Here is a 225784-nt window from a genome sequence, read left to right on the forward strand (position 1 = left end):
TCTTTTTTAGCATGCACTTCAAATCTCTTTCAGCCTTTACCTACTATCCAATTCCAAGGCCACTTCCACATATTTAGGTATTTGCTACTTCTTGGTACCAAAATGTGTCTTAGCTCAAAGGGCTATAACAAACTACCACAGACTGGGTGGCTTAAACAAAAGACGTATATTTCTCACAGTTCTGGAGGCTGCAAAGTCCAAAATCAAGCCACCAGCGGACTCTAGGTCCATAGATTTCTCATTCATAATTTCTGACCGTTTCTTTTCTGTGCTACATTTTAGCTAATTTTTCACATCTATCATCCATGTCATCCACTTCCTCTTTTTCAGTATCTGATCTAACTTTTTCCCACTCCCTTTGATATACAGATGTGTGATGTTTGTATGTTGAATTTCATCATCCACTATAAAATATTCAATTTCAATGGTCAAGATTTACTAACATCAATCATTTTTACTGTTGAAGACAGAACATTCTTAACTGGAACTGGCACTGTTAATACAAGTGTATGATAGTGAATACAAGCCCAACTAGTACAGTTTGGTGCTACTCCTTGATTTGGGTTAAGGTGCCAGCACTTCTGCCACCTTTGCTTTTGCACCATCAGTACCTATGTCAACACAATTGTTCCAGAGTAAATCATGAGATTAAAAACGTTTCACCAACAGTTTGAATATTACAGCATCATGTTGTTTGTGATCAAGCGTGAAGATCGTCAATATTATCTAGTGCTAGTACTAGACAAATTCAAGGAAAACGGCAAAGCCAGTCACTTTTTGTTTCCTTTTCCATGTGAAAAGCTGTAAGCAACATGTTTTTGCCCTTTAAAGGGCTCCTATGTCTCTGTTTAAAATATTCCATTCCTCTCTCTCTGTTTTCAAATTCATTAATTGATTTATTTGTTTTTAGCTGCGTTGGGTCTTCGTTGCTGTGCGCAGGCTTTCTCTAGTTGCGGTGAGCAGGCTTCTCATTGCGGTGGCTTCTCTTGTTGCGGAGCACGGGCTCTAGGCGCGCGGGCGTCAGTAGTAGTGGCACACGGGCTCAGTAGTCGTAGTTCGTGGGCTCTAGAGCGCAGGCTCAGTAATTGTGGAGCACGGGCTTAGTTGCTCGGCGGCATGTGGGATCTTCCCAGACCAGGGATCAAACCCATGTCCCCTGCATTGGCAGGCGGATTCCCAACCACTGCGCCACCAGGGAAGTCCCAATTCCTCTCTCTTTAAACATAAAGTGATTGGACTTAAAGCAGTGCTTAAAGTTTACCGGTACTATAATCCTTGTTCAAAATTGCTCTGTGGCATAAGCCACAATGCAGTGAATTGTTGACACCTCCAAATCCCAGGGAGGCCCCTGAGTGCTCTCTCAGGAGGAAATTGAGGTCAGGTGTATCTGATGGCCTGTGTGCTCTCTGTGCTCCTGGTGATATGTGGGGGCTTTCAGGTGAGTGCAGTGGGTAGACTCATGGACTCTTAGTCTTGGCTGGGGGAGACAGCACTGTCGGGTTTATGTTTCCACATTTGCCTCCTTTTGTGTTGCCTTTCTCCCAGTTGCATTTAGCCTGATGAGAGGGAAGGAGGAGATGTCGGTAGCTGGGCAGGTGGTTCTCCAGGACCAAATGTCAGGGACGGTTGTGTGGGCAAGATCCCTAGGCCCCGTCCTGGCAATCTTGCTGTGCACTGAGCAGTCCAGATGAATCGGGTCCTTGACCAGAAGTCCATGAATCTTTTGGCAATCTGGGCAAAATTTGGGATCTGAGGATGGGCTCAGAAATTTCAGCAAGGATTTGGCAGTATCTTACCCTCGGGCTGTTTAAGAGCCCCTGGTTTTGAATGGCATGAAGCACCAGAGAGCCTTTGATCACATTCTATACAGCTGTCCTGTGTGTGGCCCTCCAGCAGCAAACCTTCTCTGCTGTGACCTCAGGGCAGGCCCCATCCCCCCCCCGCCCCGAGGCTCCTGCCCTGTGAAACATGAGGGTGTAACGCAGGCTGCTTGTCAGTGCTTGGCTCCTGGCTTGCCTGACGCAAAGGATGGAGTATCTGTTCACCTTGTGCTGGTGCCCTTCCCAGAATCAATGGGCTCACAGCCCAGACATTTATGCTGAGTCTGGGGGCAGCTGTGCCCTGAGAAGCCATGTCTTGTCACTTGGCCCAGGGAGCACCTCCTCAACGGACCACACTTATCATATGGGCCTCCTGCTCTTCTGCCCTCTTGTTTTGTTCTGAGGCAGGTGGTTGTGATGGCCAGTACTGTGGGGTCTTGTGATCTTAGAGCAGACACTGGAGGCTGACTGACCCCACAGAGGTGGACAAGGATGTGGGCTCAGGCGATGGGTCCTTTCTTGGGTTTCTGCCTCTCCTCCCTGCCTCCTGACCCTTGCTCTCAAAAGCTCACCTTTCTGTTGTAGTTGCCTCACCAGGGGGCAGTGACGGGCTTTGCCCCGCTGAACTATACCCTCGGGGTAGGTGGCCACAGCCTGGCTTGTCACACACTGGGGAAATCCTACACTGGGGAAGTCAGGATTGTGCCTTGCTGGGCTTGGAACCCAGGTAGAAAGGTAGATGGTGTGGGACTGAGGGACTGATGCCCCAGCCCCAGGGCAGGTGACTTCTCCTGGGAGAGGTTGCCCATGGCCCCCTTTGCCCCTCAACCCTGCAGAGGTGCCGATACACGCCCCCTGCAGGCCACAGCCTCTGTGCATAGGATCTGCCCCAGTATCACATGAGAAGCCGGGACCAGGAGCCTCGCTCTCTCTGAGAGCAGCTGGTCATCCCACACTGAGGGGCATCTTCTCGGACACAGGGCCCATAGCTCACCTGTAACTGACATATGGACTCTTCCCTGGGCTTTACCCCTTAATTTACCTCCATTCTTGTCTCCTGTCTCACGGCCCCTGCCTTTTCCCCCAGACACCGGAGATCTCCAGGCTTGGGTGGAGTATGGCATGTTGTCAAGCTCAGTGGTGTCCACCTCACCAGCCCACTGGAATCAAGCCCCAGGGAGCCTTTGAGAGAGCAAGACCAAGGACTTTAAGAAGACTACGGTTAATGTTAAGGAGCAGAGATTGTAAGATGAGGAATTTCACTAGTGTTTTTCAATCCGTAAGAAGAAGGAAATAGAAATTGCAGAATTGAAACTTGCACAGACATCAAGAAATAATAGTTTACAGGCCTCAAGAAATAATAGTTTAACAAATGCCCCATTCACAGAATCAAGGAAATGAGCACCATCCACAGGGTGTGCAAAGGAGGTGCCTAATCCCAGGAGCAGCATGGCCACGGCTCGGCTGAGAGCGAGGCGTGTGCTGGGCAAGATTTTGTATGTAATGTTCACCACAGGGAACCTTGGCCAGTGATACCAGGGAAAGGCTATCATGGTGAAGGCCCACTTATCTCCACCACCCTCAACTTGAATCAAAGTATTGGCTGAAGAAACAGACTTGACAGAGACTTTGGCCACCTGGCCTGGGTTCTCCCTACAAAATGTCATGTTCCTCCAAGAACAGGGCAAGGAGTCACAGTTGTCCGAATCACAGACTGCATATCTTAACGGTACAGCTATTACAAATTTGCACCTTTGTTTGAAGGGAATTGTTAAGTGGTGGGTAGGGAGTGATGTGTTCCAGGGAGGATTTGGGCCCTCTGGCTTGCAGGTGACCCTCTTATCAGACAGGGCAATTCTGCCAATAACTCATCACTGCCTTCATTCCTCAGGTGGTAGGGATACAAAGGGATTAAAAGGGTTGCGGGCAGAGGACAGCCCTCACTGACAGCACAGAGCCATCACCTACTGTCTCCTCAACTCCTCTGCCCATATAGCCACCGAGGGTGCCAGCTTCTTGCGTTCACAGCAGCTGTTGATAGCACACCATCATCCAAGGAGTTCTTGAGCACCAACTTTGCACTACTCAGCAGCATAATGGAGAAATCAAGGATGGTCCATGGAAATAGCTAAGGGTCTTGTTTTAGGGCAAACGAGCTTATTCTGCAATATGTGCTTCTTAGTTAATTGGGGTTCGAATGTCCTTTCTTGTATGAAATGATGTTGATAATGTTTGAAAAATAAAAGGTTGGCCACCCCATGAGAAACTATGCTTTTATCTGAGTGGGGTTGGGGAGCAAGAGGGAGTAATGAAAATTTTGGTTGTTGAAGTAGTGACAGGGCAGGGCTAACTTGTTCAAGACTGCCTCCCTGCAGGAGGAAGGCTGGCCTTCCTCAAGACTTCATGGACACTACCCATAGCCAGGGCTTACGGCTGTCATAGCTGGTGACTCAGCCATGGGCCTACTGAGCAATACAGCTGCAACCACAGCTTGGCTCAGCCCTGACCAGCAGGAGAGAGGCTGGGCCTCCCTCAGCCTGACTGCTCGTTCCATGGAGAGGGACTGGACCTGGGTCCTGTGTGTCCTAGTGCTGGTCCTAGTTCCTGCCCACACGGGACCTGGGCTTCCCTGATTCTTCAATATAAACACCAGAGCCCAAAGTTTGGGTCCCTCTCCTGGACCCTGGATCCCTACTGGATCCCTGTGTGCTGGCCCAGAACAAAGTGTGCAGTGGGGACCCACAAACTCCCCACTATTCCTGTGACTGTGAACTGCCCCTGATAAACATGGCTCCAGCAGCCAGGGTTACATATTTTTAGGGAACTCTCCTTTGGTTACAAGTGCAAAAGACTGAGAACTACTATGTAAAACTAATATTTGAAAACTTCACTCCAGTGATATTTGAAGAACCTCTATAAAATAACTAAACAAACATAATCGCATTTTATTCCACTGTGTCCAAAGTCTAAGCTTTAAATTGTATAAAAATGAGAACGAGAAGTAGAATGCCTCCAAACATTTGGAAATTAAGATGCACACTTCTAAATAATCCATGGTTAAAGAGGAATTTCAAGGAAAATTTTTAAGATAAATAGAACTGAGTGAAAATGAAAATACAACACATAAAATGTGGAAGGATCCAGAGAAAACATTATTAAGAGGGAAACGAATGGCACTAAATGCTTATAATAGAAAAGAGGGAAGGTCTCAGATCAATAATCTAAGCTTTCACACACGGAAACGGGAAAAAAATTGCACAATAAAATCAACACATGAAGAAGGAAGCAAATAAGAATACACTCTGATCAACTGGAGTCTATTCTCGGAACACAAGCTTGGTTTACTATTCAAAAATCATCAGCGTAATTTGCCATATTAATAGATTGAAGAAGAAACTCTACATGGCCACATCAATTAATGAAGAAAAAGCATTTGATGAACTTCAACACACATTCATGTCAGAAACTCTCAGGAATAGAAGGGCTCTACTTCAACCCAGTAAAGAATATCTACAAAAAACCGACAGTGAACATCATACTTCATGGTGAGAGAATGAATGTTTTCCTCCTAAATTCAAAAGAAGGCCAGAATGTCCTCTTTCATCTCTCCTTTTCAACTTAGTACTGTAGGTACTAGTCAGTGCAGCATGGCAAGAAAAAGAAAGAAAGACACACAGATTAGAAAGGAAGAAATATTACTGTCCATACTCATGGATAGCATGACTGTCTGCATAGAAAATCCCAAGAAATCTCTAAGAAGCAATTAATAAGTGGCAATTACTTTAACAAAGTCTCAGGATACAAGATCAACACAAAAACATTAGTCATATTTCCAAATACTAACAATGAACAACTGGAAACCAAAACTAAAAACACAATGCCGGGGCTTCCCTGGTGGCGCAGTGGTTGAGAATCTGCCTGCCAATGCAGGGGACACGGGTTTGAGCCCTGGTCTGGGAAGATCCCACATGCCGTGGAGCGACTAGGCCCGTGAGCCACAACTACTGAGCCTGTGCATCTGGAGCCTGTGCTCTGCAACAAGAGAGGCTGCGACAGTGAGAGGCCCGTGCACCACGATGAAGAGTGGCCCCCACTCGCCACAACTAGAGAAAGCCCTCACACAGAAACGAAGACCCAACACAGACAAAAATAAAAAAAAGAAAAATTAAAAAAAAGGAACAACACAATGCCATACACAATGCTTCCAAAACATGAAGTATTTGATTATAAATATTTTAATAGAGGATATGTATGATACAACCAAACAAGACCTAAATCAATGGAGAGACATATCGCATTCATGGATTGGAAGACTCAACATAATAAAAGGTCAACTTCCAACAGAATTTTTTTGTCAACATGGACAAGCTTATTCTAAAATGTATGAACAAAAGGCAAAGGCAAAGGAACCAGAATAAGTAAAACAATTTTGAGAAAGCAGAATATAGAGGATATTAAGACCTACTGTAAAGCTATAAGTAAGACAGTGTGGTATTGGTGGAAGGATAGAGACATAGTTCAGTGAATAGGATAGAGAATACAGAAATAGACACATGCCAATACAACAAACTGGTTTTTTTTTTACATAAGTTAAAAAGCGATATAAAAAGCAAAATCTCTAGTCCTTATAATAACCCTAAAAGGAACACAAATCTGTTAAATGACTAAGCAAGACCATACAGTTAGTGGCAGCACCAGAATCAGAACACAGGTCTACCTACTCTTGCTATGACTGAGCCTCTTCCTCTACATCTCCTAAATATCACTCTGAGTTGAAGAGGGGAAAGAAATGGGAGACCACCGTGATGCCACATCCCTGTGCTTTAACAAGTATGTTTCCTTTATATACTGGACCATCTAGTTCAGATTTTATTTGAAGCAAGTTTTGGCTTGCTTCAGTATGTATTTCATTTTCTATTTATCACCCTCTTTCATTCATGGCAGACAGGCTCTAGAGGTCCTGAGAATGTCTGAAACAAAGAATGCTATAAAACACCTTAGTAACTCTCGAAAATGCTAAGTGGACCCTGAATCAAAACTTCAAGTTTCAGAGAACTTACAGCCACTAACGATCTGCAAAACAAACAAATAAACAAACAAACAACCCCACACCCTAGCAATTCTCAACCTTGGATCAAACTACAATATGTTGGAAGAGGTATTACTGAAAAGAGCTTGAAAGGGCAGCCTAAAAGGCAGAGGGTACAGAACATGGGCCATGTCCCTGTAAAGGGGACATGGTTCATAATATTGTGAATCAAGGGGCTGGTTCACAATACTGGTTATGATGTTCAAAACTGTCAATCAAAGAGAGGTGCATTATTATATATTTGCTTGTTGCTATTGCTTTTCTGATTAGAAGATACAGAGTCACTTTAGGTAACTTCCATTTAATTTAATATTTACTTTCATTTTATATCCAGGTCACATTTTCTACATTAAAATATAATCATGCTGACTCCCCCCACCCCCTATACCCTCAGAGAACAAAAGTGAAGAACTTTACACAACTTGAAAGAAAGATGGAATGCACAGAGAAGTTGCTACTGCACCCAAGTAACAAAGAACACAGAGAGACCAAACAGTAGACATGTCAGAAGTGCACAGAAGACAGCTCAGGGCTCGCAGCAGGAAGGAGGAGGAATTAAAAGACTAAAGCTTTTAAATGCTATCACTTGTGCCACAAGATTACCCTGAAAAGGCAGATAGGTCAGAAAGCAGGACCAAATAGGGGATTTTCCAAAGGCTGCTATCTAACAGAGTTTAAAATATCCATAGATTATATATATATATAAAAGATTCCATACACAGAAGAGCTTTCTCTTCCCCACCTTGCCTTTCGCATCCGGTCAACACTTTAGAAACTTAAAACTACTGTTAGCATGTCCGAATGTAGAACCGATATAGGTTTTTTCTTTCTTAAAAAATTGTATCCCAACTCTTTCCAACCAAGAATTCTATTAATTATTTTCATTATTATTCCTCTGCATGGAAACCCAGTAAGGGATCATCAAGACAGGGCATCTCCAGAGCCTCCCATCAAGCCTCTTAGATAGCCTCAACCACCAGAGGGCAGACAGCAGAAGCAAGAAAAACTACAATCCTGCAGCCTGTGGACCAAAAACCACAGTTACAGAAAGATAGACAAGATGAAAAGGCAGAGGACTATGTACCAGATGAAGGAACAAGAAAAAACCCCAGAAAAACAACTAAATGATGTGGAGATAGGCAACCTTCCAGAAAAAGAATTCAGAATAATGATAGTGAAGATGATCCAGGACCTCGGAATAAGAATGGAGGCAAGGAGTGAGAAGATGCAAGAAATGATTAACAAAGACCTAGAAGAATTAAAGAACAAACAAACAGAGATGACCAATACAATAACTGAAATGAAAACTACACTAGAAGGAATCAATAGCAGAATAACTGAGGCAGAAGAACGGATAAGTGACCTGGAAGACAGAATGGTGGAATTCACTGCTGCGGAACAGAATAAAGAAAAAAGAATGAAAAGAAATGAAGACAGCCTAAGAGACGTCTGGGACAACATTAAACGCAACAACATTCGCATTATAGGGGTCCCAGAAGGAGAAGAGAGAGAGAAAGGACCAGAGAAAATATTTGAAGAGATTATAGTCGAAAACGTCACTAACATGGGAAAGGAAATAGCCACTCAAGTCCAGGAAGCGCAGAGAGTCCCATACAGGATAAACCCAAGGAGAAACATGCCGAGACACATAGTAATCAAAGTGGCAAAAATTAAAGACAAAGAAAAATTATTGAAAGCAGCAAGGGAAAAACGACAAATAACATACAAGGGAACTCCCATAAGGTTAACAGCTGATTTCTCAGCAGAAACTCTACAAGCCAGAAGGGAGTGGCATGATATACTTAAAATGATGAAAGGGAAGAACCTACAACCAAGATTACTCTACCCGGCAAGGATCTCATTTAGATTTGATGGAGAAATCAAAAGCTTTACAGACAAGCAAAAGCTACGAGAATTCAGCACCACCAAACCAGCTCTACAACAAATGCTAAAGGAACTTCTCTAAGTGGGAAACACAAGAGAGGAAAAGGACCTACAAAAACAAACCCAAAACAATTAAGAAAATGGTCATAGGAACATACATATCAATAATTACCTTAAACGTGAATGGATTAAATGCCCCAACCAAAAGACATAGACTGGCTGAATGGATACAAAAACAAGACCCATATATATGCTGTCTACAAGAGACCCACTTTAGACCTAGGGACACGTACAGACTGAAAGTGAGGGGATGGAAAAAGATATTCCATGCAAATGGAAATCAAAAGAAAGCTGGAGTAGCTATACTCATATCAGATAAAATAGACTTTAAAATAAAGAATATTACAAGAGACAAGGAAGGACACTACATAATGATCAAGGGATCAATCCAAGAAGAAGATATAACAATTATAAATATATATGCACCCAACATAGGAGCACCACAATACATAAGGCAACTGCTAACAGCTATAAAAGAGGAGATCAACAGTAACACAATAATAGTGGGGGACTTTAACACCTCACTTACACCAATGGACAGATCATCCAAAATGAAAATGAATAAGGAAACAGAAGCTTTAAATGACACAATAGACCAGTTAGATTTAATTGATATATATAGGACATTCCATCCAAAAACAGCAGATTACACGTTCTTCTCAAGTGCACACGGAACATTCTCCAGGATAGATCACATCTTGGGTCACAAATCAAGCCTCAGTAAATTTAAGAAAATTGAAATCATATCAAGCATCTTTTCGGACCACAACGCTATGAGATTAGAAATGAATTACAGGGAAAAAAACGTAAAACAGACAAACACATGGAGGCTAAACAATACGTTACTAAATAACCAAGAGATCACTGAAGAAATCAGAGAGGAAATCAAAAAATACCTAGAGGCAAATGACAATGAAAACACGACGACCCAAAACCTATGGGATGCAGCAAAAGCAGTTCTAAGAGGGAAGTTTATAGCTATACAAGCCTATCTCAAGAAACAAGAAAAATCTCAAGTAAACAATCTAACCTTACACCTAAAGAAACTAGAGAAAGAAAAACAAACAAAACCCAAAGTTAGCAGAAGGAAAGAAATCATAAAGATCAGAGCAGAAATAAATGAAAAAGAAAGGAAGGAAACAATAGCAAAGATCAATAAAACTAAAAGCTGGCTCTTTGAGAAGATGAACAAAATTGATAAACCATTAGCCAGACTCATCAAGAAAAAAGGGGAGAAGACTCAAACCAACAGAATTAGAAATGAAAAAGGAGAAGTTAGAACAGACACCGCAGAAATACAAAGCATCCTAAGAGACTACTACAAGCAACTTTATGCCAATAAAATGGATAAACTGGAAGAAATCGACAAATTTTTAGAAAGGTATAACCTTCCAAGACTGAACCAGGAAGAAACAGAAAATATGAACAGACCAATCACAAGTAATGAAATTGAAACTGTGATTAAAAATCTTCCAACAAACAAAAGTCCAGCACCAGATGGCTTCACAGCTGAATTCTATCAAACATTTAGAGAAGAGCTAACACCCATCCTTCTCAAACTCTTCCAAAAAATTGCAGAGGAAGGAACACTCCCAAACTCATTCTATGAGGACACCATCACCCTGATACCAAAACCAGACAAACACACTACAAAAAAAGAAAATTACAGACCAATATCACTGATGAATATAGATGCAAAAATCCTCAACAAAATACTAGCAAACAGAATCCAACAACACATTAAAAGGATCATACACCACGATCAAGTGGGATTTATCCCAGGGATGCAAGGATTCTTCAATATACGCAAATCAATCAATGTGATACACCATATTAACAAATTGAAGAAGAAAAACCATATGATCATCTCAATAGATGCAGAAAAAGCTTTTGACAAAATTCAACACCCATTTATGATAAAAACTCTCCAGAAAGTGGGCATCGAGGGAACCTACTTCAACATAATAAAGGTCATATATGACAAACCCACAGCAAACATCATTCTCAATGGTGAAAAACTGAAAGCATGTCCTCTAAGATAAGGAACGAGACAAGGATGTCCACTCTCACCACTATTATTCAACATAGTTCTGGAAGTCCTAGCCACAGCAATCAGAGAAGAAAAAGAAATAAAAGGAATACAAATTGGAAAAGAAGAAGTAAAACTGTCACTGTTTGCGGATGACATGATACTATACATAGAGAATCCTAAAACTGCCACCAGAAAACTGCTAGAGCTAATTAATGAATATAGTAAAGTTGCAGGATACAAAATTAATGCACAGAAATCTCTTGCATTCCTATACACTAATGATGAAAAATCTGAAAGAGAAATTATGGAAACACTCCCATTTACCATTGCAACAAAAAGAATAAAATACCTAGGAATAAACCTACCTAGGGAGACAAAAGACCTGTATGCAGAAAACTATAAGACACTGATGAAAGAAATTAAAGATGATACCAACAGATGGAGAGATATACCAAGTTCTTGGATTGGAAGAATCAACATTGTGAAAATGAGTATACTACCCAAAGCAATATACAGATTCAATGCAATCCCTATCAAATTACCAATGGCATTTTTTACGGAGCTAGAACAAATCATCTTAAAATTTGTATGGAGTCACAAAAGACCCCGAATAGCCAAAGCAGTCTTGAGGGAAAAAAATGGAGCTGGAGGAATCAGACTCCCTGACTTCAGACTATACTACAAAGCTACAGTAATCAAGACAATATGTTACTGGCACAAAAACAGAAACATAGATCAATGGAACAAGATAGCCCAGAGATTAACCCACGCACCTATGGTCAACTAATCTATGACAAAGGAGGCAAAGATATACAATGGAGAAAAGACAGTCTCTTCAATAAGTGGTGCTGGGAAAACTGGACAGCTACATGCAAAAGAATGAAATTAGAACACTCCCTAATACCATACACAAAAATAAACTCAAAATGGATTAGAGACCTAAATATAAGACTGGACACTATAAAACTCTTAGAGGAAAACATAGGAAGAACACTCTTTGACATCAATCACAGCAAGATCTTTTTTGATCCACCTCCTAGAGTAATGGAAATAAAAACAAAAATAAACAAATGGGACCTAATGAAACTTCAAAGCTTTTGCACAGCAAAGGAAACCATAAACAAGACGAAAAGACAACCCTCAGAATGGGAGAAAATATTTGCAAACGAATCAATGGACAAAGGATTAATCTCCAAAATATATAAACAGCTCATTCAGCTCAATATTAAAGAAACAAACACCCCAATCCAAAAATGGGCAGAAGACCTAAATAGACATTTCTCCAAAGAAGACATACAGACGGTCACGAAGCACATGAAAAGATGCTCAACATCGCTAATTATTAGAGAAATGCAAATCAAAACTACAATGAGGTATCACCTCACTCCTGTTAGAATGGGCATCATCAGAAAATCTACAAACAACAAATGCTGGAGAGGGTGTGGAGAAAAGGGAACCCTCTTGCACTGTTGGTGGGAATGTAAATTGATACAGCCACTATGGAGAACAATATGGAGGTTCCTTAAAAAACTAAAAATAGAATTACCATATGACCCAGCAATCCCACTACTGAGCATATACCCAGAGAAAACCGTAATTCAAAAAGACACATGCACCCGAATGTTCATTGCAGCACTATTTACAATAGCCAGGTCATGGAAGCAACCTAAATGCCGATCAACAGACGAATGGATAAAGAAGTTGTGGTACATATATACAATGGAATATTACTCAGCCATAAAAAGGAACGAAATTGAGTCATTGGTTGAGAAGTGGATGGATCTAGAGACTGTCATACAGAGTGAAGTAAGTCAGAAAGAGAAAAACAAATATCGTATATTAATGCATGTATGTGGAACCTAGAAAAATGGTACAGATGAGCCGGTTTGCAGGGCAGAAGTTGAGACACAGATGTAGAGAATGGACATATGGACACCAAGGGGGGAAAACTGCGGTGGGGTGGGGATGGTGGTGTGCTGAATTGGGCGATTGGGATAGACATGTATACACTGATGTGTATAAAATTGATGCCTAATAAGAACCTGCAGTATAAAAAAACAAACAAACAAAACAACTAATACTAAACTTTCATTGGGTTATTTGTATGGAAATATGTTAATATAAATGTTTCAGACATTACATGAAATTTCTAAAAATCTTATATGTTCTGGTATAATGTTATAAGTAATAATCCTAGTTATTACTTTAAAATGTATATCTCAGAAATAACTAATTTTCTTGTCAACTGCATTATTATGAACTTTCATCAAATCTTTAACTGTGGTCATTTTTAAGTCTTTTCTCATTTACAGACAGTTCTGGGTGTACTCTGATGCTTTTGCAAATATGTTCCTATTAAAGGGTTTCATCTTCAAGAAATTCATGGAAAAGACTCTGACAAAAAAAAAAAAAAAAAGACAGGGCATCTCACTACTATCAGATCAATGCCAGCTGGGCAAAAGCTGCATGATTCTGTGTTACTCAGAGGGAGGGAGAACAGTAAGACACAGGAGTTGAAACTTATCCGCACCAAAGAGGAAAAGGAAACTCCTTTTCTAACCTATTCATTAAATAGGAAACAGCAGGTGGACAGGAAAAGCCATCTGCTTAGAGCAGACCCAGAGGCACACCAAAGTCTAAAAACAAGCGCTCAGGAAAGCGTCTCGGCTCGGAGAGGAAGCGTCTTTCAGACCCTATCTTGTCCCTAGTTTGGAGATCAAAGCATTGTAACTTCAGATAGTGATACTCTGGAGGGGGTGGACAGGGAAGGTCTGAGAGACCCAAATAATGAGGACACTAGGCAGCTAACTACACCACTACGTACAAATACACACATCAGTAAGAAAACCTCACCTCCAACCCTCAGCTACTTTAAACAAAGCACTGCAGTTCCAGGTTTTCGGAATAGGGGATATTTTAAAGTCTGTTAGCAATTTAAAACATTGCAGCACTGGCACAATATGTTACCTATTCTTTGTTTTTAATTACAGGGTAACACAGTAAACTCCAACACAAAGGTGGGGATGGGGGAGTGCAAAAGGAATAAAGAAAACAGAACCAGTATTTCACAAGAGCATCGAGCCAGCGATGAAGTAGCAGCTAATGCTTTGCAGAGTCTCGAGGGTAGAATTCGCTCAAGGTGCTCTGAGGGATTCTCTTCAGCATTTCTTTGGGGAAGATTCGGAGCAGTTGCCAGCCAATGTCCAAAGTCTCATAGACAGTGCGGTTTTTGTAAGGACCTTACAAAAAATTGAGATTAGATGAATAAAGGCCAAGTACTTCCAACTTATCAGCGTTATTCAAAATTTATTGTTATGGGTCTAGCACTGTGAGCATGAAGTATAAAAAAGAAACACAAAGCAGTCAGGTCTCCCAGGACTGGATGTGACCAAATGTGGAAATGAGGGTCTAGACAGTAAGTACCCCTGGGAATCAGAGAAAAGCGAGAAAGCCCGCAGGCGAGACGTTGGGCTCGTGCGTGCGTGTGTGTGTGCGTGTGTGTGTGTGTTTAACAACGGGTGGGATCTAAAAACACTCCACGGAATAATGGAAACTAGACCCAGAGTTTTGTCCAGAGAGTAGTGAGAAAAGCAGTTTCCCAGCAACACAGGCTGACCTGAAGGAGGCTAGTACAGATACTTAGAAGGCCTTAAATGCCAATGAAGCACCTGAATAGGTCCACGTGAAAGTTTTCAAACTTGCTATTGCTATTATTATTTTTAATAGCAGCATCATTCTTATCCTGCAAATAAATCTCATTTTCTAACTAAGGAGTTAGAGTGGCTAGAGTTCTGCATTCTTTTCTCTACCAGAATAATTTTTATTTTTTTATGATATTAAGGTTCTGCATAAATTTTTTTTTTTTTTTAGAAAACCCAACAATCATATGTTCTGGGGATTTTAATGGTACTTAAAAAATGTATCACACAAATAGAAAAGTGCACAAATCCTAAGTGTGCAGCTGATGCATTATTCCAAAATAAACACATCGTTTGTAAGTATCACTGAGGTCAAAAATAGAGCTTACCAGCATTAGCAGGGGTGGCAGGGAAGAGACCAAACAAAACAGCTTGAAAGCCCTACACATGCTATGTAATAAAAACCATTATAGACTTTTTAACAGAAGGACAATCAATAAAATTAATACTAAATTTACCCCGGCAATGGCACATAGAGAGTCAGGGAGACTGGTGAAGATGCTGGCACTAACGGCCAAGGATGATGGGACAAAGGTCTGGACTAGGTCTTGGGACACAAAGAGTGGTCAGAGATCAGCAGCTTCAACATCGCCCAGGAACTTGTCAAAATACAGGCTCTCTGGCCCCACCCACACCTACCGAATCAGAATCTGCACTTCAACAAGATCCCTGGTAGATTCAAAAGCATATTCAACTTTGAGAAACACTGGCCTAAGTTTTTTTAATAGGAATGAAAAGAGAACAGGATAAGATGTTTCAAAGGAGAACAATGCAAATTAGCAAATATTTGATGACTAGAGAATAAATGAAGAGGGTTAAGAATGCCCAATTCCTGAGCTTGGGCTAACTAGGGTAATGGTCATGCCAGAGGTAGACAGAAATTGAAAAGGGAATTGCTAGGCAGGTGGTCAGTTGGGAAAATACTTTGGTTCTCACCACGCTGAGCCAGAGAGGATGGTGGCATAAACACAGGCTTCCTAGCTGGAGATGTCAGATTAGAGCTTCAGAAAGAGGGTAAAGGCTCATACATAGCAAGTTAGTCATCAGCATAGGGGAAAAAAGCACAGAAAGAACAGGTAATGAAGCCTTTGGGAACATTAACAATTAAGAAGCAGGAAGATAAGAAATCAGGAGGATGAAAACAGAGGGACTGGGAAAGTCCAAAACCCCCACAGCCAGAGGAGAGCATTGCAGAGAGGTTAAGAGCGAGGAGAAGTGGCAATGGAGGTAGGAGAGCAGAAGGCCGGTTGTAAGGAAGATACAAAATAAGACAGGAGCTAAATAAATGGATAAAGAAATTGAAGGTAGAGGGGAAGGAACCAGAGGGCTAAGAACGAAGACATGGCAGGCGGCTGGAAGAACCTCTTCTCTAATCAGAAGGAAACTTGTATGGAGACCAATGTAAATTCTCTCAGACTAGGAAAGAAGTCCTCAAAACTACATATGATGCTGTTTCTATTCATAGGAAAGTAGTAATCTTACCCTGAGCAATGAAGTTCCTCTCAAACTTCTGCAGAAATTCCAAGTAAAGCACATCATCTGAGGTGAGGGCTTCTTCTCCAACTACGGCTTTCATGGCCTGCACATCCTTACCAATAGCATAGCATGCATACTAAAGAGAAAAAAAGGTTTACATGAACCTTTATAAATGGTAACGGTACTCTGGGCATTATAAGTGTATTGCTGTAGCTATCTTCACAGTATTTCACATTATTTCCAAACATAATTCACATATGCAAGTATTGGAAAGACTTTATTATACGGCAGTCTCACTAAGGAAGGAGTCTTCAGGCATGCAATACATAGACATTACTAACACTCTACAAAAAATACACTCCCTCAATATATCAATGAGCTTCCATTTTGTAGAGCATTTAAAAATCACAACTTACGCAATAGGAGAAATCCATCTCTAAATTCTATTCAAAAAAAAATATCTGGGTTATCAGTAGGTTTATTTATCATTTCTACTTTAAGGTCAAATGTATTTTTCTTTAATTATGCTTGGTATACAATCTCAGGACTATAGAAACCAAGGATTTCATAGAATATACACAGCTGTATCCCTTAGCGTTCTGGTGATTGCCTAATACGTTAAACAAAAAATTAGTTAGAATAGTCTTTCAGAAATACTCTATAATAAAGGTTACTAATAAAAACTTAATCGTCTTATGCCTTTTTTATTTAAAAACTACCTCATACAGCATTAGAGGTGGGTTTCAAGCATGTGATCTTTAATCTTTGTCATGAGCAGTTATCCTTATGAAAAAGACTGTTTGGCTCTAATGAATGTTTCTGTATTCCAGTATTCTATATTCTATATTCTATATTAAAATTCTACTTTGATGGGGGGAGAAGAAAAGTGATATGGAAGAAAGACAAGAGGTATAAGACAGCAGCATGAACTGAGAAAGTATTCATTTCTTTAAACACCATCCTGGAGAAAACATACGTACCAGCTGGTTAGATACATCGGCGTGATCCTTTCTGGTCATACCTTCTCCAGTAGCAGACTTCATTCACCGAGACAACGAGGGCAGCACATTAATAGGCGGGTAAATCTTGGGTAAAAGGGGAAGGGGGAAAATATTATATTTAAGTACAAAATTCAAGCTTTACTGGTAGTAAAGGAGGATTTTGAAACTCATTTTTATTGCTTAAATTGCATAAAACTGCTACATTTGTTTCCTAGATGATTCCTAATATCTCTTCCTGGTAAGAAAAGGAAGTAAGAAACATTTTACAGGTTAAGATTTCTTTTTGAGAATCAAATCCAAAAAGTAAAATCTACAAAACAGTACAAGATTCTATTAAAAAACTGAATTTTCAACATCTGCCTACAATAGCAAATCCAAATGGTCTTCTGAACTCTGACTCATAAAATTACACATAAAAAGATTAACAATAATTTCACCTAAAAGCTGATATCAGAAGCTGGCATCTACTAAAGAACCAATAAAAAAATCTGTTTTTGATTATTCAGTCATAAAAAAGAATGAAATCTTGGTGTTTGCAACATCATGGATGGACCTTTAGGGCACTATGCTAAGTGAAATAAGCCAGACAGAAAAAGATAAATACCATATCATCTCACATATATGGGACCTTAAAAAACAAACAAAAAAATGTCAAGCTCACAGATAGAGAACAGGCTGGTGGCTGCCTGAGGCAGGGGATGAGTGAGCCAAATGGGTGAGGGAGGTTAAAAGGTACAAACTTCCAGTTATCAAATGAGTAAGTCATGGGGATGGAACTTTCACAGCATGGTGACTATGTACGTTAATAATACTGTATTGCATATTTAAAGGTAGCTAGAAGAGTGGCTCTTCAAAATTCTCATCACAAGAAAAAAAGTGTTGTAACTATGTGAGGTGGTGGATGTTAAGTGGACTTATTGTGGTGATCACTCTGCAACATATACAAACATCAAATCATGACATTGTACACCTGCGACCAATGTAATGTTACGTCAATTATACCTCAATTAAAAAAAATTTAACAATAAAAGACAAAGAAAAAACTCTGAAAAATCTGTTCTTGTATTAATAACAAAAGTGTGTGTGTTTAACAACGGGTGGGATCTAAAAACACTCCACGGAATAATGGCAACTAGACCCAGAGTTTTGTCCAGAGAGTAGTGAGAAAAGCAGTTTCCCAGCAACACAGGCTGACCTGAAGGAGGCTAGTACAGATACTTAGAAGGCCTTAAATGCCAATGAAGCACCTGAATAGGTCCACGTGAAAGTTTTCAAACTTGCTATTGCTATTATTATTTTTAATAGCAGCATCATTCTTGTCCTGCAAATAAATCTCATTTTTTAACTAAGGAGTTAGAGTGGCTAGAGTTCTGCATTCTTTTCTCTACCAGAATAATTTTTATTATTATATATATTATTATTATATGTGACCTGGAGGGAGTCACTCACTCTTTGAGACCTTGTTACAGGGAAGAACCAAATCTGACTACACGTTGGATCTGTTTCTTTAACTTTAACCTTTGCCTTCTGCTGCTTTTGTTCACTAAAAGGATACTGTCTGTACATAATGGCCTGCCTCGGGGAACCCTGTTCCTCTGCCTGAATGTTAAACCAAAGTGCCTTTGTTCAGGGAAACATAAGGACTCTGCCCACCTGCGGATGGCTGCAATTAAAAAGAAATTAACACATCCCCTCCCTGAGGCTGGCCATTCCAGGGGATATTCGCAAAACTGATGGCCCTTTTACTTTACCTCCTCATCTCCTCCCCATCTCTGTGCTATAAAAGAAACTGGCATCCAAACCCCGATAAGCTGGTTATTTTGAGACTTTAGTCCGCCGTCTTCTCGGTCTGCTGGCTTTCCGAATAACGTCGTATTCTTTCCCTCAATGCGTCATGTCTGATTTACTGGCCCGTCGTGCGGCAAGCACAGCAAGCTTGGCCTCGGGAACAACCTTCGTTTATCCGGATGCGGGTGCTTTGTACCAGGTGAACTCTAAAGTTTTCCCTTCTGTAGATAAGTTTACCTCAACACGTTCCAGAAGGTAAAAGAATAATCTCTCCTTCTGCTTGATTAAAGTAAGCAAACATCTACCTAAAGTGCACTTAAAATATTTGCTTTCCAGACATTTATGTAATATATTCCGCCATGAAAATCTCAAGTTGTGGTCAATGTGTTGGAAAAAGTATGCACTTAATCAGTATTTCCAGTTTGGGTTTATGGCCTCTTGGTGGAAGCAAGTCAGGAGAGTCAAAAGCAGAAAGAGATAACCATCTCCGTGTGTCCCACCACCTTCTCCTACAGCAAGAGGGAACCCACCTGCCCCATGGCTGAGCACAACTACACCACACAGGAACTCCCAGCGCCTGGCCCTGAAATCATCCGAAACCCAGGGCCAATGCAGATCTGTGAAACTGGGTCCTAAATGCTGCTTTTAATTGACATGCTTTTGTTATCTGTATTGTTAGACAGCTGCAACGTAAGCATGATAGAAACATTGTTGAAATCAAGTCTTTTTCAAACACATTGCTAAAGTTATAGGCTTTTACTTTTTTTTTCCCCTCCTGCTTGAAATATTATTAATCTAGGATGGAACACAGCTCACCCTTCCTGTGCAGCAAAAGTACAGCTCAAGTTTCTCAATACTCTTTCTTTCCCAATCTTTCTAAATGATCAGGAAGAAAACATTTTAGAAGACATCTGGGAACATATCTTTTGCTGGCAAAGATGTTGAAAACAGAGAAAAAGTAAAAAAAAAATTACTTCCAATGACATCAAGACCGTATTTTGAAATTGTTACCGACCAGGGTTCTTGGCGTCCTTAAACAATAAAAATTCATCAAAGGCCAGACAAGAAATTCAGGCAAGGCTTTATTGGGGCCCCTGCTGCAGCACGGGGGAGCGAGAACAAACAACAGGTTCCTTTGCTTGCGTGCTCCCTAAGCGGGGGCGAGCTTGCTGCTTATATGGCAGTGGTTCCCAAACCTTTTTGGCACCAGGGAGCGGTTTCATGGAAGACCATTTTTCCACGGACTGGCAGGGGGTGGGGTGGGGGGATGTTTCAGGCAGTAATGTGAGCGATGGGGAGCAGGAGGTGAAGCTTTACTCGCTCCCCTGCCACTCACCTCCTGCTGTGCAGCCTGATTCCTACCAGGCTGCGGCCTGGGGGTTGGGGACCCCTGTTATATGGCGTGAGGGCAGGGGTGTGTCCAGGGGTCGGGCCAGAAGGGTGGCTTAGGTGGTTTGCCCACCGCTTAGGTGGTGTTGTGTGCAGGGGGCACGTGCAGTACCCTGCTTTTGCTCTGGGATCTTCAAAAGTGGCAGTTGGGTTTTTTGGTCTCTTTGTATCTTTTGTCCAGAATTTGCCCCAACTGGGCATGCACGTCGTTATTTTTAGTACCATACAGTTTCTTTGTTATTTTGTTGCTCGAGGAGAGGTGTGTCGAGGTGCAAGCACTGCAACACTGCAGCAAAGGGCCCCAGGTCCCAGCAAAGGGTCCCAGGTCCCAGCCTGTCTCAAAATCAATATATGGCTGTTGAAAACAATACTAGAACATTGCAAATAAAAGTATGTTATTTGATACATGGCACAAATTTAGTTCTGACAAATGAATTGGCTTCTAAACTTCAAGAGTAACACAAAAGAAGAAAATGAAGTATGGTTAGTGTTATTAAGGAATGCCTCAAAGGAGTGCTGGGTAGTGGGCATATTCTATTAGCAGCTTCAAGGAATTAAATAAATTAATGAAATTAAAGGAATTAAAGTATTTAACTGTGAGTCTAGACTGTTTCAGGACTACTGGGAGAATAGCACTAACCCAGTGGCCTCCTGTATATGTTGAAAATAGTAATATGCAAATTGGGTCATTTGTACAAAATTTAGGAAGATTTCTCATTAAGAAGTTCCATTGACTTAAAGTGATACCAATATGTGTTTAGTTCAACATTAAACTACTTCAAATGGTAGGAATTCCTTTAACCTACTGTTATGTTGAAGCCCTAACCCCAGTACCTCAGAAGTGACTGTATTTGGAGAAAGGGTCTTTAAAGAGGTGATTAAGGTAAAAGGAGGCCATTAGGGTGGTCCTAATCCAATCTGACTGGTGTCCTTACTAGAAGAGGAAATCTGGACACAGAGAAGCACCAGGGAAGTGTGCACACGGAGGAAAGACCATGTGAGGACACAGCAAGAAGACAGTCATTTGTCAGCCAGGGAGAGAGGCCTCAGAAGAAACCCACCCTGCCAACACCTCGATCTGGACTTAGCTACCAACAGACTGTGAGAAAATAAATTTCTGTGTTTAACCGTCTGAATGTGGCATTTTGTTACTGCAGCCCGAGGAAAATAATACTCTTAGCTTCTGGATTGGCCTGTGGTGGCCTTGCTGAGTGACTTGGATCGGTGAGTCCCTTACGGCTCGCCACAATCCATTATACTCATGACCCTCAGGGTCTCACAAGGTTTGTATGCTAGGTGGGTGCCATGTTCGCTACCACTCTCTAAGTCTGCCTTATTTTCAAAGTAGTTTAAGTTTCTCCTCAGACCATCACTGACCAGTCTAGTTCTGGCAAGAAGAAGGCACTCGGTGGCATTGTTGAAATTCAGGAAGTTTTCAAGTTTAATTGTGTCTGCCAGTTGAATTCCTGGAAGAGTATGTGTCTGAGAAGGACCACGATGGTACCTCCTAGCTAACTCAGACCATCCTTAACCACATTCCACACCGTCCGTGCCTAACAGACACTTGTTCACTGACTCAATTTTCAGGGCCAATTGGTCATTTCTAGGCCTTTCCATTCTTTCTAGCGCAGGCTCCTTGTTTTCTCCTATAGAGAGGGCCAGTTCAGAGGTGTCCTCTATGAGTCATCGCTCTTAAGGACTCAGGGAAATTACCCTGAGTCCTTATTTTTGAAATGTGGCATCACTTATTTTTGAAATGGGACAGATTAAGCGCCTTACTAGGGAATGACCATTTCTTAGGTAATGAATGAAGGGCCTTGGTCGTGCCTCCTCGGGAGCAGAGCCTCCAGAGCTTCAGAAGGACTTGGTGTGTTCTGTCCACCTTAGCGCAGGACCATGCTGGTATTTTCATGTAAGAAACTAAGGGTGTTAAATCAGATCATCTTATTAAAATAATAGAATATAAGATTGAAGGTAAGAAAGACTGAAGGAAAGGAAGAAAAAAAATCAGAACCAAAAGAGATAACAGTGATAACATCCGCAGGCCTGAGTCACCATCCTGAGAAAGGCTTGCTGGTGTCTAGGCACCTGAATTTTGGGAGGGCTTTCACCACTCCCAGAATTGATAAGAGTGGCTCACTGCTGCCTAAGATGTTTATGCAAACAATGTGGTTGGTGCTGAACACTTGCTTTCCTCTGGAATCTGGATTTTGATATGTACCAGGGAGGGGGTGCCTACATGACCATCCCCCATAAAAGCCTGGGCTCCTAGGCTGAGGCTAAGCTCCCCTGGTTGGCAACATTTCACACATGTTGTCCTCATGGCTGGAGGACTTAAGCGTGTCCTGTGTGGTTCCACTGGCAGAGGACTCGAGGGAGCTTGCCTCTGGTTTCCTCCAGACTTTGGTCCACTTTGCCTTTTCCTTTGTTGACTGTACTTTGTGTCCTTCTGCTGTAATAAATCACAGCTTTGAATATAACGCTAGGCTGATTCCTATGAGTCCTTCCAGTGAATCAATGGAGCCTGGGAGTGGCGTGGCGGACCCCAATACAGGAGTGATCACGGAGAACTGCCAGAGGCAAAGAACCCAGAGTGGAATGCAGCCTGGAGACATTCCCTATAGGACACAAGTCACCTCCATGAGAACTGCACAGAACAAGCTCTTAACATAGCGTCCTCCTTTCCACCTGTCACAGATGGGCCTTTCATAATAACAGGAGATCTGTTCTGCATTTCCACACTTTCAAGTAACAATCACAGGTCACAGGAAGACACGTGACACAACATACTTATATATTCCAAAGCGCTTTATCTAGTAACAGGGCAACTCTACGAGGCTTCTCAAGATTTGGCTCTTTCGGTGATTTCATTGCTTCTGAGAATGAGATTATTATCTTGTGCTCAATAAAACCTACAAACAGATAAATGTGTTAATGTCTTTACTAACTGTTAGATTTGGATAGACTAGTATAGGCTATGTGTGGTAGGATTAATTCTTAGACTTGCCAAAGTCCAAAAGAAGAGAACCAGGTAAGCATCAAACTTCACACTTGTCATCACAAGAAAAAGAATGTGTAACAATGTGAAGTGATGTTTGTTAACTAAACTTATTGTGGTAATCATTTCACAATATATACATACATCAGATCATTATGTTGTACACTTTAAACTTACACAATGTCATGTGTCAATTACGTCTCAATAAAACTGGAAAATAAATTTCACGCTAATGGTAGACATCTTGAACAAAAATTCCATTTTTAAATAATTTGTGAGGAAGAGTGAAAGCCACTGAACAACTAAACCCTTCTGAGACATTCCGTATGGATTTTTAACCTCTTTCAAGAGGCTAACTGTCCATTTTAATATTAGGGAAAAGTAGACAATCCTGCAACAGTGGAATGAAAAATTCCTCCATTCAAAATTTTCTTCTCAAATCAGAATATTTAGATTTATCCTACACTATGTTTGTAAGGGAAACATACTTACTACCACAAGATTTTGCTCTCCTTTATGCAAAAAATAGTAGCTCTCTTACAGTGTTTGTCACAATTCCGATTTCAGATGAAGTGTCAACTTAAATAGGATTTAGCCAAATATGTTTAAAAATAGGTCAAGATCGGGACTTCCCCGGTGGTCCAGTGATTAAGACTTTGCCTTCCAATGAAGGGGGTGCAGATTCAATCCCTGGTCAGGGAGCTAAGATCCCACATGCCTCAGGGCCAGAAAAGCAAAACAGAAAACAGAAGCAATATTGTAACAAGTTCAATAAAGACTTTAAAAATGGTCCACATCAAAAAGCTCTTTAAAAAAAATATGTCAAGATCAAACAGCTGTTTTGAAACTAATTGTGTATTTAAAGCTGTTTTGGTAGTTTTAGTGACAAAATAGAGATGCTTTTTTCTCAGCATTTTAAATTTGAGTTAGCAATACTGTTAAACCAAAATGATTAGGGTCATACGGTTCACACTGTAATTTCAAAATTAACTCTCACACAAGAGAAGTTAATCTTAGAATAGGACAAAGAAATATATATTTGAAAACTAAGTTTAAGTAAATGTGAAATAAGTCCTTTGCAACATATAATTGCCATTTCAGAAGAAAAGTAAAAGGCTGTGTGTTAGAGCAGAGGTAAGACAATTCTCCATGGGTTTCTCACATTTCTGCACATCTTACAAACAGAAGCACCGACAGCCCTTTATTCTCAGCTATCTTGCCAAGGATGTTTAGATAGAAAACAGCCTTGTAAGATAATGTCTTCTTCCAGAGGTAAGGGCAAGCATGCTTCCCTCCCAAAAGATTCTGATTCCCTGAACTCTTGTATTATAACCCACTGTGTGTGCAGGCATCCATCCGGGCCTATCCACACAGCCCCTGTGTGACTCAGGGTCAATGAGAACCAAGGCAAATATTCGGATGCCCATGCTGGCTGCAGTGGTTTATGAGTAACCAAGTAAGTAATAGAGTCCTTTGTTTCTGACCCATAAGGCTTCTGTCTTCTACCTGCATCCATGGAAAACGGCAGCTTAACTTGTTGCAAATAGGGCAAAATCTCAGATACTCCAAAGTTCTGGATGGAAAGATTAAAGTTCATCTCTCAGAAGACTTACTATAGAATGCACATGAAAAGGTCTATGACTAAATAATCTATTTATTTCAGGTCACTATGCAAACATTTATATATTTTAACAGATTGATCTGCTCAATATGTTAAAATATATATGTATGTTTGTGCTCTTTTGTTTTTTATTGATGCATGATTAGAAATTCTTCTTTGTTTCCTTTTTAAAAATGGTATGTATTGCATTGTTTTTTGATAGAAAATAACAATGGAAAAAAATGTAGTCTGTGGTCTCACTAGTCAGAAAATCCCTGGTGACATAAAAAATAAATAATAGACATAGGCACACTTGGCTAGAAAATTCAAATAGTACAGAAAAGCTTAAAGAACACAGAAGCCACTCTTTCCAACCCAGCACCAACTTAAGCATTTTTATGGTTTATTAAAATTGTCTGGGCTTCCCTGGTGGCACAGTGGTTGAGACTCTGCCTGCCGATGCAGGGGACACGGGTTCCAGCCCTGGTCTGGGAAGATCCCACATGCCGCAGAGCAACTAGGCCCGTGAGCCACAACTACTGAGCCTGCGCGTCTGGAGCCTGTGCTCGGCAACAAGAGAGGCCGTGATAGTGAGAGGCCCGCGCACCGCGATGAAGAGTGGCCCCCGCTCGCCGCAACTGGAGAAAGCCCTCGCACAGAAACGAAGACCCAACACAGCCAAAAATAAATAAATAAATAAATAAATAATTAATTAAAAATGAATATCTGCTTAAAAAAAAATTGTCTTTTACTTCTGCATTTACTGCTTCCCATAAATCCTTTCTTTTCAGATTTTCTGGTAGGAAACTCCACAATCTAAGACAGGGAAGGCATCAGGTTCCTGGTTTAGGCACGGCGGCCACCATCCGTCTGCCACGAGATCCTTCTCATCATTAACAATGTTCTAGGGAAGCTGCAGCTTAGGTTCCAGGCACTGGGGGAAACGTAAGCAAATACTTCCTCCTTCCTCTTCCCAACAGGGAAGTGTGCTGGGCCCACAAGACTCCAGTCCCTGTCACCTGGGGACACCCTCCCCTTTTCTCTTCCAAAAGGGAAAGAGAAAAAGACCTACCATGGCCATAGTTAATCTTCTGAAGAGCAGATCAGGAGCTTATTTTTGCTTTAACCATTTAGAAGCAGGATCAACTGAAGTCACTATTGTGAACTGATTACCATTCATTTTTAATTAAAATGTGACATAATAAAAAGCATGCATTTCGTTAACTATACGTCACATTTGCTCAGCTCTAAATTTTGCTACACCATATTCTATTCATGTAATTTCAGTCTTTGAGTTTGTTTCTGCAGTAAAATTTCCACCTACATAAAATTTTACAGAATTGAAGAAACATGTTATGTGTACAGCCAGATCTTTATCATTTCGAAATGTTTATATCCATACTTCAGTATGCTTTGATGATCTTATTTTTAACCTCAGAGTACAGGTTGGACTCTTTAGATATGCAGATTAATCTATGATCTTGTGATTTCAGAGTCACAGGCAATGATGGTATCATTCACCAACTAATTGCTAGTGTCAGGAAGCAGACTTTTCTTCTGCCCTATTAGGTTTAGTAATTAGGGGCCTGCAAATTAAAATGACAAAAGATAGTTTAACAGGAGAAGAAGTTTATTCATATATATGGGAGCTAACAAGAGAAGTAACTATCTCACTAAATGTTTAAAGTTAGAGGTTTATATATCTAACTTAGCAGAGAAAAGGAAAGTGGAAGAAAGGACTTCTATTCTTTTAGAAGAATAAATGAACGATAAGTAATTTTGTGATTATTTTGTGTCTGCACGTTCAAGGGGTCTTTCCTTCTTCTATGCGCATCTCCCCAGAGAGGGGATTTGTGGTAGGTTTACTCTTGATTTCTCTCCTGGGAGTAGACCTGTCTTGAAGAGGGAATCATAGAAGCCTCATTTCTCAGAAATGTCTGCTTTTAGTCAAATAAGGAAAGCTCTTTCTGCATCTGTTGATTCCCAAATGTTTTGAGCTAAAAATAATCTCCATACCAACTCTGAGGGTCCAACTGGGTCTCTAGGCATTCCTCCCTATATGTCCTCACTTGTAATGCTGTGAGGCAGTGCCTACTCTACCTTGTACACATAAGGAAACTGGCTCAGAAGGACTCAGTTACCTGCCCCCGGTGAACAACTAGCCAGTTTCAGAGCTGGATTATTACAAGGGACATCTGAATCCATAGCCCAGCCTCTTAGCCCTTTGAGACATGATCACTCAAGAGATCTTAGAGGGCTTCCCTGGTGGTGCAGTGGTTAAGAATCCACCTGTCAAGGCAGGGGACACGGGTTCGAGCCCTGGTCCGGGAAGATCCCACATGCCGCAGAGCAACTAAGCCCGTGGGCCACAGCTACTGAGCCTGTGGGCCACAACTACTGAAGCCCACATGCCTAGAGCCCGTGCTCCGCAACAAGAGAAGCCACTGCAATGAGAAGCCCGTGCATTGCAACGAGTAGTCCCCACTGGGTGCAACTAAAGAAAGCCCATGAGTGGCAACAAAGACCCAACACAGCCAAAAATCAAATAGAACAACAACAACAAACGTTTAAAAAAAATAAGAGAGATTTTAGAGCTCATGTGATCCAACCCTCTTTATGCTATTGAAGAAATTTGTTTACCTCACTGTCAATCACTAAACGGGGGGTCTTGGACAATTTTCTCAGCCCATTTGTGTCCTGGTTTTTCCATCTGTAAAATGATTACAGTATTCACTTCAGAAGCATGCTTTGAGGAACAGTGCCAGGCACATAGTAAGTGCTAAGTATCTGCTCTTATTATTATTTACTTTATAGACATAACACATTCTTATAAAATATTCCAAGACTAAGTGTACAGAGTAAAACATGTAAATCATCTCTTACCCACCTGCCCACCCTCTTCCCAGGGGTCACCATCAGTGGATGTGTTTCTAGTCCTTTACCATCATAGTCATACATATTTTTAATCTGTGCACTCATGAGTTGTCTTCATGCATTTTAACAGAAATGGAATCATATTTTGCAAATTATTCTCCAACCTCCTGTTTCCATTTAAACCACTCAAATCTTATAGATCTTTCCATGTCAGAACATCTCAGTGTTGCTCATTCTTTTTTAACAGCTGCATGGTGTTATACTGAATGGACTTAAAATGATGTACCCTTCTGATACTGATAAGCTTCTAGGCAGTTGTGGGGCTTTTGGTTTTGTTTTTCTCATGTAGCTAGACAAGCTCTTAGTGATTAGACATGTGGAAAAGCTAAAGAGAGCATGTTGTTCCAGAAAAGTTCACATTAATATACAGCAGAGACTTCTTCTCTCATGATCGGCTTCGTGTCTCTCCAGCTCTGATAGATAGTATCATCTAAACAAACATTTGGGGTTTTTTTTTACCCATTTCTAGTGGGGCTGCACTTTTGGTTCCCTAACAACTTGCAGCTTCTGATCTGGGCAGAGTGAAGAACAAAAATAAAGGTGATGGTGGAGCTTGTGCCTAGGATGACACCCACTGGACTGAGATAATGAAACAGCCACTGAATGATGCACGTTTGACCCTGGGGATGTCAGAGGTTTCTAAGGGAGCTTTTAATGGGCTAGTATCACAGGGTCACTTTTTAAAAACAGGTTCTACTTAAGTTGGACTGCATCTTTCTGCATATTTCTTTCTACCATCCTAGTTTCCTTCCAAACCAACGGGATGACAAACCATGCTACAATAACATGAACATGTCGGTTTACATGAGGGAGTAGGGAGTTTACCCTTATCTGGGGAATTCTGAAATAGAGACTCCTGGAGGCACTATTTCTACCTGAATGTTTTGCACACTGCTAACTAATCACTTCTTAACTGCATGAGAGAGGAGTTTTTCTATGTACCATTTCAAATCAGAATCCGATGGTATTTTACCATTAGGCAACAAAAGATCATCAGTTTCCAAAATTTAGTGAAATTTACAATAATTGAAAAAAAATTTTGTGCTAGCAAAAGTATCCAAGAGAGAAGAATCCAAGCCAGGAGCAAATACATTATCAAATTATTCATGAAATAATAATGATAATGATGTTGTGTGTTTGTGGAGAGCTTCCCATAAATGACGCCCTGAGCCAAGCACTTGGCTTAGATCACCTCACTTAATTGTCTCGACAGCATAATCACTCTCACCTAAATATGAATTCAATCAGTCTGACTGGTTGAAATGCAAGGAAGAGTTCACTGATGTTCCCTGGTTTATAAAGAAAACTGCTTGTTATTACTTCTCTTCTGGATTATTTCACAGACATTAGATCGAAGTTTTAGAAGAAAATTCCCCATTTTAGTTTAGCAGATCTTCCCATGTTTTTATCATGTCTTAGCTATAAAAATTTCAGAAATACAAATATATAATGTAATGTAATATAATATACTCTTTACAAATAAGTAAAAGCAAAGATTTATCTCATTCACAAAAACGCTAAAAAAGCAAGATAGCAGAATTAATGCTTTAAACTTAACACCTGACTACTACAGGCTACTACAGATGAATAAACATCTATAGAAGACAAACTACAGGGACTCCCCTGGTGGCGCAGTGGTTAGGAGGCTGCCTGCCAATGCAGGGGACACGGGTTTGAGCCCTGATCCACGAAGATCCCATGTGCTGCAGAGCAACTAAGCCCGTGCGCCACAACTACTGAGCCTGTGCTCTAGAGCCCGCAAGCTCTGCAACATGAGAAAGCCACCGCAATGAGAAGCCCGCACACTGCAACGAAGAGTAGCCCCCGCTCGCCTCACTATAAAGAAGGACTATATGATGAACAGCATCAAATTTATAATCACTGGGCAAACCATGAGGTACGATTTGAAATATACTAGAAATGGTCAGTGTCTTTCAAAATATCCCTTCTAGTCTTCCCCATAGTGTCGAAGGGGCCACCATGGCATTGAAATATTGATTTACTGTGAATCTCAAAGACTTTTCAATCTTAAGAAGTGTCTTTCTGAAATGGAACTACCCTTTGTGGCATTCTTTTTTTAAAAAAATTAATTAATTAATTATTTTTTAAAATAGATCTTTATTGGAGTATAATTGCTTCACAATACTGTGTTAGTTTCTGTTGTACAACAAAGTGACTCTTTTAAGTCAGGGTCTCTCATCTGTTTATTCATCCAACAATATTACTTGAACCACAATTGCCAGCAGGCGCCGTGTAAGGCTCTGAAGAGGATGGGAGACAGAGGCAGAGCTTTCCTAGGAAAGCTCACATTTTCACCTCCTTTATTCTCACCTGAGAGCAGCTGACACAGAAAGAGCAGGAGAAAATGTTGATGTCTGAGTAGGTAAGAGAGAAAGGACAGAACACTCTCTTTGACCGCCTTACTATGAGCTGCCATGGGCTGGCTCTGTGGACAGAACATAAAACATGTGGCAAGACTGTGCTGGGGTAAGTGGTTTCTACATGGACTATTTCTAAGACAGTGTTATGCTCTTACAATTTCTCACTTTCATTGTATAACTGTCTCTGCTCTGAGTACATTTCAGAGAAAAATCTTAGGTGAGCATTCAAGTAAAGCAATGACAATGTACTGCAGTGTGATCAAGCGGGTATTTGAGCGATTTATAATGATGCCTCTAACATATAAAATGCTCTACACTTCACAAGTTGGGCTTGTTAGGAGGCAGATAAATTCATGAATGTGTGCAGTCTCTATTATATTTCTATCCTGGACTATTTTTCTTAAAGATTTTTATAGCTGCATAGGAGGTGATTTTAAGAAAAATACTTTGACTACTTTTTTCATGTTAAATACTCACTACAAATATTGTAGGAATATTCAAAGATAGAATTCTTCTGTTCACCTCCTGTCTTGAAGAAGCTTTTACTTTGTGTTTTTGAGTGACTTAAAGTCTCTTTGACTTTGGGTTTGAAAGTGACATAAGTGTGGTAGGTGTCCTGATACAAGGATGGCATTTTCGGTTCCGTGCCTGTCTCTCAAAGGTTCAATGAAGCACAGAGGAGCAGGTGACTTCCTTACTGTTTCTGTGTGGGCTCTGCCTGTCCCATCACTGAGTCTGCCTCTCATCCTCGTGCAGATGGGCAGGCAGTTTACAGGCCCCATGGGGTCTGTGTCCTGGCTTCAATGTTGGACCCATTAGGAGAGCCCTGGGGGACCACATGAGTTGCCCGCAGGGTCCTACCTGAGCTCAGGGGAGCAAAGGGGGAGATTGAGGGCAGTGAGAGCTCTCAGCACCACTGCCCCTGGGCTCCCTCCCTGGAGGTAGTGATGAATGCCCAGACCTAAGAGCCTTCTGTCCATGTTTGCTGCACATATAAACTTAGTGAGGCAGTGATGAATTTGTGGAGAAAACAATATTTTTTTAAGTCCAAAGAACTAAATTAGAGTTCCTGACCTGTTGTGATTCCAACTTTGTATACATCTCTTAATCTCCATGAACCTCCATTTTTCTGCGCAAAAGAGAGGTAACAGTGATTGCCCTGACTACCTCCACGATGGAAGATGTATTGGTGTTTTACGTACAATGAAAAACTATACAGGAGTTCCATGGCCGATGGTTTGTAGAATGAGGCAAGGTAGAATAAAAACAGTGACAGAAGGAACAAAAACAGAAAGACGGGGTGTTCTTTTCTTTTAAACAATAATGAATTCACTGAGGAGTCTGAAAAGCTCCAGGAGCTGGGTGCTGCAGAGCCCAGCGGACACCATGGAAACCTCAGCGGGATGTCCAGTGTTTCAATGTTGCATCACCGTTAACTAATAGGAAGCCAGTTTCCTCTCCCTAACTTTCGGAGAACTAAGGATTGTATATTTTGGAAAATAAGGTTGAAAATGAGAATAAAGAATGAAGATGATTGGATTGTAAATTTTTTTTTTAATTCTCTATTTTCCTGCTGCCTCAACACCCAGGGGACCAGTTGCGTGGGTGTGCCCAGGCTGCTTCCTGCCGCAAGATTCCCTTTTTGCCCTCCCCGACTGTGACCTAGACATTCCAAGAAACAATGAAATCTCCTCAAGCCTTGTTTCTGCTCCACCCAGACTTGCCCAAGGTCCTCACTCTCTCTCGACTCCTCACCTGCTAGGTGGCTGCTGAATGGTGAGGTGCGCCCTGTCTTCTCCTCTAGGACCTGTGAGTATAATAAACCCTGTAATTTCTTCTGCAGAAATATTGCAGTGGCCCTTAAAGACCCTACAAGGGGGACTTACTCCCCCATTTACAATGATACTGGCAGCAAATGGAATTTTAATTCCAAATGTATGTAGTTTGGGAAAGCTAGATGATTTCCTATACAGACTATCTAGAAGGTTCTGTTGGCTCCTAGACACCCAATAAGCTATTAGAGAGTCTGCTTCCTGGACCTTGGCTCACAATAGCTCAGTTTCTCAGGCCCCATCTTTATTTTCATTCTCCCCATTTACACTGGCGCTTATGACTGTCAGCCATGGTTTATGACTAATAAAACCCTATTGTGTAAAATGCACTAGAGTGAGGACCTTGCACAACAGGTGATTTAGGCATAAGAAGCTATCCTTCTGCTATATTCTTTTAAAATACTGAATCATTTTTTAAAACATGAATTACAAGCTGTCAGGCATGTCAGTCATGCACACGCAGATATGCAACTAAAACTGTACAGGTGTATCCCTCAGATTGTTTAGTGCTTACAACTTATTTTTGAAAGACATTTTGTGCTAAGTGAATGTAATCTAACATATAATTTTGGTATGTTTTACGAAAGGGACAATCATACTTCTCATTATTATCATTTAATTAATACGAAAAGAGTTAGTTTGGCTTTTGCTCAATTTTGAATGTGATTTTTAGATCTCATTTTATTAATTTAGATGAACTATAGAACTATGGGGGCTTCCCTGGTGGTGCAGTGGTTGAGAGTCTGCCTGCCAATGCAGGGGACACGAGTTCGAGCCCTGGTCCGGGAAGATCCCACATGCCGCGGAGCAACTGGGCCCGTGAGCCACAACTACTGAGCCTGCGCGTCTGGAGCCTGTGCTCCGCAACAAGAGAGGCCGTGGTAGTGAGAGGCCCACGCACCGTGATGAAGAGTGGCCCCCGCTTGCCGCAACTAGAGAAAGCCCTTGCACAGAAATGAAGACCCAACACAGCCATAAATAAATAAATAAATAATAAATAAAATTAAAAAAAAAAAAAGAACTATGGTATATCATAGTATCAGCAATTCAGAAATCCTCAATGCAGTTTAACTTTCAACCTGTTCCAAGAGGATTTAAGGGCATCATAATGTCCCAGGGCTGTAAAAATTTGCTTGTGGATGTAGTAACCATACGCTTATCTCACATACAACTTTTCAGTCTTAGAATTAATGGTTTTTGTGAATTAAAAATTATTCTGCAAAAATTAGCATAACTGTCCTTGCCTTTAAGCATCACTCTGGTGAGCTGGTATTAGGAAGAATGAGAAGAAACTTGTATCAACCCTGCCCCCCACCACTGGTTAAACTACAATATGCTCTATACACCGTGAATCACTTCTTTTAAGAAAGTTATCTTATGAGATGGCAGCTGCTTATACCTGGAAATGTAGAAAATACTTCACTCACAACGTTTACGGAGACTAACTGATGAGGAAACACCCACGGCAGAGACAAATGAGACGGAGCTGTGCGCTCAGGGATGCACGGGCTGGGATGCAGGAACCGAAACTAGCACCAAGGGGCCCCTGACCTGACGTGATTCTGCAGGGAATTGCAGCAGATACGTTTGCTGGGAAATCAGGCAACGCTCAAGGAGGAGGAGGCTGCAGATTTGTAATTTAATAACGAGGAATTTAAACTGTTGCCACAAGAGGAGGGGCATTTCTGGTAGAGCAAACCTCCATGCAGAGGCCTGGACTTGGAAGAAGGCGGTACACTCTCCGGACAAGCAGGATGCTGGGCGGAACTTGGCTGAAGTTTAGGAAACAGGATGGTGAGAAGAGTCTGGGGAGTCAGGTCAGGGCCACTCTGTGAGGGGCCCTGAGTGTGAGAGTAAGGAAGGGAGACCGCAGTCCCCAGGCAAGGGGGTGCCCAGGGAGGCACGGGGGAGAGGGGGGCATATGCCCACCTTCTCTGGGGGAAGATGCCTCCCCTCTCCCCAGGCCCCACAGGGGTGGGAGGCGAGGCTGGGGGATTTGCTTCAGAACACAGATGGGAATCTACTGTTATAGACTGTATCTGAAATGAAGAAAATTAGTAATCAGTAATGAGTTAAAATAGAGATCATTTCATTTGGAATTAGACAAATCCTTAAAAGGTGCTACATACACATGGAAGTTCATTTATCTTCTGGTGCAGAGTCAGGTTTTGGTTTTAGTTTTGTTTGTTTTCCCTTTTTTCTAACCAGCCACAATGAAATCAGGGCTGGGGTAGAGTTCTCAGTAGCAGTGACTGCATTCCGGAGGGAGGGGCAGTGAGCAGGGTCTCACCTCCTCGCCTGGATGCAGCTCACCGAGCTCTCAGGGAGGAGGGCGAGCTCCCTGCCGTCTTCCGCGGTCCCGAGCCCTCGTCCTTCTCCAGCCCGAGGTCAGAGAGGTGAGCGGTCCCTCCTTCCTCAAGGGCACAGCCCTGCCTTCCCCTCCTCAGGAGTGTCTCCCGGGATGAGCCCTGGGTGTGGGGCCCTGAGAGGCTGCCCCCAGCAGCTCCCTGCAGTACTAAGGGCTCCTCCCAGTGTTTGCCAGCAGCTTCCGTGCTGGTGCTTGTTAGGGCTGCTGGGCTGGGAGGACGTGACCCACAGAAATGTGTCATTTAGTGAATCCACAAAGTGGCATCACTCAGCCCGGGTTGTTAGGATCACATCCAGATGGCCCTCAGGAAACATCTGATAGAAATTGGTAAGTGTAGGTCACCTGAAATGCACCTAGAGAGAGGAGATCCTGGGGCAGGGAAGGGCTTAGGGGACGGCAGAGCCAATGATAGCCAGACACAGGATAAGATAAGGCCTGGGTGGGTCAACAGGGAGACATTAGATGAAGTCATTAAGGGAGCTCAGGGTCAGGTCTGGTTTCTAACTGTGATACTAATTTTTTATCAAATCAAATCCTGGCCATGTACTTCCTATGTGGAGTGAAGGCTGCCTTAGAAACTGGCATGTTTTTATATCTACAGTACTTCTCTCACTTCCTGAACAAGTATTGGCCTGGGAGCACGTCAGTACCCTTTATTTTTGTGGGGTGTCCAGGCATGCAGTGTTCCAGTTCCAGCAGCATCGGGAGAGACTGACACCACCCTCAGCAGAGGGAGCAGAGCTGTGTTTGAGGGGAAGCATCTCCAGTTATACAAGGTCAATTGGTTCTCTGTAAAAAGTGACAGTGTCCACGTGCAGTCCTAAGGGCCCTTTGATCCATCACACGTGACAGGTTGGCAGAGTAAAGACTCTTTTCTTCCAGCAGTGACGAGAATATGTTCCTGTTTTGATTTAAGTACATAACCAGAAACAGACTAAAAAGGCATTATAGAAACTATAGAAATGAGTCAAAGATCTACAACAACCAAGCGAACGCACCATCAAAAAATGTCACATTTAAAAGGGTAGGAAACCTGTGGCATTTTTTAGTCACTTTTTAGTGCAGCTTGAGGAAAGTGGCAGCCAGATCCCCAGCTCCCTTTTGCAAACCTGAGAGAGAGCAGACTGATCTGCAATGTTCTAACCTGTCTGTGGGCTGCCTAAGGACTGGTCTTTTGACACCTAACTCAGAGTTCAGACAAACAAAAATGGCTCAGATCTCAGAATAAGGGAGCCATGGGAAGCAGCGGGTATGATTTGTAAAAACGGTTGCAAAGGTAACTATAGACCCACAGACACCAAGGACAAGAGATTACTGATTGAGGAGTACAATAGGACAGCTAAGGCCCCAAGAGTAAGCAAGAGTGAGACTCTTAGAAAAGCAAGACATTTAAAAGCAGATGTATAAATAGGAGAACTGGGGAAAAAAAACACATGCACTGGTCCAGAGACAACACAGGTCTGAAAAGACCCTAAGACATCACATTAGGCTGATTACAAAGGTCTTCCCCTGTGTAGAGCAAGTATAAGAAGACTGGGAGAGGTGGCTGTTTTTTAAAATGCCCAGTTTTCAACAAAAGATCACCAGGCAGACAAAGAAACAGTAAAACTAGGCTCATTCAAAGGAACAAAATAAATATCCACACACCATACCTCAAGAAACAGGTTTTGGACTTACTGGAAAAAGATTTTAGAACAACTATCTCATGTAAGCTCAAAACGTTAAAGGAATACACCAACAAAGAACTAAAGGAAATCAAGAAAACAATGAAATGAAAATGAAAATGAAAGCACAACTTACCAAAACTCATGGGATGCAGGGAAAGCAGTACTTAGAGGAAAATATAATGTAAAAGCTTACATTGAAACAGAAGAAACATATCACAATCAGCCACCTAACCTTACACCTTAAGGGACTAGAAAAAGAAGAACAAATTAAATTGAAAGCTCAAAGAAGGAAGGAAATAATAAAGATTAGAGCAGAGATAAACAAAGAGACACTAGAAAAACAATAGAAAAAAATCCATGAAACCAAGAGTCGGTTCTCTGAAAATCAACAAAATTGACAAATCTTTAGCTAGATTGACTAAGGAAAATAAAAAAAAGAAGACTCAAATAATTGAAATCAGAAATAAAGACAAAGACATGGCTACATATGTAACAGAAATAAAAGGATTATAAGAGATTACTATGAACTGTACACTAAAAAACTGGATAATCCAGGTGAAATGGATGAATTCCTAGAAACACATAACTTACCAAAACTAAATCAAAAAGAAACAGAAAATTTGAATAGACCTAGTAAGGAGATTTAATTGGTAACCAAAAGTTTCCTGGCAAAGAAAAGCCTTGGACCAGATGACTTCATGGATGAATTCTACCAAATATTTAGAAGAACTAAGAAGAACCAACACCAATCCTCTCAAACTCTTACAAAACTTAAAGGAGAAGGAACACTCTCTAACTCATTCTGAGGCCAGCATTTCTCTGATACCAAAGCCACATGGACACTACAAGAAAAGACAACTGTAACCAACATGCCTTATAAACAATGATGCAAAAATCCTCAACAAAATACTGGTAAATCAAATTTAGCAGCATATTAAAAGGATTATGCACCATGACCAAGTGGGATTTGTTTCTGGAATGCAAGGGTGGTTCAATATATAGAAAACCAGCAATGTCATATACAGTATTAATGAAATGAAGGGGAAAAGCACAGGATCATCTCAACTGATACAGAAAGAGCACTTGACAAAAGTCAGCACACTTACATGATAAAAGCACTCAAGAGACTAAGAATAGAAGAAACTACCTCCACATAATAAAAAGCCATATATGAAAAACCCACACTGAACATGATAATTTTTGGTGAAGGTTGAAAGCTTTTCCTCTAAGATCAGGAACAAGACAAGGATGCTAGATTTTGTCACTTCTGTTCAACATAATACTGGAAGTCCTAGCCAGAGAAATTAGGCATGAAAGACATCCAAATTGTGAAGTAAGAAGTAAAATTATCTCTGCAGACAACATGATTTTATATGTAGAAAACCCTAAAGATCCACCCCCCCCCCAAATTGTTAGAACTAATCAGGGAACAATGTTTCGGGATACAAAATCAATACACAAAAATCAGTTGCAATTCAATACACTAGTAAGGAACGATCCAAAAATAAAATTAAGAAAGCAATTCCATTTACAACATTATCAAAAAGAATAAAATACTTTGGAATAAGCTTAGTCAAGGAGGCAAAAGACTTGTACTCTGAAAACTACAAAACATTGCTAAAAGAAATTAAGGACACAAATAAATGGAAAACCATTCTGTGTTCATGGATTAGAAAACTTAATATTTTTAAGATGTCAATGTTTCACAAAGTGATCTACAAATCATTTTCAACAAGGGTACCATGTATTCAGAAAGGACAGTCTTTTCAACAATTGGTGCTGGGAAAATTGGATATTCACATGTAAAGGAATAAAATTGGACCCTTACCTTACACCATATACAAAAATTAACTCAAAATGGATCAAAGTCCTAAACATAAGACCTAAAACTATAAAACACTTAGAAGAAAACATAGTATAAAAATTTCATCACATTGGATTTGGCAATGATTTCTTGGATATGAAACCAAAAGTACAGACAACATAAGCCAAAATAGATAACAATATAACATAGAGCTATAAATGCTTACATTGAAAAAGAAGAAATATCAAAACATAACAACAGAATTTAAAACTTGGATACATCAAAGAACATTATCAACAGAGTGAAAAAGGCAACCAATGGCACAACATTAAATATTTGCAAATCATATATATGATAAGGGGTTCATATCCAGAATATATAAAGAACTTTGTACATCTCAACAACAAAAAAATCAATCTGATTTTAAAATGCACAAAGTACTGCAATAAACATTTATCTAAAGAAGATACACAAATGCCCAATAAGCACAGAAAAAGATGTTTGTTAGGGAAATACAAATCAAAACCATAGTAAGATACTACTTCACTCCCTTTAGATTGGCTATTTTTTTTTTTTAAATGGAAAATAAGATGTGTCGGCAAGGATATATAGGAAACTTCGTGCACTGCTGGTAGGAATGTAAAACAGTGCAGCCACTTGCAAGACTGTTATGGCAGTTCTTCAAAAAATTAAAAATAGAATTACCATATGATCCAGCAATTTCACTTCTGGGTATATATCCAAAAAAGTTGAAAGAAGGGTCTCAAGGAGATACCTGTACACTCATGTTCACAGCAACATTATCCACCATAGCCAAAAGGTGGAAACGATCCAAGTATCTACCAACAGATGAATGGATTAAAAAAATCTGGGATATACATACAGTGGAATATTATTCAGCCTTAAAATGAAGGAAATTCTGACACATGCCACAGAATGGATGACCCTTGAAAACATTAAGTGAAATAAGCTAGTTACAAAAGAACAAAAATTATATGATTCCACTTATATGAGGTATCTATTCAAATTTATAAAGCCAGTAACATGGTGATTGCCAGCGCCTGGAGAAAGAAAGGAAATGGGGAGTTAGTTTTTAATGGGTAGCCAGTTTCAGTTTGGGACGATGAAAGAAGTTCTGATGGATGCACTTGGAGGGCATTGTGCTGAATGAAAGAAGTCAGACAGAGAAAGACAAACACTGTATGATATTACTTACACGTGGAATCTAAAACCTATAACAAACTAGTGAATATAACAAAAAAGAAGCAGACTCACAGATACAGAGAACAAACTAGTGTTTAGCGGGGGGAGGGGGGCAAAAAAAGGGTGGGGAGTGGGAGGTACAAGCTATTGGGTGTAAGAGAGGCTGCAAGGACGCATTGTACGACACGAAGAATAGAGCCAATATTTTGTAATCACTGAAAATGGAGTGTAACCTTTAAAAATTGTATAAAAAATATACACAGTAAATATTAGTTGTTTTACCTCTCAAAAAAATTCTGAAGATGAATAGTGGGGTGATAGTGACACAACAATGTGAGTGTACTTAATGCCACTTAAAATACTTACAAGGGTAAATTATATGTTATGTATATTTTACCACAAGAAAAATTTAAACAAAGTAAAAGTGCATTTTCATTTAGGTGAAATGTTAGCAACGAGACCCAGACTGATACAATGAGAAACAGAAAGTTTCCTGCCTATGAACTCCCTGTGGTACTGGGAAACTCTACTCGTCCCAGCCACTGCTGCAGATTTCCTGGGCACTCTGGGTGGGTGCCACCACGCCCACCCTCAATTTCATGTCAGTGACACAAAGCCCATTGCGACTGTACCTTGTTTGGTGTCACACGGGGGCAGGACAGGACAGAATTTCTCAGTTCTTACCAGGGAATATAGTCATCATCAACTTCACACAGTGAGAGTCTCAAATTGCCCACAATCTTATCTAGCTCTTGCCAGCAGGAACACCTTTTTTATCTTAAGGTAATGAACTCTGAATCATTAATACAAATCAAGAGCTGAACGACGGAAAGTTACACACCCATGATTCAATCAAGATAAACGCCGAGAGGCCACGTGCTCCCACCCCCTGTGATTTGGATGCTTATATTACCCAGCTATGATGAGCGAGCCAGTTCTGACTGAAACTGCTTCCCACTGAAAACGGGTAGCGGAAAGTCTCCCGGGAGATTGTCTGTTAGGCAGCTTCCCCACTGTTTCTTGGGGAACACAGTGCAGTAAACAGATCATCTCAGGGGGCTGTCAAATAGACAAAACAGGAGTGAAGGTAACAAAAGCAGCCCTTAGCTAACAACGTAAACTGGCATTAAGAAGAAGAAAATGGTGATTGAAAGAAAAGTGTTACTTGAAAGTAATAAAGCCAAAATCAGGAGAAAAAAGCAGAAAGCAAAACCAAAGTAAGTGTAAATGAGAAAATACATTAAAATGAAATTTGAAAATGACCTAATAACTTTCTAATAGAGAGAACTGAATCCAGTCAAGCTCTTCAGGCTCCAATCTGGAGGCAGGTAAAGTGAGGTGTGAACAATCAAGGCCACTTGCTTCTGTTCTGCAGGTGACAGCTGAGCTAGGACCCTTACCTGTGCACCTCTCCCCTGCATCCTCCTTTCATCCTTCCTCCCCTTCCCTGGTTGATTCTTGGCCTAAGGTAGTTCTTGAGGACCAAGCATTGGGTTCAGATTGATTTAGGGAATAATATACATCTTGATGCATCTTGAGGGCTTCCTATGACTGAGGAAAGGACCAGTAAAGGACAAAGACTCAGGAAAAACTGATGCTCAGAGAGGTTGTGTCCAGATAAGAGGGCAGAAAAGCAAAGCCTGGCCTGGAACTGCTCTGTCTCTCATTTCCCTGAACCAAGACGCCCCAGGTCCTGAGCTGAGCAAGTCCACACCCCTTTATGAAGCAGGGAATGCGTTTTGTCCAACGCTGAACTCCTCATCGCTGGCTTCCAAACCTGGCAGGAACATCTGTGTCTATTCTACATCTCACTCCCAGTAGGGAGACAGAATTCACAAAGGCACCAAACAATCCAGCATCTTTGTTTCTATGTGGAACCTTGAGCAAAGATGGCAGATCCCTAAGAACAGAGCCACAGCCTGGGCTGGGACAACAGCAAAACCACAGCACATAGGTGTCCATTCAAGATCCTGAGGTCAGCAGTTCTCCAGGTCTTTTCTGACCACTGCCCTTGGGTGCACCCTCACCTCCTAAACCCAGCCCTAAGGTGACCCAGACTTGCCTCTGCCCCACCAAGAACACGATTGCGTTGTAAAGTCTTCCTCCCTCTCATCCTCTCTTTCTTCTGTGTGCTCTGGGAATCTATCTCACTGCACGTAATTAATCATAATAATAAACAGGAAAATAAAGGGCTACTTCAATCATCCCTTAGAATATTCCAGAGTAACACAGAAATTGACCATTGTGTAACTCTGAGCCTCAGTTTCTTCGTCTGTAAAATGAAGACACTCACAGAGAAAGATTAAATGATATGATGCACCTCAAATGCTTAAAACCATGCCTGGCTCACAATAAACACTCAGTAAACGTCAGACACCAACCACGGTTCTTCACCTTGACACAAACTCCAGCCTCCCTTTCTAGATGCCACTCCTTGTAGTACTCAGGGGTGTTGTTTGCTCATTTTCTCACATTCCATTTGCCATGGTGTCCAGAGCATTTCTTATCAATTTCTCGTCAATTCCAGATTAATCTTCTTCTTCCCTTACAAAAAGTGGGCACAACAAACAAAATGAGAAAGTGCCTCTTTTCCTTTACGATAAGCATCGTTTGACTATAGCCACCTCTGTCCTTCCAGGCCACTGTCATGTTCACGTTGAGATATATTGGAGTTCTTACTCCGGAACCTGTGAATGTGAACTTATTTGGAAATCTGGTCTTTGCAGAAGTCATCAAGTTAAGATGAGGTCATGACAGTGGACCCTAATCCAATATGACCTGGGTCCTTACAAGAAGAGAAGAGACATGCACAGAGGGAAGATGAAATAAAGACACAGAGGGAGAACACCCCATGACAGTGGAGGCAGAGATTGGAGTGATGATCTACAAGCCAAAGAACTCCAAGAATTACTGACAACATCATAAACTAAGAGAATGACCTGGAAGAGATTCTCCCGAGACCCTTGCCCTGCCCATGCCCTGCCAAGACACTGATTTTGGACTTCCAGCCTCCAGAATTATGAGAGAATAAATTTCTGTTGTTTTAAGCCCCTCAATTTCCAGTACTTTGTTACAGCAGCCCTAGGAAACTCATACAGGGAGAGATTTCATTCCTTTCAGTTTAAAGGTGCCCTGTACTGTTTGACAGGGGAGGGTTTTCAAAAGACCCTAGATATCACAGTCAGGTTCCTTTAATAAGTGACTCATGTATTTATTATTTATTTCATCTAAGGATAGAAAACTTATTGGCGATGTAATTCACTGACCATTTCACTTATTATTACTTGGGTATATATGGATGAAAAAGTGTTGCCACAGTAATTTTGCATTCCATTCTGACGATATTTTTTGGTAACTCTCAAATTTTCTTCCAATATGTAGGAGCTTTTCCTATGTCTGAATTTTCCATCAGTGGGAACTTTAGCTAATAAAGCATTTGCTGCAGCATACACTAGAGCTCCCCAGGGATCTCTTTCCCTTGCTCAAGTGATTTTTCTCTTCTCTCTCTTCTAAAAAAGAAGGATACTGAATCATTAAAATGTTCAAAGCTCTGAGAGGAAGATAAGCCATTCAGGTTGAATGATTAAGAACATTAAAAAACACAAAAGAGAAGGCAGGAGTTCAAATCCAAATAAACTTCATTTGTCTAATGCACATCAAACATTATTTATTTTGAACTTCTCTCCCTTGGCCATAGCTGTAGTGTGAGGCTAAGTTCTGGTATTTCCACCACCTGCCCTTCTTCTTTCTTATGCACAGCTCCTTCTAGGAAAATGCCCTGACCTTTGACTCTTCTTCAAAACTGCTCTTCCTTAGCTCTTAACTGATCCCTCCTCAAGGACAAAGTGAAAGGTAGAGTATGCCAATAAAATAAGCAGAGGTTTTCAAGCATACCACAGGGTAATTGGGAAAATGACTGGAAGATGAGTCATGTGCTTCAGGTCCGGAGCTCACCCTATAGGTATTTAGGGTGCATGGCAGACAGATGCACTTCTGTCCATGCATCCAAACCAATGTAATATAATCTCAGAGACAGCTTATCCTTTTATTTTTTTTTTTATTTTTATTTTTTTAAATTGAACTGATTGATTTTATCCTTTTTTTTAAAAAATAAATTAATTTATTTATTTTTGGCTGTGTTGGGTCTTCGTTTCTGTGCGAGGGCTCTCTCCAGTTGCGGTGAGCTGGGGCCACTCTTCATCGCGGTGCGTGGGCCTCTCACCATCGCGGAGCACAGGCTCCAGACGCACAGGCTCAGTAGTTGTGGCTCACGGGCCCAGTTGCTCCGCAGCATGTGGGATCCTCCCAGACCAGGGCTCGAACCCGTGTCCCCTGCATTGGCAGGCAGATTCTCAACCACTGCGCCACCAGGGAAGCCCTAGCTTACCCTTATATATGCCAGAAGAAAGCCACCTCACCATAAAACTCTTAGAAGAGAACATAGGCAAAACAATCTCTGACGTAAATAGTACCAATGTTTTCTTAGGTCAGTGTCCCAAGGCAATAGAAATAAAAGCAAAAATAAACAAATGGGACCTAATCAAACACACAAGCTTTTGTACAGTAAAGGAAACTATAAACAAAATGAAAAGACAACATACGGACTGGGACAAAATATTTGCAAATGATGCAACCAACAAGGGCTTGATTTCCAAAATATACAAACAGCTCATACAACTCAATAACAACAACAACAAAACCCAATTGAAAAATGGGCAGAAAACCTAAATAGACATGTCTCCAAAGAAGACAAACAAATGGCCAACATGCACATGAAAAGATGTTCAACACTGCTAATTGTTAGAGAAATGCAAATCAAAACTACAATGAGGTACCACCTCACACCAGTCAGAATGGCCATCATTAAAAAGTCTACAAATAACAAATTCTGGAGAGGGTATGGAGAAAATGGAACCCTCCTACACTGTTGCTGGGAATGTAAACTGGTGCAGCCACTCTGGAAAACAGTATGGAGGTTGCTCAAAAAACTAAAAATAGAGTTGCCATATGATCCTGCAATCCCCCTCCTGGGCATATATCAAGAGAAAACTATAATTAGAAAAGATACATGCAGCCCAATGTTCATTACAGCACTATTTACAACAGTCAAGACATGGAAACAACCTAAATCTCTATCGACAGATGAATGGATAAAGAAGACGTGGTACACATATGCAATGGAATACTACTCAGCCATAAAAAGCATGAAATAATGCCATTTGCAGCAACACAGATGGACCTAGAGATTATCATATTAAGTGAAGTAAGTCAGACAGAGAAAAAGAAATATCAGATGCTATCACTTCTATGTGGAATCTAAAATACAACACAAATGAATTTATCTAGGAAACAGAAACAGACTCACAGACATAGAGAACAGACTTGAAGTTGCCAAGAGTGAGGAGGGCTGGGGGAGAGATGGATTGGGAGTTTGGGATTAGCAGATGCAAACTGTTATATATAGAATGGATAGACAACAAGGTCCTACTGTATAGCACAGGGAACTATATTCAATATCCTGTGATAAAACATAATGGAAAAGAATATGAAAAAGAATGTGTATATATACATAACTGAATCACTTTGCTGCATGGCAGAAATGAACACAACATTGTAAATCAACTCTATTTCAATCAAATTAATTTTTAAAAAAGAAGAAAGTCACCCAAAAAGGTTTTCCTTAAGTTGAAATAGTACTTACTCTTATTTCTATCATCTAAAAGCCTGTATTAGGAATATATTCACTGTGGAAATGACTTAGAATCTACTTACATGAAGGAAACTTAAGTCTAAATCCCAATTTGAGCTGAAAATCTCAAGTAAGTAATGAGCATATTTTTATATTTTTTATGTTTAATAAAAAGGCCATATAAATGGTTTGACTTCTAACAGTTAGTACACAGATCTTATATTTGACATAATTTAGGTCGAGTGTATAATCTGGGAAACAAGATCAGCACAAAAGCACCATGAAAGAGAAAAGACGATAACTGAAAGCATTCCAAACACCAGCACAGAGAGACTGAGCGTCGTATAGTTCATGGTCATCCAGAAAGACATCTGAGAAATGGCACCATTTTGGAAGCTGTTCACGTGGCAGAGACACGGCTTGGTGAATACTGCCTCGGTTTCCCATGAACCTCCCTATGTGCTACAGGTAATGCAAAGGGTCCAGGACGGATGATGCTGCAGGCAGTGGGCTGCCTTAGAGGATCAAGCACCACGCTCGGGGGATTCACTGCTCTTGTAATGAGAAGATGCAGACCTGCTCCTTGCCTGGGGGAGGCTGGCCTCTCATCTCTCAGGACTGCTGTTTCTCTAGCACACCCTGAGAATGGCCTGGATAAAATACAGCTAGAGCCTTCACTCTTAGCCTATCTAGAAAGAGCACACAAGCACTCAGGGTCCATGTGGATTGCATCTCCCCACATATCTTGAGGCTATTTCAGTGGGTAAGGGAACCAAATAAAAACACTATTTAGGGGAGGATGCAGAGAAATTGGAACCCTTGTGGAAATGCAAAATGGTGCAGCCACTATAAAAAACAATATGAAGGTTCCTCAAAAAAAGTAAAAATAGAATTAGCATAATAAGCTCCAGCAATTCCTCTGCCGGGTATATGTCCAAAACAACTGAAATCTGGATCTTGAAGGGATATTTGTATACCCATGTTTATCACAGCATTATTCGCAATAGCCAACAGGTGCAAACAACCCAATTGCCCGTAGATGGATGAATAGATCTCTTAGTCCATTCAAGTTGATATAACAAAATACCACAGACTGGGTGGTTTACAAACAATAGAAATTTATTGCTCACAGTTCTAGAGGCTGACAGTCTAAGGTCAGGGTGCCAGTAAGTTTGGGTGAGGGCCCTCTTCTGGGTCTCAGACTTTTTTTTTTTAATTTTATTTATTTATTTATTTATGGCTGTGTTGGGTCTTCGTTTCTGTGCGAGGGCTTTCTCTAGTTGCGGCAATTGGGGCCACTCTTCATCACGGTGCGCGGGCCTCTCACTATCGCGGCCTCTCTTGTTGCGGAGCACAGGCTCCAGACGCGCAGGCTCAGCAAGTGTGGCTCACGGGCCTAGTCGCTCCGCGGCATGTGGGATCTTCCCAGACCAGGGCTCGAACCCGTGTCTCCTGCATTGGCAGGCAGACTCTCATCCACTGCGCCACCAGGGAAGCCCTGGGTCTCACACTTTTGTTGCATTCTCTCATGTTGGAATCAGGTAGGGATCTCTCTGGAGCCTCTTTATGAGTCACTAAGCCCTTTCTTAGTGGAAGACTTAGTCACTTCCCCAAACCCCCTACCTACTAATACTATCACCTTAAGGGGTTAGGATTTCAACGTATGAATTCTGGTGGGATACAAACATTCAGACCATAGCAACTGATAAACAAAATCTGGGATATACATACAATAGAATATTATGCAGCCCTAAAAAGAAGGAAATTCTGTCCTGTGCTATAATATGGATACTCAAGGACATTATGCTACTTGAAATAAACCATCACGAAAGGACAAATACTGTATGATTTCACTAATATGAAGTATCTAAGGTAGTCAAAATCATTGAAACAGATAGTAGAGAGATGGTTGCCAAGGGCTGAGGGGATGGGGAGGGAAATTTGTGTTTAGTGGGTTTAAGTTTGCTTTACAAGATGAGAAAGATCTAGAGATCTATTCCACAACAATGTGAATATACTTAACACCACTGAACCGTACACTTAAAAATGGTAAGGATGGTAAATTTAATGTTATGTTTTTTTTTACCACAATTAAAAAACTATTTTGTATTTCCTTTGCTTTTTTTCCTCTAATCCTTTCAAAACCTGGTATTGAATTCAACAGCAATATACGCATGTAGTTTAAAAATACCATTCATCGCGTACTCATGGCATATCTTTACCCAGAATGAGAAATGCTATTAATAATTTATCTTGTATGCTTCCAGAAATAGTCTATATATATTTACATGCACATATACGTATATATTCATCTTGGAAATTTCTAAGGGAAGCACAATAAATACATCCCTTTTCCTAGCTGTAAAAAAAAAATGTTTCTTAAATCTCATTATGAATAAATGCATTTGATAATCTTGTACACATGAAACTTATATAATGTTTTAAACCAACGTTACCTCAAATAAATAAACAGATCAATTAATTAAATAACCTCATTGTTTTCAAAGGAATGAATTCCATATACTATATTATTCCATAAAATGGAGTATCGTAATTTCTTTGTGTTCACCTATTGACAGAAAACTGGATCTTGACTGTAAACAATGCACTTAGTTTTCTTACAGGCACTTTCTGCGCACCTCTGAGTGTTCCTGTGGGACTAACTCCTAGAAGTGGAATTGTTACTTGGTGTAGACGATATATTGACAGGACTTAAAAGCATTACTCCTTTTGGGCTGTCATCTTCAGCGCTCTAAATAGCGGGTGCTTTTGAACACTTAAGTTTATAGAAATTGTCCTCCAAGGACGTGCATAATGCTGTGATGAACATGGGTGTACAAACATCTCTTCAAGATCCCGCTTTGGGTATATGCTTTGGGCATATCCCCAGCTTATGCCATTTTATGCTCCTACCAGCACTGTCTGAGAGTGCTTGCTTCCCACGCCCTGAGGAAGAGGATCCCCATCCTGTATCATCACTTTATTCACCTCCAACATGAATCCTCTGTACTGTGCTAAGGTGGTTTGAGTGTGGGCCCTGCAGCCAGACAGCTAGGGTTCAAATCCTTGTTACATCACTAACTAGTTCTGTGATTTGAGGATAGTGAACTTGAACTTTTCATGCCTCAGTGTCCTTTTCTGTAAACTGGGCATAAGAGGGCTGTTGTGAGGATGTGTTTAATAAATATGTATAAAGCGCATGAAGCAGTGTCAGGCACTCACTAAGTACTCAGTATAACACTTCTTATTGGTTTAATAGTTTTCTTTAAATTGATTCTCTTTTTAACCTTAGTTTTATGCTAAATGCTATGTAATAATATCATAGATCAGATGTATACTATCTATATCTTATTCTGAAAGACATCAAATTACATGCATACATTTAAAATGAAAAGAAAGTTTTCCTAGGACACAGTTTGAAAAGGACTGTCCTAAGCAAGAGTATTAGCAAAGGTTTTGTGGAGTTCAAGTGGGAGAGGTTACATTGTGTCACACTGATGTTGTAATTTTCATTTCTTCATACTGAATCCGTACATCATACCTTAAATAGATACAAAGTGGACTAGACCAGGGGTAAGCAACCTAAACCCAGAACCAGCTGGCTGGGTGGCTTTTTAAATAAAGTTTTATTGGAACACTGCCACACTCGTTCATTTACATATTGCTTCTGGCTACTTTCACACAACAGCAGAGTTGAGCAGTCACAACAGAGACTGCATGGTCTACAAAACCAAAACTATTTATTCTCTGTCCCTTTATAGAGAAAGTTGGCTGGCCCCTGGTCTAAACCAATATTTCTCTCTGTCTGAGACCCTTAAACATGCTTGAACAGCATCCAGCTTCTCAACTGCTGCCCTAGTCTTAGCCACTCTGAAAGTTTGAGGTTTGCTGATCAGAAATTCTCAACATCTCAGAGTTTTGAGACTGTGATATTAATATTAAAAAAAGTACTCAAAGCCTGTCTTCCTGTTTTGCAAAATTTTAAAACTTCATCATTGCTTTTGTCTATACAAATATATAAAATGTGGTCTGCATCAAAGGCAGAAAATTGTTCTAAGTGTTAAGTGGCATAGGACTGCAGAGTGCAGAAACCATAGGAGTTATCAAGGGCTGTGAACACAGCAGTGCTCGAAACACTCCACCTCTGCTGGGGGCCATTTTCGCAAGATCCCAATTAGTTTGGTACCAAACCACTTGAGTCTTTTATGTCAAAACAACAGACCCAGGAAATCACCCATGAATAGCCTGAAGTACATACCATATCTGTGCCTTCTGTACATTTACATTATGTGTGCAAATTGTAGAATTTGTAGACTTTGCCTGTCGTTCCCTATGAGACCCACTATTAGTACAACATCCTATGAAGCTAAGCTGCCAGAACTGCAGTCACGAGGAAGAATTTCCATGAAAGCCTGGTGAGATGCTCCCTGGGCTGTCCTGCCTTCCACCTTCCCAAAACTTGGCTCTGCAGCACTTCCTTTCAATGAGTCTGCTGCCGGAGCACCTTTTTTGGTAAAAATTCACTTTTTCCATCATTTACTTTTCTTGATCAAAAACAATACTTTTGCCATCTCCCAAATGAATAAAAAAGTCTACTTCTAAAGCTATTTCCCCCACAACTCTGCCATACTCTGTTCATATTACTGTTTAAGATTTACCTTTTTAATAAAATATATCCTAATTTCCATATATCTCTAATAACACCACTTCTGGAACGACTTCATTCCAGGAAAAGTAAAACTGTAATTTGTAAGATGTCTCAAGAGTTGCTATTTATCCTGCTGCATATTTAAAATTCTCCTCACCACCACACCCCTCCCTCCCAACCTGATAACACCTGGCAATTCAAATGAGCAAAATCGTTACTTTTGCAAAGCAATAAAGTAGGTACAAAGGATATCGGGATAAACAAGCTGTAGTCCCTGATGCCAGAATTGATGTGAAATAAGCACGAGGTGAATAAATATGGCAAAAGAAAAGTAATACCTTGAGAAATAAAAATGAAAAATCCTAGGAGTAGAAAAAGAAGGGCGTGTCTACACAATTTTAGTACAGAGTAAAAGGGATTTGAGTGAAGGTTTTCAAGTTGGGAAGGATTGTAATCGACAAATGGAAGGAAGGACGCTCCACACCCACCGAATGCAGCTGGCCCTGGCAAGAGGCAGTTGTTACTGGATCCTGGGTTTCCAGGGACCCATCGGCTACTTTGTGGTAGCAGCTCAGGTGTCTCATTCACTTCTCTGCCTCAACATTTTCAGCCGCTCTGAGAGTTTTCCACAGACCAAATCCAGCTTTTATCTCTATTGTCACTGAGACCTGCAATGAAGGGCAAATGGAACCACCTCTCTCTCAGGTTCAGTAGGGCATCGTCCTTGTACAACTTTGTGGGGAAGAAGTGTTAAGCCTCTTGTTACACTTAGGCTTGGCACCAAAAGGCTCCCATCACACAAGCAGCATCACACAGTTGGCTAAGTTTTAACTTAACTAACCATCTGGGTTGAGGTCTGTTTGAGAACAGCAACTTTTCCTTAACTCAATCTAACAACTCCTTATTGAGAATCTGTTATAGGCCTGGCCCTCTGAGGAGATTAATCTCTGACCTAATGGCTCTCAGAGCCCAGAAGGGGGAGACATGTACAGAAAATTCAACTGTGGTCCACAATGGTAAGTGCAATCAACAAGACTGTCCATGGTACAAAGTCACTGCCTCGGGGATCAATGCGCTTGACGTAATGAGGTGAATGGTTAGGAAGGAGAGGGCCGTGTCCCTGACAAGGCCAAGTACATGGAAGAGATCGATACAGAATCATTGAAATGCTGCTCCTATTCTGCCCAAAACCACCCAGTCTCAGAGCCAAACTTGAAATCGGCAAGCCTGGAGCTGGCACAGGCCTCAGACAGCCAAGGCACACTCTGCAGACCCTTCTTTGCAACCTCCTACCTGATGTGGTAGGATGGACCCTTCTTTGCAACCTCCTACCTGATGTGGGGCTTGGCTCTGTTGAGTCATCAACTCATTAGCAATAAATGTATTAACCTAGACCTGAAATAAACCAACATATATTTAAATGACTGAATTAGCAGGAATCTCTGTCAAGAGAATTTCCGCTCCTTCTACCCATAGAGCTTCACACTTAGCAGAGTGTCTGCTTCCTTACATACAAACCCTCCTTATCTCTGAGTCCAGTTTTTCTTATTATGATTTGACACTGTTCTTATCCCTCTTTATTCTGAAACTACACAGTCATATGATCTTTCTATTTATACCAAGTAAACGTAATTCTTTTAAACCTGAATCCAATATTCTTTAGTAATTTGATTATGCAATATTTCAAACATCCCCCCAAAACAGATATGCATGTACTGATAATCTAGATTTATTTTAACAAGGTAAATATTTTGCCATATGTGCACCAGCTCTTTCTCTTAAATAAATGAAGTGGTGCAGGTATAACAAACAGTCCCCTTCCCAACCCCCATGCTTCCAGTATTTCCGTGTCTTTTTTCTGCCCTGCAAATTTGGGGTCACCTTTGTTGCTCTCTTAGAGCACTGTGAGATTGTTGTGAATCTTTCAATACAATATTAATTAGCCTTATTAATTAGTCTACTTGGTGTTCTAGGTTGGAAATGATCTAGAGAAGAACAAAGGTTCAAACGATTTGCTATGTCTATTTTATATTCATTTAAGGACCTACTGCTACCTATTTTTTCAAGGCGAAAGAAATCTATTAAATAGAATTATTTATACTAGAACTTATGTTTATTTCAAGTAATTTCTTTTCTTATTTTTCTCAAATGTATTTTGCCAGTCCTCTCCTAGAAGAATGCCTTTTTCACACAAAGGGCCTGCATAGGAAGAAAAATGTACTTAAATTCTAAGTTTAATTCAATGCATTTTGAATAACAATTTCCATCTTAAATTCATAAAGGATCCAACTTCTGAATTAGAGTTCTGATGAATTTTTAATATGAAGAATAAACTCCTAATGAATGCAGAGTATAGCGATTCAGGAAATATTATAGTTCTCAAAGATAGGACTAACTTTAACCACTTGATTGTTATTCACTGATAACAATGAGAAAATACCTGGGCTCCGCCCCCCTAGGTTGGTGACTATCAGGGAGAAAGAGGGTGTCTTGCAGTCAGAGGGCACTGGAGCAAGCTTCCTGAGGCCCTGTTACAGAGAGCATCACCTGTTCAGGCTAACACGTGCGTGGGATAAGCTGCATCCTAGAGCAGGCGGCACAGTCTCCTCTGATCCAGGCAGCTGGAGGATAGTTAAGGGGCAAAACAATTTCCGCCACAGATGGGACTTGGTTCATCCCAGTCAGTGCTTCTCACAATCTAGCTTGTACTGGAATCCCCTGCTCATCTTGTTAAAATGCAGATTCTATTCAATAGGTTGGGGTGGGGGCTGAGATTCCATATTTGTATCAAGATCCCGGGTGATGCTGCTGGTCCGTAGGTTACATGTTGAGTAGCAGGACTCATAGCAATCTAGGTCCTTTAATTCATAGAGAAAAAAGGAAGGCGAGGAGTAGAAAGGTAAGATGTATAAGAAGAGGAAAGCAGAGAAATAGAAAAGAAAGCAAAAGGTCATGGAGAGAGAGTGAAAGAGAGAGAGAGAGAGAGACAAAGAACACGAAATTTGATAATATGGCCCTCCCAGCATCCCTCCCTTCTAAGTGCCCCCATTAGGGTGGACATCAAGTCTTTACATGGCCCCACCCCCCAATCCAGGGGCTTCGGTGCTAAGTGTAGGGTGGCCTGGGAGCCGTCCTGATCAGATCAGCTCTTCACAGGTGGTGAGATCTGAGACTCCCCTCAGCCAGAGCCAAGTAAGTCCGAGCATTTCCTCAGATTTTTGAACCAATATAGGAAAATGAATGCCAGAAGCTAATCCACACAAGGCACAGGGCAGGGCTGCCTCTTAGTTACAGCCATTCCAGAGACCCAGCTAAACCCTCCCCTTCTCCGTGTGGTCAGATTCCCAAACTACCTAGACTGATTCAAGTGGATTTTCTAGAATTTGTAACAATACAGATAGAAGAGGGATATAGGGAAAAATGGAGAGAGAAGAGAGAAATAAGGAGAAAAGTATTTAATGATAGGTGAAAAAAATAGATAAGGAAAGAATAGAAGGATAGAGGAGAAGAGGGAGAAATAGTAAGGAGATGAGAATGAAGACAAAGTATTGATAAAATAGAAGAAAAAACACCCAGGAATTGCAGGAGGAAAGGTCCCCATGGCCAATAGGGACCCAGTGGTCCCTGGGCCAGATAAGCCTCAACAGAGGACACCATTGCAGTGGACACCATTAGGCACGGTCTCCCGAGAGGAGAGGTGGGTATTGGCCTGGCTCTCATTGAGTCAGCCCATTGTTCCCAAACAACTGGAACGGCGAGGGAGAAGAGACAGAGTCAGGGCAGGCAGGTGGTCTGGGAAGGACAAGGCTTGCTAGAGGGTCCCAAGAAGACCAAATAGGTGCCCAGGAGGGTGGTGATGGAGCTGCCCCAACACCCCTCTAGAATACTGCCAGCGCTCTAGGCTGCCCACTCACAGACCTCTCCTGCCCACCAGGGATGCTCACAGACCCAGACTCAGAGCAGGACAGTGGTTGGCGCCCACACCTCTCCCCAGCCTGGTCCAGAGGCCCCCAGGGAGCTCAGAGCTCACATTAGCTTGCAGGTAAGAATCCTGGTTCGCAAGGGCTGCCCCACAAAATTCTTGTAATGAATCTCAGAGTCACAGTAGATTGATGTAAGTGTTGGCTGACATATTCTCAGGGAAACAGTAGAAACTCAACATTAGTGAGCTCTGTCAGTGACCACCGATCTGCTGCACTGCTCACTGCACTGCTGGTCTATGATCCTCAGCGTCCTAAGACTCTGGCCACTTCCTGATTTAGTTGGGCTGAAGCTGCAAACTCATCTTCTAAGTCCTATGGACGTTTAGCACCAAGCTTGGTCAAGCCACCTGGTTTACTAAATGACCGATATAAACCATGATTGTTCACATCGTATAGGAAATGCACCCCTTCTAAACTTGTTCAAACAGTGATACTTCTTCCACTACATTTCAAGTGAGGACATTTACTCTGCACATCAAAAGAGTTTGTATGTCCTGAGATGTAGTGCATCCCTTGGGGAGAGATGGTGATGCCTTTTCTGTCATGTAAGACACATGCCTTTATTTCCATTTAAATAAAACCCTTTTGGAATGTATTTCACAGATCTGAGTATTTGTTTAATTTTTTTGGTTATTTTCACATAGAAATCCAGTTCAGCCATGGAAGCAGTCACTCATTAAGAAAAAATATTAAAGTGGAACATATCACCAGTGAAGAACATAATTTCTTTTTTTAAGAAAGTCAATTTGTATAACTAACCTTCAGTAACTGGACCTGCAGTCCTCAAATCCCTTAGTCAAAGACTTGGTGGCCAGCCATGTCTCAATTTCATAATTTTGAGAATTTAGAGAGGTATACCTTGCATGTCACATATTAATTAATATTCCATGGCCAACATGTGGCAAAGCATATGGACAACTTGCCCAAAGTAACATAAGTAAAGATCTTCTGTCTTATTATCATCTCATGTCCATTTTCAGTAAGGAGTTAGGATTGACCTTTTTCTGAGAGTTTTCGGAATTTGGAAACAGTTAACATGTATTAGCGGACAGAGTTAGCACAGACAGCAGATAGACCCAGAAGAACAAGAAAAGTCACTTAAAATAATTATGACAGGGAGAACATCCACAAAACTTTTAAGGCCAGAGAAGGAGTGCTTGATTTGGACTTTCTTATAAAAGTAGAAGGAGGCTTCCTGAGAAGAAAGCCAATACACAGTCTTTCTTGCTGCTGGGGGTCAAGGTTACATCAGCGAGGCCACAAGCTGGGGACGCTGCTGTGGGTGAGAGCTACACTAGTGATGGCGGGGCAGCAGCCTCTCAGGGGGGACACCTGTGACACACCAACTGCGAGCAGGTGCTCAGATACCCCTGCAACATGACTTCATATGACTCTGGAAAACATCTTCAGATCCAATGAGAAATGTGTTTGCTAGGAAAGGATACCAAATGCAGAAAGAAAAAAAAATCAGAGATGTATAAATACAGTGGGGTGGGCAGAAAGGCCTCAAAGATGTCCAGGCCCTAAAGAAAGGAACTGTGAATATGTTACTTTGCATGGCAAAAGGGACTCTGCAGATGGGATTATGGTTAGGAAGACTGTCCTGGATTACCCAAGTCGATCCAGTCTAACCACAGGAGCCCTTAAAGTAGAGGACTTTCTCCAGCTAGAAGAAGAGGAAATCAGAGAGGTGCAGTAGAAGGAGAACAAGAACAAAGAGCGATTTAAAGACAAAAGGGACTTGACCCGCTGCTGCAAGAACAGGCCACACAGAAAGCATAAGGGATGTGGGAAACCTCTAGGAGCAAAGACCAGCCCCCAGCTGGCAACCTACAGGAGATCAGTGTCTCAGTCCTACACCCACAAGGAAGTGAGTGAGTGTGTATGCAGAAGCATCAGGAGGGCAGTCCTGACTGCTGCCCTCTGAAAGGCCTGCTTGCAAGGCTGGCCCATTCCCAAGACTCTAATGAGAAAGGTGGCTTACTGTGCCTAATGTTTGCTCAAACACTGTGGTTCATACTCAGTACCTGCCTTCCTTCTGGGAGCCTGGGATTTTGTTACACGCAAGGCAGAGGGTGCCTACATGACCAGCCCCCAGTACATGAGCTCAGCTGGTTGGTAATATTCCATGTGGGTTTCTATAACTCACTGCTGGGCGATTAAGCTAGTCCCGTATGACTTCCCTGGGAGAGGACTCTAGAAACCTGCGCCTGATTTCCTCTGCGCTTCACCCCAAGCACCCTCTTCCTTTGCTCATTTTGCTCTGTGTCCTTTCACTCTGCTAAATCATAGCTGTATGACTACACACTGGTCCTGTGAATCCTCCCAGCAAATCATGGAACCTGGGGAAGGTTCTGGGAATCTCCAGACACCTTGAAGGACAAGTCTTCCCCAGAGCCTCCAGGAAAAATGCCTTAAGCAGAGAACCCAGCCAGGTCTACTGTACTTTAGACCTACAGAACTATGACATAATAACTCTGTCTTGTATTAGGTCACTAAATCCATGAAAATGTGTTAAAGCAGTGATAGGAAATTAAGTAAATGGCACCATGAATAAACATATTACTTTCACTAATGAAGAGTATAATATCTCAAGGACATTTTTTAAAATCTTAAATTCATTCTCAAGTTAACATCAGCAATTCATATCTAAAACAACCACGTGAAGAAGGGGTAGAACCTCTGGTAAGGTGTATGGTTGATTTTTAAGAGCAGCTGACATTTTGTGAGAGGTCTGGAAAGCAGCCAAACCAGCCCAATCTTTTTAAAGAAACTGTGAGGATAATGTCAGAATCATCCACTAGTGTGATTTACTGCTGTCAATGCCAGTTGTGTATAGTCGGGCCCAGATTAGGAGATGAATTCACTTAACCCACGGTGGTGCACGCAGAAGATGTGAGGATCTTCCACTCATTCGTTTTAATTCAGCAAACATTTACCAACGTGCTCGGCCCCAGGCACCATGAAGTGCTGGGGACACAGGGAGGGATGCAAGCTCAGCAGGAGTGTAAGGCAGGCCACTTTACCCATGTTTATTGTGTGATAGGATGGATAGGATTGAGGGGTCCACTTCTGTCCTCACCTGCATGATCTAGGGTTAATAATGCCACTATATTCTTGACCCTACTTCCCCAAGGGTGCCTGACCTTTAAAGAAATCAGCAGACGGTGATGCTTACATATGATTCCTCTCCAACCTGCTTAACTAAAAACAAGAATTGTTGGAGTTGCTCAATCAAATGGGATTGGAGCGGGGCGAAAATATGAACCTTAATTAATACAATGAAGAATAAGTAGGCATTAACTATTAGTTAACTAATTTTGAAAAATAATATTTAATTTTGAACAAAAGTTCTCTATGTAAGTAGATGTTTCATTAAGCTTTAACTCACTTAAGCAATATTGACCTTAACCCTGCTTTGGACTTGGTGTTCTTAGAATAAGCACAACATTAATATCTGCTTCGGATCATACACATGGCAATTACTTGTTTGGAAACCTTAGGTCAGCCAGCCCTAAAAACACTCACATAGCCCTTCCCACTTTGTTCTTTTATCTAGTATTAGACAACTAACTAGTTTTTCTTGATTCAATTTGCATCAACATTTATTGACTAACTAATAAAAGCTCCAGGGATAAGAAATTAAGTAGACCACAATCTATTAAGTTATAATAAGTTACAGAGTTCTAAGGAAATTCAAATGAGGGCCGTTTGTTACACAACGAATATTATCATTTTGTTGCCTGTTACTTTTATAGATAAGCTATGTGCTAAGACATAACGGCTTTTTAGCTGACAATTTTCTTCTTACTCTGACAATTAAGAAAAAAAATTTCTTAAGTTATACAACATTCTTAGCCTAAATTAAATGGAAGATACACTGTGTATTTTTTATTGTGGTAAGATATACATAACAAAAAGTTTAGCATTTTAGCCACTTTTAAGTTTACAGTTCTGGACATTAACATTCACATTGTTGTGCAAACATCACCACCTTCCATCTCAAGAACTTTTTCATCTTCTCAAACTGAAACTTTGTCTCCATTAAAACACTTACAGTCCATTACTCCCTTCCCCTGGCTCTTGGCAACCATCTAAATTATATTTTTAAGAAGAAGAAAAAAGTAATTTCTTCTCCACCTGATGAATCTTCTTCAGGCCACACCCCATCAGCCAATTGCAAACCTGCTGCAGAACTTTACAACACTCTACTTTTAGAGCTTCTCATTCAGAGCAGACTGTGATTTAAAGATATGAAATGCTAAATATAGAATAAATTACATAAATTTTAATATTCAAAAAGTTAAGCAAACAAAATTTAATTCTTCTAAAAGAAGCATGGATATGTAATCAGAAGTAGAAACTATGTCACTGATGTAAAATAGTTATGATTCCAAAGAATCCTAGGGATCTATTGTCCATAAATTACAAGGGGCCACATGGTGCGCAAGTTCCTGTTGGAGCAGGAACTCAACATATCCCTCAACAAGTCCTCCACAGAGAGACTCTCCATTACATCTATTTTTACATGTTCAGGGTCTTTCAGAAATTTCAGTTTATCAGAGGGCACAGAGAAAATGAATTCGCTTTATTTAAAAATGCTGAGGCAATATAAACTATTGTGTTTGTTATCAAACAAAAATAAAATCAGTCGTATGTGACTTATTTATTCCTTAGACTTCACACTATTTAAAGGAATAATGGGAAGACATTTTCAATATTTCGCTACATTATAAAATTGTTTTACTTATTTCATAAATTAGCCATGGACGGTGTATTCTGGAACATCACATGTGGCTTACATTCAGTGGAAACATTTTCAAGTAACTTAGGAGGCTCTGGTTCTATACTTGATCTGACAGATGGGCAGCAACATGCAGTAACTGGCATAATTCATACTCCGACAGACTGCTTTTCAATAAAGCACATACCCAGATGCTTTCCTCTCGTCGATATTGCTTCCAGTTCCTCCCGCCATCGCTGAACATCAGGAGGTAGCTGGTCACCCAGTCGGAGCTCCCGTATCCTCCCTGGGTGGCCACAGCTGTGACCTCCATTCTTTCTCCAAGGTCAATCTGCAGCCACTGGTATTTATTTGACACAAGGGGAGACCAGCCACCAGCTCCTTTTTGTGGGAATAAAAAGAAGAAAACCGTTAAAGACAGAGAAATCTTTGAAATCTATATTAACCTGTAAGAATGGGGTCATAAATAAGATTTATGAAAATTATAGTTTCAAATTCTGCATTATATAATGCCTCAGAATTTTACAAACACACTCACATACACATACACAAACACAACATAAAAACACAGGTTAAATGTAAATGGATGAAGCCTATATTAATTTTGTTTCTTAGTTCATAACCCCTGACTCTCTGGTATTGGGGTGTCCCGCTAAGTGAAATTGCTTAATGTAATAGGTGGACAACTAAACACCATGCCATTACATCAGTGCTTGGAACTAGTGTCGTTACTGGCTTCAATGCATGACTTGCCCTTTGTTGGACATAAACAAAGGGCAAACTTTCCTTTGTTGGAAAATAACAAACTTTCCTTTGTTGGAAAATAAAGCTAGAAAACCTTAATTGTGGATTCCCAGCATGAGGAAGTACAATGTTGAATGTTGGGATAACAAAGATGGCTATGGCATAGCCCTACACTCATGGTGCTTACAGACTCATAGGCGAAGCAGACATTTCAAAGAACGATTTGAAATGCAATATGGGAGGGGTGGAGGTGAAAGTGATTTCTGTGCAGGGAGGGAGAGTTCTAAAAAGTCAGCAAGGAGGGTGAGCGAGAACCCAGAGGAAGTGAATGGGGAGGAGTTTCTCAGGTATTCAAGACAATAGGCACAGAGTGGAAATTACTGTGCTTTGTTTTCTCCAGTGCCTGTGAGACACCGAAGAATTAGGGATATCTGTGAATGTATTATTGATATATTTTGTTCTTCTAGTTTAACAGAAACATGAGTTTTGAATTTGGATTTAGATGTTATATTAAATTTTCTGAATTTAAATTATTATGCAATATAAAAATTGGGAAACAGGTTTGAAATGCATTCTGGAACTGATATTTTGCTAATTATCCATGTCTAGAAAACACAGTGTCATGTAAACAGTCCCTAACACAAAAAAACTAGCTTTAAAAAAAATTTTCCCCATTGTCCTGACATCTAATTGGAGGCTCTCATAATAAGGTCTGACACTTTAGACAACATTTATTATCTTTTTTATTAGGGGCTATTATTAACATCCATGTCCTGTTTACAAAAGCTGTTACGACCAAGTACATGTCAGGAGGTGTGTGACATGGTTACAAGACAGCTCAAAGGAAAATGGAAGTGGAGCGCTTACATCAGGGTGTGGAGGTGAAACTAGCAAGTGGGCACATCTGTTGCTTCACTATGTCCTCTGCTAACGGCACTACGTGTATAACCCTTAGCAAAATTGAAAGCTTACAAATTCTTTAAAACTCAAATTCTTTCTAAGATTTCCTCATTTCCTGCAATCTTTATTCCAAAATTCCAAAATTTCCTCTCAACCACAAGCACAATGTCTTTTCCTTTGATCCACGTCTTAAACGTGCCACAACTCTGGCTGTTCTGTAATGCATTATTAAACTTTTTATTTTGAAATAATTTCAGATTTACAAATGAGTTGCAAAGATGGGATAGGGAGTTCCTGTCTACTTTTTACTCAGTGTGTCCTAATGTTAATATCTGACATCACCATGGTATTTTGATCAAAACTAAGCTATTAACACTGGTACAATGGTAACAAAATGACAAACTTTCTTTTGATGTCTCCAGTTTTTCCACTAACTCCCTTTTTCTGTTCCAGAACCCCACATTGCATTTAGTCACCTTGTCTCCTTAGTGTCTTCCAACCTGTGATAGTTTTCAGTCTTTCTTTGTCTTTAATAACAAGATTGATCACCACCCAACACCTCCCTGCTACTTCTACTGATTTGTGCAAAGGTCCCATCTAATGTTTGATGAATGCTAAGTCCTTCTGGGTTCTAGCTGAGGGTTAACTAACAGTCCCAAGTAACATTACTCTGCAACTGCCTGTAATTTTATAATAATTGCCAAAAGAAGTCAGAAATTAGGTGTTGGCATTTAGCTGATCATTTTAACTTAAAGGTTCTACATTTGAAGTTTTATATGAATCAGTTTCAATCTCTGCGAAACTGCTAAATGTCCTGTATTCTTAGTATCAAGGTTGTAAAGAATGTACTGAAGATAACTTCTTCTTTTTGCATTTCACAATCTTTCTCTGTCATCTTTAATCTCTCTTGAAGCGGGAAGTATCATCAACACGGGTACCACATGGACAGAAATGCAACAGAGTAAAAAGCGTCAGCATGCTTCCAGCATCTGCCCTGGGACCAGCCTCTCCCACAGATGATGCAGCCACGTCTCTGTCAACCACTCTTCACCATCTGCTGGTAATCAACCTTGAACATTTCATATTCCTTACCTGTGGTGAGAAGGTGCTACTGGTATGCAAATTAAGCTATGTGATTAAGTAGGTACTCTGATAAAGTAATGAAACTGCAGAATTCCCTGTGCTGCAAAGCAATTCATTTCAGCTGGGTAACACAGCCACGGCGTAATCCCCAGACCCCTGTAGGGTGATGATGCTGAATTACTGTGCATTCGCCCATGCACGCAGTCCACCGGGGTAGATGCCCTTTTTTCTAATGACTGGAAAAAGTGGGAAATGCACAAATGTAACCTGAGGACTGTTAGGGAGCCCCGAACAGTTTTACTGACGGGTAAGGGAGATCACTGTTCTGTAATGGAAAACAAAACAAAATACACTGAAACAACATTAAAGTGGGTACGCTTGAGCACAGCCGCCCCACCAGCTCTTAGCTGCAGAGCAGTGGTTCTGAAACTGATCAGCCTGCATTATTCAATGTTGCAAATCTTCAGTAAATTCCCCCTGGGAACCAACACCCCCTGAAACAGAGCCCAGGGATTTGCAATTACTGTTTTGGAGTCACCAGCGCTGAACCCACAAGAAAGGCACTTGCCCTCCCACCCAGCTCTTCCCCTGACCACACCACAGACTGTCTTTTTCCATTGTCACCGTCCTGTCTCCTGCCTCAGCCCCTTAGTTGAATAAAGTGTCACATTCATACAAAGGAAAACATGTCCAGAGGGTCTGACTTGCACAGAACAAGGTTCCACAGCTTAGGACACTGAACACAAAACATCCCTCCCAGCAAAGTGTGATAGGTATGCTTTAGGGCTGCAATGAGAATTCAACAAGAAGCTGTGTTAGAGCATCTAGCACAATACTTTCTCTCCCATACACGATCGCAAGACGGGAGACAGTCATGGTGAAAGAGGGGTGACATCCAGAGTGTGGGGCATTGCAGTCTTTTCATTACTGAATGGCCCGTTACCTGCCACTTTATACTAGATAAAGGAGAGAAAATGAGGAAAGCCAAAACTTGTCACAAGCATGTGATGTGTTCAGGACCCTCCCTGATGCTCTAAGTGCTACCTCACAACTCCTCCATGCACCCGGCAAGTGGGACGGGTGTTACAGTCTCTGCTTTGCAGACAAGCAAAAAACAATCATTTTAGGTTCGGGTGAGGGTATTTTATTAAAGCTTAGCTCCCTTTTCATTCTCTACCCCTTCTAAGAACATATCCCTGCGATTTGTCAGTTATTCAGTATTGCTTGCTTATCAATACCAGACTGTCTTTTATAGTGATATACTGGCAGATATATTGGAAGGTTTCTGTCTCTAGTTATCCCTGTGTGGTTGTTTCCCCCCCCTTTCGTTGGCTCAGACACGGGCAGTGACTTGTGTCTTTGGGGAGAGGAAAGGCTGAACAGGAAACTCTCAGCTAGGGCCTTAATTATTCTGGTCACTGATCAAGATGAAAATGACCCCTGCCCCTGGTGGCCACGGGGCATGCACTGTCATAATGAGTGTCAGCTTTGTGCAGAGGGGGAAATTACCCAGAGGTAGAAATTACCCAGAGTTGAAAAGGAGAATAGCTCATGCCTTCTTCAAGTTGGAACAAGGTCCAGAGCAGAAAGATACCAAAGGGAGCAAAGTCAAGTGGGATAATCTGAAGTGAACAGACTAACCTATCTCCAGGGCATCTAAATGTCAAGCAAGTAAATGGCTAAATTGAAATTGTAACCAAGGGAAGTTTCCCTCCAAGATCTCCATTACATTGTCTCAAATGGGAGCTCATCAAGCTCTGTATATTTCTTTCCTCTCTTAAATGTATCTTAATTCACAGAAAACTCATTCCAGATTCCAGGCGGGGCTGGGTGAGTGGGGAGAGGGTGAGATAAGCAGGAGTAACAGATGTTCCCAGGAAAAAGGGGCCATAGGGCGGCAGGCCCTGGGGATGCTCCCTGACCATCCCACTCAGAGATCTCTGGGATTTATATATTGGTGTTTTTGTCACAACCCTGCCTACATTGCTGAGGGAAATTTAATAAGCATTTGCTCCAGCTCTGATTTCTTAAGGAGCAATTCCAACTATCTACATATACCATTTCTGGCTATCAGGATGTAAAAATTGCAGAAATCCTCCCTCTGGACCTGTCTAGGTAACCTCTGATTCCCTTTCTGCTGTGCTTCCTGCAGTCTGCTAGCAGCCTGAGCAGGAGACAACAGGTAGTTTTCCAAAAAGTGTATCCATAATGAAAAAATCACACAGAGCTGCCTAATTGTAAAACAGATTCCTGTACTAAATGCAGACATACCCTATAATGGTTTTGTAAACAGACAATTTAAAATTAAATAAAAAATAAGTGTATACTTGTTAATTTGTGATTCAAATTAAATGCCAGTGATATTAAAGAAAAAAAGTACAGTGTGACTGTTCACACGTGACTCCCTTAAGTTCTGTGTGCAGTGTCCCGAGGGACAACTTTCAATGCCCTTGGCAATTAACATTCATCACTGCAGCTCTTTCTGCATAAAATAAACAAAAATCCATTGCTACTGTGTGTTTTGTTTTGCTTCTCTCATAGACACTCCTGACCAAGTTTTAAAGAAACACACAGTAGAGAGGCATTCAGATCTGAACTGATCTCAGGCTTTGCAGTTCTTATGTGTTTGAAGTTCTGTATTGACAAGACTATAAGATGATTTTGCTCATTTCTCACCTTAGAAATAAAATACGAATTGCCCAGCAAGCCTATAAACCATCCGAACATGTGCTAAATACCTCATGCATGACTGAATAAAATGTATGACCAAGTTTATTTGTGCATCTCCCGTGAAATCTTCATGTTTATGAGAGATGCAGCTCTGAGATCTGGTCTAATTCTATAAAAGCATCATTGTGCATCTTTCAGAGGCCCCCTGAGTTATTCAGAACAGATATGATTCCAGATCATTGTTGAGGCCACTCAGAATAGCTGCATCTCCCTCTGATATGTAGAGAGCAGTGGGGAATCCAGGATGCCCAGAAGGGCAGGAGGCCAGGCGCTCTGCTCCAAGGCCCCCACCACTTCCCAGGGACACACCGTTACTCTTCTTAAGGCAAGAGCTCCTTTTTCTTTTTAATTAAATTCAGTGTAGGATCATGTCAGGAAATGCAAGGGTGACATGCTTAGAAATAAAACCATGAGTACTAAATTATCCATCCATACTTGACTGCTCAGTTAGCCAGAAGCCTTTGGAAAAAAAGTCCATTGATGGTAAAACTTACCATTTTCTTTAGTGATGTTATGTAGCTGAATTCATTACAATTTGTAAGCACACTGTGGAAGCCTTGGATAAAAAGAGATATGTACAGACGAGCTGCTATACAAAATAGAGTAGTAAAATGAGAATGCAAAAAGGATGAGGTCTAAGCATCACAAAATGTAAATACTACTGACAAAGGTGCATTTTTTTGGGGTGTAGGCATTCATCCCCAGCAAAGTATGGCATTATTTTGTGTCGGAGAAAAGCCTGCTCCACTGGATTTCCTTGGAGGAAACATGGCAACAGGGGAAGAGTCTACTGCAAGGATCACAGGACAGAGAAAACAGGGAACCCCTGAAATACCATCTTCCAGTCAGCCCCTAGTCCAGAAGCTCCTCATTAATGTTCAGAGCAAAGGTGGGAGTAGCTGACCACAGGGTCCACTGAGATATTCCATTAGCCTTTGTCACTGGCTGTGGCCTTCCTGGACCAGTCTCTGTGCTACAAGTTAAACCAGAAGTTCAAGACTCCTGTGTGCTTTGATCATTAGTGATCCCAGATGCCTCATGAAAGGTTGCTAATTGAACCTCACCCCTTTGGCAGGATTGAAGGTCACCTCATTTGGTACGTCTTTCATCAGTGACTCCAAACAAGAAAAAGGGAATATCCCTACAAGAGGCAATGTAATTGCATTGGATGAGTAAAGCAGTATGTAATGGGATAAAATATATCTCCATAGGGATGCCAATAATATTTATTAAAAGTGGAGTAAACAAAGACATCATGGTGTATGTCAAGGATACATACTGTTAAATAAATAACTTTCATGAACATTTCTGTATATTATACATGATGTAAAAGTGATTACTTTGGAAAAGAACAGAGTAGAATTTGCTAGACAACTATTTTTGAATTTGGATAGTGCTTAGAAGGGCTTCCACATACCTTTTGGGAAGTTGCCAAGTACGTCATAGGCAGTACTTACTCTTGGAAAAATACTATGGCAAAATTGTGGCCACCATAAGATACTTACTGGGCAGATTATAAACACAGACATAATTTTGCAAGGATTGCAAAATTTTTTCATTCCTCTCTGGTAAATCCTGTTAGCCGGTGATCATTATCCCATGAAGCCCTAGAGAAGCCAGGGAGGGCAAAAACCAACTGAGAAAAATAGGAAACAGGACGTGTGATGTCTCCCTCTTTGGCAGGAAGAAGAGATGGGAACCCAGACGATCTTGGGAAAGAGAGGAAATGGAGGAAGGGTAAAAGGTGGTGGGAGGGTGATTCAGACACCTTGCTCAGGAACGAAGTCCCAGGGGGATCAGAAAAGTGAGAGGAATAAGCAAGCTGTGGAAAGGCTTTGTCTTGGCTTCCATTTGGAATTTTGGGAGATCACCTTGTAGGGGGCTGTGTAGTCATTACTAATGGTTGCCAACTATTTCCCTTCTTCTACCTTCCAGGCACTTGGAGGATTGCGATTTCCACGCCCCCTGGTGGTTGGGTGGGGCTATGTGACCAGCTCTGGCCAACAAGCTCTGAGTGGAAGTGATACGTTACTTCTGGACTAAACTGCCAGGACAAAACCATTTGACGATCTTTTTCCCCTTGGTATGGTGAACCAGACTGCCCACAGGCCATCAAAAGGGGGCACAGAAGTGAGATGAGAGTCTGACTGGATCTGAACAGAAGGTCAACTTGGAAAAGGCAAATTAAACCTGTAACCAAGGCTGCTCAGGCTGGAAACCAAATGAGACTCATGGTCAGTCTTCAGGGAGGCAAGAAGTGACATCGCAAAGATCCCGGAGGGGACAATGACCTGTTCCCTGGGAACACGGTCTTACCAAGAGGTAAATCCACCACAGGCTTCAGGAGCAGGTGCCAAGTAACCCTCAGCGTTAAAAGCAGACAAACTCCCTTCAGCAGATAGCAAGGAGCTGAGCCCCAACGTGAGAAGCCCCACCATCCAGCTCCATGAGGGCACCAGCCCTTCTGTAAACCCAAACACTGTCTTGGAAAGAAGCAGGAACAAAGAAATCTGAGCATCCCTGGAAGATGCTCACCCATTCAAAAGAGTCCACTGAATCCAAAAGAGACTGAGGATTGCCTTATTCTGGGGGTAGTGCTATAATTTGGGCTACTTGGTAGAGAGAAATGACAACATTGCCTCCCTGAAGGTTGTTGACAACGCTGAAAAACACGTTTGGTTTGTTCTGGTTTGTCTCATCTAGCATCTTAGGTTCTATGGAGGTAACCTGGAGACTCCAGACCTTGAAAAGGACCATGGGAAAATCTGAGCAGATGAGTTCTGTGTGACAACTGTACGGCAGGGTCTGCACGAACCCTGGGATTTGGGGGCTTCTCCTCTCACATGCTACCATCATGCCGTGATTTAATAAAGTTGCCTGGTCACCAAGACAGTGCTCTGTGCTTTAGTACATGGGTGTATTTTACATGGATGCTATTACATTTGGCCTGTCCACTGCACTCAATACCCACAGTTGCATCTGCAGGATCATTTGTTAAGAAAATTCGGATAAAGAATGTGTCTTGGCCCTAATAGGTCTAAAAACTTTTAGGAAGCACAGATAAACAGAATGAAAAATCTGACATCCAGAGGCAAAAATTCCCCAGTACATTCATATGCCTTTATAAAAATCTGGTTTGCAAGCCCTTTTATTGCCATCTGAATTGCTCAGACTAGTATTTGGGAATACTGACCAGTTCTACCAGGCACCTAGCCTGTGAATAAAAGATAGAAAGACTGGAGAACTACGATTTTATGAAAAAATATGAGGGACAAGTTTATTATTATAAGATTTGCATCAAACATTTTTGATGTATTCAGTAATATTCTGATTTATATCAGGAGTTGATATACGTCTAGATATTTTAAATTATTATTCACTCTTTCCATTTTCTAACATTTCTTTGTAAAAAACAGTGAATTTTACATCACAGCTTATTTGGGATATTGCAGAGTCCAAATAATCAGACGTTCCAGGTTATAAGAAAATATTTAGTGTCTGATGCCCAGGCCTAAGCATTTTCTGCTAATCTAATCATGTGTATTTATTTCCTGCTAAAACCTGGAGTATTAACTTGTACTAGTAAATGTACTTCCTAAAGTGAGAAATAAATATCTTAACGCTGAGAATTGTTGCTAATATGCTCAGCCATCAATTGTATTGGGAGCATTAGACAAAATCTTTCCTGGCTCCACCAACACATAAGTCTGTTGTGAGGAAATATGATCAACGTCTCGGTACGGGAAAGGTGAAGAATTACAAAGAGAAAAGAAAACATCCAGTCAGTTCAGCTTGTCTCCATCTACTTGCTGTTTGCAATACACAATATAGTAATCTGATATGCCATTTTTGATCAAGTTAAATTTAAAGCAGTCTCATTTGTGCTGTCAGTGATGAGTGGCTTGCCGCATTAGAGGGCGTGATTTTCAGCATCTGGGACATGAATGGAGTTGTCCCTCTTTCTGGGGATGATTGTTTATGCAAGCACTTTGGGGGAACAAAAAAGGAGAACAAAATGTGTGTACGCTTCCTCCTAATCAATCTCAATCAGCTCTGGCCAGACCACTTATCTCACCACCATGCCTGCGGTGACTAAAGAGAACACGTCACATGGCTAAAAAGAACATGTTATCCGGAGTTGGAAAGCAGCATCTGAAATGCTAAAGCCAGTTTCATGAAGGGTCACCTCCAGTAACAATAATTGTAAAAACAAAAGTTTATTCTCACATGCAAGATCTAGAATGAAAGTCCAGCATGATTTACTCTAAGGTAGTTTTTTTACTTTTGGTTTTGGTTTTTTAACTTTTGTTTTGAATAAACTTGAATAAACTGCATAAAGTTCCTTTAGGAGATTTTTGAGAAGAAAAAAATGAAGTCAATATTATAGCATGTTCTTATTTAGAATACACAGATTTCAGCAATCTTGATTTTACATGAGAAATATTAGGTCACTTGTAATTCTAGGAAATATCAATTTAATATTGATGGAAACAAATTCAGCTAATATGAATAGTCAAACCCAATTTGACTGTAAAGATGTAAAGCTTCAAGAACTTTACATTTTTATCTAATGGCATCAATTTTCTTGAATAGGTATATGAATACATGTACGTGTCTGTGTTTTACCCCTTAAAAAAAATCCATCAGTTCAGAAAAATTATACATTCAGGCATTTCCAGTAATTTGTGTTTCTCTGTATAAAAAGGTAAGGTGTATGACCTCAGAGGGGATACTTTGTTAAATGTATTATCTGGAACCCAATCCCAGACTTCAAAATGGGAATGCTAGAGGAACCAGACTAGAAATTTCAAAAGTAAACTCCAGGAGCACTTAGTCCAATGTTGAGTGATGATACTAGCCCATTACTATCTCTACAATAACCAACACTTCCATTAGGGAGCTCACAGAAAACACTGGCAAACAGGTGGTAACATGCTCAGGAATCATGGTTTTCAAAGATGCAAGGTCTGCATCTCTCTGCTTTGGCCCACCTGTCCCTAGAAACGCCTGGATCCCTCCTAACTTCTCTGCTCATTCCTCTTAATATCCTTCATAGACTTCTTTCTTCTATTTATTGCAAAGTCTTTCCTAAGAAATATCTTACTACTTTTCATAAATTAATAGAAAACAAAATAAATACATAAACTGCATAAGTAAAAAATATGTAAAAGAGAAAACATGAAATGTGCAATAAGTTCTAGTCAATTAATTAACATTTGTTATGTGTTGAATCAATGAAGTACTTTAAAATCATAAAATGTCTTAAAGTTTGAATTATTTGGCTTTGGGGGGTTATATACAGTGGGTCAAATTTATATATATGCACACACATACAATCAAAAATTATGTATAGACTATTCTCTTACTACCTTTATGTATCAGGTAGATGAATTGATCAGCTGCTATGTATAAAGTTCTTGGTGGAAGCTGTGATATTTGAGACATTTCTAATTCTTAATGAACATTCTAGAAGCGCAATGCCTTATGGGCAAAATAAGAAACTAGGGGTGTAAGACAGACCACCTTCTTTAAAACTTCCAAATACCACAACACAGACCAAGGAAATTTTAACCATACAATCAGGGAGTCGAACATGATTTTCCTCACTAGATCATACACAAAATATTCCAAAAAGCTAAAACTACTATATATGAAGAATCATCGCCCTCATTATATTCATCCACATTTCATACTATCCACATTTTACATCATAATCATCTAAACTAAAGTGAACTAATATGTTCTCCAGCATTTACCAAGGCAAAGGAAATGTCAATAAAGACTCTGGGATGCTGGCTTTTAACAGAAAACACATATAGATAATCCTTCAGAAGGAATATTGATAAATTGTGCTGTCTAAAGCATGCTTTAGAAATGGGTCTGAAATCAGGTGGTAATATCTAGGGATATTTAGTGAAATGTATACTATATGCAATCAGAGTAGCAACAACCATGAAAAAAAAACCCTCATCAGTTGATTGCCACTCTTAAAATAATTAATTTAAATTTGCAAAGAGAGTAGTTTAAATATAAAAGATAAGCTTTGTACTTACCATTTTATAATGATGGCTTATAATATTCTGAGTTATTAGTTTTTTAATTAAATATAATGGAAATAAGTTCATCTTAAGCTTCAGGATTTTCCCTTCTAATGTTTATAAACTTCCCAGTGCCACTATATTGATAGCACTGGAGGCCTGAATCATAAAGATACTCTACACATGCAAATTAGAAACACAACACACAAGCCCCTCGGGCCACTTTAAACTAATTAAATATGGCTTATTTAGTTTTTACAATTTTAGGGAAACCACTGGAAAGTTTAGATGTTAAGCTGATATTAGAATAACCACCAGACCGAAAATGGGTAATTTGATAACTGATCTCATTGAAATCTGGTTTCAATGAGAATATATTTTTACTGGGGTGCTAAAAATGATTATGAATGATGCTTTGAGGAGTAAATATCTGGCCACAAAATGCTTTTTCCTGGGAAAAGACCATGAAGGTGGACAATTAATGGACATGCCTTCCCATCCTGAGCTCATTGAATTTCTTCACCTGTGTTCTTACCCTTCCCTGCCAATCTATTTGATCACTTACTAGGTTCCCAAATTTGATCCTTAAGGACACAGTAAAGTTCAAGCTAGACTTTAACTCTGATCTTAGAAATGTCAAAGAAAGGGAGGAAAACACTCAATTCCTTAGTAGTATCTCCAGAATTTACAGCAGTGCGTTTACATGGGACACAGTTAATTTTAACTTTTACTTTCTGAATTCATCTTTCATTTAAAAAATCTATCCCTTAAAACAGTAGCAAAACAAAAGCAGAAATAGAGACACAGACGTAGAGAACAAATGTATGGATACCAAGGGGGAAAGGGGTGGGGTGGGAGGAATTAGGAGACTGGGATTGACATATATACATTATTGATACTATGTATAAAATAGACAACTGATGGGAACATACTGTATAGCACAGGGAGCTCTACCTAATGCACTGTGGTGACCTAAATGGGAGGGAAGTCCAAAAGGGAGGGGATATCTGTATGGGTACGGCTGATTCATTTTGTTGTGCAGTGGAGGCTAACACAACATTGTCAAGCAACCATACTCCAATAAAAGTTAATCAAAAAAAGTAGCAAAGCATTTGAATTTGAAGTGTATGTATTCACTTATTTAATCCACTGAATTAGTATTTGTGCAATAGAAGAGGTAATTCACTCGACAACATTCAAGTAGCAAAAACGGATCTTTCCAAAAAGTAAGTCATTAACTCCCTTCCCACTAATAGGAAGGGAATCTTTATTTTCAGTAGCAGCCTTCACCTGGTCTCCTCCCAGGCCAAGTCCTGGGAATGGAGTCATTTTCCCATGACATCCTTTGGCAGCTTCACATCTTGCAAACATCAGGCTTCCCCAGTGGCTGCAGCACTGGCTCCTTCTTGTGTTGTTGTAGTTATTCATGACCAGCGCACTTGACTAGTCACCCTTCTGTCGCCGGTCCTAAAACTAAAAAGGGATGATAACCCTGGAAAAAATCTAGACTCCAATAATTCCCTTCTCATAAATCTTTTTGATGATCATTTGCTGGCAATCAATAGGGAAGGAAGATATCAAAACAAACCAAAAAATGGATCATAAGCAAGAAGAAAGCTAGCAGAGGAATACTAGCAGATATGATGAACCTGCGGCTTTCTTCAGTTTCATTAAACTCAATATAATTAAGTTTTGACCTATAAGAAGGAATATGAACTAAAAATGAAAATAATTCTCTCTGGGAAAGAATCAGCGTGGATTGACAAAAAGACAGCTGCAGACTCACCGTCTCTGCGATTAAGGCTTGCGAAGCCAGGGCCGTGGCTGCTGGACCGCTCTGAGGAGCTGCTGAAGGAAGCCCGGGCCAGGGCAGACGCCAGAGGAGCGTCACCGCTATCTGGGGGGAAACACCACGTGCGGGTTAATACACTGATTAAAGCTTTCCTGTCCTCTCTTCCTCTCTTCTTCCTTCCCTTTTACTTTCCTTTCCTTCCTATTTCCCTGCCACCCTCCCTTGTCTTCTTCCTTAATTTCCTTTCTTTTTAGTTAACAGGCTAGGAAAATGCTAGAGCCTGTGGCAAACATCAGTCTTGATCAGAGGTGTGTTAGTAAACGTTGAACAACAGGCTCTTAAGGAAAATTAAAAACCCTGATTGGTAGCATTTGCCACTTTCCATGGTGTAAATACTCGTACCATGGCCAATTCAAAGCTAGCAGCGTGATGTCACTGACCAGGAAGTTGGAAAAAGAATCATTATATAGTATTTTCACCACGCAGATACAAGGTATGTAAATAACCTCAAGAGCACTGATAACAGCAAGATGACATAAAATAAAGTAGGAAGTGGTGAGTTTTCAGAATGTATTACTTTTGTTTTAATATGATTTAATTAATTATGTTTATATAATTTAATTTTTAATAATGATTGTATTTTCATGCAAAATTCATGAAAAGTTAATGATTGGCTCTTGCTAGCTGCTAAAAATTGGTTCCAGCACGTCACTCCTAAATGGGAAAATATTAAAAGTATTTCCTTGAAAATCAGAAAGAACACTTTCACAGACACCACCGTTTCTATTGAACATTGCACTGAAAGTCCTATCAGTACGTAAGAGAAAATTTAAAAATTAAAAGCACAAAATTGGATAAAAAAGAGCAACCGTTATCGTTTCCAGATGATATGATTATGGAGGTAGAAATTCTGAAAGTCATTGGCTAGCTTAACAATTCATTATACAAAAGCTGATAGTATTTCTAAACTTATCCATAGTTAGAAATTAAATTAAATAGGATAGCAAATACTAACAAAACATATAAAGTATCTAAGAATGAATCTTACAGAATTTGCAGGACATTTATGGAGATTATTATAAAAATTGTATTGAAAGACATTAAAGAAAAACTACATAAATTCAGACTACAATGATTGCAAATAGGAAGACTACTTTTAAGGTACCGGTTTTCCCTAGCTTGATCTAAAGATTCATTAGAAGTTCAATCAAAGCTCAGGAGGGTTTTTCACAGAACTTGAAGCAGTGAACCACACAGCTCAGGGGTTCTTAACGTGTGGTACAAATATGATATAGGGGGTCTGTTGAGATGAATAGAAAAAAATTACATCTTTATTTTCACTAACCTCTAGCTAAAATTTAGCATATTCTTCAGTCACAAATGTAGACAAACCAGACTATATTCACCAGTGCCCGTGCATATGTTACCAACATAAGTTACAGATATTTTAATAGCAATCGTTGTCCAAGACATCTAGAAATATTGTTTATGGTCCCCTTTACTTCAAAATAACAGTATTTATTAAAGTCACCACTAGATCTTGTTTTTTAATGCGCTAATAACTAAGAAACCACTATGTTACAATTTCTAGTACATTGATATCAGCATTTCAATATAACTATTTACTTTGTAACCCTATGTATACATTTTATGCATTTACAAGCATTGCTGTGAGAAGGGGTCAGGCTTCAGCAAAGTGCCCGAAGGGTCCTTGGAACAAGGAAGAGCAAAGAAACACCCGTTGTGAGTGTGTGCACTGCAAGTACAAAGCTGTTGAGACATTACTGGGGCATTATTAGCCATTCAGAAAATTCCAGAAGATTGGGATTATCCACAATCCACAGTCAGCTGTGCTAACTCGAATGTTAACGTGACAATTTCTCAGGGGACAATTTCTCTGCCTGTTGAGCAGACCAGGCCTGCATCATTCCCCCTTTAGGTAAAGGGGTCCCAGGGATCTAAGTAACCTGCTCAAAGTCACAGAGCTGGTGGAGGGTAAGTGAAGATTATCTCCATCAACTGTTTAGCTTGGGAAGCCTGCTCCTTTCCCAGCCTCCCCCACCCCCCCCAGCACGCCTTCCTTTCTGAGTCTCCCCAGACGCTCCCCACTCAGTCCCCTCTGCTCACATCTTTCTCATCTCACCGTATTGGGGTCTCTCCTTTCTGGGTTGGAAACAGTGAGGACCAAGTGTAGATTCTGGAGCCAGACAGGGTGTGGGCATGACATTTACCAAGCTGCCTACTCTTGGGAAGTCACTGGCCCTCCCTAAGCCTCAGTTACCTCATCTGTACAATGAGGATGTCACACAACTGAATCACACAACTGGACAAAGGGGAATCACACAATTCATAGGGTTTCTATGAGGATTAATAGTGTTTGCTTTTATTATTTTCAGTATGGTAAGACAAGTCATCACATAAGCTTCTTCAAAATATTCTATAAGGACGTTTTCCCTATAGAGAGATATAGAAGGCAGCATTCAACGTTCCAAGCCATATTCTCATTTTTTATTCTTTCCTCAAAAGAAGGCATATGAATCTTAGTCTTTAAAAAAAAAAAAAGAGTAAGATGTACTCGCTCTTATGAAGTCATCTTTGCCTTTGAGAAACAATTTTAAAAGTGATCATTTTCTTTACAACCCTAATTGGTTGTTCCAATTCACTTCCACACAGTCAAATTTGAGAATGCACGTGATCAAAAAACGTGACCATGTCCAATAAGGTACTTGGAAAAGAGCAGCTCTGTGTTTGGACAGTGTTTTCAGTACATTCACTGTGGTTTTAACTAAATTACATTCAAGTTAGGTGAAGTCTCAGATGCCATCCAAAAATCTCCTTAACCATTGTTTTCAATCTGAAATGTCTATATTTTATACTACGATTCCTGGAGCCAAAATTGTTAAGACACAACTTAATTTTCTTTTTCTGGAATCATTAAAAAATATTTGATTTCCACTGAATATTATTCTTATCAATAGTCTGATACATACTATTTCTATCCAAAAAAAAAAAAGATGAATCCTGAAATGCTTCAAAGCTACAACAATTATTCATAAATAATTGTTTTTAACAAACGAGATGGCAAAACAACTGAAAAGTACAACTATTTACCACTTAGGGGGAAAATGAGGTGAGTACAAGTAATAATCTTGTAAGAATTAACAAATGAAAATAGACAGATAATATTACAGTTAAATAGGCTAAAGTAAGTTTATTTCTCTTCATAATAACACTCATATTAATAAGAAATTATTCTATGAAATAATCTCAGTTTTGAAATGCACTTATTCCTTCAAAAGTGCAAATGTACTCAGAAGCTCAAATGTTCTCAGAAAAGCTTAGGAACTCTAAAGGGAAACTGAGGATCCATTGTAACGTGTCTTATAGAAAATACAGACACACCGTAATTGTTCATGATTTATGTATGATTCAGATCAGAGTGCTCGGCACATCCCTGTGTGCATGCTTCTATAATACGTTCTTATGTATTAAATGAGCAAACATTGTCTCAGTAGTTGTACCTATTGTAACATCATTTTAATCAATGGCCTATTGTTTGTCCTGCCAACAGAACAGCTTTATACTGAAATTATTAAACAATATTTCAGCTTCTGTTTTTAAAAATTATATATATATTCTTTTCTCCAGGTAAAATCTTAGAAATTTGGAACTTCCCATAGCTGGGGAAAACATAATTGCCTTAATCCCCTCAATCTAAGTGACACTATCTGAGTGTTTTCCAGACCCTTGACCTCCTCCTAAAACTACTTAAATCTACCCTCTCCATAAATAAAAAACAGACCCAGACAAACCTCTTTGGATTACTACAGCTCCTTGGTGATGCATGCTCTTAGTTTCTTCAGAACTTTCAAATCCAGTTTATACACAACTGTATATAAATGGCATCTTTTCAATATGCATTATGTTCTAAAGTAGACTAAAAATTCCTCAGCAAAGAAAATGTCACTTTACTGAATTCATTGATGAGCTCTAGTAGTTATCTGGTAGCACCTGTAGGATTTTCTATGTCTAATATCATATCATCTGCAAACAGTGACAGTTTTACTTCTTTCTTTTCCAATTTAGATTCCTTTTCTTTTTCTTCTCTGTTTGCCACAGCTAGGACTTCCAAAACTATGTTGAATAAAAGTGGTGAGAGTGGACATCCTTGTCTTGCTCCTGATCTTAGAGGACATGCTTTTAGATTTTCACTGTTGAGTATGATGTTAGCTGTAGGTTAGTTGTATATGGTCTATATTATTTTGAAATATGTTCCCTCTAGGACCCTTTCTGGAGAGTCTTTAATCATAAATAGGTGTTGAATTTTTGTCAAAAGCTTTTTCTGCATCTATTGAGATGATCATATGGTTTTTATTCTTTAACTTGTGGTGGTGTATCACAGCCATTGATCTGCAGATACTGAAAAATCCTGGCATCCCTAGGATAAATCCCACTTGATCATAGTGTATGATCCTTTTAATGTATTGTTGGATTTGCATTGCTAGTATTTTGTTGAGGACAGATGAATGGATAAAGAAGATGTGCTACCTATATACAATGGGATATTACTCAGCCATTAAAAAGAATGAAATAATGCCATTTGCAGCAACATGGATGGACCTGGAGATTATCATACTAAGTGAAATAAGTCAGACGGAGAAAGACAAATATCTATTAAAAAATTTAAAACAATAATTCAAATAATTATTTTAATAATATAATAATAACCTTCCAAAACAGAAAGCACAAAGTCCAGAGGGCTTCCCTGGTGAATTCTGCCAAACATTTAAGGAAGAAATCATGCCATGTCTCCATAATCCCTTTTAGAAGATAGAAACAGAGGAATACTTTTTAACTTATTCTATGAGGCTAATAGTACCATAATACCAAAACCAATCACAGATATTACAAGAAATGAAACATACAGACCAATATTTCTCACGAACACAGATGCAAAATCCTCAACAAAATATTAGCCATCAAATCCAACAATGTATAAGAAGAATTACAGGGAATTCCCTGGCAGTCCAGTGGTTAGGACTCCATGCTTCCACTGCAGGGGGCCCGGGTTCAATCCCTGGTGAGGGAACTAGGATCCCACAAGCCACACGGTGTGGCCAAAAACAAAATAATAAAGTAAAATAAAATAAAAATTTTAACAGATTTTTAAAAAATAGAAGAAGAATTACATACTGAAACAAGTGGAATTTGTCCCAGGTATTCAGGGCTGGTTCAACATTCAAAAATCAGTTTATGTAATCCATCACATCCACAAGCTAACAAAGAAAAATCACATGGTGCTATCGATAGATGAAGAAAAGCATCTGACAAAATCCAACACCCATCCATGGTAAAAACTCTTGGTAAACTAGGAATAGAGTTGAACTTTCACAAATTGATAAAGAATATCTACCGAAAACTTACAGCTAACACCACACTTAATGGTGAGAAACTGGAAACTTTCCCCACTAAGATCAAGACTAGGCAAAGATTTTCCCTCTCACCACTCCTTTTCCACATCCTACTAGAAGTCTTAGTTAATGCAATTAGACAAGAAAAGGAAATAGAAGGGATACAGATTAGGAAAGAAATGTCTTTGTTATGGATGACAAGATCATCTATGCAAAAACTCCTGGAACTAATAAGTGGTTATAGCAAGGTCACAGGATACAAGGTTAAAATACAAAAGTCAATTGTTTTTCTATATACCAGCAATGATCAAGTGGAATTAGGAATCTGAAACACTATGCTATTTACATTAGCACCTAAAAAATATAAAATACTTAGGTATAAATCTAACAAAATATGCATGAGATCTATATGAGGAAAACTACAAAACTCTGAGCAATTAATCGAGGAAGAACTAAATAAATGGAGAGATACTCCATGTTCATGGACAATACTCAATATTGTCAAGATTTCAGTTTTTCCCAATTTGATCTATAGATTCAAGGCAATCTCAATCAAAATTCAAGCAAGTTATTTTGTGGATATCAACAAACTGATTCTAAAGTTTATGTGGTGAAGCAAAAGACCCAGAATGGCCAAAACAATATTGAAGAAGAACAGAGTGGTAGGAATGACACTACCTGATTTCAAGACTTACCATAAAGGTACAGTAATTAAGACAGTGTATTGGCAAAAGAACTGGCAAATAGATCAGTGAAACAGAACAGAGAGCCCTGAAGTAGACCTACACAAATATAATCAATTGACCTTTGACAAAGTAGCGAAGGCAATACAATAGACCAAAGATAGTCTTTTCAATAAGTGGTAATGGAACAAATGGACTTCCATAAGCAAAAACATGAATCTAGACACAGACATTTTACCTCTCACAAAAATTAATTCAAAATGGTTCACAAATCTAACTGTAAAGCACAAAACTATAAAACTCCTTGAAGATAACATAGGAGAAAATCTAGATGAACTTGTGTTCTGCAAAGACTTTGTAGATACAAAGCCACGATCCATGAAGAAAAGAACTGATAAGATGGACTTTATTAAAATTAAAAAGTTCTGCCCTGCAAAAGACAGTCAAGAGAATGAAAACACAAGCCATAGGATGGGAGAAAATATTTGCAAAATACACATCGAACAAATGACTTTGATCCAAAATATGCAAAGAACTCAAACTTACCAATAAGAAAACAAACAACTCCAATTAAAAAATGGTCCTAAGCTGACTTTAACAGACACTTCACCGAAGAAGATACACAGATGAGAAAGAAGCATATGAAAAGATGCTCCACATCATATGTCTTCAGAGAAATGCACATTAAAACAACAATGAGATACCACTACACTCCTATGAAAATGGTCAAAATCTGGAACACTAATGACACCAAATGCTGGCAAGGATGTAGAGCAACAGGAACTCTCATTGGTGGTGGGAATGCAAAATGGTGCAGCCTTTTTGGAATACTGTTTGGCCGGTTCTTACAAAACTAAACATATTCCTACATGCAATCCAAAATCTGTTCCTTGGTATTTACCCAAAGGGGTTGAAAACTTATGTCTACACAAAAACAGGCACAAAAATGTTTATAGCAGCTTTAGTCATTAAACGCCAACACTTGGAAGCAACCAAGACACCTTTAGTAGGGAATGGATAAACAAACTGTGGTACATCCATATAGTAGAACATTAGTAATAAAAAGAAATGATCCATCAAGCCATGAAAAGACACAGAAGAAACCCAAATGCATATTACTAAGTGAAAGAAGCCAGTCTTTAAAGGCTACATACCATACGATTCTAGCTATATGATATTCTGGAAAAAACAGAAGTGTGAAGCCAGTAAAATGATCAGTGGTTGCCAGTGTTTAGATGGGAGAGAGGAATGAATAAGAGGAACACAAGGGATTTTAAGAGCAGTGAAACTATTCTGTACAATAATATAATGCTGGATACATGTCATTATACATTTGTCCAAACCCACAGAATGTACAACACCGAGAGGGAAACATCAACTATGAACTTGGGCTGACTATCATGTGTCAGCACAGGTTCATCAATTGTAAACTAAAAAAAGTATCAACACCACTCTGCAGAAGGATGCTGGTAATGGCAGAGGCTAAGCATGTGTGAGGGAAGGGGGTATATGGGAAATCTCTGTACTTTCTGCTCAATTTTACATAAACCTAAAACTGCTCAAAAAATAAAGTTTATTTTTCAAAAAGGGCAGGGGGGCTTTCTCTTTATCAACTACCCTGAGTATTCACTTAAAAATAAGTGCTATGATTTAAATAACTTACTGAGAAAGAAGAGAAACTTTCAGGGTTTTTTTTCCCCAGTTATACATCCTGGAGCCCATTTATAAAACTTAGTTCTATCCCTTCATGGTTTTAAAATTGTGCAAGGGTGTGCGACTCTACCAGCCTTCAGAGGAATCAAATATCTGGAGGGAGAATGGCTGTAGTTTTTCATGGATTGTCCTGCTTCAGCACCCTAAGCAGACAAGGATTTAGATCTGTTTTAAACGTCAATTTTAATTATCCCAATTATTATTCACTCATGACTGCTGAAAAATTATATTCGACAAGAGGAACAGATTCCAAGTGGTGGGAGTGTTTCTAAAATTATAACTTGTGCCAGTTTAATGAATCATACTGCTTCTCATACAGGAACAGCACTTTTTTTTTTTTTTAAAGAACCACTATTTATCTTTATTTCTTCAGCTTCCATCACAGTGCCTGGCACATGGTAAGCATTTGATAAATGTTTGCTGAATTAAATTGATCACAAGTCCGAGAGCAACTTTCTTAAATCTCCATATCTAAGTTATATTTCAACCCTGACATATATTGAGCTTAAAACATTGAAACAGCCAAGTTCATCCTAACAGAAAAATCATGCGGTCTTAATTTCCAGGCTGGGTGTGGGGTAGGTATGTGATAGTGGGACCCAGGAAAATATAGATAGAGAAGAGGGGTTCTCACTAATAGGAAGGGACTGCCAATGAAGTATTCATTTCAGAAGGCATTCTCATTCCTGCTTAAACAGGGCATGTCAGTAAAATTCAGCAATCCAACACACTCAGATATTTTTCAAAAATAATTCACAAATGGAAAGATGAGAACATATCTGTGTTAGAAGTAACACGTCTAGATTTATCAAGATTGTATAATTTTGTGCAATGAAATTCAGGGGAGAAATAGACACAGCAGTTTTTCAGACACTGATACCCAAGGGGCAATTCCCCATCCGTGCCCCTGAAATTCTGATTTAGTGAGAGGATTTATTTGTGTACTTAAGGCAGACACATTCTGTTCTTCAGAGAAGGAAATGTACAACGCTTGGGACAGGAGCTGAGAGATCTCTGCAGTGGATGAAAACCTCAACTGTGCCAGGAGAGACCCTCAACGTAGCCACCAGGAGTGTGCACTAAATTGCAGTTTTCATATGAGTAGCCCTGGTATCTGTATTAGGTTCTGTGGTTATTACACCAGAATTGGAGAGTTGGGCAGTGTAAAAGACATACTTTCAAAAATCTGAAGCCCTATCACGCTAGTGCCCAGAAAGATGCACTTGGGAAACTCAGCTGTTGACTCATATTAGTATTGATATTACTTTAAATATTTAGTTTAAAAAGACTTTCACTATCCATAGCTCATTAACTGGAAAACTTCCTTGCTTGTATATAAATCTGAAATATCCATTTAAGGGGCAAAGTCTAATATTCCACACAACTTACTCAAATTGTTGAAATAGTCACAGAGCAATGAAATATGCAGTTTTGGGGTGACGTCAGTATCATGATAGTGTGAATCGTTCCTTTTTTCTCTCTCTCCTTTGATTTACAACTATTAGGACGTCCATAACCAGAAAAAAAAAAAAAAAAAAGCACCTATCCACAGCATACAACGACATCCAAGAGGTCCATCCACCTGTGCATCCAAAGTGGGTGGATTGGACCATGGAGTAGGTAGCAGGGATTGAGGTAAGTGGCTGCAGAGCTGGTGGCAGGAGGCTGTGACAGCACAGAAGGCGGCTGCTGTTCTGGCAGCGAGCCAGCACCACCTTTCTGGCAGAGGAGCTGGAGGATGAAGGCAGTGACTGGAAGTCTGCCCAGCCACGTGTGTTACAGCTGGCGGGACCAGTTGCTCTCTCTGAGGAGAGACTGCAGTGAATGGGCAGAGGGAAAGGAAAGGTAAGTAGACAGACAAAGAGAACTGAAGTAAAATGTCTCCTGCTGTCTGCCCCTGGAGGCAAGGGGACCAGCCACCCAAGGACCCCCGGGACACCGCCCCCATCCCAACTTGAGGATATCTCTACCAGGCCATGGACACCCACAAAGCCCCAAGTGCTAAGTACACACACCTCCCCCCTGCGCCCACATTCTGCCACCACGCGTTGTTTTTGTTGTTGTTGTTTTTGTTTTGTTTTGTTTTGTTTTAACTGTGTGGGTTCCCAATCTTAGAAGCCGCTAGTTAACGCTGGTAAGAGAAACCAAAAACTTGTGCCATAGCGCCACCTTCTGGAAAGGAAGGCTCCTAACTGCCACCCTGTTGCATTCTTAGGATCAAAGTAAACAAAGTCTTACCTAAATAAAAATGGTGTTCCATTTTTTATTTAGGGAATCTAATAGGGTATTGCAAAAAAAAGCAAGACAATTTTCCAGTAGCCAAACCCAAAGGTATGGAATATTGTGATCTAACTGATAAAGAGTTTTAAATAGCTGTTATGAAGAAATTGAATAGAAAACTCATAAAGGCAATGCAATGATATTAGGAATGAAAATAACAAGCAGAAGGAATACTTTACCAAAGAGATTAAAATTCTAAAAAAGAATCACACAGATTTCGGGAGCTGAAGAACTCAATAAATGAGATAAAGAATGCATTACAATGCACTGGAAATAGAGCAAATCAGGTAGAAGAGGAATTAGCAAGCTCAAGGATAGAAATATAGAAATAATTCAGGTGGAAGAAAAGAGAGAGCTAAGATTTTTAAAAAGTGAAGCCTATGAGAAATATCTGATTCTATTAGAAAGGGAAACGTAAGAATAATGGGCATCCCAGAAGGAGAAGAGAGTGGGAAGGGGACAGAGTTTATTTAAAGAAATAATAGCTGAGAAATTCCCAAATCTGGGGAAGGGATGAATATACAGATCCACGAAGCTAACAGAATATCTTGTTATCTCATCACAGAAAGACCTCCAAAACACATTTTAATGAACCTGTCAAAATTCAATTAGAAAGAAGCAATTTTAAAGGCAGCCAGGGGGGGAAAAAAAAAAAAAAGACAGCAACCTACAGAGGTACCCCCATTAGGCTACAGTAGATTTCTCAGCAGAAACTTTGAAGGTCAGGAGATAGATAGTGGAATGACATATTCAAAATATTGAAAGATAAAAATTTCCATCTAAGAATATGTGGCAGTTATCCTTCAGATATAAAGGAGAATTAAAGCCTTTCCCAGACAAACTAAAGCTGAGGGAGTTTACCACCACTAGACCTGCCTTATGAGAAATGTTGAAAGGAGCTCTTCAAGCTGAAACAAAAAGACAAAAGTACACAAAACTCTGATTAAGATGATAAATACTCATAATTAGAATACTGTAAATCTTTTCTAAAACACTATATTAAATTCTTAACTATAATATAATGGTTAAAGGAAAAGAACATTAAAAATAGCTATAGATACTACAACTTGGTAATGAAATCACAGCATAGAGATCATTTCTAACATTAAAAATAGAAAAGGGGAAGAGTAAGCAGATGAAACCTTTATAGGTGAATGAAGATAAACTGGCATCAGCAGGAAAGGGGCTATTTTACCTGTAGGATGTTTTATGTAAACTTCATGGTAACCACAAGCAAAAATCTAGAGCAGAAACATAAACATAAAAAAGGGGAGAGGATTAACCAAGATGGCGGAGTAGAAGGACGTGCTGTCACTCCCTCTTGCGAGAGCACCAGAATCACAACTGACTGCTGGACCATCATTGACAGGAAGACCCTGGACTTCACCAAGGAGGATACCCCACGTCCAAGGACAGAGGAGAAGCCACAGTGAGACGGTAGGAGGGGCGCAATCAGAGTAAAATCAAACCCCGTAACTGCTGGGTGGGTGACTCACAGACTGGCGAACACTTATACCACAGAAGTCCACCCACTGGAGTAAAGGTTCTGAGCCCCACGTCAGGCTTCCCAACCTGGGGGTCAGGCAACGGGAGGAGGAATTCCTAGAGAATCAGACTTTGAAGCCTAGTGGGAGTTGGATTGCAGGACTTTGACGGGACTGGGGGAAACAGAGACCCCACTCTTGGAGGGCACACACAAAGTAATGTGTGCATCAGGACCCAGGGGAAGGAGCAGTGAGCCTGGGGGAGACTGAACCAGACCTACCTGCTGGTGTTGGGGGGTCTCCTGCAGAGGCGAGTGGTGGCTCTGTTTCACCGTGGGGATAAGGACACTGGCAGCAGAGGTTCTGGGAAGTTCTCCTTGGCGTGAGCCCTCCCAGAGTCTGCCATTAACCCCACCAAAGAGCACGGGTAGGCTCCAGTGTTGGGTTGCCTCAGGCAAAACAGCCAACAGGGAGGGAACCCAGCCCCACCCATCAACAGTCAAGTGGATTAAGGTTTTACTGAGCTCTGACCGCCACAGCAACAGGGAGGGAACCCAGCCCCACCCATCAACAGTCAAGTGGATTAAGGTTTTACTGAGCTCTGACCGCCACAGCAACAGTCAGCTCTACCCACCACCAGAGCCTCCCATCAAGCCTCTTAGATAGCCTCAACCACCAGAGGGCAGACAACAGAAGCAAGAAAAACTATAATCCTGCAGCCTGTGGAACAAAAACCACAGTTACAGAAAGATAGAGAAGATGAAAAGGCAGAGGGCTATGTACCAGATGAAGGAACAAGATAAAACCCCAGAAAAACAACTAAATGAAGTGGAGATAGGCAACCTTCCAGAAAAAGAATTCAGAATAATGATAGTGAAGATGATCCAGGACCTTGGAATAAGAATGGAGGCAAAGATTGAGAAGATGCAAGAAATGATTAACAAAGACCTAGAAGAATTAAAGAACAAACAAACAGAGATGACCAATACAATAACTGAAATGAAAACTACACTAGAAGGAATCAATAGCAGAATAACTGAGGCAGAAGAACGGATAAGTGACCTGGAAGACAGAATGATGGAATTCACTGCTGTGGAACAGACTAAAGAAAAAAGAATGAAAAGAAATGAAGACAGCCTAAGAGACCTCTGGGATAACATTAAACGCAACAACATTCGCATTATAGGGGTCCCAGAAGGAGAAGAGAGAGAGAAAGGACCAGAGAAAATATTTGAAGAGATTATAGTCGAAAACTTCCCTAACATGGGAAAGGAAATAGCCACCCAAGTCCAGGAAGCACAGAGAGTCCCATACAGGATAAACCCAAGGAGAAACACGCCGAGACACATAGTAATCAAAGTGGCAAAAATTAAAGACAAAGAAAAGTTATTGAAAGCAGCAAGGGAAAAACGACAAATAACATACAAGGGAACTCCCATAAGGTTAACAGCTGATTTCTCAGCAGAAACTCTGCAAGCCAGAAGGGAGTGGCATGATATACTTAAAGTGATGAAAGGGAAGAACCTACAACCAAGATTACTCTACCCGGCAAGGATCTCATTTAGATTTGATGGAGAAATCAAAAGCTTTACAGACAAGCAAAAGCTACGAGAATTCAGCACCACCAAACCAGCTCTACAACAAATGCTAAAGGAACTTCTCTAAGTGGGAAACACAAGAGAAGAAAAGGACCTACAAAAACAAACCCAAAACAATTAAGAAAATGGTCATAGGAACATACATATCGATAATTACCTTAAACGTGAATGGATTAAATGCCCCAACCAAAAGACATAGACTGGCTGAATGGATACAAAAACAAGACCCATATATATGCTGTCTACAAGAGACCCACTTTAGACCTAGGGACACATACAGACTGAAAGTGAGGGGATGGAAAAAGATATTCCATGCAAATGGAAATCAAAAGAAAGCTGGAGTAGCTATACTCATATCAGATAAAATAGACTTTAAAATAAAGAATGTTACAAGAGACAAGGAAGGACACTACATAATGATCCAGGGATCAATCCAAGAAGAAGATATAACAATTATAAATATATATGCACCCAACATAGGAGCACCTCAATACATAAGGCAACTGCTAACAGCTATAAAAGAGGAAATCGACAGTAACACAATAATAGTGGGGGACTTTAACACCTCACTTACACCAATGGACAGATCATCCAAAATGAAAATAAATAAGGAAACAGAAGCTTTAAATGACACAATAGACCAGATAGATTTAATTGATATATATCGGACATTCCATCCAAAAACAGCAGATTACACGTTCTTCTCAAGTGCGCACGGAACATTCTCCAAGATAGATCACATCTTGGGTCACAAATCAAGCCTCAGTAAATTTAAGAAAATTGAAATCATATCAAGCATCTTTTCTGACCACAACGCTGAGATTAGAAATGAATTACAGGGAAAAAAACGTAAAAAGGACAAACACATGGAGGCTAAACAATACGTTACTAAATAACCAAGAGATCACTGAAGAAATCAAAGAGGAAATCAAAAAATACCTAGAGACAAATGACAATGAAAACACGACGACCCAAAACTTATGGGATGCAGCAAAAGCAGTTCTAAGAGGGAAGTTTATAGCTATACAAGCCTACCTAAAGAAACAAGAAAAAGCTCAAGTAAACAATCTAACCTTACACTTAAAGAAACTAGAGAAAGAAGAACAAACAAAACCCAAAGTTAGCAGAAGGAAAGAAATCATAAAGATCAGAGCAGAAATAAATGAAATAGAAACAAAGAAAACAATAGCAAAGATCAATAAAACTAAAAGTTGGTTCTTTGAGAAGATAAACAAAATTGATAAACCATTAGCCAGACTCATCAAGAAAAAGAGGGAGAGGACTCAAATCAATAAAATCAGAAATGAAAAAGGAGAAGTTACAACAGACACTGCAGAAATACAAAGCATCCTAAGAGACTACTACAAGCAACTTTATGCCAATAAAATGGACAACCTGGAAGAAATGGACAAATTCTTAGAAAGGTATAACCTTCCAAGACTGAACCAGGAAGAAATAGAAAATATGAACAGACCAATCACAAGTAATGAAATTGAAACTGTGATTAAAAATCTCCCAACAAACAAAAGTCCAGGACCAGATGGCTTCACAGGTGAATTCTATCAAACATTTAGAGAAGAGCTAACACCCATCCTTCTCAAACTCTTCCAAAAAATTGCAGAGGAAGGAACACTCCCAAACTCATTCTATGAGGCCACCATCACCCTGATACCAAAAGCAGACAAAGACACTACAAAAAAAGAAAATTACAGACCAATATCACTGATGAATATAGATGCAAAAATCCTCAACAAAATACTAGCAAACAGAATCCAACAACACATTAAAAGGATCATACACCACGATCAAGTGGGATTTATCCCAGGGATGCAAGGATTCTTCAATATACGCAAATCAATCAATGTGATACACCATATTAACAAATTGAAGAAGAAAAACCATATGATCATCTCAATAGATGCAGAAAAAGCTTTTGACAAAATTCAACACCCATTTCTGATAAAAACTCTCCAGAAAGTGGGCATAGAGGGAACCTACCTCAACATAATAAAGGCCATATATGACAAACCCACAGCAAACATCATTCTCAATGGTGAAAAACTGAAAGCATTTCCTCTAAGATCAGGAACGAGACAAGGATGTCCACTCTCACCACTATTATTCAACATAGTTTTGGAAGTCCTAGCCACGGCAATCAGAGAAGAAAAAGAAATAAAAGGAATACAAATTGGAAAAGAAGAAGTAAAACTGTCACTGTTTGTGGATGACATGATACTATACATAGAGAATCCTAAAACTGCCACCAGAAAACTGCTAGAGCTAATTAATGAATATGGTAAAGTTGCAGGATACAAAATTAATGCACAGAAATCTCTTGCATTCCTATACACTAATGATGAAAAATCTGAAAGAGAAATTATGGAAACACTCCCATTTACCATTGCAACAAAAAGAATAAAATACCTAGGAATAAACCTACCTAGGGAGACAAAAGACCTGTATGCAGAAAACTATAAGACACTGATGAAAGAAATTAAAGATGATACCAACAGATGGAGAGATATACCATGTTCTTGGATTGGAAGAATCAACATTGTGAAAATGAGTATACTACCCAAAGCAATCTACAGATTCAATGCAATCCCTATCAAATTACCAATGGCATTTTTTACGGAGCTAGAACAAATCATCTTAAAATTTGTATGGAGACACAAAAGACCCCGAATAGGCAAAGCAGTCTTGAGGCAAAAAAATGGAGCTGGAGGAATCAGACTCCCTGACTTCAGACTATACTACAAAGCTACAGTAATCAAGACAATATGGTACTGGCACAAAAACAGAAACATAGATCAATGGAACAAGATAGAAAGCCCAGACATTAACCCACGCACCTATGGTCAACTAATCTATGACAAAGGAGGCAAAGATATACAATGGAGAAAAGACAGTCTCTTCAATAAGTGGTGCTGGGAAAACTGGACAGCTACATGTAAAAGAATGAAATTAGAATACTCCCTAACACCATACACAAAAATAAACTCAAAATGGATTAGAGACCTAAATATAAGAGTGGACACTATAAAACTCTTAGAGGAAAACATAGGAAGAACACTCTTTGACATAAATCACAGCAAGATCTTTTTTGATCCACCTCCTAGAGTAATGGAAATAAAAACAAAAATAAACAAATGGGACCTAATGAAACTTCAAAGCTTTTGCACAGCAAAGGAAACCATAAACAAGACGAAAAGACAACCCTCAGAATGGGAGAAAATATTTGCAAATGAATCAACGGACAAAGGATTAATCTCCAAAATATATAAACAGCTCATTCAGCTCAATATCAAAGAAACAAACACCCCAATCCAAAAATGGGCAGAAGACCTAAATAGACATTTCTCCAAAGAAGACATACAGATGGCCACGAAGCACATGAAAAGATGCTCAACATCACTAATTATTAGAGAAATGCAAATCAAAACTACAATGAGGTATCACCTCACTCCTGTTAGAATGGGCATCATCAGAAAATCTACAAACAACAAATGCTGGAGAGGGTGTGGAGAAAAGGCAACCCTCTTGCACTGTTGGTGGGAATGTAAATTGATACAGCCACTATGGAGAACAATATGGAGGTTCCTTAAAAAACTAAAAATAGAATTACCATATGACCCAGCAATCCCACTACTGGGCATATACCCAGAGAAAACCGTAATTCAAAAAGACACATGCACCCGAATGTTCATTGCAGCACTATTTACAATAGCCAGGTCATGGAAGCAACCTAAATGCCCATCAACAGACGAATGGATAAAGAAGATGTGGTACATATATACAATGGAATATTACTCAGCCATAAAAAGGAACGAAATTGAGTCATTGGTTGAGACGTGGATGGATCTAGAGACTGTCATACAGAGTGAAGTAAGTCAGAAAGAGAAAAACAAATATCGTATATTAATGCATGTATGCCGAACCTAGAAAAATGGTACAGATGAGCCAGTTTGCAGGGCAGAAGTTGAGACACAGATGTAGAGAATGGACATATGGACACCAAGGGGGGAAAACTGCGGTGGGGTGGGGATGGTGGTGTGCTGAATTGGGCGATTGGGATTGACATGTATACACTGATGTGTATAAAACTGATGCCTAATAAGAACCTGCAGTATAAAAAAACAAACAAAACAACTAATACTAAACTTTCATTGGGTTATTTGTATGGAAACATGTTAATATAAATGTTTCAGACATTACATGAAATTTCTAAAAATCTTATATTTGTATTTGTATGGAAATATGTATGGAAATATGTTAATATAAATGTTTCAGACATTACATGAAATTTCTAAAAATCATATTTGTATTTGTATGGAAATATGTATGGAAATATGTTAATATAAATGTTTCAGACATTACATGAAATTTCTAAAAATCTTATATGTTCTGGTATAATGTTATAAGTAATAATCCTATTTATTACTTTAAAATGTATATCTCAGAAATAACTAATTTTCTTGTCAACTGCATTATTATGAACTGTCATCAAATCTTTAACCGTGGTCATTTTTAAGTCTTTTGTCATTTACAGACAGTTCTGGGTGTACTCTGATGATTTTGCAAATATGTTCCTATAAAAGGGTTTCATCTTCAAGAAATACATGGAAAAGACTCTGACAAGTACAGGTTTCTGGTAACGGACTGTACTGCTGAACTGAATGAATAAGCATTTTCAGAACTCTAATGAAAAACTGATGAACTCATAAAAGTGCTAACAAAAGATCAAGATGAAAAAAAAAATTAATTACATGGGACTGAGTGAACTGATGAAGATGAGTATAATTTTTGTGACTTTCTGTCTGAATTTAAAAAAAAAAAAAAATTCCACAAGGACTCAGAGGCAAAGAACATACAAATCAATTTTCACTGCAAAGTAAAGGAGCTGTTACAGTGGAGGATTACTGGACTGAATGTCAATACTATGACATAGTATGAGTGTGTTTCATGTTTGGTAATTGCAATCATTGTTGCTTTTGTTGTGGTCATCCATGTACAATGCTTGGTGTCAGTCGATTTATCTCTTGTAAAAATAAAATACAGTGTGTGTGTGTGTGAAAAAAAAAAAAAAAAAAAGGGGAGAGTGAGCAAATCACCATGGAAAACCACCAACTTATAAGGGCAGACAGAAAGAGAAGAAAAAAGGAACAACAGAGAGACAAAATAAGCAGAAGGCAAAAGATAAAATGGCAATAGTAAATTCTTACATATCAATAATCACCCTTAAATGTAAGCAGATTGAACTCACTGATCAAAAGGCACATAGTGGGTGGATGGCTGAAAAAACAAGGTCCAACTCTATGCTCTCTACAGAAGACTCATTTCAGCTCTAAAGGCACATAGGCTCAAAGTGAAAGGATGGAAGATGATATTCCAAGCAAATAGAAACGAAAAGAAGGTGGGTATAGCCATCCTTGTATCAGACAAAACACACTTCAAGCCAAAAAAGGTAAGAAGAGACAAAGAAGGTCAGTAAAGGGGTCACTACATCAAGAAGATATAACAATAATAAATATCTACGTTCCCAAAACCTGATCACTGAAATATACAAGTATGTAATAATAGATATTAAGGAACAAACAGACAACAATGCAGTCATTGCAGGAATTTCAATACCCCACTATCAGCAATGGATAGATTGTCTTGACAGAAAATCAACAAAGAAACGTTGGACTTGAACCACACCTTAGAACAAATGGATTTAATAGACACATATAGAATATTCCATCCAACAGTAGCAGAACACACATTCTTCTCAAGTGCACATAGAACATTCAGGCTGGATCATATGATATAGGTCACAAAACAAATCTTAGCAAACTTAAGAAGACTGAAATCATATCAGCTATCTTCTGTGACCACAATTGGTATGAAACTAGAAGTCCACAACAAGAGGAAGATGAGAAGATCTACAAACATGTGGAAAGTAAACACACGTCTAAACAACCATTGTGTCAAAGAAGAAATCAAAAAGGAAATAAAAAATATCTCAAAACAAATGAAAATGAAAACACAACATATCAAATATCATGGCATGCAGCAAAAGCAGATCTGGGTGGAAAGTTTATAGCAATAAATACATTAAGATGTTAGAAAAATCTCAAGTAAACAACCTAACTTTATACCTCAAGGAACTAGAAAAAGAAGAAAAAATTAAGCCCAAAGTTAGCAGAACTAAGGAAATAGTAAGTATCAGAATGCAAATAAATGAAATAGAAACCAGAAAAACAATAGAAAGGATCAAGGAAGCTACAAAATGTTTCTTCAAAAAGATAAACAACATTGACAAACCTTTAGTTAGACTCAGGAAAAAAAAGAAGAGTCAAATAAATAAAATTAGAAATGAAAAGAGAAGACATTACAACTGATACTACAGAAATACATAGAATCATAAGAGACTACTATGAACAATTATATGCCAATGGATTATACAACCTAAAAGAAATGGATACATTTCTAGAAACACACAACCTACCATGACTGAATCAGGAAGAAATAGAAAGTAGGAACAGACCAATAATGAGTAAAGACACTGTATCAGTCATTTAAAAATTCCCAACACAGAAAACTCCAGGACCAGAAAACTCCCCTGGATAATTCTACCAAACATTGAAAGAAGTACTACCAATCCTCCTCAAACTCTTTCAAAATATTGAGGGGGAGAAAACACTTCCAAACTTGTTCTATGAGGCCAGCATTACCTTGATACCAAAGCCAGATAAGGATACCACAAGAAAAGCAAACTATAGACCAACATCCCTGATGAACATAGGTGCAAAAATTCTCAACAAAATATTAGCAAACCAAATTCAAGAACACATTAATAGAAGTATATACGATGACCAAGCGGAATTTACTCCTAGGATGAAAGGATGGGTCAACATATGCAAATCAATAAATCCAACACATCACATCAATAAAAGAAAAAATAAAAATCACATGATCTTTTCAATACAGAAAGAAAAAGCATTTGACATAAAACAACAGCCTTTCATAATAAAAACCCTTAACAGACTGGGTATAGAAGGAACATACTTCAACATAAAGGCCATGTATAACAAACACAAGGGTAACATTATACCTGATGGAGAGAAATGGAAAGTGTTTCCTCTGAGACCAGGAACAAGGCAAGGATGCCCAGTCTCACTATTCTTCTTCAATATAGTACTGGAAGTCCTAGCTAGAGCAATTATGCAAGACAAAGAAAGAAAATAGATCCAAATCAGAAATGAAAGAGTAAAACTGTCAGTATTTGCTGATGATATGATGGAATATATAGAAAATCCCAAAGAATCAGCCAAAAAACTATTGAAATTAATCAACAATTTCAGTAAATTGGCAGGATACAAAGTCAACGTACAGAACTCAATTTCATTCCTCTACACTAATGATAAAGCATCTGAGAAAGAAATAAAGAAAACCATCCCTTTCACAATAGCATCAAAAACAATAAAATACTTAGGAATAAATTTAACCAAGGAAGTGGAAGATCTGTACAATTAGAACTGCAAAACTGCTGAAAGAAATCAAGGACACCAACAAATGGAAAGACACAAACAAAATCAAAGAAATTGAAGACACAAACAAATGTTCATGGATCCAAAGAGTTAATATTGTTAAAATATCAATAGTTCTAAAAGCCATCAACAAATTGAACATAGTCCTCACCAAAATACCAAAGGCATTCTTCACAGAAATAGAAGAAACAATCCTAAAATGTGTGTGGAACCACAAAAGACCTCAAACAGCCAAAGCAATCTTGAGAGAAAAGAGCAAAGCCAGAGATACCACACTTCTGGATTTCAAGCTATACCACAAAACCATAGTAGAAAAACAGTATTGTACTTGGGGGGAAAAAAGACAAATTGACCAACGGAACAGAATAGAGAGCCCAGAATTAAACCCTGGCATATACGGTCAACTAGTATTCAACAAGGAAGACAAGAATACCCGGTGGAGAAAGGATAGCCTCTTCAACAAATGGTGCTGGAAAAATTGGAGAAACATATGCAGAACACTGAAAGTAGACCCCTATCTCACACCACTCACAATAATTAACTCAAAATGGGTCAAAGACTTAAACATAAGACCTGATGCCATAAGAATCCTAAAAGAAAATGTTAGGGGAGAAGTTTATTGATATTGGTCTTGGCAATCATTTGGTGGGCATGATGCCAAAAGAACAAACAATAAAAGAAAATAATCAAAGCATGGGACTACATCAAACTCAAGAGCTTCTGCACATCAAAAGAATTAATTAATTAACAAAATGAAAAGACACCCTACAGAATGGGAGAAAAATTTTGCAAACCATTTATCGAATAAGTGATTAATATCCAAAATATATAAGGAACTCAGTCAACTCAATAACAGAAAACAAACAATCTGGTTAAAAGATGGGAAGAAGAAATAAATAGTCATTTCTCCGAAAAGGACATCAAAATGGCCAAGAGACACATGAAAAGATGCTCAACATCACTAATCCTAAGTGGACTGCAAATCAAAATCACAGTGAAACATTACCTCACACCTGTGAGAATGGCTATCATCAAGAAGACAAGGACCAACAGATGCTGGTGAGGATGTGGGAATGTAAATTAGTCTAACAACTATAGAAAGCAAGATGGAAGCTCCTCAAAAAATTAAAAGTAGATCTATCATATACTCCAGGTATTCCACTTCTGGGTATACAACCAAAGAAAATGAAAATAGGATTTTGACAAAATATACGCACTCCCATGTTTATCACAGCATTACTCACAATAGCCAAGATACGGAAACAACCCAAAAGACCATCAGTGGATGAATGGGTAAAAAAATATGTGGTATACATACACCGTGAAATGTTATTCAGCCATGAGAAAGGAAGAGATCCTCCCATTTGCTACAACATTATGCTAAGAGAGTAAGTCAGATAGAGAAAGACAAGTACTGTATGATGTCACTTACATGTGAAATCTAAAAGTTAAACCTGTGAAAAACAGAATAAAACGGTGGTTACCAGGGACAGGGACAAGAGGGATGGTCTTTAAGGGTACAAACTTGTAAGAACTGGTAAATGAGCCATGAAGATCTAATGAACAGTATAATAAATAGACAGTAATACTGTACTATAATTATATAACGTGATCATGTGTATTATAATTATATAATGTGATATTAGTTCAGCAATCACATTAACAATATATAAATGTATCAAAGTAACATACTGTATACCTTAAACATATGCAATGTTACAAGTCAAATTTACTCAATAAAAAAGTGTGCAATTTTATATTTTTCTGTTCATACATTGTTCACGTGAATTACCAAATTACTGTAATTGCCAAAATCACATAATTTTCTTCTACAAATGTTGCTGCTATATAAGTTGCTTCATGGAGCAAGGACCTAATAAATTTTTTTTTTTTTAATTTATTTTTGGCTGTGTTGGGTCTTCGTTTCCGTGCGAGGGCTTTCTCTAGTTGCGGCAAGCGGGGGCCACTCTTCATCGCGGTGCACAGGCCTCTCACTATCGCAGCCTCTCTTGTTGCGGAGCACAGGCTCCAGACGCGCAGGCTCAGTAGTTGTGGCTCACAGGCTTTGTTGCTCCGCGGCATGTGGGATCCTCCCAGAGCAGGGCTCGAACCCGTGTCCCCTGCATTGGCAGGCAGATTCTCAACCACTGCGCCACCAGGGAAGCCCCCTAATAAATATTTTTTGAGTGAATAATTTATTTTGAAACTTTAGAGATTTTTTTTATCCTTCAATTTTCTCCACTAAAAATTGGAGACAAAATTATGTATTTCTTTCTGTATTATATGATTGTAGAAGAGTTAAAAACTGCTGCACAAATTTTTTAAAAACCTGTGATGAACATGAAAGGGTTAGATGTTCCTTTATATTTACAGGTGTGCTTCTTCTAAAAGTCCATGTAACTTTAAAAACTTACAAAATTTAACAAAAAAATAACACCTATACTATAATATTTGATCCATAAATACTATAACAATTGTTAAAATTTTAGGACAAGATTTAAGTTACACAAGAAATTTTTACACTATGTTTGGTAATTTGGGCATTTTCATTGGAGAAAATTTAAAATAAAATAACCAACATACTCCAAAGCTAAAGATTCACTGCTTTGTGGTAGAATGAGAAAAGAGAATACACATCATTGCAAACAAATGTGTATTTGGTGCTTTAAATAATCAACTGGGAGTTTCAAAAAGCTTGTCTAACTAGGATAAAACTCCATTCATACGCTGTCTTGCAATTTGGAAATACTTTCCTTTTGTCCATCCATCCCTCCTCCTCCCACCCTCTCCTTCTTCCTTGTCTTCCTCCTTTCCTCTCTTCCTTCTTTTCTCCAAGATATTCAACAGGGGACAGTTGTCAAAAAGATGTTCATAGCTAAAGGCAGCAAGTACAATCAATCCATTCAAAGCACAAGTACCTGTTAATGATCCCTCCATAAAATACCCCTTTTCTCATTTTGCCAGAGGGGAAAAAAAACAAGACAGTAACTTCTTTGTAGAGTTCCAAGAATATACACAAAATATATAGAGGAAAAAGGAAAATTTTATATTTTAGAATTTGGATCCAAATGACACCTAAAGTTTTAAAACAATTAATTCCTGGTAAATATTTTCAGGTTTAATTTACTGAGGTACACTATTACAATATAGCATTGCTGTTTAATGTAATGTTTACCTAAAAATTATTTAATGATTAATAGCAACAGTTCACTGAAAACTTGGGTCTCTGACCAAAAAGTTTCCATAAAACAATCATTATGTTTAATTGTTCATGTTTATTCAAAAATACAGGCCACTGCTGTTACAAGAGTAGAAAACCCAATCATTTTAGGAAGTGTGTGTGTGTGCACATGCACACGCATGCGTGCATGCACATATTTAACAAGTAAATAAAAAATTAGATTACTATTGAATAAAGCAGTGCATTCTCAGGTATCTCATTAGATACATATATAAAGATAAAATAACTATTTGGAGGTGAAAACAAAGACTATTACAAGAGACAAAGAAGGACACTACATAATGATCAAGGAATCAATCCAAGAAGAAGATATAAAAATTGTAAATATTTATGCACCCAACATAGGAGCACCTCAATACATAAGGCAAATGCTAACAGCCATAAAAGGGGAAATCAACAGTAACACAATCATAGTAGGGGACTTTAAAACCCCTCTTTCACCAACGGACAGACCATCCAAAATGAAAATAAATAAGGAAACACAAGCTTTAAATGATACACTAAACAAGATGGACTTAATTGATATTTATAGGACATTCCATCCAAAAACAACAGAATACACTTTCTTCTCAAGTGCTCATGGAACATTCTCCAGGATAGATCATATCTTGGGTCACAAATCAAGCCTCGGTAAATTTAGAGAAAATTGAAATCATATCAAGTATCTTTCCTGACCACAACGCTATGAGACTAGATATCAATTACAGGAAAAAATCGGTAAGAAATGCAAACACGTGGAAGCTAAACAATACACTACTTAATAACCAAGAGATCACTGAAGAAATCAAGGAAGAAATCAAAAAATACCTAGAAACAAATGACAATGAAAACACGATCACCAAAAACCTATGGGATGCAGCAAAAGCAGTCCTAGAGGGAAGTTTATAGCAATACAATGCTACCTCAAGAAACAAGAAACACCTCAAATAAAAAACCTAACCTTACACCTAAAGCAATTACAGAAAGAAAAACAAAAAAACCCCAAAGTTAGCAGAAGGAAAGAAATCATAAAGATCAGATCAGAAATAAATGAAAAAGAAAGGAAGGAAACAATAGCAAAGATCAATAAAACTAAAAGCTGGCTCTTTGAGAAGATAAACAAAATTGATAAACCATTAGCCAGACTCATCAAGAAAAAAAGGGAGAAGACTCAAACCAACAGAATTAGAAATGAAAAAGGAGAAGTAACAACTGACAATGCAGAAATACAAAGGATCATGAGAGATTACTGCAAGCAACTCTATGCCAATAAAATGGACAACCTGGAAGAAATGGACAAACTCTTCTTAAAGCACAACCTTCCAAGGATGAACCAGGAAGAAATAGAAAATATAAACAAACCAAACACAAGCATTGAAATTGACACTGTGATTAAAAATCTTCCAACAAACAAAAGCCCAGGACCAGATGGCTTCACAGGGGAATTCCATCAAACATTTAGAGAAGAGCTAACACCTATCCTTCTAAAACTCTTCCAAAATATAGCAGAGGGAGGAACACTCCCAGACTCATTCTACGAGGCCACCATCATCCTGATACCAAAACCAGACAAAGATGTCACAAAGAAAGAAAACTACAGGCCAATATCACTGATGAACATAGATGCAAAAATCCTCAACAAAATACCAGCAAACAGAATCCAACAGCACATTAAAAGGATCATAAACCACGATCAAGTGGGATTAATCCCAGGAATGAAAGGATTCTTCAATATACGCAAATCAAACAATGTGATACACCATACTAACAAATTGAAGGATAAAAACCATATAATCATCTCAATAGATGCAGCAAAAGCTTTCAACAAAATTCAACACCCATTTATGATAAAAACCCTCCAGAAAGTAGGCATAGAGGGAACCTGCCTCAACATAATAAAGGTCATATATGACAAACCCACAGCCAACATCTTTCTCAATGATGAAAAACTGAAACCATTCCCTCTAAGATCAGGAACAAGACAAGGGTGCCCACTCTCACCACTATTATTCAACATAGCTTTGGAAGTTACAGCCACAGCAATCAGAGAAGAAAAAGAAATAAAACGAATCCGAATTGGAAAAGAATAAGTAAAGCTGTCCCTCTTTGCAGGTAACATGATACTATACATAGAGAATCCTAAAGATGCTCCCAGAAAACTAGTAGAGCTATTCAATGAATTTGGTAAAGTAGCACAATACAAAATTAATGCACAGAAATCTCTTGCATTCCTATACACTAATGAGGAAAAATCTGAAAGAGAAATTAAGGAAACATTCCCATTTACCATTGCAACAAAAAGAATAAAATACCTAGCAATAAACCTACCTAGGGAGACAAAAGACCTATATGCAGAAAACTATAAGACACTTGAAAGAAATTAAAGATGATACAAATAGATGGAGAGATATACTATGTTCTTGGATTGGAAGCATCAACATTGTGAAAATGACTATACTACCCAAAGCAGTCTACAGATTCAATGCAATCCCTATCAAACTACCACTGGCATTTTTCACAGATGTAGAACAAAAAATTTCACAATTTGTATGGAAACACAAAAGACCCCAAATAGCCAAAGCAATCTCGAGAAAGAAAAACGGAGGTGGAGGAATCAGGCTCCCTGACTTCAGACTATACTACAAAGCTACAGTAATCAAGACAGTATGGTACTGGCACAAAAACAGAAATATAGATCAATGGAACAGGATAGAAAGCCTAGAGATAAACCCAAGCACATACGGTCACCTTATTTTTGATAAAGGTGGCAAGAATATACAATGGAGAAAAGACAGCCTCTTCAATAAGTGGTACTGATAAATAACTGAAACATTTTCCTGTAAGTGATTAAAATATTTGTCGACTTCTCAGATGTTTAAATAGAAAAGAATGAAATTAGAACACTCCCTAACACCATACACAAAAATAAACTCAAAATGGATTAAAGACCTAAATGTAAGGCCAGACACTATCAAACTCTTAGAGGAAAACATAGGCAGAACACTCTATGGCATAAATCACAGCAAGATCCTTTTTGACCCACCTCCTAGAGAAATGGAAGTAAAACAAAAATAAACAAGTGGGACCTAATGAAACATAAAAGCTTTTGCACAGCAAAGGAAACCATAAGCAAGACGAAAAGACAACCCTCAGAATGGGAGAAAGTATTTGCAAATGAAGCAACTGACAAAGGATTAATCTCCACATTTTACAAGCAGCTCATGCAGCTCAATATCAAAAAAACAAACAACCCAATCCAAAAATCAGCAGAAGACCTAAACAGACATTTCTCCAAAGAAGATATACAGATGGCCAACAAACACATGAAAGAATGCTCAACATCATTAATCATTAGAGAAATGCAAATCAAAACTACAATGAGATATCATCTCACACCAGTCAGAATGGCCATCATAAAAAAAATCTACAAACAATAAATGCTGGAGAGGGTGTGGAGAAAAGGGAACACTCTTGCAATGTAAATTGATACAGCCACTATGGAGAACAGTATGGAGGTTCCTTAAAAAACGAAAAACAGATCTACCATATGACCCAGCAATCCCACTACTGGACGTATACCCTGAGAAAACCATAATTCAAAAAGAGTTATGTATCACAATGTTCACTGCAGCTCTATTTACAATAGCCAGGACATGGAAGCAACCTAAGTGTCCATCGACAGATGAATGGATAAAGAAGATGTGGCACATATATACAATGGAATATTATTCCGCCTAAAAAAGAAACGAAATTGTGGTATTTGTAGTGAGGTGGATGGACCTAGAGTCTGTCATACAGAGTGAAGTAAGTAAGAAAAAGAAAAACAAATACCGTATGCTAACACATTTATATGGAATCTAAAAAAAAAAAAAAGAATGGTCATGAAGAACCTAGGGTCAAGACAGGAAAAAAGACGCAGACCTACTAGAGAATGGACTTGAGGATACGGGGAGGGGGAAGGGTAAGCTGGGACAATGTGAGAGTGGCGTGGACATATATACACTACCAAATGTAAAACCGATAGCTGGTGGGAAGCAGCCGCATAGCACAGGGAGATCAGCTCAGTGCTTTGTGACCACCTAGAGGAGTAGGATAGGGAGGGTGGGAGGGAGGGAGACGCAAGAGGGAAGAGATATGGGGGATATGGGGATATATGTATACGTATAGCTGATTCACTTTGTTATAAAGCAGAAGCTAACACACCATTGTAAAGCAATTATACTCCAAAAAAGATGATAAAAAAAATGTCCATATTTCAAAAAAAAAAAAAAAAGATAAAATAGCTATTTGGTATTATTTTCACAAGGTACAACTAAACATTTCTTTAAAAATTTTTCTGAAGAGGGTGTTTTTTTCTCTTTCTGTACAAAACTTCCAAACTGTGCTGGTGTACAGCACTCATGTCAAATAGAAGGTGAAACATTTTAATTCCACAGCAAGTGGAAATTAAAAATTCACAGAATTTGTTGAATTATACCAGGTATGGAAATGGCCTTCTCTTTCGTAAACCTGACTATATGTATATTATACATAAGACTACATATAAGCATTATATAAGATTCTAGAACTTAAAATTAGTTTATAAAAGATACAAATCTGTTAACCTAAAAGGAACTCCAGATTTTTATAGAAAATTCATGATAAGATCCAATTTCATTCTATTTAAAAATCTGAGAAATCGACAAATATTTTAATCACTTACAGGAAAATGTTTCAGTTATTTATCAGCAACAATAATTGGTGAAAGTTTCTATGTATAATAATAGTAAGATGTTAAGAACATGAATTATATTGTGTCACCCAAATCCACCCAGTGGTGCTACTCATCATCCTTAACAGTTTTCACAGGTCTGCTTCCGCAAGCCAACAGTAGTCTATAAAAAAAATAGATTGGGTAAAAAAATCCACATGCTTAAACAGCCTCATACACCTATTCTAAAGTACAAACAAACTTTCACTGTTTAACCAAGAATATTCTCACTATCAGATGAAAGAACAATGAATGAAAAAACATGCAATCATATTAAAACATGAAACAGAAAACAGGACTTTTTCTGAGGAGGAAAATCAGTTTCATGATTTTGAAAAGCACACAAAATATCACATTTAATTTATTTTCTACTGATCATCCTTCTATTTATAACGCAGTACTTTATCTCAATTTTTAAACAATGTCCATGGTTAAATTCTACTTATGTCTCAAAGAACATTAGCAAGATTTTAGTCTCCCTCTTCATCCTCTCCACTCATGTTTTACGATGGTTTAAATAATAGTTTCTCTTAAAAAAGTTATTTTCCTTCAGAACTTATACTTGTTTCTATATTTCTTTTTGCTTCTTGTATTACAGCTCTGCTGAAGTTAAACTAGCTCTCATTCCATTATAGCAAATAAGTTTATATCATCATTATTTTTGGTGGTTTAAAATGTGACCATGTTTCTAGGTATTTTTTTTTAAATTATTGTTTTCCATTCATCTAACTCAGCACAATATGAGCTTTTATAAGTGAGATACATTATTGCTTTTCAGTTTTAAGAAATTTTATTTTTATGTTACTAATTCTTTTAAATTTATTGAAACTGGTTTTATGGTTAAGTAAAAATGTCAATATTCCACATGTAATTGAAAAGCCTGCATAATATTTTCTGTTATATATATATCCTTAAAATCAAAGTTGGAAATAATTTATTCAAATCTCTATATCCTTATCACTTCACTTTATTCTATTTTATGCTTGTCTATTTTTCTCAGTTATTTTCTCCTCCCCTCTCTTCTTGCTTTCTGTTGAACAGACTGAAATCTACCCCCATCCCATTCCATTTTTCCTACTGGTTTGAAATGTATATGTCTTATTACTCTTCTTTAAGTGGTCATCCTTAAAATTTTACACTGCATTCTGCTAAACAATTTAACAAAGCCTAAAATTAAACAAAATAATGCAGGGACCTTAGAATGCTTTAAGTCTGGTAAGCCTTTTCCAACTATATTTTCAATTGTTCACTTAGATTTATCTTGTCTTCTTCCTTTGAATTCCATCAACTTCATAAAGATGTTGTTGTACAAACAGCTTTATTACTGTTCAAATATGTGATTCTACCTGAGGACCTGCCATTTGTTTCTAGCTACTAGATTATAAGTACTCATAACTGCCCTCTGTAATAATTTTCTTTCTTGCTAAGTATATCCATTAACACTTCTTTAGTGAAGGTTAATTGGCCTTAAATGCTCTTTGATTTTATATTTCTGTGAATGGCTTTATCTTACCTTCATTCTTCAAAGAGAAAGAAAGAGAAAGTCAATGAGTCTACAATTCTTGGTTGGTAATTATTCCCTCTCAGAACTTTAACAGTTCTTGTCTCTGATTTTGTTTGTTTATTTGTTATACTTATCTTTTATCTGCTTTTAACATCTCTTGATTCTGGTGTTCTACAGTTCCAATATAAAGTGTTGTTTTGGGTGGGAATTTATTTTCCTTTGTATCACTAGGGATTTGAGAGGTTTCCTGAATCTAAACATTGGTGACTCTCTTCAATTCTGGGCAATTCCCATAGATTATCTCTTAAGTATTTCTTTTTCCCACATGCTCTTCCTTCTAGAACTCAGATCAGATACCAAAATCAATCGCTTTACCCTGTCCCCTAACCTGGCTTTCATATTTTCCATCTCTTCATCTCTCTGTGGTGCATGCTGCTTATTTATTTCAAATGTGTCTTCTAATTTGTTGAGTCTCTCTTCACCTGTGTCTAATCTGCTGTTTCAGCATTCACTAAATTCTTTATTTCAGTGATTACATTTTTCATTTCTCAATACTACTCTTTTTCAATTCTACTTGATCATTTTGATAGTCTCTTATTCTTTCCATTCTTCTACTCTTTTATTTCTTTATACATATAAAACAAATTTTATATCCTAAATCTATTTCAATATATACATTTATTTTGGTCTAATTCTGTAGTTTATTATTTCTGATGATTCTTCCTCTTGCATTTTATGTTTTTATTTTTATTGTGAGCATATGTTTCCTGGAAATGGATCTGTAAGAGCCTAGATGACTATATTCAACAGGAAGACAAGACATGGAGAGAAAGTGCCAGAAGTAGAGGGAGGGGTAACTGAAAGTCCTGATGGAAGAATGCCAGTGTAGCTAGGTGGTGGTTGTAGTTTAGGGTCAGTTAAAGGAGGGACTAGGAACAGTAAGTGAAGGGAAGGGACCTTTCAAGGAATAAATGTGTGTGTGTGTGTGTGTGTGTGTGTGTGTGTGTGTGTGTGTGATGTGAGGGAAGATTCGAAAATCTTTACCCAGAAAAGCAAGATCATCAGGTAAGTGGTCTTTAGAAAGATTATTCTGGGAGCAGAATAGCAAATGGATCAGAAGGAGGTGAGGTAGAGACAGGAAAATCATGAAGACAACAATAGTAAATGCCAGAGATTTACAGGGTTTGAATAAGTCAGTGATGGGATGACTGAAGAAAAGGGGACATGAGAAAATTCAAGAGATGGGGCTAAACCTAACCTTTCACAATCAAACAGTAATGCTCTCTTTCCAAGGATCCACACCAAAGTTTTCATACCCATTCTAAGTGAGATGACATTCCAAAGCATACAAAATATGTTTGACTTGGACACTAACACTCATTTCACTATCATAAATGTCAAACAACCCATATTGATGGTCAGATACTATATGTCTTAGAAGACTTCATAAAAAACAGCCAGATAACAAGCAGTATATGTTTCAGGAGCATATTGTCTTGATCTGGGGAGTCCTTTTCAGCTAATGGAAAAATATATAAAACCGAAAGAAGTCAAAGTTGCTAGTGACAATTTAATCCAAATAGCTTAATCTGAAAAGCTTTATTGCTTAGAGAGATATAATATTACAGAAAGCTGAAACATATCAATGTACTGTTAGAGTTTCTAATTCTATGACATAAACTTATTTTTAAATATTCTTCTTTTGTGATATTGTCTTAATCTTGCAGTATTAGTGATAATACTTTGAATAATGGAAATACCCAGTATAAATGCCTTTCCCTAAAATTCCTTATCTGATTATTCTACCCAAGGTCATGGACCAAAGTCACATTTCTGATTTTACACTTGAGATCAACAGGAGCAATAGTAATGGCTAAAATTCACTGAGGACTTACTATGTTCCAGGCATTATTTATATATATTAATTAATTTAATCTTCATAACAAGTCTATGAGATGGGTTATAATTATTATTTATATTTTTGGAGACAAGGAAGCTGAGACATAGAAAGGATAAGCAAATTACCCAGGGTCACACAGCTGGCATTAATCAGTGGAAGCAGAAACCTAATCCAAACATTCCTTTCATAACCACTCCACTCCACTGCCTATCTGAAAGTGTGACTCATTATGTTAGTACATCTTGTTGAATTTTATAGTTTTATGCTGTTTGAAGGAGTGCTGCTGGAAGCATCTTCATTTATATACCTCCACTGGGCCCTTCTATGTAATTCTGAAAATACGAACGATCTTTGTTTGAAAATAGAGGTAGTCTTTAAGTGATAGCTATGTGCATTTTGTCATGCCTTTGAGCTAGCTAGTCATAAAACTTCTCAAAGATAGTAACAGGTTTTGTTGACAATAATGGCCAGCCATAAACAGACTCAGAAATGCCTCACCCTAGACCAGGGGGTCAAGTCTGCAAGCACAACGGGAGCTTCCACTTGATGTTGCAGGTTACTGGACACAGAGTCCATGGTTCTCACTCCCAGAGGCAGCTGTGACCCAAATGAATTTAGCCTCATGGGTGTCAAGGAGACAACTGGACACCTACACTGAAGTGCAATGGCCACCTGTGCACCTGCAGGCCCTCTGCCCTGATGTGCAGTGAGCCTTTCCCACCTGGATTAGATGCTGCTTCCAGTATCAGGTAGACACTGTGAACCAGGCTTGTGGAGAATGCCAATTACACACTGCCCCCAGGCACCTCTGTTTCAGGCTCCTCCTGAATATGGAGCCTTGCTGAGATCAGACTTGATCAAGATCTCCCTAGATAACAGTCATCTTGCCTAATAATACCTGCCAGAAGGCCTCCTCTTTGCTGCTTGTTGGTCTTTGGTAGTTCCCCTGACACCTGGCCTTTTCAAGCTCTCCCTCAGGGCTTCCCAGCAACTTTTAGAACAGGCACCATGCTTTTTATCAAAGCCTTGGGTCAGAAGTTATGTCAGGCATTTTCCTACTGGAAGAAAACAAAACACTCAAAATCAGCCAATGGATCCTTCCATGAACAAATCAGGTGGCTAGTAGAGAGCTCAGGGGTAGTCACATAAAAATTCATTTTTATTAGGCCACCTAAAAAATGATTATAAAATACACAGGGGGATTCTGCAGATATTCTACATACTTTCAAGGTAGCATATTTAAAATATATTAATTTCTCCATTTATTTGGTACTTACTGAGTACCATCAGCAAAGCACTGCAGGAACAAAGAAGCGTGATTCTGTTTTCAGGAAGTTTAAAATCTGATTAAGGAGGGAGACATGTAACCAAGCATCTGTTCTATGAAGCCAGTAAGAGCCTGAAAGCTAGTGCTTTTCATAATAGATGTTAAACTAATTACCTAAATGGATTGTGCATTTTGCTTTCTTGTCAAAGTGATGCAGTCAAAGCACCTGGTCAAGGATCAAGTTGCAATCACTTCCTGGCTCCACCACTGGTCATGAGGGCCAACCTTTCCTGTCACAGTAGCTGGATAAGAGCAGTCACAACACAGACAAAACAGTGGAAGTCAGATCTGGGGATCTTGCTGGATGTTTGGGGAAAGAGAATCAGTCACCCTTTTACTTATCCAACAAATATGTATTGAGAACCCACTGTCTTCCAGGACCATCCCTGTGCTCTGGGGATTAGGAAGTAGGAATAACAACAAAAAAGAAAGAGGAAGTTTCTGCTTTCTTGGAGCTTGAGTTGAGGGAATAAACAAATAAATACATGCTTAGTGCTTCAGGGTAATAAGGACCAAAGTCCAAATAGAGGAAAGCATTCTCTCTATCACTGTGATTAGGAAGGTCGACCTTGGACATGGAGCTACCAAGCAGATTCCTGCCTGAGCATCAAGCTGACACTGGGAAGACAGAGCGGAAACATGAAGAGAGGCTGATCCTGATGGCACAGCCTCATCTGGATCTAACCTTGCCTGAAATGCAATGATGTGAACCAACAATTCCCCGTTTTGTTGAAGTCACTTGCCAATACCCCAGTCCTTCACACTCCCATTTCTTATTACTCCACATAGAATCAAACAACCATTAAGTCCTGAAAGTGTTCTTTGTGTGCAGTGTCACTTTTTCATTCTCACCGCCATCCTCCCACTTCAGTCCCTCTTACACCTGGGAAATGGAATAACAGTGGAAGACCTCAGGGGGATGGATCCCACAGGAAGTAGTGAAGGAGGAAGGACACCTCTTTGGCTGGCCAAATCCACGCAAGTCAACCCAGGAAGTCATTCGGCATCACCTCCATCTAAGAAAATGGAAGAAGATGCTCATGAAGGCTCTGGGCATGTTGATGCTGGGGGTTGGCAAGGAGGCCTTGGGAGGGTGGGTAAGCCAGTCTCATCCCTAGGGAACTGGGATGGTGATTAAGATACAATATATGTCCTTTTCATGCTCAAATGCACAATAGCCTGCAGGATGTATCTCCCCACTCCTGCTTCACCTTGCAGCAATATTCATGATGAAAAGGAACTTTTCCTAGGCAAACATTCAGCCTATCTTCCAACAAATGAATCCTATCACTTAGAAGAAGAACAAGTGAAATCAGTCCATAGCGATGCAAATCTCCCAAAGATCAGGTTTTCAGGTTTCTTAAAATAGATCAGTAGTTCATCATGACAAAAGAATAGTAAATAATTATGATCCAAAATTTATTCTTATAATCTGGAAAATCAATATTATGTTTGTTAACCTTGTACCATAGTTCAAAATAGATCATTTGACTTACCTCTAATAGGTAATTGACTCTGAGATCTGTCAATTCTACTGTGTTTTAGGCCAGAAAAAATATTTTTCAGAAATGTTCCTTGTCACTTTAAGAAAGCAAAGAGTAATTTGGCGTTTGCTCCCTTAAACTCTCTTATAAGTACCTTAACTAAACTCTAGTCAACATATCCTCTTTCAGTCCCCCAATTTTTTTAACCCCTCGCAATGACGGCATGGTTCACACCATAGAAAAGGATGTGCTCTGAAATGTCAAGGCTCACAGGTTTTCTTATCAGAACTTCTGTGAATCGAGACTTCCCTGGTGGAGTAGTGGTTAAGAGTCCGCCTGCCAATACAGGGAACACGGGTTCGATCCCTAGTCCAGGAAGATCCCACATGCCGCGGAGCAACTAAGCCCACGCACTACAACTACTGAAGCCCTTGCGCCTAGAGCCCATGCTCCGAAACAAGAGAAGGCACCTCAATGAGAAGTCCGCGCACCACAACAAAGAGTAACCCACGCTGGTCGCAACTAGAGAAAGCCCGTAGCCTCAGTGCCGCCATGAAGACCCAACACAGCCAAAAATTAATGAATGAATTAATTAATTAAAAAAAGAAAACTGCCATGAATTAACACAACGTTGCAGAGAAGCCTAAGAATCACAGACACACAGCAGCTAGCCAGCTTGGTGACTTTACACAGCTATATTTTTCTTTTTAGGTTGTATTATTATACTTTTAGTGTATAGCCATGTCCTTATTCTCAAGTTTCTAATCATCAAAGACACAGCAAACGTAAAGCTGTATGACAAATCCTTAATTTTGATAATCTCCAAACATTTGAACAGATGTCTATAGAAACATATTATTTTTCTTACATCAGCCAAATCTGAGACATTAAAATAGTTAACAGTTCTTAAAATATTTTCTTCCATAATAGAAGTTTATATGAAAATTACTTTCTTTGACCTGAATCAAATTACTGAATTATTTTCACATGCTAATCAGATTCCCTTTATTATATCTACCCGCCTTTAAATCAAAATCCTACCAGCCATTCCTTAGAACTGTAGTAACAGGAACCAGGACCTGGCAAGGCCTCAGAGGCAGGTTAAGTGCTGCTGGTTCTAACGGTGGCTGCACAGCAATATCCTAGAACACAAAACCCCTCCGACACGTGAAGCCAATAGTTTCAACTGGGCTTCAACTGGGTCAGGGCAGATGGCTTTGTATTTCCTGATTGCTCACATGCTCAGAAATCCAAAGTGGAGAATATCCGTTCTGCATGGTAACAAGTAAGAAATAGCTCAATCCCACGTAACTGGATCGTCACCTAATCCAATCTGTGCCTCTCTTACAACTATTGACAGTGGTTTTTAATTCCTTCAGCAGGTCTCTCTACCCAACCAGCCTCCCTTAAGACACACAAACATACGTACACACACATGGTTCATTCTGCCACTTCTCCCACCAATTCACCACTCCGAGGAAGAGTGTATTTAGCTTAACTTTAGCAAGCTCCTTGGCTGCCTGAGGATTTAGAAATGTTAAAATAAAAACTAATTACCACCTTGAGAACTGCAGGTGGCACCTGGTCTTATGTCTCAAGGCAGCAGGTCGCTCCTGCATCATCCAAGCAGCAATGTCACTGCTTGCTCCTAAGCTCCAGAGAAACCCTCTGTTGGGTCTCGAACACCCCAAGTAATGAGATGCTACTGAAACGAGCATGTGGGGACCCTAGGTCTACGCCACAGCGTTAAGTGGCTTCTGAGGTTATCGAAACTGCCACTGATGCCAAACAAGGTTCACCAGCCCCTTCCTCCCACAGTGGTCCAGTGAACACGTGGCATAAAAATTCCTTCTCCACAGGTGACAGCCACTAAGGCCAGAGATGGAACCACAGGTGATACAACTTAGGAACACATAAATTTAAATATCTGATACACCATTTACCATATCCCTAAAATGACTCATCCGAAAGGATCATATTTGCCAGTTTAAAAAACAAACTTTTTTCAAGTTTCTCTCCATGAGTTAGCTGTAACTAGCACATCCTCCATGAGTATCTTTTCCTGATGTACTACCGAGTAAAAACTTAATAAAAGCCATAGCCTAGATAAAATATATCATTTTTTCATTTGTGATTAACAGCCTTGGAGGGAGGTTTTTTTTTAAACTGGTCCATTAAACGGGCATATATTTAAATAAAAATTATATAGTTTCTAACTTTAAACTACTCAAAATTTCAAGTACTTTATGTTTCAATTCTATTTCAAATCAGTACACTGAAAATACCCATTACCTGGAAACTAAGGAGAATATTTTTATTTTTTATGGCGAGCCAGACTCCCTATATTATTATTGAAAAGTAAAGTTTCTAATGAACCAGAAAGGAAATTTATTGTAAAGCAACGCTCAAACTAAGCACATGTATTATCACACAAGGTTATGTGTACACCTACCAGACATGTGCAATCTCTATGTCAAAGCATTATTTTCAAAAAGTTAAAAACACAACACGTACAAATATAGAACAAATGCATGCCAAAGAATCATAAACTCATTAATGACTAATCCAGTAAAAGAGCATTTTGAGAAACTAGGAATTTACAGGCATTTATAGAAGAACATTAGAATGAGATTGCTAGGTTACAAAAAAACTGATCAATGTCCTACAGGGCAATAAAACCTTTGTAGTTACCATATGTACCTGAAAAAAAAAAAAAAGAAATCATCAATTTCAGCGTCTAAACTCCAATCAAATGGTAAATGACCAAGTCAGACATGGGTGCATTCTTCTAGGTAATTAAACAATCATGTGGGCCTATTAAACAATGTTCCTGCATAATGTCAAAAGGTCACTCTATCATACCCTCTCTTTTTTTAACTTTTTATTTTACATTGGAGTCTAGTTGATTTACAATGTTGTGTTAGTTTTTACAGTATTTACAAGTTGTGTATAACTTTAATTAGCACACAGATTTTAACCTTATGCCATAGAACTCAAACTGGAAAAAACAAGTATGATATTTTGAAGGAACGTATTACATATGGTTTCCTGCCTCTCAGAAATAGGTAGACATAAATAATTCAGTTTTTTAAAGTTATTCAATATGATGCAACAGAGCCTATAGCAATCAGCACCGCAACGGGCCCCAGGTAGGCAGACTGAGTGGGGACACTTTGGAAGTTACTCTGAAGAACTTTGTATGTTGAAGCCAAGCCTTTAAAGGCTCTGAAAAGTTAAGTGGGAAGAAGATCCAGAGGTTAATTTCATATTTGTTTTTCAGGATTAGAATTAGAATTGCAGGTAAACCCTGGATCTATTCATTCCAAATTGTTTGAACTCTTTTATACTTTTATATGTATACTTTTATATTCAAATTCTGATTTTGATTTAAAGGGAAAAATTCAAATACAAATTTGCTCAGTTAATTGAGATTTTTGTCAGTGAATATGTCCTTTATTTAGTACTCTTGAATGATTTGGGTTTTTTTTTTCCAAATCAACTCAAAGGAGCAGACATTCTTGAGCTCCAGTCTTCTCCCCAGAACAGGCTTTCAGGCGTGGGAGGGCCACTGATAATGTGTCTTTAGGGTCATTTTGTTTGTTTGCTTAAAGAGTCTCCCCCAGTTGCATAAGCTTCAGGACCCTCACAGCTCTAGCCTTGCCTGTCACTCTGTGTTGATAGTCACATGGACTTTGTAAGTTTTTTTGGAGAAAAAAATGTTGTTGTTTTCCCGAAGTTTTCAAAAATATTCTGACCTCAGTATTTCTGGGAAGTTTATTCAAATATGATTTAAAAAAAAAAACGGTCCGTTTACCCGTTTGTTGAAGACTCTTTCCAACAAGTCCAAGCTCCAGTGCTTACTAAATACCTCTCTCCATATTCTATGCTCATTTTCCCCAACATGTTTCACTGAATCATGAATGGATTCCCCATTCACCTGCTCCAGGGGCACATCTTCTGATAGGCTCCCTCCCTAAACCAAGGGACATATTACATATGGTCTAATGCCTTTCAGAAATAGGTAGACATAAGTAATTCAATCTAAATATCAACCAAAATACTGACATTTTCTTATTCAGATTATATCTCTTCTTCCTCCCCAAAGATCTGAAAATTCATAAAGAAACAGCAGATTCACAGGGATAATCCTGATTAACTTGGAGGATTCGACTCACTCTAGAAAACCACTAAGCACACTATTGAGACAAAAAGAAGCCTGCACCAATTAAAACAGTAGCAGGATTTTAGTCCGTATTACCCAAGGTGAAAACTTCTTTATGGACTGTATTGTCTTAGCACACATGGCATTACTTGAGATTGACTGTGCTCACATAGCAATAGAATATATTGATGACACTTAGCAAATAATTACAAAGAATCTGTGCCCATTGAAATGACAGGAGTTCTGACAAACAATACCCTTGAGAAGAGACATTGGATAAACACACTATTAGACATTCACTTAAATCAATTCTCACGATTTTATACTTCTTAGCAGTTGTAGCATTATGTTCAGTTCCTCCATTCTGCAATTCATGTATTTTTATACCAAATTCTTAAGGTTAATCATGTTATTGGGTTAGGATAATTTATACAACAAGTGTCTCACTATTATACTGTGTATGTTATTTTTCTTTTCAAAGAATAATATTGTGTGATAATATCTATTAGAGGATCATATTAATAAACTTTCATTAAAGATGATACAGTAACACTTTAGCACATAAGGAGCCATTGCTCCAGTGAAGAAAGGATTCAAATCTGATACAAATCTTCAAATTGAGGTGCTAATATATTTGCCTAGATCAAGCACTAGGTATTACATGAAGAGCACATGTTTGTCTCCCATGCTGGCCAACAAAATGGGCTTGATCTGCTCCCCCAACCAAGGGCAGAGACCTCTCATACATATGCAGGACATAACAGGGAGGAGACATTGTTGGATAAAAACAAATCCTGATTACCACTCCTAGAACAGTGATTCAAGTTGTGTGCCCCACCTGGAGTGGGCCAGAAATACATCTTTTATTCTCACAACAAGAAGGGCACTTTTGACAGGGGAAGGAAACAAAAGACTTCTAGAGAAAATTACAAGTACTGAGATTTAACAAGGTGCGGATGAGTGTGTAACACTCACTAAATTGAACCCCTGGGTCTATAAATATCATCATTTACGTCAAATAATCACCATCAACAGCGGCTGAAATGTCTAACACTGGCTTCAGTCCTTTTCAGAGACTTCAGTCCTTTTTCTTTTCACTGGGGAGTAGAGTTAGGGAGGACAGCAGCTACTAGCTATAGCTGGTACTTTGCTTATATGAGGAAAATAATTCAGCTATAAATTAACTTCCAATTGTGTTGTTCCTTAATCGGGAAAGAGTGAACATTACTCCTCAAAGTGACATGCGATCCAGGAGACAGATTTACAATACTAAATATGCAATCAAAATACTGACATTTTCTTATTCAGATTATATCTCTTCTTCCTCCCCCCCCCCCAAAAAAGATCTGAAAGTTCATAAACAAATAGTAGATTCACAGGGATAATCCTAAAACAGAGAGCTACTGCCCTCTTCCACTTGTGGCTCATGGTAGGAAGTGAGCAAACCAACCACTGTCTGCACAACAACTTCTGGAAAACAGGGCTCTAACTTGGAATCTATATTCTAACTTTCCTCTTGCATTCCATTTAAGAGGATAACTCCATTAGAATAACACTTTCATCTTGACTAAGTACAAAGAGTTCTAGAAGGCAGACCAAGTAGAGATGCACAATTTTTAAATATCAGGTCCTAGAGGATGCTGTCCATTCAACTTGTTTTATCTTCAAAAAGACAGAGAATAAGAGAAAAAAAAAAAAGCCCATGTTTTTGGCTATTTAGAAACATTACTCTCGCCCTGTGTAGACTCCTCCTGACTTAAAATTTCCCATTAATTATAAAGATTCATGTCAAAACATGGATAATTTCTGAGATGTCAAATGTTTCAACCAAGTCCTGTATGAGAGTATGTCTTATGCCAGAACCTCACCCAGGTTGACCCCCCCCCCCGCCCCCCATCTGACTAATTTACTACTGAGAACCAGTTGTAAATAGAGGAAAAATGTCACTGTATCCTTTTGGGGAGAAGATCTTTACCTTTTTAAAAATTTACATACAGTTCTCATTATTTTATCAGGGCTTAAGAATATTTCATTTTTGTTAGTTTTAAAGTCTTGTCTGAAAAGATTACTTGAGTTCTTAAAACACTTCTTAGGAATAAAAGGTTAGCGATCAAAAGACTTGAGCAAATGCTGGTGTTCGTGATTTCTTGTTGGTAGCCTAAATCCCATCCTGCTGGCAAACTCCTCTTTAGAATTTCTCAAATGATGGGACAGGACTAAAAGAACCCTCTACCTTGATTTATGTAGTAACAAATTTCAAATATGGGTTTGAAATACCTTGCTTGTATATACATCTACACATACAAACAAACACCTCCCAAATATTCGAGAGTTAAGGAAAAATCCAATTGGTCAAATTAGCTAATCTAGACTATAATAAGATTCATTCACCATTACTTCTACTGCTACAAAGGATACTGTCAAATGAGATTAGCAAGCAATTATCAAACACAGTTTGTGTACCCTCTATGAATCTTTAAGTCTGCAAAGACATTTAAATATATACTTGACACTTGAACAACTATAGTAGCCATCTTTGCAGTGATCAAGGACTCTACAGTATGTAAAATGTTCTTAGCCATGCAAATTTACATAGGTACTTTTAACTTACTGAACTTTTCATCAGAGTACTAAACACATCTAAATAAAACAGAGGCTGAAAAGTGAAAACTAGCATTGACATTTGAAGAGTCAGCCAGAGACCCAGACGAACTGAGCCTAGAGATATATTCAATTCAGAAAAGGATATCTGCCTGGAGATTCAGACATGGAGCACCTCAGAGCATGTGACTCTTAAAAAAGATGCTCAGTATGAAGAACATGATACCTCTGTGGATTTCAGGGAATAAAATACAAACAGAAAATAAAGAAATATCAAAATAACCGATCTTGCAATATCCTGTAATCACAACTAAGGAGACAAGAAAGGCAGCACAGCACTCTGCTTCTCTTATACCGGAAGGATTTTTGAAGCCATGTTTCCTTTAAGTAAGAGTGACCTCTGGTGACTTTTTAATTGCACCTCAGTGTACTATGTTAAATTATTCTACAATTCTTTTATACTAGCAAATCATTTAGTACTACATTTTTAATTTCTTAGCAAAGTGATAAATGCTTTACTGCAGGACCTAAGGCTTTCATGTAAATGCCTCCATTGTAATTAATTCATGGAAACTGTGCCCAAAGCTACATTAAAATTCTGTCTGAAACACGGGGCAGTATTTTCTTAAAGGAGACTAAGGCTCATTTTTAGGAGTGACTCATATAATATGGCATTAAATGAGCTGAAACTAAATGATGACAACACAAACTTATCACAGCCTCGGGGCATATATGGATGAATGCTGGAAGGGTAACTATTTGTATAAAATGCTTTTCACTTTAGCACAAACTTCCTGGTAAGGGCGGAGTTCCCCAGCCCACCCCACCCCCAGCAGCAAGGTCGGTTTCTAAGGTGCCTACTAGCACTTTCTTGAAATGCATAATAGCTTGCCTTACTCCCTACAACCTGATTTAAAAAAAATTCTTGAGGGGGATGGGGTGTGGATGTAGGACTAAGGGGGCTTTCTTCCAATCCCTCAAGGAAAGAAAAGCCCTATGATGGAGATTTCAATCTGAATAACACTTCGAAAACTTTTTCCGATTTCCAGATTAAAATGCCTTGAGGTCGGCTGAATCAATTTGGCTAGCATCTTTAGATCAGACTCACATTGCCAGTCCAGAACTGAGAGGTTAACACATCTTCACTGAACCAACAAAATGAGAAACACAGCACATCACGATATACAAGCATGTGCACTTGCAAATGAACCTGAATGGCAGGGTATGTTTTTCCTGTAAGCAAAAGCCTTCTAATTCTGAGGGGTCGATCCTTCTCGTAATTCTGCGGACTCACCAGGTTTGCCGCCTGGGCTCTGCTGCGGAGCCTGCCCGCCGCTGCAGCGCCCGACTTCTTGGTACCCGATTCCGCAGGGCGCCGACTGCAAACATCTACGCTAATGCAGGACCCGGCCAGGTCGGCCAACGATTTCCTTTCTGACATAAATCCTGCAAAATGTATTCATAGTAAAAAGAAATAAATGACATATTGGCATGCTCTTCTCTCCTCATCTCCTGCTATTCTCTCTCTGGTCTCTCTCCGCCTCAATATTCTCATGCTAATTTTAGGTTTTACTAGAACTTGAGCTTTCTCAATGAATATTCAAAACAACAGCACACAGACAAAATTCAGCTCACAGACAAGTCAAAACAGGCTTTGTGTATTACAGACTTGACAAGTGGAAAAACCATTGTAAACCATCCTATCCAAGCGTTGGGACTTCGCGATGTTTTTTAAATGCCTCATTTTCAGAAGCAGACCAGTGATTCCATTTGTAAAATTCAATTATTTTTTTAAAAAAACACGAATTCTCAGTTGACAGTATAAGTTTTAAAAGATTTGCTGTACTCACAAGTATTCCCTGCTGCTAATGTACTCCAGGGCTGGGCAGACAAAAGAAAGAGCATCCTGAGACAGGCTCCCGCGGCGGAGTCCATGTTCACAGTCGCCGGGGCTCCCCACCCCAAAACCCAAGGTGTCCAGACAGCTGCTCTGAGCCGGAGTCTGCAAGCTCCCTCCCGCTCGGGGTAGCTAGCGCTCCCTCCTCCGGGCTCGGCGAACCCGCGCAGCCGGCGGGGCGGGAGCCCCAACCTGCAGCCACACCCCCACCCGCTCCCGCCGCGCTGCGAGCTCCACGCGTCCCGGGCGCTCCTGGCGGTGGCGGGAGGAAGTGCGAGTCAAGTCGGTGAAGGTCTTCAACCTGCGCTCGCTCCGAATCCGAATCCGAATCCGCGGTCCTAGCTCCTTCACCGGCAGGTTTCCCACTCTGAACAGCTGAGCAGTTCAGTGGACTTAAGTCTGAGACCGAGCTTCACCACGCTGATGATGCTTGAGCATTAACACTGATGCTAGGAAAAATGTGTTTTTTTTTTTTTTTTTTTTTGGTTGAAAAGAACGTAGGACAAGTAACTAATCCGGTTTGAAGAAAATATTTACATGTACTGAGAACTGTTGTAAAAAAGACTGCTTTTGTTTTCCCAACTCATTTAATGATTCATATTTAAAAATAAAAACCTAAAGAACCTTATTATGGTAATCATTTCGAAATATATACGGTTATATATAGTGTTATGTGTCAAAATACATCTCAATAAAGCTGGAAAAAATTAAAATTAAAAAATAATTAATTAAAACACCGACCCGACTTCTACTATAATGTCAGCATTTTATTATGTATATTCCTACTTGGAGATTTGAGAATTGTGGTCAGCAGATATATAAAACTAAAAACTGGCATCCTGGGAGAAGGAATCTTACTCCAAATAGCATCAGGGAAGTGACGTTATGTTAAGTAGGTAAACTGAATACACTTAATTGAAGAATGAAGAGTTTTGAATCAACTTCTATATACTGTATGTGTATTCCTTTCCATTCAAATTCTTTAATACAATTACCCAAAAGTTCATATTGAAAAATGATGGAATATAAAAGGCATCTTAAATAAATAAATAAATGGATAGATAAATAAATGGATAGATAGATAAGCAGATAAATAGATAAATTGTTTCAGAGTATACAGATAGAGGCCTGATGGCCCATGGAGGAAGAAGGATTTCAAGATCCATGACCTTGAGGTAAGTCACATGGCCTCCTCTACTTCCTAAAGAGGCTGCCAGCAGATGTAAATGAAGGAGGTATGAGCATGGCATCACTAGGATCAATACTCTCCTAAAACGGTGACCAGACTCATGACAAATGTGCTGAGACTTAGGAACAGTGTCCAGGCATTCTAGCACCATCCAAAGTGATCAGAATATGAAAGTAACTTTAACCTTGAGTAGGGCATTATATGCCTGAGAACAAAGCAGAAAAGCTGTTTTTATTATTTCTATTCTGCAACCTGGGTAAAAAACAAAAACAGGAATAGAAAATGTAAATAGCTTGGCAAGGCCACAGAATTTACAAGTAGAATTTGACCCAAATATGTAGATTCTGATCCCAACTTTCCAGCTTTCTCCACTCCTACTCAGGGCCCCTGGGAATCAGGAACTCTTCCCACCCACCCCATCCATCAGCAGTCCCAGGAAACACTGAGCAAAGCTTGCTCGGAGGGTGCATTTAGAACCTTGAAAAAAGCCACAAGCGGTAGAGTGACCTTCATTTATTAGTCAGACATTTTCCTAGTGCCTAATACATGTCCCAGAACCTGAATATGGTATTTCTAATTTTTAAAGCAAATATAAATTAATGATTTACATTAAGTGTCTAATATTTTTTAAAGCCTATACAACAGACAGTCTGTGTGTGTGTGTCTGTGTGTGTAATCTAAATAAATGGTCACAGCATTCCTTTGAAGTAAATGTTACTCTGCCCATTTAATGGATAGACAGACTAACCTCAGAGAGTTTAATGGATGTGTCACAAAGCAAGCCAGACTTGGACCAGGTCAGCTGAGCTCTGAAACCCCTTCTCACTGGCCCTCAGGTCTCTGAAACAGAAAAGTTGTCACCTGGGAAAACTCTATTCAGTTGTTCATGGGAAATCCATTTCAAATGGGTTAGAAGGCGCCTCAATAATTGATGTCAATTAAAACCAAAAAGAGCAATGCTGGTAAATTACTTGAGCAGACATTCAGGATGGATTTTCCAAGTCAGAGATGAAACAGCCCACGAGGGATTGAGATTTGCAGGCAGATGTCCTTGTGCAGTGCACAGCATTGACCACTGGACAGCACTGGGGCTATTACATGATCTTCCAAGACAAGGGCAGCCCCAGGTGAGGAGGCTTGAAGAGACCAGGCAAAGCAGGGCCCAAAGCAGGGACTTGCCAGCAGACAGCTGATGCGACTCCTGGTTTTACCCCTTTCCAGCTGCCTTCTTTCGCTGGAGACTTCGTGGCTTTGTGCTTCACTTTTCTTGTTTGTAGAATGGTGATGATAGCCAGTCATAGAGCCATTATGAAATTACAGGCCTGAAACCCCCACAAAGGGATGGAAACTGCTGAGCATTCCACGTACCAGCCCCAGAGCTGCCCTGGGAGTTGGTACCCACCCGTGAGACCCCCGGCAGCTGCTCAGCATCTGTGATCCTCAGCTTCGTTGTCTGTTTCATAAGATAATAGAAGTCTGACCAGCAGAGAACTGATCCAAGGGTTACAGGAGAAAATGAATGTCAAGTACTTAACACCATGCTCATCCACAGGGCGCTGGATCAGGTAGGCTGATGCTAGAGCTCCAGGCTCAGAGGAGAAAGGATGCCTAACGGGACCGCCAAGGCCTCCAAGCTAAATCCCTGCAGGCCAGGGGCAGTCCGCTGCATTCTGTGACCTGTTTCCACAGCCCTTTGCTCTTTTATATAAGAAAGATGACAGATAATCAACAAGGACCTACTGAATAGCACAGGGAACTCTACTCAACATTCTGTCATAATCTATATGGGAAAAGAATCTGTAAAAGAATGGATACATGTATATGTATAACTGAATCACTTTGCTGTACAACTGAAACTAACACAATATTGTAAATCAGCTATACTCCAATATAAAATTAAATTAAATTTTAAAAAATCAAAAGAAAGGAAAGGTGAAGAAAATGTGTAGATCTAATCTTGCACATTTCTATAAGTGATGATTCAAACCCCACAAATCACGCACGCGCATATATGTATGTGTCTGCAGAGTTCACACCAAACACAAGAGAACTTGAAATCAGCACACGTCACAAATAAAAGACAAGAAATCAACTGCCGATGTTCAGAAGTGTGTGGACCCTCATATGTGTAAGTGCAGACAGGCTGCCTAGGAAAGTATATTCTAAGTGAAACTACACCCTTGGCATTTCCTGACCAAAGTCTTCTGTTTTCCTGCTCACCTGGGAGCAGTCTGTGCACTCAGGATTCCCTACCGAGAAGAGGAAGGATCAACTCACCCCACCCGAATGAAATCCTTTCTCAATGCTCTCCATAGATCAAAACATGACTCCATTCATTTTTCTTCTTTATTCAGCAGTTTTCTCCCTGTAAATTATTTCTGCGTGTTTTATCTAAATCTGGGAATACATTTAACTTTACTCTTGTAATGGGAACAGATTTATCATTAAATCCTCTGAAAGAACACTGTGAATAAAATATAATAGTATTTCTATTAGGAGTCATTTTTCCCATAAGCCCCCAGGCAACAAATCCTGAAGAACAATTATGGAGAGACAGACTGCAGGGAGAAGAATTGTCACATGTGTGATAAAAAACACACTGCACGGTGTCTTTGCAGGTTATCTCTGATGAGCTATGTTCCTTATAACTAGCCCTTGGAAGCCCTGGTTTTAACAACCAAAGGATTATGCACCTAATTACATAAAATCTCAGCTAGAGAATAGTCAGCCTCATATTGTTACCCGAAAAACTAGGTTCGCCTCTTGGTGGGTGTCGAGCCAAAAGACACAACCAAGACAAAGAGTGAGAGAAGGAAGGATTTGTTACTTGCAGCAAGTAAGTAGAACACCAGGGATCTTTCCCAAAGCAGTGTCTCCCCAAACAGCAAAACTGGGGAAGTTTTAAGCTAAGGGTACATGTATATTCATGAAAGGACTTGGGAGGTAGGCAGAGCCCAGGCTTTAGTTGATTGAAATCCGGAGGATCAGAAAAGGTCAATGCCATCATCCCTTAGGTTCCCTCTGACCTGGTGGTTGAGTGCTTCAGGCTCATCTTTACCATGGATACAGAACTGGAAGTCTTTACAACTGATACATTATTACTAGTGCTACTTCTCTTGCCTGATAACAGTCAGCATTCTTGTTTTCCCTTAAGATCCTTAATTACTGAGACCTGTTCAAGGGCAAGCACTCTGGCCAGGCTTAGATCACAAAATGGCTTGTACTAAATGAATAGGTGTTCTCTTATGTCCAGAAAGCCATGCCTGGTTTTCTTTCTCCATAGACCCCCTACCTTATCTGCTTATAATATTTCTTTCCAATTCAGCCCATTTCAACCCAGGAGGACTTTTGGGGACTAACAAACACTGGTATCTAAGATAGAACAAACCACAACTAAGAACTTGAAGTATAAAAGCAATACTGCATGGTATTTCCAAAAGTGCTTAATAAACATTTCACAGGATTGCGCATAAACAACACACTTTTCCTGACATTCTGGCACAAGTAGAATCAGAGAGGCTTAACGTTAAAATGAAGTGCAGAGTCAGCTGTCCAGCATTCTACCCAATTCAAGCACCACAGTCTCCAATATCATCTTGCACACATGTCCACTGATGGCAGCAGCTGAGGTGCATACATATAGAGAAAAGGGAGATTCTAGAACTTCCTTCTATCATATCACAAAGAAGGATAAATTCACAGAATCAACTACATGAGTGTCCAGGAAAAAAAATTCTTTTTTTTTTTAAACTTTTTAAATTGAGATATATTATACCCTTTAAACAAAATTTCTAATTTTATGAAAGGCATAAAAGGTCACAATTTTTCTTTACTTCTTTGGGGTAGGAAGAGGGAGGCAGAGTTGAGTGGATCCTTAAAAGTTCTTTTCTAATTTAAAATTAAAATCAACATCTGATCTTGACCTAAGAATTTTTCTATTGAGGTATAATTGACATAGAACACTATATTAGTTTCAGGTGTACAATTCAATGATTTGACATTTGTGTGTATTGCAAAATGAACATCACAGTAAGTCTGGTTACCATCAATCACCATACACAGTCACAGATTTTTTTCTTTCTTCTTGTGATGAGAACTTTTAAGATTTACTTGCAGCAACTTGTAAATATGCAATACAGTATTAATAACTATATTCACCATGCTATACATTACATCCCTGTGGCTTATTTATTTTATAACTGGAAATTTGTACCTTTTGAACCCCCTTCACTCATGTCACCTACTTCCCACCCCCATCCCCATCCCCCCAGTCTGGCAACCAACTATCTCTTCTCTGTATTTATGAGCTCCTTTTTTTTCTTTTTAAGATTACTCATATAAGTGAGACCATAGGTTATCTTTCTCTAACTTATTTCACTTAGCATAATGCTCTCGAAGTCCCTCCATGTTGTCACAAATGGCAAAATTTCCTTTTTCTTAATGGCTCAATAGTATTCCACTGTGTGTATCACATTTTTTTAGCCATTCACCCATCAATGAACACTGAAATTGTTCCCATGTCTCAACTATTGTAAATAATTCTGTAATAAACATGGGTGTGCATATATCTTTTGGAGTTAGTGTTTTCATTTTCTTTGTACAAATACACAGAAGTGAAATTGCTGGATCATATGGTAGTCCCAGTTTTGATCTTTTGAGGAAACTCCATGCTATTTTCCATACTGTCTGTACCAATTTACATTCCCACCAAGAGTGCACAAGTGTCTCCTTCTCTCCACATCCTTGCCAACACTTGTTATTTCTTATCTTTTGATGATAATCATACAAACAGGTGTGAAGTGATATCTCATTGTGGTTTCGATTTGCATTTCCCTGATGATTAGTGACGTTGAGCATATTTTCCTATACCTGTTGGTCAACTTTGGAATGTGTTCTTTGGAAAAATGTCTATTCAGATTCTTTGCCCATTTTTAATTAGATTGTTTGTTTGCTATTGAGTTGTGCGAGATCTTTGTATATATTAGATATTAGCCCATTATCAGATACATGATTTGCAAATATTTCTCCCAATTGGTTGCCTTTTCATTTTGTTGATGGTTTCCTTTACTGTACAAAAGCTTTTTAGTTTGATGTAGTCTCACTTGTTTATTTTTACTTTTATTGCCTTTGCTTTTGGTGTCATATCCAAAAAATCATGGCCATGACCAATGTCCAGGAGCTTACCGTATATGTTTTCTTCTAGGAGTTTTATGATTTCAGGTCTTAAATTCAAGTCTTTATTCCATTTTGAGTTAATTTTTGTATGGTGTAAGGTAGTAGTCTAGTTTTATTCTTTTGCATGTGGCTGTCCAGTTTTGCCAACACCATTTGTTGAACAGACTGTCCTTTCCCCATTGTATATTCTTGGCTCCTTTGTGATAAATGAAGTGACCATATATGTGTGCGTTTATTTCTGAGCTCTCTATTCTGCTCCATTCATCAATGTGCCTGTTTTTATACCAATACCATACCATAGTTTTGTAATATAACTTAAAATCAGGAAGCATGATGCTTCCAGCTTTGTTCTCTCTTAAGATTGCTTTGCTTATTCAGGGTGTTTTGTGGTTCCTTACACATTTTAGGATTTTTTTGCTCTGTTTCTGTGTAAAATGCCATTGGAATTTTGATAGGGATTGAATTGAATCTGTAGATTGCTTCTGGTAGTATGGACAGTTTAACAATATTAATTCTTCTAATCTTTGAGCCACAGAATATCTTTCCATTTATTTGTGTCTTCTTCAGTTACTTTCATCAGTGTCTTATAGTTTTCAATGTACAGGTCTTTCACCTCCATGGTTAAATTTATTCATAGGTATTTTATTCTTTTGATGCAATTGTAAGTGCTATTGTTTTATTACTAGCATATAGAAATGCAACCAATTTTTGTATATTGATTTTGTATTCTGCAACATTACTAAAGTTGTTTCTTAGTTGTAACAGTGTTTTTTTGGTGGAGTCTTTAGGGTTTTCTATATATAATATCATGTCATCTGCAAATATTGACAATTTTACTTCTTCCTTTCCAGCTGGGTGCTGCTGATTTCCTTTTTTTTTTTGCCTAATTACTCTGACTAGGACTTGTAATACTATGTTGAATAAAAGTGGCGAGAGTGGGCATCTTTCTCTTATTCTTGATCTTAGAGGAAAAGCACAGAGTATGACATCAGCTATGGGCTTCTCATATACGGCCTTTATTGTGTTATAACCAATTTGAGTTTATTGCACAGAATTGAATCTAAATTCAACCATAAGCATTTTAATGATTATCATTAAAAGTCTTTTTAAATTGAAAACAAGACTGAGAACTCGTAATAGTGCTGGTTAATTAAAAAAAATACACCCTTAAGGATTAAGTTTATTCCATAATTCCAGTGATATTTTTTTAGGCTGAAGTACTGATGAATGAAGTACTCCAATGTAGAGGAATCTTGAAAATACTCTGAGTGAAATTAGTTAGTCATAAGGAACCATATATTATATGAGCCCATTGATATGAAATGTCAAAAAGGACAAACCTATAGAGACAGAAAGTAGATGAGTGTTTGCTTGGGGCTGTGGGACATGGGACACTTGTAGGCTAGAAAAAGAAAGATTTCTTTTTTTGGAAATTGATAAAATTTCCAAAATTTCTTTTATCAATAAAATTGATAAAATAGATTGTGGAGATGAATGCACAACTCTGTGAATATACAAAAAAACAATTGAATTGGACACTTTAAGTAGGTGAATTGTACAGTAGGTGAATTATATCTCAAAGCTGTTTTTATTTTTTTTTTTTTTTTTTTTTTTTTTTTTTTTTTTTTTCACTGTAACAGCTCCTTTACTTTGCAGTGAAAATTGATTTGTATATTCTTTGCCTCTGAGTCCTTGTGGAATTTTTTTTTTTTTTTAAATTCAGACAGAAAGTCACAAAAATTATACTCATCCTCATCAGTTCACTCAGTCCCATGTAATTAATTTTTTTTTTTCATCTTGATCTTTTGTTAGCACTTTTATGAGTTCATCAGTTTTTCATTAGAGTTCTGAAAATGCTTATTCATTCAGTTCAGCAGTACAGTCCGTTACCAGAAACCTGTACTTGTCAGAGTCTTTTCCATGTATTTCTTGAAGATGAAACCTCAAAGCTGTTTTTAAAAAGGAATACAGAAACTCTAGAAAAACACTGAATCCATTGACATCTACTTTACCACACTATTCCAAATAGAAATGTAACTGAAAAATGGGAGTTAAAAAACATAAGCAGCAATATCCGTTATTTACTGCCATAATAATGCTGTGAATCAACCAGAAACCTCAGTGGCAGACACCACTTTACTGAGCTCAGGGGTCTCAAGACCACACTCTTGGCTCAGCAGGTGTTCTGGTCTCCTGCGCACCTGCCTTGGGGAGGCTGTTGTCCGCTGATGGAGAATGGCCCCATCTGAGATGACTGGACTTGTGTATCATTGCGCAGCAAACAAACCCAGGCACCTCTCACCGTGGTGGCACAGAACTAAGAGAAGAAGCAGAAAAATACAAGTCTGTTCTGATCTTCGTGTGTCACATCAGCTGGCATTCCATTGACCGAAGTAAATCTCATAACCTAACTCGGGATCAAGGGGTCGGGAGAACAGATTCTGCCTCTTCAGTAAAAGGAGCTGAAAAGCCATGTGTCAAAGAGGGTGAATCCAGGAGCGTGAAGAATGAGGACCATTTAGACCTCAGTCTCTGCCCAGCACAGGGTATTCGTGATGGAAGAAAACTGAGCAGAAATTAAATATTTGCCATCTGGCAGCTTCACTTTCTCGCCATTTTCACTTAAAATTGTATCAGAGGGCTTCCCTGGTGGCGCAGTGGTTGAGAATCTGCCTGCTAATGCAGGGGACACGGGTTCGAGCCCTGGTCTGGGAAGATCCCACATGCTGCCCAGCAACTAGGCCCGTGAGCCACAACTACTGAGCCTGCGCGTCTGGAGCCTGTGCTCTGCAACGAGAGAGGCCACGATAGTGAGAGGCCCGCGCACCGCGATGAAGAGTGGCCCCCGCTTGCCGCAACTAGAGAAAGCCCGTGCACAGAAACGAAGACCCAACATAGCAATCAATCAATCAATCAATTAAAAAAAAAAAAGACTCCTCATTTCCTCCTCTTCCCCTTTAAAAAAGAAAAAAAATTGTATCAGAAACTTTGAAATATCTTTGTTTCATCTTGATTTAGATAATAGAAACATTTAACATTTTTGTAATTTAGCTCAAATAATGGCTGCATAATTCAAGTAGATTCAAAAGCAAATAGAATCTAACTTATAATAACAAGTTTTGATATAAATGCCACTGGATGATACTGTGAGTATGTGACATGAGCTGGATGACTTGCTTTTTAATTATAGGAACTTTTAGCTTTTGCAAAGATAACTACTTTTTAAAATGCTTTTCTAGATGTTCTTGTCTTACCACAGAAATACATTCTTATATGTACATGTATAATTCGCATAGAGAAGTGTTAATAACAACTCCCTACACACACACACACACACACACACACACACACTTCCATTGCTCTATTGTTATGTCATTGACATAACTGATGAAAACTAGTTTCCTTCATGTCCGTACACACATTTATAGGATTAGGTTCATTTTCCTTGTATTGTAATTACAATATGATGTTATTCCTCAGCTTGAACTAGATTAAAATTTTGCATTTGTATTTTTCATTTCCATGTGGAAAATGAAATCTTATTTTTGCCTGTCAGTCTAAAACCACTTTGAATCGTAAATTGGTCTCCTATGGTAAACCTTTAAGACCTCTTTTTTTGGTTGCTGTAACCTTTTCTACATGGTGGACTTTTAGTTACATTAATTAAATAACAAATGCCCACCTTATTGAGCTGGGTACGCTTTAATCCACAGGCACAAATCAAAAGAAAGAAATGATTATAACATTAGAGTTAAAAAACAAAAAGCTTTGGTTGATTTTTTTGTAAAGAATGGTTTAAAAGGAACCTAAAGTCGTTCCTTTATTTGAAGGCTTAAGTAATTGTACCTGCCAGGTAATAGACGAGAGGGACGCCTCTCACTTACCACCCCCTTTTGTGTGTTTCAATTACTGGGAAGGTTAATGGTGCTGAACAGCTGAGGTATGAAGGCACCTTTCATTATCTTCCCCACCAGAAGTCCCCAGAGCCCGTTCACCTTCCCTCGTGTTTATGGGAAAAGACACAGTGTTCTCTCACAGCCCAGAGTACATGAGAACCAACTTCTCACAGCCTAGCAGATCTTTGCCAACATTTTCTGGAAAATAATTCTGCCCCTTTCAGAGCCAGCGTGCAATGTAAATTCAACTCAAATACCAACATCATTTAGAATGAATGAAATAATACCTTGATCTTGTGACTTGTGTAGTCTCATTCTTCTAAATTTTAACTTTAATGATGCTTATTTATTAAGCAAGTACAGAGTATATGGGCAGAATTTTTCTTTGAATATTTTATATTGAATGAATTGAAATAATTGGGATGTTAAAGGACTAGGGAATGATAATGAACATGTATGCACTGAAGCATTTACTCTGTACTAGGTAGGTTCTCTTCTGTATCATATCATAATGCCACCAAACATTAAAATTTAAAACAATTTATAGGTGTCCCTTTAAGACCCCTCCTCTCTGAATATCGTCCTCCATGTTGACTCCATCAGGATTCACTTACCTAGAAACAATAGGTAACCTGTGACCAGGGCAGATGTTCAGGGAATGGAAAGGAAATTACGGCTCCACCAAACCTCTCTTGCACAAGTACAGATGTGTTTGTATTTAGCCTGAGACAAAAACTTTGTTCCTTTTCCTTCATTATTGTTCCTAACATGCAACAAAGGCAATTGTAGGAAAGGCAGTGTGGCCCTAAATTCCCCCTCAGCTGATCTTTAAGAACTTCAGACATTTTCCAAAGAAGATTTTGATCTAGGGAAGGACATCAAGCTCCAAATTAAGGTGGAATATGTGGGAAAAGGGTCACTGGGATAGGGTTGCCAGGTAAAATACACCATGCCCAGATAAATTTGAATTTCATATAAATATATAGTTTGGGAGACATACTTACAATCAACAAATATAAATCTGGCAACTTAACATTGCACTGCACCATACAGATGGCAGATGATTTTAGAAAGGAGGGTCATGGGGATATAAAAAAAGAATGTGAAACTCAGAGTTTTTTCTAGGGTAAGGGTCAACAAACTGGCATGAGGTCCAAATCTGCTTTGTTCCTGTCTAAACAATGTTTCATTGAAACACTGCCACACCCATTCATTAAGTACAGTCCAAGGCTGCTTTCACTCTGCAGTGGCAGCGTTCAGTAGTTGCAGGCCCACAGAGCCTAAATATTTACTATCTGGCCCTTTAACCAAATAATAAAAAATAAAAAGTCCCAGTTAAACTGCTAAAATTACAATCGTCATTCTAAATACTCACTATTTCCCCTCTCTGATGAAAGGCTTCTTTCCATAGGCATGCCTGATATGATAAAGCTGAAAATATGTAGGCTTTTAAATAAATAATATTATTCTACTCAATGGATTTAAACATAAGGCAATATTGTCACTTCAAGAAAAATAAAAAGAGCTTTGAGAATTTTTTCCATATGTCCACATTTGTGTTTCACAACTCCAGACCACCTAATGCAAACTTTCATTTCTCAGCAAAATGAAGCAGAGGATATTACAAAAGACTCAGCGATGTCAAATCCAGCCACCAGTTAGATCTTCCAATTTTCAGTACAACATTTCCTGCCAGATGTGGCTCAATGTGGCTTAAAGAAGCAATTGTTTAATTCTCATGTGGAGAACTATTGTTCTGGAAGAATGAGGGCATTATAGGATTAATCTCCAAGTAGTAAGAAGAAAAGCTAGGTTTACAAACTCTGTATGACTCTGTATGTGCCAGTGAGTAGCTGGAAGTAAGCGTTCTATTGGAAGATAGGATTTTGTTCCTCAGGAAACCAGCACACTCCTGGGACCCTGGGTTGAAGCCATTTGATGGGTGGATAGCATGAGAAAGGTCTGGCAACCAAAGTCACCCCATGCTGCTGATGCAGACAGCTGGCAGAGACAAGATAAAGTTCACACAGTCACTTGAGGCTTTAAAACCTAGTCTGCAAACGAAAAGTAGAGAAGAAAATTCTATTTCTAATCTACCAGTGAAAGATGTGCATTTCATTTTCAGATTATGAAAGTATCGAAGGAGAAAGGCTGTGCTGTCATGAGTGACAGTGCCTCGGCCGCCAGGACTCCAATCAGAGGCTCAGTGATAAGTGAGAGTGAGCCCAGACTACTGCCAACGCCATGGCCAGAGACCGAAGAACACACGGGGAGGGGTTGCCTAATTGTGGATGGTAAATAACCCTGCATACAAATCCTCCAAGCCACGATCTGGGTAGTGTATTAGAGCAAAGAAGTAACAAAACAGGCAGGTTGACATTGAGCAGAGAGGACCAAACCAGTTTCAATAGACTTGAGGCTCTGTGGACGTAGGGAAGGCCAGGGTACAGAGCCCAACAGGATAGGAGACAAGGAAGGCGTTGGAGCTCTGCTCCTCACCAGAGCTCTCTAAATCTCAGTATCCACATTTTTAAAAAAATTTATTTATGTTTATTTATTTTATTTTTGGTTGCCTTGGGCTCGTGGGCTTTCTCTAGCTGCGGCAAGCGGGAGCTACTCTTTCTTGCGGTGCGCAGGCTTCTCATTGCGGTGGCTTCTCTTGTTGCAGAGCACGGGATCTAGCCGCGGGCTTCAGTAGTTGTAGCTTGCAGGCTTAGCTGCTCCGCAGCATGTGAGATCTTCCCAGACCAGGGCTCGAACCCGTGTCCCCTGCATTGGCAAGCGGATTCTTAACCACTGCGCCACCAGGGAAGCCCTCAGTATCCACAGTTTTAATATGAGAGTAAAATCACGTGTATTTTATAAAAACACTTCCTGGAAAATGGTCACGGCTAGAAATATCATGAGACTTCAATAAATGGCTTATATTTATAATTACTAACAGAAATAAATACAAGAATCTAATAAGAATATGTTTTATAACCTAATGCATTTTGGATCACTCATTTCTATCCCAAAGATTTAATCTATACCATCGTGGTCTCTAAGCTGTAGTTTATATTATGTTTGCCACGAGTTGCTGTGACCAAATGTTACTCTTTTTAGTCCTATAGTTCCTGTAGTTTCTTGTTGCAGTGTTACAAACTAATGTTTCCCAAAAGTAATTTTTGTATGAATAAACAAATAAAAGTGAGAAGCACTCCTATGAAGCCCTTATTAAATATTAAAGGATAAACAGTTCTAATTTAAAAATAAAAGAATTATAATTTTAAGTGCAAATTTGACTAATTGTGCTTTTCAAAAGCTACTGTCAAATAGTTTTCACAACAGTAAGTCTTAAGTTATGATAAAAAAATTCCTTGTGAAATCACACCTGACAAAATGAACCCTAATAAAGTATAATATCTCCTATCTAAACACATTCTTAAATAATTATTTCAATTTAAAATAAAGAAATTATCAGATTGGGTTGGAATTTGTCAGTTGGTTATCTCTCCATGAAGCACCGCTAAGTTTTTTAAACCTCCATCAGCGAGTGAGAACACCACCTTGGCAGAATCTTAGCAGTTATCAGAAGCAGGAGTTGTGGGAACATATTTACAAGATTAGGGGTCTGAACTCCAATGGTTTAAGGTGGATTTTCAAGATGGGAATCTGACTGGGTTTGGGCAAAACTCATGACATAATAGTTTTGATTTTGTGCTACAAAGGCAACTCAGTAGAGAAAAGATCGTCTGTTCAACAAATAGTCCTGGAGCAATTTGATCCTTGTGTAAACAAATAAATTTTCATTCATATCTCACACTTTATACAAAAGTTAGCTCAAAATGGATTGTAGACCTAATTGTAAAACCTAAAATTATACAACTTTTACAAGAAAACATAGGAGAAAATCTTTGTGACCTTGGGTTAGGCAAATATTTCTTTGATATGACACTAAAATCACAATACATAAAAGAAAAAAATCAATCAACTGGACTTCATCATGATAAAAATGTCTGCTCTTTGAAAAAAGCATTCACAGTGAAGAAAATCGAAATAGGAGCCATGGACTGGAGAAAATACTTGTAAGTAACATATTTGATAAAGAACTTGTATCTATAAAGAACATAATAAAGAACTCTTAAAACCCAATAATAAGATTTGAACAAACCAAGAAGAGATTGAATTAGTGATCAAAAATATCCCAACAAAAAAGTCCAGAACCAGATGACTTCACTGGTAAATTCTACCAAACATTCAAAGAAGAATTAATACCAATCCTTTTCAAAATTTTCCAAAAAATGAAGTGGAAACACTTTGAAACTCAGTTTAGGAGGCCAGCATTACCCTGATACCAAAACCAGAAAAGGATGCCAAAAAAATAAAATCAATAAATGGCTCATATAATTACTAATAAAAATAAATACAAGAATCTAATAAGAACATGTTTTATAACCTAATCATTTTGGATCACCTATTTCTTTCCCAAAGATTTAATCCCTGATGAACAGTAAATATAGATGCAAAAATCCTCAACAAGACATTAGCAAACAAGATTCTACAGTAATTAATAGAATCACATACCTGAGCAACTGGGATTTATTCTAGGGATGCAAGGATTGTTCAATATCCACAAATCAATCAATGTGACACACTGCATTAACAAAATGAAGGATAAAAATCATATGACCATCTCAATAGACGCAGAAAAAAAGCACTTGACACAATTCAACATTCATTTAAGAAAAACTCTCAACAAAATGGGCATAGAGGGACCATACCTCAACATAATAAAGGGCTTATATAACAAGTCCACAGCTAACATCATACACCATGGTGGAAAGCTGAAAGATATTCCTTTGAGATCAGGATCAAGACAAGGATGCCCACACTTTTATTAACCAAGGAGGTGAAAGACCTGTACACTGAAAACTATGACATTAATGAAAGAAGTTGAAGAGGAAACAAAGAAAAAGATATTTTGTGCTCATGGGTTGGGAAAATTAATATTGTTAAAATGTCCATACTACTCAAAGCAATCTACAGGTTCAGTGCAATCCTCATCAAAATTTCAATGGTATTTTTCACATACATAGAACAAAAAATTCTAAAATTTGTATGGAATCACAAAAGACCCCAAATAGCCAAACCAGTCTTGAGATAGAAGAACAAAGCTGGAGGAATCATGCTCCCTGATTTCAAATTATATTACAAAGCTATAGTAATCAAAACTATGATATACATTGGTATAAAAAAAAGATACATTGATTAATGGAACAAAATAGAGAGACCAGGAATAAACCCACATGTATATGGTAAATTAATTTGTAACAAAGGAGCCAAGAATATACAATGGGGAAAGGACAGTCTTTTTAAGAAATGGTGCTGGGGAAACTGGACAACCACACGGAAAAGAATAAAACAAGACCAGTGTCTTCCGCCATACACAGAAATTAACACAAAATAGATTAAAGACTTGAATGTAAGCCCTGAAACCAGGCTTCCATAAAACTCCCAGATGAAAACATAAAAAAAATCCTTCTTCACAACGATCTTGGCAATGATTTTTTTGGATATGACACCTAAAGCACAAGCAACAAAATAAAAAACAAACAAGTGAGTCTATATCAAATTAAAAAGCTTCTGAGCACCAAAGGAAATAATAAACAAAATGAAAAGGCAACCTATGGAATGGGAAAAAATATTTGCGAACCACACATTTGATTAGGAGTTAATATCCAAAATATGTAAGGAACTCACGCAACTGAATAGCAGAAAAGTCAAATAATCCAATTAAAAAATGAACAAAGAATCTGAAAAGACATTTTTCCAAAGAAGGTATTCAAATGGCCAACAGGTAGCACATAAAAGATGCTCAATATCACTAATTACTGGGAAATGGGAATCAAAACCACAAGGAGATATCACTTTACACCTGTTAGTATGGCTATCACCAAAAACATAAGAGATAAGCATTGGCAAGAATGTGGAATAAAGGGAACCCCTCTGCACTCTTGGTGGGAAAGTAAATTGGTATAGCCATTGTGAAAAGCAGTATGAGGTTACTCAAAAAATTAAAACTGGAACTCCCATGGGATCCAGCAATTCCACTTCTGGGTTTTTAGACAAAGAAAATAAAAACAATAACTCGAAAAGATATATGCACCCCCATGTTCATTGCAGCATTATTTACTATAGCCAAGATATGGAAACAAAGTGTCCACTGATGAATGAATGTATAAAAAAAATGTATATATACACAATGAAATATTATTCAGTCATAAAAAAAGAAAGAAATCTTGACATTTGAGATAACATGGATGGACCTTGAGGGCATTATGTTAAGAAAAATATGTCAGATAGAGAAAGACAAATACCATATGATCTTACCTATATGTGGAATCTAAGGAAAACAGAAACAAACAAATAAACAAAACAAGGTTATAGATTTAGAGAACAAATTAGTGGTTGCCAGAGGTGGGGGATGGTGGTATGCATGAAATAGGTAAAGGGGATCAAAAGGTACAAACTTGCAGTTATAAAATAAATAAGTCATTAGAATGTCAACTACAGCACTGAGACTATAGTTAATAATACTGTATAGCATATTTGAAAGTTGCTAAGAGTGTAAATCTTAAAAGTTGTCAATACAAGAAAAAACAATTTTGTAACTATGTATGGTGACGGATGTTAACTAGAATTATTGCAATGATCATTTTGCAATATATACAAATTTTGAATGATTATGTGTACACCTGAGACTAATATAATGTTGTGTGTAATTATACTTTAATTTTTTAAAATAATAATACAAATTTAAAAACCCACCTTTTGAAAAAGTGGCGAAAAATTTTGAATAGACACTTTACCAAAGATATATGTAACACAATTTAGCACATAAAAAGCTATTCTATATGATAGTCATTAGGGAAATGCAAACAAAAGTCACAATGGTATTCTTCTACACACCTGTTAGATGGCTAAAATTAAAAAGATTAATGACAGCAAATGTTTTATTTATAATGCCTAACCTGGAAACAACACAAATATTTATCAGTAAGGGAAAGGATAAACAAACTGTGGTAAATCCATATAGTAGAATAGTCGATAATAAAAATAAATACATTATAGATAAGTGCAAGAATGTGGATTAATTACATGATAATTATGCAGTGGAAGAAACCAGGCAAAAAACAATATATACTGTACGACTCTATTTATATAAAATTCTCTATGCAAATTAACCTGATGTCTAATGGCATCATGTCTAATGGTCAGTTGATGGGAAGAGCAAAGAGGGGTGGGAGGGCAAGTTTATAAAGGAACAATAAAAATCTTTGGGGAGGGCTTCCCTGGTGGCGCAGTGGTTGAGAATCTGCCTGCTAATGCAGGGGATACGGGTTCGAGCCCTGGTCTGGGAAGATCCCACATGCCGCGGAGCAGCCAGGCCCGTGAGCCACAACTACTGAGCCTGCGCGCCTGGAGCCTGTGCTCCGCAACAAGAGAGGCAACGATAGCGAGGGGCCCACGCACCGCGATGAAGAGTGGCCCCCGCTTGCCGCAACTGGAGAAAGCCCTCGCACAGAAACGAAGACCCAACACAGCCAAAAATAAATAAATAAATAAATAAATAAATAAAAAAGAACAAGGCAAGGATATCGCCTCTTAACACATTTTTTCAACATTGTCCTAGAATTCACAGCTAATATAATTAGACAAAAAAAGGAAATTAAAAGTATATAAATTGGAAAGGAAGAAATAAAACTGTTTTTGTAGATGACATGATCATCTGTGTAGGAAATCTCACAGAATCAACAAAAAACTTTGAGAACTAATAAGCAATTATAGCAAGGTTGCAGGATACATTTTTCACATATACAAATTCATTGCTTCCCTGTACACCAGCAATGTACAACTGGGTTTTGAAATTAAAAACACAATATCATTTACATTAACACCCAAAAATGAAATACTTAGGTATAAGTCGCAGAAAATATGTGTAATATCTATATGAGGAAAAACTACAAACCTGTGATGAAAGAAATCAAATAATTTAAATAAATGGAGAGATACTGCATGTTCATGTATAGGATGATCAAAATTGTTAAGATGTCAGGTCTTCCCAACTTGATCCACAGATTTAATTAATCCCAATCAAAATCCCAAGTGATCTTGTGGATATTGACAAACGGATTCTAAAGTTTGTCAAAACCCAGAATGGCTGACACAGTATTGAAGGGAGAGAACAAAGTTGGAGGATTAACATTACCCAAAATCAAGACTTACTATAAAGTTAACAGTAATCAAGACAGTGTGGTATGGGCAAAAGAATAGACAAATAGATCAATAGAACTGAATAGAAAGCCCAGAAACAGACCAAGACAAATACACTCAACTGATTTTAACAAAGGAACAGAGGCAATATGATGAACAAAGATAGTCTTTTCAACAAACAATGTTGGAATAACTAGACATCCACATGCAAAAAAAAAAAAAAAAAAAGTGAATTTAGAAACAAACCTTACACCTTTCACGAACATTAAGTGAAAATAGAGCACAGACCTAAATATAAAACACAAAGCTATAAAACTTCTGGAAGATAACATGGAAGAAGATCTTCCAACTCTACAACACTCTGGAAAAGGCAAAACTATGGAGACACTAAAAAGATTAGGGGGTGCCAGGAATTAGGGACAAGAGAGGAATGATGAACAGGTAGATTACAAGAATTTTTAGGGCAGTGAAACTATTATGTATGAGACTGTAATGGTCAATACATGTCATTATACATTTATCCAAACCTACAGAACGTACAACACAAATAGTGAACTCTAATGTAAAACTTAATTAACAACAATATATCAGTATTGGTTCATCAATTGTAAAAATGTACCACTAATGCAAGATGTTAATAATTGGGGAAAAGGGAATGGGGCGTTGGCAGGAGAACAGAATAAATGGAATCTCTATATCTGCTTAATATTTCTGTAAACCTAACACTGCTCCAAAAAAAGTTTCTAATTAAAGAAATAGTGGCAGAGAGAGTTGTAGATTTGTAGCAAAGTGCTGATTCATGAAGGTTTTAGAGATTTAACAAAAATGCAGTAAGTGATTGCTTAGGGCTAGGAGGCTTGTGGGGATAGTAGGGTGATAGGTATGGGATTTCTTCTTGAGGTGACAAAAATGTTTTAAAATTAACCGTCGTGATCATTGCACATATCTGTGAATATACGAAAAACGACTGAATTTTACACTCTAAATGGATGAGTTATAATCATATGTGAATTATATCTTAATAAGTCTGGCTAAAAAATTAAATGGCCTAGATCTGTGTTATTAAATTAAATAAACAGCACTTAATAGTTTTTCTATAGCTGAAGTGTATGCTGTAAGGTTCTAACATATGACTTCTTCCCAGGAAGTCAATAATGTTTAAAAGTATAAAATTTCAGAGTTAATATCAATTTTTTACATATTTCAATGACAAGAGAATCACAGATGCAAGGGCCAAGAGCCATTAAAATAGTTTCCTTCCAGATCACGGACTAATGAATAAGATTTCCAAATGTCAATATTGATGACATGGAAAAGTATGCACTATTCATTTGGAGTGAAGCTGTCAGCATTTCTTTTTGAATGAAAACGATGACAAAACCCTCTTCCCCAAACACACACGTACAAATGCCGAAGAGTGCATCCTCCTTCGTGAAGCTACCAACTCAGCAGCCTTCAATGAAGGGCATACAAAAGATGGAGCGCACTACAAATATCCATTGTTGCCACCACCTCAGTAACAGAGGAGTGGCTTTATCATCGGAAGTAATCGAAAGAAAGAAAGAACAGATGGACGTCTGGTTTATGGGGACTCACACAGTAAGCGTCACCCGAGGTGGAGGGCTTGCCACGGATAGAAATTAGGTGTTAGAAAGAGGGAACGTGAGAGCAACAGAGAGGAAGACGGTTTGGAGAAGGGATGCTCAATTATTTTATTCGGTTGTTTTATTTTGTGATATATGTCTGACAAACCGATTGCATAGAATTGCATTCTCTTACTGAGTGAAACTAATGAGTGTAATTATTTTAAATTGAGGCTATCTTATAAAAAAGCTGAAGAACTCGGGGGCTTCCCTGGTGGCACAGTGGTTGACACTCTGCCTGCTAATGCAGGGGACACGGGTTCGAGCCCTGGTCTGGGAAGATCCCACATGCCACGGAGCAACTAGGCCCGTGAGCCACAATTACTGAGCCTGCGCGTCTGGAGCCTGTGCTCCGCAACAAGAGAGGCCACGATAATAAGAGGCTCGCGCACCGCGATGAAGAGTGGCCCCCGCTCACCGCAGCTACAGAAAGCCCTCGCACAGAAACGAAGACCCAACACAGCCACAAATAAATAAATTAAAAACAAAAATGCCACCTCAAAATATGCCACTTTGGCATAAATATGGTTTTGAGCTGAAAGCAATTGAAAATCAGCAGATGCAGGAAGAAATCTTCCCTCCCCTTTTCTCCCTAAAAGCAGGGCATGAATTTTCCCTGAGACCGGGGCCCCCTCTCACGAACCAGGAAGAAGAGAGTGACTCTTGTCACCAAAGGTGGAGAATGGGCACTGAGGTGAGTCTACATAAACAAACCTTATGAAAATAGCGCTTATCTCCCATCAGGTTCCCCGTATATTTCCTACTCACTTTCCTCCAAACCCCCTTTCCTTTCTTAAAAATGGAATATAAGCCCCCAAGTCTAACTACTTCTTTCAGTTTCACTTCCTTCCTGTTGGACTCTTTCACACAGAAAATATTAATTAAAATAATTTATGTTTTTCCTTCCATTATTCTGTCGTTTGTCAGTTTACTTTGCAGGCCCCTACGAATAAACCTAAGAGGGTAGAGGAAAGAAATTTCCTCTCAGACATCAGCAATGAAGGGGAAAAAATGTTTTAGTGGTGACATGGGAATGAACTCTGGAGTTGGTCAGATCATCACAATGGTCACATCAGTCATCTATGCTGAGCAACCCTCCCTTGGTATTATTCTTGTCCTGCCTCTATTTCTCATGGTATCTGGTAGCACTGCAGTGCCCAGCAATGTCATGAGCTCTCTCCAAGGTGAGGCCTATATGCAGATATTATTTTATAAACTATTTCCAGAATCTTGTTCAAGGTAAAACCATACAATTCATGTTCTAAGTTCGAAGGCAGCTCAGCTCACAGAGAAGACCTTTGAGAAAGCACAACATGCTTACGGGTCTCTGGCATGGTATCAATGTCAGCCTCTAGACTGTGTCAAAAGCAATTCTGCACTCCCTCGTATTGACCAAACATGGGTAAAATACCTCTTCTGGTGCTTCCTTCTCTCTGATGATGTAGCTACCTGGGAGCCTGTAAGAACTCACTAATACTATGCTTTCTAAGAGCAGTTTCTGCTCTCGCTCAAAATTGTACAGTTTTTCTTTAATCATGTGGATAGCTTCAAGATTAGTTTTTTGGTTTTTGGTATTTTTTACAATGGGATAACTTGATACTATATCTGAGAATACCCTTCGCAGTAATTCTAGTCTCCTTGACATCAGTAAGATACGGAAGAGAAAAACCTTTGTAAAATGGTGTTAAGGAAAATTATCCAAAAGCCTGAAAAAAACTAAAGGGACTTTTGCCTGTTCTTTCTTAGTTATGCTAGGGTTTGATTATCAGGCCTGCCTGCGGATTATCTGAATCTCTAGGCATGTACCTTTGCATCTTTGTGTAACTTGTTATTTACTATTGATAAAGGTATGCTGTAATTCTGAGGCGGTTGATGTTAATTTGTACCTTGATTTCTGTCAGATAGCAATACAAATAATGTCTGTTCAGTAGGGATGCAAATGATTCCTTTCTGATGGAAAATACAATTTCCAAAATTCAGAATGTTAGCTGATTTTCCCTACAGAACATTAGCTATTTTTTCTCTAAAATCAGTAATCCTATTTAAGAATTCTTCCAGCTACTCGAAAAGCTGCTACCCCATTTAGTTCTTTTGAATCAGCACTACCATCATGCCAGTTCTCTTATTAATGGGTTCATTAAATCTGTGCCATATACTCATTTTACATTTGCATGAGAGTCATGAGTTTAATTTATGAAAATGATACTTTGACAAGGAGCAATTGTGAGTAGCACAATGTGCACCAGTCAACAAACCATGGGCACACAAAGTAATAAGGGCTACCTGCATGGACATACACACCAAAAAACCGGTCACTTTCAAAGAGTATCTCTGCTATCTTTTCCCTGCTTTTATTTGGGTTCATAAGAGCTCAGATTTCCCAATATCTAGTAGATATGTTAAGTTTCTCTGTTAAAAATATATAGGCTTATATTTGTTTTAAGCTCATATATTATTTTTAATCAAAATTTTGGACTCTGCCCTTTTCCATAGGATAGTTAGTGCCTAGTGATTTGAGGGTGGGTCTGATAACAGGCTCCTATCCAAAGCTGAGATTTATTCTGGAAAGTTTAAGCCTGCAGCTCCATACTGTAGGTGTCCTTACACCTACAACACTGAGGTGTCCTTACTCACCACCACCTCCCTGCCCTGCTTGTTCCCGCTGTCTGCCTGGAGAGAACCTGGGGAGAACCTCCACCACTGCCCCACTCTTCCTTCTTTTTGGTCTTCCCCCTTACTTGGGGAGATTGCTTGTACACTTCTGCTTTTCCTTCTCCCTTCCCTTTGCCCCTCTTTTACCAAGTCTAATCATACTCCTTTGATGGGACTATTTCCCTTGCAATCAACTTCATTGCAATTGTTTTGATTAGTGGTTATTGGCACCATTCCCCTATCAAAAAGAACTAATCAAACACCTGACCTGGTGGGTGGGGATCAATTCCACTACGATGAGCAAAGGAGAGCTGAGAGGACACTGATTTCATAAATGGACTCGTGAATGTTTTAGTTATAAAGAGTTTTGTGTCCCTATACCATTTAGTAATTGTAGGCCTGTGAAACTGAATTTTCAATTAACAAAAACTCTGCATTGTTCAATTCAAAGGATATGTTCTACTTACTATTTTGTACCAGAACAAATGTTGAACTGGCACCAAAGATGAATGACACATCCTACCGGCCCTCAACGAGGTCACAGTCCAAAGGAGTTGATAGGCATGTACATATAACATGCAAGATTTCTTTTATAAATATTGCAGAGGTATAAACCAGGTGAAATTAAGGCATAATTAGGGAGAAACACATGATTTAAGAATCTCAAAAGGCTTACCGGGGGCATTACATTTTACTTTATTATTATTTTATTTTAATGAAGTCCTGTTGCATTTTATATTGAGTTCTATGATCCATTTAATGTATATGAAAAGTGTAAGGTCTTTGTCTAGATTCATTTTTTTTTTTTTTTTTGCATGTAGCTGTCCAGTTGTTCCAGCACCAAAATTACACACGGAGAAACAGACAATCTCAATAGGCCTGTATCTATTAAAGGATTTGAAACTATAATTAATAACCTGCCAAAAAGAAAGCACTAGGGCCAGATTGGTTCACTGGTGAATTTTAACAAATATTTTAGGGAAAATGTATGCTTATTCTCTAAAAATAGAACTAGAATGAATACTTTCTAACTCATTCTATGAAACCAGCATTATCCTAACACCAAAAGCATACAAAGCATTACCAAAAAAAGGAAAAATTCAGACAAATGAATATAGTTGCAAAAATCCTGAACAAAATATTAGTCAATCAAATCCAACTATGTATGAACAGAATTATACACCATGGGCAAGTGGGATTTATTCCAGGTATACAAGGCTGGTTCAACATAAGAAAACCAACTAGTGTAATTCATCATATAAACAGGTTAAAGAAGAAAAACTATATGGTCCTATTAATAGATACAGAAAAAGCATTTGACAAATCCAGCATTCATTCATGACAAAAACGTTCAGTAAACTAGAAATAGAAGGGAACTATTGCAACTTAATAATGAGAATTTACAAAACACCTACAGCTCATATAATATTTATTAGTGAGAAACTAGATGCTTTCTCAGTAAGATTAAGAACAAGGCAAGGGGGCTTCCCTGGTGGCGCAGTGGTTGAGAATCTGCCTGCCGATGCAGGGGACGCGGGCTCGAGCCCTGGTCTGGGAAGATCCCACATGCCGCGGAGCAGCCAGGCCCGTGAGCCACAACTACTGAGCCTGCGCGCCTGGAGCCTGTGCTCCGCAACAAGAGAGGCAACGATAGCGAGGGGCCCACGCACCGCGATGAAGAGTGGCCCCCGCTGGCCGCAACTGGAGAAAGCCCTCGCACAGAAACGAAGACCCAACACAGCCAAAAATAAATAAATAAATAAATAAATAAATAAATAAAAAAGAACAAGGCAAGGATATCGCCTCTTAACACATTTTTTCAACATTGTCCTAGAATTCACAGCTAATATAATTAGACAAAAAAAGGAAATTAAAAGTATATAAATTGGAAAGGAAGAAATAAAACTGTTTTTGTAGATGACATGATCATCTATGTAGGAAATCTCACAGAATCAACAAAAAACTTTGAGAACTAATAAGCAATTATAGCAAGGTTGCAGGATACATTTTTCACATATACAAATTCATTGCTTCCCTGTACACCAGCAATGTACAACTGGGTTTTGAAATTAAAAACACAATATCATTTACATTAACACCCAAAAATGAAATACTTAGGTATAAGTCGCAGAAAATATGTGTAATATCTATATGAGGAAAAACTACAAACCTGTGATGAAAGAAATCAAATAATTTAAATAAATGGAGAGATACTACATGTTCATGTATAGGATGATCAAAATTGTTAAGATGTCAGTTCTTCCCAACTTGATCCACAGATTTAATTAATCCCAATCAAAATCCCAAGTGATCTTGTGGATATTGACAAACGGATTCTAAAGTTTGTCAAAACCCAGAATGGCTGACACAGTATTGAAGGGAGAGAACAAAGTTGGAGGATTAACATTACCCAAAATCAAGACTTACTATAAAGTTAACAGTAATCAAGACAGTGTGGTATGGGCAAAAGAATAGACAAATAGATCAATGGAACTGAATAGAAAGCCCAGAAACAGACCAAGACAAATACACTCAACTGATTTTGACAAAGGAACAGAGGCAATATGATGAACAAAGATAGTCTTTTCAACAAACAATGTTGGAATAACTAGACATCCACATGCAAAAAAAAAAAAAAAGTGAATTTAGAAACAAACCTTACACCTTTCACGAACATTAAGTGAAAATAGAGCACAGACCTAAATATAAAACACAAAGCTATAAAACTTCTGGAAGATAACATGGAAGAAGATCTTCCAACTCTACAACACTCTGGAAAAGGCAAAACTATGGAGACACTAAAAAGATTAGGGGGTGCCAGGAATTAGGGACAAGAGAGGAATGATGAACAGGTAGATTACAAGAATTTTTAGGGCAGTGAAACTATTATGTATGAGACTGTAATGGTCAATACATGTCATTATACATTTATCCAAACCTATAGAACGTACAACACAAATAGTGAACTCTAATGTAAAACTTAATTAACAACAATATATCAGTATTGGTTCATCAATTGTAAAAATGTACCACTAATGCAAGATGTTAATATTTGGGGAAAAGGGAATGGGGCGTTGGCAGGAGAACAGAATAAATGGAATCTCTATATCTGCTTAATATTTCTGTAAACCTAACACTGCTCCAAAAAAAGTTTCTAATTAAAGAAATAGTGGCAGAGAGAGTTGTAGATTTGTAGCAAAGTGCTGATTCATGAAGGTTTTAGAGATTTAACAAAAATGCAGTAAGTGATTGCTTAGGGCTAGGAGGCTTGTGGGGATAGTAGGGTGATAGGTATGGGATTTCTTCTTGAGGTGACAAAAATGTTTTAAAATTAACCGTCGTGATCATTGCACATATCTGTGAATATACGAAAAACGACTGAATTTTACACTCTAAATGGATGAGTTATAATCATATGTGAATTATATCTTAATAAGTCTGGCTAAAAAATTAAATGGCCTAGATCTGTGTTATTAAATTAAATAAACAGCACTTAATAGTTTTTCTATAGCTGAAGTGTATGCTGTAAGGTTCTAACATATGACTTCTTCCCAGGAAGTCAATAATGTTTAAAAGTATAAAATTTCAGAGTTAATATCAATTTTTTACAGAATTCAATGACAAGAGAATCACAGATGCAAGGGCCAAGAGCCATTAAAAGAGTTTCCTTCCAGATCACGGACTAATGAATAAGATTTCCAAATGTCAATATTGATGACATGGAAAAGTATGCACTATTCATTTGGAGTGAAGCTGTCAGCATTTCTTTTTGAATGAAAACGATGACAAAACCCTCTTCCCCAAACACACACGTACAAATGCCGAAGAGTGCATCCTCCTTCGTGAAGCTACCAACTCAGCAGCCTTCAATGAAGGGCATACAAAAGATGGAGCGCACTACAAATATCCATTGTTGCCACCACCTCAGTAACAGAGGAGTGGCTTTATCATCGGAAGTAATCGAAAGAAAGAAAGAACAGATGGACGTCTGGTTTATGGGGACTCACACAGTAAGCGTCACCCGAGGTGGAGGGCTTGCCACGGATAGAAATTAGGTGTTAGAAAGAGGGAACGTGAGAGCAACAGAGAGGAAGACGGTTTGGAGAAGGGATGCTCAATTATTTTATTCGGTTGTTTTATTTTGTGATATATGTCTGACAAACCGATTGCATAGAATTGCATTCTCTTACTGAGTGAAACTAATGAGTGTAATTATTTTAAATTGAGGCTATCTTATAAAAAAGCTGAAGAACTCGGGGGCTTCCCTGGTGGCACAGTGGTTGACACTCTGCCTGCTAATGCAGGGGACACGGGTTCGAGCCCTGGTCTGGGAAGATCCCACATGCCGCGGAGCAACTAGGCCCGTGAGCCACAATTACTGAGCCTGCACCTCTGGAGCCTGTGCTCCCCAACAAGATAGGCCAGGATAATGAGAGGCCCGCGCACCGCGATGAAGAGGGGCCCCGGCTCGCCGCAACTAGAGTAAGCCCTCGCACAGAAACGAAGAACCAACACAGCAAAAATTAATTAATTAATTAATTAATTAAAAAAAAAAAAAAAAAGAAAACCCCAAACATGATAAATATCAATACAAAGAAAACCAAGCCTGGGCACATCATACTCAGATTACTGATGAGTAAAGATAAGGAGAAAATCTTTAAAATATCCAGAAAATAAAAGACACAACACCTACAGAGGAACAACAAAAAAAAAAAGGCTGAAGAACTAAAACCAAAAAAAATGATTTCTTTTGATTCTTTTAAAATATCCTATGAAAAGCTAGCTTTTAATAGGGACTTTAGATCGCTGTTATTTGGGGTATTTTGTACACTCTCTTCTATAGTTTCTAATTCACCTGTGTTTCATCAAGTGAAAAATCACATTTCATTGTACTTGTGCTCCATTTGTTCTCCATATAACATCTTCCCACCCTTGTTTTAGTATTATCTAAGATCTTGGGAGATTTCAATCAAAAACATGTGGATGATTTTGGACTCTAAGCTTGGAGCATCCACCAATTATGTTTGAATTCACGAGACTGAAATAGCTATTGGCAATAGTGTAACCAAGAGAGGAGATCCCTTCTTACACCTCACACATGTACATTTCACATGAGTGCCTTTACTGTAGCTTTATGACAAAGATGTTTAACCACCTGGCAATTAAAAAAAAAACAAAACACTTTGGTGCTCTAAATTCTTGTCATATTCTTCAAACTTATTGTCCTAAAAATATTTGTATAAACAACTGAATTTCAAAGGCATATTTTTAAAAGCTTTCTTATTATATATGCATATAGATCAACTTCTTAAACACTGTAAGCTGGAAGAATTTCTGCATCTAAGTGCATGCTTCTTTTCTTAGACATATTTGCACAATCATTGCAGGCTCAAATTGATGGTGCTCCTGAATGCAACTTCCCTATAAGGTAAAATTCAGTTTCCTGTACTTCATTCCTATAATCTATAAATATTGAAATGATGTAACTAGAAGGTAAGTTCATTTAAAAATTTAACTAAATTCTTTTTGTAGCACATTGAATATTGTTTATTAGCATATATATTTTAAGGCACTGACTTACATAGGAATGATTCCCAGGGTGAAAACATGTATGTGATGTTTTAGAGAATAAAACAAAATTATTTTTATAACATATGTATATATATATAAATGCATATATTAGCCAATATCCATTTGTAAACCTTTATTCTATTCAAACTTAATACTCCACTTCCAAAAAGATATGTCCATGTAAAGTTGATAAAGTTCACCTCTTAAAATATGTCTATGTTTAAAAGAAATAAAGGTGCACTATACACCAAATTCTGTTATTTAAATTTGTATTTCATATATAAATTGGACTACACTGCATTATGTAATACTCCATAGGTACTGAATAAGTAATAAAAACTAAAAATAGTATTTATCTAGATGATATGATTGACCAGAAGGTATGTCCTGGATTATTATAAATATTTCAAGAGGAGGAGGATTATCTATAAAACCTTTTTCATCTGAAGTCCTGGGTCTTATGATATAGATAGAACTTTATCTAAACATGTAGAGTTTCCTGATTTCCTTTGAAGAAATCAGTAAGAAACTCTTTGAAAAGAAGAAAAAAACAAAACAAAACAACAAAAGCAAGGGGCGCTCAAAGTCAGCTTGAAACAATAAACCTCGGCGGCAAGTCCCCAACTCCTGGGCGCCCGTTCAGGGCCCCAGCGGTGACCTGTGCTCACATCAGCGGAGGCGCCAGCAGAGCCGAGCCCGGGACGCCAGCCCACCGCTCGGACCTCACAAACCAGACGGCTTCGTCTAACGTTGGGAAACTGCGGAATCTCTCAGCAGCGCTGAGCGGGGCGGCAAGGAGACGAACTCAGGCTTCACACCAGGGAGCTCCGAGAGGAGGGACTAAACGCGCGACCGCGACAGCTCAGGCCGAGAGCCCGGAGGAAAGCTGTCCCCCAGGGAGCCCCCTCCCCTCCCGGCAGGACCCCGCCGCTCCGGCGTCTCTTTACCTTGGATTTCCCGGTCCCAGGAGCTGCCGGCGAGGCTACCCCGTCGCGAACAGGCTCCTGCAAAACACAACGAAAGCCAGCCGGTCACATGCGGCTGTGCGGACCCCGGCGGGCGGGGAGGGCAGGCGGGGAGGGGCGGTGGTACCTCGGCCCCCGGGATCACGCGTTACCTCCATGGCCACCCGCTGCCCGCACTTCCGCCCGCCGCCTCCCACGGAGCCCCGCCGCGGTCAAAGGTCGCGCTTCTCTGCCGGCCCCGCCCCCGCGTCTCCAAGGCCGCGGCCCGGCGGCGCTTTCGCTTCCGCCTCGGGAGGTGGCTCCCCGCGCGCTCCGCCTCGCCCCCGGGCCGGCCCGCGATGGGGCGGGGCGTGGAGGGGCGGGCCCGTGGGCGGGGCCCGGCGCACCACCAGGGCAGTGGGGGGCCCGGCCCCTCCTGGGAGGGTCGGGCGTTGTGGGACCGCGCGCGCTCAGGCGGCCGCCCTAGTCTCCTGTCCCCTCACCTGTCCCCTTAGCTGTCCCATCTCCTGTTCCCTCTCCTGTCCCTCACCTGTCCTATCTCCTGTCCTCCTGTGCCCTCAGCTGTCCCCTCAGCCCCCCTCAGTTCCCCCAGAGGCCCTTAGCTTCGGAACGGGCGCGTGGCTGTGCCCTGCGGCTGCAGGAGGCCGAGGGGACGAGGCGCAGCTGTTCCTGAGGCGAGTGGGTGACCGCAGAGCGGGAGCGCTGTCCCGCCTGACAGCCTGGACGCCGGCCCTCCTCCTGGACGGTGAGTAGTCCCGGCGCCCAGCCCCGCTCCGGGTGGACGGGCGGGTTGGGGACCTGTGCTGACACTGCCTTTCGTGGCCGGTAGCTCTTTCTTTGAGCGGGACTGAGGAAACAGGCCCGAGTGGGGGGACGCTGGCCGGGGGAGGGAGGCGGCCTGGGGGCCCCCGCCCGGTGGGGACGGGCGGCGCCAGGATGGTCCGGGGCGAAGACGTGCTGCCGCAGGCGGTGCCTCCCCTCCGCTCCGTGAGCCACCAGCCTGGCACTGGCTGTCACTTGTCACGCCCTGACGCAGGTTGTGGGATGAAGTTTGCCAGTTTGGGGAAAGGATCCCCCTGCAGTGAGCTGGCTTCGGAAAATGCCCGTAAATCTGGACACTGGGCGGGGTTGTAAAATGAGTGACTTTCCTCGGGACTAGAGAAATAGTCTCAGACAGCTCTTTGGAAAAATCACGAGTAATTCGTGAAAGCCACCAAAGTTCTCAATGTTTACATGGCAGTGAATACCGTTAAGGAAGAGTGACTAAATGCGTTGGCAGGTCGTGTTGGTGAAACTCGAGACTTTGAGCACCTTTTGGAGAAAAAGAGGACTTTCTGTTGCCCTTTCTCCATCTAGTCCGTTGCCTTGTATATATATTCATGCATTGCACTGCATGAAGACTTAATTGAATCTATGAATTAATTGATACAGAAAGCAATCAGCAGGACAGAACCTAAGATCACTGGTCATTTTCTTCTGGGTTTTGAGGCAACTTAGAACTGAGACTACAGGGATTTTGTTGTATCTATTAACATCAAGGACGTTATAGCATTTGTTTTTTCCCTTCCAGTATGGGATCCAGGCTAGAATCAGGTTTTGCATTTAATTGTCACATCTGCTTAGGCTTCTTTAATCTGGAACATTTCCACAGCCTTTCTTTGTCTTTTATAAAATGGACCGAAATTTTGACCAAAATTTTGGTCAAATTTTGGACATTTTTGACATTTTATAAAAGAAAACCAAAAAAAGCCCCCAAACAACCGAACTCATAGATACAGAGAAGAGATTGGTGTGGCAGAGGCAGGGTGTGGGAGTGGGCAAAATGGGTGAAGGGGGTCGAGAAGTACAAACTCTGATTTATGAAGCAAATAAGTCCGGGGGATGTTGTGCGCAGCATGGTGACTACAGTTAATAATACTCTACTGTATACTTGAAAGTTGCTAAGAGAGTCGATCTTAAAAGTTCTCATCACAAGAAAGAAATGATGGATATTTACTAGACTTATTGTGATGATCATTTCGCAATACATACAAATATCAAATCATTATATTGTACACCTGAAACTAATGTTATATGTCAATTATATCTCAATTAAAAAAGGAATAAGAAATTTGGAAAAAAAAAAAAAAAAGCAAGGGGCAAGTTAAAACAGTTTATGTTGCCCTTTGTTTTACTAGATCTTATTTAATTTAAAATCAATTTGAAATCTCTAGTAATATGTAATGTTTACTTAAGTAGAAGCAATTAGACAAATAGTGTTTTCAGTACAGATGTACCCAGCCACTCTGATAATTCATTTTAAAGACACCTTAAGATAATAGGCTGAGATTTCCAAATAGATTTAGTTACAGGAGGGCTGGCTAACAAAGTCACTTCTAAAAGTTTGTGCCCTGATATTACAAACACCAATATAAAATATTGCCTATTATCTTTAGATCTCAATTTTGCATTAAGTTTTGGATGTATAACTGTAAAAAGCAACTTTATAATTCAGTGGTATTTGGGGGCAAACTTAATAATATTTTTTCCAGAAAAAGATATAATGGAAGCAAAAAATCTCTATTCTATTGGAATTTTTAAATTTTAGTCACAAAATTAATAGAGGCACATAGTTTAAAAAGTCAAATAGCACTAAAATGTTTACTTTGAAAATTAGCTTTTCACAGAAGCTGTGGAACCTGGGCAAGTCATTTACCTGTCTGTGCTTCAGCTTCCTCCTCTGTAAAATGGGGATAATAATATGTCAGATTCACAGAGGTGCTGTGAGGATTAAATGAATTAACGCATGTGAAAGACTTGCTACAATGCCTGGCCATAGCAGGATCTTTATAGATTCAACTATTATTATTACTGTTCCCACCCTCAGAAGTAATCGTCTCGATTCCCATAAAGAGTCTCTGTCTCTTTCAGAACAGAATTTTTCCTCCTACTCTCAATTAAATGTAAATCTGTTTGAGGGGAAGCACAGGATACGCATTCATATTTAGTTGAAGTTAAAATTTCAAAATTTGGAACACATCTACCTGATTCCTTTTTCTCATCCTTCTTGATAGAATATGGAATGTTTGTTTTCCTGTTTATCTAATCCAAAATATTCAAAACACTTTCAAGGTCTGTAGAGAACAGACTTGTGGTTGCCATGTGGGGGGGTGGGGGGAAGTACTGGGAGTTTGGGATTAGCAGATGCAAACTAGTATATATAGGATGGATAAACAACAAAGTGCTACCATATAGCACAGGGAACTATATTCAGTATCCTGTGATAAACTGTAATGGAAAAGAATATGAGAAAGAATGCATATATATATATATATATATGCGTATATATATATACATATACATATATATATATATAAAACTGGATTACTGTGCTGTATAGCAGAAATTAACACAACACTGTAAAGTCAACTATACTTCAAGAAAATAAATTAAAACAAAAAACTCTTTCAGGGTCTGAATAATAATCATCTTTCAGAATTGAGCCTGAATTTACAGCTGGACTTACACATATATCTTTCTATCTCAAAATATATTTTATAGAGGTAAATCATTGTCTCAGTTTTTGTCATTACTTATAAGCTTATGTTTTGATAGAGTTTATATGGAAATACCATGTGGCATAACTGCCTATTTCACACCCTAGGAGGTGGGAAGGGTATAAGGACTCATCATCGACCCAGATTCTCATCTGATTCAACTAATTGGCATTTCAGTCTCACAAGCAACATTTGAAATTTTTATTGCAAGGAACTAATGGGATGAAGAACAACACAAGTAATCAAATCAAATAAAGGCATCTGCTGGAGTGGGATCCCAGGGTCCCACCCCACAGCTTTTTATGGAGAATTTTGTTTTCATGGAAAAGCCAGAATTCCCTAGGGGTGGAGTTTCATGATCAGAAAGTAAAGAAAAACCTCTATGTATTATTAATATCAACACACAAAATAATACAACTGCATTACACATTTCTCAATTTAGAATAAGGATAGCATGTATGAACATGTTTTGGGAAGGTTATTGAAATTCTCTAAATCAGTTTGATATCCTTAAGTTTCTTAAGGCATTTATCAAAACTCCACAAGAACAGAACTCTTCTTTGTTGCTTGAGTCAATAAAAATCTGACTCAACTTCTATTTTAGGTCACAGATTTTTAATGGAGTAAACCAGGATTTCCTTCGTAATGAAACTACAAGGCCTGCACTATACTGCAATTCAGTAAACTCTGAATTATAAATGCTAAAATTCCTTTTGACAGTAAGGAGTAGCATAATTCTTTGTTGGGAGCAACATTATTGGACAATTTTTCTTAAGAAACGGAGAATTTATTAAAGCATCTTATGGGCTCACAGAATCAATAAGAGGCTGAAGAACTGGGCTTGGGAAATAAGTAGAAACCAAATACCCCTGGATCAAGGGTGGGAGTGGGTGAGGGGGCAGGACCATATTTGCCTTTTGGTTGGACCCTGCCGCCCCCTTTATTTTTGCCTGTTCAGGACCAACCAAGAGCTAACAATCCTCTTATTTTTAGTTTTTTTTGAGGAACCTCCCCTACTTCTGGGTATATAGTTAATGGAATTGAAATCAGGATCTCATTAAGATTTCTGCACTCCTACATTCACTGCAACAATATTATTCACAATAGCCAAGATGTGGAAGCAACCTAAATGTCCATCAACAGACGAATGGATAAAAGATATGTGAGATATATATAATGGACTATTATTCAGTGTTAAAAAAGAAGGAAATCCTGCCATTTGTGACAACATGAATGAATGTGGAAAAATTATGCTAAGTGAAATAAGTCAGACACAGAAGGACAAATACTACATGATACCACTTACGTGAGGAATCTAAAATCGTCAAATCACAGAAGCACAGAGTAGAATGGTGGTTGGCAGGGGCTGAGGGGAGAGGGAAAAGAGAAGGTGTTAGTTAAAGGGAACAAAGTTCCAGTTATGCAAGATGAATAAGTCCTAGAGATCTTCTGTACAGAATAGTGCCTCTGGTTAGTAACACTGTACGTGCTCTTAAAAATTTGCCAAGGGGATAGATCTCACGTTGTGTTCTTATCCCAAAATAATAATAAGAAGAAGAAGAAGAAGAAGGAGAAGAAAAAGGGTGGAAGAAAAGAACAACAACCTGCTTAACACAGAGTGCAGGTCACAGCCCCACTCTCATCTGCAGGTGAAGTGGTTTCCACAGTAGCAGGAAACACTCTGCCTCTCAATAGGAAATCACATCTGGGTTAATTCCGCAGAGTCAGGGGCGGGTGGGTGCTGGACAGTCGAAAAATAACAAGCACAGTTTCCCAGATTTACATCTATTCATGTACATGAAACAGGCTGGGACCTGGGAGCCTTTGCTGCAGTGCTGCAGTGCTTGCACCTGGACAAATGTCTCTTAGAGCAACAAAATGCAAAGAAACTATAAGGGACTAAAAATAACTGCGTGCATGCACAGTTGGGGCAAATATTGGACAAAAGATACAGAAAGACCAAAAAAGCCCAACTGCCACTTCTGAAGAGCTAGAAGCAAAAACGGGGGTCGGGAGCAAAGGCTGGGTTCTGCGCATGCCCCCTGCACTCAGCACCACCAAAGGGGTGGGCAGACCACCTAAGTCACCCCTCCGGCCCAACCCCGGGACACACCACTACCTCCCCCCCATATAAGGAACCAGCTGCCCCCACCCCCACCCCCAGGAAGCGAGCAAGGGAACCTGTTGCTTGTTCTCGCTCCCCCTGCTGCAGCAGGGGTCCCAATAAAGCTTTGCCTGAATTTCTTGTCTGGTCTCTGATCAATTTCTATTGATTAAGGAGGCCAAGAACCCTGGTCAGTAACATACACACTTCAAATTCCAGAAATTGTAAGTCTTGCTGAACACAATTATCTTTCAGATAAGGAAGGGTACCACCCACTCACCAAAGGCAGAAAACCTCAAGTCTCTGCATCCAGCCCCAATCCTAGGGTCTCTGGATGTTGTCTAATCCTCCTCTAAGATGGTCACAGGCACATCTACATCATCAGAAACCCACAGAATAATGGTGAATGTAACCATCACTATAGTGGTCTATATAAAATGGTCTGACAAGGGAAAGGGATGGGGGAGGAAAATGAGTTATGGAGCATGGAAGGAAACATGTGTAGGCATGTGCTTCTGCATCATTCGTGATACTGTGACGTCCCTCAGCCACTCTCTGCTCCATGGTCACCGTGTTCTCAGCCAGCACCAGGCTCATTGGTGTCTTCACTTGGTGACATGATCCAGACCTTCATTTCTGAAGGAACTGAGACCTTCACAGCCCAGCCAATGTGGTGTTGTTGCCTCTTGAATTTTCATAAGATATAGATGTAGGGAGGCAGGACACAAGATCCCTTTGATCATCAGAAAGGATTTCTCCCACCCATCTCATAACACTTTTTTCCCAGCTTGCCTAGTGATCAGCAGAGCCCAGGATGCCAGGGGCAGCATCAGCTTTAATTCAGGGAGCCACTGTTGTGCCAGCTGGTGGACGCATCCCTCCTATGGGTCAGACCATTTCTAAGTAATCAGAGTCGTCACTTAGTGACAGGAAGAAAAGGGTTTGTAAGCAGGTCATTAAATGGTTCACAAGTGAAAGTGGAAGTGTTCACTAGTTCAGAAGAATAGTCAGGTCCTATAAAACAACGTGTCATAGAAATCGTCAAGATGTATATATACACACTACAATATATGAAATAGATAACCAATAAGAACTTACAGTATAGCACAGGGAACTCTACTCAATACTCTGTAATGACCTATATGGGAATAGAATCTAAAAAAGAGTGAATACATGTATATGTATGACTGATTCACTTTGCTGTACAGCAGAAAGTAACACAACGTTGTAAATCAATTATACTCCAATAAAAATTAATTAACAAAAATAAATGATACCAATCAAAAAAAAGAAAAAAAAGAAAAAAGAAAGATGTGACCCAGGGTACTGCTTCTGCCACTGAAGAGCTCTAGCTCAGCTGCCCTGGACCCATCCATATAGCTGGACAGGCCATTGCTCCTGCCTGCTGTGGTGCCCCCCTCCCCCAAGAACTCCACAACTGCAATCACAACAATAAAATCCGAGTGCTTCTTAATCTTTTCCCCACTTGTTTCACGACTCTCAGTCTTGGGTTGCAGGATCCCAGTGGCTGAGCCCAAGGTTCAGGCCCTCACACTGGCTGCCAGGGGCACCGAGAAGGGGAATCTGCTCCCTTCATTCATTGTCATTCTGAATGAGTTGATACACCTAATCGTTGTATTTTCATGTCTTCCCAGAAGAAAGCTGTCAAGGAACAGCCTATTGTAAACAAATTCTATTTAGAGTATAATTGAAGAACCAAATTAAAAAAAGAATCCTAAGCTTCAGTTAAATAAACAAATAATAAACACATACATACATATGTGCATACATCAAAAGAAGAAGAGAACGTAACAGTTTATCCTCCAACTGACACATGAATACATTCCTTACTCTCAGCAGGTTCATAGAAGCAAACAGGGACCCCTGAGAGACTCAGGCCCTGTGCTCTCATTTTCCTTTTTAGTGCCGATGAAACAGACTCCAAAGTGCTCACATGGTTAATTATTGGCAGAACTAGAGTGAAGATGCCACACTAAATATTGAGCTTCCTGGGAACACCATCCAAGCCTTACACATCCACCGCAAGTCACACGGTGCCTGTCACATAGTAAGCCCTAAATATTTTGTACTAAATGACCGAGTCCACACACTTTCCAATATATTAAGCTTTATGTACCTCCATTAAGAAGCATTTCACAGTTAAGGATTGAATTTTAGACTTCCATTCCCCTCATCTCCTTAATTCCATGCTAACTGAAAGATAGCACCTTGAGAACACAGGAATTCTAGACATTCTGGTGATTCAAGTCATGTTGCAAAAGCAGAATTGTTGCAGGTTTTTTTCCTTCCTCAAATAATACTTGGCACAGAAAAAGCACACGGAGGCAGCACACTGCATTTTCCCCTGCCAGCAGCTCGCTCATGGAGCATCTACTCATGAAAACACAATTTTTAAAATTTATTTATTTATTTTATTGAAGTATAGTTGATTTACAATGTTGTGTTAGTTTTAGGTGTACAGCAAAGTGATTCAGTTATACATACATATATATATATATGCACATATACATATATATGTTCTTTTGCAGATTTTTTCCCATATAGGTTATTACAAAATATTGAGTGTTTTCCCTGTGCTGTACAGCAGGTCCTTATGAAAACATTTTAATACCCAGATAGATAACCACTTATAGGTATTACGAGGATACCATTCAAAATAGGGAACAGTAAGTGACTCCTTCACATTAGGTCAGGCAGAGTTTTCTCATTTACTTTTTAAGTGGTTTTTATTGATTTTGTTTTGTTTTGTTCTGTTTTATTTTGCCTAAGAACTAGTGGGACAGAATCATTGAATGCGTAAGCTGAAAGGACTCTGGACCAGTCCTCTAATGGAACAGATGAAGAGAACTCACCCAGAGACCAAGGACCTGGCCAGCACTCCTATCCCAGGGCTTTATCACCACCACACATGGTCTCGGGGACCACGTTCATTGAATGCCTACCACTTGGTCTGTATCATATTTGATTTTACAGAGAAATAACAGTCACCTTTTCCTCCCTATTGCAGAAGGTATTCTTGTGACTTTGATAGTGAGAATGCATTTAAGAAACATTTTTAAAGCACATCTTTCCAAATGCGAATATGAATATGTGGATGTTTTTGGTCTTGTACATTCAATAATATGAAACTACAGTGACTGAAAGAGTATAACTAAAGTAGGAAAGAACACTCTCTTTTCTCCCTAAAAATGTGTCAGAATCATTGCGCTTATAAAAGCCTGGAATCCCAAAAGTCATTGATGAAAAATATGATTGGGATAGCTCCAATTAGATACTTTCTAAAATAGTTTTCTTTCCTCTTTCTCAAGTATTTTAAGCTACAGAGAAGCTCCTTAACTGTAATAGGGTTCATTGAAGACTGACTCTTCAGAGCTGAGCAGAGCCCAGGCTGCCCTCAAGCGCATGTGTGGGAGAGATGCTCTCAGTTCAAGGCAGGCTCTCTGTGCCCTGAAATCTGGCTAAAGCTGCACAGTGCTACGAAGACAACTTGTGAGGAAAGAGCGGGGAGTGTGCAGGAAAGCAACAGAGCCTGGCTCTCAGGGAAGATCACGGTACAGGGGCCAAATAGTCTGGGTTGGGCCTGGTCCCCAGTCCCCAGCAAACTTGGAAACACCACGAAATCACTTCAGAGTCTCTCAAACAATATGTCACTGTGAAGTCTTTAAATTCTATACCAGCTCTGTAACTCTTTATTTTCATCGCTTAATCCAGGGGTCCCCAACCCACTGTGCGAGGCCTGTTAGGAACCAGGGGGCACAGCAGGAGGTGAACAGTGGGTGAGAGAGAGAGAGAGAAGCTTCATCCGTTGCTCCACACTGCTTGCATTACCACCTGAATCACGCCCGCCACTGTAGCTCACATTACTGCCTAAACCATCCCCCCTGCTTCCGTGGAAAAAACTGTCTTCCACGAAACTGGTCCCTGGTGCCAAAAAAGTTGGGGACCGCTGGAATCGGTTGGCCACAATTTACCATGTAACCTCTTGTAATTCTCATTAGGTTTCAGCAGCTTTGGACTTGTCACTTACCTTGACATCGGAGCTCTACAAAATTGTCTAAATTAATGAAAAATTCCATAGAGCATGATATCACGTATCTTAAGAGACTGCCTTTCTGTTAATGTTATTCATTGGCTACTAGACTTATCTACCTGTGGTTAACCTATCTCAAAAGTTAGCAAATATTATTCAGCAGAAACGAATGTTTCTAATACAGTGTGTCAAAAATTACATGAAATTTTCCCCAAGATATAGTCCCTAATACAATTTTTGCTTCTCTTATTATGTTACAAATGATAAAATGACTGCCTGAAAGTTGAAGTTGTCTTGAAGAGTTTAGCACCCTCATAAAAACACTTCTATATAGACTTTTTCTTATTTGAACACATTACTTTTTTTAATGATTTCTTCTGAAATAATTATAAACTGACAGGAAGTTGCAAAAATAGGACAGTAAAGCCCCAAGTAATCTTCATCCGGTTTTCCTAATTGGTTACATTTTATGTAACAATAGGATACTATCAAAGATGGGAAATTGACATTGCTACAAGGTATATGTGTGCCACATTATCACATGTGTTGCCACCACCAAGATCAAGATACATAACTGTTCCATCACCACAAACATCTCCCTCCTGTTACCCCGATAGATAGTCACACTTACCTTCCTCCCACCCTGGCCCCCATGCACCATCCCTAAAACTTGGCAACCACTTATCTGTCTCCTTCTTTGTCATCTTGAGAATGCTATATAAATGTATTCATATAATATGTGACCTTCAAACACCAACCTCAAATGTTGGCTTTTTTCACCCAGCATGTTTTTTGAGATCCATCCAAGTACATGCATGTGTCAGTAGTTAATCCTTTTTACTGTTAAGTAGTGTTTCATAGTATTAATGTACCACGGTTTGTTTAACCATTCACTTATTCTAGAACATTTTTATTGTTTCTAGTTTGGGACTATTACAAACAAAGCTGCTAGAAACAATCATGTAGAGATATTTGCATGGACATAAAATTTAATTTCTCTGGGATGAACGTATATGATACTTTTGAACATTTTTGGAAAACCAGTGTATATAATTATGTTGTTCTGTTGCTTCTTATGTCACTGAAAGAAAAGGATGAACTTGGTGATTTGAACTCCCAGCTCAAGTGCCACATAAATGACCATGTGCCCTGAAGGAGACCACTGTCTCCTGTAGCTACAGGGCTGCAAATCAAGCACAGAACCTCATCGTGCAACTGGTTGAATTACAATGCAAGTTGAACTCCCAGTTTTGAAGGGCATCTACTGTTGAATCAATGTGAGGGCATTGATTGGGAAAGAACTGGATCTTATAAGTTGGGATGGGGACCTGTGGGAAGATCCTGATGAAGCTGGGGATATTGAGCCCCTAAACTGTGATGAATCTTTTATCACCAGTGGTATTGGCCTCCCCAGCCCCAGCAGAGATGGCTTCCTCAACCCCAGTGGAAGCGGCCTCTCTACATACAGGGTATCAGCCTTTCCATCTCCTTCTGAGAGGATTAACCCTGCATTGCCTGAGGAAAGGGTCATAGCCTCCCCTGACGCAATTGTCATGTAACATAATTATTAGTCTCCTCAGGACCCACCCCTACCACCCCACCTTACTTCTGGACCTTTAACTAGACTCAAGCTCAGCAGGTCCCTAAAGGTGGGATACAATCTGTGACTCATGAGGAAGTGCATTACATTCTAAAATAATGACTTCCATTTTCTAAGTTACACAGACAAAATCTTGGGAAATGTGTGGGAATAAGTACTAAAGGTGTGGGAAAATGGAAGAAGGAATTCCTTATAAGGTTGAATGAGGCTGAATGTATGGGCTCACTAAATAGGGCTTCTGCATTTACTGTTGCAGCTTGAGGAATTAGAAAGGGCTCTAGCAGTTTTGTTGGTTGGTTGGCTGAAACATAGGCCAAAAGGTGGCCCCCCATGAGTACCCTGGAAATGCTGGACTTGCCTCAGTTTAAGCTAGAGAAGAACTTCAGAGGCTTAGGGATAGAGGAATGTTAGAGTAGATTTGTCACTTAAAACCTGCTCACCTGACTGGGGGGTTCCAGAAGTTTTACCTTCCATCAATAGTGTGAGGAATAAATCTATGAGAGGATCCCCAATATCCTTTGTGGACAAAGAATGTCACCTGCCATACCAGTAAACAAAGGATGTTGCAGCCACCAAGCCACCAGCCACTGCAGCCACCCCTGATAGTGCACCCTGAGGGGATTTAAGATGTAGAAAAACAGGATACTGGCCCTAGATAGTTTAGGTGCATATCAAAGGAATAATTGTATTAAGCCCAGATTCTTACATCTTCCCATACATAGAAAAGTGTTAAAATCGTTAACTTGAGATGTCTGGTTTTCCTTTAATTAGCAGGAAAGTTTTGATGTTTGATTACTTGGGTTTTTTTGGCAAAACTCCTATATATTCTGTTTCTCTTTGGAACTGTCCCCAGAGCTATCTGAGAGGCTGTATCCCAGGCTTAAGTCCTCAGTTAGGTTCCAAATGCAACATAATTTTCAACTTTTAAGTTGCGCATTTTTTTTCAGTTGACACCTTGAATACTCTATGGTTGCTTTCTCTGTAGATCAGACCTCACAGTGGGAAATGCAGTCACTGCATTGGGAAACCTAAATGCAAAGAGGGTAATTGAATCCTGAGGTGGTGGGGGCCAAGTGACAATATTCAACCACTGAAGGCAAAGTGGACATGGTTACCTTAATGTACAGCAGAGTCAAAGCAGCAATCAGAATAGTCTGACTCATGCTGACTTATGGTGTTGATTAATTGATCATGGTGTTCCTAGAAGTGAAATAGATAGGAAGCCTACTAAATTTGTACTTCTCTGTATAAGCAGAAAAGTTCTAGGTCAAGTGAATAAAAGTCGAACCTAAATCATAAAAACAGAGAGTCACATCCCTTCAATACGTTCCTAGACATGAGCCAGTTTATGGATCCCGAACCCCTGGAATGAAGGAGAGGCTGGGCCCCATTGAGGAAGGACCCCAGTGCACTCTGAAAGTTTATACTGTCAATTCTTGCCCCAGCCTTCCCCAGAATGATGTTTGGCATTTTACCAGAGTAACTGTGCATTGGGGAAAAGGAAATTATTAGACCTTTTGGGGAACAACGGACTCTGGCTTTGAAATGATACTAATTCCAAGAGACCTAAAACATTGCAGGGGCCCAAAAGTCAGAGTAGAGGTTATGGAAGTCAAGCGACTAATGGAGTTTTAGCTCAGTTCTGTCTCACCATGGGCCCAATGGTTCTCCAAACCAATCATGTGGTTATTTCTCCAGTTCTGGAATGTATACTTGGTATAGACATATTTAGCAGCTGGCAGATTCTCCACATTTGTTCCCTGACCTGTGGAGGGAGGGTTATTATGATGGGAAAGACGAAGTAAAAGCCAGGAGAACTGCCTCTACCTAGGAAAACAATAAATAAAATTTAATACCACATTCATGGAGGGACTGCAGAGTTTACGGCCAGCATCAAGGACTTGAAGGAGGCAGGGGTGGTGATTCCTACAGCATCCTATCTGGCCTGTGCAGAAGAGAGATGGATCTTGAGAATGACAGTAGATTATCATAATCTTAACCAGGTGGTGACTCCAATTGTAGCTGTTGTTGCAGATGTGGTTTCATTGCTTGAGAAAGTTAACACTCACCCTGGTAAATGGTATGTAAGTATATGGATTTGGTCTGGAAAATGCCTTTTTATCCATCCCTGTCCATTAGGCCCACCAGAAGCAGATTGCTTTCAGCTGGCAAGGCCAGTAATACACCTTCACTGTCCTACCTCATGAGTATATCAACTTTCCAGCCTGATGCCATTATTTAGTTTGCTAGAAAATACACCTGACTCTCCCTTCCATAAGATATCACACTGGTCTATTACACTGCTGACACTATGCTGGTTGGATCTAGTGAACGAGCAGTAGCAACTACTCTAGATTTGTTGGTAAGGTATTTATGTGTCAGAGGACAGAAAATAGATAAGACAAAATGCCATGGCCTCCTACATCAGTGAGATTTCTAGGGGCCCAGTGGTATGAGCCATGTCAAGATATCCCTTCTAAGGTGAAGGATAAGTTGTCGTCTCTGACACCTCCTACAACCAAAGCACAGGCACAGCTCTTAGTGATTTCTTTGGGTTTTGGAGGCAACATATTCCTCATCTGGATGTGCTACTCCAGACTTTTTAATGAAGTGACTCCAAAAGCTGCTAGTTTAGGCTGGAACCCAGAACAAGAGAAGGCTGTGTAACAGGTCCAGGCTGCAGTGCAAGCTGCTTTGCCACTTGGGCCATAAGATCCAGAAGACACAACGGTGTTGACGTGTCTGTGGCAAATAAGGATGCTGTCTGGAGCCTCTTGAAGGCCCGCATAGGTGAATCAAAGCACAGGCCTTAAGAACTGTGGAGCAAGGCCCTTCCATCATTTTGGTAACTAGTCTCCTTTTGAGAAACAAGAGGTCTGCTACTGAACTTTGTAGAGACTGAACACTTAACCTTGGGCCATCAAGTCACCATGTGACCTGAGCTGCCCAGCATGAACTAAGTGGTATCTTAACCACCAAGCCATAACAGAGGCCATGCACAGCAGCACTCCATCGTCAAATGGATGTGGCATATATGTGATCAGGCCAGAGCAGGTCTTGAAGGCACAAGTAAGTTCCATGAAGAAGGAGCTCAAAGGCCCACAGTCCTCACTTCTGCTACACTACCTTTTCTCTCCCAGCCTGCACCTATGACGTCAAGGGGACTTCCCTACTATTAATTGACGGAGGGAGACTCAGGCAGGCCTGGTTTACAAATGGTTCTGCACAATATGCAGGCACTACCCAAAAGTGGATAGCTACTGCCCTCAGCCCCTCTCTGAGACATCTCTGAAGGACAGTGGTGAAGAGAAATCCTCCCAGTGGGCAGAACTTGAGGCCATGCACCTGGCTGAGGGAGAAACACTTGGAAGGAGAAATGGTCAGACACGCTGGGTGGTCAGGAATTGAAAAAAGCATGACTGGAAAGTTGATCATAAAGAAAATTGGGGAAGAGGTATGTGAACAGATTTCTCTGAATAGTTGAAAAACATGAAGATATTTGTGTCTCATGTGAATGCTCATCATCAAAGGGTGATCTCAGCAGAGGAGGATTTTAATTCTCAAGTAGATAGGATGACCTGTTCTGTGGAGACCAGTCAGCCTCTTTCCCCAGCCACCCCTGTCATTGCCCAATGGGCTCATCAACAAAGTGGCCATGGTGACAGGGACGCAGGTTACGCATGGGCTCAGCAATATCGACTTCCACTCATCAAGGCTGACCTGGCTACAGCCACTACTGAATTCCCAATCAAAAAGAATCAACCAGCAGCAGAGACCAACAGTGGGCCCTCAATATGGTGTTATTCCCCGGGTGATCAGCCAGCTAGTCAGTGGCAGACTGATGACACTGGACAGCTTTCATTGTGCAAGGGGCAGTATTTTGTTCTTATTGGAATAGACATTTGCTCTGGGTACGGATTTGCCTTTCCTGCATACGTCACTTCTGCGTAACTACCATCCATGATCTTACAGAATGACTTATCATTGTCATGGGATTCTGCAAGCATTGCTCAAGATCAAGGAATACATTTCACAGCAGATGAAGTGAGGCAATGGGCCCTTGGAATTCACTAGTCTTACCTGAAGCAGCAGGCTGGATAGAATGGTGGAATGGCCTTCTGAAGACTCAGTTACAGGGCTGGCTATGTGACAATACCTCTGCTTGTCCCAGGGCAAGGTTCTCCAGAGGGTTGTATATGCTCTGAATTGGAGTCCAATATATGGTCCTCTTTCTTCCATAGCCAGGATTCTCGGGTCCAGGAATTTTAAGGGACAAAAATGAGAAGAGTTATTTTCAACTCTTCAGTATTATCCCTAGTGACCCACTATCAAATTTTTGCTTTTTGTTCCTGTGACCTTATGCTCTGCTGGTCTGAGTTCCAAAGGGGAAAATGCTTCTACCAGGAGACACAGCAATGATTCCAAAGAACTGGGAGTTAAGACTAACACCCAGCTACCTTGGGCTCCTCATGCCTCTGAATCAACAGACAAAGAAGGAAAGGAAAGTGTTTGTTGATACAAGGATACTACTTGCGGACAACTCTTCCACACGGAAGTAAGGAAAAGTGTATCTGGATATAGTAGATCGCTTAAGGCATCCCTTAGTATTACCATGTTCTTTGATTAAGCTCAGTGGAAAACTACAACAACCCAGTCTAGGCAGGGCTACTAATGACCCAGACTATTCAAGAAGGAAGGATTTGGTCACCCACCAGGGAAGAACCACGATCTGCTGAGGTGCTTGCTGAAGATAGAAAGAATACAGAATGGGTAGAAGAAAGTAGTTACAAAGACCAGCTATAACTGACCACTTACAGAAACGAGGACTGTAATTGTCATGAGTACACCATTTTTTTTTGCTATCAATATATTTGTGTTAAGTGTGTATTTGTTTTTTCTCTCTCATATTCCCTTATTATGTAACATGAGTTGTATTGATTTTATATCATAATATGTAAGTACTCTTAATTTTACATTATAGTACTTTAAGTTATATCACAAGGATTTACCTCCTCTTCTGGGGATAGGGTTAGTGTATTTTGATTGGACTCAGAATTGTTGTATCATATTAAGTGGAATTAAGACCTTGTTATTGTCTTATTTGGGGATTAAGTAAGATTTGAGGAGATGCATATGGGTGTCATGTTGACACAGGGTCGACTTGTGATGATTAGTTTCATGTGTCAACTTAACTGGCTATGGGGGACCCAGATTAACAATTATTTCTGGGTATATTTTGTGAGGGAATTTCCAGGTGAAATTAGCATTGAAATTGGTGGACTCAGTAAAGTTGATTGCCCCCCCCCAATGTGGGTGGACATCATCCAGTCTGTTGAGGGCTTGAATAGAACAAGAGCTGGGGGAAGGAAGAATTTGCCCCTTTTTCCTGCCTCATGGTGTGAGGTGAGATAGTTCATCTTCTCCTCACCTCAGACTGGAATTTATATCACCACCTCCCCTGGTTCTCAGGCCATTGGACTAGGATTGAATTATATCACTAGCTTTCTGGGGTCTCCAGCTTACAGATGGTAGACTGTGGGATTTCTCAGCTTCCATTATCATAAGAGCTAATTCCCTGTTACAAACACATGCATGTATTCTATAGGTTCTGCTTCTTTGGAGAATTCTGACTAATACAACATGTATCCACCATTGTAATATCACACAGAATACTTTTACTGACCTAAGAATCCCCTGGGTTCCACCTATTCAACCTACTCTTCCCTTCCTCCTCCCAAACCCCCAACAACCACTGATCTTTTTACGGTCTCCATAGCTTTGCCTTCTAAAATATCATATAGTTAAGAATTATACAGTACGTAGCCCTTTCAGATTGGTTTATTTCACCTAGTAATATGCATTTAAGTTCCTCCATGTCTTTTCATGGGTAGTTTATTTCCTTTTATTGCTGAATAATATTCCATTGTATGAATGTGGAACAGGTTTTTGTTTGTTTGTTTGTTTTTAATCCATCCATCTATGGAAGGGCACCTTGGTTGCCTCTAATTTTTGGCAATTATGAACAAAGCTGCCACAATCATTCATGTGCAGGCTTTTGTATGGACGTAAATTTTCAGCTCTTTGGGGTATATACCAAAGAGCTTGATTGCTGCATTTTATGGTAAATGTATATTTACTCTCTTATTAAACTGCCAAACTGTCTTCCAAAGAGTCTGTACCATTTTGCATTCCCTACAGCGATCGTGAGAGTTCCTATTGCTCTGCATCCTCACCAGCATTTGGTGTTGTCAGTGTTCTGAATTTTTGTCCTCTTCATAGCTGCATAGTGGTTTCTCATTGTTGTTTTAATTTGCAGTTCTCCAAACACATAAGGTGTTGAGCATCTTTTCATATGCCTATTTGATATTTTATATCTTCTTTACTGAGGTGTCAGTTTAGATTTTTTGTCCACTTTTAATCAGGTTGTCCTCTTTTTTTAGTGGTAAGCAGTAAGTGTTCTTTGTATATCTTCATACCAATCCTTTATCTGATTTGTCTTTTACAAATTTTTTCTCCCCATCTATGACTTGACTTCCCATTCTCTTGATATTCATATCTTTTTAAAGTTTTTTTTCTTTTCTTTGTGTGTTTATTTTGAATAATGTATATTGCTTTTTGTTCAGTTAACTAATTCTTTTCTGCAATGTCTAATCTACTGTTAATTCTATCCAATGTACTTTTAATCTCAGCTATTTTAGTTTTAATCTCTAAAACTTTGATTTGCTTTTTTAAAAATACCTTCCTTTACATGTCCAATCCCTCCTGTAGCTTCTTGAAAATATGAAATATAATTATAATATCTACTTTAGTTTTGTTGTCTACTAATGCTTTAATTTTTCTATTTCTGGGTCAGTTTTAATTAGGTTGTTTTTTCCCTTCATTGTGGTTCTATATTCCTGCTTCTTGATATACCTGGTAATTTTTTTATTGGATGACAGTCACTGTAGATTTTCCTTTTCTGGTGCTAAATATTTTAGTGTTTCTGTACATATTCTTGAACTTTGTTCTGGGATGCAGTTAAATTACTTAAAAATAATTTTATCCTTCTGAGTCTTGCTTTTAAGCTTTTTAGGTGGAACCCAAGTAATGTTTAGACCATGTTAAGTTTTTCTCCACATTTCAGAATTGAAAACTATTCTGAATACTCATGTATTAAACAGTTTTCCATTCTAGCTGGGAAGACCAGGCTTTCTTTTTTTTTTTTCCCTTTGTGAGTGTTAAGAACTTGTTCCTTCTGATACATCCAGGTGGTTCTTTCCCTGCCATGAGTAGTGTTCTTACATGCATATGCCCATCTGTACTCATAGGCCTCTGTAACCTAGTTTCCATTCACCTATCCTGCTTCTCATCCCTTCATTCACTCTTCCACATTCACAGTGGGGCTTGTTTAATTTCTAGAACAAGCCTGGCTCTTTGCACACAATTTTTATTGCTTCTGCTTAGAATGTGCTTCCTCAGCCTGGCTTGACTGGCTCCAAAATGGCATTCAACTCTGAACAGGAATATCACCTTTTCTTATGCAAGTAAGGTTCCCCAATTTTCTCTCAAACACTGTTTCTTGCCTTCAAATCATTTTGAGATTCAAAAAAACTTGTTCATGTGTTTTTTAAAATTTTGCTTTCCTAGGCTATCTTACCCAGGAGTTGATAACTACATGGGGACAGAAACTCTAGAAAAAAGATAATTTAATGATGAGCTTTCTTTATTCGTCATATTTTATACTATTAGAAGAATGAGGCTAGCAACTGAATTCTGTCACCCCAAAATTCATATATTCAAGCTCTAACAAAGTGATGGTATTTGGAGATGAGGCCTTTGGCAGGTAATCAGATTAAATGATGTCATGAGGATTAGGCTCTATTAGTGCCCCTATAAGAGGAAACCAGAGAGTTTTTTCTGTCTCTCTCCACCACGTGAGGACACAGTGAAAAGACAGTTGTCTGCAAGCCAGGAAGAGAGCCCTCACCAGGCACTGAATTGGCCAGCACCGTGATCTTAGACTTCCAAGCCTCTAGAACTGTGAGTTGTTAAAGTCACCAAGCCTATAGTATTATGTTATGGCAGCTTGAGCTATAAGAGTACTAAATGGAAGAGACATGGAGGAACCCTAAACACATATTGCTAAATGAAAGAGGCCAAACAGAAATAGATACATACTGTATGATTTCAGCTATATGACATCCTGGAAAAGGTAGGGCACTTAAACTATTCTGTATGATACTGTAATGGTCAATGCCTGTCATACGTTCGTCAAAACCCATAGGATACACAACAGAGTAAACCGTAATGTAAACTATGGATATTAGTTAATAGTAATGTATGAACTTTGGCTCATCAATTGTAAAAAAATGCCCCACATTAATGCAAGACGTTAATAATAGGGGAAACTTTGGTTTGGGGAATAGATGTGAGGGGGTGTATGAGAACTCTATACTCTGCTCAAATTCTCTTTAAACTTAAAACTACTCTAAATATAGTCTACCAATTTATTTAAACAAAATAAATCTAAGTTGCCTCATCATATTGTGAGGTTATTACCATCTTACAGTTTTTCTATTTGACCTACTTCTTTAATGTTCATTTCTATCTTCTTTTATCCTTGTAAAAAATATATCAAATGTTTTGTACTATTTCACCTCCCAGCCTATTATCTTTTTAGTTATATGTCTTTCACAAACTTTCATTGGAAACTACATTAGATATCCTTGACTTATTACATTCCATGCCCATTACTATTTTCACCACCTCCCTAGTAATGCTTGAACCTTTGCTATGACCCATTGTCACCTCTGGACAAACAGTTTCTGCTCTATTTTCTGTCTTCTGTCCTTCTGGGCCACTTCTATCTACCATCGTTACCCAAAGAACTGACTTGACAGATTCTATATGCCAGTGTGTAAGACTTGCAGTGTTTTAAGAAGTATCCCAACTTCATGATGATGATTTGGGGTCATTACGAAAGCACTCGGGATCATACATATTATTTTAAGGTAGTTTTATAGGACAACGCACATTGGTATTTTCCTCCTATTAACAGACTAGGAAACTGTGGGTTGATCTGCAGCTATTTTGATTAAGAAAGCAGGATATGAACTCTGCTTCTTTGCTGGGGTACTTGGCACTGCTCCTTCTCTTGCTGGGACATATTTTGCGCCTTTACAGCCTGGCATCTAGGCGTCCTGATCACACTAATGTTTGGCTTTATTGGATACGCTGACCAGTCTGATTGATATTCTGGTACGTACAGGGTACTTGGTCATGGTTGCTCACCTCTGAACCTCAGCTTCATCACCTGCAAAGTGCAACTAATAGCACATCCGCTTTGTGGGGATTTTATGGATTTGGCAAGCGTCATAGTGCCTGGCATGTGCTAGAGACTCAGGTGATGCAGTAATTACCCAAATTTGCATTTTCAGTGGATCCTTCCCACCTGGAGAAGGTGACTCACGGCCTTGGGGGAGGAAGAGCAGGACAAACAGCAAGGGCAGCATGGGCCAAGGGAAGGAGGTGAGAACTCACATGCAGGGGGTCTCATGCTGGTATCACCAGAGAGCCCAGAGCGAGCCAGGATGTGGGGAGAGACTGGCCGGTCAGTAAGACCAGGCCAAGAAGGGCCATGTGAGGGGGCTTAGCTTTTACCTTGTGGTAGAGGCCATCCAAAGGAGAAAGTGGAAGATGGGTAGGTATAGACTTCTCCCTTAGGAATTGTCCTCGGGGTCTGTTTATCTCTTGGCAGGGTCCGTTCAATGAGTTGGCCCCTCCAGCACATTCTAGAGAGGACTGGCCATGTCTGACCCTCTGGAGATACAGCCCTGACCTCCTGGCCACCTCACTGAGGAGAGGGTTCATGGGGGAATCAGCCTCACTCTGCATCTGTCCACCAGTCCTGCACCCTGGACTCCAGGACCACTCACTTGCAAGAGACACATCCAGCTGCCAGAGGAAGTGACATTTCCTGACTCATCTGGCTAAGAATGAGCAGAGTATTGCTGACCATTCCAGGGGAGTAGCTGCCACAGAAGATCAGGATGGGTACAAGGCATAGAAGGTCAGAAGGAACAAAGGTCAGTCTACGTGGGAGTTCACATGGGCGCCTCACAGTCACCAACATGCCCTCGAGTTTCCCTTCCAGCCCAACACACACTCCACCTGCCCACAGTCACCTGTGCCACCATCACACAGCCCCACCGAGCTTCAAACATCCTCAAACACACAAACTCCCTACCTATAAGCAGATGCCTGTGTGCCCAGAACTCTCCTGCTCCAATATACATGCACTACAAACCCCAATAAAATCACAGCCACAGTCTTGAATACAAAAACACACCCCCAACGGCCCCCGATAATCAAACACCTAAATCCTCATATCCCACAAAAATCCACCCAACCCCATATAACCCCCCAATGCAAACACACAAACCCTTCAACAATAGCCAAATACATCCAAACCAAACTCACATACTTCTTAATATAAGACACAACCCCCCAAATCCAAATATAACACATACAGTCCCCCCACAGCTGTGAACATCCACGTATGTACAATGCCTCAGAAGCTGAGACAAGCACAAAATACCATCAGAGAGACACAATGTTTCCAACCTTCTCCTAAATACTCCCCCCACAACACATGATGAACTCACACCCCCAATACAAACATACACCCATCTCCCTCTTGAGATACTATAAACAGCCTCTGTCACATCCCCTGATTATACACACACAGTTAGCAACCCCAATTTACACTGACAACCCCAATCTCTGCAAATTCCTCCACACCAAAAATACACTCCCTAAACTCTTACCCTACAGGATGAGCATATGTATAACCCCTATACTCTGAATACACACAGATCCAACACACAAAACATTAAAATGCATACCCTTACCTCTTCTCAAATGCCTGCACACACAGCCTCAAAACACCCAGAACCAGCCCCACCACCCAGCTGCACCATGCTACACCAACCGTACACTCATAAAGGCACTCAGGCCCCTCATCTCTCCCCAGATCACACATACACAGTCTCTACACAGCTTTACTATTACCCCAAACCGTCCTATACCCCAAACATACATCCATGAGTTCCCCACACAGCCCTAACCCTTGACAGAGGCAGCTCTACCAGGGGCATCATGGCACCCCGAGTGGGCAAATGCCGCTGAGGTAAGTGCCTCCTATGTTGCTGCAATTCTTGCTGCTGTTGCAAATCATCCCTTGACCCCACCGAGGCTGACTGGGACACCCTAAACAGGAAGTGGCAGCATATGAGTCAGGGAAGAGGAAAACTCCCTCCCAGGTATTCCCTGTCACCATCCACTGCACCAAAACATCGGATGACCAGCATGAACAAGAAACAGAGACATGTAACTACACCATGATAGAAATGCAAATTTTTCTAGAAAAACTTTGTCCAAGGGAAGGGGGAGAACTGTGTTCCCCCTAATTATAAAGCCATGCTGTTACAATTCAAAGAAACGTCAGATACAGTACAACAGGCATTGGACTGCATCCATGTTGTAGCTAGATATGAGAAAGATAATTTTTCTGAAGCCCCAAATCTCGCTTGCCAGTAAAGGCACATGGGCCCCACTGCCCCATCGGCCAGGAACCTAACAGAGGACCCTTAAGGGATAGAGGGACTTCTGGGACCCTTACTGGTCTCCACCAAGGGGTGGTGCTTTCACACAGCTCCATCCTTCATGACATGACTAACAGACCGCCCTGTATTGGCAGCTCTGGGGATCGGGGTCCGTAATGACGTAACCCTGGGACAGCCAAGCACAAGGTAGAAATTTTTGCTCAGGCATTACAGACTCTTCAGCAGACTGGAGTGATGGGCAGCTGTCACCTCTCCGAATCCTGTACCCTGACCTCTGCCAAGGCCTCTGCCTTAGGGACCTGGCAGATCCCTGGAGCGTGGCCCTCCTCTGGGACAATTGCCCATATACTTCTCTAATTATCCTTGGGACACACATAAACAACTTTTCTCATGGCTCTTATTGACAACTGGAGCTCAAATTACAGTGCTTCCTCGGAAACCCTCCAATTATAAGCAAGGGCCACACATTAGATTACAACGCATAATAGTCAGGGGAGTGGAAAGCATTCAGCTTCCATTGACTGTCACTACTGAAACAATCTTTATTAAAAATCTTGTAGTGGTGGTAGCCCCTTTGGCCCTACCCTTTCCCGGTACAGCTATGGATGCCCTGATGTACTGCAATGCCATTTGGAACAAACCCAAATCCCTGGTCTTCCTGGTGGAAGCTGAATATTGGGAGCCCATAAGACTGCCACCTAAGACAGTAAATATCCCCCAATAACATGTATGACAGGGGGCTGTGGGATTGCAGCCCAAAATTCAAAATTTAGGACAAGAAGAAGTCATTAAACACACCATTTCTCCTTTTCAATTCCCCCATTTGGCTGCTATTAAAGCCTGCTATTAATGAGTGGCGCCTTATAAGCAACTACGGAAATATCAATGCTGATCCCCACTATTAAGGCTCCCATTTCCAACACTGTCCAGTTAATTAAGGATATCCAAAGGGCTCCAGGGAATTACTTTGCTGTGACAATCTAGCTATTATGTTCTATTCAGTACCAGTTATTGAGGAGTCCCAGCTGCAGTCTACTTTTACTGCAGAAGGCACCCAGTATGCTTTAACCCGTCTGCCTACTGGCTATCTTAACAGCCCAGCTATTGCCCACAGTCTTTGCTGGCAAGACCTGGTGTCCCCTTGCACCGTCTGGCACTATACTGATGTTCTAATCCAGAGCCCCTCAGGAGATTGGTGCACGAGGCCCTAACATGGTTGGTGACCCATCTATAACATACAGGTGGGCTACTGCCCCACAGAAAATTCAAGGACTGTCCACAACTGTTAAATTTCTGGGCATTAACTGATCCTTTAAAATCCAGGAAGTTCCTCTTGCAGCTAAACCTCAGCTGTTAACTATTCAGCTCCCCAACACACTATAGCAAGCCCAACTCGTCTCACTTAGGTCTCTTCACACTTCGGAGGCAACAAATACCACACTTGTCCATCATTCTTAGACCCATTTATGCAGCCACGTACAAACCCTTCACATTTTACTGGTGAAGAGCTAAATAATAAGCTTTATAGCAGGCACAAAGGTCAATTAGTCAAGCCCTCCCACTGGTTCCCCCTGGCTGCTCCTTCTGGGCTGAGAATGGACTATGTGTCCCAGAGCCTTTGGACTAACACAGCTCCTCCTAGCTGCCTGTGGGCTTCTGGACCAGACGGCTGCTCTCTACACCACTACACCCCCTCAGAACCGATTTGGGAACTGGTTCGTTGGTTTTGGTCTTGGTTTGGTGTGCACTGATGCCAGAATTTGCTTGCGTCTTTTGCATTTTGGTGTACACAATGGGAAACACTCCATCTACCCTGAAGGAGAGCCCTTTGGGGCCTATATTAAATAAATGGGTGAAACATAGCCCTGAGCCTATGACTAAGAAACACATGATATACTATTGTAATAGGGTGCGGACCCAAAATACAGGATCAGAAGGGCGATAGCCCCTGAATGGCTCACTCAACTTTTATAGGATCTCGCAGTTACAGGTGTTTTGCAAAACAGCAAGCTGCACCGGCAGTTGTTCCAACTGCCCACCCTCCCCCCATGCCGCCATCATATTCACCACCTCCTGTTTCCCCTACCCACGGGGATCAAATAGAAGTTTCTGTGTTAACCCCCAGAGCACAGGAGCCGGATTTAGTATCACCATCTAAGACTCCACAGACCACCCAATTTGGACCAGGAGCCACTTCCACAGCATGGCAATTTCCCTTGTGCTGACATCCTATAGGAGGCCAGGCGACGCCCTTGGACTTGAGGCGTCTATTCTAATTTCCCCACAGGAGCCCCAGGGAACTTTGACAGTGGGGAACGAGTTGATTGACTCTCCAATAGATACCACTCCCCAAACCCTCCCTGTTTATCTTAAGAGGCTTGTAAATATTAAACAAAGGGGAAACAAAGTCATCCTAGGAAAAACTTGCCTGTATCTTTGAGATGCAAATGTCCTTTCTGGTCTTCTCAGGAACCCTCATCTCTGCCATCTTTTTAAAATGCATCTTTTTAAAAGAGGGTAAAGTAATTTTGAAATTGACTTATCAAGGATAAATAAAAAACCTAAGTGTCTTTTCTGTAATAATTCAGCCATCTAGACAAGTGAGTTTGATTTTTTCCATCTGTCAGAAACCTAATTTGAATCCAAACTCTTTTTGTAAACTGATGGGTTTCACATGGCTGTACCTGACTCCGTGCTGAAATTTGGAAATGACAACTATGACGTCTCTGTATGTTTGTGTCCTTGTATGTGTCTTTGTCTTTGGATAACATTGCTGAGGTGGATTTGTGGATGAGCTCTATTTAATTGGCTTAAAGAAAAGTGAGCACTTACAAACCAAACTATTCTAAATACAAGAGAAATTGAGCTAAATGAGCTTCAGGTTCATGTGAACTGGGAAATATTCAGTATTAATTAAGACTTGGTATTAACGTTCGTTTGTTGATCTAATTAATATAGACATGCTGTTAGAGTCATCAACATTAAGTATAATACTTTTATTGTGCCTAGGTTTACTATAAGCTAAATAAAATCTTGTTATATCTATTGCAAATTTGTCAGCAAGGAAATAACCTGATGTGAAGAAACTTTTAAGGAAAGAAAATGCAAATGAAATAAGAGCTTTAGGTGAACTTTTTAAAATACTTATCCTTTAGGAAGGTCTATCTAAAATAAGTCTCTCCAGATATTTGACCACTTGAAAGTCAGAATTGTGCTAAAATAAGTGACAGAAGTTTTATGGAAAGTGGACCCTGAAAAAAAGAGTTCTGTACGTGGTCAGGATTGACTAAGTTTAAAATAAGTTTAATTGAGTCAATAAATTTTAAAAGTAAGCTGGTGCAAAACTTGAATTTCGCTTTTCTCTCTGTTAAGAAGACAAGGTTTCTTAAGATTTTGGACTGCCTTTGATACCAGATTTTAAGTTTTTCTACCTTTTAAGAGATCTGTTCTGTACTTGCCTTTGAAATCTTTTATTGTTACTTTGGCTAACTGAGTAACTATTGTTTCACAGTGACATGTGATCCTATCTGACAGTTTTAAACCCTTTTCTTATTTTTCGGACAAAACTTCCCAAATCAAATTATAATGAAGTTCCTTTGAGCTCTAGCTAACTTTGGGGTGCTTCAAAGGGCCCCTGAAACACCCCCAAAGAGAGATATTAACTAATTAGGTTGACTTGGTATGTTGAATTACACCGGAAGTGTTGTCAAATAAGCAATAAATCTTCTTTGGTTATATTGTATGCCAAATGATACGGGTATTCTACAGATTATATGGAGTTCCTAAAATTTGGTATGTCCTGGTAAAATGTTACCAGTCAGAATTCTCTTTATTATCGGAAAGTGCTGCATGTCACCGCAGCAACCACATTACTTTGTCAATTGCATCGTAATCAGATTTAAACGTGCCTTCTCTTTGTTTCTTTTCAAGTAGCCAAATGTATGTCTCAGCCCACTCATCTTTGTAAAAATAGACATAGAAGTCTTTCAAATGCTGTTTTAGCAGGAAGTTACTGATGTGTATGTGCCATTTACAGTGATTCTGTATATACTCCCCAGCTTCAAAAACACTTAGAACTGCTGCTGTGGTTTCTGGAAGAGTCAGTTGTTGGTTCCTCAATTACATCTGTGCAGCTCGGGTCTGAGTTTTTAAAGAATAGTTAACTTTTAAAGAAGTTTCTTTATCAAAAGAGCAGTTTGAGTTATAGCCATGGTTTTTGCTGGGTTAACATTGGCTTCAGTTAAATCGTTTCAATTATAAAGTAAGTATAACTATGGTGAAGAAGCTTGGCTCATTTTAAAATGCTGAATCACATTTTATTTCTTGAATTAATGCGATAGAAACGTCAAAATTCCGGACCACTGGAATATGCCAACTTTTTTGTTTTGGGGTTGTGTGTATAGTTTTTGTTGTGCTGATTTGTTTGCTTGTTTTTTAAAGAAACGGAAACTGCTATGTCTGCTAGTGGAAGAAAATGCTTTGTTTTGCTCTGAAGATTCTGAAATTATTCAGGCATATCGTGGTTCATAGATTACAAAGAATAATGCTAGTTAAATGCCAATGAACTATTTTTACTCTTTTTATACGAAATGTACAAATTTCTGGGGGGTGGTGGTGATGGTGGCAGCGGTGCCTCTTACTACCTTATGTAAAACACTTGAACATTTTCATCAGTATTGCCATCATCTGTTTAATACTCCCAGTATATTTTCTCAACGTGTTTACCTAAAGTTGTATGGAATGACATAATAAGCAATAAAATCTGGATTACACCCTCCCCCCCCAAAAAAAGTGCCTTCTTAAGTCTTTCGTCATTGTACACAGTTATGGTATCACTCTGATGCCTTTGCAAAAATGCTTCCTCTTCAAGAAGATTTATAGAAGGGACCTTTGGATAAATACAAGTTTCTGGTTTTCAGACCATAAAGGTGAACCGGGTAAGATCTTGAAGAATTCTAATGGGAAACCTGATGGCTTCATAAAGCTGTTAACAAAAACGATTAGTTGCACATGACTGGGTAAACTGGTGACTATGGTTATAATTTGTATGGTTTCTATCTGAAAAATGACTGCTTTAAATCTGTGTTTTCCAGGTGTAAGCAAAAGTCTCCCCTTAAACTAATTATGACTTACAGTAATTTGTTAAATTATACCCTTGTAAGCAGAATTGAAACATTTATCTTTTTCTCTCTACCTGGTTGATCCTGCCAGTAGCGTATGCTTGTCTCAAAGATTAAGCCGTGCATATCTAAGTATGCACTGCTGGTACACTGAAACAGCGGATGGCTCACTAACTCAGTTATGGTACCTCTGGTCGCTCGCTATTGCAACTGGATTACAAATAGTTATACTGATCATTGTTCTTTGTTTCCAGATTGTTTGCTCTTTGTGTCTCCCTGCTGCACTGTGTCTTTGTTAACGTTACTAGCTGCATTACTTATATCCTGTCTATTTTATAAGATTGGTGTCTCTTACAGTACCCAGTATGTAACCAGGCCTCCAACAATACTTCTATGGCTAAACATCTTGAGGAAATAGATCACATTTATAACATAAAATAATTGTAATAGTGTGATTCTAGGTATGGGAGGAAGCAACAAGGGAAAATGTCTCCTGGATCATAATTAGATAGAGGATCCAGAGGATCTTTAATTATCAATAGGGCCTAATCCAAAAACTAGCACGTGGAGTGGCATATCAAGCATTCTTCCCTGACCTGGGATGAGCCTCCCAGCACCGTGGGACAAAATTTGATCCTGAAATGTCTCCCAAATATTGGTCAAAATCCTGACCAAGAGGAGAGGATCTGAGAAATGGAATATTGCCTGACACATCAGTCATTAGCGATTGCAGCCCTCCAACGTGAGCCGGTGAGCCCTGACGAAACTCAGGATATGAGAATATAGGATACAGGCCCCGGGTAGCTGAGGTACATATCAAATGAATGATTTCAGTGAGCCCAGACTCTTGCATCTTCCCATACATAGAAAACTGCTTAATTCCTTAACTTGAGACGCTGCTTCCCAGGCTTGAAGCTCTCAAAATTCCCATCAAATAGATCATAACTCTCAACTTTTAGGCTGAGAATATTTTTTTAAGGCTACAGGTGTAGACACTTTCCAGAGAGGAACAAAAAAAAACAAACAAACAACGTTTGCAACACTGGCACCGATGGTGGACACTCCCGGAAAGTTCCATCTGACGAAGCAATTAGAAGGGCCGTCACCCCTTTTTCCACAAGACTGTGGAATGGACATTGACAGTAGGGAATTGGAACAGGGAGGAGCCAAATCTGACTACACGTTGGATCTGTTTCTTTGACTTTAACCTTTGCCTTCCGCTGCTTTTGTTCACTAAAAGGATACTGTCTGTACATAATGGCCTGCCTCGGGGAACCCTCTTCCTCTGCCTGAATGTTAAACCAAAGTGCCTTTGTTCAGGGAAACATACGGACTCTGTCCACCTGTGGATGGCTGCAATTAAGAAGAAATTAACACATCCCCTCCCTGAGGCTGGCCATTCCAGGAGATATTCGCAAAATTTATGGCCCTTTTACTTTACCTCCTCATCTCCTCCCCATCTCTGTGCTATAAAAGAAACTGGCATCCAAACCCGGATAAGATGGTTATTTTGAGACTTTAGTCCGCCATCTTCTCGGTCTGCTGGCTTTCCAAATAAAGTCATATTCCTTGCCTCAACACCTCATCTCCGACTTATTGGCCTGTCGTGCGGCAAGCACAGCAAGCTTGGACTTGGTAACATCTTTACTCAGGACACGGTGTCACAAAATGGGACATTGTTTTCTGTTTGTTTGTTTTGTTTTTGTGTTTTGTGTTTGTTTTTGTCTTGGGCTGGACCACGTGGCTTGTGGGATCTTAGTTCCTCGACCAGAGATCGAACCCACGCTCCCTGCAGTGGAAGCTTGGAGTCCTAAGCAATGGACTACCAGGGAATTCCCATGGGACACTGTTACCTTGCAGTCATGGTCCTCACCTTTGTGAGACAGAGGTAGTAGCGTAGCAGGATTGAGAACGTTGTAAAGTTTAAGATAAAGATTAGGTGGTGAAAGCAGGATTTCACAGGAAGTGAATCTAGTGACACTTGCAGTGAAACGTTGTCAATTCAGAGTTAAGAAGACTGTGGACAATGTGTGGAGTTTGCAAATAAACTTCATTTTCTAGAGTCAAATCTGCCAAGGCTTCCACTAAATTTGCAGTTGTGGCTATAACCTTAAGACAACTGAGATAGGCATAAGCAACTGACTCAAGTTGCATGCTATAATAGGCAATAGGCCTATATTTACTACCATGCTCACATAGTTCCGCGGGGCCTGATTATGCCATTCATGCACAAATCAAGTAAAAGTTTCTGAATAACCTAAAGTTAATCTATTAGGTAGAGATCTCTTTGCTAACTTAAAAGGGCTAATATATTTTGCCTCCAGTGGAGATCTCACCTTAAAGTTTCCGGATCAACCTGAACCTGATCATTTGGGTAACCCTAAGGCAGGCAGCTCTTGCAGTGCTTGTTTTAGCCTTATAAAAGCCTGCTTATGTTTATCTTCCCAAGCAAAGGATTCAGGGACTAAATCTTTAATAAGTTCATAGAGTGGAAGAGGTAACAGAGAAAAATTTGGAACCCAGAGCTTGCAATAACCAGCTAAACCTAGAAATCCACAATGCTAGCACTTAGTTGTGAGTCTAGGAAGTTCCTGTATCAGCCTAATTCTCTCTGGAGATAGCTGAATTCCTTCAGTGCTTAGATTATGTCCTAGGTAATGAACAGTGTCTAGAGATAATTGTAATTTTTCCTTTGTGTTCTTTCTCAGCTAACTGTTGCAGGAAATAAATGGAATCTTTTATGCATGCCTTATGGAATCTTTACAGTAGCTGAGTACAGCAGGAGGTTATCTCCATATGGTATAAAGGTTGATTTCTCAGGGAACTAGAGGGTACTTAAATCTTGGTGAAGTACTTGGGAGAAAAAAGAAGGGGTCCCAGTGAACCCCTGAGGCATAAAAGTGCAGGTATATTGTTGATTGTTCCAAGTAAAGGCATATAGATATTGGCTGTTGGGTCTCCGGGATGCTGAAGAAAGGTGAACAAAGGTCTCCAACAGTAAACCATTCCAAGTCAGTTGAAACTTGTGACAGAAGGGTGGCTAGGTTTGGAACAACAGGCAAACAGGGAATAACTATTTTTATTAACAGCTCCCAAGTCCTGGACAAATCGCCATCCTGCCAGGTTTCCAACCAGGCAAGATTGGCATGCTGCAGGGACGAGTACAGGAATGACTACCTCCTGGGAAATTAAGTCTTCTACAATAGGTGTGAGACCTTGTATGACCGCAGGCTTTAATAGTTGTTGAGGAAACCTAGGGAGAGGTTTAGCTACACCTATCTGAATCTTTATAGGTTTGCATTTTTTTATTCTTCTGATGTTAACACTGTCAGAAGTAGCCCCCAAATTTGCAGGCATCTCCACCAAATTAGAGAACTTGTGCTGAACTTCCTCTTTTATGTCCAGGACAGATTGTAAGGAACATAAATAATCAGGTTCAGGTTGATCAGGAAACTTTAAGGTGAGATCTCCACTGGAGGCAAAATGTACTGACCCTTTTAAGTTAGAAAAGAGATTTCTACCGAATAGATTAACTGGGGCTATATTGCATAGCAAAAAGGAATCTTGGTTGAGATAAAAATTCTCTCTGAACTTTATTAGGTACTCCCACTATGGAAACATCCTCTTGACTCAGAGGGACCTGTTGTTCTTTGAGGGTGGGATTTAGAGTAGAAAGCACAGCTCTGGTTCGGGCTAGGGATAGGGTGTTAAAGGGTTAGGTAATTATGTTTACAGTTAGGGTTAGGGTTTAATGTAGATTTCAAAGTAAAACATGAGAGTGGGGTTTAAAGTAGAAAGCATAGCTCCAGTATCAACTAAAATTTGGCAGTTTTTTATCAATTTTCATTCTATTTTCCTCTGGGCTGTTTAAGGTAATTGCTGGTAATAGTTTACCAGAGAACCTCTGGAGTTCTGCCAACTAGGGGAGAGGGTCATGGGGGGGCCCTCCCTTTGAGACAGATATGAGAGCATTTGTGAAGAGTTTGCATAGGACCTTTGAGGACACCTTTTTGTCCAGTGTCCTCACTGATTACAAATGAAACATTAACTTTGGGTCATCGAATTGATCATGGACCCCTAGGAGGTTGTAATGGGGGAGGCCTAGGTGTTATTTTGTGTCTCTTGCCTTAGAGCTGTTGTAACTGTAAGGCTATGAGCTTGGTGGATTTCTGTTTGTGATCTTGCTCCAAGGTCCTTTCAAAATGCTCAGCTATAGTCAGGAGTTCAGTCAGGCCTACAGCCTCCCAGCCTATTTTCTGCCCTTTTATCAATCCACTAATCTCAGAAGATAATCCATTTACAAAGAGGGCAGTTAAAGTAGGCTGAGTGGCCTTTTTATTGCTTGCAACCCCAAATGCTGTAAAAAGAGACCCTACAAACTGGCTCGAAAGTCTTCCACAGATTCACCCCTCTTTTGTTTGTATGAGTGAATAACAGGCCAATCATTATTAGGCCAATTAATAATAGACCAAGTGTGAGCAGGGAAGATTTTAGGAATAGCTTATAAAAGGTTAGTTGTTATTCTGCAAGCCTTTTTAGGTTGAGGATCTTGAATATCATCCTAGGGATTATGTCATTTTGCTTCCCGCGTCCATTCTGGGGCTTCCCCCAGTCCTACCAACATGTGTACAAGCAGATAAAGATCTAGCAGTTTGGGGACATAGGCCGTGACAGTGACTCTAAATTCTTCAAAAAATGTTGGGTGTTCCTCCCTAGGTTTAGAGAATTCTTTGACTATAGCTCTCAGTTCAGTCTTTGACCAAGAGGTAAAGGACACCTGAGGGGGCTCACCTGCAACCTCAGGTAGTTTTACTTTAAATGGCAATTGTTAAATATTCTCTTGGGAATAGAAAAGTATTTCAGACAGAAAATGAATAAAACAAGAGTACTCAGGTGAAAAAGGAAAGGGGGGGACAGTAGGAGTTAAATCTGCAGTCACATCCGTCCTATGGTCTTTTGTTTCAGGTACCTTTTGTCTCTTTAATTTTTCATTAGCTTTTTGTTCTAAGTCTCTAAACGAAGCTATTTTGGAATCTTGAAACCTTCTGTAAACTTTTACATACCAATTAAAGCAGGCATCTCATTCTCCCTGTCCAATTTGGGAACACTTGCTCTCTAGTGTTTTCCTTAAATGAACAATCTTGTCTAACTGGAACATTCCCCACAATGACCACTGTAATTCTAGATCAATATTAGTATAATTTTGCCATCTTTCTAAATATCTACAGCCTCCAGGACCATAGTTCTCAAATATAAAATAAGCAGGTGTGTCAGAAGCTGGCATTCTCAACTCTTTGGTGATAAAGGATCTCATTTCCTTAGCTAGCCTTTGTCAACCCAAAAGAACACACAAAAGAACTGCGCCTTAATATACCAGCAGTAACAAAGAGATGTTACTATGTCCTGGCCAAAAGAAGGCCTGGTATGCACCACCACCAATTCCCAGGGATCCCTGGACTGAGGAAAAAGATCCAACCAGCAAATCCCAAGGAATGGGGGCTGCAAACTGATGCCAAACAAAATGGAGAACTATAGCCGCCACCAACAGTTCCAAGCATGGAAACTGAGGGCTGATTCCAAACAGATGGGGAAGTGCAGACTACACTGCCAGCAGTGCCCAATGTGGAATCCAGGGAACAAAATTAGGGCCTAGGGTTTACCACTCAAAAATGTACTGGCAATAACCAAGAGATGTTACTGTGTCCTGGGAATTTCCCTCTGAAAGGCTAGGGGTTTGGCCTCAGGGAGAATCCTCTACCAGCCAAACTGACCTGCCCTGTAAAGGAAAGCCAATTAGATTGCGAGCACAAACTCAATCAAAGAGAATGGAGCTCAAACCAAGAGGAGCTTACCAACAACCTTCAGGAATGGCAAGAAAGACAGTGAACTCAAAGGAGTTGTGGGCACCACACCTGTTTCTCCTTGTCCCAAATGTTATCAGAAATTTGCTTCAGATCCCATCACTGCCACCAATATATTTATCTTTTTAAAAAGATAAGCATTTAATCATAAAATCATCCTGTTAGCAGGAGGAATCATAAGAGTGGATTTTAGAAAAGTGCACATATATATTTTTATACAGAACATTTCCGGAGGGATACATATTCAACTGTTAGTGGCCACCTCTGAATGCCACCAATGTATTAAAAAACAAAATTTAACTGAGTAAATTTGAAGATTTACTTTGAAGTTTGAATAAATTGGCTTTATTAAACGATTCATGAATCAGGCAGCATCTCATCTGATGGAAAGGGAGATACTGCAACTGGTTACACAACATGGAAGGCTTTTTGTTTTTTGGCCACGCCACATGGCATGTGGAAATCCTAGTTCCCCGACCAGGGATCGAACCCATGCCCCGTGCATTGGAGGAGCAGAGTCTTAGCCCCTGGACCACCAGGGAAGTCCCAGAAGGCTTTTAAAGTAAAGAGGGTGGGACAAGGAAAGAAAGTCATCATCAAGGGAAAAAATGAAAGTTCACTGGAGGAAAGTGAAACTTCAGGTGACAATGGCTTCTCATTGGCTGAACTGTGGAATTTTCTATTAGCTCTTTCTATTTTCTATTTCTTGTTGCTGGCCAGGAAGGAAGTCTTCCCTCCTCCAGCTGGGGTAGTAAAGTGGTTGCACTTCCTGTTTGGGGTCAGTGAATGACCTCTTCCTGTTGGGGTAATTGATGATGAGTGACACGGCATGAGAGCTCCCTCTACGGGCCTTCCAGACTCCAATTCTAGTTGAGGTTTCCTTTTGTTAACATTCACAGCATGTTTTATTGGCAGGAGGATTCACAATGAGGGAGAAAAGGCCACAAGACTCACCATAAAGAAGGCTCAGAAATTCCTGGGTGGGTCCAAGGGAGGCACAAGGTGGCTGTGGGGTCAGCTGGCGGCCACAATGATCACATGGTTCCATCTGATGGGTTTGCAGCTCGATGTGGAATAGTGAATAAAAGGGTCAGTTCATCCTATCAGAGAAACATGAAACTGAGATAAGCTTCCCACTGCTGGAAGCATCATGAGCCTTCAGAAAAGAACAGAGAACATGTCTAAAGGGTTTGGGAACATCAGAGTCATATCTCCTCAGAGTGGGACTCCCCAGGCTCTCCAGGTCTCAGTCCCCAACTCTCCCTCAGGGACAAAGCCTCCTCACCTCTGTCCTTGTCAGCTCACTGCTCCCTAGAGGTCCTGCCTATCCCTGAGGACTTAGGTTTCCACGGAGACAGGTTGGTTGAGACCTAGTGATACAGTTGACCAGCCTGATACGCAACAGTTCCCACCACCCTGGGGCAGTTGGGCTCAGGGACACGTGGCTCTGGACCCCATGTGGAGGGTGTCCTTGCACGTCAGCTGTGCCCCAGAAGAGCCAGTAACGCCTGTAGCTGTCCAACTGATTCTCAGGGTATTTTCCTGGGAGAGCCCTTGGTCATCTGACCTCCTATCCAGGAAGCCCCGTGACTTTCTGACTGCTGCCTGTCACGCCAACAACACACCTGTGAAGGTTCTGCTCTGCATGGCCATCTGTCCTCCAGGCCCCCCCTTCTAGTGACCCAGATGCTAGGACCACCCAAATGCTGAAGGAGTGTCCACCTGCCTAAGGTACAGACACCCCTGTATCCATCTGCATGATTTCTACTGGGAATCAACAACATTTATGGGGATTCTTTGGCCCTAAAGAACAGACCAACCTGATAGGAGCAATGCAATGATTCACGATTACCAGGGTCAATGCACATATACAGGGGCCCATAGCCCCAGACGCCCCACTCACAATTCACATGGGTGTCCCATACGTACCCACCGATGCCCAAATATTCTTGCTTCATACATACATACATCCAAACACGCACATCAGTGGTGTGCTGGTAAGTGCTAAAAAACTCTCCGAGAAAGGTGGGAAAGACTTCACCTATGCTATCTACGTGGTATAAATATTCCCAGCATGACCAATTTCAAGCTACCCACCTGACATCACTGAACACAGAGCTGGGAAGAGATATGCACCATTGACTATCCCAGGATAGTATGAACCAGTTCCAGCACATCCCATACCTTTTCCTATGAATTTGTGCACACAATCCACTTACACCCCAAGTAGAACCCTCAACTCCCATCACAGATATATAACCAAAAGGATACCACATACACATATGTGTTTGTACATATACATATACATACATATATATATATATATATATATATATATATCCTGAACACACACGTACATTTCTACCCTCACCCTGAATTATACACAAACAGACCACCTCTTACTACCTAAATTTTTACAGACGAAACCTTACTCACCCTGAATATTCACATTCCACTCTCACAACTATATATACACACACAACATGGGCCTGAAAACAAACATGTTCAACCAATATGCCATCCAGATCTACACACTGAGTACCTAAACACACAGGCTCACCAAGTACACAACTGTCTCATGTGCAACCCAAAAAAGACCCATATGCAGTCCCACAGCCCTAAAATACATATACTCCAGGATTCCTGCATACACACATAACCTACACCGTCTACTGGTTTCCAAACACACAAACTAAACTCTCACATCCCCCAGAATACATACCCCAGAAGCCCCAGGAACTCAAAAACACACACAGCCACAAATAACCTATTCTTATCAAATACAGCTGACCCTTGAACAACTTGGGGGTTAGGGCGCCAACCCTCCATGCAGTGGTTCTGCATCCATGGATCGTGTAGTAGTCCTGTAGTATTTACTGGAAAAAAATCCACTAGAAGTGGACCCGTGTGGTTCAAACGTGTGTTGTTCAAGGGTCAACTGTACATATAAGTCCACCTCACTAATACTGAGAACGCACATACAAGCAACACCACTAAATTCTTCAGGCATTACATTTTGAAATAGACACACAGAGGACTCTAAGCCTCCTGATATACTCACAAATCACAAATACACACACCCACAAACTACTCATGAGTATACACCCCAAATGCTCAGACACACTCAAAACAGGAAAACACCGACAACCTCTGCAGTCTTACTAATATACATACACAATTCTCACACACCTATGGACACACACATGCAAATATTCCCAAGCCCTGAACATACAGATCCCCTCCCAAACACTACACATTATGCTACCTCTCCAGAATACAAGCTCCCCACCACTACCCCAACATATAAACTGTATATGTGTGGGGGGGTGTTTATATATATATATTTCTACCCTCACCCTGAATATATAGACAGACCACCTCTTACTCCTGCCAAACACATGTATAAACACCCTAGCATTCTCCAAAGAAATACACTTTGAATACTCCTAACAACTCCATACCTTATGAACAAACTTTGATAATGCATGAACCTGATGATGGACACACACACAGATTAGAATACACAAGTAAGATACATGCAAGTATCTCCAGCAAACCATTTATGAAACAACTTCCGTATATCAAATTATCCCTAGCTATTAGGAGCCAGCTCACACATATGCAAGTACTAACAAATACCCGTATCACATATTTCTAATATATAGAAATGCAATTGTCCAACTTCCCTGTAGAAACATAGAACCCCACCTCTTTATCAGATACACATATACTCACTTCCCAAAATACATACGCTTAAGAGGCTCCTACTGAAAATTACAAATGCACAGCCTCAGCAAATATTCCTCCAAGTGGCCATGCCCCTTGAATACACACACAAACTCATTTAACACATAACTCTCCACAAGTCCCAAATGCAACCACAATTACCCAGAATACTACAAATATGCAATAATATCACCCTATATGCCCTTTGTTCCAAATACACATACAGTACCACACTACTGGCATATACATAACCCCACATTCCCAACCTCTCACACAGAATTAACTCTGCCATCTTGCAGAATACAGAATCATACAAACACAACATACCTACATATACAACATCCACCAGTCCCAGAAAATAGTCACAGACTTGCCCTCTACACATCCAAATATACAGACAGCTCCTGAAAATGCACACACACAAACACCCCATAACCATATAACATGCCCTGAATATACAAATGATCATCCTACATTCCCCAAATATACAAAATAAACAGACTGGACACCCAAAGTAATATACACCACTACTTTTCCTGACATTGCCCTTATGCATATGCAGATAATCCTTCCAAATCCACCATTAGACACACATAAATCCCCAAATTCATGGGTGATAAAAACACATGTAAACATATTCCCCAAACACCAAATTACAAACACCTAACCACCAACTCCTTGAGTATGCCTGCGTCACATCTCAACACCCTCCAAGTACAACACTCACTCTTACACACTCTCACAAAAACACAGGCATGACCTCCCTTCAGACACAAACATCCACAGACAAAACCAACCCACACCTTTGACTACATATCAGATTCCCACCAACCAATTAAATATGTACAGACCCCATCTATGCTTGCAAATCAATCATGATTTGACATCAGACTACAAATACATGTTTACTACCACATTCAGCAAAGTTGCTCCCATCACTGACAAAAGAATGCAGTTTGGACATAAGTGTTGATTGATGTTTTTATGATAAGAAGGAAGACACTAGTGAAACCATGAGTGTGTTCCTTCGATCTTCACTCATTTTCCAATCACCTGAGCTACATCTTTGGAACCAGATGAGGGTTTTCAACTCGCAAGAACGTCCCTCTAGCTTTTGTACTCTTCAGAACGCGCAGCCTAGAACGGCACCTGTTTAATAGCTCACACACACTACTTACCCCCCACCGTAGGCCCCGCAATCACTGAACCCTTCATGCAGCCGGCTCCCCAGTGGTGCCAATAACCCTGGGGTAAACCCCTCAAGGGAATCGAGCTCTATGGGGGCGTGAATCCACATTGTGGGGAGTCTCCTTACACGGACAAGGGCACAAATATCCCACAGGGTGAACACCAGCGCAGAGCGGTGACACCTGAGGGCTGAAAAGTCCCTGTACCCCTTACCTCAGGGTTCCTAGAATTGACTCCAGAGGCGGCCATGACAGGCCCCGCCCCCGCTGGACGGCCGTTGGGGCCCCAACCTCCGCGCTCGCGCATGCGCTCCTGTCTTCCGGAGCCGAGCCAACTACCCCAACAGACGCCAGGAGCTGTTGGAGGACGGCGGTCCGCGTGCCCGAGAGCCCCGCCCCAGTGGGCGTGCGCGGGCGTGCGCAGGCGCGGGGCGCGCGGGCATCTGTTCCAGGAGGTCTCTGCAGGAGAGGAGAGAAATGCAGGGTCGGGCACACTACGCAGCATCTCTGGCGACGCTCCTCGCAGGGAACCTTCGTGACCGTGTCTTCTTAAAACCAGCTCTTGTGAGATGTGCACTCGTGATTTTTCTATTGCACACGTGAAACCCATGCACTTAGCTACAAAGAGTTCTGGAGAGCTCCGCTCTAAGCACAGTAGCCTCAAATTGGGGCAAGTGCTTTCATGCCCTTTGGACTGCAGTTCCTTGGTTCTTGTTTATGCCTTTCAAAAAACAGTAGGTCCTTTTTCCTAGCAAGCCTGAAGTTTCTGCTAAAGAACAATTCTAGCCAAGAATTCAGACCTGGGAAACACTCTTAAGATACTGTCTCCTGACTCCGTTCCTAGAGTTTTTCCAAACGCATTTATTCTACTAGAATATTTTTTCTCAGTGTATTTAATACATGGAGGTTTTTCAATAAATGTTGATTCACAGGTGTTTGCTTTGTACGGTTTTTTTTTTTTTTAAATAACGTTGAGAGAGAGTGGACAATCTGGGCCAATTTCAACACAGCAGGTAGTATGGGAACAATTTTCCTTTCCCTCCCTCCTTTTTTGTAATATCTTGCAGACTTTCAGTTGGCATTAAAAACAACAACAACAACAAAAATAGTAGCGGGATCAACTTACTGACCTGACTTTGTAATACTTCCCAAAGAAACTTCAATCATCAGATCCTCTTTCTGGTCAATTACAAGATTAGAGCATTTCTCACTCAACAGGATGCCTCTGAAGACCCCTCACGTCTAACAGCACTAAGCGCCTCCAAGTGCCCAGACTTGAAAACTCCACAAGACACAAACATGGTATCTCTTCGTTTCTTTAACGTTTCGTGATTGAGTGGAAGATGAACTGTCTTCTGAGGCTTGTGATGCATGTCCAGAGTTGTTTTTTCTCAGTAGTCAATGCCTGCCCGCAGCCTCTGTGCAGGAATAGTCAGAGATCATGATCCAAAGGACTTTTAGATACTCCCTTCTGTGACTGCTCTTCCCAAATTACATTTGGGCTAATTTGATTATCTCTGTCTCTGGGGTGTAGGATTTTGAAGTATTACAAAAGTGATTGCAGAATTGGGACTGGCTAATTTTTGCACAGTGCAATTTTTGTATCAGCGGCCTTGAGAAGAGTCCTTCAAATACTGTATCAGAATTATGAGTGAGAATCTTGTAAATAATTGGTTGAATGACTGAACAAAGGGAGGAAGCAACAAGGAAGCCTGCCTTTCTCGAGTGCCTGGGTACAATATTTTGCCTCACCATCCCTCTAGTATGAAGTTATTGGTTGAAAATCATATGAGTTTTCCTTCATTGTAAAAGCTCCAGTACTGAGCGATATTCCCAAACTGTTTATTTTTTTTCAGTCCCCGACAGGAGTTTCTTTAGATATAAAGTTCACCATGCTGTTGCTTGAAATATTCTCACCTTATCTTCTCATCTTCTTCTGAGTCAATTTTTCCTGACAAGGGGCAAGGAACTTCTTAAGCACCAACAGGAGTCTTTTTCACACTGTGGAACAGTCCTTCTAAACCTCTGTTTCCTTCCGCAACACCCCACAATCAGCTGGAGTTCTACTGCAGCTACAGCAGTGAGAGAATCTCATCTCCCAAGAGATTTGGTTGCCATCCTCTGAGGTTTTCAGCCTTCATCTCCCTTGACAAGTTTCCTAACAGTCCTCTCTTCTCACAACACAAACCACGAATACTCTTTCATATCATTTTGATAGTGGTTAACTGACTGACATGGATTCTCAATATGAAAATAATAATCAGACAAGTTTTGTAAAAGGAATGCTACCATGATTCCCATGCAGATGGGGCCATATGCAATGATGAGCCTAGATTGTAAAGAGCAAGTGTATGTAATGCAGACAGGAAATTAACAAACTTGTAAGCAGGGCTTGCAGGCTAGGATTTAGATGGAAGTGGGCTTCTCTGAATGGGGATTGGACACTGGTGGATAAACTCTTGGCACTGTGTCAAGGTGCACATCCATCTCATGGGTAGTGGACTTTTAACACCTAGAAAAACCAGGGCTCTAAGATGTTTAGTCCCTTTAACATAAGGAAAGAGAAGAAGATTTTCTGCCTTCTTGTTCCTTACTTCTGTCCTTACCCCTACTAAGCCAAGATGTTCAGTGCTATATGATGGTTCTTCCAAATCCATTTCATCCAAAGAGCCTGCAGATTTTGTGTATGTTTACAATTGTGTTTTCTGTTGGAGCCAAGATGCACACTTGAGTCTCGTCACTCCAAGTTCTCTTTCTCATAAGGATGACTAACTGATAATAGCTTAGTATGTTCTAATTTTTTGGTAGTGTTGCCAGATAAAATACAGATTTCGAGTTAAACATAAATTTCAGATAAACAGGGAAAGAATTTGCAGTAAAACTATGTCCAAAATGTTGCATGGGACAAAGTTGTACTACAAATGAATTCATTGTTTATGTGAAATTGAAAAGTCAAATTCAGTTAGGCATTTGTTACTTTTCTTTACTAGATCGAGCCACCCTATTCTTTCAGGTGCTTTGAAATGTAAGAGACTGTAGAAATTCTTGTTCTAGGAATCTAGTGCAGAAACAGAGGAGCCATGATACCCGTACAAAGGCAATCATTGGAAATATCCTCAGATATATAGGAACATATATGAATTTTCAACTAGAAAAAAAATGAAGGCATTTTAAAAACTGAAAACAGATTGCCTTCGTTTTTAGTTGCATGACGTATCTCTGGGAAGATTTTAATGAAAGAGATAACACTGGTTTCCTCCGGGAAAGAGGATTGGGTTGACAGGGGAAAGAGGTGGGAGGAGGACTCGCCACTGCATATTCCATTTTGCACAATTTAATTTTGAACCATGAGACGGTGTTGCTCGCTTAAAATATTATACTAAAATCATTTAAAAGGTAAAAAACTAAATCTTTTACAACCATGGAATACTATGAGAAAGACATTTAGTGAATTCTGGTCTTGGACATGGGGGCTGCATGACGGTTTATTGATGGACGGGGGCTTTCCAGCACAAAGGATCATTAGTAAGGCTGGTCCTGCTGGATGTTGGTTGGAGCACAAGGACCACTCCCTTAGGAGTGATGTACATACAGCAGTCAAAGACACTGGATCTGCTGAGACAATCCTAATTTCAAATACTCAGTTCCATGTGGCCATAAATACCCAAGTGTTTATCAGACTAACAGTCCTGAATTTTGTTCAGAAAGTCTAGTCTCTGTTGAAGTAAGTCAAGAGCCAGGTAGGAAGCAGAGTGTGTTGAGGGACACAAAACTAGGTTGATGGAAAAAGAAGTGAAAGGAAGGGAACATCAAGTCCAACCTCGGTGCCGTGAATGAAAAAAACAGTTTATAAACAGGGTAAAGAGGCACACGCCAATTGTGTTGCCACTGTGTGAGGTGGAAGGAACTTCCGGTTCTTGCCTACCTGCCAGAGCCCTCGTGGAATGTCTCCCCACCCCCACTCTACCCAGACCCACGTGCCCTCTGCCCCTCCGCCACTGCAGAATGTTTAGATTCAAACCTGCCCCTCCTTCACTTGGATCCTGAGCGTCTGCTGAAGCAGGTCACTCTCTGGGTCCTGGTCTTGACTTTTCTCATTGAGGCTACCAGGCAGCAGTAGTCCGTGCCCAAGCCTGCAGGATGGCTTCAGAAGGAGGTAAGCCTATAGGCTGGGGGTGTGTTCTCAGAGACCCTGCCATCCCTCACATCCTTCGGGTTCACACGTGACACTTCACGGTGGGCACACAGTTGGACTGAAGTAGAGGGAGAGGAGAGCACTGGACACACGAGGACATTTCACCTGGGGAGACTGGGGAGCCTGAAGAAACCCGAGACTGCACTGGGGAGGAGGGGTCATTGGAGGTGGATCAAGAGGAATTGCCCTGGCTATGGAGAAAGGATGGCAGCAGGCAGGTTGATTCTTTCTAGAAGGGAGACAAGCCACTTTGAAACGTGTGTGTAAGGATGTGTGTGATGTCCTGGTGGTGACACAGGGAGGGTCATGAGGAAAGCCTAGACCTGTCTTGTGTTCCTGAGGCACCTGAAGCTTGCCTCACCATATCTTTCTAAGGCATTTGAACAGGAGCATACTGTATCTAAGGGGGCCGTGGGGAGAGATGGTCTTGGTGAGAAAACTGTTCAGTGGGGCTGTGTGTGGCCACACCTGCAGTGAAGTGTCCTCTCCGAGAGCTAGGCAGGAGGTTACTCTAACTGCCACAGCCCACACCTCGTCCACTCCTCCCAGCCCAGAGCTCACTTCTCAGTTCAGGTAACTGTTGCTTTGGATTCAACAGGGGATGGGCAACCGTGTAACTTCAGCCAAGAGAGGGCTCAGATTCCTGAGTTGCTCTGAATTGTTCTTGCTTTTGTGGAATCGCAGTACTTCAGACCTACTTCATCTCGTCCCATATCTCATGGTGGACTCTCAGGCTGCCTTGAGAGGAAGAGTTTGTTCATATTTCCTGTCACTCCTTCATGGACAGGGGACAGATGTGGAGTGGGGTTGTTATGGGTGGATTGTCTGTGAAGGCTGCTTCCTCTTTTAAAGGGGGAAGGAGTGTAGCCCAGGGGCAGGAAGACGATCTTCTGTGTTATTATTAAACGTCCTATGACACCTGTTCTAATTATTAGGTGCACCGTGGTGTGTACCTTGTTCTCCTGAACAAGGATGTGTTCCAGACAACTTGATCGCCACGGCACCTGGCTTATGCCTGCTTCTTAGATTGTCTTTCCATTATTGGGAGCTGGAAGGGGAAGGACCACAGGCGGTCTGTACTCCCACGACCAATGTAACATGACAATTCTTTGGCCCTTGTTTAATCCTCTGCAGCCTTCACTGGCTGTGAAATGACAGAATCTAAGGGACACGCACCTACTTCTCAGACCCCCCCAACCCGCGCCCCCTCCTAGGAACAGAACTCCTGAGTGATGACAGTGACTCTGGGCACTGGGGAGGGGGTGGCAAGACCTGGCCCATGTTACATGTCTGCTGTGGGTTGTTCCGAGATGCAGGTGCATTCTGGGCCAGTGTTAAGGGTTTGTATCAAGATTCCATTAGAGAGATATTTTCCAGCATTTTGTTTTGTTTTGCGAGGCTAGGAAAGAAAGAGGGGATTTATACTGAGCATCAGGAAAAGGAGGACTGAGGAGGAGGTGGGGCCCCAATATTTTACACAGTGCCTGTCCACAAAGGGCCTTTGGGGGCCTAGAACTTACCTTGGAGAAGGTCCCTACCTGCTAGTACGCCGGCTGAGGGGCATTTCTCACAGAGCGGATGTCCACCCAGTTCCAGGTCTTGGGAGACAGCCTGTGAGGCTTAGGTGCCAGGGGGTGCCTTAGGGAGGCTCTCCAAGTCAGTGCTTGCTGAGGCGATTTCTTCTCGGCAGACAGGGGTCAGGGACCTTGGTGGATGGGCACGGGGTCACCAGTGGAATAATTCTCAACTGGAGGTCAGGGCATGAAAATCACTTGAAGACATTTGCACGCTGCACAGTTTCCCTTGTCCAAGTGTCCCTCACCTGTGGAGATGTACACTCTGATGCCACAGAAAGCCTCGGTCCCACTTGCCCATTCTCCTCCTCCATTCACTCCTTTCCTTTGCCTCCACAGCATGGCCAGTGCTGGGAACGGATGTGACCATGAACCCCGGTGCCTCCTTGTCTACTTTCACGGCAGTGCCCTTCCCTCCACCCACTCCTGGCGCCCAGCACCGGCCACCCTGGCAGCAGCACCTGCCACGTCCCCTCACCCCAGCATTCCCTCCTGGCAGCAGCCTGCTGCTGCCAGCTTTCCCCAGGACGCCTTTGGTGGCTAATGGTGGCCGTGGCCCCAGTGCCCCTGGGGCTTGCAACCTCACTGTCCAAGTCAGGTCACAAGGGAGGCCAGTGGAGGCCCCCCAGACTCAGACCTTTGTCGTTACTCAGGCCCCCCTCAACTGGAGCGCTCCAGGGGCCCTCAGCAGGAGTGCTGCATGTCCTGCACCCGAATTCATAGCAACCCCTGTGATGGGGACCGTTGTGACTGCTCCAGCTGTTGGAGTTAGTCAGGCTGGCAAGGGAGGCTGGACCCCAGGCTTTCCTCCTCAAGCGCCACCACCAGCTGCCCAGCTGGCCCCTATCATTCGCCCAGTGAACTCTGGGCCATGGCCACATGGCACTTCCAGGGAGGGCCGCCTGGCCACCAACCAGTCCAACGCCTCGCACGATGGCTCCTCTAAACCTCAGAGCGTGTACAGTAACTTCTGACGTTGGCAACACCTCAAGCCCCTGGCCCGGAGACACTTTCACCGGAGTCCTGATGCAGAAGCTTTTTCCTGCTTTCTCATGTGAGTGCACGCTCAGGGGGTCCTGAGCTTGTGGGAGCTTTTAGATAAAGAGGAACTGGGGATAGACTCGCACATTAGGTTTCTAGGGATACTGGAAGGAAGGTGTGAGGGCGATGTCCATGCTATGAGAGGGCACATTGTCGGTCACATGGGTGGGCCTGCCAGTCCGTGACATCAGGACTGAAATGTGCCCTATCTCAACTGGCCCCACCACCCTGTGAGTCTGGCCAGCTTGCTCTTCCATGATTCTCATGGTAATATGGACTGAAGACTTGCAGTCAGAGAGGGTCGTGGTGTAAGGTGAGGAGCCAAGGAGTGGATGCCGCACTCTCCTGTGGTGCCGTGTCCTTCATACAGGACTTGAGCGTACATGGCCAGGGGAGGTCACTTCAGAGGAGGGGGAGGAGCGCGGGGCCCAGGAGGGCGCTTTATGCATGCCTCCACTTCGTTGTGGAGAATTCCACGAGGAACAGGCTGATGGTAGAGCTCTCCTAAGGGCGTGGGCTCTCTCCCACTAGACTTGTGAGCCTGGCAGGCATTTCCATCCTAAACCTCCGGTCCCTCGTAAAAAGGGGACAATTACACTTCACTCAGAGGACTGTGCAGAAGACGCCTTGGGCTAATCTATGAAGTGTTAGCAGATTGCTTGGCACATGCCACGCCTCATTGATGATGGTGATTTTTATGATGAAAATGCAGCCTGGAAGAGGAAAAGAGCTCCCCAAGGCACAATGTCCCAGCTCTAGCCTGGGAGTGGGTGGTCATCCTTGAGTGAGTGTGCGGCAGTGACAGCAGTGGCCGGGAAGGCTTGTCTTTGCCCTCCCAGACGCCCGCCTCTCACCCTCCTATCGCTCAGTCATGCTGTGTTGAGTGATGTGTGGTCCACATTGTCGGGTGGGGTCAGGCAGGTGGGGGCTGGGCTGTGCCCAGAGACTGACCCCGAGGGCTTACAGCCCAGTGCTTCGATCCCTGGCCCGCCTGAATCCCTACATGCCGCTGGAGGAGGGACTGTGGAGGGCCGTGCAGGAATGGCGGCGCATAAGCAACCTTGACCAGATGATCTACTACAAGATGGCCGAAAAGTGAGTCAGCGTCCTGGGCCCAAGGGCTGCGTGGAAGGTGAGGCGAGTGGGTGAGGGCAGGGTCTGGCCGTGGGGGTGCTCATCAGAGAGGACAGAGGAGAAGGGCTGTCACCCAGCACAGGGTCCCCGCAGCCCAGGGGCCCTACTGTCCCCCAGAAACCCCTCCCTCACCTTGAGAGTTTGAGACTTCTGTCCTTCCTCCACCAGGAGCTCTGCCTTCCCCTGATTTTGACCTACCCTTGCCTTGACATGAAGGTCTCAGGACGGGGCAGGGTGAAGCTGTGAGTCCAGTAGGGGTCCAACTCCGGCCATATGGGCTGGGCCGGGGAAAGAGCTCCACCCGCCAGCCTGCTGCTTCCTTAGTGGTGGGTGGCTGGCGGCCACTGACATAGATTTGGGACCCCCTCTCCTTATGAAAAGTGGCCTAAGTGGGTACCCTGGAATCCCTGAAGAAGCTGGGGAAGCCAGCTGTCGTCAGCCCAAGGGTCTCCGGCCCTTTCAGTGTTTGCTCCATGGTAATCCCCTTGGTTTAAGAAACAAAACCAAACAAACGAGTGCCTCTCAGAGGAAAGGAAGGCCTCTCCTCTAAGCTCAGCATCCACATCGTCCAGCCTCTCCTGGGCCCTGTCTCCAGGTTTATCTTCCAGGACTCTCATTCCCAGCCCAGGGTCCTGGATTCGGGCAAGGACCCCTGTGGGGAACACATGCCTGTTCCAGCCTCTGGCTGTCAGCCCTTCATGTGGTTCTGGATGGGGATGGGGGGCATGAGGAGGGTGCCCCCTGGGTCAGCCATGTGTCCCGTTGACCTGGTTCAATTCAGCGACCTGGGTCTATGCTGTTGAATGCCCTCCAGTGCTGGTGAGGCAGGAAGGGTTCCAGATCTTGTTATCACTTCCAGGAGCAGCTCTCTGCTGTGGACAGCACCTCACAGGGCCTTGACGGCCCCAAGGCACATCTTCTCCCAGTGCCTCATTCTTGGCTGCCTTTGTTGGGCTCCAGAACCCAGGCCTTTTTCTCAGAGTGGCCTGTGCCTCCGTCACCCACCAGGTTCATGGAATTTGCGGCCGAGGAGGAGATGCACATTCAGCATTTGCAGTGGATGCAGTGCGCGCAGCACCTGCCTCCTCCAGCCCCACCGAAGCTGGATGCTCGGGGGCCTCCAGCCCCGAAAGTGAGCCTTCAGCCAGGCACCCAGCTTCCCACTGGAGCTGAAGGCACAGGTAACAGGGGCCTAGGGTTGGCCACTGTCCCCATGTGGATCCTTTTCCTTCAAGACAGGGGCATTGGTCTTTCAACCAAAACAGCCACCGAGGCGGGGGTGGGGGGGGTGGGGTCTCAGCTGCCCTTTGTCACTACGGGGTATTGACTTGGTCAGTTTTGTAACTCCTCTCACACCTCCCTGTCAAAGGACCCCACACGAAGTCTGCCTAAGTAGTGGGCTTGAAGGGGAGACCCCTAGAAAATTGGAGGTTCCCCACTTCCTTACTTGTGACTCTCTTAGATGACCCCCTTACCTCCCCTCTCCAACTGTGCATGAGGCTTCAGATGGTCCTGACCCCTCCCACACCCACATCAATGTCCCCCAAACAATGCCCTCACCAACGTGCGCTCGGTGGTCAGGAGGTGGACCGGGAGTCCCTCACCTTCCTTCCCTTCCTCCTGCTCTGCCTCAGCCTCTGCTCCCAGGATGTCCGGCCCCAGGGCCCAGCCCTTGCACCCGAAGCCACACAGATCCCAGCGGACCCCGGAGCCCAAGGCGCCCAAGGAGATTCCCCCTGAGGCTGTGAGGGAGTATGTGGACATCATGGAGGCGCTGGTGGGGCCCGTCCACTCAGCCACTGGCGAATCAGATGCAGAATGTGGAAAGGACAGAAATGAGCTGAAGCAGGAAGAGGACGGCACCTACTTGGACCCGGGTCTCTTGAGCTACATTGACAAGCTGTGTTCTCAGGAAGACTTTGTCACCATGGTAGGCTGGGTCTGGAACCTGGGGTCTACAAGATGCCAGGGCATGGAACTCTCAGCACCCAAGATCTGGGTTCTGCTCAGGCCGATGGGATTTAAGCTCAGCTCCTTGTTCCTGACCCTGGTGTTAGGGGAGGTTTACGCAGATGTATGTGTGTATATGTTTGTGTCTGTGTGTATGCCTTTGTGTGTCTGTGTATGTGCATCTCTATATGTGCTCTTTTGTGTGTGACTGTGTATGTGCATGTTTGTGTGTGTGTGTGTGTGTGTGTGTGTGTGTGTGCTGACCATCCCCGCCTTGTGGAGGAGAGTGGGGGTGGGTCTCTGCTTTTCACTTTCCCTCCTGGTCTTCTTGTGTCACAGGCCACTCCTGGCCAAGGATGCTCACAGCCTCTTCTTTCTGTCCGAGGTGGAGGCAGTCATTCACCCTCGATTCCTGGCAGAATTGCTTTCCCCAGACCCACAGCTGGATCTCTTGGCCCTTGCTGAGGAGCTGGAGCAGGAGGAAGGACTCAACCCTAAAGAAGTGAGCCAGGGGACGGAGAGGGACAATCAGGGGGCCAGGGGACTCCAGAGGAGGGGGGACCCCAGGGGATCCAGGGGACAGGGGAAACCAGGTGGCCCAGGGGAGCCAGAGGAGGGAGGGATCGCAGGTAGAACAGGGGAGACAAGGGACACCCAGGAAGACCAGGGCACGGAGGGACCCCAGTGAGCAGGGGAGAGCTAGGGCCCCAGAGCAGGAGGCCCACATGGCTCTGTCTGTCCCTTCCCTGCCTCGGAGGCCTGGCATGGGGAAGGGCCCTCTCTGGGGTGGGTGCAGCGCAGGGTGATAGGAAGGAGAGGATGGGGAGCCGGGAGCGGAGGGAAGGACACAGCTGGGAATAAGGTGCAGGAGGACGGCAGGAATGCCACCGTGTCTGGATTTGGTCTAGTCCTGGGGTCACCCGTCCCCTCCTCCCCCCCAGGGCCATTGTCCCACTGCCCAGTGCTCCTCCTCTCACACGTGCGCGTGGAGCCGTCACTGTCCTCCTCCCTCCTACCAGCTGGTGCAGAAACGACTCCTGGCCTTGAAAGAGGACGAGGGTGGGCCGGCAGCCCCGAGCCACAGTGCACCCGGAATGGGCTCAAGTCCATCTGAGTCCCACGCCGGCCAAGGTGCCCAGAGGCACGACCAAGACCGCCATCGAGGGGTCAGTGATGAAGCCTGCCCACCAGAGATTGATTTTGAGGCTCTTCATAGGCCCATCCGAACAGACACTGGCCCGTTCGTGCCCAAAGTGTTTGTTCCCTCTCGAGGACGTCAGGAGGTCTCTCCATTCCGGGCTGGACGGCCCTCCCCTCCCCAGGGTCAAAGGCGCACTGGCCCTCTACTGGGACCCAGGGATGCGTCTGTTCTCAGAGAGGCGTCTCCTGTTCGGGAGGCCCGAGGGCCCAGGGACGCGTCCAGTGAGGATGAGGAGGAGCTCCCCAGCCTGGCCTTCCTCTTTGCCTCTCCGCAGAGCCTGCTGCCTTGCTGGCTGTCCCAGAGTCCTGCCCCTGCCTCAGGCCTGGCCTCCCCTGGAGGTTGGGGGGCCCAGAGTGCTCCCCAGGCCCCCTCCCCTCAGAGAAGAGACCCCAGCCCAGCTCCACCAGCCGCTCCCAAGTCGAGGAAGCGGGCTCTGTGTGGGCGCCCAGCCACTGCTGAGAAGCTGCCCATCCCCGGGGCTGGCCACGGGGTCTCTGCGAGGCCAGCCTTGGCTCTGGGCCTGGCTTGCCCCTCACAGCCGAGAAAGAGAAAGCGTGACCCTTTTGTCACAGGGAAGAGGAGGAAGAGGAAGAGGAAGCACTGCAGCCAGTAGGGAACAGCCGGGCCGGCCCTCCAGGGCGAGCCCCCCAGGGCGGCCCCCAGGGGAGCCTAGGGGCTCCTCCTCACCCCAGAGCTGATCCTGGAGGATGTGGGGGGAAGGGAGGGAGGGCAGGACCAGCAGGGCGGGGAGGGGAAGTGCGATTGTGGGGCGTTAGGGAGGTGGGGGAGGTGGGTGTGGGCAGGACCTTTGGAGTGATATATGTAAATTGTGAATAAAGATAGTTTTCGTGGGAAATGCTCTCAGGCCACTGTCATCTTCTTCGTGTGGAGCTGCTCCGCAGAGAGCGATCCTGAGAGGAAGGAAGGGTGAGGGAGGTCACAGGAGCTATGGATCTACAGGTGGCCAAACCTTTCCTCCACATAGACAAGGACTCCTCAGGCTGCCCCTGGGAACGCACAGCTCTCACTTTCCCCACGGACCCACTCATCATCCCCTTCTCTAAAGCCTGCTTGGCTAGGGGCCTTCTGGGGCATCTGTACCATCTTCTGCATCCCTGAACCGTCTGGGGAGGGAGAGCTGCTTTTGTGCCTCTCAGCCCTCTGGACACTAACCAGTTTCTAGGACGGAGCCTGGAGACGGCCCTTGTCTTTATGGAGCTGCTCTCTGCTTCCCTGAAGTGGCCCGGCGATGGCGCTGGGGTGACCCTCCGCTCATCCAGGGTTTCCTGTGTGGGTGGCCTGACGAGAGAGGAAAAGTCTTGGCCATGGGGACAGGACTGTCTGCCTCGTCATAGCGGGAGCGTTCTCTAGTCCCACTGGGATTATTGCAATGTGGAGAGTGGTTGAGGCAGCTACCTCTTAATCCCAGTGAGGATGCAACGAGGGGAATGGGCGCGGGGAAATTCATGGGGCACCCGTTACAGGTGTGTCTAAGGGAAACGACAGTTGGGTCCCTTTGTGGAACTTGTGGGATTTCTATGCAGCAGCATCTCGTTCAACTGAGGGAGGAGGACCCATCTGGCTGTGGCTGTGGGGACTGGCCTTAGGGGCCTAGGGGTGTGCAAAGACACCCCAGAACTACTGTCCCTTCCCTTTCCACCCATGGCTGGACATGTGTGTGTATTGGTATCAACACTGATTTGTATTCCCATAGAAAACAGTTCCTCCTGACAAACTATGACCGTGTTTCACAAGAACAGCTTGCTCACAGGGGCAGCAGGGGTGGGGGAGAGGTGTCTGCGGCCCCAGATCTGGGTGGGAGCTGGGATCCATGCTGAGGAGTGTGGAGGCCTCAGTCACCGTCCTGCGGTTGCCGGCAGAGACTTTGAATCATCAGAGCAGGGGAAATGACCCGCTCATAAGGGTGAGACGAGCAAACAATGAGGGGCAGGGAGCAGACCCCTGCTGTCTCCCTGAACTGCCCCCCCTCGCAGCCTGCTTAGCCCCCGTCATGGCCTGTGCTGGCCCACCTCTGAAGCCCCTTCCTCCTAAAGCACTCAGATGCTCTGATCTTTTGTAGACCTGCCCTGGGCCTCACCCCACTTCCCTGCTGGCCAAAGGCTCTTCTCCAGGTTCTGAGTTCTGATTCCTTCCCCAGGACCCAGGCAGGGGTTAGGACAACAGGGACTCCCTGAACATGACCCCTACACCATCAGCATGCAAAACTGGGGCCGCAGGCTTCCACAGGTGGCATGGCTCTCTGCTGGACCCTGCAAAGAGCTTGGAGAAGAAAGGGGCTCATGTCTCTCCACCTCCACTAATCTGTAGGTCAGCCTCACAGGTCCTCCTCTGTCCAGGTGGGCAGCACATATGTGCTCCCAGCCCTCCTTGACCCTTTGTGAAAGAAAGTTTTTGCAGCTCAGTAGTCTATTAGTCAAGGTGTCTCAGGGCTTGTTCCTTTTGAAGCCCTACAGGAGAATCTGTTTCCTTTCCCTTTCTGTCTTCTAGAGGCTGCCTGCATTCCTTGGAATTAGTCCCTTCTTCCATCTTCAAAGTGCATCACTTTAATCTCTGCTTCCCTCATCACATGGTCTCTCCAACTCTGACTCTTCCTGTGTCCCTCCTATACAAATCTTTGTGTTTATATATAGCCCACCCAGAAAATTTATGATAATCTCTTCATCTCAAGAGTTTTTACTTAGTCACAGCTGCAAAGTCCTTTTTTCCATACAAGGTGACATTCACTTATTGTCATAGGAGGGGTTAAACACGGACCTTTTTGGGGAACCGTAATTTACCCTACTAGAAGAAATCCACAAGAATACCTACCATCAGAATCCACATGAATAACAGACTATGACCAAGTGGAATTTATTCCAGGGATGCAAGCCTGGTTCAATGGTAAAAAATCATCAATGTAATCTACCATATTGAGTCTAAAGGAACACATACTGTCACACCAATTAATACAGAAAAGGCAGTTAACGAAATTCAACACCCATTCATATTAAAAACGCTCAGAAAACTAGGAATAGAAGGTCACTACCTCAACCTAATAAAGAACATCTACAAAAAACCTACTTCTAACATCACATGAAATGGTCAAAGAATGAATGTTTTTCCCTGAGTTCAAAAACAAGGTTAGAATGTCCACTCTCATCTCTTAGTTTTCAATGTAGTACTTTAGATTCTAGTTAGTGTAGTGCAGCAAGAAAAGGAAAACAGAGGCATACATGTTAGAAAAGAAGAAATATAATTGTCATTATTTACAGATGACATAATTGTCTACATAGAAAATTCCAAGGAATGTATAAGAAAACTCATAATAAATTATAATAAATTGCTGTAGCAGGATCTCAGAATATAAGATCTATACGTAAACATTAATACACAACGTTGATCATATTTCCATATACTAGTAACAAACTGAACAATTGAAAACCAAAATTTAAAACATAGTAAATAGGTTCCAGTTCAAGGTGGCAACATAGGAAGATCCTGAACCCACCTCCTCCCACAAACGCACCAAATCTACAGCTACATATGGAAAACTTTCCTCTGAAAAAAACTAAAAGATGGTGGAGCAACCCCTTCACATCAGGAAAACCAGAGGGAAACCACATCAAAACAGGTAGGGAAGGCTGAGACACAATTTTTCCATAAATCCCATCCCTGGTGTGGAGACACACAATCAGGAAGGAGCTCAAAACCTGGAGCTTCTCCCTGAGAGGTGAAGGGTTTGGACCCCACATTGGGCACTCCAACTTTTAAGGCTGGCACCTGAGAGATAGACCCCCAAAACATCTGACTTTGAAGACCAACAAGGCACATCCCATGAGACCCACAGGGCTGTGGTGGACTGAGGAACAGCTCTTAAAGGGCCTGTGCACAGACTCACCTGCCCCAGGGCCAAGTGCAGAAGCAGCCCTTTGAAAAGCACTCTGACTTTTTGTGAAAGAGACTCACTTCCCAATTTTAAAGCATTAATCTGAGGAACAGGGGCCTGCTGGAATACTCCCCAGGGACAGAGGCTGGCGGGTGCCATCTTCCTGCTCTCTCTCTGCCTTGATAAAGCTGAAAGGTGCCATCTTTTTCCCCCTTTTTCCTTTCCTGCAGGTGACAACTTTGTGCTCCAGCCAGCTGGCTCCTTCTTCCCTGCTCTTCCTCTGTCTTGCTATATATATATATTTTTTTTCTTCTTCTTCTTTTTCTTTTTTTCTTTTCCCTTTTCCCCTTTATTCAGATGGTGTCATCTTTTCACTCTTCCCACTGCCTCACTCCAGCCAGTAAGCATCATCTTCACACTTTCCTTCTGATGTGCTCCAGAGAGCCAGAATCTCCAAGACGGGAGATCCCACTTTTGCGGCCTCCACTCAGGGGATGCTCCTTGATCACCTGGCTCTGGAGGCCAGGAGGGATCTCTTTTCTGCATCCCATGGGACTGTAACAATTGGAGAGACAGTTCTTGGCAGGATACCACCCCCAGGATGTACCACTACACATCAGACTGAGACACAGTCCCAGCCTTTACATGAAAAAGGCCTATTTGCTAGTAGGGACAAGACTTAAGAGCAGGCTTCAGGTTCAGCACACATCTAGAGGCTACAGATGTGCTCTCAAGGAAGGTAGGCTGGGGGTACCATCTTTCCACCCTCACTCTGCCTTACTACAGTTCACTGGTATCTCCCAGAATGGAGCTTGTACACTTATCTGAAGCCCTGTTTTCTTGTGACTGCTCCCCAGGGAATATCTTCAGATTGCTTGCTTCTGGGGCCCAGCAAGGCTTACACTTGCTATCTCACAGGACTGAATATATTTGCATTCTTTAAAAGCTGTTACCAAATTGTCTGGCTTCCTATCAACCTGAATCTAGGTGCTGACTGAGATCCTCCAGTTTGGGATGCTCACTGGTCTTGGCACACCCTCAACTGCTGGGAGGGTGTGCCAAGTCTATTAAAAATAAACTGCTTAGACAATCACAAAGGTTTGCGAGGCAACCAAGAGTAGACAGCGTTAAATGACAAGGTTCATCTGTCATACAGCTCTTCAAGACTGGGAGATGTGACTATTTCACTTAATGCGTAGAAACCAACACAGAGAGTCAAGCAAAATGAAGAACGAGAGGACTATACTCCAAAAAAAGAACAAGATAAAACCTCAGGAAAAAATCTTAATGAAATGAACATAAGTAATTTACTTGATAAAGAGTTCAAAGTTATGGTCATAAAAGTGCTCACTGAACTCAGAAGGAAAATGGATGAAAACAGTGAGAACTTCAACAAAGAAACAGAAGATATAAGAAAGTTCCAAATAGAAGTCACAGAACTGGAGACCGCAATAATTGAACTTAGAAATACAGTAGATGAAGCACAAGAAAGAATAGGTGAACTCAAAGACAGGTCAGAGGAACTCATCCAATCAGAGAATAAGGAAGAAAAAAGAATGAAAATAATTAATATAGCTTAAGGGATTTATGGCACATCAAATGGAATAACATTCACCTTATAGGAACTCCAGAAGGAGAAGAGAAAAAGGGGCAGAAAACATTTGTAGAAATAATATCTGAAAACTGTTCCTAACCTGGGGAAAGAAACAGACATCCAGATACAGGAAGCCCAGAGAGCTCCAAAGCAGATCAACCTAAAGAGATCCATACCAAGAAATATTAAAATTAAAATGTCAAAGTCAAAGATAACAAGGGAATCTTAAAATCACCAAGAGAAATACAACTTGTTACATACAAAAGAACTTCCATAAGACTATCATCAGATTTTTTAGCAGATATGTTACAACTCAGAAGGGAGTGGCACAATATATTCAAAGTGCTGAAAGAAAAATCTTTCCAACCAAGAATACTTCACCCAGCAAATACTTCACCCAGTTATATTCAGAACTGAAGGAGAGATAAAAGAGTTTTCCAGATGACTAAACGTTAAAGGAGTTCATCACCACTAACTCAGCCTTACAAGAATTGTTAAAAGAACTTCTTTAAGCTGAAAAGAAAGGGCGCTAATTAGTAACAAGAAAACTCATGAAAGTATAAATCTCACCAGTAAAGGTAAGTGTGTATAGTAAAGGTAGTGGATTAATGAATTATAAAGCTGTAAGAAGGTTAAAAGACAAAACTCGTAAAAAGACTTATAATTAAAATAATTAGTTAAGGGATATACAACATAAAAACATGTAAAATATGTCATCAAAAACATAAAATGTGAGGAGGGAGGAGTAAAAACTTTGACCTATAGAATGCATTCAAACTTAAGTTGTTATCAACTTAAAATAGACTGTTAAAAATATAAGTTGTTATATGTGAGCTTCATGGTAACCACCAAGCAAAAACCTAGAGTAGATGCACAAAAGATAACAAGAAAGGAATCTAAACATACAACTAAAGAAAGTCATTAAGCCGCTAAGGAAGAGAGCAAGAGAAGAAAGGAACAGAGAAATCACAAAATAGCCAGGAAACAATTAACAAGATGGCAATAAATACATACTTATCAATAATTATTTTAAATGTAAATGGACTAAAGGCTTTAATCAAAAGACATAGGGTGGCTGAATGGATTAAAAAAGAAGACCCATCTATATGTGGCCTATAAGAAACTCACTTCAGAGCTAAAGACACACACAGACTGAAATTGAAGGGATGGAAAAAGATATTCCATGCAAATGGAAACCAAAAGAAAGCTGGGGTAGCTATCTATAATTATATCAGAAAAAATAAACTTTAAAACAAGAGACAAAGAAGGACATTACATATGGATAAAAGGGTCAATCCAATAAGAGTATATAACATTTGTAAATATTTATGCATCCAACATAGGAGCACCTAAATAAATAAAGCAAATATTAATAGGCCTCAAAGGAAAAATAGCAATACCATGATAGTACGGGACTTGAGTATCGTACTTACATCAACAGATATATCATCCACACAGAAAATCAATAAAGAAAGATTGGCTTTAAATGACATGTTAGATCAGATGGATTTAACATATATATATAACATTCCATCCAAAAGCAACAGAATATACATTCTTCTCAAGTACACATGGAACATTCTCCAGGATAGATCATATGTAAAGCTAAAACCAAATCTTAACAAATTGAAGAAGATTTAAATTATATCAAGCTCCTTTTCTGACTACAATAGTATGAAACTAGAAATTGATTACAAAAAGAAAAGTGGAAAATTCACAAACACGTGGAGAGTAAACAACAAATTCCACAATACAGTAAAATGGTCATCTAACATGATCCAGTGAGATTTATTCCTAGGATGCAAGGATGGTTCAATATCTGCAAATCAATCAATGTGATATACCACATTAACAACTTGAAGAATGAAAATCATATGCTCCTCTCAATAGATGCAGAAAGACTTTTGAGAAAACTCAACATCAATTTATTATAAAAACTCTCAATGAAGTGGGTATAGAGGGAGCATACCTCAACATAATAAAGACCATATATGACAAGCCCACAAATAACATCATATTCAACAGTGAAAAGCTGAAAGCTTTTCCTCTAAGATCAGAAACAAGACAAAGACGACCACTAAAGTCCTAGCCAGGGCAATTATGCAAGGAAAAGAAATAAAAGGCATCCAAACTGGGAAGAAAGAAGTAAAACTGCTACTATTTGCAGATGACATGACACAATATATAGAAAACCCTAAAGACTCCATCGAAAAACTGTCAGAACTAATAAATGAATTGAGTAAATTTGCAGGATATAAAATCATTATACAGAAGTATGTCACATTTCTACACACTAATAACAAACTAACCAAAAGAGAAGTTAAGAAAACAATCCCATTTACAATTGTATCATAAAGAATAAAATAAGAATAAATTTAACCAAGGAAGTGAAAGACCTGTACACTGAAACTATAAGACATTGATGAAATAAATTGAAGAAGACACAAAGATACCCCATGCTCATGTATTGGAAGAATTGATATTATTAAAATGTCCATACTCCTCAAACAATCTACAGATTCAATAAAACTCAATCAAAATTCCAGTGACATTTTTCACAGAAACAGAACAAACAATTCTAAAATTTGTATGGAACCACAAAAGGCCCTGAAAATCTTGAGAAAGAAGAAGAAAGCTGGAAAATGCATGCTCCCTGATTTCAAACTATATTTCAAAGCTATAGTAATCAAAACAGTATAGTATTGGTATAAAGGGAGACACATATCAATGAAAAAGATAGAGAGCCCAGAAATAAACCCATTCATATATGGTCAATGAATTTACAACAAAGGAGCCAAGAGTATACAATAGATAAAGGACAGTCTCTTCAATAAATGGTGTTAGGAAAACTGGACAGCCACATACAAAAAATGAAACTGGACCAGTATCTTACACCATACACAAATTCAACTCAAAATGGATTAAAGACTTGAATGTAAGACCTGAAACCATAAAAACTCCTAGAATAAAACATAGGCAGTAAGCTCCTTAACATCAATCTTGTCAATGATTTTTGTTTTTTCTTTTTGGGATTTGACACCAAAAGCAAAGGCAACTAAAGCAAAAATAAACAAGTGGAAGTACATCAAACTAAATAGCTTCTGCACAGCAAAGGAAACCATCAATAGAGTGAAAAGGCAACCTAGTGAATAGGAGAAAATATTTGCAAATCATCTATCCAATAAGGGGTTAATATCCAAAGCATGTAAAGAATTCATACAACTCAAAAACAAACAAAAAAATTCCAATTAAAAAATAAGCAGAGGATCTGAAAAGACATTGTCCAGAGACGATATACAATTGGTTAACAGGTACACAAAAAGATGCTCAACATCATTAGTCATCAAGAAATTGCAAATCAAAACCACAATGAGGTATCACCTTATACCTGTTAGAATGGCTATTATCAAAAGCGAAGAAATAATAAGTGTTAGCAAGGATAGGGAGAAAAGGGAAACTTTGTGCACTGCTTGTGGGAATGTAAATTTGTGTAGCCATTATGGAAAACAGCATGGAGTTTCCTCAAAAATTAAAAATAGAACTACCATATAATTCAGCAATTCCACTTCTGGATATTTAGCCAAAGAAAATAAAAACGCTAACTTGAAAAGATATATGCAACCCTATGTTCATTGCAGCATTATTTACAATAGTCGAACTATGGAAACAACCAAAATGTCCAGTGATGAATAAATGGATAAAGAAAATGTGAGATATATATATATATGTGTGTGTGTGTGTATGTATATAGATATATATGTGTGTGTGTGTGTGTATATATATATATATATATATATATTTAAATATATAATGGAATATTATTCAGTCATAAAGAAGAATAAAATCTTGCCACTTGTGACAGCATGGATAGACCTTGAGGGTGTTATGCTAAGCAAAATAAGTCACACACAGAAAAACAAATACTGTATGATCTCACATATATGGAATAATGAAAAACAAACAAAACAGACTCACAGATACAGGGAACAGTTTGGTGGTTGCTGGAAGTGGGGCGTGAGGAAGGTGGGCAAAAAGGCTGAAGGTAGTCAAAACATACAAACTTCCAGTTATAAAATAAATATTATAAATCATGTGGATGTAATGTAAAACACGGCAACTCTAGTTAAAAATACTGTACTGCATATTTGAAAGTTTCTAAGAGAATAGATCTTAAAAGTTCTTATCACAAGAAAAAAATTGTAACAATATATGATGGTGGATGTTAACTAGACTTATTGTGGTCGTAATTTTGCAACATATAGAAATATTGAATCATTATGTTGTCCACTTGAAACTAATATAATGTTGTATGTCAGTTATACCTCAGTTTAAGAAAAATAAAAAGTGCTACAAATAAATATAAATAAATAAATGTATACAATAACTGCCTTCAAAATGAGATGTTTAATATAAATGTTTTAAAAATGTAGATCTGTATAATGAAACCTACAAAACTTTGATGAAAACAATTAAGCAAGTGGTAAAAAGAAAAGTACAGAGGCATATTATTTTCATGGATTGGAAGACTCAATATGGTAAAATATTAATTCTTCCCAAATTGATCTGTAGGTTTAAATGCAATTCCTATCAACTCCCAACAGGTTTTTTTTTGTCACAATAGACAAGCTTATTCTAAAACTTATATCAAAAGTTAAAGGAAGAAAGATGGCAGCAAAATGATGGTCTAGGAAGTTTCAAACTCTCGTTTCCCTACAGAAACATTCAAAAAAAAACCGATCAGAAGCTTCTAAACCAACTCTGTAAGAGCTCTGGAAAACCATCAAAGGTTTCCACAACCAAGCAAATGCCCAATTGGAGAAAATCATCGCCAAAGAGATAGGAAAGTTTTGTGGCCATTTACCTACTCTTGTTCCACTCCTCCCAACATAACAGTGGTCTTAGTCTTGAGCCAGCAGCAGCCTGGTTTCCAGTTCTCCAATTCCAACTGGTTGGAGCAGAGTAGACCTTATTTACAAATTATTGTGTACCACTATTCCAACCTGTCAGGGGGAAAACCGAAAGCCTGAAAGCCTGAAGCAAGATGCTCTTGTCTGTTTTGCATAACACAGAACACAGAAAAATGGCAGGTGCTACTTGTAAAGCTACAAGGCAACTGTAAATGAACAGATGCCTGGGTCAAGAGATTCTGGGTGGAGAAATATAATAGACCATTTAAAGCCCAAGGTAGAAGCTGGAAGTGAGACTATTTGGGAAATTAGGACTTTCAAAGCAGCCTGTATGCAGGGGAATTTAGAAAGCCACACGCAGGGCCAGGCATGACATGCTCAGAAAAGTCCTGAGAAGACCTCAAGCTTTCACCTCAGGCTAATCCCTAGGCTCAGAGCAAGCCTAGCTAAGTGGTGAACAAGGACCCCAGCACAGAGCCAATCTGCCGTAATTGGTGGTGGCTGTTCCCTCTTTTTACATGTTTTTATTTATTATTTCAGCTCCTAGACTTCAAGGAAATCTCCATCAGAAAAAAAGCTGGGGGGCTGGAGTCAACGTGGCAGAGTAGGAGGATGCAGAGTTGGCATCTCCTCACAACTAGGACACCTACCAGGTGTTGGTGGGGGACCTCGGACACCTAAGAGGACTGGAGGAACCCCTGAGTGACCCAGTAGGACATGGGGGAGGGAAGGGGAAGGAGAAGTGGAGGCCAGATGGGACTGGTGCCCCTGAGGGGCAGCTGGAGGAGGGGAGGGATTCCCATGCACAGAGGGGCCCATTCACAACGAGGGGAACAACAGGGACAGGGAGAGACCCTCAGGGGATTGGAGGACCAGAAGGAAATGCGGCCTGCATTTCCCCCCACCCAGTGGGCCTCAGGGAGCCTGCAGATCCCAGGCCTGATGCTCCACACGACAAGGCCCCTTCTGGTCGCACTGAGCCTAGGTCCAGCACCCCCCCCACCCCACCCAGGGCCTTTTCCTTTCCCATGTTAGGGAAGTTTTCAACTATAATCTCTGCAATATTTTCTCAGACCCTTTCCTTTTCTCTTCTTCTGGGACCAGTATAATTAGAATGTTGGTACGTTTCGTGTTGTCCCAGATGTCTCTAAGATTGTCTTCAATTCTTTTCATCCTTTTTTCTTTATTCTGCTCCTCAGGAGTTATTTCCACCATTTTGTCTTCCAGATCACTTATTCGTTCTTCTGCCTCAGTTATTCTGTTACTGATTCCTTCTAGTGTATTTTTCACTTCAGTTATTGTGTTGTTCATCTCTGTTTGTTTGTTCTTTAGTTCTTCTAGATCTTTGTTGAACATTTCTTGTATCTTCTCAATCCATACCTCTAGTCTATTTCCACGATTCTGGATCATCTTTACTATCATTACTCTGAATTCTTTTTCAGGTAGATTGCCTATTTCCTCTTCATTTATTTGGTCTTGTAAGCTTTTACCTTGCTCCTTCTTCTGTGACATATTTTGTTGCTGTCACTTTTTTTTTTTTTTTAATGAGTGGGATTTTGTTCCTCTGTTATTGATTGTTTGGCCTGAGGCTTCCAACACTGGAGTTTGTAAGCTGTTGGGTAGAGCTGGGTCTTGGTGCTGAGATGAGGACCTCTGGGAGACCGCACTCTGATGACTATTCCACGGGGTCTGAGCTTCTCTGTTAGTCCAGTGGTTTGGACTCAGAGCTCCCACTGCAGGAGCTTTGCCCTGACCCCCGGCTCGTGAACAAAGATCCCACCTTTGCGGTTCTTTTGTGAATAAGGACACTCCAAACCTAAAAGGTCATTATTTTCTGCTGGGTTCTGCCTCCACTGGGTTCCACCTCTGCTGGGTTCTGCTGGAGCAAACTATCTTTTAATAGTTTTGGTGAATTTAGCATATGACTTCAATTTTGGTGAATTTAGCATATGACTTCAATTCCTCTCCATTCCCCAAACACAGACTCACTCCCTCTGCTCATCTCAAGAGAAGTCTGCAGACCTTTTGTGCTGCCCATCAGGTCTGGCCCCACCCCCTGTCCCTTTGGACTCACCACACCACACATGGGCCCATGCTCCAGGAACCTAGGGTGGCCTGCTCTCTGCTCCTTTTGTTTTAATTTGCATCAGATGTCAGAGGATGGTGCTTTTGGTTGCCCTACAACTCTCTTGGGGGGTGCTTCCTTGTCTAATTTCATTTAATCTTTACAATAAGCCCACAAGTTTAGAAATCACTTGATTGCAAGTGACCACAATCTCATGCACACTATCTGAAGCCAAAAGCAGAGGGGTTTCCTAGGAGACAAAGTGACAGAGATAGCCTCCCCATGCTTGGAGTAGCAGAATGATGTCTCAGACCTAAAGGTACCCTCTCTGTACCTTCAGAGCTGCCTGAAGCACCATCTCTACTTCTCAGAGCAGCTGTCACTTCCTCCTGGTTCCACGTGTTCCCTTTACTTGCTCATGACCCCAGCAGGACAGTCCCTAAATTGCAGCCTTCACTCCAGGAGTTCCCTAACCTTCTGGTTCTGACCATCTCGGTCCTGGTATCTCTGGTTCTTGATTTTGGTGTCTCTAATGTGTTCAGCCTAAATAAGGTCACACTTCCTCTGAATACATGTGCCCTGATCAAGTCATCTGTGTCTGGAGTAGAGGGAGAAGTGTTTCATGTTAAGAATAGGGAATGTGTTAGTGACAGCTGAATTTTCTAAGGAATGAGAAGCACCAAGAGGTAAGTGTGTAGGAGGAAAATATAAGTTCTGTTCAGCCAGTGAGGTAGATAGTGCATTTATTCTTAGTTTATAGGTACAGAGACAGACTTAGAAGGTTCAGTAGCCAACCCAAAGCCACGACACAATGGCTTAGCCTTCATAGAGACCAAGAATGTATGTGTATACATGTGATTTAGGGAAATGGAGATTTAGGTGTGTTTAGTGTACAATACGTATATATGATATATATCTATATATGTATTCTATCTCTAAGGCTTTCTTTGGTCTACCTGGATATGCAGATAGGCAGAAGGGCTCAGGGGCTGCAGAGAACTGAGTGCTGCATGCAAGTACAGGGAGAGAATTTCATGGATATGTTTCTTCTTGAAGGGAAAGTATGTTCAATGCATTTGACATTGGCCAATTGCATGTGGTTCTAGAAAGGAAAACAGGCTGGACAGCATAGTGACTATGAGCCTGGGTTGGAAGCCTGATACTGCCCTGGGCCAGCTCTGTGACTTCAGAAAATAATACCTAATGTCTGTTTGCATCTATTTCCTCAAGTGAGCATGAGTAACATAATGCCTAGACCACAAAGATTGTTAATGCAGACTAAACAAAGTAATATTTGCAAAGTACTTAGAACCTTGCCCAGCACATAGTAAGCACCATAAGTGTATGCTGAAGAAAACCAGAGCAAAAGATATCTTTCCTTCTCTCTTTGTCTCAGGAGAGATTCATCTTCTCTTTCTGTCTCATTTAATGTTTGAAGTTCATCCTACAATCTTACAAATAACTTTTTAACCTGAATCCCTCTTCCTAGTCACAATAACCCTTTGATTTAACATTCTTACTGGGAACTATAATAGAAAACGTTTTTGCATTGGGATAGGTATATTATTTTTCGTGTACTACCTCTTTATTACATTTTGTTTCTATTATTCAGAAGTCAACATGAGTAGACTGAGAAAGAAAGTTCTTGTCTACTATCCAAAAGTAGCTTAGAACTGAATTGTGTTCCATGTCTAGTGAACATCTCAATAACTCAATAACCTTATTAAGCCAATCTTTTGTTTTTTTTGTTTTGTTTTGTTTTTAAACATCTTTATTGGAGTATAATTGTTTTCATTGTTGTGTTAGTTGCTGTTGTATAACAAAACGAATCAGCTATACTTATACATATATCCCCATATATCCTCCCTCTTGTGTCTCCTTCCCACCCTTCCGATCCCACCCCTCTATGTGGTCACAAAGCACGGAGCTGATCTCCCTGTGCTATGCAGCTGCTTCCCACTAGCTATCTATTTTACGTTTCGTAGTGTATATAAGTCCATGCCACTCTCTCATTTCATCCCAGCTTACCCTTCCCACTCCCTGTGTCCTCAAGTCCATTCTCTACATCTGCGTCTTTATTCCTGTCCTGCTCCTAGGTTGTTCAGAACCATTTTTTTTAAAATTAGATTCCATATATATGTGTTAGCATACGGTATTTGTTTTTCTCCTTCTGACTTACTTCACTCTGTATGACAGACTCTAGGTCCATACACCTCACTATAAATAACTCAATTTCATTTCTTTTTATGGTTGAGTAATATTCCATTGTATATATGTGCCACATCTTCTTTATGCATTCATCTGTCGATGGACACTTAGGATGCTTCCATGTCCTGGCTATTGTAAATAGAGCTGCAGTGAACACTGTGGTCCATGAATCTTTTTGAATTATGGTTTTCTCAGGGTATATGCCCAGCAGTGGGATTGCTGAGTCGTATGGTAGTTCTATCTTTAGTTTAGTTTTTTTTTCAACATCTTTATCGGCGTATAATTGCTTTACAATGGTGTGTTAGTTTCTGCTTTATAACAAAGTGAATCAGTTATACATAAACATATGTTCCCATATCTCTTCCCTCTTGCATCTCCCTCCCTCCCACCCTCCCTATCCCACCCCTCTAGATGGTCACAAACCACCTAGCTGATCTCCCTGTGCTATGCGGCTAGTTCCCACTAGCTATCTATTTTACGTTTGGTAGTGTATATATGTCCATGCCACTCTCTCACTTTGTCACAGCTTACCCTTCCCCCTCCCCATATCCTCATGTCCATTCTCTAGTAGGTCTGTGTCTTTATTCCCGTCTTACCCCTAGGTTCTTCAAGACCTTTTTTTTTTTTTTTTCTCTTAGATTCCATATATATATGTTAGCATACGGTACTTGTTTTTCTCTTTCTGACTTACTTCACTCTGTATGACAGACTCTCGGTCCATCCACCTCACCACAAATAACCCAATTTTGTTTCCTGTTATGGCTGAGTAATATTCCATTGTGTATATGTGCCACATCTTCTTTATCCATTCATCTGTTGATGGACGCTTAGGTTGCTTCCATGTCCTGGCTATTGTAAATAGAGCTGCAATGAACATTTTGGTACATGACCCTTTTTGAATTGTGGTTTTCTCAGGTTATATGCCCAGTAGTGGGATTGCTGGGTCGTATGGTAGTTCTATTTTTAGTTTTTTAAGGAACCTCCATACTGTTCTCCATAGTGGCTGTATCAATTTATATTCCCACCAACAGTGCAAGAGGGTTCCCTTTTCTCCACACCCCCTCCAGCATTTATTGTTTGTAGATTTTTTGATGATGGCCATTCTGACTGGTGCGAAATGATATCTCATTGTAGTCTTGATATGCATTTCTCTAATGATTAATGATGTTGAGCATTCTTTCATGTGTCTGTTGGCAATCTGTATATCTTCTTTGGAGAAATGTCTATTTAGGTTTTCTGCCCATTTTTGGATTGGGTTGTTCGTTTTTTTGTTATTGAGCTGCATGAGTTATTTGTAAATTTTGGAGATGAATCCTTTGTCAGTTGCTTCATTTGCAAATATTTTCTCCCATTCTGAGGGTTGTCTTTTGGTCTTGTTTATGGTTTCCTTTGCTGTGCAAAAGCTTTTAACTTTCATTAGGTCCCATTTGTTTATTTTTGTTTTTATTTCCATTTCTCTAGGGGCTGGGTCAAAAAAGATCTTGTTGTCGTTTATGTCATAGAGTGTTCTGCCTATGTTTTCCTCTAAGAGTTTGATAGTGTCTGGCCTTACATTTAGGTCTTTAATCCATTTTGAGTTTATTTTTGTGTAGGGTGCTAGGGAGTGTTGGAATTTCATACTTTTACATGTACCTGTCCAGTTTTCCCAGCACCACTTATTGAAGAGGCTGTCTTTTCTCCACTGTATATGCTTGCCTCCTTTATCAGAGATAAGGTGACCATATGTGCGTGGGTTTATCTCTGGGCTTTCTATCCTGTTCCATTGATCTATGTTTCTGTTTATGTGCCAGTACCATACTGTCTTGATTACTGTAGCTTTGTAGTATAGTCTGAAGTCAGGGAGCCTGATTCCTCCAACTCCGTTTTTCGTTCTCAAGATTGCTTTGGCTATTCGGGGTCTTTTGTGTTTCCATACAAATTGTGAAATTTTTTGTTCTAGTTCTGTGAAAAATGTCAGTGGTAGTTTGATAGGGATTGCATTGAATCTGTAGATTGCTTTGGGTAGTAGAGTCATTTTCACAATGTTGATTCTTCCAATCCAAGAACATGGTATATCTCTCCATCTATTTGTATCATCTTTAATTTCTTTCAGCAGTGTCTTATAATTTTCTGCATACAGGTCTTTTGTCTCCTTAGGTAGGTTTATTCCTAGATACTTTATTCTTTTTGTTGCAGTGGTAAATGGGAGTGTTTTCTTAATTTCACTTTCAGATTTTTCATCACTAGTGTATAAGAATGCCAGAGATTACTGTGCATTAATTTTGTATCCTGCTACTTTACCAAATTCATTGATTAGCTCTTGTAGTTTTCTGGTAGTATCTTTAGGATTCTCTCTGTATAGTATCATGTCATCTGCAAACAGGGACATGTTTACTTCTTCTTTTCTGATTTGGATTTCTTTTTCTTCTCTGATTGCTGTGGCTAAAACTTCCAAAGTTATGTTGAATAATAGTGGTGAGAGTGGGCAAACTTGTCTTGTTCGTGATCTTAGTGGAAATGGTTTCAGTTTTTCACCATTGAGGACAATGTTGGCTGTGGGTTTGTCATATATGGCCTTTATTATGTTGAGAAAAGTTCCCTCTATGGCTACTTTCTGTAGGGTTTTTATCATAAATGGGTGTTGAATTTTGTCAAAAGCTTTCTCTGCATCTATTGAGATGATCATATGGTTTTTCTCCTTCAGTTTGTTAGTATGGTGTATCACGTCGATTGATTTGCGTATATTGAGGAATCCTTGCATTTCTGAAATAAACCCCACTTGATTATGGTGTATGATCCTTTTAAAGTGCTGTTGGATTCTGTTTGCTAGTATTTTGCTGAGGATTTTGCATCTATGTTCATCACTGATATTGGCCTGTAGTTTTCTTTCTTTGTGACATCTTTGTCTGGTTTTGGTATCAGGGTGATGGTGGTCTCGTAGAATGAGTTTGGGAGTGTTCCTCCCTATGCTATATTTTGGAAGAATTTGAGAAGGATAGGCGTTAACTCTTCTCTAAATGTTTGATAAAATTTGCCTGTGAAGCCATCTGGTCCTGGGCTTTTGTTTGTTGGAAGATTTTTAATCACAGTTTCAATTTCAGTGCCTGTGATTGGTCTGTTCATATTTTCTATTTCTTCCTGGTTCAGTCTCGGCAGGTTGTGCATTTCTAAGAATTTGTCCATTTCTTCCAGGTTGTCCATTTTATTGGCATAGAGTTCCTTGTAGTAATCTCTCATGATCCTTTGTATTTCTGCAGTGTCAGTTGTTACTTCTCCTTTTTCATTTCTAATTCTATTGATTTGAGTCTTCTCCCTTTTTCTCTTGATGCGTCTGGCTAATGGTTTATCAATTTTGTTTATCTTCTCAAAGAACCAGCTTTTTGTTTTATTGATCTTTGCTATCATTTCCTTCATTTCTTTTTCATTTATTTCTGATCTGATCTTTATGATTTCTTTCCTTCTGCTAACTTGGGGTTTTTTTTTTTGTTCTTCTTTCTCTAATTGCTTTAGGTGCAAGGTTAGGTTGTTCATTTGAGATGTTTCCTGTTTCTTAAGGTAGGATTGTATTGCTGTAAACTTCCCATTAGAACTGCTTTTGCTGCATCCCATAGGTTTTGGGTCGTCGTGTCTCCATTGTCATTTGTTTCTAGGTATTTTTTGATTTCCTCTTTGATTTCTTCAGTGATCACTTCGTTATTAAGTAGTGTATTGTTTATCCTCCATTTGTTTGTATTTTTTACAGATCTTTTCCTGTAATTGATATCTCGTCTCATAGCGTTGTGGTCAGAAAAGATACTTGATACGATTTCAATTTTCTTAAATTTACCAAGGCTTGATTTGTGACCCAAGATATGATCTATCCTGGAGAATGTTCCATGAGCACTTGAGAAAAATGTGTATTTTGTTGTTTTTGGATGGAATGTCCTATAAATATCAATTAAGTCCATCTTGTTTAATGTATGATTTAAAGCTTGTGTTTCCTTATTTATTTTCATTTTGGATGACCTTTCCATTGGTGAAAGTGGGGTGTTAAAGTCCCCTACTATGATTTTGTTACTGTCGATTTCCCCTTTTATGGCTGTTAGTATTTGCCTTATGTATTGAGGTGCTCCTATGTTGGGTGCATAAATATTTACAATTATTATATCTTCTTCTTGGATCAATCCCTTGATCATTATGTAGTGTCCTTCTTTGTCTCTTGTAATAATCTTTATTTTAACGTTTATTTTGTCTGATATGAGTATTGCTACTCCAGCTTTCTTCTGATTTCCATTTGCATGGAATATCTTTTCGCATCCCCTGACTTTCAGTCCGTATGTGTCCCTAGGTCTGAAGTGGGTCTCTTGTAGACAGCATATGTACGGGTTTTGTTTTTGTATCCATTCAGCCAGTCTGTGTCTTTTGGTGGGAGCATTTAATCCATTTACATTTAAGGTAATTATCGATATGTATGTTCCTATTCCCATTTTCTTAATTGTTTTGGGTTTGTTATTGTAGGTGTTTTCCTTCTCTTGTGTTTCTTGCCTAGAGAAGTTCCTTTAGCATTTGTTGTAAAGCTGGTTTGGTGGTGCTGAACTCTCTCAGCTTTTGCTTGTCTGTAAAGGTTTTAATTTCTCCATCAAATCTGAAGGAGATACTTGCTGGGTAATCTTGGTTGTAGGTTTTTCTCCTTCATCACTTTAAATATGTCCTGCCACTCCCTTCTGACTTGCAGAGTTTCTGATGAAAAATCAGCTGTTAACCTTATGGGGATTCCCTTGTGTGTTACTTGTTGTTTTTCCCTTGCTGCTTTTAATATGTTTTCTTTGTATTTAATTCTTGATAGTTTGATTAATATGTGTCTTGGTGTGTTTCTCCTTGGATTTACCCTGTTTGGGACTCTCTGTGCTTCCTGGACGTGATTAACTATTTCCTTTCCCATATTAGGGAAGTTTTCAAATATAATCTCTTCAAATATTTTCTCAGTGCCTTTCTTTTTCTCTTCTTCTTCTGGGACCCCTGTAATTCAAATGTTGGTGCGTTTAATGTTGTCCCAGAGGTCTCTGAGACTGTCCTCAGTTCTTTTCATTCTTTTTTCTTTATTCTGCTCTGCAGTAGTTATTTCCACTATTTTATCTTCCAGGTCACTTATTTCTTCTTCTGCCTCAGCTATTCTGCTATTGATCCCTTCTAGAGTATTTTTAATTTCATTTATTGTGTTGTTCATCATTGCTTGTTTCCTCTTTAGTCCTTCTAGGTCCCTGTTAAATGTTTCTTACATTTTCTGTATTCTATTTCCAAGATTTTGGATCATCTTTACTATCATTATTCTGAATTCTTTTTCAGGTAGCCTGCCTATGTCCTCTTCATTTGTTAGGTTTGGTGTGTTTTTACCTTGCTCCTCCATCTGCTGTGTGTTTTTCTGTCTTTTCATTTTGCTGATCTTACTGTGTTTGGGGTCTCCTTTTCACAGGTTGCAGGTTCCTAGTTCCCGTTGTTTTTAGTGTCTGTCCCCAGTGGCTAAGGTTGATTCAGTGGGTTGTGTAGGTTTCCTGGTGGAGGGGAGTAGTGCCTGTGTTCTGGTGGATGAGGCTGGATCTTGTCTTTCTGGTGGGCAGGTCCACATCTGGTGGTGTTTTGGGGTGTCTGTGGCATTATTATGGTTTTAGACAGCCTCTCTGCTAATGGATGGGGCTGTGTTCCTGTCTTGCTAGTATTTTGGCATAGGGTGTCCAGCACTGTAGCTTGCTGGTCGTTGAGTGAAGCTGGGTCTTGGTGTTGAGATGGAGATCTCTGGGAGATTTTTGTCGTTTGTTATTACGTGGAGCTCTAAGGTCTCTTGTGGATCAGTGTCCTGAAGTTGGCTTTCCCACCTCAGTGGCACAGCCCTGATGCCTGGCTGGAGCACCAAGAGCCTGTCCTCCACATGGCTCAGAATAAAAGGGAGAAAAAATAGAAAGAAAGAAAGAAAGAAAGAAAGAAAGAAAGAGGGTAAAATAAAATAAAGTAAGATAAAATAAAATAAAGTTATTAAAATAAAAAAATATTATTAAAAAAATTTTTTTAAAGTAAAAAAAAAAAAAACAACAACAACAAAAAAAAACAAAACGGATGGACAGAACCCTAGGACAAATGGTTAAAGCAAAGCTATACAGACAAAATCTAACACGGAAGCATACACATACACACTCACAAAAAGAGGAAAAGGGGAGAAAATAATCTATCTTGCTCCCAAAGTCCACCACCTCAATTTGGGATGATTCGTTGTCTATTCAGGTATTCCACAGATGCAGGGTACCTCAAGTTGACTGTGGAGATTTCATCCGCTTCTCCTGATGCTGCTGGGAGAAATTTCCCTTTCTCTTCTTTGTTCGCACAGCTCCTGGGATTCAGCTTTGGATTTGGACCCGCCTCTGTGTGTAGTTCGCCTGAGGACGTCTGTTCTTCGCTCAGACCGGACAAGGTTAAAGGAGCAGCTGATTTGGTGTCTCTGGCTCACTCAGGCCCGGGGGTAGGGAGGGGTACAGATGCGGGCGAACCTGCGGCGGCAGAGGCTGGCATGACGTTGCTCCAGCCTGAGGCGTGCCGTGCATTCTCCCGGGGAAGTTGTCGCTGGATCACGGGACCCTGGCAGTGGCGGGCTGCACAGGCTCCCGGGAGGGGAGGTGGGGATAGTGACCTGTGCTCACACACAGGCTTCTTGGTAGCAGCAGCAGCAGCCTTGGCATCTCATGCCCGTCTCTGGGGTCCGCGCTGATAGCCGCGGCTCACGCCCGTCTCTGGAGCTCCTTTAAGCAGCGCTCTTAATCCCCTCTCCTCACGCATCAGGAAACAAAGGGGCAAGTAAAAGTCTCTTGTCTCTTCGGCAGATCCAGACTTTTCCTGGACTCCCTCCCGGCTACCTGTGGTGCGCTAACCCCTTCAGGCTGTGTTCACGCTGCCAACCCCAGTCCTCTCCCTGGGATCCGACCGAAGCCCGAGCCTCAGCTCCCAGCCCCCGCCCGCCCCGGCGGGTGAGCAGACAAGCCTCTCAGGCTGGTGAGTGCTGGTCGGCACCAATCCTCTGTGCGGGAATCTCTCCACTTTGCCCTCCGCACCCCTGTTGCTGTGCTCTCCTCCGTGGCTCTGAAGCTTCCCCCCTCCGCCACCCGCAGTCTCCACCTGCGAAGGGGCTTCTAGTGTGTGGAAACCTTTCCTCCTTCACAGCTCCCTCCCACTGGTGCAGGTCCCGTCCCTATTCTTTTGTCTCTGTTTTTTCTTTTTTTCTTTTGCCCTACCCAGGTACGTGGGGAGTTTCTTGCCTTTGGGGAGGTCTGAAGTCTTCTGCCAGCGTTCAGTGGGTGTTCTATAGGAGCAGTTCCACGTGTAGATGTATTTCTGATGTATCTGTGGGGAGGAAGGTGATCTCAGCATCTTACTCTTCCGCCATCTTCTCAAAAATCTCCAATCTTTTGTTGATGGGCACTTGAGTTGCTTCTATGTCTTGGTTATTGTAAATAGTGCTGCTATGAACATTGGGGTGCATGTGTCTTTTTGAATTAGAATTTTCATTTTTTCTGGATATATACCTAGGAGTTGAATTGCTGGATCGTTTGTAGTTCTATTTTTAGTTTTTAAGGAAACTCCATACTCTTTTCTATAGTGGCTGCACCAATTTTACATTCCCATCTACAGTGTACAATTCCCTTTTCTCCCCACCCTCTCTAGCATTTATTATTTATAGACTCTTTGATGATATCCATTATCTTTGGCCACTTCTTAAAAAGGCATCAGGTAATATATCCTTATGCTTCTTGGAGTAATGAGATTTCTCAGCCAATTTCCTGCACATAGGTGGTTGGGGCACAAGGATTGTTTTATGTCTCAAAATAAATGCTTTTTTATTTTTTTAGCGCAGGTTGATGACCTCTTTTAATAATATGACTCTGACAAAAATCTTACTCAATTTAACTTTCTTTCCAACTTGATTCCAGTCAGCTCCATGTGTCAACAGACATGCCCGTGGTAACTAGAAATAAATTTCCTCCCATACACTTACCTTTCTCTCATCTTATGTCATTCAGAATATAATCAGGAGACAAAACCACACCATTAATTTAAACATATGTATATATGTTGTTATGTAAGAAAAAGAGAGTTAAATACTGAAAGGGTAAAAGAGTGCTAGAACAAGGAGTGTGGTGCACAAAAATAGGACTGTGCTGTAGTGATCAGATGGTGTCCTCCCCAGAGCATCTTACTTTCAATGAACTTATTCAGACAAATAATTGGTTATGGTTGCAGTGCTTTCTTTTTGTGTTGGCTGAGGTAAACTGGCCAGATCATGCCCACACAAGTTATATTTAAAGGATGGAAATTAATTGGAATTGCGTACAGAAGACTTTAATTATTCCAGGAAGTAAAAAGCACTGTATTTGGGTATGTAAACATATTCACTCTTGATAGTTTTTTGTTTTGTTTATTGGAAAGAAATATTGGTGATATTTCTAGAATAATGGCATGCGGAGCTTATCAAATCCTCTTCCTGAAAAGCAATGATAAAACTGGACAAAATTATCAAAAGCAACAATTCCAGGACTCTAAAAACTGACTATGGTATCAGTAAATTGAGAAGTGCTTATTGAAGTAAAACAAAAATAACAAAAAAAACCCTAGTAAACCTTGAGCAATAACAGTGGGAGTCTGTGGCATTATTGCCTGTGTCAGTTCTTACCACCACCCCCTTCCCTGGTTCCATGAGCAACAGTAGTTCTGCCAGGGTGGGGCAAGCTGTGAAAATCAGAAGTTTACTGCTGAAGAGGTCTGACTTGATTTGGAACAGAACTCTAGATACCCAATACCTTTGGTCATTGTCAGAAAGCAATTTTGGTGGAAACCAATGAGGAATGGCAACATTGCAGGTAGTATGAAGTCATGATGTTAGTTGAGGTTAACAGCAGACTGGCAGACTAACCAAAAATTTAACAGAAAAATCCCCCAAATGAGACCACTAGAGTGGGCCATAATAAACTCCCACATGTCCTTGGTGGTCTGGATGTGTGAACACATGTGTAAGGCTGCATACATGCTGGGAAAAAATTGGAGACAACCTTAGCTATCTACACATTCCTGGCTGAATGTAAGCTTATGTGCAGGCATGGGAGAGACAGGGTGGTGTCCAATAGAAAATAAAAGCTAGAAAGACTAGCAAAAGCTAGCAAACTTGAATTCCGAATACATTCTGCAACCCACATACAGATACATTGGGAAAGGATGGAAACCTTACTGATGGAAAGTGTTTTAGTGTAAACGTTTTCAATTGACTGCTAAGCTATGCTGACACAGGGTTAACCCCTAAAAAGATAGGGTTACCTAAAAATAAGAATTTTAAAAATTAAAAATCTGAACAGAGACATCAGCAGGGAGACAGATATCATATAATTAATTTAGGTATATTTTTGAAAAGAAGAAACAGCCACAAATCTGAGAGGTAGGAGGAGGCATATCAGAATACAGAATTGCTGTAATATTTTTTCTAAAATGCTTAATTTTCAACAAAAAACATTAGGAGACAAGAAATTGAAACCCAGAAAATAGAAACTGCATGGGCTCTAGATATTGGATTTAGCAGACTAAAACTTGAAAACATCTATTATAAATATGTCTAAAAAAAAGAGAAGGGAACCATGTTTAAAGAATTTAAGAAAAGTATGATGGTAATGACCCACTGAATAGAAAATATTAATAAAAGGATAGCAATTATTTTTAAAAAGAACCAAGTAGAATGTCTGTAGTTGAAGGCTTCAAAAATGAAAATTTTTAAATTCACTAATTTCAACAGAAGATTCAAGATGACAGAAGGAAGAATAAATGAACTTGAAGATAGATTAATAGGAATTATCCAATCTAAAAATAGAAAGAGAAATAAATGAAGAAAAATGAACAGACTCTCAGAAAGTCATCAGACATATTAATATATGCATAATGGGAATCCCAGAAGGAAAGCAGAGGAAGAAATGGGTAAAAAAAATTTTAAGAAACAATAGCCAAAATTTTTTCAAATTTGATGAAAAATAATAATGTAATAAAACCACAATGAGGCATCACCTCACACTGGTCAGAATGGCCATCATCAAAAAATCTACAAACAATAAATGCTGGAGAGGGTATGGAGAAAAGGGAACCCTCTTGCACTGTTGGTGGGAATGTAAATTGATACAGCCACTATGGAAAACAGTATGGAGATTCCTTAAAAAACTAAAAATAGAACTACCACATGACCCAGCATTCTCACTACTGGGCACATACCCTAAGAAAACTGTAATTCAAAAAGAGACATGTACCACAATGTTCATTGTAGCACTATTTACAATAGCCAGGACATGGAAGCAACCTAATTGTCCATCGACAGATGAATGCATAAAGAAGATGTGGCACATATACACAATGGAATATTACTCAGCTATAGAAAAGAAATGAAATTGAGTTATTTCTGAGAGGTGAACGGACCTAGAGTCTATCATACAGAGTGAAGTAAGTCAGAAAGAGAAAAACAAACATTGTATGCTAACACATATATATGGAATCCAAAAAAAAAAAAAAAATGGTTCTGATGAACTTACGAGCAGGACAGGAATAATGACACAGACATAGAGAATGGACTTGAGGACATGGGGTGGGAAGGGTACGCTGGGATGAAGTGAGAGAGTAGCACGGACATATATACACTACCAAATGTAAAATAGATAGCTAGTGGGAAGCAGCTGCATAGCACAGGGAGATCAGCTAGGTCCTTTGTGACCACCTAGAGGGGTGAGATAGGGAGAGTGAGAAGGAGGCACAAGAGGGAGGGGATATGGGGATATATGTATACATATAGCTGATTCAATTTTTTATATAGCAGAAACTAACAAAACATTGTAAAGCAATTATACTCCAATAAAGATGTTAAAAAAATTAATCTAAAATTCAAGAGACCCAACATACACCAAGTAGGATCAAAGAAATCTGTATCTGGACATATCAAATCAAAGATAAAGACCAAGAGAGAATCTTGAAAGCAGCAGGAGAAAAAAGACTTATCTTACATAAAGGAACAACATTCCAATTAATAACTGGCTTCTCATTAGAAAAAAAAAAAAAATGGAGGACAGTTAGATAAAATACTCAAAGTGCTAAAAGGAAAAATCTGTCAACCAAGAATTCCATACCCAGTCAAACTATCCTTCAAAATGAAGTTGAAATAAGGGTATTTTCAGATTAACAAAGACTGAGATAATTCATTGCTAGCAATCTTGCCTTATAAGAAATACTAAAGAAAGTCTTTCCATATGAAAGAAAAGGATATAGGATGTTAAATCAAATTTACAGGAGGAAATAAAGAGCAAGGAAATGGTAAATATAAGGGTAACTGTAAAAGACTGCATAAATATATTTCCCTATCCTCTACTAACTGAATTAAAAAGGTTAAAGAATGTATAAAGTTTAAATTAAAATATTGTATTGATGATATATCATAGAGATGTAATAAAAATGACAATAACAGCACAAAGGAGGGAAAGTTAATGGAACTATATTGGATGAGTTTCTCTATTACCAAACTTAATAATCTATAGTAGATTCGGGTAAATTAAGATGCACAGTGTAATGATTATAGCAACTATGATGGTTAATCTTTGTGTCAATTTTGCTGCACTACAGGGTGCCCAGATTAAACATTATTTCTGGGTGTGTCTGTGAGGGTGTTTCTGGATGAAATCAGCATTTGAATCGGTGGACTCAGTAGACTGCCCTCCCTAGGGTGGGTGAGCATCATCCAACCTGTTGAGGGCCTGAATAGAACAAAAGGCAGAAGAAGGAAGAATTTGCCTTTTTTTCTTTCTTATTTGCCTGGTTGAGTTGGGACATTGGTCTTCTTCTGCCCCTAGACTGGGATTTACACCATTGCCTCCCCTGGTTCTTAGACCTTCAGACTCAGGCTGAAATTATACCACCGGTTTTCCTGGGTCTCCAGCTTGCAGATGGCAGATCATGGGACTTCTCAGTCTCCATAATCATGTGAGTCAACCCCTCATAATAAAAATCAATCTCTCTCTCTCCCTCTTCTCTCCCTCTCTCCTGATTCCTATTGGTTCGGTTTCTCTGGAGAACCCCAACTAATACAGCAACCACTATGTAAGTAACTAAAAATACAGCTACAAAATCAACAAAGGAATTAGTAGGGCACAATAAAAAAATGTATATAGTGGAAAAGAAAGAAGTAGAGAAGTGAAAGTGTTACCGACCAGGGTTCTTGCCCTCCTTAATCAATAGAAAATGATAAGAGGCCAGACAAGAAATTCAAGCAAGGCTTTATTGGAGCCCCTGCTGCAGCAAGGGGGGAGCCAGAACAAACAACAGTTTCCCTTGTTAACCTGCTCCCTGAGGGGGGGGCGAGCTGGTTCCTTATATGGGGGTGAGGGTAAGGGTGTGTCCAGGGGTTGGGCCAGAGGGGTGGCTTAGGTGGTTTGCCCACCCCTTTGTGATGTTGTGTGCAGGGGGCATGCACAGTACCCTGTTTTTGCTCCCAACCCCCTGTTTTTTCTCCTGGCTCTTCAGAAGTGGCATTTGGGCTTTTTTGGTCTTTTTGTATTTTTTGTCCATAATTAGTCCCAACTGAGCATACATGCAGTTATTTTTAGTCCCTTATAGTTTCTTTGTATTTTTTGGCTTGAGGAAATGTTTGTCCAGATGCAAGCATTGCAGCACTGCTGCAAAGGGTCCCAGGTCCCAGCCTGTCTCATTTCCCCCTGAGAGACTCTACACCCTTATTCTTAAGGGGTGAGGGGCCAAAGGTCTCTTCTTTTGAAACTTCTTCCTGCTGGACAGGGTCTGCAGACCCTAGCCTACCCTAGAGGTATAGAAATCCCTTGCTGACTGTTCCAACGACCTGTAGGGAGCTGGGCCACTCTCCACTGGAATGGGCTGAATTCCTTGAGCCCTCATGAGTCTTACTTCAAACTGTTAGAGCCTAGAAGACACAAACTTAACCAAAAAGTTAAACAAACAAGGGCTAGAAAGAACAACAATAGCCACTAAAGGGTCTGGAAAGGGAAGGAACCAGTTTAACTTTGGGAGGGCTTCTTTTTTTCTTCTTCTTCTTTTTTAACTGTTGACCAGACAGTGGAGGCAATATCGCCCCTGTTGAAATTGTGAACCCACTCTGCCTGGGTGTATATTTCCTTAATATTAACTGTTACCTGTCCTGTCACATTGATCCATGTGTAGCAGGAAGTATTAGTTAACCAAGTGCAGCAGGAAGTATTAGTTATCGCACAAGCTCTGTCTTGTTCTGCAAGACAAAAGCCAGACAATTGTCAAGAACCGCATCAGCCAAGGAAAAAAGAGAGGTTCCAAGTCTTGTTAAGGCTTCAAATAGGAGTCCAACCCACTACGTCATTTTACTTATCTGTCGATGGTGCCTATCTTTTGAATAGGTATCTCAGATTTTCCACTGACTCAGAGGTGTATTGTTCTTCGGTTGTGACCTGTGGGGTTTCTGGAGGTAAAACTTTAGTCTGGACAAATATACGCAACTAGATATATATCCCTTGAAGTTTGACAGCAGTAGGGGTGGCTAAAATTACTTTATAAGGGCCCTTTCATCTTGGCAATTGTTGGTCTTTGGGGCATCCCCCTTTCCATGTTTTAAGAAGAACTTAGTCCCCAGGGTTTATTTGTGAAGGAACTGCTCCTTCCTCTGTATCTTTAGTGGGAGCTGACAGTGCCTTGTGAGCATAATCCTGGATTGCCTTCTGAACTTGTTCTAGATTAATAATATATCTCAGGGTCTGGTTCACTTCCTCATCTGATAGAACATCAGTAGTAAGAAAAGGCCTCCCATAGGTCATTTCAAATGGGCTAAGCCTCAGACCACTCCTGGGGGCTACACAGACCCTGAAGAGTACAATAGGAAGCAAGTTGGTCCAGGGTTCATGAGTTTCTTGGCAGACCTTTGCTAAGGTTTTCTTTATTTTTTAAAAAATATTTATTTATTTACGTATTTGTTTCTTTATTTATTTGGCTGTGCTGGGTCTTAGTTGCTGCCTATGGGATCTTTGCTGTGGCATGCAGGATCTTTAGTTTTGCGGCATGCGGGAATCTCTTAGATGTGGCATGCGGGATCTAGTTCCCCAACCAGGGATTGAACCCAGGCCTGCTGCATTGGGAGCAAGGAGTCTCAACCACTGGACCACCAGGGAAATGCCACTAAAGTTTTCTTTAAAGTATTGTTCATTTTCTCTACCTTCCCTGAAGACTGAGGGTGCCGAGAAGTGGCTTGTAGTCTATCCCTAGGGCCGTTGTGAGCCCCTGTGTGATTTTGGCTATAAAAGAGGGCCCGTTATCACTCTGGAGGGACTTTGGAAATCCAAACTGAGGAATTATTTCTTCTAAAAGGAACTTACACACTTCCATGGCCTTTTCAGATCGGGTGGGGAAGGCTTCAACCCATCCTGTGAAAGTATCAACAGACACCAGAAGATATTTATATCCTGATCGTGAGGGCATTTGCGTGAAATCTAACTGCCAGTCTTCCCTCAGGCATGTCCCCCGGCATTGAATTGGCCTGAGTAACGAAGTGGGGAGTAGATAGGTCTGTGGGTTATTAGGGGCACATAAATTCCAGGCAAGCATTACTTGTTTTATTGTTCTTTTAAGCTCCTTCCCTGAAAAAGCCTTTTGCATCAAGTCCCATAGTGCACCCCTCCCATAGTGGGTGGCATCATGTAAGCTCTTAGTGAGTTTCCATTGTTGGGCCTCAGGGATTAGCACCCTATCCTCCTTTCTATACCAGCCTGTGCTTCCTTGCTCATAGCTCCATTTCTCAGAATTTTCTTGTTCCTGTGGGGAATAGTGGGGGAGCTAGGGAGTTCAGGGGGCCAATCACTAGGGCCATAACTTGTTCAGGTTCCTGCAATCGAGCTGTCTGTTTTGCAATTTGATCAGCTTTGCTGTTCCCTTGGCTAACAAAAGGCCCCTCCCTGTGATGGCCCCTACAGTGGACTACTACTACCTAGGTCGGGAGCTGCACTGTTTCTAAAAGAGTCAAAATCAAATCTTTATGTTTTAGGGGGGAACTTCTAGCGATTACCATTCTTCTTTCTTTCCAAATGGCAGCATAAGCATGGAACACATGGAACCCATACTTAAAGTCAGTAAAAATATTTAATTTCTTATCCTTCCCTAATTGCAAACTCTCGTTAAGGCAATTAGTTCAGCCTTTTGGGCTGATGTCTGGGGTGGCAGGGCCTTGGTTTCTATGACTTCATCTAGGCTAACTATGGCATACACCACCTTTCAGTTTACCATTTCTACAAAACTGCTCCCATCAGTAAACCATTCGACCTCAGGGCTGTCTAGAGGCTCATCTAGAAGATCAGACCTACTGGAGTAAGTTTGTTCTATGGTCTCTATACACTGATGCAATAAGTCTCCACTCTTGACCACTGGAAGAAGAGTTTATGGGTTTGGGGTTTGACACACCTTTAAGGTAATGTTGGGGGTGTCCATTAGGAGGGCCTGTTATTTTGTTAACCTTCCTCCAGTCAACCAATGTCCTTTGACTTCCAGCACAGATTGTACCTGATGAGAGGTTAACACATCTAAATGTTGTCCCAGGGTGAGCTTGGAAGACCCATTAACTAACAGGGCTGTGGCTGCTACTGCCCGCAGGCAGCTTGGCCATCCCAGGGCCACTGAGTCCAGTTGTTTTGAAAAGTAAGCCCCCTGTTCTCTGATCTGGTCCCAGCTTTTGGGTCAGGACTCCTAGTGCTATCCCTGACTTCTCGTGAATGTGTAGGGTAAAGGGTTGGTCCAAATTTGGAAGCTCCAGTGCTGGTGCTCTACTTAATTCAGTCCTTAGAGTCTCAAAGGCCCACTGATGGTCCTTATTCCATTGAAGGGGTTCTCTTTCTTCTCCCTTTAGAGCCTCATATAGGGGTTTTGCTATAAGGCCATAATTTGGAATCCAGACACAACAGAACACAGCCATCCTGAGAAAGCCTCGAAGTTGCCTCTTTGCGGTTGGAGATGGTAATGCACTAATTGCTGTTTTTTGATCTATGGCCAGGGCTTGTGCCCCTGGGGTCAAAACAAATCCTAAATATTGAACCCACTGCTGTGAGATCTGAGCCTTTGTTGGAGAGACTTTATATCGCCTTTCTGCCAGAAAATTTAGGAACCTAATGGTATTTTGATCTGAATCTTGTTCGGTCTCACTACTTATCAATAAATCATCAACATATTGTAGCAGAGTTCCCTTCTCAAGGCTCAGTTCCCTCAGTTCCCTTGCTAACGTGTTTCCAAAAGATGGGGGCTGTCCCAAATCGCTGAGGAAGCACTGTTCACATATATTGGGTAGCCTCCAGGGTGTCAGGGTCCCTCCATTCAAAGGCAAAAAGGTATTGAGACTCAGGATGTAGAGGAATACAGAAAAGTGCATCTTTGAGGTCCAAAACAGAGAAATACTGGGTGCTCCCTGGCACTTGGGTGAGGAAGGTGTATGTGTTTGGCACCAATGGGTGAATAGGGATGAGTGCCTCATTCACTGCTTGTAAGTCTTGCACAAACCAAAACTCCCCATTAGGCTTCTGAATGGGGAGGATCGGGGTGTTGCAAGGGGATTGGCAAGGCCTAATGAGTCTGTGTTTTAGGAACTTGCTGAGCAGCAGTTGGATTCCCCTCAGGGCCTCAGGCTTTAAAAGATCTTTTCCAGGGGTATTTTTCCCCAGGCTTTAACTTTATGTTTATTGGGGGAACAGGTTTTGCCCTTCCTGGCACTGAGGTATCCCAAACTGCAGGATCTACTTGTTCCCTAATTTCTTGGGGAATGTCTTGGGGAATATTTTGATGACCAGCAGGTGGGTCATCTGGGGCTACTAACAGATGCATTCTCTGCTTGAATTCTCTACCTCCTAAGAATATACTAGCTCTTAACTTATTTAGCAAATCTCTTCTGAGGAGGAGGACAGGGCATTCTGGCATATACAAAAAGGAGT

The 225784-nt window shown here is 40.5% G+C and overlaps 1 protein-coding gene, 1 long non-coding RNA gene and 1 pseudogene across 18 annotated transcripts; 2 read left to right on the forward strand and 1 right to left on the reverse strand.

The window, feature by feature from the left end:
- Positions 1–16106: 16106 nt before the first annotated feature.
- LOC132366929 (contactin-associated protein-like 3) lies at positions 16107–183366 on the reverse strand. Of its 16 annotated transcripts, none has more exons than XR_009503614.1 (8): positions 183271–183364; positions 179098–179243; positions 149111–149170; positions 144251–144307; positions 71370–71480; positions 58276–58469; positions 17040–17144; positions 16107–16195 (listed from the first exon to the last, which is right to left on the reverse strand). XR_009503614.1 is itself a non-coding variant. In XM_059924380.1 (7 exons), the coding sequence occupies exons 2-7, from the start codon at positions 179189–179191 to the stop codon at positions 27483–27485; spliced, it is 579 nt and encodes a 192-aa protein (XP_059780363.1). In that variant the 5' UTR covers positions 179192–179243; positions 183271–183366; the 3' UTR covers positions 27461–27482. The 16 variants fall into 16 exon arrangements, 7 of the variants coding, with proteins under 7 accessions (XP_059780363.1, XP_059780366.1, XP_059780369.1 ...); XR_009503609.1 differs by lacking the exons at positions 16107–16195; positions 149111–149170; positions 183271–183364 and adding exons at positions 114319–114470; positions 129748–129817; positions 159640–159808 and having other exon boundaries at positions 17056–17144; positions 179098–179180; XR_009503613.1 differs by lacking the exons at positions 16107–16195; positions 17040–17144; positions 183271–183364 and adding exons at positions 38185–38882; positions 114319–114470; positions 183048–183093.
- On the forward strand, positions 144627–152938 carry LOC132366931 (uncharacterized). 2 transcript variants are annotated; one of them, XR_009503619.1, is made up of 3 exons: positions 144627–145013; positions 147719–147810; positions 152699–152938. It is a non-coding gene; the product is annotated as an uncharacterized LOC132366931 (long non-coding RNA). The 2 variants fall into 2 exon arrangements; XR_009503618.1 differs by lacking the exon at positions 147719–147810.
- A 3830-nt stretch (positions 183367–187196) lies between the features above and the next one.
- Positions 187197–199617, forward strand: LOC132368034 (NUT family member 2G-like; annotated as a pseudogene).
- The last annotated feature ends 26167 nt before the right edge of the window (positions 199618–225784 follow it).

The sequence above is a fragment of the Balaenoptera ricei genome, chromosome 6 (assembly GCF_028023285.1).
Source record: "Balaenoptera ricei isolate mBalRic1 chromosome 6, mBalRic1.hap2, whole genome shotgun sequence".
NCBI classification, from domain to species: domain Eukaryota; kingdom Metazoa; phylum Chordata; class Mammalia; order Artiodactyla; family Balaenopteridae; genus Balaenoptera; species Balaenoptera ricei.

Coding starts and splice junctions, on each gene's coding strand:
- LOC132366929 (XM_059924380.1), bottom strand. CDS start 179,191: ATGGAACCATGTGATCATTGTGGCCGCCAGCTGACCCCACAGCCACCT. Junction 144,308..149,110: donor GACGATTTTAGATTCCTCAC/GTAAGTGGTATC, acceptor TGTGTTTTGCAG/GAGCCTGTTCGCGACGGGGT. Junction 71,481..144,250: donor CTGGGACCGGGAAATCCAAG/GTAAAGAGACGC, acceptor GTTTCCCCCCAG/ATAGCGGTGACGCTCCTCTG.